We start from the raw sequence: 288,358 nt of genomic DNA on the forward strand, positions 1-288,358 counted from the left end.
GTGTGAGCTCACAATCTTGCTCAGTGACTTGAGGACACAACCCCTCTGTCCCCATTACCCAACCCCATTCACAGCACAGATTAGCACCTTCTTGGTGCACAGAGGTGAAAGGGATGTTTCTCTGTGCTGCAGCTTTTCACGCTGTGCTGCTTCGCTCCTTCTTACTCTGTTTGCTTCAGTCTCTCCTATTGACCTTATCCTTTGATTATAACATCAGTTACACATTACCCAGCCAGTGGGATCCTGGAAAAATCTTGTTCCACCACCTACTTTTCTGTTGCTGCTGTTGATGTCTCTGTAGGTTAGTCACACATTTTCCCCCTAATTCATCCCAGCCCTGGCACCCACATAAGCAATTCTGCTACAATCTGCTGGCTAGACCTCGCGTTCTTTGCCATGGCTAGGATCAGGTAGCAAGGAGATGCTATGACAGAGGGACCACGTTCCCCCACCCGCCACCCCCGATGTGCATGATGGCTGCTTGATGGGAGCTGAGGGTAGGACCTGAGTGGCCAAAACATACCCAGGAATCAGACCGTATTAAAGAAGAGAGTGGCTGCAAAGAGGCAGGCTATAGATACTAAACTATAGGTCTCACTGCGCAGTGTTCCATCCTGATCCAGGGGCTTCCTGCCCCTCTGCCAATTTCTGTACAATGTTTTGTAAGCCATGCAACAATGCGTTCTCACCTGCCCAATGAAAGCAGCACATCCATCAGTATTTTTACACACTTACCTTGTGTGCTGATTTGCATGTTCAACCCAAGCATCCACTTGAGACACGAAAGCACTGAAAGGTTTGACACTTTTGAAATACAACGTTTTGAGGTTTTGTCTAGAAATTTAGCTATGTTTGTTTTAAAACCAAAAGGGTAAAACACACCTGAAAACTAAACCAAACATGACAACAACTCACTTTAGGGCAAACATTTCATTTTGTTTGACCTTAAAACAAATAGCTTTTGGTGTTTTGTTTTGGCCACCCAAAAACGAACATAGAAAATAAAAATGACCTATTCTCTCAGAACTACTCCCCATCCTCGTGTTCAGCTTAATGGGAGTAAGTGTGTCCACACCTGGAGTTATTCAGGAACAGTTGAATAGCTCCATGTATAAACTAGACATTACCCTAGGCAAGCCCATTGATGCTAATGGGGCAATAGGAACAGGAGGGCAGAACATGGCCAGTGTGCATGAGATTCCAAGGGGAAATTGACAGAACATTAACTACTGGCAGCAAATAGCATAGCAACAGTACTGCTAGCCTTCAGTAAGCGCATGGAGCTGCAACAGATGCTGGAACAGGGACTGCTACAGTGTTCTAGGTTGGCATGTGGAGCAAAGAGGCATCTCTGCTCTATACACCTGTTTTGCAATTCTGTTCTGAGAAGGACAGGCAAAGAAAAAAAACCCAAACATTTTAGCTTTCTTTTCAAAGAACACGAGAAACTTTGGACGAAGGAGGCCATAACAGCTGCTTGTGTTAAAAAGTATCTTAGGCCCACTTCCTTGCTGGATCTCTTAGTCTCTTCCTTCTAGAGAAAGACATCTAACAGACACATCAGTGCTAGATTCTACCTGAGTTATGTCCTTGAAAGACGCAAGCCCATTGATTTCAGCTGGGCTGCACAGATAGCGGCAAGAGACCAGCTGGCCTCCCGTGTTATTACCTTTTGCATTCAGGGCAACAAGGCACTAATAACCCTTTGCACTGAGCAGTTTAGCCTGAGTACCCTAATAAGTCCTTGCTTCCTGATGTTCTATAGTAAGTCCTTTCATTCTGAAATGTCTCACCAATAGCAGTTGAGAGCTTGTTTCAAAATGAAATCCGGTTTCAAAATGAAATCCCACTTTTGTGAAATAGTTTGCATATGTCAATATTTTCCCCATGTTCCGGTGTCTGAATTACACACTTTTTTTTTAAATAAAGATTTTGTTTTGAATTCTGAAATTTGTGTAGATAATGTAATTGAAATGTTTTGGTTTGCCCCAATGTTTTTTTTTTAAGAAAAAAGAAAAACAAGTCGATGTTTTTTGTTTTTAGAAATTGTTTTTAAGACATGACATTTCATTTTTTAAAAAAGACATTCAATGAAAAAGATATTTTCTTCTGAAGAATTTCAGCCAACTCTCGTAAAGACTAAACCACTCTCTAGTCGAGCCCAGTTGACTTTATCAAATACATTCATGACATGGAAATGCTCCTTTGGTCACTGCAAAGCCTCTGCTATCAACAATAAGGTCTTGAACGTCTACACTAGTTTTTAGTCTCTGGCTTCTCTTCAGAGCAGTGGTGCCTTGCAGCTAGAGCACTAGGCTGGCCTTGGGAGACAAAGGTTTTATTCTTAGCTCTGCCATTGGGATGCTGGATGACCTTGGGTATGTCTCATTGCCACTCTGTGCCTCAGTTTCCCCATCTGTAAAAACAGGGTAATGACCTCATTGGTAAAGAGCTTTGGGATTTATTGATGAAAAGCAGGATATAAAAGATTATGGTTATTATCCCAAAGTGTAGCCTCCAGTGGTGGTTTATGGCAGTGCAGTGACTCTACACGTGAGATTAGTGGTGCGGCGTGACAGAATTCAGTCACTACCAGGTGCCTTCCCATGGCGTAGCTGCTCTTCCCTGGGCCAGTGCCCCCTTGTTGACAGTCACTCTGGCACTGGGGTGGTCTCTGTGCCTAGTAGCACAATTCTCTGGCCAGATAACAGTTCTTAGTCCCCCACATCAACTGCTCAGCCTGCAGCCCCCTTTCTGGGCTCAATAACTCGTTCAACAGGCTTGAACACCCCCTTTCCTTGGGGCTGGTAGAGGAACCCAATCCCAACCCGACTCTGGGTTTAAGCCCAAGGCCCCATACTGGAGAACTAGTCTGCTCCTTCACCTGTGCTGTGCTTTTCCCTAGGCATTTCCTACTCCTCTTGTCAACTTCCTCTCTGAAGCTCCCACTCACTTCCCTGGCTAGTCCAGGCCCCGCTGCCTGGAAAGCTTTCTTCACTCTCTCCAAGCTTGGAGTCCCCCCATACAGCTTGGCTTTCCTTCCATCTTCCCCCCGCCCAAGCTTTATCCTCACTTGAGCCTGCTTTTCCCTCCTTCACTTCAGCCACCTTCTGCTCTCTATGGGAAAGCAGCTGATTCCCCTCAGGTGAGGCTCATTCTCTGATCAGGCTGGCTTACGGTATGGCTACACTTGAAACTTGAAGTGCGAGTGTGGTCGCAGTGCCAGTGCTGGGAGAGAGCTCTCCCAACGCTGCACGTACTCCACATCCTCTGCAGGTGTAGCTTACAGCGCTGGGAGCGCAGCTGTGGCACTGTTTACACTGAGGCCTTACAGCGCTGTATCTTGCAGCGCTCAGGGGGGTGTTTTTTCACACCCCTGAGAGCGAAAGTTGCAGCGCTGTAAAGCGCCAGTGTAGCCATGGCCTTAGCCCCAGATAACATGCCACCCTTTTCCAAGCAGCAATATCACTGCATTTTTACCAGGAGCTAAAAAGATCCAGTGTGCACGTGGCCCAAGACCGGGTCCCTTCTCGTCCCTGCACAACTTCAGTTATACAAGCTGGGTCTCACCTTGTTGCTCAGCCAATGATCTCCTTCCCGCTCCGTGCTGCACACTGTATTGCAGACAGTGGGGCCGGGCGTCCAGTGCCCTGCACCTCGTGGTGCATTCCCTTGACTGAACAGTGGCTGTAAAACGCTACTAGGCTGGAACAGTCGCATCACGCAGCCTCATGGCCCAGGGGGAAATGACTGCACAGGATGGAGAGAACTAGGCCCTTGATATGTTTCAAGTTCCATAGTCCTCAAATCCTTAGCCCAGTACCACACAGAGTAAGCAGGCAGCGTGCTACGGAAAGCCACAGAGGTGTTGGCAAGGGGAGATGAAGGGATCTCTCTTCCCCTTCCCCCCACTAGGCTGTAGGTAGGCAGTAAAGACACGTTTGCTGTACTGTGGGGTAGAGTGCTGCTTGCCTGGGGCCCTGTATCCAGTATCAATATCCCCCCATTTGCTGCATAGTCTGCCTTAGGCTAGCGTAACGCTCTCTTTTTCGCTATGTGTACTGCTGCTGTGCCTTGGGCTGGAAATTTCAAGGAGGTCCCCATTTTCACCCCTACGATACCCATCTGAGGCTGAGAGGTTGTTCCACTTTCTAGCCACCAGGAAACAGTTTTGGTGGCAAAGTCTTTGGCTCCATCAGGCCAGTTCCTAGCTAGAGTAAACAAGAGCCTAGGTGAGAGCAGCGCAGGCGAACAATGCACAAGAGGTTATTGTAGCCAGTACTTGTCAGAGCTCATCTAGGCCACTGCCTGCATTACCGGGCTGCTGCTGCTGACGGTGTAGTTAAGCGCTGTGGCTCTGAAGTGCACTCAGGGATTTTTAATTGTGTGCTGGCACTATTAGAGTTGGTTGGCTTTGCTGCTCCAGAGCCAAGAACTGGGAGGGCTGCGTGCTATGGAGAGCTCTCCTAACCAGTTTTTAAAACCAGCTGGAATCATAATGCAGACTCAATTTCAAGCACTTAAGCTGGCTTCACCTGTTTTTACCGAGCTGGCTTTATGACCCTAACCCACCTAAACCTGTGTCTATGCTATTTCATGAGCCAGTTTTAACACTGGTTTAGCTGAACTGGTTAGGAAATATCTCCAGCATAGCCCCTCACTGAAATATTTGTCATTTGTGCGGTGTAGTGTCCCAGAGAAATCTAACTTAATCGTCCCTCTAGTCCACTGTCCGCATATTAACCTCCTGAACTGTGTCTGTGAAGCTGTTAAATACTGTATTTAGCACAACAAAGGAAAGGAAATTGAAAATATGGAAGGGCCCTTGCTGTGCACTCAGGCAATTTAATTAGGTATCCAAGCATTGTGTGTATGTCATGATTTCACCAGAGCCTATGTTAAAAGAGTGGAGGATAGTAATCAAAGAAAGAGGCAGCCAGGCAGCTAATTTAAGTAAATACATCCTGAGAAATGAGTCATTCCTTTTACACTAGACTGAAAGACGTCTCTGCAATGGATGGGGCCATGGAGGTCACTGGGCAAAATGAATGATCCAGGGCAGGGGTGGGCAAACTTTTTAGCCGAGGGCCAAATCTGGGTATGGAAATTGTATGGCAGGCCATGAATGCTCATGAAATTGGGGGTTGGGGTGTGGGCTCTGGGATGGGGCCAGAAATGAGGAGTTCGGGGTGTGGGTGGGGGCTTTGGGCTCGGGCAGAGGATTGGGATGCAAGAGAGGATGAGGGCTCTGGCTGGAGGTGCAGGGTCTGGGGTGGGGCCACGGATGAGGGGTTTGGGGTGCAGGAGGGGGCTGAGGGCTGGGGGATGGAGAGGAGGGTTCAGAGTATGGGAGGGGGCTCCAGGCTGAGACATGGATTTGTGGTGTCAGAGGGAGTACGGGTTCTGGGCTGGAGGTGTGGGTTCCAGAGTGGGGCCAGAAATGAAGGCTTCGGGGTGTAGGAGGGGGCTCCAGGCAGGGTCAGGGGGTTAGGGTGTGGGAGAGGGGGCTCCAGGCTGAGGCTGAGGGGTTCAGAGTCCAGAAGGGGGCTTTGGGCATGGGCAGGGGTTGGGGGTGAGGGCTCTGGGGTGGGGCTTTTGGGGTGCAGGAGGATGCTCTGGGCTGGGATTGAGGGGTTTGGAAGGTGGGAGGGGGATCAGGGCTGGGAGCAGGGGTTGGGAAGTGGGAAGAGGTCAGGGGGGCAGGCTCCGGGTCACACTTACCTGAAGCAGTTCCTGGAAGCAGCAGCATGTCCCCCCTCCAGCTCCTACATGGAGGTGCAAGGCCAGATGTGGCCCACGGGCTGTAGTTTGCTCACCCCTGATTTAGGGAGATACCTGTGTGTAAGCTTAAATGGCAAGTTGTGCCTTGAATTAAGGAACCGGCTCTTCCACCTTGGCGACTGTCATCTCAGATCAGTGCTGGGAAGACCATGCTTGTCTAAAAGCCAGGACTTCGCTGCTCTTTCCTCAGGCGAACGTGGGGAGGATGACATGTGTCAGCTGCAGAGCGCAAAGGCTGTGACAGAGGGAGACAGCTTCCCAGCATGGGAGCTGTAAAATATTAACAAGGCTTTGTCTTGCCTTTCCTGTGCATTAGCGCATCATCCAGGTGTGACCAGGCACCTCCTCTACCTCGCTGGGCTTGGCATGTCCACCTCTGGCAGTTGGGGGCCTGGACAAAAACAGCCCTACTCCGGACCGTGTTTATTTCTCACTACTTTCAACATAGGCCGAAGGAGAACTCCACCAAACCAAAGAGATACCTTTTCCTACCCTCTCTTGGGGTGGGGAGGGGCCCTTGTTTTTAGTCCTGGGTGGCTAGTCCTTCCCCTAAACCAGCAGTCAGTCATGTAGTTTCCCCTGTTGGGAGGGGAACTGCCTCACACTGGAGCAGCTTCTCTCTCTGCTGCCATTAGCTCTACAGCAGTTTTTCTCTCCTCCCCTCTCACCAGAGGAGGGGTTGCTAAAGGTCTCAGGCAGCCCTGAATTGGACTCAGATGGCCCTAGTTGACCTGCTGTCACCCTTGTTCAGCTCATAGGGGAAAGGGCCTTTCTCTAGGGCTAATATATCTGCCCTCCCCCACTCTCTTTCAGCTGCCCAGCGTGACTTTGTCACCCAGGAGAGCTGCAGAACATGGTTCACCCTGGCCTCCCCTACTGCACACTGAAAACATGATCCATAGATTTTTAGATCTCATTAAACGGATTAGGCACTACTGCAATCACAACGGCCCCAGCCAAGATCAGGGCCCCGGTGCTCTAGGCGCGTTACTAACACGTCGTAAGAAAGTTGCTGCCCCCACAGCTTACAGTCTAAAGAGACAGAGGGTATGGCTACACTTGCACTTCAAAGCGCTGCCGCAGCAGCGCTTTGAAGTTTCGAGTGTGGTCGCAGCGCCAGCGCTGGGAGAGAGCTCTCCCAGTGCTGCACATACTCCACATCCTCTACGGGTGTAGCTTGCAGCGCTGGGAGGCGTGCTCCCAGCGCTGCGGCACTGTTTACACTGAGGCTTTACAGCGCTGTATCTTGCAGCGCTCAGGGGGGTGTTTTTTCACACCCTTGAGCGCGAAGGTTGCAGCGCTGTAAAGCGCCAGTGTAGCCATGGCCAAAGGCTGGAGGAGAAACATAGAGAGAAGGGGAGTGACTTGCCTAAGATAGGTTTCAGAGTGGTAGCCGTGTTAGTCTATATCAGCAAAAATCATGCATCTGATGAATTGGGTTCTAGGCCATGAAAGCTTACACCTAAATACATTTATTAGTCTCTAAGGTGCCACAAGGCCTCGTCGTTGTTTTTACCTAAGATAGCGCAGCAGCTTAAGAGCAGAGCCAGAGAAACCAGGTCTCCTGACCCCCAGGACGGTGCCCGCCTCACTGTCTGCTATACTCTGAGGAGTGGAGGCCATCTGAGAGGGATTTCCCTTTCTATCTCTGCTCTGGACGGATGTGTCAGGTGGGTTTCAGTCTCAGAAAGGAGGAGATCTGCTGGTAGTTAGGGGACCACCTGTAGGCATTGTCTGCAGCCTGTAGTGTGAGCCAAAGAGCCAGAGGGGGATTGGGGCAGGGGCTTGCGCAAGGGGGGGCAAGGAGAGGCATAGGCCCCCCAGTAATAGGGCACAGAACGCCTCCAGCCCCAGGGCCATGGAGCGGGGGAAGGAAGAGTGAGCTCCTGCAAGGCCAGGGGGAGGGGGAAGGAAGAACCAGCTCCTGCCAGAGCCGGGGGGAGGGAGGGAAGAGTGAGCTCCTGCCAGGGCACAGACCCCGAAAAGGAGTCAAAGTACAATTTCTGCACAAGCCCCTGGAGTGGGGAGAAGAGTGTGGCCAGGCCAGACCCTGAAGGATGGTAAGGGTTAGAGAAAGGCTCAAACAAGGGGGAAATGGCACAGCTCCATGGGTAGGGGCAGGTGGGGTATGTCAAGACAGGCTCTGACTCAGGTTTAAGCCAAGCCCCCCTTCCAACCACACACAAATCAGTCTGACTTGGGTCCACAAGCACTCAGGACCCCAGTCCTATGACCTCGCTGGGGGGTGCGTCAGAGCCAGAGTCCCAGTGCGACTCTGTCCAAGCCCTATCATTTTGCAGTGTGGACGCAGCTCAAGCTGCAAAGCTGAATCTGACGATCTGGACACGTTAGCCTGGCTGAGATTGCTGGGGCTAGCAGTTGTAAACCCAGGTTTAAAGCACAGTATGACCATGCCAGCACACGCTTGGAAACTGTCCACAAGCCCAGGTCCCCCAGACCCAGATGTGGTGTGCAGTGTAGACACATCTGGAGACACCATCCAGGGAATTGCTACACCCTTTGCATACCATAAACCAGCGTCCATAGTAAGCCCTCAGAGCAGGGATTTGGGAAGGGAAGGTATCTGGCCAGGGGAGGACAGCAGTGTGACCAGTGGGTCCAGGACTATATGGATTCACTGGCCTACCCCTTCCTGGGAAAGGCTGGACAGCAGCTCCCCAGTACCACTTCCTGAGGCCACAGTAGCAGCCATCAAGGAGTGCAAAGGAGCTTTGTCCCCTGATTCCAGGCTGCATGGGAGGACTCTGCTTCCAGCACACCCAACCCTTGCCCAGCTCCCCTGGGTACAGCCTGCTTCACTTGGGCCCTGTGCCAACACCGGGATTTGGTCCTAAGCCCTCACACCACTTGCTCTACTAAGCCAGCCTAAGCTTCTGAACTAGCTGAGAGGAATCTGGTACTGTTAAGAGGCTAAAGCTGCCGCCTCAGCTTTCCTCCAAGGGGAAAGCACAATTGTGTGGCTTGTACTTAGACTGGGAGCTCATTGGTACAGAGCAGCTTTTCATTGTGTGTGTACAGCGCTTAGCACAGCGGGTGCCACCCAATGGTCTGTAACCGATACCACACCACAACTGCACATGATTTTGGAAACGAAGGCAACCAGCTACTCCTTCTTCCCCATCAGAAGGACACACCCAGATTCAGGAAGCGAAGTCCCACTGTTTCACAATATGTCCAGCCACAGGCTCTGTGTCACCTTCTCCTCCCAGGGGAAACACACCAGCAAGGTTCTGGCATCTGTTACAGAGAAGCAACAGCATCTTGCTTTGGGGCCGAATCAAAGATTTCTTCTTGTCCTTTTCCTGATCTAACAACCTTTGGCACTGAACAACTGAAAAGCTGGCCCTCATCCTCTGGAAAGCCGCAACTAAACAGGGACATGACACACTTAAGCAGTGTGGTACACACTCCCCCACAACAGGGAAGGCTTGTCCTGACTATCTGAAGTCCACATATCCTCATAGGGACCACCACTACCCCACTGTAGCTGATCAGCAGTGATGTAACCCTGAATCAGAGCACAGGCCTTTACCACTGAAGTTAAGAAACAACTATATTAGCTGGTAGCAGTAGCAGGCTTTTATCCACAACACACTTAGTAAGCATGTTATAGACATGTCACATGCAATGCAGAAAATATTTTTGAAAACGTTAGACTGTGTCAATTATATTTATTTACTCTAGTTTTTCATATCTCTTCACTCATTTGGCCTGGCTGACAGAATATAACTAATAAAATCTTAGAAACTTCTAAACCTTACCTAACAACTTGCCTATATATAATAAACCAGGTCTGTCAAGTGTTGTGAGATGCTTGGCTGAACTATGCCAGAAGTGCAAAATATTATTATGTGAAAGCAATTTGGTGAGATAGGAGACATTGGGTCTGATTCTCAGCTGATTTCAATGGAGCTATGCTGGTCTATGCCAGCTGATGATCTGGCCCATTATTTCAATGTAAAATTAGATTTGCCATATATCTCCTCAAATATTTCAAATTACTTTTGTTAATTCAAATGGTGACATTTAAACAAAATATTACTGTTATTTATCTTGCACAGTAACTGAAGTTGTCATGCCACTCAAAAAAAATTAGTTTCACATGCTAAACTTTTTTTTATATACGAATGGAAACCTAAAATCAAAGAGAAAGCTCAACACTTATGAAACAAGGAATGCAAATTAAGGCCTAGAGCCCACAAACACTAATATATGTTTGTATTCGTATTCATGTGATTAGTCACACTGATTTCAACAGATCTCTTGAGGTAAGTAAAGTTATGCACATATTTAAACATTCAGAGGATCAGGGCCTATATAGTGGTTCTGTGCAAATTGGACTACGAGCATACTAGGGTTGCCAATTTTGATTGGATGTGTTCCTGGTGATTTAATCACATGACATAATCTTTAATTCCTGGTGACTCCAGGCCAATCCTGGAGGGTTGGCAACCGTAGTGCACACAGGAAAACACAGTAGGCCAGTTTCCGCTTTTTCTTATATTGGTGTAGGCCCAGAGTAACTCCATGGATGACTGCTACTCTGGATTTATATTGGAGAAACTGAAAGCAGCTCAGTGAATCTATCTTCCTGAACTATTGCACAACACTTAGGACCTTTGAAAACAAAGCATCCTTTTGCAAACACAAAAATGAAAGCAAATTAATTAGACAAAAGATGCAGAGTACTATGAGCTCTAACCCAGTGGTTCTCAAACTTTTTATTTTTTTGAAGACCACTTCAAAATTGCTGAGGGTCTCGGCAAACCACTTCATGATCTTTCCAAATGTTGTTCGTACCGTTAGCTAACTATTGTAAAGTGGTTTGGATTAAAGTGCTATATAAAAAAATCCTTAATAATAATTAATATTTTTTGTTCTACAAATAAAAGCACACAACTCATATTTTAATATCAGTAGTCTTACCTTTCTAATGCAATGGATGTGCCCTCTCTCCCCATGGCAGCCCCTGAGCTGAGGCTGGGAAGGAGGCTGGGGTCTCTACCGCTCTCCCCCACCACAGCAGCCACAGAGCTGAGGCTGGGAAGGAGAGGGGCTCTCCCACACCACAGCAGCCACAGAGATGAGGCTGGGAAGGAGCGGAGTCTCTCCCCCACTACAGCAACCACAGAGATGAGGCTGGGAAGGAGGGGGGTCTCTCCCTCACCACAGCAGCCACAGAGATGAGGCTGGGAAGGAGGGCCATCTATCCCTGGCAGCCGCAGCCCCGGAGCTCGGGAAAGTAGTCTCTTTCTCTGGTTGCCACAGTCCTGCACATCCCATATTCACCCCCCTCCCACTTACCTTCTATTCCCCACAAAGCCACCACCTCACCTTACATGTACGTCTTGTCCAGGTCCAGGCACCTAATTAGTGGAGCCACACCTGCGCAGCTCCACTACTCAGGTGAGTGACCCTTCATTCTCTCATGTGCGGCCACCCAGGCTCGCGCCTTAGAGGGAACTATCCGCGGGTCACCTGAATGGAGCTTGCAGACCACAAGTGGTCCGTGGACCACCATTTGAAAACCTCTGCTCTAACCCATAACCACAACAATCAGAACAAGTCAAAGTGTCCCTGGTAGGAAAGGGGAGCCAAGGCAGGCTGGAGCCAGCCAGGGCTGCCCGGGGAGTGGGGGAGGGCAAGTAGGGCAATTTGCCCCAGGCCCCCACGAGAATATAATATTCAATAGTATTGCAACTATTTTTATGGAAGGGGCCCCCAAAATTCCTTTGCCCCAGGCCCCCTGAATCCTCTGGGCAGCCCTGGCCAGGACAAGGGCAGAACTGGCTGTCTGGGGAGCTGGTGAGTCCCAGGCCTGCATGCAGAGCCAGTGTAACCACTAGGCGAACTAGGCAGCTGCCTAGGATGCCAAGATTTGGGGCTGTCAAAAAGCAGTGCCCCCAAAAAATTTTTACACTATCAGTGGAGTCACATCTTATGCGGGGGTTAGGTTCTAAGCTCAGCGCTAAGAGGAAAATTGTGTATAGTTAAAATTACCATAAAGTACAGTACACACAGTATACGCTGTATACAGTAGAACAGGGGTCCTCAACCTACGACACAGGTGCCAAAGGTGGCATGCAAGCCAATTTTTTTTTAATGGCAGGCTGTGGGTCCCGGGTGCCGCTGAGCTCACTGCCAGCCTGGGGGGTCCATTCACTCAGCCAGCAGTGGGCTGAGCGGGAACGGCAGCAGGCTGAGCTGACCAGCAGCCAGGACCCCGGCTGGCAGGAGCCCAGCGGACGGAACCCCAGACCGTCAGTGGGCTAAGCGGGGCTGGCTGCTCAGCTTGCTGCCGGTCTGTTTCTGTCCACCAGCTCCTGCCAGCCGGGGTCCTGAGGATCATTCATGGAGTTTGTGAGTGCACCATCTTATGGTTAGTCAGTCAGGGAACTTGTTTTGGGGAGCTCCTACTCCCTGAACTGTGTCCTCAAGCCAGGGAGTAAGGGTTTGGGGATTTTATAACATGCTACATATTAAACTTTTGGAGGGATTTACCACCTTCTCCTACTTGTGAGTCCTTTGGGCTGTACTGAACCCAGTCAGCCACACTGCTAGACCATTGCAGAGAAGAATTTTGTGCTCATAGATCATCAAGGTCCCCAACAAAGTACGCATACCAATGGGACGTTAATCTTACATTTGCTACATCAGGTCACATGACTAGGGAAAGTCATGGGTATTATCACCAGTGATCCTAAAAATAGTGTTTTACTCCGTTATATTATATTTGTCTCCTGTTTAATATAATTATTGTGTTGAATATTTTGTATGTATGTGTGTTATTTCTTGGAAGTCTCCAACTATCTGGCAAGTAAGTGGGGATTACCCTGTGGTTAGAATTTCCCTCCCAAGCTGCTCTGGTGACCCTGCCAGGAAGGAGTGAGGGGGGTGGAGGCACAAACAACCAAATTCATAGGAAAAAATAAAGAAGATACACCCTGCTGAGTGGGTGGCAGGATCCAAAAGAACCCAGACTTGTCCATCAACACCTATAAGCAGATTGACATTAAAGAAGGTAACTGGGTGGAGAGGGGGCACTACAATTGTGAGATCACAAGTAATTCCAATCACCAACCCTTACTCTACAGCTAATTTGCATGTAACAATTTCATTGGCTGCATGAGGGAGACTGCACAGATGGTGGCTTGCTTGGTCCAATTGCTACACCCACGTGACTGCACCAGCTACAAGTAAAGCCCATCAGAGGGCACATTCAGATCTCAGTTATACCCATGTAAACACGGAGTTGTTCTGCTGAAGTCAATAGATTTCACATTTGCACCAGTGCAACTCAGAACAGAGTCTAGACCTTACATTGCAAAAACCTGTATTGTGTGCCCATATTCTGGCTGGGACCAGCCCTGTGCCCAACTGCCCATTGGACAATCTGCTTCTCACCAAAGGACAGGTAAGAATAACTTGCAGGGGGCGGTGTAGAGAAGCCATGGTTCGAATCACATGCAGGTAAACATGTGGATCATGTGTTCTGACCACAGGCCATGTCCCATAATGCCTCTCTGTACCTCTTCAGCTCAGAGAGCCTGCTGGGTGCCTTTCTGTCATATTTCAGATGGGTTAGGACAGGGGCTAGCCATCCTCTTTCCATCTGTTGGCCAGGGGCTGTCTGTCTATTTACGGTGCCAGGCAGAATCTGATCCAACACTGTGACTTGTTAATGGCCCACAGAAACAGTTACACTGAATCACTTTGTTTTAAGAGCCTTGCAAGTCACTGAATTCCTGCATTAGATCTGCCCTTCCCAATTCTGGCTAGGAAAGCATAATCAGTTCCAGGAACAGGAGAAGACCACTGGGCTGACATATGCTTAGTTATTCTGTTTTGTTTACTTAAACTTTTCCTCCATTCTTCTCTCCCTACTGTATCTTTCCAGCCTTTTCCATTCACAAACCCACCCAATTCTTTCTTGCGCCATTCACTCTCCAAGTTGTTTCAGTAACTAGAGGCCAAATTTGTCATGGTGCAACCAGGCACAGTACCAGTGAAGTCAACACCAGGCTACTTTCACTTACACCAGGGCTGCATTATGCCCCTTGTGCTCCCAGGCAGTTTGAAGAGCTGATTGGCTGTAGCATCAGTCACACTGGATTTCATAACATTAGACATTTCAATGGGAGTGACTCATTCCCTCTTGGAGTGTATAATATGTATGAGCAAAGATGATTAACTTTTGCTGAATGGGATGATTTCTGGAATGGAAACTGGTGTTAATTAGGAACAGATCTCAGGCTTTCACAATCTCTGTTTTTAATGACCTTCTATATATATTTTAAAAATTAGATTTGCTTTTTAGCCCAGGCTTGATGTTAATGTTAAAGTTAAATACCCTTGTCATCTCAGCTTAGAAAGGAACAATGGAGACTCAGAGTTAAGGCTTCAGATTTTGATAGCCTCTGACATTGCCAACTCTCGTGATTTCATTGCAAGTCTCATGATATTTGCAGAAGAATCTCAGCTTTCATTTGAAAAAGAAGTTTTTAGCCCTCGTGGTTGCAGGGAAAAGTCTTTAAAATGTGAAGCAAGTAAATCCTGAAGACTCAGGAAGCAGATGATACATTTAAAGAACCAAAACGACATCTTTCATAAAAATATCACAGGATTGTTAAGCCAATCTCACAATTTTGGGGGAATCTGACACTTGAATGTTTGAGTTTTACCAGCTCTTGCTGGCCTGCAAGCCAGTATTATCCCATGGTGATTTGTCTCATGTTCCAGCTTCGAAGCCTCTATTTTATTTTATGTTTAAAAGTCTCTTGCTATTATGGATGCAGACGAAGCCTTCAAGATGTAGGCAAAGTGTAAACCGATGCAATGCTGTCTCATCTGCATGGGTCTGCAGAGCTGTGAATGGCTTCTGGTCTCTTTAAGGAGGTGTTGACTCTAGAGCCTAATAACAACAGTTTAAAAGGCAATGTTGTTAGCTATTTCACTGCTGATCATAAGAGCATAAGAATGGCCATACTGGGTCAGACCAAAGGTCCATCCAGCCCAGTATCCTGTCTGCCGACAGGGGCCAATGCCAGGTGCCCCAGAGTGAGTGAACCTAACAGGTAATAATCAAGTGATCTCTCTCCTGCAGTCCACCTCTACCCTCTGATGAACAGAGGCTAGGGACACCATTCCTTACCCATCCTGGCTAATAGCCATTAATGGACTTAACCTCCATGAATTTATCTAGTTCTCTTTTAAACCATGTTATAGTTCTAGCCTTCACAACCTCCTCAGGCAAGGAGTTCCACAGGTTGCCTGTGCGCTGTGTGAAGAACTTCCTTTTATTTGTTTTAGACCTGCTGCCCATTAATGTCATGTGGTGGCCCCTAGTTCTTATATTATGGGAACAAGTAAATAACTTTTCCTTATTCACTTTCTCCACACCACTCATGTTTTGATATACCTCTATCATATCCCCACTTAGTCTCCTCTTCTCCAAGCTGAAAATCCTAGCTTCTTTAATGTCTCCTCATATGGGACCCATTCCAAACTCCTAATCATTTTAGTTGCTCTTTTCTGAACTTTTTCCAATGCCAGTATATCTTTTTTGAGATGAGGAGACCACATCTGTACTCAGTAGTCAAGATGTGGGTGTATCATGGATTTATATTAGGGCAAGAATATTCTCTGTCTTATTCTCTATTCCTTTTTTAATGATTGGTAACATCCTGTTTGCTTTTTTGACCGCCGCTGCACACTGCGTGGACGTCTTCAGAGAACTATCCACGATGACTCAAAGATCTTTTTTCCTGATTAGTTGTAGCTAAATTAGTCCCGATCATATTGTATGTATAGTTGGGGTTATTTTTTCCAATGTGCATTACTTTACAATTTATCCACATTAAATTTCAGTTGCCGTTTTGTTGCCCAATCACTTAGTTTTGTGAGATCTTTTTGAAGTTCTTCATAGTCTGCTTTGGTCTTAACTATCTTGAGCAGTTTAGTATCATCTGCAAACTTTGCACCTCACTGTTTACCCCTTTCTCCAGATCATTTATGAATAAGTTGAATAGGATTGGTCCTAGGACTGACCCTTGGGGAACACCACTAGTTACCTCTCTCCATTCTGTAAATTTACCATTTATTCCTACTCTTTATTCTCTATCTTTTAACCAGTTCTCAATCCCTGAAAGGATCTTCCCTCTTATCGCATGACAATTTCATTTACAAAGCACACAAGAAAAAAAGAGGGGCACCTGCATTAGAAGTTTCTGCACAATCTACTGTGAATGGCGACAGTAGCGGGTGGAGCCTATATTGTGGATGGAGTCTGGGAGAATATCAGCACTTTTCTTTTTCCAGCTTGTCCCATGCTGCTATTTTAGGGTAACCAGATGTCCTGATTTTACAGGGACAGCCCCTATTTTTGGGTCTTTTTCTTATATAGGCTCCTATTACCCCCCACCCCATCCCGATTTTTCACACTTGTTGTCTGGTCACCCTATGCTATTTCTGGCTATTGTCAATGATGTAAAAACGTGTTTTATTAATTATTAGTAGTAGTAGTATTGCAGTAATCCCTAGGAGTTCCAGTCCTGGGCTAAGAGTCCACTGTGTCAGATGCTGTACAAACACACAACAAAAAGACTGTCTCTGCCCCAAGGAGCTAACTGACCATCTCTGTTACAATCCCCATCCCTGTCTCAATGATTAATTCAGGTTTCATGCCTCTGCATTGGGGCGTTCCACCTCTCACTAAGGTCCAGACACTCTAACCCAAAGCGGAACATGGGAACACATCAATAAAGACTTTGCCTCTTTGGGGTGATGACTAACCTACCTCATTTTCTAGGGAATTCAGAGGAGGTGCACTGGTCCTCTAGACACTTACATCAAAGTACTTTATAAAGGAGCTGCAAGCATCATCAGCCTCATTTTACAGGAGTGCAGTGACAAAGCACAAAGGTTAAATGACAAGGCTGCAGTCATGCAGGGAGTTGGTAGCAGGCAGAACACAAGCCTCCTTGAATCTTGGCCTGATGCACTGGATCACGCTGCCTCTTCCATGGAGGAATAGTCTCCAGCCCTCTCCACAGGGCATCTTTCAACAACATAAGATATTATTGTAACGGAGATGCTCACAAGTCCTTAGTCACAGCAATGCTGCTGGCCAAGTCTCTTTGTAGCTTCTGTTCTACTCATCTTGGCATTTTCTTCTAGAGTTTATTTACCTGAGTCTTGATAGGCTAAGAAAGATCTCTGAATACAGCCTCTAAATGTTAACCAGAAAGAATCTGGCAGTTGTGTACATTGACGTAGGAAGTAGCTACATCTTTGGAGTTTTGATGGTTTTTTTCCCCCCGTCCTTGCTATTTTCTTCCTCTTCAGCTTGCTCACTTTTCAAAAAATGTATGAGCAAGCAAGCAAGTGGCTCCAAGGCTATTTCCATAACAATGGGTGTGTTTCATGGCTTCTGCAAAAAACAGGCAATAGTGCACTGCAAATCTGGTGGTGGAGTGTGTGTGTGTGATTTTAAAAATACCATTTAACAGATCTGAACACTCTTGAAACTTGTTCAATAACTAGCCCTGGAGACTGAAGTCCCCTTTTTATCCCCGTACACAGGCAGCGGCATCCATGATACTCAGAGGGCAGTGATCAGTCCTGTGCAACTCCAGCTAAAGCAAGGAGGTTGCACAGGTGTGGAAGGCCCAAGACTATTTGGCCTTTGTGGATAAAAACGCCATGCAATGGACATAGGAGAATAGCAAATGTTTCAGGATGGCCCAGTAAGCAGCAGAGATAATCTTCCAGCAAACTGGTGCCTATTTAGCGTCTCAACCTTTAGCCATCAGCAAATACAGCCACTGAGCTCTGGAAAAGCATCCTTCAAAGGAAGAGAAACTCAGCAGATGGGCCAAGGCAAAATGGGTGTAAAGACTAAACTTCCCTCTTTGCCCCTCAGGCAGTTCCTTCAGCTCAATCAGGATTCAGTTTGGCTCCGATCCTGGGCCATGCTCCAGCAGCGCTGTGCTGCTCTGCCTGTGCAAAGAGGCCATTATCCCAGTGAACATAAGACTGGCCATACTGGACCAGATCAGTGGTCCTTCTAGCCCTGTATCTTGTCTTCTGACGCTGGCCAATGGCAGATGCTTCAGAGGGAATTAACAGAACAGGAGTCAAACTAACTGGCATCTTTAACCAGCACTGCATTTAGTTTCAAGTTAAAGAAACTCAGGTCTGCAAAGGCAGTGTTGCCTAGTGGGCAGAGCAACTGTTTTTTTTTTTTAAATCAGATGATTTTTAAGCTAATCTCTTGGGCACTTGGGATTGGCAATATCAGCTTTGTCTTTTCCTTCTCTAATTTTTTGCTGCCTATTGCTCTGCGTAGCATTAACATGCAACTACTGCTTCTGTTTTTAAACCCAGCCTTCAGGTAACTAAAACTCTTTTAATTTGTGCTGGGTGGAAACCTGTTGTCAGCCATATACTAATTTGTATGTGGGGTGGGTTGGACCCCTGCTTCTGGGATGCCACCTGATGAGCTGGGGTTTAACTGAGCCTCCCCTGCTCAATCAGCCTGGGTTCCCTCTCCCTGCTGTGCTGAATTAGGCTCTCTGGACTCTTGCAGCACACACATAGATAGGGCCAGACCCCGCTGCAGTCAGCTCTGTGTGAGAGGGCTCCCCCAGCACTCACGTGCCCACCCCTTGTCGGAGACAAACCCACAATAGACTGTCTTGCGCTTTATAGAAATAGCTGTACAGTGCAAACTCATAACATTTGCCCTCTTCCTCAATGTGACAGAGATGGGCATGACTCTGCCCTCGAGCTATAAATTGCATAAACTGGGTTTTATTATAGACAAGAAATAAGTTTATTAACTAAAGAAGGTGAAATTTAAGTGGTTAAAGAGATAGCAAACAGACCCACGCTGATTACCTTAGTAAACAAAAGTTGCAGAGTCAGACTGAGCTTAACACACTAGATAGGTAGGATACAAAATTAACAAATTCTCACCCTGAGTGATAAACAGGCTGGCCGATCCTTAAGGCCCAGGTTGCCTTGGCTTTCCCAGGTTTTCTTACACAGGCTAGAGATCTTAGCCTGGGACCATCACTTCTCACAATTCAGTCTTTGTTCCTCAGGTGTCTTCAGGTGTGTTGTTGTAGGGAGAGTGAGGACCTGCCATGCAGGACCGGTGCTAGGGTTTTGAGCGCCCTAGGCAGACGGCAATTTCGCCGCCCCACACGCTGGTCCCACGGCTCCAGTAGAGCTGCCGCAGTGGTGTCTGCGGGAGGTCCACCGGAGCCGCGCGAGCAGCCAACCGTCCAAAGACACGACTGCGGCAGCTCCATGGGAGCTGCCTGCCGCCCCCTGACCCGGGGGACCCCCTGGGCTGCCAGCTGCCGCGGCGATGCCCTGACCCGGGGGACCCCCTGGGCTGCGGGCTGCTGCGGTGGCGCCCTGACCCGGGGGACCCCCTGGGCTGCCACGGAGGTGCCCTGACCTGGGGGACCCCCTGGGCTGCCGGCTGCCGTGGAGGCGCCCTGACCCGGGGGACACCCAGGACTGCCGGCTGCCGTCGGCAGCTCAGACTCCCTCTCTGTCCCAGCAGCAGCGGCTGCTCAACCATTTAAAAAAAATTGGGGGGGCACTTTTTGGCATCCTCAAATCTCGGCGCCCTAGGCAACCGCCTAGTCCGCCTAAATGGTTGCACCGGCCCTGCTGCCATGTTGTCATTGTCCCTCTTTTATACCTTCCCCTCACTTGCTGGAAAGTTTTTTTCACTGTGACCTGGGTCAAACAGTTCCCATTGTATAGAACTATCTGACCTGAGTCAAACAGTTCCCATTGTGCAGCGCTATCTCTGGGTACATCTGCGCTACAGGATTATTCCAAATTTTACATAAACCAGTTTTGTAAAACAGATTGTATAAGGTCGAGTGCACGCGGCCACACAAAGCACAATAATTCGATGGTGTGCGTCCATGGTCCGAGGCTAGCGTCAATTTCCGGAGCGTTGCACTGTGGGTAGCTATCCCGTAGCTATCCCATAGTTCCTGCTGTCTCCCCCGCCCATTGGAATTCTGGGTCGAGATCCCACTGCATGATGGTGCAAAAACAGTGTCGTGGGTGATTCTGGGTAAATGTCGTCACTCATTCCTTCCTCCATGAAAGCAATGGCAGACAATCATTTCGCGCCCTTGTTCCCTGGATTGCCCTAGCAGACGCCATAGCATGGCAACCATGGAGCCCGTTTTGCCTTTTGTTACTGTCACCGTATGTGTACTGGATGCCGCTGACAGAGGCGGTACTGCAGCGCTACACAGCAGCATTCATTTGCCTTTGCAAGGTAGCAGAGACAGTTACCAGTCATTCTGTACCATCTGCCATGCCATTGTAAATTGGTGATGAGATGACAGGTATCAGTCGTTCTGTACTGTCTGCTGCTGTCATGGGTGCTCCTGGCTGTCCTTCACTGAGGTCGGCCGGGGGCGCAAAGACAAAATGGGAATGACTCCCTGGGTCATTCCCTCCTTTATGTTGTATCTAAAAATAGAGTCAGTCCTGCCTAGAATATGGGGCAAGTGTACTAGAGAACCAGTTTACCAGAGAGCACAGCCGCTCCATGTCAGATCCCGCAGAAATGATGAGCTGCATGTCATTCTAACCCACCCGTTGCTTCCCTCCTCCCCCAACCCTCCTGGGCTACCGTTGCAGGGTCCCCCCATTTGTGTGATGAAGTAATAAAGAATGCAGGAATAATAAACACTGACTTATTAGTGAGATAAAATGAGGGGGAGGCAGCCTCCAGCTGCTATGATAGTCCAGGCAGTACAGAATCTTTTCTTTAGACATGAACGGGGGGGAACTGATGGAGCTCAGCCCCCAGTTGCTATGATGAGGACGGTTACCAGCTGTTCTGTATCATCTGCCGGGAATAACCAGGAGTCATTCCTATTTTTACCCAGATGCCCCTGGCCGACCTCATCTGAGGCCAGCCAAGAGCACTCACGGGATGATGATGAAGACGGATATCAGTCATATTGTACCGTCTGCCATCGGGAAGGGGATGCTGAGGGTGCTGCAGCGCAGAACACATCTACCAGAAGCATGCAGTAGACATAGAGTGACACTGAAAAAAGTCAAGAAATGATTTTTTTCCCCTTTTCTTTCATGGAGGGGGAGGGGGGTAAATTGACAAGATAGACCCTGAACCACGCCGGACAATGTGTTTGACCCTACAGGCATTGGTAGCTCAGCCAAGAATGCAAATACTTTTCGGAGACTGTGGGGACTGTGGGATAGCTGGAGTCCTCAGTCCTCCCTCCCTTCCTCCATGAGCGTCCATTGGATTCTTTGGCTTTCCGTTACGCTTGTCACACAGCACTGTGCTGTGGACTCTGTATCATAGCCTGGAGATTTTTTTCAAATGCTTTGGCATTTCGTCTTCTGCAACGGAGCTCTGATAGAACAGATTTGTCTCCCCATACAGCGATCAGATCCAGTATCTCCCGTACCATCCATGCTGGAGCTCTTTTTGGATTTGGGACTGCATCGCCACCCGTGCTGATCAGAGCTCCACGCTGGGCAAACAGGAAATGCAATTCAAAAGTTCGCAGGGCTTTTCTTGTCTACCTGGCCAGTGCATCCGAGTTCAGATTGCTTTCCAGAGCAGTCACAGTGGTGCACTGTGGGATACCGCCGGGAGGCCAATACCGTCGATTTGTGGCCACACTAACCCTAATCCGACATGGCAATACTGATTTCAGCGCTACTCCTCTCATCGGGGAGGAGTACAGAAACCAGTTTTAAGAGCCCTTTATATCGATATAAAGGGCCTCGTTGTGTGGACGGGTGCAGGGTTAAATTGGTTTAACGCTACTAAAATCGGTTTAAACGCGCAGTGTAGACCAGGCCTCTGACGGGTTTCTATTGCACACAGTTCCTGGGGTAATCCTTGTGCCTGTGTACATTTCTTCAATAAGCCATTAACATTGTTTGGCCTCAACGAACATGGCACATTTGAAATACAGAGACATGGTCAATATTCCCAGCTTCAGATACAAAAATGATACATGCACACAAATTGGTTAAGCACATTCAGTAAATCGTAACCTTTCCAATGATATCTTACAAGACCCATCCCTGCATAAAGTACATCTCAGTTATGTCATACGCATATTTTCATAAAGAATATGGAGTGAAACATCACAATATGTTTCCAATTATATGTTTCCATCTTTAAACCTGGTTTTTCAGCCGATTGCAGCTCAATTTGAATGTGTGTCTGGCTGCACCTTGATATATTCATTGTCAGCCACCCAGACACAAATTTCATTGCATTGCACACCAAAAAAAGGTATTTTAAATGGAATACACTACATATTTTTAAAAATAAAACAAAACCCCAGACAGGGGGTTGGTTGTCTTCATAGATTTTTTCTTTTTTAACTCTCCCTTGAAACAAAATTAATCTGAGCATGAAGTATTTTTTAAAGAGAATTAGATACAGCAAAGCACCAAATCACATGCTTAATTTCAAGCACATGTTTAAGTCCAAATCAAAATGTGTATACTCAGGCAGCTAGTCCCTCCCATTGCCCATCATTCTGCAGCTACACTGTTATTGTTAGCGAGTTAGCACAGATGTGTCTAGCTGATCTAGAAATTACAGCTCCAGTGAGGACATAGCCGAAGTCCGTGTGAGTTCACTCCATGATCCCATTGATCTTGGGGTCTTGCTTTCAGGGGCAAAAATCTAACAGCCACAGAAATTAAGAGCATAGCTTCTCATTTGTGTTTTCCATGCATTTCACACACACTTTCCCCTCTTGTTCAAGTCTTGTGCATGTCACACATTATTTCCCATTCTTCATTTAACATTAGTCCCTCTAAGGACAGATACATTTGGACGCAAGCAAATCATTCCAGTCTTTCTATGCTAAGCACTTCCCTGCTTGTTACACTTTCTCGTGACTTTCCATAAACAAGGCCTGACTGTAACTGGCGAGTGTGTGTTACAGGGCCCCCTCTGTGAGATCCATGGAGGGTAGGATTTGTCACAAAGCACTGGCTCCAGCAGCTCATGCTCTGAGGTCCTTGGTGTATTGGCCAAGAAGGCAGCCGTCACAAGAGCATTTGTTGAAATTACTAGATTCCCTGCTTTGACCCCTATCCCTCTGGTCTGCAAGGACACAGAGCTCTGGTATATAACTTCACAGGCAAAGAGGGGAAATTTTAGTGGGAGCCTCATTTTATAATATTAGCACACATCACTGGCTAAGCCATCAGCAAAGCAAAGGAAAGAGGAAACCTTGTCCCATTTCCTCACCTTTTGAGCAGAAAAACTGATTGCATTACAATAGTGCCTACAGACCCCCCAGTGGAAAGCAGGGCCCCTATTATGCTAGGCCCTGTACAGACACAGTGAGACTGTGTGCCTTGAAGTACTTATGACTTAAACAGACAGGGCCTAAGGGGAAACAAGCAGAATAACTTGTCCACTTTCCCATACCAGGGCAGTGGAAGAGAGGGGACTAGAATCCAGGTCTTCTGGGTCCAAATACAGGGCTTTATCCACTACATCACACTGCCACGTGTAGGACTGGCTGGTGTAACACACTGTGGCACATATATGCAGGAAATAACACTTCAAGCAGGGGATGCAGATGCACTTAAGTAAAGGCCATAGAAACTAGACAGCCTGTCCACCTATTTATCAAAGCACCTGCAGCCCCTGGGTGTCTGGATGGTTAGTCTCGCCCACATGCTCAGGGTTTAGCTGATCGCCATATTTGGAGTTGGGAAGGAATTTTCCTCCAGGGCAGATTGGCAGAAGTCCTGGGGGGGTTTCGCCTTCCTCTGCAGCATGGGGCATAGGTCACTTGCTGGAGGATTCTCTGCACCTTGAAGTCTTTAAACCACGATTTGAGGACTTCAATAGCTCAGACATAGGTTAGGGGGTTGTTATAGGAGTGGGTGGGTGAGATTCTGTGGCCTGCATTGTGCAGGAGGTCAGACTAGATGATCATAATGGTTCCTTCTGATCTTAAAGTCTATGTGTAGATTGCCACGTACTTTTAGGGGTGAAAGAAAAATGCAGAGCTGTTATTTACCAGGCTGCACGTGGCAATAGACTGTATAGGTAAGGGATGCAAGGAGGGTCTGGGTCACGATGCAAACTGCAGGCACGCACACAACTAAAATTAATTAATTAAAAGTTTTATTGGGGATAGTTACAAGGGGTAGGGGAGCAGCGTATGATTAGCTAATAGGGTTAATGGAACTTAAACATACAATGGCTGAAGTATTTACTATTAAACAATATTTATAAACAAAGATGCAGTAAACAATATTTATAAACACAGATGCAGCATTTAGTAATAACCAATACTTACGAATACAAACCAACTCATAACGACCGGCAAACGTAGAAACTCTGCTTAAAACATGTGAGCTGAGAGAGGCTTCGAGGTGATCAGGCTCGGTTATGGGTGTGCACAAGGTACACAGGATTCGTTTTTCTTTCTCCTCTTCTGCCTGCACATGGCAGACCAGCCTAAAATACTCACTATGACATCATAGAAGTGTCATAGGGGACGGGGCCCAAAAACTGTATGTGTTCGTTTCTGACTGTTACAAGCAAAGTTTACACCAAGTAGGGGAGCAGGTGCCTGAAAGTCTGGCTTCGCCCCCAAAAGGTGAGGAAATGCATATAGTTCAGAATGCCTTTAACACTGACTGACAAAGGAAGAGGCCAGGGCAATACCGGTATGGACAAGTCTTTTAGGATGCAGACAGGAACTTATCTTAACACTATGATTCTATAATACTGTGCTAAATGAGGATGCTTGAAGTAGATACTCTCAAACAATTCCTTTCTAGGAGCTGCCTACTCAGTTGTAACCTAAAGACCTTGAGAGATGGAAACAGCCAAAGCTATATGGGCAAAAGGCGGCTAGATACGCTGCATAATGAAGAATGAGCTGGAGATGGTGAATATGACAGCTCTGTAGCTATTCATTCTGCATACAGATGAACCCACTGCTTACGTATTTTGTGACCGATCCTGCCCACCCTGTCTGATTTTGGTGAGTGCAGCGGGCAGGAGGAGTGATCTAGAATGAGGCTCTCTCTGTCACACCCTCTAGGACAGCCCAGATTTATCAGTGTTTTGGAAAGCTGATTGCAAGGTGATGGATTTGTTGGCTTCAGCCCATGCCTCTCACTGCAAAGTGGAAGGCTGCAGCTGAGCTGACCTCTATGGAATGAATCATGAGAGTGTTAATATGTGAGACTCAGGAAAAAACTGATCAATATAAAGGGGAAAATTAGCCACATCGTACATGCACGGGCAAGGATATTCCGGAGAAACTTCCCAAACATGACAAATGCTTCTCCACTAATAGAATGTACAAGCTGATGGGCTAATGAAACGAGAGGATGATCTCAGGTGCTAGGAGACAGGTCTCTACCATCCTCCATCTGCAATGCCACCCATGTCTTGGCAGGAATCCAAAGACCAAAGACCATAAAGCAAACCCTATTGAGCACCAGGGACCTGAAAACCACGTGTGGTTTCTTGCCACCACCCCCCTCCACATCCCACAATCTTGTGTGTCTGCAAAGGACTGTGGGATAGGGATCCTGGCATGAAATGGCAGGTAGAATATGGGTGCTGGTGGGCCTGTTGCTGGCTGGGCATTGGTGAGGTGTTGGGTAGAGGTGTGTGGTGTTATTGTGCCTTTGGAAACACTGGAGTGTGCTGGGGCTGGAGGGTCCTGGGTAGGGATGTTGCCTGTGGGGCTGGTGGGAGATCCTGGGGCTCAGTACTGAATGGGCCTGGTTGACTTGGGAGGCTGTTGCCTTTCTCCCCACCTCCACAGCTCCAGCACAGGGCTGCTTCACCACTGTCTGTGGAGCAGCAGCAGCAGGGGAAAGATGGGGTGAGCTGAGGACCTGACTGGGAAAGAAGAGATTGGAGAGCAGGGAGGGGAGGGTAGGAGAGGGACAGAGGCAGGGCAAGAAGGAACTGCTCCTTCCCTGGCTCCCACTAGGGCCTAGCAGCTGCACGGACTTTGTCCCCTCAACCAGCTCAGCAGTCCCATGGTTAGAGGTCAAGGCCAGGACACGACTTTGGGGCAGGGAATCCCATGTGGCCACCACTGAGCCTTCTGCTGCATGTCTGTGAATAGCAAGGGACAAGGTGCTCAGGTTAGCATCTTCCAGCAGTACTAGATCCACTTGAAATGACATAAAAGGGGTGGAGTGGATAAGGAATAAACAGCCCAATAAGGGGCTTTCTGCTATGAACTTAACTGCCATAAGACAACACATGCCTAGCACAACTATAATGCACACTCTGCCTCTCCATCACCCTCAATCCTGGGCAACAATCATCAGAACACTTTGCAGTTGCTTTTAGCCTTCTTAAAGGTGGGTGAAATATCTCCCCCCTTTTACAGATGGAGAAACTGAGGCAAACAGAGGTGCCATGCCATGCTTAAGGTTCACAACAGGTCAGTTGCGTAACCAAGAATAGAACGCAGGTCTCTGCTTCACTTGTTTGATAGCTTGGGTGTCCCTGTTCTCACACACAAACCCCTGACTTGAGCACAGGGGTTCTAGTAACACAAGAGGGCTAGCAAGACCGGGGGTTTAGGCCAAAGCCTGAGAGAGCTCAGTTCATTGGCTAACATAACCACTCTACTGTGGCCGGAGAATAGGTTCCCAACATAACACTCAAGGGACGCTAGGCCTCTGATGCCCCAGGGTCATCTTTTCTTGTCATCCACCCATTCCCTGATTCTGGACTGGAAATCAACAACCAAGCCAGTTCAGCGTTGAACTCCCACATTCTCTTGCAGCTTCCAGTACCAGGAACTGCATTTCTCTAGTGGACTGCACCATGCTGCCATCCTAACACCACACCCCAGAGAGGAGAATGAATGAAAAGCAAGCCACACAAAAGCCGGAGTTCCACGTTCATACTTAAAACTACATAAACTGAGTCCGCCATAGCTTTGGCATTAGAGGAGACCAGAACCTTGAAAATCAAGCCCATTTTCACCATATACAAATTGGACTTCTGAATGAAAGTGCCCCCATGGAGCTATATACTCCCCCCAAAATGAGGAAAGGAGATCAATTTGCCCTTTGTTACTGATCTCTCTGTTGCCACACCTGTTCACAATCAGCCAAGACACCTTATAGGAGAACTGTCATTCAGTTCAGAAATAGGTAAAACAAGGCAAATCCAGTAACCTCCCTTTGGGAATTCCAAGCATGGGTATGCAGTATTACAGCAGCAGTGCTCAGCTGTGACAGTTCAAGGAATTGATAAGAACCTCTTCTTTGGATTTCACCCATTTAGTTCCCCTCATCTGATGCTTGCGGGAGTTTATATCCAAAAATAAGTCAAACCCAGCCCAGAAAATTTCACCTTGTTTACAATCTGTGGGAGTTTTAACTTCACTTGCAATGATTATTCATACCAGGATCTGTTCCAGGAAAACATATCTGTTTATACAATCAGGAAACAGAAATGATATTGTGTTACTTATGACCAATCGCAATGGAGCAACACAGCTCCCAGGTGGGATTTTGCGGTTTGAATAGCAAGCCACAGAGTAAACACAAAAATTACCAAAAAATTGCTCGATAATGTCAATTAGTGAATAAATTCAAGGAAATCATCTTCTCACAGCCATCCTGAGAGAAGGGAAAGAAATCAGATATCAGGAAAAAACTTTCTGTCAGGATAGTTAAGCATTGGAATAAATTTTCCAGGGAGGCTGTGGAATCTCCATCACTGGACATTTTTAAGAGCAGGTTAGACAAACACCTGTCAGGGATAGTCTAGATAATACTTAGTCCTGCCACGAGTGCAGGAGACTGGACCAGAAGACCTCTCGAGGTCCCTTCCAGTCTTATGATTTTATGATTCCATGATTCTATAAATTATTACAAATTATTTGCTCACTCTAGGCATTATGCACTTTAACACATGAACATAGCCAATGTCAATGGTTTTTATTTAAAAACTAATGGCCAAGGTTTTCAGAAGTGCCTAGTTTTTGAGTGACTGTGCTGAGACACTTCCCGAAAATCAGTCCCCTCGAGATCCTTGAAGTGGGGTCCCCAAAATCTTGGCCAAAGTCATTTCTTTGCCTCCTGCAGTTCCAAAGTGCATTAAACAAAATTCTGGAGCAGCTATTCACGAAAGGGGCAGATATTTTGCTGGTGTATTAATGACACTGTGACAACTGACATTAGCTGAGGCTCTGCCTTGGACCGTGTTCACTCTTTAGACAGATTAGCTGGGCCTTTCATACTGTTTTATTACTAACGAGAACAATACTAACTTAATCTTAAAGACATCTATCAGAGCATGCAGCAGGCCAAATGCTGAAACACAAATTGCCTCTCCTTCTGCTCCATGCTAGCAAAGCTGTTCCATAGTTAGCTCAGAATCCAGCTATCCTACATTTGACCAACTGTTCTCTGTGGTGTCATCTTTGTTTGTTTATCCCCAAACTGTTCTCTGAAATTCTGGGTCTAAAAAAACCCAACAGGCCTTTTTTCTGTTTTTTTCTTTTTTTAAAGACAAGAAAAATAAAAAGCAAGAGCTTCTGTACAGCTGCCAGTGTGTTTTACAGGGGGGCAGAAATCTCCATCTCCCCATTTCACAGATAAGGGAAATCAGGGACAGAGGTTAAGTGACTTTTCCAAGGTCTCACATAAGCCAGGACAGAGCCAAGACTAGAAGTCAGGTCTCTTGATTCCCGGGCCAGCATGTCATTCCCAGGATCACATTGCCACCTCCTTTCTGCGGATTGCTTTTGGCTTTCTGACATCATCTAATCAGGCCAGGTTGCACATGCACACATTTTAGGTCATACACTGAATTGACCAGCTCCCATAAGAGCCCTGACTCCGGTGTCGGCTGTGCGAACATGTCGGATGCCACTACAAGCCGAGCACTCAGCTAGCAGGTCATCTGGGGAAGTCTGCAGTGTCCTGAAAGGCTGAAGAAGATCTCAGGGCATGTTCCATTACACCAGAGATGATGGATCCAGTGCCTTGGAGGTAAGCAGCACGTCACAGTCTATTTAGCACATGACATTGCAAGTCACAGAAAAATACAGAGGGGGGGCAGGCAATATAGCCCCGGCTAGAAAGTTATGAAACACAGAGCCAGGAGGCAAAGGAAGAGGGAGGCCTTCCTGATCAACCACTGGGCAAATCACTGTGGTATTTGGGCAGCTTCCCCAGCAGCAGCCTGGGTACAGATGTTTTCTCCCATGCAGATCATTTTTCGTGTGGCCAACAGACATCGTTTGGTTCCCTGGTACGAGAGGCAGCTGTAATCACTTGTCCTTTCTCACACACATGTCCTGGAGGCTTCTCATCAAACTTCCACATCTGTTCCTGGTTTGCTCTTTGTCTGAAGATATTCCTGCTATGCCAGAGAATGTGCAACAAAAGGTCAGGTGACATCTCAAAAGAGAGGGGGCCTCCAGAGAGCCCTCAAGATTTAGCCCTGTGGATGGCAGGTGAAGCAGTAGCAGGAGTTATTATATAGAACAGTCCATGATGGACATCAATAGGGTGTTGATAAAAACAGCCCGCCACATTGCTGCTCCAAAATGGTCCCACATGACTCCTTGAGCAGTCCGGAGGGGAAGAAAACGGACACAAAGAAGTCATTGCTTCACCCTGGCCTCTCTGGGTAATTAATCCACAGCATTAGGGGGCTCTGAAGGCAGGTGGGGTGGGTAAATTAGAAAGAGAAATGGAGTGTGTGGGGGAGAGAGAGAGAGGATCCTGGAGATTTAAACATGGAGGTAACAAGCAAACATTACTTTCCTACCTGCCTCACCACTGGTGGTGGGGAAACTCAGATGATTAAAGGAAGTTGCCTCTCTGTATCCCTTCTTGCAAACCCACATTCCAACAACTTGGCTGCTAGGTGCATTTTTAGCTGCTGAGTGATCCCAGCCCCTACCCTACCCCCATCTTATGGAGTGAAGAGTTCTTTTTTGGTTTGCTTTGCCAGTGGGAGAGGGATCTACAACAGGCCAGATGGAAGATGTTCTAATTTGGGTTTCCTATGATTTATATCATTAGGTTTAGGCAAGGTTGGATGTATATGGCACAATCATCGGTTAGCTTGGTTCTGTCTACTCCCCTTCCCCCACCCCAAAGGGTTTTCATGAAACTGTAGTAATGTCTACTGTGCCACTGCTAGTGCTCTGCATCTAGATATCATAGGTATTTAGATCAAATTGCTGTTTAGGTAAATTACACCCAGAATAACACAGGGCCAAATTCTGTGGTCCTCAATTGAGTTAAGTTCCCACTCCAGTAATTGCAGTGGCCAAATCCATCCAGGGAGAGAGATGCTGAGAGAGACTGCTCAAGGTTAGACCAAGAGTTTTCTCTCAGCTGTGGCCACAATGCATTGTAGGGGAGTGAAGGAACTTATGGCCCCCACGAATTTGCATGTCATCTTTGTGCAGGGGCCATGCTAACCTTCTCTGTATTGTTCCAATTTTAGTATATCACCCTAGGCAAGCACATAAGACAAGTCACAATTTCCCCCTACACATTGCAAAGGGACCTCAAAGCTGTACTTATAAGGGAGAAAAAACCAAATTCGTCATTAATGTCAAATAGATATAGTTTAAAAATAAACCATCTTGTTGCTAATACATTTCACAACACTTCTGTCAAGAAAGGGGCTCATGATGAATGCCTTTATCATTGCGAAAGATCTCACTTCCTCAATGCTCTCCAGCTTGTGTTACAACAAATGCTGCTTAGGCAACGCAGTTCATTACCATACTTCCCTAAACACAGTATCTGTGGTGCAGATCTACTTACTCAACACTTCAGAGTGACTCATCAGAGAGCAGTCACATCATGTCTGGTTAATCAGGGACAGGTTTCTAGTTTCCCAGGCTGCTGCTTTGGGCCTGTATCTGAAGGTACGTTGTTGGGCGTAGTCCTCCCTCTCCTTGGTTTCAAGTGGGATGTATTCTTTTATGGAGAAAGCAAGTTAAAATATAAAATAACTCCTTTATATAAAATAACCTCCACCTATGGAGAGGGGACATCCAAAATATGGTTCATTGGTTCTGTGCTTTTAGGAAGATCAGTAGTTTTCTGTCTGAAGAGAAGATAGGATGACCAGACAGCAAATGTGAAAAATTAGGATGAGGGTTGGGGGGGTAATAGGAGCCTATATAAGAAATAGACCCAAAAATCAGGACAACCCCTATAAAATCGGGACATCTGGTCACCCTAAGAGAAGAGGACAAAGGATTAAATTGTGCACTTAGTTACACTCTTACAACAGATAGGGTTGCTCCATCCATGGTAATTATATGGCCCCCATTATTCTAGTGTCCATGCACCTCAGACAGTCCTCAATAATCCTGTGGGGTCAGGTTTATCAAAGTGACTTGCCCCAGGTGTGCCCTTCACCCAGTAGAGAAAGCCTTTCTATTGAAAATTGTACATATCTATTTTTTTCCTTGCCCAAACTGTGAGAGATTTATCACCAGGCTTGGAATCTGAGGATTCAGTACTGGCTCACTGCAATGTCTTGAAAAGGCATTTGTCCAGAAGGATTTAGGTTTGGAATCCAGCTCAGAAAATATTTGAGATTTTGCTTAAAAAAAAACAAGAGAAAGTTGTAATTTTTCTTTTCGTAAACACCTGTGCCGCTAATGGCAATGACATTTCTCTAATGGAAGCGTGTCTCGCTCAGACGGAAGATGCCCTGAAGGTTGGTGAAAATTCAGACAAACATGCAAGATCCCAAGGGTAAAGGAAAAGATACAGTTGTCTAAAAAGACAATTAGCACTGATTGTATTTTGCAACATTTGAGACAATCTTTATCTTGCTCAGGTCCTCTCAGATTCAGAAAAGGGCACTTTTTTGAACTTTCTTTTTTTAATGACAGAGATTTCTTATATTGTCTTTGGCAAATATTGCTGAGATGTAGCTGAAACCCTTGGTCAACCTCGGCTTATTCCTACAAAGGGTTATTCCAGTTCTGCTCCCTTTGAAATCAGTGGCAACACACCCACTGGTTTCAATATGAGCAGGATCTGGCACTTATAAGCCACTCTGTACAAATTAAGACCCTGATTCAGGGAAGCACTTAGGCACTCACTCAAAATTAAGCCCCCTTTCTGAACGGGGATGCTTTGCTGAATTGAGGCCTAAACATCTTTCACTTTATACTGAGAAATCAGAACTGCACTTTCATGGTGTCTCCCTTGGGTTGAGTGAAATCACAATCGCCCACAAGAGAGATGGAAGGAACTCTTCCCATTCGAGGCCACCATGTTCGTTCATTCCTAAATGTCCCCTGAAATTTAGCCTTCTTTGCATCATCCCAAAAAAGGATTTCACGAGGAGGGGGAGGGACGAGTTAGTGAAGTTGGTGTGGTTTGAAAGTAAATAAACAAACAAAATTAAAAGGACATTTCCTTTTGCACTTGGCTAGCACAAACCAGGAAAGCATTACATTTAAGGTGCTGGGTTTTTCAAAAGCATCCTGCATTGGCTTAATTCAGCTCCCCTTGAAATCAGTGTTCAAATTCCCACTGGCTCCCATCGGAATGGAACTAGGCTAATGCTCAATGCTCTCAAAAGAAGTCCCACCCCTGGTTCACGAATGCAGTTAAAAGTGGCTGGAAAATGATGCTGTAGCTACACATGCACATCACCCTGTTGTTACTTCTGCGGGGCCTTATCCTCCCAGGGGCTGAGCATCTTTAAGTCCCATGGCAATGGAGAGCACTCAGCACCTGCTCAGCTGTGGTATAGAACTAGACCCCTACAAGCTCACACAGCAAACTCTCTGGGCCTGTTCTGAAATAGCTAAGCACTGTGTGTGGCCAGTGTGTCATATATTCAGTTGCTTCTAAATTAATATGCCTAAGGGCAGTGCACCCGATGTCTAAAGCTACCACCCCATCCCCACTAGTAACAGCCTTTCCGGTGGCCTTTAGCTAAACTTGGAAGGATTAGATTTTTATTGATAAAGTCAGTAAATGTTGATTTCAACATGCACACACACAAACTGAGGGGAAAATATTTCCATTAATATAACAGAAATTTACACACAGGCAAAGTATGGAAAAATTCTGCTTGAGAGCTTGATTCAGACTTTTGAATGAGGCTTGTTACGAATGAATTAACTTACGAATAGGAAAAACAGATACGATTTGTTGATTTAAGGATATTTACTTTGTATATTTTCACAGGTGATGCTGATGATTTGTGTTTTAATGGTTTCTAGAGACTCAGAAAGTTAAAGCTTAATATCCGCACTCACAAAATCATTGTTTGACCCCAACTTTCCTGCAATTGTGACAATTGATTTTTAAAATGCTTAAAAACAAAACATTGATATTAGCTTTCAAAATAGCAAAAAATAAAAATCAAGATTTGGCCAAGCCTACCTTTATCATACTGCTGGACTAGTGTTGGATGACAATAGTCGCACACTTCTGTCATTGCACAGGCAGATTTGAGTGGTGTCAAAACATATAAGAAAAAGTAGTTTAAAAACCAACATTTCGATAGTTTAAAAAAACCAGGTACTTAGTACGCTTTAAAGCTTTACAGCCAAATTCTGCTCTCAGTTACACTGGTGTAAATTCATCCAAGTACCCTGCTTTCCACCGAGCTGCCAGAGCAAAACTTGTCTCAGAGTATATTTCCCCACTTGATACCCTGGACATAATGGGCTAAATTTAACCCTGATATAATTCCATTGGCCTCAGTGGCTCAACATCACAGATGAATCCAGGCTGCAGAGATAGTCTGAAATAGACACTGGTAGAGCCTAGAATTCAGCCTGATTACAGGAGATAAGGATTGGTCTCTACCCCAAGAGACAGGCCTTTTATAGAAGCAAAATCTCCCTAATGTTGGCTCAGGCCAGGTGGTCTAACAGTTCGTAGTGGCTACCGTGCATGGGACCTGGATTATCGAGTACTTACCATGGTGGCGATAGTATGAAGCCAGCAGTGTTAGAGCACAAGGGAAGGTGACTTCCTAGAGTACATTTCATACAAGTGGACATCTCATAAAACACACTGGGGGCCTGACCTTACCTTCACTGTGCAGGCAAAACTCACTAACGTCAATGGGAATTTTGCCTGCATATGAACTGCAAAACAGGACCCAACAAATGACAGCCCCAATTCAGCAATGCACTTTAAGCACATGCTTAACTTTAAGCACCCGAGTAACCCCACTGAAGTTAATGGGAAAACTCATGTGTTTAGTTAGGCAACGTGCTTAAGAACTTGGTTGCACTGGGGATTATTTACAGAAAGCTAAAGTCTCTTCCCAGTAAAACTCTGGCATCTGAGTCATACTCTGATTGCACTGAAGTCAATAACCAAAACTCAGTGTCCATGGATGTCAGTGGAGTTGCTCAGGATTTAATACTCCAGATTAAAGGTGAGCAGACGTTGTCCTGTAATCAGTGAAACCTTGTGTTGCAGCTCCAGCTGTGGGGCTCAGCAGCGTATGTTCTCACCCTTACTATGCATCTCTCTTGCCAACGCCGGCAGAGAGCTAGGGTCCCCCAACAAAGCTGTTGTGAAAGCCTTGATTTTATTAAAACAAACAAACAGACACAAAAGAGAGGCACATTTCTGTTCCTCCCAGCTGTGCTCTCCAGGACAGAAGGATTTCTGTGACAAGACAATAATGCTTTATTCGGCAAGGGTAAGTCTCAGTTACTTGAAACTATCAGCTCTTGTGTTTGAATCGTCTTATATTCTCCACAATGAAACGAGGTTTCCCCACTGGCAAATATTCGGTCATGCTGTTAAATCAGACACAAAGGCCAAACAGGGTTTGGATTTAAAGCGATGTCACAGGAGAAGCCTAAACCCAGCCGCTTGCCCAGTTCGGGTTTATGTATGTATGTTCCAGGCACTGTCTTACCTGCTTCTCTGATCCAGCTCCGCTCCCTATTGGCAAGAGGAAAGCGAGTGCAGCATTCTAATCCATTACCAACAAGGAGAGCGCTGAAATTTAACATAAGATGTTGGGATTGTTACTCCCCAGCAAAACCTTCAGTAAAACCCTCGCATCTCTTTTCAGACTACCAGAAAGAGCCAAAGCTTGCACCATTTGCTGAGTGCTTGGGACCGCTGTTTACCAGCATTTACAGCACTAAATCCTACATAAAAAGGGTGGGGGTTCTGAGCACTATGAAATATTCTCTAGTCCCTGTCTCTGCATGTGTGTTTCAGGGGGCGGGGGACGGTAGGGAGTAGGAGGTAATTTAATGGAAGCGAATACTACTCGTTGATTAAAAGAAAGGCCTGAGAGCCAGGACTCTTGCATTCTGATCCTGCCTCTGAATTGCTGTGTAACCTTGGACAAGTCACTTTAAGAACATTGTTCTTCAGTTTACCCATCTGTGAAATAAGGATATTAATAACGACCATCTTCCCTCGCCAGGGTGTTGTGAGAAACAACAGTTTGGGAGAGGGAAGGACAGAGCTAGCCTGGAACTAGGAGATGTGGGTTCAATTTTTGGTCCCCCACAGCCATCCTGAGCAAGTCAGACCCAGATCCTCAAAGGCACATAACTCTAAGAGAGTTAGACCCCTGAATGTCTTTGGGGATCTTGGCCTCTCTCTCTCTGGCCCCATCTGTAAAATGGGAACAATAGCATGATCTTGTCCCAGAGGGGCTTCCGAGGATAAATGGATTAAAGATTGCAAGTGCTCCAATGCCCCAGTGATGGGGACCATCCAGATACCTTAGTAATGTAATTAGCAACAAGATCTTAAAATTCCTCCTATCCTGCAGGATGGAGAGAGAAAGAGAGTGTTACTATTATTATTATTATTAGAACTCTGCACTGCCCAATGGGAATTCTCTCTGCAAAGCAGAAAAGCCCCCACAGGAGGCAAGGTGGGATTTGAAAGGATCCCAGACTGCGTATAGTATTTTGCAGAGAGCTATTAATACTGATAGAGAGATGATGTCAGACATGGTTACTATGTGAAATATACAAGTCAAAGAGGAAATCCCATCAGGCGTAAATCCATGTCTACTAACTCTGGTGGCTGGTTGGAACAGGGACGCTCAAAACAAACGAGGGAGAGGACTTCATGGCCAAACTAAAGGTTTTGTGACCATTAAAGTGATGCAGGGAGATGGCAGGTGGGATTAAAGATTAACATTGTAATCTGGATGCAAGATGTCTCCAAATGTACCACAAACTGCACATTGAATGTAGGTTAATACCAGCAGAACTTGATGCTCTGAGCTTCCACAAGGGTGGAGTTTACAAGTTTCACATAGAGCATAAGGCCTATTGTTTAGTCAAGCTTTTAATTGATCTTTAGGGCCCCCATTCAGCAGAGACATCAATGGCACATAAGCACATGCATAATTTTAAGCATGTGCTTATGTGCTTTGCTGAACTGGGGTCTTGATCACTTGCAATAGCAAGGAGCAGAGGATTTGCTGATGTGTCTTGTATTGTCTTGAAAGACACTTGTTCATGGCTTGGGTTATTCTTACCGGTGGAGGCCACAACTGTGATTACAAATCAATTGATAAATACACAACAGCCAAAGCAAGATCTGATTCTAAGGCGGATGAGCCACAGTAGCCAGGGGAGACCTGGGTGCCAAGAAGTTGTGAAAACCCTCCTTCCCAGTTCAGTTAAAACATCCACAAACCCATTTCTATGTCAGATCTGGTTCACGGGCTCTGAAGTTCAGAAGGGACTGGGTGGAATTAAGCCAAACTTTCCCCATGGCTGAATCTCCAAATCCATAGGCAAGGTGAGAGTTCTACAGGTTTGTATATGTCTGCATGGACTCAAAGACTTGAGGGGACTGGAAGGGTAGCTACTAGCCATATACCAAAATACTATGCTACTGCTCCCATGTGATCTCTACCAAAAAATACAGGTTGAATATAGGTCATGAACAGAACCCTCAGAATATTACCTCAGATGGGCACACTGTCAATGGCAACTAGAAATAATAATTCACAAGCTCTGTAGATGTTCACACAAAGCAAAATATTGTGCTCAGAGTATCCAGAGAATCTGGGGTCACGCACACAAAGAAGCCAATGAACCAGCGTCTCATTTGCAAGCTCTTGGAGAATTTCAGAAACCAAGAAGAACATCGTGTGTCACCTTAACAAAGTTCAGCAGTGAAGGAAAGTGGGCACTGCCTTCTGTCCCCTTCTGACGTTATTGATATAAATTGGGACCATATAGAACATGGTTTGCAACCAAGGTCCTGTAGTGGCACCAAATCTTATGTAAAGGGGGTCATATAATGTGTCTAAGACCAGGTTATGGATTGCTGGTTATGATTATGCTGTCTGTATGTCTGTATCATTTTGTAGTTGAAGTTATAAGTATTGGCTGTATACTGTCTGTATTTCAAACTGGTGCTGTAGTTCTGGGTGACACCCCAGACAAGCTGTTATTAGCTCTGCCTAGCCTGCTTGATGGCCCATTAAGGACCATCAGCTACACAACTGACCCATTGAGAGGAGGCAGATACGCCTTGTAACTCAGCAGGGTGTGCAGGAACTGGCCCATGTGACTGCAGACTCCATTTTGCTGTAATTTTCCACAGTAAGAACAAAGAAGTGTTCTTACACCTGGAAGAGCCTATATAAGGCTGATGCCTCATCTCCATCAGGTCTTCAATCCTGGTCCCTACCTCTGGAGGGACTTTGCTACAAGTTGAAGCTCTACACAAGGGACTGATGACCCATCCCAGTGGTGGATCTTCTCCAGAGACTTAATTTGAACCTTCAGTTTACTCCATCACTGCTGCAAGCCTGAACTAAGAACTTTGCCATCACTGTATGTAATTGATTCCATTTAACCAATTCTAGCTCTCACCTCTACCTTTTTCCCCTCTATGAATAAACCTTTAGATTTTAGATTCTAAAGGACTGGCAACAGCGTGATTTGTGGGTAAGATCTGATGTGTATATTGACCTGGGTCTGGGGCGTGGTCCTTTGGGATCGAGGGAACCTTTTTCATTTATTGGGGTGTTGGTTTTCATAACCATTCATCCCCAGGACGGGTGGCACTGGTGGTGATGCTGAGAGACTGGAGTGTCTAAGAAAATTGCTTGTGTGACTTGTGGTTAGCCAGTGGGGTGAAACCGAAGTCATTTTTGTCTGGCTGGTTTGGTTTGCCTTAGAGGTGAAAAAAACTCAGCCTAGGGCTATAACTGCCCCTGTTTGAGCAATTGGTCCTGAATTGGCACTCTCAGTTGGGTCCCGCCAGAACCGAATTGTCACACCCCTGACAAAGGGAAAAAGCCATTGGCAGTAGCACCCAAAGCAACTTAACATCTCTAGGGAGGAGGAGAGGGGGTGTCCACCCTTCACAGAGGCACCATTGTATACAGGAGGGGGAAGAAACAGAAGAGAAATGTTGAGGGAATGATGTGGTAGTTGCAACAGAGTCTCAAGGAGGGAGAGGCTCAAAGAATAAGAGGTCAGAAGAGTAGCAGTGAGAGAGAAGGGCTAAGAGAGCAAACATCTACAGCCTGGGAATGAGGAAGGTGATGATGGTACCTGTGAGCACGTGTTAGCAAGCTGCCCAAGGAAAGTCCCAGAAGCATTTTCTTTCTCCCTCTCTCTCTCTCCTCTCTGGCCATGTACTTGGGAGTATGAATGGAGGGGAAGTGGGGAGATGCTAGCAAAGGACGAACAGGACTTCACAGCCTATAGCACAGATGGGAGGGAGAGTGAGGCACCCCAAAGGCAGGCAGTTCTCTGGCTCCTAACAGCAACCTAACCCCATGCATTTGGTTTCTAATTGTGGGCAGTTGAAGCCCTGTGGAACTGATGTGGCACAGTCAGCACCTTCTAGTGCTCCTGAGGGACGCTCTTACTGGAGGGACCAATACTATCAACAGCTCTTCACAACTGTCCGCATTCTCAGAGACTACGCTACCAGGATACTTGGGAGCAAACACAAATCAGAGCCTCATTCACTAACCCAGCAGCCATCTTGTACAAGAAGTTTTAAGTTGCAGGTCTATGGGGAAATACCTGCATTTCCTCACTACGGCAACCTTTGATCCTGTTACTGCTAGACCCATAATGACAACGTAATGCAAACTGACAGGGTGGAACAGGAAACCTGAAAATAGAGTGGCAGCACTGAGTGTGTAATTGGTGTCAAAGAGGAAGTATATTGTCAGTTCTCTCCAGTTACATGTGCAGATGCCTGAGGCTTTCCTATACACTGCCAACCCTATGAATAGTCTTAAGTAACCTTTCAGAAAAAATGCACTGAGTCGGGTTCTTTGCTTTTCTTTCAGGGAAGAGGTTGCTAGGGATTAGCGCAGGGCCAACTCACCATAGTCAGTATGAAATGTCGCTTTTTTGGCCCCACATCCATGAATGATCTCTGTCACGCAGGAGTGGCGCCAGGGTTTTTGGCACCCTAGGCGCAGGGCCGGCTCCCTGGTCCCGAGGCTCCGGTGGACAGGCTTTCCAGAAGGTCCACCGAAGCAGTCTGCCGCCCTCCCAAATCCTGGTGCCCTAGGCGACCACCTAGGTCGCCTAAATGGAAGTTCCGGCCCTGCTGTCACGGTTGTGTGAAGAACTTTCCTATGAGCATTCCCAGCACGATAGCTTCCCCTCAGACATTCCTAGTAACAAATACAGAAAATGAGCAAAATGCAAAAAATAACAGCAGCACCCACTGCCTTCCTCTCTAGACTCTGAGAAAGCTAAGCATCCTTATCGATGGTTTTACAGATGGGGAAAGAGAGGTTAAATAACATGGCCAGTGTTGAACTGCAGGTCAGTGGCAGAGCTAGGAACAAAACTCAGGTGGGGTAGAGCCACCAGCTGAGGGTCTCTCCCCGGGTTCCCTGACACTCAGTTCAGTGCCCTGTCCTGACTAGGCAAATCTGTTTGAATTCCAAGAAATTCTCGTGCATATGTCTCTGCACTTTCTGCCCAGCTCTAATGGAGACAGGCACTGGATAGACAGCACTTAAATCCATTCTCAAGCCAAATAGCTAACTCGGAAAGCTCACATACACCACTTGCATAATACAAGTGGGATTTCCAACTGGGACGCAGGCAAGGCAAGAGGCAATTTGCCTCTCTCTCTATTTACCAGAAAGCCTGAGAAGTTTGTATATAGCTAAAATAAAGTTTTTTTTCCCCCAACAATGCTTTTTATTTATTTTTTTTAAAAAAACCATATTTTGCTAACGTGGGGCCATATCTTACAATGTTACTCAGGCCAAGGTCTCACTGTGGCCAATGGAGAGTTTTGCCTGAGAAAGAACCGTAGAATTACACCTCCAGGTGTGATTGAAAAGACGCTGAGTTTTACAGTCACAAAGACATGCTGGAGTTCTGTGGACTCACCAATTTGTGGGGAGGGAGGAAAATTATATACTATCATTTTATCTGACTTCTAATCTCCCCCATTAGCTCTTGCATTTAGCACATAGGTATCACCAAGTTGGATGCTACAGAAAAAAACCCTAAAATCAGGTTAGATCAATTGCACTAACAAGATTAGATGTTATTAGATCCATGGCTGGGCACCAAGGTCTATGCATGTTTCGGTACAGCCATCCATTCAGTAAAGAAACTCGATAGATAGACAGACAGACAGACTGACAAGGGCTGTCAAAAAATAAACTGTGATTAAAAAATTAATCACGATTAATTGCACTGTTAAATTATAATAGAATATCATTTATTAAATTATAGAAAACATCCAAAATATTTAAAAATATATTGATTTCAATTACAACACAGAATACAAAGTGTACAATGTTCACTTTATATTTATTTTTGATTACACTGAAAAAACTCCAAAGAATTAGTATTTTTCAATTCACCTAATACAAGTACAGTAGTGCAATCTATTTATCATGGAAGTTGAACTTACACATTTAAAATTATGTACAAAAAAATCCTGCATTCAAAAATAAGATCATGTAAAATTTTAGACCCTGCAAATCCACTCAGTCCTACTACTAGTTTTCAATGTCACTTGAAAGTGAAAACAGACATTCTCATGGCACTGTTGTGGCCGGCGTTGCAAGATATTTACTTGCCAGATGCGCTAAAGTTTCATATGTCCCTTCATGCTTCAACCACCTTTCCAGGGGACATGCATCCATGCTGATGACAGGTTCTGCTTGATAACCATCCAAAGCAGTGTCAACTGATGCATGTTCATTTTCATTATCTGAGTCAGATGCCACCAGCAGAAGGTTGATTTTCTTTTTTCGTGGTTCGGGTTCTGTAGTTTCCGTATCGGAGAGTTGCTCTTTTAAGACTTCTAAAAGCATGCTCCACACCTTGTCCCTCTCAGATTTTGGAAGGCACTTCAGATTCTTAAACCTTGGGTCGAGTGCTGTAACTATCTTTAGAAGTCTCACATTGAGACCTTCTTTGTGTTTTGTCAAATCTGCAGTGAAAGTGTTTTTAAAATGAACAACATGTGCTGGGTCATCATTCAAGACTGCTATAACATGAAATATACGGCAGAATACAGCTAAAACAGAGCAGGGGACAATTCTCCGTCCCCTCCCAGGAGTTCAGTCACATTTAATTAATGCATTATTAGTGAGCGTCATCAGCATGGAACATATCCTCTAGAATGGTGGCCAAAGCATGAAGGGGCATACCAATGTTTAGCATATCTGGCACGTAAATACCTTGTAATGCTGGCTATAAAAGTGCCATGCAAATGCATGGTCTCATTTTCTGGTGTCATTGTGAATAAGAAGAGGGCAGCATTTTCTCCTGCAAATATAAACAAACTTGTCTTAGCAATTGGCTGAACAAGTAGTAGTACTATGTGGACTTGTAGGCTCTGAAGTTTTACACTGTTTTGTTTTTGAGTGCAGTTGTATAACAAAAAAAATTACATTTGTATGTTGCACTTTCACGATAAAGAGATCACACTACAGTACTTGTCTGAGGTAAATTGAAAAATACTATTTCTTTTGTTTATCATTTTTACAGTGCAAAAATTTGTAATAAAAATATATACTTATATTTCAGTTACAACACAGAATACAATATATATGAAAATGTAGAAAATCATCCAAAATATTTAATAAATTTAAATTGGTATTCTATTGTTTAACAGTGCAATTAAAATGGATTAATTGTGATTAATTTTTAAATCACAGTTAATTTTTTTTAGTTAATCACGTGAGTTAACTGATTAATCGACAGCCCTAACATATATACACACACGGACACACACAATATATGTCTATACCTACATATCTAAGACACTTCTTGTGCCTTGTCTGTCACATCATAAGCACTTTAGAACAGGGACCGGGACCCAGATCCACAAAGCTATGTAGATGCAATTGAAATAAGTGGAAGTTAGGAGCCTAAATACCTTCAGGATCTGGGCCCCGCCTTTCCATGTGTTTGCACAGCACCTGGATTCTGTTGCAATGCAAATAATAAACAGCAGCAGCAGTTGCTAGATTGGCCATTTCAGATCCCTTGATGACCCCACAGTCACTTTTCTCAAGGACAGTGTAACTGGGACCAGAGCAGCCTTGTATCCCCCCTCTCCCCTGGCTGCCAATAGGGACCTGAGAGAGCTCAATACAAGCTCAAGCATTCCGGAAGGCTACCCTAACCAGCCCCACATCAGCAGGTGCAAGCCCCTTCACTCCAGCATCAGTGCAGAATTGTGGCTTGAGTCCTTAATTGCGCCCCACACTTTCCAGTCCTCATTGGGCAAGGTGAGGTTGGCCACAAGGATCTGCTTCTGAGGACAGCAAATGACCAAATTAGCATGAATTAATTAATTAATGGTTAAAAGCCCCCTGAATGATGACAGGTATTACCTAAGCAAGGGCTGAATGCCCACGAAATGACCTCATTCCGAGAGCTGAGATCCAATGTTATTTTCAGCTGTGACCTGCCCCCAGGTTGCTCATCAGCACAGTATGGACCTCGCAGCGCATCAGCTGTGCTGGTGGCGGCATCGTGATGGAACGGGGGACCCTGCTTTAGTGCTGCCAGGATGCAGCGCCTCAGCTTTCCAAGCAAAATGGAATTGGAAAGCTTCCTGAGCCATCTGCTCCTCTGATGTACTCGCCATATGAAGATGCTATGTAAGGAAGCAGTGAGATTGGAGGAGTGAATTCTTTTCTCTCACTGGCTGTTTCTGCAGAGCAGCTTGGAGAGTCCAGCCTTTCAACAAGAAGGCTCCCCTCCACACAGGGACGTTCTTTGAGCAGCAGAGACTGGGGGCCTCAACCCACTGTGTGGAAAGACGTACAGACCAAGCAGAAGAGGAAGAGCAATACTGTCGAAGCAAACTGCAAATCTTAGACCCTGTTGAGGGCTTAGGAATGGCATCAGATGCTGGGAGGGAAAGGGAGCCAAGTTCTTTTTAAAGTGCAGAGATTTTCCTACAACATGGAGGGTTTTCACTACAGTTGCAGAAATAATTATTTTTATTTATTCAGTTACCTGATCACTGGCAATATTCACAATCCAGCAACTGTTTGTTACAGTCTTGTGTACATATAAAGTCTTATGTGCCTGCAATACACACCACATGCCAGCTGTGTCAATCACACTGCTTTGGGAACAAGAGCTACCATAGGAAAGTTGAGGCTTTGTCTACTTGTGTTGCACTAGTGCATCTCTTGTTCTCTCCATCTTCTGGCAGGGATGCTTCATCCTGAGCAGCTATATCTGATCCTGTCCTTTGCCAGGGAGTCATTTCTAGTTCCCTGAGGACCCAGCATAACAAACTAGTGAAATGTTTTCTGCAAAATTAAACTTTTTTCTTACTTGAGCCAAACCTGTTCCCTAGTATTTGTCCTGCCTCCCCCACATCAGAAAGCTTCCCATCTATTTCAGTGGTCCATCCTGAATCACCAAGGTGCTAAATGATCAGTCTGGAAAGGCATAATGAATGGCACTAATCATAGCATCCTGATACAAGCCCAAGGTCCAACAAGCTGCTTAAGACAGGAGCAGCCCAACTGTAGCCAATGGAGCTAATCACGTGGCTAGCTAGACATGTGCTTATGCACTATGCAGAATCAGGGCCTTAATCAGGGAAAGGATGTCATGGCCCATGGCAAATGGACCTCTTTTGAACGAGGATTACACGTAGCAAGAAGCAGCAGTTTGGCACATAAGCAGCTCCCTGCTATGAAGGGGTAGGTGCTGGGGCTAAGTAATTAGCATTTGGACTTAGGAGAAATGGGGTTTCAGTGCATATGGGGCACTGTTAAGAATTGTTCCTATGTCAAATAAAACACAGCATCTGAAGCCCAACCTCCCAAACTACTGAGACACCTAACGCCCTTTGAAACCGTTGAATCAGGGGCTTAAATACTGTTAAGGAGCTGAGCCTGAGACCAAGAGACCAGCATGTAGAGGTTCAGAATAAAGGACAGACTAACATGGGCTTCCGACCAAAAAGTAATGGGTGTGAGTTAGAAAACTCCTTTCCATGCACTTCTGCATTAACACTGAGAGACATGACTATTAACCCAATGCACAAGGTGACAATAATTTCTAAACCATTGCCTGGATCCATGCCAAGATCAGCTCAGAGTCTAAAATGCTCAATACAATCTCACTCTTATTCATCACCACTAACATGCGGAAGACAGTTGGCAAAGAGGGGCGGAGGAAAACCCGTTGTTTATTTGTATGCTGAAAGCCAGTAGCTTGTGCCAGAATCATTGCTCCTTTGTTTAGCTTTGGTCTATTAAATCACCTTCCCTCTCACCCCCTGTGGCACACAGAATGTTTCATAATCACTGCTACTAACAGAAGAGAGAGTTGGTGAAATCACTTAAACATTTATGCAATAATCACTGAAGAATGATCAATGGCCTGCTGCTGATGGTCTATTTTGTGGGTAATGAGGGACGGCCCCTTGCTGGTTCAGGCTCTCTCTTTGCTGCTTAGTTAAGGCTACATGATTGCATTCAGATTTCACACACAACAGCTACAACCCTTTCATTGGGCTCAGCGGCTACTGGCCTAAAGTACAGATAAGACAAAATTAGCCTCAGCACAATTGGTAGGTATATTTGCTAAAGGTTTCGTTACCAATGAGCAACACTGGAAGCCTGCAGTGTTACAGGAAACAGAACTTTACTAGACGTGTTGAGACACCGGTGCTACCCATCTGCAGCAACCAGCACTAGGCTTGCATTCCCGAGGCCCTGCTCCCTCACCCATCTAAATCCCTCCAGAAATCCAAGCCTTTTCCTCCCATTCCACTCGTCATCCCGCATTAAAGGAAGAACTGGGCCCAGCTCTGCACAGAGAGCGAGAGGATCTGTGGGTTATTCATGCGACCTGAGATTGACAGTGAAGGTGACATGGATAAATCTTCTTTTTATAACAAGCAGCTTTTGAGCCAGAAAGACCAGATCACATCTGTGATCTGCTCACTCCACTGGCTACCCATCTGAGTCCGATCAGACGACAATGGGAAAGAGGCTGAAGCACCCAAGTACAAGCAGGAGAGAAAAGCCAGTTTGGACACTTTCAGCGCAACTCATACATTTGTATCTGGCATCTAGGTGAGTGTGGGAAATGCCACAGACTCGGCTAAAGAAAACACTGGCTTACACCCACTGAGCTACAGTGCCCAGTGATACAGCTATACTTGATTTACAATTGTCACGGAGCCCCCGGGAGATGCTCTGGAACTGCTCCCCACAAAGACAGTCAGGACTCTGGGGGGCCTTCTCTCCCTTGGAGCAGACTGTCTTCAGAGCACCTACCTGGGTCTGACCTTGGAGCATTCAGCATCTGCCCCGCCATGCGCTTCCCACAGCGAGTCTGCCCAGACGGAGTCCTGGGAAAGCCAGAGGATCCTGCCTCCCCAGTTCGCAGTCAGACATGACTCTCAGCCAGCTAGTAAAACAGAGGTTTATTAGATGATAGGAATAGGGTCCAAAACAGAGCTTGTAGGTACAGAGAATGGGATCCTCAGCCAGGTCCATTCTGGGGCCCAGCGAGCTAGACAACCCCATCTGCCTTCACTTCCCATCCCCAGCCAGCTCCAAACTGAAAGCCCCTCCAGCCCCAACTTTCTGGCCTTTGTCTCTTTCCCAGGCCAGGAGGTCACCTGATCTCTTTGTTCACCTTTAGCCATCCCCTTGCAGAGGGAAAGGGCCCTGGCCATTTGTTGCTAGGAGACAGATTGTCAGCCATTTATGCACACTGGAGACTTTTAATGCATAGGGGAAACTGAGGCACCCACACAGTATTCAGAAGAAACATTAAGAACAGTCCCACTTCGTCACAACAATTAGCTACATAAAGGCCTGAATCCTGGAGGGGAGACAAAAAACAACCTTAGTCCCATTGGGTGAAATCCCCCTTGACACCACTGCGATTCCATGGGCCTAGTATCCAAAGAGGAAGGTGCCATCTACAAACCTAAGATTGACTCACCAAGAATTCTGCAAGCAGAGATGGTGCAGGATCAGGCCCCACACGTAATCAATCTTTCATCTCTGGTAGTGAGTTATAATTATTTTTGGAAGAAAAATCCACACAGGGGCCTGCTCATGGCCAAATCACAGCAAGGGTTACTTTTGCAAGGAGATGGTATATAGGTTTGACGAAGCAATTATATTACAGTGGTTGCCTAAAGGCAGGGGTGAGGAGAAAGAGGACAGTGCTATACACCACAGAAAGCAGACTAGAAACCCATGAGGCATATCCTTTCTAAGGGCAGGAAGCTTTTCCTCTGCCCTGCCCACCATCTTTCCTAGAAGTTACAGAACAGGGAAGGAAGCCCAGTAAAGAGAAGAGGTCAAGTAACTCAATGGCTTGGGGAAGAAAAGAAACCTTGTTGTCGTAACAGACTTTCCAAAACACTTTGGAACCTTTTCACAAAGCAAGAGTGAGACTCTGAAGAAGGAGAGTCCCCCCATGCATGCATACAAAATACACACAGATTTAGCGCCCAAAACTCAGACCTTTCTCCTTGCCTTCATTCTTATCTTAATTATGACCCTCAATCACTCCTGAGCCAGCTCATAAATATCAGTGACATCCTCTCATTCACAGAGGCAAAGCCCCTTTTATACTCAGGGCTAGGAGACCCACCTTGTCCATCATGCTTCCCAAGTGAGTTCTCAGAACAACTCTGCATTGCCCTGCAGGGTCACAAACCTGAAACCAGCGTCCTTCCACTTCGTCGCTATCAGCTCTGTTTAAAAGTAAAGCAGATGTGCAGCGGCTACTCCAAACAGGATTGCCATTTTAATCACTTGGTTTCAGATGATCTATCTGTGAATAGTTCCCAGATAGAATTAATGATCAAATTAGTTCCATCCAACCCCCTATTTTAGGGAAATTTATTCTGAGGCACTGCAATCTATAATACACAGCAACACATCCACTGTGGAGAGAAACTGGCGCAGCTCTCCCTGCTTTGCCCCAGGCTTCCCATGGCCCACAGAACAACAAGAACAAAACTGTTGTAGCACCTTCCATTCAATGAATAGAGCCTCACAGCACTCAGGCAATGTAGGGAAAATTGTCGCCCTCGTTGTAGAGATGAGAGAAGCCAAGATCATATAGTGACTCAGTAGCAAAGCTGGGAATGGACACAAATGTCCTGAGTTAGCCTTGAACTTTAGGCATACAAGTACATAGAGTATGAAAAAAAAATAACTTCAATCATGTCTTTATTTCTGGATTCCAATTAACATGTTTTTTAAAGGGGAATCCCCCCCTACACCACACCAGCTCACAACAAGTATGTGTTACCCATAGGATGTGCTGGGAAGGGGTAAAAATCATAGTTACTGTTGGGGACTTGTTGCAGTTTGTTACACAATTCACTTCTAGCTTTTGCAAGTGGGAAAATACAATAGGTGTCTTTGGTAAGTGAGTCTATTTGTTTCTATCCATTAATTATCAGCCAAATTGACGGATGGGAAGGAAAGCAAAACTTTTCAGAGGTAGCAGAGTCATTGTGGCCAGAAACACAGTTGTTTATTTTAATTTTTATTTGTATTCTAGTATCCCCAGCTGAAATCAGGGCCCTATTGTGCTAGGTGCTGTACAAACACCAAGTGAGAGACAGTCCCTGCCCCAAACTGCTTATGACCTAAATAGCTATTGATTTGATCTGGTTTTTTTAAGATGGAGCAAGACTCCTTTTAAGAAAAAAAATCAGATAAACTAAGATAAAGATACGGTAAAGATGTTTAGTCCTGTCCCTACATCCCAATAGGCCAATCTGTTTCTGTGTTTTATTATTTTTCGGTGTGGTTATTCTGATTTCAATAAGCAAAACTCTCTTACCTCATCTCATGCTTTGGGGCAGGAAATTCAGCATGGTCCTTGGATTTAGAATCAGTGCCGTGTTAATTCCCTTTTGTGCCAATGCAAATGCCACAGAGGCAATCACCACTTCCTAGTAATGATGACTGTGATAGGCCATGGCCATGATTTTCAGACAGGACACAGGAGATTAGCAGCAGGGGCGGCTCCAGGCCCCAGCACGCCAAGCGCATGCTTGGGGCGGCAAGCCACGGGGGGCGCTCTGCCGGCATCGTGAGGGCGGCAGGCAGGCTGCCTCCAGTGGTTTGCCTGTGGAGGATCCGTTGGTCCTGCAGCTTCGGAGGACCTCCAGCAGGCATGCCTGCGGCAGGTCCACCAAAGCCGCAGGACCAGCGGACCCTCCGCAGGCAAACCGCCAGAGGCAGCCTGCCTGCCGTGCTTAGGGCGGCAAAATCCCTAGAGCCGCCCCTGGTTAGCAGCCTCACTTCTAGGGTGCTCAAGATGAGATGCCTTTAAGGAGTCTAATTTTAGGAAGAGCCAAGCGCTCACCCTCTGAAAATCAAGGCCCTTTGGAAAGTGTCTCATCTTGAGCAGCCAAACACAGAGACACCCAAGATCCCTATTGACAGCCTTGTTTCCACGAAGCTCTGATACTGCTCAGCGTGGCATTGATTTCAATGGGGGCACTGCGTGGGTGCCAGGGTCCATCTGCACTGAGCCACTTGGGTTTCAAGGGGGAACCCTGGCTGCATGGAGCTCTTTGCAGGATCGGCACCATCACTATTTATGTATTTGGATTTCTACAAAACAGAATAAAAGTGAGGCTGTCCCATTGCCTGTCCAATTTGCAGGGAGATCCCACAGCACACTAAGTGCCACCATGATTATTTTTTTAAATGAGCATCATGAGACAAAGGTCTGAGTGCAGGACTGGGAGCCAGGGACTCTTGAGGTAGAATCCTTCCCCTGAAGATACCCCCCCAGCAGAAAGTTTACTATGTATATTATGGCTTCACGGTGCTAGGTGCTGTACCAATGCATACCTGCTCTGCAGATCTAAGAGTACCTCCACACAGCAGCTGGGAGTGTGATTCCCCGCATGGGTCTACACTACAGACAAGCTGCAGTTTTACTCAAGTGAGCGTGCTAACAGCAAGAGCAGTATGGCCGCAGTAGCGCAGGCACAGCTAAAAGTACAGTCCCACCTGCTCCGTGGGTACATACTCGGGTGGCTAGCCCAAGCTGCTGCCTGTGCTGCTGTTTTCACCCATCTGGAATTCCCCCTCCTAGGTGCTGTGCAGAGGTACCCTGAGCACCAGGTGAGAGCCCGGAGTGGCTATGACAAACCAATTGTGGGAAGCACAAGGCAGGGGTGGGACCATCATGACTGGCGTACTAAGTGGCAGGTAGAGCACAGCAGCTGCTGAGCCCTGGCTGAGCTTTTCCTGGCACCAGCAGGGAAGAGTTTTAAGGCGGTGTTTGAAGGGTGGCACAGTGGCCTTGTGAGTGACCATGGAGACTCAGGTGCAGCATGGGAGAAAGTGTGAGGGTACTTCTTGGAAAGTTCAACAGGCAGGTCCCTGTTGCCCCATTCTCCCATCCCCCCCCCCCCAGCTACACTCATCTGACAGGGATGTGGGAGGACCAGCGTTAGCTCACATCGGGAAGGGGGGCTGAAGGTGAGCTGGGTAGCTTGTTGTGGTTTATGTAAATAAATGCCTTAAGGAGAAGGGAGGAAAATACAGCAGCTCCAGCCATCCATTGCTTTGCCGAAGCAGCCACTGCAGCAGCCACCAGCAATTTTCCACTCCCGGGACTATAGCTGGGACCCAACACAGAAGAGGCAGCTGGAAGCTCTTCCTGGCACCCGAGGCTTTGTGGGTGCCTCAAGTTGTATCCTAGTGGAGCCGAGCTGCGTCTCGCTGAAGAGCATCAATGGGGCATTTGTAAACACTGTCTGTAAGGGGGCACAAAGATGAAGACACCATCGGCAGGGCTTTTGCTAGGCTTCCGTCCAGAACGCTCCTTTCAGGGGAGGGGGAGGGAATTGATTCACCCAGCGGTTTTGTGAATTCATTCTCTCCTGATTCCCTTTCTCCTCCCCCAGCATTAACTGTGGAAAATGAACACAATAACCATAGTCTGCTGCAGTATTTGCTTCCTAAGGTACCAGTAAACCAGCCTCTCCACTGCCTGGTCCCTGCCAACAAAGCGTCTGTCCCTCGGACACAGCATGAATGTTTAACCTAGTCACCAGCCTGCACGGCCTCCTTCAGACTGCTCAGTATTACTAGCCTGCACTGTGGGGCGCACCACAAAACAAGGGGAGCTGGCGTCCCTCACTTTGGAATGAGGAAAGAGTGACTGGTTAGGAGCCAAAAGGGGCAGAATATCTGGCTGCCCCAGGGGGCTCAGGAGAATAGGCTGACAGGGGACAGCTCTTGAGAAATGACAGCTGGTAAGTAGCCATCAATGGCTGGATATTTGGTGACCTGCATGACGTTGGCAGGAGAAGAGAGAACATCCTCAGTTAGAAGGAGCAAGAAAGTGACTTGTCGGCCAAATCTCTCACACAGGGGCGGCTCCAGGCCCCAGCACGCCAAGCGCGCGCTTCGGGCGCCAAGCTGCCGGGGGCGCTCTGCTGGCGCCGTGAGGGCGGCAGGCAGGCTCCCTCCGGCGGTTTGCCTGCTGTTTGCCTGCGGAGGGAGCAGGGCCGGCGCTTGCATTTAGGTGGCTTAGGCAATCGCCTAGGGTGCCAGCATTATTAGGGGGTGGCATTTTGCTGGAAGGGGCGGCAGGCGGCTCTGGTGGAGCTTCCGCAGTGGTGCCTGTGGAGGGTCGGCTGCTCATGCGGTTGCGGTGGACCTCCCACAGGCCCGACTGCAGCAGCTCCACCGGAGCCGCGGGAGAAGCCGACCGTCCGCAGGCAGGACTGCGGAGCCGGGGGACCATCGCGAGGGGCGGCGAAATGGCCGTGCGCCTAGGGCGCTCAAACCCCTAGCGTCGGTCCTGGGAGGGAGGTTCACCGAAGCCACGGGACCAGTGGACCCTCCGCAGCAAACCACCGGAGACAGCCTGCCTGTCATGCTTGGGGTGGCAAAATCCCTAGAGCTGCCCCTGCTCTCACATGCACACGCTCCTTCCCCATTCGCCCAGCCAAAGCAATCAAAGACAATTCACTCACAAAGGGCTACATTCACAGCTTATGTAACCTGGTTCATCCCCGTGAACTTCAGTGGAGTTGTAGTCATTTATGGCAGCTGGCAATTTGTCATAATTATCTCTTGCCATTTCCTCACCATCTTTTCTAAGTAGTGCTGATGGGCTCCGAAGGGGGTGTGATGCCAAGCATAGAATGCCACTGGTTGGTTACTGGAGAAGAAGTGTGGGAGGAAATTTGTGAACATTGGCTAATTGCAGACTACAAGCTACTGGGTAAAACATACAAGAAACAAGGACCAGAAATGGTTTGCTGATGCCTGACAGCTGGTGTTAGAAGAGGCAAGAACAGAAGAGTATCAGCTTTGTGAGCTGAAGAATGCTGGGAGCTCTCTATAGGAGAACATGGCTTGAGCCACACAGCTCACTGCAGTCAATGGAGAGCCATTGACTTCAATGTGGCCCACACTTGTGAAGACCAGCAGCTGAATGGCTCTGGTAGAAGTGGTGAGAGGCAGAAGAGGTGAAAGAAAAACGTGGAATGAAAACGAGGAGTCAAATTCACTGCTGGTGTAGAGGAGGCAGCTCCATTGGCTTCAATGGCATTTCACTTGTCTACATTTGGTTGGAAGCATCCATCAAGTTTCAGATACGTGAGATTCAGTGGATTGGATAGAAAGTAGGGTGGAAACTGTTGGATAAAACCAGGCTGGAGAAATATTGGTAGCGAGGAAGATGTCCCAGGAAACACTTTCCTAGGGAAGAAGGCCAGAAATTTGATCATCATCATGGATTTTTCAATTTCTTAGACACCAAGCCAATCAGCTATACCACAGAGACCCTACTACTGCTCATTGCCAGCTGACAAGGGAGTTACAAGTGCATCCTGATCCCAGTACATACATTCTGGTTCCCCAAAGAGTGTTATGTAAGATTTTAAATGAAAGCAGGATCATGCTAGTCATTAATAACTTAGTGATAAGTATGTCCAGATACTATGTAAGAAATTATGTACATATAATGAAAAGATGTTCTTAAAGTGTGTATCAAGGTAGGGTTGACAAACATGTTTCTGCCAGGCAAAGGATCTATATTCACCTGTCTCTCTGGGTCCGCATTGTAAATTAAGCATTATAAGCCAATGCAGTGGAAGCCCTGTTTACATACGAAGTCAACAGGGAAATGTAAGGTCAAAAGAGAGACAAGAGACTGAATGATGAGCGGATTGTCCTGTCTCTGGGGCAGACAAGGCACTTTAGGGAATATAAGAAGGCAAAAAGACACCCCATTTTCCTGTACCTAGGAAGTAATCGGGCAGTGCAATTCCATTAATGAAAACAGGATCACAACCAGCCCTGGTTGAAATGCTGCAGAAGACATTTGAGGTGTATTTAGACTGGAGATTATCCTGTCAAGCTTAGTCTCTAGAAAGCGTTTCATATTTTTGTTTTATATGTAACCTGTTATTTCCATTATCCTTACTCGCAATCTCTTAAATCTTGATCTTTGATAATAAACTTGTGTTTGTTTTCATTGTTTTCAGTGCTCTGGTATTAAGTGCTGGTCCTGAGCTGAATCAAACAAGCTGGTGTGTATCCTGGTGTGCAAAACATTCAAATAAACCAAAATGTAGCTTCTTTTCTAAACAAAAATTACTTTCCATTCTTTTGTGACCTTTTTTCCCCCCCTCTCCCTTTTTCAGCCAGCTCCAGTCATAATACAGGAAGGAAAAAGCTTTATGAAAAGAAAATGGACTCAGAAATAGGTAAAAATTAGATGCCTTAAATGCCAATTTCTGTAGCTCTAGACAGGTTAGTGGAGCAGCAGTTAGTTTGTTGACAGCTAAATACTCTATTTTAGCACTGGAGCAATAATGGAGTGGGAGGGAATTGCTAGAATATTCTTTCAAATTCTCAAATTGATTCACTTTGGCTGTCTTTGTAGCTCTTCGTGTTCACTTTCATGCAATTGAGTTCTATTAGCATGAAATGTTCGCGCAAAGTGAAGGCTAAGCTTGCACTCTCAAATATTATTTGGAAAGTAAGTTTTAGATTAAATTTTCAACACAAAGTAACCCCCATGCCCCAAAAATGACTGTTAAAGAGTTATTTTTACGCCTCCAAGCAGGGACCAGCAAGGACGCCATGTAACCACTCACAGCTAAGCTACACAACGGGAACTTCGCAGTTTAACTGCAACTGGAGAAAAAGATCATTGAATAATTTTGAATCATGAATAAATCTGAGCTGATCCTGATCTGTCCACAGACATTCTGCCACCATATTCAGACATATTCAGCAAACAAATTTTTTGCTCTGAATTATTCAAATGAGGAGTCAAATTCACTGCTGGTGTAGAGGGGGCAGCTCCATTGACTTCAATGGTGTTTCACTTGTCTACATTTGGTTGGAAGTATCCACTGGGCATAACTGATTTGGAGGGCAGTAGGAAGCCAGCCAATCTCTTCATGCCCTTTGACCTAAAGAAAGGAAATACACAACATGAAGGATGTGACCACACAGGGATGCAGGGATTGAAATGAATTTACAGGGACATAAGCTTGACAAGACAGCTGCCATTTTCAGGACCAAGAATTAACTGTGTCTAATTTACACATTTTACAGTTGTTCCATCACTGCCTCCAAGCTCCTGTGAATCAAATGCACCTAAAACCAGAATATGTTACAGACAGATTCCAAGGGTAACTACACCCCTTCTCTCTCTCTCTCTCTCTCTCACACACACACACACGAACTTAGAGCAGATGAAATTCTGAGTGGTGGTTTTCTAGTTCGTGGCTGCATTCTGAACGCAACTACTCCAAAGGAAGAATTTTGTGCCCAGGCGAAAGTCTGCAGAATAGTACCCTAGTTAACGTGAAAGAGAACCCAGAAGATGTGTTTGAAACCAACAACAGTGATGCACATTTGGTGAGGGTGCTTGTGTCTTGCCATGAGTCAGTGTGTTACCCAGGTGATGTGTCAAAAACAGACACAAATAGCTGCTGCAGAGTAGAAAGCAAGGAATGTGGGGGTTGGGGGGAGTAGAAATCTACATTACCACGCCATATAGAGGGTACTTTTGTTCCAGGTGCTCTCTAGCATTTGTCAGTTACAGAGCGAGCTCCTCTTTCATCCCTTTTAGACTCTCTTGAGGGCACCCCTTTTGCCTCTCTGGGTGCAGCTGCATGGCCCTACCACTGTTGGACAGCTCACTGAGCTGCAACCCGCCTGTTCAGCAACTGTATTAACCCAACAGGCCCCAATGGGGCTGGTACCTGAAACCCTTTTTAGGAGCCTGTTTAAAGTGATTCAAAACCAGCTTCTTCAAAACAGTGTCACTTATTTACCAAGGCCCATAGCTTCATTCTGCACCTGCCCCATATCTCTTCTCCCCTGTCCTGTGCCCCTCAACCCCCTTCCCTTCTCTTTTCATTTAACTGAACCCCACTTAAATTACCCCCTCCCCACCCTGAAAAACCAACCAACCAAATCCTGGAACTAACATGGCGTTTGTTGCCATCCCATTGTTTGCTCTGCTGGCATGTTCTACCTCTTCCCCCACCCCGTGCCTGTCCTGTCTATGTAGACTGGAAACTGCCTGGAGGGAAAGGACCATCTTCTCCTATGTTTGTGCATTGCCTAGCACAAAGGGCCCCATTCTTGGCTGGCTTTTAGAAACTACCATAATAAACACGATTAAATAAATAATAATAGCAGCATGCAGAACAAAGGGATTAAATTAAAAAAAATACCTGTCTCGTACCTACATCAGAGTATTTGGTACGTTCCCCTCAGCCCAGTAACCCTGATCTCTGGGCTGAGAGAGAGAGAGAGAGAGAGAGAGAGAGTGTGTGTGTGTGTGTGTGTCCCTCAACTCCAAATAGCTGCTTACAACTCCTCTTCTTCCCTATGTGAGAACCTCGAGTGTTAGTATTCCCTTTAATCCTAGGTTTTCTGGACTGGCAAGAATAAACCTTGACAGTGTGGCTGGAACCAAGTAGGAGCGCTCCCCCCGGCCATGGTTCCCTAAGCCTTCTCTCTCATTGTTTTGGATCCTGTCTGTTTTCCCACTAACAGTTTCATCTGATTTAATGCTATGCAATCAGGCAGGATAAATAATAAATAGGTAAACTGAGTCACATGTTGTCATCATGCAAATAATACCAATAGCTCCCTTGTTCTCCACCTTATTGTCGAATTCCCTCTTTATTTGGAAGCCACTTTTGCTCTGCCTCCCTTCCCCTCACCCCACTCAGTTATGACTCTTGGTAACTGTAACTAGGTCAGAAAAACCACCTCGTGCATCACTTTAGGGGTGACTGATAGTAAACAGACTTCCCCTAGTTTGTCTCAGTTCTTCTGTAACCACAGCCTGCAACTCTCTTTCATTAATAGCTGAAGGCTCAATGGCTGAGAGTGAAGGCAGGTCAATGTGCACTGTCTGACACATACATCCAGACAAATGTCTTCCCCAGACCAGGCTGTTCATCTTCATGTTAACTAGACAGGCATATAGATCTTTACTTTAGCTTGTTCCCTCACCTAACCTTGCTCAACTGCCGCTGAAATCCTTGGGTGCTACACGCACATATCCAAGGGCAGAAATTGGCCACCTGTTCTATTTTAACTGGGTCTCTGTACTAACAGGTGCAGTTCCATTAGGGGGGCAACTTTTACCAATGTGCAAAAGTAAAATAGCTCCCCCCTCTACTAGTTTTCAAGCACCAAAACTACTCTCAACACTTACAAGCATGTTCAGAATTGAACTGATTATTTACAGCATTTTATTCAATGAATTTATCTCTCTTTTCTATTCAAGGATTATGCTCAAACTGGTTTTATTTTTTGTGAATTTGTTTGTTATTCAGAATTTACTGATGAATGGTTTATGCCTGCATTTCACCCTATGGCTTACTTGTAAGTTAATTACTAAGACTATTCCTTCTGCTAATTGCGGTTCATAATTTGCTATTCACACCATCTGATTGATCCCCACGGTCACATGGTATTGTCTCTGCTCCTTGATTGGACAACTCCTAAACTCACATAAAGCATTGAAGATGGCTGTGTGATCACTTTTGCCATGAACACTTGTGCTTTTCTAAAGAGGAGACTAATGGAAGAATGACAAGCCAGTGAAAAATGCTTGAAGTGGGTGACTAGTAATGGAACAAAAGCAGGTAGCGTGTCTGGTTTTTTCCATGCTCAGTTACAGACCAGACTTTCCGCACTGAGTGCCAAATGGCCATACATTTACTGAGCATCTAGAGTTCTAGCTCATATTGATCTTCTTCCACCATGATCTCACAGCTTAACATTCCCCAACACACCAAATTGCCCTAAGCATGCGCCACAGTCCCAATTCAGACTGTCAATGGAACAAATCCCCAGAAATCACTATTGTTAAACCTTAAATCTAGGGTTGCCAACCCTCCCGGTTTTGCCGGGAGTCTCCCAGAATCGGGCTCTAGCTCCTGGAGGCTACTGAAGCCAAACTGGGAGATTTTAGGTCACTAAAAGTCCGACGGCACAGCGGCATTAAAAGGCAGGCTCCCTGCCTGCCCTGTCCACATGCCACTCCCAGCAGTGACTGGCACATCCCTGCAGCCCCTGGGGGTGGGCAGGGGGTCTCCGCATGCTGCTCCCGCCCCAACCGCTGACTCTTCAGCTCTCATTGGCTGGGAACTGCAGCTAATGGGAGCTGTGCCTGTAGGAATGGGCAGCACGCAGATCCCCCTGCTCCACCACAGGGCCGCAAGGAAGTGCCAGCCACTTCCAGGAGCAGCACGGGGCCAGGAAAGGCAGGGAGCTTGCCTTACCCTTGTTGTGTGGTCAACCAGGAGCTTCCCGAAGTAAGTGCTGCCCGACCGGAGTCCGCACCCCTCACGCCCTTCTGCACCCCAACATTCTGCCCTGAAACCACTTCTGGAGACAGCACCCCAAACCTCCTCCTACACCCCAATCCCCTGCCCCAGTCCTGAGCCCCTTAGCCCACAATCCAACCTCATGTGCCAGCCCTGGGCCCCCTCCAGCACCCAAACTCCCTCCCAGAGCTTGCATCCTACACCCCCTCCTGCACCCCAACCCCCTGCTCAGGCTCAGCCCAGAGCCCCCTCCCACACTCCGAACCCTTTGGTCCCAGCCCAGAACCCACACCCCATCGCGCACCCCAATCCTCTGCCCCAACCTGGTGAAAGTGAATGAGGGTGGGAGAGAGTGAGCGATGGAGGGAGTGGGGTGGGGCCTCAGAGAAGGGGCATCAGAGGCAGGGCCTTGGAGAAGGGGTGGGGCAGGGGGTGGAGCAAGGGTGTTTGAGTGTGATTGATTAGATAGTTGACAACCCTACTTAAATCAGGTCTTGAATCTGGCCTCTTTGGATTTTGCCTCTTCAAAGTGGCTCTCTGGATCCAGTGCCATTCCTCATGCCTCTTCCGAACTAGTTTCTTGTAACACTTCATTCCTATGGAAAAGCGTACTTCAGCTGGACATTTTTAATGGCTTCTGCTTTCTTGGCTAATTAAATTACTTTAACGTGACTATTAATTATATAGAATAATCCTCAGACAATCACATCGGTCTCTGAAGGTTGATATCTTTGAAAGACATGAAGTCAGTGGGAATTCTAGTTATGCAGTATCATTAAACACCACCACGAGTAAAAGCAACTGATGTAGGGATGCCACCGCCTAAGCTGGAGGAGACCTCCGGAGGCACGAATTCAAGCTACAAGCCTTCATGCTTCAAGAAGCATCCTCTAGATTAGATAGTGGAGTCATCACATCTCCCAGTGGGCATGTGCCAGCATCACAACCAGTCTCCTTCCCCTATTAGTCTAACCCTTATTACCAGAGTCTGGGGCTTTGGCTCCCTCTCATGGCTGGTTCTCATAAGAGGTTAATGAGTGTACTGCGAGGGAGGTTAGGGGATTTGTAATCCATTAGCTGAGGCCATAGAGGCCTGTGCTTTTAGTGAAAAGTCCTGACCCATGGTGGGCGGGCATCTCAGCAAAGCAGCTAAGGATTGTTTGGAGCATGGAGACTGAACTGCCCTCACATCCCTAGACTTTGTTCAATGTTGAGGATGGAGTGAGGGAAGCTCAGGATGCTGTTAACCATGCTATAGATCGTTAGAGGACTGGTATACTCTGGATTTACGCTGGTGACACAGAGTAGAAGGTGATGTTGTTTCTACCTTGGGCCACACCAAGACCCTCTATTCCTGAACACTTCTCAATTTCCTGGGTTTGGATTCCAGAACTGAGTCTGAACTTCCCCCAATACTGGGATGCTTGCATTTGTCCCGTGATAAATAGAGGGTTGAGCTGCAGAGTCCAATCCAAATTTGGATCTGGGGTCATGCTTCAGGCTCTCTCTAGGCAAGAGAATGATCCTGGGGCACACATCAAGTTCCTGCTTGGGGGCTTTGCTTCTTAATGAGGTTCCAGCCTGGACCTGTCCTTTATCTGCTTACTCTCCTTCATCCTAGCTCACTTTATAAGTGTACAAGAAATCTCCTGTACCTGGCAACAGCAAATCATGGCCCAAAAAGCTCAAATCAAATAATGATAATTAATAAGCATTTACAGCACTGAATAAAATCACCTCCTGCATCTCCAAAGAGTGGCTCTTCCTTAGCTAACTAGCCTCTGTACAGATCATTTTCACCCTTACAACAGGGGAATCTCTTCCTTTTGTTGCCTACGGTGAAGTTGCCATAATCTGACATCATTACAACACAGCACATGCGGTTGCTATAGAAATGACAGAGATGCTACAGAGAAAGGGCTCTCTGCCACATAGCCACGCAAGGTACGGGGATGAATTAAAGCTCAGGAAAGGCCTTGCTTGAAAAGAAATATTTCAGCAGGGGCAATTTGGAGAAGATACTAAAAACCAAACAAAAGCGAATAGGATCAGAGGTACCAGATTTTACAATCAAACTGAGCCTTCCCACAAAGATCAGTGGCCTAGATCTCATGAATCCATAACAACGTGATGTTCTATCTATCTCAGTACTTATACAGCACGTCTCAGTCACGGCAGTGTCAAAGCACCCTCTTTAACTGATTGCATTTAGAAACTCGCGGAATATCCTCAGGTACATCTTGAGCTAACTAAATGAACTTTTGTTTGTTTTCAGGCCATTTTGTATCATGTCTTTAACACACAGGGCTTGACTGTTCAAGTCGTGCAGGTTGCCCAGTGCCGGTGTAACCCACACACCTCCTGGGTGTGGTGTTCTGTCCCATCTAGTGACACCCTGACCACTTAAAGAGAGTTACATGAGTCTGCTCTACAGCCCTAGCTCACAGCCACTTTGCTTTAAGCTGATGCTGCAGAGGCTCATGCTCCAGAGGTCTCCGGTTTGATCCCGCCCACCGACGACCAAGGTCTGTCTGCGTTACACAGGTGTGTCTTGAGTCCACCCAAGGGCCCAGGCAAGGCTAAATACTAGGCATGAGCGCACTACAAAGAACAACAGTTGCTCTCCAGCCCCGTGCATGCTGCTTCCTCACTTGCAAGCTTGCAGAGTGGAAAGAAAAAAGAAGGACATTTCTGAGACATGGGCTTAAATGTGATCCTCACACAGCCTGTGAAGCATTTAGCTAGGCACCGTCAGCCACAAAGGAGGAATTACTTGGGCCCTGATCCAGCAAGGAACTTAAACAGGTGTCTAACTTTCCAAGAGCCATCACCACATTGGGACTATTCACATGCTTAATATTAGGCACCTTGCTGACTTTGGAGCAGGAGACCACAATGGAGCCCAGGCCCGTCAGGTCCCCAGATTGTATCCCTAGCCTCACACCCCTTCCCGCCAGCCTGAGTGCTAAAGGCCTACAGCCCTACAGCAGCCACACCCTGTTCCCAGATTGGTTAGACAAACAGCATTTTCATTGGCTACCTGCAGGGGCGGCGAGTGGTATGGGACCGTGGTGACTGAGCTCCACCAATATCAGAGCACGGGGGCCTGACTCCACCAATGTTTGGAGCCAGGTCTCTCCCCTGGCTGCACCTGATGCCCCCACACACCTTCCCTGGAGCATCCCCCCTCGCCCTGCCTGCTGCCCCTGGGCCATTTAAAAGGGCAACCACCACCATCGGCAAGGCAACAGGGATAAGGAGGCTTCCTGCCCGCCCACCTGGCTCCGCTGCAGGAAGTGGCCAGCATGTCCCTGTGGGCCCCTAGGAGAGTGGTCTCTGTGCACTGCCCCCACCTGAGCTGCGGTGGCAGTGCCTGCAGGCAGCAGTGTGTGGAGACCCCTCTGGCCCCTTGCCTAGGAGCTGCTGCCAGAGGGGGGTGTGGGTCGCTTCTGGGAGCCGCCTGAGATAAGTGCTGCACCCTTAACCCTCTCCCGCACCCCAACTCCCTGCCCAGCCCAGACCCCGCATTCTGCACCCAAACTCCCTCCCAGAGCCCGCACCCTGCACTCTCTCTAGCACCCCAACCCTCTGCCCCAGCCCAGATCCTGCCCCCCTGCACCCAAACTCCCTCCCAGAGCCTTACTAGATGTGGGGGACTGGGACTTGGACCCGTTCTGGGCACCACCAAAAATTATACAAACCTGCCACCCTGGGTACCTGGACTACATAAAGGCCCCAACAGAAAGCAGAAGCTGTCTGAGCAACAAGCCATTGCCTACTGGTTGCTGCTTAAACTGCTTTGTCTTGTTGCCTTGCTGTCTTGCATGGCCCTGCCTCGACACGTTGCACGACCTTCACTCCCTATCCTGCCAACCTACCCCTTTGCCTTGATTCTTCTGGCTAATAACCTCCTCCAATCATTGCCCCCAGATTGTCTCCAATACTGATTGACCTCCCAGCTACCAGGCCACCCGCTCACCACTTGACCACCTCTCTGGCCTGTCCCTAGCCCACTTCAGCCATTGGGCACTACACATCAGTAGTTGCACTGTTGTGCTCGCTAATGCCATAAAAGCAGAGCGTGAGAGAGATTCAGAGGCAAAGACAAAGAGAAGAAGTTTTCAGCTAAGCTTTGTGCTGTAGGTGAAGTGGAGAGTGTGGCAAATTGCCAGCACTATTATGATGGGTCTCATGCTCTCTTTTCTTTGGAGGGGGGGGGGTTCAAGGCACCATTTCTTGCCCCTGAATTGGAATATTAATTGCCTTACTAGTGTCCTAGAGGAGGGGAGTGGAGAGGGAGGGACCTGGGCCCGCCCTCTTCTCCAGGTCCCAGCCCAGGGGCCCTGAGGATAGTGGTGAACCACTTGAACTGATGGTTCCTTCCCCTGAGCTACTTCCCTCTCCTGCCCTTCAGCTGGGGGGGGGGCTTCCTGCTCTCCCTCTGCACAAGCCAGGTGCCCCTTTACCTAGGGTCTTGGACTTCTTAGCCCACTGCAGCACTTCTCCAAACTGTTCTCTGCTCCAACTCCCACACTGTCTGACTGAAGCAGGGGTTTTTATCATGTGACTGACTGCAGGTGCTCTAATTGGCTTCAGTTGCTCTAATTGGCATCAGGCACTCTAGTTAATCTATAGCAAACTTTCTTCCCCTTACAGGGAATAAGTCTTCCTTCTAACCATCTCCTGTTGCCCTCTGGCCATGCTGTATCACAAGAGATACAGGAAGGCTATTCCAAATGGAAGGAGCTGTACAAAAGAAACCTCTTTTGCCAACAGTGGGGAGATGGTGTAGGCTCAGTGTCACATTCTGGGGTGCAATCCAGAGCAGCGAGGGGTTATATCACCACCTGCCCTGTAACCCTGGGTGCCTTAAATGCTCTATTACTGCGGCTCACAGACCAGACACTGGCAGCCAATAGACAAACATGCAGTATCCTGAGTGCCTGTGTACTGTGCAGCCTGGTTCAACGCTTTGACCCCCAGCAACCTATCTACAACATAACAGCTTGGTTTCCACCAGCCTTGGTTACAGGCAGAGAAGGCCAGTACTGTACAAGCGGAAGGAGCCAGGGAAGTGTCTGTTCAAGGTTGGAGAGGGATAGTGGTGTAGTTAAAGCACTGGTGGAGGACTCAGGAGTATAGCTGGGAAAAATCTTCAACCAAAACCTGTTTTCGGCCAAAAAAACAAGGCGACACTGAAACTTTTCATGAATTCATGTTGATTTCATCAAATTGTTACAGTTGGGAAACAATCTGGCATTTTCAAAAGGAAGCATTTTTCCACTGGAAATTTCTTTCAATTTTTTTTAAATTAAAAAACATTCTTAAAATGCTTGAAATCAAAACGAAGTATTTTATTCAACCAAACAATCTTTTTTTAAACTTTTCCATTCAACATTTTTAGGAAAATTTGTTTTGGGTCAAAATGAAATACTTCAAAAAAAAAAATGTTGGAATTGGCAGCACACCAAAAAAATCTGTTAATTGCCCAGATCTACTCAGCGATGTGAGGTCAAGGCCTGGCAGTGCCACAGACTTTCTGGTGACTTTGGACCCATTTCTTGACTAGAAGCTGAAGCTACATGAGAAATAAGGTGCGATATTTAACAGTGAGGTTCATTAACCACTGGGATAATTTAGCTATGTGGTGGATTCTTTGTCACTTGACTTCTTTAACTCAGGATTGGATAGTTTTCTAAAAGAGATGCTTTACTCAGCCAGAAGTTATGGGCTTCACCCAGGAATTATTGAGAAGGGTTCTATGGCCTGTGTTCTGCAGCTCAGACTAGATGGTCATAATGGGGCCACGTGGCCTCAAAATCTAGACTATTACTTCAGTATCTCTGTGTCTAAGTTCCCCATCTGTGAGTTGGGAATAATGCCAGCCCATCTGACAAGGACAGCTTAAGGATAAATCTGTGAGGGTTTGAAAGAGGCTCCAGTAATGAGGGCTTTATAAATAGAGATGGATGCAGAGACAGACAAGGGTGGAAAATCTAAGGAGAGTTTTAAAAACAAAGAGGGCAAATGAAGCAGAATCTGACCAGGAATGGGGGAGCCCCTTTGAGGATGTGTTTACAGCAGAAGGTACGCATGAATAAAAAGGGTCAGAATCTTTTACAGCCCAAGCCAGTGCTCTTGAGTTTCAGTGGCTGGAGAATCAGCCTCTCAAAAGCAGAACTATACATCAAACTATAGAAATGTCATCTACAGAGGGACATTTCTACCTGGCCCCTGAAAGCACGACTGCTGTACTATCATTTCTGTGATGAGAACCAAAACTCTCCCAAAACGAAACCAAGAGGTGTGAATGCTCCAAACTGCTCAGTGCTGAACTAGCAGATTTTTGCTTGCAGTGAATACCACAGCACTACCAGGAAGAAAGCAGCTATTATTTCCCTCTCCAGCTGTACAGGGGAACATTCCACATGCCTCCATTCTGAAACCAACCAAAGCTAGCTTCAGACTTGTGTTTGAACTTGTGGGTGGAAACAATGAAGAACAACTGGTTGGATCTTAAGTTTTCAGCTTCTACTATTAAGCACATGCATCACTGACACTCACTTTACTACTTCTGGGTCACATGGACTGACTGCTCCACTCTTAATTACGTCTCTTCCAGCGATAAGGACTCCTTTGGCCCCCTGGCCTACCAAGCAATAGGAAGGGCTAGCAAGACTGGTGATGCTTGATTCACCCCAGAGTAGCTGGACTAACAGCATATCATGTCAGCAGAGCGCAGACTGCTTCGCAAAATGATAGCTGGAGCTGGTCAATATTTTTCAAATGCAAGATTTTGGGGGGGGGGGTAGAAAATTGTTTTTTTTTTAATTTCTGGGAGGAGGATTATGAAACTTTTTTTTCATTTCCCCTTTTTCAGTAGCAAAAAGGAAAAAAAGGGGAAGTGGGGGGAAGGGGAGGAAAAAAGAGGGGAAAGGAAAGAAAATAAACTTGAAAAAACAAAAAATGTCCCAAGGAATGTATTTTTCCAAAACAAATATTTTTGTACAAAATTTTTGAACAACAAAACGATTCCTTTTCTAAACACGTAGGAAGAAAAATATGACAACACCTTCAAGATACTATTCAAAATGTGTTTAATTTTTTCCAATCTGCTATAATAATAACCAATCAGCAGAGGCTGGAGACCCACCCCCCCAAAAGAATGGAAAAAAAATCTCAGCGCCAATCTACAGCAGCGTGCCAAATAGAACATAAAACCGAGAATGCAAGACCTCATTCCTGCCTGGACGAGGGATCTTTCATCCAGCCTACTACACAAATCAATCATGGGGGTTAAACAGGCAAATAATACAGCGGATCAGGAAATGCATGAGCCACACAGCGAGCAACAGCTCAGGGGATCCAAGCTTCCTGCTCAGAAGAACACGTCTCTTTCACACATCGCAAGCCCTTGCTGACAGATGGAGTTTCCCAAGGTACCTATTTCCCTTCAGGGAGCAGGCATGACCTAGTAGCTGAGCCACCCACATGTACATTTCTAAAACAAGAAGTGGGTCTGACAAAACCCTCTTATCATGCAGCCAAGTGATGGAATCTGCCAATGAATTGCCACCTCCACTTTCTTCAGGGCCTGCCCATAACTGAGTCACATAAGAAGCAGCTTCCAGCAGAAGTGGACCTGCCCAGCTTACAGCATCCAAGCAGGATCAGTGGTTTGGCTTTGTTTTTTTTTAATTGTCTGTTGAGAAAAGCATATTGTATATCAACCCAGCAAAATAAATACCACCCTGAGAAAGACTGACAGATACACAAGGGGCTTACTGGAAAACAACCTCATTCATTATCGTCTGCTTAACACAATCTGCTCAGTGCTGGAGAAATCACAGTGTAAAGACAGTCCCTGCCTCAAGGGTCAGAGACTCCAAAGAGAGGTACCTAAAAGATGGGGCCCACTGGAAAGTTTTAACCTGGAGAAGGAGCTTTTTGTACTTTGTTTCAGAACTACTGACTTTATTGCATTTTGTCTCAAGGCTGCAAGATGGCAGGAGACTTAACTCCCACTGTCACCTCTGCACCCCAGCAGGATCACCGTGGCACTGGGGTGACCCATCCTGGGCTGGTTACGGGTTTACATCAGCAGTGCAGCACAAACCATTGGCTTCACACAAGGATCGGAGCCAGTGTGACATGCTTAGCGTTCCCACCCTCTTCCAATTCCAGAATTAGAGCTGGGCCCACAGCAAAACCTGGCATCTGAATTTCTGGAGTCAGGGAGAGCTTGGGTCCAGATCTGAACTCTGTGGCCCAGGCCCATTGCTCTCAAAAATGGAGGAACTGGATCTTTGGTGTAAACACCACCAGCCCATAAGCTCCCTTTCTGGAAGCTAATGTAAGCATTGCTGGAAGTGCCATGTAAACCAAAAACAGTGCCTAGACACTTCTGTACAGCATTTATACAGCAGAGTAGGGACCAAAGTCAGGTGAGTAGTAATACGCTCTTCTCTCCTTCACCTTCCCTCAGAGTACCATTAAAATACTTTACAAGCCTCCATGACTCCAGCCCTGTGACGCGTGTATTCCACCATTCTATGGAGGAACAAACTGAGGCACAGCAATTAAGGGATGGAATCCCAATTAAGGGAGAGAATCCAAAGTAACTCCAGCAAAGTCAGTGGGGTTCTCCAAGTTTACACCAGCAGCCTCAGATCAGAACCTGGTTCTGATTTGCAGAAGGGTTCCTGTGAGGAGTTGCAGATGATCGGCTTCCAAACAGCTAGCTTAAGATCACACCAGGAGTCTGTGGCAGGGCTGGGAACAGAACCCAGAGCCTCTGGCTGCCAATCCTTTGCTTCAACCCCACAACCATTCTACTACCCATAACAAATGGCCCTGGCTTAACCAGGGTGGGGAGTGGAGGAAAACATGGACAGTCCAATATGAGCGAACAAGTCCCAAGAGTGGCGGACTCCATTAGTAAGGTGCTACACTGCCTTGCATAAGGGAGAAAAAAGAAACTCACTAAGTAGACTCCTTCCAGGACAGTTCATTTCTTCACTGTGGTCCTTTGGAGGGGCTGTTAACGCTAACAAAGCAGACATTTTTCGCTCACATGGTTACTCAGGGAAGTACTATGTACAGTTCCCAATACCAGAGTAGGAGGTGCTGCCTACATGGAGGAAAGATGTTAAACCAAGGCCCCTTCTGGGGCTCGATTGGGTGGAATCTTTTTTCAGAGTCACTGCTTCCCAGGATAGAGCCCACCATTGCTTAAGAATGACCTATGGTCTTTGTTCAGAGATGTATACATGGAATCATAGAAATGTAGGACTGGAAGGACCTCAGTAGCTCATCTAGTCCAGTCCCCTGCACTAAGGCAGGGCCAAGTATTACCTAGATTACCCCAACAGGTCTTTTTTCTAACCTAGTCTTAAAAACCTCCAGAGATGGAGATTCTACAACCTCCCTAGGTAATTTGTTTCAGTGCTTAACCACCCTGAGAGGTAGGAAACTTTTCCTGGCATCCAACCGAAATTTCCCTTGCTGCAATTTAAGCCCGTTACTTCTTGTCCTGTCCTCAGCAGTTAAGGAGATCAATTTATCATCCTCCCCTTTATAACAACCTTTTACATACTTGAAGACTTATGTTCCGCCTCAGTCCTCTCTTCTTCGGACTAAACAAACCTATTTTTTTAATCTTTCCTCATAGGCCATGTTTACTAGACTTTTCATTAGTTTTATTGCTCTCCTCTGGAACTTCACCAATTTGTCCACATCTTTCCAGAAGTGTGGTGCTCAGAACTGGACACCATAATCCTTATCAGTGCTGAATGGAGCAGAAGAATTACTACTTTCATCTTGCTTACCACACTCTTGCTAGTACATCCCAGAATGATGCATATTGACTCATATTTAGTTTATGATCCACTATAACCTCCCGATCCGTTTTTTATAATACTTGTTTGGGATATTCTGCTACAGCATGGGAAGAAATGCAATAGGTGTCAAGGATCCAGTTTTGATGAGGCTTAGTTGGATCACAAACATTTCCTTCCCTCCCAGTTCCAACCAACCCCCTGTATCCTGATCTCAGCAGACAAACAACCTCTTACACAGGAGGAAAGAAGAAGAAGGTGGTGACAAATCGAGTTGTGATTGAGGAACGGCTCCTACACAACTGCTCTTCTTTGCAGATCTACACTCCATGTAGCATCTAGATAGAGGGATCTTTAAAGTGGAAAAGGCAGGAAAGCACCTATGTTGATTTTTTTACAAATTTCTTTTCCAACATGAAAAATAACACTGTACAGCAGTCTTGCAAAATTCTACTCACCTGGGGCAAGTGCCTTTGACAGGCAGTGTAACTAAAATATAATTAGCTGCTCCATTAGCAAGGTAAAGGGTGAGCGAGCAGATTTTATACCCGAGCTGCCAGCATTTTCAGGACAGCTTTGCAAGGCTATTGTACAACAGCTCATGTTGAAAAATCCTTTTCCAAACTGACATTCTAAAAATGGACTTCCAATGAGCTCCGTCACCCAATTGTTTAGTATTAGCTGGAATTTGTATTGGAATCCAATGGGATGAAGGCAAAATATTGAGCAAGTTTCAGTACCCATTCAGCAAGGCTTTTCAGCATGTGTGTCACTTCACCACCTGGCCAGAGTAAATTGTCATCTCTCTATTCCTTAAAGTTAGGCACATGCTTATACATCTTTTCAAATCAGAGCCTTCGCTAAAGGATTATGCTGAGTGCTCCTTACACCCCAGTCCTGGGAACCCCTAACTTTACTACTTCGATGATTGACTTCAATGGAATTACTCATGGGAGGGAAGTTAAGCAGGTGCATAAGGGTTCGCCTAGCAAGGAACATCTCTGATTACAGTGGAATTACTCAAGAAGTAAGTTTAAAGAAGGATGGCTGTAAGGGATTATATCAGCTGCTGTGATACATATACACTAGGGCTGTCGAGCGATTAAAAAATTAATTGCAATTAATCGAGCTAGTAAACAATAATAGAATACCATTTATTTAAATATTTTGGATGTTTTCTACATTTTCAAATATATCGAATTCAGTTACGACACAGAATACAAGGTGTACAGTGCTCACTTTATATTTATTTTTATTACAAATATTTGCACTGTAACAAAACAAAAGAAATAGTATTTTTCAATTCACCTAATACAAGTACTATAGCGCAATCTCTATCATGGAAGTTGAACTAGAATTATGTACAAAAAAAACATGTATTCAAAAATAAAACACTGTAAAACTTTAGAGCTCCTAGCCCCTCCCCCACAACCTCAGCTCACTGTGCTGCCAGTGCTTTGGGCGGTGGGGCTGAAAGCTCCTGCCAGGCAGTGTGGCAGCATGGCTGGCTCTGGCTGGGTGGCACGGCTGCCAGTTCTGATGCTCTGAGCAGCATGGTAAGGGATTGGGCAGCTGTGGGAGGGGGGGTTGGATAAAGGGCAGCGGGTCCTGGGGGGCAGTCAGGGGACAGGGAACCAGGGGGGTTGGATAGATGTGGGAGTTCCAGGGGTCGTGTCAGGGAGCAGGGGTGTGGCTAGGAGTCGGGGCAGTCAGGGGACAGGGAGCAGGGGAGTTAGATGGGATGGGATTCCTGGGGGGCAGTTAGGGTGGGGGGGTCCTAGGAGGGGGTGGTCAGGGGACAAGAAGCAGGTGGGGTTGGATGGGTCAGGGGTTCTGAGGTGGGCAATCAGGGGGCGTGAAGTGGGAGGGGACAAATAGGGGGCAGAGGACAGGCTGTTTGGGGAGGCACAGCCTTCCCTACCCGGCACTCCATACAGTTTCGGAACCAAGCCAAAAGGTTTGCCCACCCCTGCTTTAGAGCTTACAAATCCACTCAGTCCTACATCTTGTTCAGCCAGTCGTGAAGATAAATAAATTTGTTTACATTTGCAGAAGATAATGCTGAATGCTTCTTATTTACTATGTCACCTGAAAGTGAGAACAGGCATTTGCATGACACTGCTGTAGCTGGGGTCGCAAGATATTTACATGCCAGATATGCTAAAGAATCAAATATCCCTTGATGCTTCAACGACCAATCCAGAGGACAAGCGTCTATGCTGAAGATGGGTTCTGCTCGATAACAATCCAAAGCAGTGCGGACCAATGCATGTTAATTTTCATCATCTGAGTCAGATGCCACCAGCAGAAGGCTGATTTTCTTTTTTGGAGGTTTGGGTTCTGTAGTTTCCACATCAGAGTGTTGCTCTTCTAAGACTTCTGAAAGCATGTTCCACACCTCGTCCCTCTCAGATTTTGGAAGGCACATCAGATTCTTAAACCTTGGGTTGAGTGCTTTAGCTTTCTTTAGAAATTTCACATTGGTACCTTCTTTGGATTTTGTCAAATTTACAGTGAAAGAGTTCTTAAAACAAATAGCATGTGCTGATCATCATCTGAGACTGCTATAACATGAAATATATGGCAGAATGCAGGTAAAACACAGAGCAGGAGACATAAAATTATCCCCCAAGGAGTTCAGTCACAAATTTAATTAACTTTTTTTTTTTAACGAGCGTCATCATTCTATCTGAAGCATGAAGAGGCATATGAATCTTTAGCACATCTGGCACGTAAATATCTTGCAATGCCAGCTACAACAATGCCATGTGAATGCCTGTTCTCATTTTCAGGTGACATTGTAATTAAGAAGTGGGCAGCATTATCTTGTGTAAATGTAAACAAACTAGTTTCTCTTAATGATTGGCTGAACAAGATGTAGGACTGAGTGGACTTGCAGGCTTTAAAGTTTTACGTTGTTTTGTTTTCGGGTCCAGTTATGTAACAAAAAAGCTACATTTGCAAGTTGCACTTTCATAATAAAAAGATTGCACTACAGTACTTGAATGAGATGAATTGAATAATACTATTTCTTTTGTTAATCATTTTACAGTGCAAATATTTGTAATAAAAATAATATACAGTGAGCACAGTACACTTTGTATTCTGTGTTGTAATTAAAATCTATATATTTGAAAATGTAGAAAAACATCCACAAATATTTAATAAATTTCAACTGGTATTCTATGGCTTAATAGTGCGATTAATCATGATTTTTTATTGCGATTAATTATTTTTAGTTAATCACATATATTAACTGCGATTAATCAACAGCCCTAATATATACATACATAATGATACCTACTGCTCTTACATAACATGTTTCATCCATAGATCTCAAAGCACTTTACAAAAGGAGGACAGTATCACTATCCTCATTTTACAGATGGGGAAACTGATGCACGGATAGAGGAAGTGACACGCCCTGAACTCCTCAATCCTAAGCCTGCTGCCCTGTCCCCTAAGCTAGGTTGCGTCCCCAAGGCTCTATAGCTGCCAGCTGGTGGTGAATACCATGGATCTAGAGTTGCAAAATGACTTCCATTAAAGCCCACGCACACACACACTTATAACTTTATGAAATTTTCACCTTTGGAACTGAAAATTATCCATGATGCGCAATGATGAATCTTTTCATAAAGTTGGAGCAAACACTGCTCAGCCTTTTTATGAATTACTAAGGAATGGGGGAGGAACCAATTGTACATTTTCTCCACAGTAAAAATAGTTCTCCCTCAAACTCCCAGGGATAGAACTGTAAACAAGGCTGAAACTTTCATCTTAGAACTTGCCATAAACATAGGCGTTAAAGAGTAATATGTGCTTCCATTGATTGAAAGATCGTAAATCCAGACGGGCCCGTTCTGATTTGAGCATATAAAAATGCTGCTGCTTCTTCATTATGCATCTCTGAGTACATGAAGATTCAGTTGTAAGATAACAGGGCAGGTCAGACCTTCCTTGAGAAGGACCATTCGGTTCAAGGTTTCCAACATGACAAGCAGATCATGCACGACGTTGCATTTGAAAGCTCATATGCAAGAGAGAGGGTGGATATTTGTCAAATTTCATCAAAAGTTTTGAAATGTGGAGGAGGGAAAAACATCAGCTAGATTTTTGCAAAGAAAAAAAAAAGTGTCCTTGTTTTTCCACCCGCTCTAGAGCTGGTTGGAATGGTTTGTGTTTGTGTGGAAAGCTTCTCAGAGAAAAGCTTGGCCAATATTTTCACAGAACTGTTTGTCTTTCTTTGGACCAGCTGTAGCATGCGATCACAGGCAGACCTTGCACTTGCAAAAGGGGCAGAGTTACGGTCATGTGCATAACCCAAACTTAGACGTTCCCTACTTTCCAGAGGCATAGCTACATAGTACAGAATAGTTTTCCATAGAACACCCAGTCCTGGTAGACTGCAATTAGGAGCTGACGTTTTGTTCTGTTTGTACAGCACCAAGCACAATGGGATCCTGCTTCTTACCTGGGGGCTGCTAGATGACACCACAAATAATGGCAATATGCACAGCATCAGTATTCCTGCAATGCTGCCAGTCAGGTGCACTGCAGTAGAAGTTTATATTGTTGTAATGAAAACCCAGCTTTCCTCCTCTGTCTGTTCCTCCAGTGCTCAGAGTTAGGGAGGTAACACTTCAATGTGCTCTCCTGGGCCATGTCTCCATCCTTCTCTGAGGCTCCTGGCAGGTAAAAGAGCACTTAGCGGTAAGTGCTTAATCTGTGCCCTCCTCCAGTCTCAGCAGCGTGTCCAGTGCTCATGCCTCAGCTCTCTCCACCAGAGATCACGGTCCAAACAAGGTGATGGTGCAGTGATCCGGTGCTGATCATCCCCCTGCCTCCCCTTCTTGCAGCTGTCAGAAATGCACTTTGAACTCAACAGCTCAACCAGACTCAGATGCAGAGGCCCCCCCGCCTGTCCCCACACCCTCTCCGCTGGCACCCACAACTCTTTAGTACCAGCCTCAATGGGAGAACAGCATGAATTCAGACTCGCTCTTCTCCAAGAGCTTAATAGACAAAGGATACAGGAGCAAACAAATGAAGGCAGAGATGGGAGGGGTGGAGAAAAAAAAAATCTATGGTGACCAGCTCTCTGTAGTGTTGATAAATATGCATGGAAATGTTTATAGCAGGAAGATTAAGTTTCAGTTTCTATCTATTAAAATGTCCTCAGGGTTGAACAGAGCAGAAAAAAAGAAAAGCAGATGTCTTGTCATGTCTGAGTGATAAACGCTTATCTCAGAAAATATGAAGAGGTTATTGTTCGGAGCCCCTCAGCTCCCATTCCCCTGCACCGCCCCTTGTAACAGGCAGCATTTCTGCCTACATTCCAACAACATATGGTTTGGGTTTCACCAGGCTTGGGAATGAGCAGAAAGAAAGGAGGAGGAACTATGCCATCGCAGTTCAAAGTTTAGAGGAAATCGACTCCTTTTGGCCAGCCAGCTCATAATATTTAATAGCAGGAACCACAAAGCCTAGCATTCCACCCCAAACAATGGTTTTGTATAAAAGTTATGCAGGCACTGAACAGAACAGACATCTGTACTGGATTAAGCACACCAAAAGGAAACACGCTCATTGCAGTAAAGCCAGGCTCCCTGAGCCGGGTAACTTACACCAGGTGGGGCTGGGTTATACATATTCCAATATAGGGCTTCCTGTTTTCAATGGAGATTTTTTGGAAGCCAAATGCCCAGCTGAGAGGCCTTGTTTCTTTCCTGCAGTTTCCTGTGTTTGCCCTATCCCTGGCACAAAACTGACAAGGACCTGAAGCCAGAGTGGGGAGACCAGAAGCTAAGTGTCTGACATTCACAGGTGATGAACTCCTGTGACTCCAGACAAAGTCTATGGTTCTTTAGCTCTTCTGAAAATCAGGAGCTGAGTTAAAATGTTTCCAGGCTTTGCCCCCAGCCCCAGCTCCACTGAGCACTCTCTTATGTAACAGGCATTTGTTGGGAAATACTGGTTTATACTTAAAATCTGAAACCGTGGTTACACCCCTTCTGCTGCAGAAGAGGCATGCTAGTGATAGTGCAGATATAAGACAAGATATTACAGTCCTCTTATTAAGCATCCTAAGTCCACTTTACATCGTGCAATCAAGGCCTGGTCCCTTACTCACATGAGCAGCCCCAGTGAATAAGGGTTTGCAGGAGTGGACTCTACATGGCCTCATCGGTCTTCTACATCTCTAGGTTCCATGATTCTCTGCCAGTTTGCAAGGCTATCTGGTGTTCATGGCAGAGTTTAGAGGAACGCACTGAACGTGAGATGAACAGCAAGAAAAATAGATATTCACAGCACCCGCCGTAATACTAACAGTATTTAGCCCTTACAGCTTCAAAGTGCCACATGGAAACATTGACTAGCTACTTCATGCAGCACCCTCGTAGGCATTTTACCCCCTTTGGAGAAACAGGCAAACAGCAGGAAAATCCTTCAGAATGTGGAGCCCTTCCATCAAGTCACTGAGAGTCCACAAGCAGGTATCTCAGCACCATGGAGGCCTGGGCCCCCCGTGACTTGTCCAAAGTTACACAGTAAGTCAGTGGCAGAGACGCGATTGGAGCTCAGGAACTCCTGAGTCTCAGCCCTGGGCTCACTCCTTTAGACCATGCTGACCTTCCCTCCACCTTCACCACTACCAAACATAGGAGCATATTGAACTTCTAGGCTGTAAATTACTATTCAGGTCTAAATAACCCCATCGCACTGTAGCCGCAACATATTCTAACAAGGCTGCACACTAACTTAGGCCACAATGCTGCAAAGGGATCCACCTGCCTAGGGTCAGTGAGTCTCTGCACAGCTTTGCTAGGGTCCACCTAGGTAGATCCCTGTGCATGATCAGGCCCTGAAAAACTGAACTGGTCAGGGCAGGTTCCAGGTCTGTGAAGCACCACACACACCTATGCCCCGGCTTAAACAAACCTCATTCTTTAGTTGGCCTGTAGCAGATCAAGTTGGCTTTTCTCCAGCGTCTAATGACAAACTGGTGATTGTTATTTTCCCCACCAGATTGGCAAATTGAGAAGATAATCTGAGGCCAGAGGGATATTTTTGAGAGTGTGCATTTTTCTCAAAAAGTGACCAAAAGAATAAAGGGACAGGTCCCAAATCCTTGCACTGAAGATTACTACTTGGTTACAGCTGACACCACTTAGACAATTCTGACACAGATTCTCAACCCCTTTCCTTTATTTCTCCTTGGGAGTTGTAACCGTTCCTACCACACCTCAGTGGTGGGAACTGGTGAAAGCAGTAAAAGTTTGTGTGTCACACTGAACACATTAGCGAAGCAAACAACACAGGCTGAGCCATCCATTTTGTGCTTCTGGCCTCAGGTTGCACAACACAAATAACCAGGGCAGATCATCACAAATTATTTTTTTATCTGATCATTGTAAGATTAGTATGGTAGGCATCACAAGATGATTTACTACTACAGATCATCAGGCAACATGCTGGGCGGAGGCACAGTAAGTATTAAAGTTTGAAAAATAGAAGGATCTGTATTTTAAATAGGTGGATCAAGTTTTTTCTGCTGGGAATTTTGTTCACAGCACCAGGCATTATAATGGGAACTGCCCTTAGTCAGTTGGGCAGCAAAGACAGTCTATGTGTTAGTTAATTGTCTAGCATCAAGCCGATCTCCAGGACCTAAGTTCTAACTGAAAATTCCTCTTAATTCCTGCCAGAGGGATGCATCTGTCATGATTTACAGAAACACAGTTTCACCTTAAACAGGAGACCTTTGTTAAAATAAACCATGACAACTACAGTTTTCCACACAACTTGCGTTCCTGCTTTGTCTTCTTTATATACCAGGGACTGTATCCTGTCATGAACTTTATACAGCATATAGAGACCTCTAGTGACTAAATAATATAATGCACATAAACATATTACAGCACTCAGATTTCCAGCTGGCTGGGCTTTGATATTGCTTTGTTCATTTTAAACTCCATCACACCACCTCCTCCATCCCCTTGCTCCCCAGTGGGTAGCCTGGTGGCTTAAACTGATCCCTTCCAAACAAAAGAAAACTAGAGAGGTTATCTTCATGGTTTAGGCTCCAACCTTGGAAATCTCACTTTAATACTAGTTTGTCACAAACTGGCCCCATGAAGCCGCGCTAGTTCCTGGAATTATCACAGGGGAAACAACAAGCTAAATTGATTGAAATTCGCTTGACTTGGGCAGAGTTACAGTAGGATACATTTGGCCACATACTTTTATTATGCTATTTTCTTCATAGGTACAAGCAGCAGGAAAACGTGCAACTCCAAACACAGCCCGGGGAGATACATGGGCTTTATAACACATTCTTTCCAATCAATTCTTTCATGCTATTACACCATGTTCAACTGGCCATGTGACAATTCAGCCACCCACAAGAGATTACACACTACCGGCCAGATCTGAGCTTGTGTAAATCGCCATTGCAGCTGCAGCAGTTTACACTAGGTGAGAAGCCTGCCTTACAGGTGTCTCTGCAGTCACCCACAAAGCCTTGTTTGAGCTAATGTCTGCTATCCAGACTGGACTATTTAAACCAAACAACGGCTGATGCCAAGCATCCTTTAAGATGCTGCAACCCACAAAAGTAACCCAACTGGAAAGCACACACATCATTGCTGGACTCTGTCAGATTTAAGAGAGCTTGTGTACAGACCCTTCTGAGCCAGACTTGCTCCATGGCAGCCAATGCAGAATCTGTGGCTAGGAGAGAAGCATCAGGGGTCAGCCAACACAAGGCTGCGTAGCAGAAAACCTCCCATTCCAATATGGCCTTGTTCACTCCATGCACATATCAGCCTTGATCCTACAAGTCCCCGTGCAAAGCGCCAGGTTGTGCTGAGGACACAAATGTGAGTGAAAGGCATCTGTGGCCAGGAGCAGGGGTAAGCTCTAATCATAGTCCTTTGCATTGAGCAAGAGGTTCAAAATGCCTGTGCTCCTGCTCCATTTCTCATGGGCATCCAGGATGGGACATGGGTAGAGAACGGGCACGGAGACATGGACATAAACACGACCCTCATTCTGCTGAGATACTTAGCTACAGTCCAGGAGTGTCTCCATTCCACCCACATTCCATGCAATATGATTGAGCCTAGTAGGGAAAAACAGACTCTCCTTCACTGTATGTCAGGAGGAATCTTAAGGCTCCACCTTCTCCTGTCAGGCTTCATTCCTGCTAGAGGGCAAACAGAAACTTGGTGGCCATGCTCATTAATACCAGGCCAGACACCCCTCACCTGCCCATCAGTTTTTATCTTGGGCTCGTGAAGGCAACCTGAATCGGGGGCTTCACACTTCTAAGATATTTTTAACAAAAATCACAAGGCCACTCTCTGGAGTGAAAGAGATTGTCCCCCCCAGTGCACAGCATCCTTCTGCCTAAGCAGTAGCAGCGCGGGATTGTATGCTGTGCCATTCACACTCCTTGCACTGACAGCCTATTTTAGGGGCCGTAAGTAATCATAAGAACAGCCATACTGGGTCACACCAAAGGTCCATCTAGCCCAGTATCCTGTCTTCTGACAGTGGCCAATGCCAGATGCCCCAGAGGGAATGAACAGAACAGGAAGCATCTAGTGAGCCATCCCCTGTCACCCAGTCTCAGCTTCTTGCAAACAGAGGCTAGGGACACCATTCCTGCCCATCCTGGCTAATAGCCATTGATGGACCAACCCTCCATGAATTTATCTAGCTCTTTTTGGAACCCTGTTATAGTCTTGGCTTTCACAACTTCCTCTGGCAAAGAGTTCCACAGGTTGACTGTGCGTTGTGTGAAGAAATACTACTTTTTGTTTGTTTTAAACCTGCTGCCTATTAATTTCATTTGGTGATCCCTAATTCTTGTGTTATGAAAAGAAGTAAACAACACTTACTTACTTTCTCCACACTAGTCATGATTTTATAGACCTCTATCATATCCCCCCTTAGTCATCTCTTTTCCAAACTGAAAGCTCCCAGTCTTATTAATCTCTCCTCATAGGGAAGACATTCCATACCCTTATCATTTTGGTTGCCCTCTTATGAGCCTTTTCCAATGCCAATATATCTTTTTTGAGATGGGGCGACCACATCTGCACGCAGTATTCAAGATGTGGAGGTACCCACAATCAAACAGGAGAGTCCCTGTCGCACGCACCCTCCTACAGTCACTTGTGTAAGATCTCCGCTGCCATTCGTATTACACACATGGCCCAGGGCTGCCTCGTCTCTCCAAGATTCGGCTGAACATAAGCATCGGGTGGGCTAGAGTTACAAGTCTGCACGGTCTTGGTAATGAGTTCCACATGTCAGATGGGGGAGAGGGATGTGAGAGGGTCAGCCAGTGTTTCATTGACTGGAGGACATGTGAGTGAGTGGGGAGAGATGGGGAAGGGATATTTCATTAGGATGGGAATTACAAAGAAGACTACAGCTGGGAGAGCAGAGAAGACTGCTTTAACATGGTCTCAGCAGCAGCCCATTCCCTATGCACAAGTCCTCAGGAGAAGGAAAAGGGAGGATGTGAGAGAAGGAAAAGGGGGAAAAAGTTTAGAATGTGACCTATTCCTCCTTGGCTCACACCATAAGCTTGACTGTGGGCTGAGCAGGGATTGTTATTCAAAAGGTCTATGGCACAGGGACAGACAGATGTACATACTGGAGCTGTGCAAATAGGTTTTTTGATTCGTTGCTGAAAAAGTGGGGGAAAAAATTGTTACAGGTCGAAGCAAAATCAAATTTCTGTTGCAGTGTTTCATGGACTGAAAAAATAAAAACAAAATGCCCTGTTAGGTTAAATGAAAGGCTTCAGCTGTGAGGTGTTTAAATTAAAAAAATGGAAGTAAATTTTGAATCCAAAAATCAAAAAACATTTCATTTAAAAAAAGTTTAAATGAAACTTTTTAATTTAAAAAAGAATTGGGATTTCCTCCTTCAACCAAACAATACAGCGAGTTATCCAATGGTCCAATCAACTCGAATCTTCAACTTGCAGCAAAAGCCAGTTTCAGATGAAAAATGTTGCCCGACTCTGGGCATGTGACCCAGAGATAAACTTGGGAGAAAGGTTCAATCTAGCTGGCAGGTAGAAATGCTCTGCGTGTTACACCAAACGGAGCAGCCCTCCTGAGGAGAACTAGACAACTCTGATCATGCTGAAGGATCAGAACCAAGATGGCAGCTGGGGTGGAGGTGTGGGAGATTGGGTGTCACAGATCAGTCCTAACCTAGGGCTGGGAGCATGTCTGGGAAAGCTATTCCTGCTGTTTTGGGAGGGTGAGGTAACTGTGTGGGAAGGAGGGAATTCTCCTGGGAGGAGGAAGGAAGCATCAGATGTAGACTCAAAATGATCTAGGAAAAATCCAGCAGCCAACAGTCAACATGCAGGAAAGCTCAAGCTGAGGAAACCAGCCTGGAGAGGGAGTCACTGGGGGAAGAGGTTGGCTGTGGGAACAGGGGAAGGCTCCCGTGAAAACTCTGTTGAGATCAGCCATAGGTTAGCAGAAATGAGGTGAACAGGAAATGAACGAGTGGGCGTATCTTTGGATCTGGATGGAAGCCCAAGCATGTTGTGTCCTAACTCGGCCTCTCTAATTTCTCTAACAAACCAGGGACGTCATGGAGTGGCATGGGAGATGGAGGGAACACATCCTTGGGGTGCTCTGCCTTTGTGTGTCTTCCTCACACTCTCACAGATACTCTCTTCTGAACAGATGATGATTTGTGAAGTTTTTTTTCCCCTGGACAGTTTTAGTGGTGGGATACACCTGATGAGGCTAAAACCTAAAATGATAAGATTGTCTCTTCTCTAAAGCTGCAGCTCGTCAGAGAGGGCCTTGGCCTCGTGGGGCACATCCTAGCCCATCCACAGCTGGAAATGGCAATGCAATGTTAATGATCACCACCACCTACAGCATGGATTGTTCTGGCTCTCTAGGTACTTACACAGACTTCATCACCATGGTATCTGAGCACCTCGTCATCATCCATGGATGTTCTCCTCACAACACCTCGGTTAGGTAGGAAAGTATTCTCATTTTACTAGTGGGAAACTGAGGCACAGGGTAGACTTAATTGACATGTCCAAGCTGACATAGGAAGTCTGTAGCTAAGCCAGAATCCATGTCCTGTGCCCTCACCACTACTCCATCCTTCCTAGCTGTCAAGGAGTGACTGTCTTCAGGAGAGCTTGGCAGCAAAGAGATGTGGAGGAAGTGCTCCTGACAGAAATAAAGCACCCAGGTTAGGACTCAGGAATTATTGAGTGCTCATCTTGGCTCTCCCACTGACTTGCTGAGTCTCCTGGGTGAGTCACCTCACTACTCTGTGCCTTGGCTTCCCCTGTCACTAACGCAGCATATACTCCTGATTATCCTGAGCTTGTGAGGAGCTGATCAAGTCTGCACAACACTTTGATCACGTGACATGTCGTATATGTGCTAAGGACAGTCATCAGCTAGGAAGCGAGAGAAACTGACCAACAGGGAGGTTTGTGTGGGTGTCTGTGAAAACTCTGCAGCTGGATCGGGGGGACACGATTCCCGTAATTGCTCAATGGTAAGAAGGCCTTTGCTGCATAGGCTGGGACCTTAGATAATAATGCTGCAATCCAGTCTCACCAGTGGGACCCAAAGCAGCCCTCCAGGCATGAGGCAGCTTTTTGCTGGAGTTTTGAGCTTTCCTTACAGCCATTTCACAGAGTAGCCACTTGGGGACATCTGAAGAGATCAAGGAAAAACTCAGCTCCTGGCCCTTGGACAGCCCATATTACCTCAGAAAGCCTGCGAGGGAGAAACGCCGCCTCGTAATTCAGATCCCTGACCTGCTTGAATAGCAAGTTGTAGGAAGAGAGATGGTCCAAACTAAACCCCGACATTAGGCAGGATATGTGAGAACCTCCCTGGGGTTAAGCTGGCAGTGCAAGGATCTGGGATCCATTGTACTGTATGTTACCCTGTGAGACTGAATGAGGCCTATACTGCCAAAGGCAAAAGGCCTGGTTCTCCACCGGTTTGCGTAGTAACATACATTCACTTTCCATGTCTGCACATCAGAATGTCAGCACTACACACGCGCTCAGCACACGTGGACCTGACGACGCCAGGCGCAGTGCAATGGAGAGCCAGGCCTGTGACCTTAGCGAGTGCCGATGTCCGACAAGCAGGAGCAAACCTGACCTCTTCAGGCTCCAAAGACTCAACTGTGAGAGAACTTCCTCTTTCAGACCATGGTGTGCAAGTTTTCCTTTCTCAAACCTCAGTTTTGCGCTGCTGCCACTGGTTACATAAGACTTATGCTATGAGCAGCTCTTGGCTCATTGCATCAGGTTTAACAAAAATTGCTCTTTATATTGTTCATGACTGAGCCCATTAGCCCATTATGTTGCTCCCTTTTTTTCCCCCAACTTTACCTGATTAAGAAAATTGCTTGTAGGCGGTTTTCTTGCATAATCTGGCTGCTGCTGGAAATAGAGGTGGGTGTAAGGAACAATACCTATGGGAAAGGCATATGCCCAGACCTCACAGGTATTTAGGCACTTAAGTCCCATTAATTTAAGTGGGAATTAGGCACCTCAATATCTTTGGGCCTTAGCCTTTTTGGAAAATGCTCCTGCAGAGTTGGACTATACCCTGGGAAGTGGGTTTGACATGCCCAGTCATTGGAGCAGTTATACAGCTACTGAGCTTAGAATAGATTTTCAAAACCAGGCCTCAATCTCACAAGCCCTCACTGGGCATAGCCTGCCGTAATCTATTTTACCTTGTTTTATCCAGCCTATTTAGTGTGATGTGTAGTGCACATGCTAGCTCATCAGCGTATTTTGCTGTGTCCACTTCTGAAGTGAAATAACGGCCTACAAAGGCAGACGCCAAGCGTCCACTGTCAGTAGTGTTGCCAGGTGTCCGGTCAGCACCGCCGACCAGGCCAGTTAAAAGTCCAGTTGGCAGCGCAGCAGGGCTAAGGCAGCCTCCTGGCCTACCATGGCTCTGCACAGCTCCCAAAGGCAGCAGTACGTCCCCTCTCCAGCTACTATGCATAGAGGCAGCTAGGGAGGTTACACCCGCTGCTCCCATCCCAAGCGCTGACTCTGCAACTCCCAATGGTCAGGAACTGTGACCAATGGGAGCTGCAGGGGCAGTGCCTGCAGACAGGGCAGTGCACAGAGCCTCCTGGCAGTGCCTTAGCATAGAAGCTGGAACAGGGACATGCCATTGCTTCCAGAAGCTGCTTGAGGTAAGCGCCACCTAAAGCCTGGACCCCATCATGCACTCCAACCCCCTGCCTCAGCCCTGATCTTCCTCCAAACCCCTTGATCACAGCCCAGAGCACCCTCCTGCACCCCAAACTGCTCATCCCCAGCCCCATCCCAGAGCCCACACCCCGAGCCAGAGCCTTCACACACCCAGCGCCCCAACCTCCTCCTCTGATCCCCCTTCCATATTCCAAACCCCTCAGTGCCAGCCTGGAGCACCTTCCTACATCCCAAATCCCTCATCCCTGGCCCCACACCAAGGCCCACATACCCAGCTGGAGCCCTCACCCCCCACACCCCAACTCCCTGCCCCAGCCTGGAGCCCCCTCCCACACCCTAAACCCCTCATTTCTGGCCCCACCCTGGAACCCACACTCCAGCCCAGAGCCCATACCCCCCTGCACCTCAAACCCCTGCTTCAGCTCAGAGCACTTTCCCATACTCCAAACCCCCCAGCTCCACCCTCCAGCCTGGATCCCCCTCCTGCACCCCAAACCCCTCATTCCTGCCCCCACCCCAGAGCCTTCACCCCCAGCCGGAGGCCTGACCCCCTCCTGCACTCCAACCCCCTGCCCCAGCCTGGTGAAAATGAGCAAGTGAGTAAGGGTGGGGAGAGTGAGCGACAGAGAGAGTGGGGGATGGAGTGAGTGGGGGTGGGGCCTCAGAGGAGGGGGTGGGGCAGGGCAGGGCAAGGGTGTTCAGTTTTGTGCAAGTAAAAAGTCGACAGCCCTAAGTGTCTCTTTATGTTACCTGAGAAGGACACAGTAAACTTAAACAGTGCTTGTAAATAGCGAAACTATTCTCTTCCCAGGATTTAGTCCAACTTTGGGGCACATCTTCCCATGATACTCAGCCTCTGCCAGAGATATATTAAACATTGTGAAGCACTCAAGATACTAGGTAATGGGGCCATATAAGTATTGTAGATAAAGAGAATCAAGAAAGAAGGAAGTGTCCGCTGTCTGTGTGTTTGGAAAAAGGAAGAAAAAATATAAGCGCTAAATGAAGTATCCCTAAAGAAATAGTTACACCCAAGAAAAACAGAAAGCCCCTGTTTGTAGCTGTGATGTGAAAGGGGGTGGCAGAGTGGTCTCTGTAACAGGTTTGAAATGCATCATGCTCCCAGGAATTGCAGCCCATCGATATTTCTGCCGGAGAGAAATTTGGTTTCATTAAGTTTATTCTGCATGGGTCTTACAGATCAGGGCTTAAAAACCTCCAATGTCCTTCTGCTCTATATGGAATTTAAGATGTACACTCTAAGCCTGGCCGGCAAGAGCATGCGTGCAATTTTGCACATGCATGTAATTGTACACGCAGCATGTCAGATACTGGATGATGCACTGTACAAATGCTAAGACCTGAGTGCACACTGAGCCAGCCCAAGCCCCCATTTTTGTTCTACTTCAGCACCATGTGAAGCCTCATGCTTGCTCGCTACAGTAGGGTGGATTTCACCCACCTTGAATAGTCCAACGCTTTGCATGTGCAGGTGCTAGAATTTGCCCCAGCAAACTCCATTAGCTGCAGCTGGTTTTGAGGGTACAATTCCTAACATGCAGCATTAGCATTAGAGCTGGCCAGAAAACAGACTCCCAGTTCCAGGGAAAAAAATTGGTGGTGGTGGGGGGGGGCGGAATTCATCCCAAAATGGAACAAAAGTCCAAAACCTCAATTTTTACCCCCGCATACTGTAAGGCCTTAATAATTCATTCAGAAAACACCAAAACCTTCTCACTGTAGGATCGTTTTGTTGTTTCTGAAGTAAAATAGACTCCCCAGAAGCCATGCTACCAAGTAGCCAGGCAACTGGCAGGAAGCCTGCTTTGTTGCCATCAAAATGTCATTGACAACGACATGTTCCTGTGGTCTGTTTCAATTTTGATGAATCCGCATTTTTCGATGGCAAGCCCCAGTTAGAATATTCAAAGGGAACCCGCAGGCATTTGCACCTGCCAAGTGCCTGTGCAATAGTGCACATGTAAAGGAGATGCTACTCAGGGGGAATCCAGCTTGAAAGATCCAAACACTTTCCTCCTCCCTTCTGCTATTTTGTAACATGCTGCACTGCGCAATTCAGCGGTGCATGAAGTAATTCCAGTGTGTGAGAGATATACATCTACAAAGTGCCTTGAGATCTTTCAAGGCTATAGGAATGGAAGTGAATTCCTGCATGGGATTAAATTTATTTTGATGGTCACCATTCTAACCTCTTTTCTCTGTTATTTGTAATACTGGCTGTGGAACATTATCAGCCCAGCCAAACCAGAACACCTGGATAGTGTGATCACTCCCCACTAAACCTGGACAGTATTTATGGAGACAACACTGCAGTGACCACGACTGGCGTATCTTTCAGGGAAAATGGGCAGCCCTATCCCTCCCATACACCCCTTCCTCCCACCCCCGATACTGTAAAGTCTAGAAATTAAGACACAGGAAAGGGACTCCGTGGACCGGCGCAGAGCAGGGGCAGTGTTAAAAGCATGTCAGGCATGACAATCCCATAAACTGCTACAAAACAGCAATGTTGGATCTAAAGGAATCCCTCTGCCGTCTTTGCAGGATCACGTGTTTTACATGCGAACCCTTGATCCTAGATGATAACCTTGGAAAGGGCCCTCTCGAGTCAGCTGGTCCAGCCTGTGACTCAACTGCTCTGCATAATTTCCATATACGTCTCTGATCAGCGCTCTTGACTCAACTGAATAAACGTTCCATGCAGTGAGCAGAGACTTAGCTGCACATCTTGTGTTGATGTTAAGGGACAATGAATGGATACATCCCCTTGAAGTGTGCTTCAATTTATACCCTCAAGGAGCCTGATTCTCACTCACACCAGGGCCTAGTCAACATACAAATTTGCACTCATTCATGGCTTTAGTTCAACTAGTGCAGCCCCCCATGTGGACACACTGGGTTTTTGTCATTTAGCAAGGATTGCCTTAAGCTAAACCAACAGTGGCCATTTTAAAATCCATTTCCACACTGGCGTATGCACAAGTTTACACTGGTGTAAAAATCTATTTTAGTGAAACCACTGTGAATTTGTCAGTAGACAAGGCCTTCAGACCACTCTAACAGAGCAATGGGGCCTTAAATGGGTGTAACTGGTACCTTTATACTGCCAAAGTGACTTAAATAGGGGCCAAGGGAAAGTGAAAATCAGGCCCTCAGTGTCTACTCCTAAACTAAGTAACTTGCTCATTTGAGAGAGGGTGAGGCGATGTCATATCTCTTGTACACTGGGGCATTTGGGTTTGAAAAGAACAGTCACCAACCAAACCATACTGAGGAATTCAGCTTGCTTTGATAAAAGAACCAACACTTGAATGTAAAAGTCTGGCTCCCGCTACTGGGTGAATCTGGCAAAAAGACAAATCCTGTACTCTGTGCATTAACAGAATGCAAGGATTTAACGAGCACCCTACTGGGCTCCTGGGATGGGTAAAGGAGGGGTGAAGCTTCCACTGCTGCTGCCTTGATCCGATCTGCAAACAAACAGGGAATGGATAACTGTCCCTGAGGCTGAAGACCTAGCACCTTTCACTAGTGCTAAACCTTCTCCGAGGGACTGGAAAAAAGAAAGCCGTCTGTCTGTATGCAGGCGTACGTGCACACACACGCACATGCACATACAAAGACTGGTTGGCTGAGTATTGATTGCCATTTCTTTGTCTCCATGCTTTGGTTTGTCCAACAAACTCAAAGGTCAATACACGCTAGTTGAATTATCCCTGGGAATATAGATTCTTCGAGTTGCAAACTTTGAGGCCGGGAGTGTCTCACTATGCTTGCATAGCACCTAACGCAATGGGTCCACAATCTGAGCTAGGCCTTCTACGCGTTAGCAGAATAAAAATAAACAAATAATAATTTGAGAAATTTGTTCAAACACATTCTTGCAGCTCTGCAGCTCCAATTATCTTAGGACCTAACATATTTGAGACAGAAAACACCCCCAAATCCCCATTTGCCTTGAAGTGAGGAAGATGCCCCATTTCCTGCCCATTTAGAAAACACAAGGCTACACAGAAGAATAAAAAGCTGGAGCAGCACTAGAACAAGTGCACACATATACTGAACTTGCTCCAAGATACAAAGCAGGACTTGGGAGATGCCCAGGGTTGAGAGAACACACAGTTCTCCCCTTGACTTTCAGGCTCCTAAATGCATGGAGATAAAATGTCAAATTATTCCAAAGCAGTTTGACCCTTCACAAGAATGAAAGGAGACAGATGGCGTAAGGCTGAGCAGCAAAGGACTTCTAAAGATTGGCAGATGGAAAGACAGCCTAGAAAGACTGGGAGCATGGGTTATTTTTTCCCCTTAAATGTCATGTCTGTTCTTCCCTGAAGGACTTGTTAGAGGTCTCAGGTTTGATTTATTTATTCTAGGGACTGCCTCATACCTCTACTGAAGGAGGTGGCATTTTGAATATTTAACAAAGACTGCTCCTTCTCCCAAGGGTTTATTAGGCTCTGGAGTTATATTGGTGTTAAAATAAAATTTAAAAACAACTAGTTTAAAACTGTGGCTAAAAATGCCCCTCTCACTCAGCCAATCAGTTCTCAGCTTCTTGTCTCCTTTGAGATAATATCAGTTCGTCTACATGAGGGAACATTTCTAATGCTTTACATAAGAACGGCCCTACTGGGTCAGACCAAAGGTCCATCTAGCCCAGTATCCTGTCTTCTGACAGTGGCCAATTCCAGGTGCCCCAGAGGAAATGAACAAGTAACCATCAAGTGATCCATTCCATCACTCATTCCCATCTTCTGGCAAACAGGCTAGGAACACCATCCCTACCCATCCTGGCTAATAGCCATTGATGGACCTATCCTCCATGAATTTATCTAGTTCTTTTTTTAACCCTGTTATAGTCTTGGCCTTCACAACATCCTCTGGCAAAGAGTTCGACAGGTTGACTGTGCGCTGTGTGAAAAAATACTCTCTTTTGTTTGTTTTTACCTGCTGCCTATTAATTTCACTTGGTGACCCCTAGTTCTTGTGTTATGAGAAGTAAATAGCACTTCCTTATTTACTTTCTTCACACCGGTCATGATTTTATAGACCTCTATCATATCTCCCCTTAGTCATCTCTTTTCCAAACTGAAAAGACCCAATCTCCTTAATCTCTCCTCATACAGAAACTTTTCCTGACCCCTAATCATTTTGATTGCCCTTTTCTGAACCTTTTCCTATTCCAATATATCTTTTTTGACATGTGGCAACCACATCTGCATGCAGTATTCAAGATGTGGATGTACCATGGATTTATATAGAGGCAATATGATATTTTCTGTGTTATTATCTATCCCTTTCTTAATGATTCCCAACATTGTTTGCTTTTTTGACTGCCGCTGCACATTGAGTGGATGTTTTCAGAGAATTACTCAGTGACTCCAAGATCTTTTTCTTGAGTGGTAACAGGTCATTTAGGCCCCGTCATTGTATATGTACAGTTGGGATTATGTTTCCCAACATGCATTGCTTTGCATTTCCCAGTGTCAGGGAAGCCATGAGCCCTAGTGCAGATATGCTAGCTGCTGCTGGCATTCTCAGGCCTTGTCTAATAGGCCATGTTCTGGGCAGGGCGAGATGATGCAATGTTAAATATCTACAGCCTGTTCAGGCGTGGCATCCTGACATTATGACCACTGGTGGAGCTGAAACTGCCAACCCCAGTGGGAAGCTTTTAGAAAATATGTCTCGTGTAGAAGGGTAAAGGCCACATGAATTACTATATTTTATACAAACCCAAGCTAAAAAAACCAAGCAGTCTCCCTTATTTTGACAAAATCATTCCAGCCTTCACTATGCAGCATAAAGGAGAACAAAGAGCACAAGCCCACGTTTGCATATTAGTTTTCAATTGCACTTAACACTTGAGAGTCTCCCAGTATTTAAAAATGTGTTTAACTGAAAGGACCACCGTGCATGGGAGGCAAGTTTGTAGAAATTTTGGTGGTGCCCAGAACCCGCCCCCCACAACTCCGCCCCCTCAAACTCCGCCTCCACCTGCTTAAGGCTCCTGGCGGGGTTTCAGGGGGGAGGTCTGGGGTGCAGGTCCTGGGCTGGGGATTAGGGTGCAGGAGGGGTGCAGGCTTTGGGAAGGAGTTTGGGTGCTGGGTGCAGGCTCCGGGCTGGGGCATGGGGTGGGTGTGCAGGAGGGGGTGAGGGCTGCAGGCTTTGGGATGGAGTTTGGATGCAGGCTCTGGGCTGGTGGTGGGAATGTAGGAAGGGGTGAGGGGTGCAGGCTCTGGGCTGGTGGTGGGGGTGTAGGAAGGGGTGAGGGGTGCAGGCTCTGGGAGGGAGTTTGGGTGCAGGCTCAGCTGGGGGTGGGGGTGTAGGAAGGGGGAGGTGGTGCACGCTGGGGCAGAGGATCAGGGTGCAGGGGAATGAGGGTTGGGGCTGAGGATGAGGGGTTCATGATGCGGGGGGGCTCAGAGCTGGGGCAGAGGCTCAGGGTGCGGGGGATGAGGGCTCTGGCTGGGGCTGAGGATCAGGGTGCGGGGGGATGAGGGCTCTGGCTGGGGCTGAGGATCAGGGTGCAGAGGGATGAGGGCTCTGGCTGGGAATGAGGGGTTTGGGGCATTGGAGAGGCTCAGGGCTAGGGCAGAAGAGCAGGGTAAGAGCAGCTTGCCTTGCCATTAGTGGATGGCAGGCGCTAGGACCCTGGGGCAGCAGACAGCAGTTCTGCCGGGAGCCAATCTCTGGCAGCATGAGGAGCAGGCAAGGACACGGTGGAGGGGGGGACACAGGGAGAGGGATGAAAGGCAGAGGCCGGGACCCGCTCCAGGCAGAGACGCAGCGGGGCGGGGCGGTGGGGGGAGACCCGCGGGGGCTGGGGCCGGATCCAGGCAGGGCCGGGGGAGAGACCCAGCTCCAAATATTGCTGGAGCAGGGCACCCAGCCCTGAATATTCCTGGAGCCCGGGCACCTCAAGCCCATATAACCCGCCGCCTATGCCATTATGCTTTCCCCAGCTGCCACAGTGAGAAGTCAAGACCCTCTCTATGCAGGTAGCATCCATGAGCTTGTAACTTACCTCCAGTCTCTCCCAGGTACTGCAAGAAGGTGTCAGCGACTGGGAGTGAGAATGGACTAGAATAATTCACAGTCAGTCCACAGCTTCTCTTCTACACCAGGGATTCAGTCAAGGTGCTGGAGCTTGCAGTCTGGGTCACAGCTCGTCACCTTGGACTAGCAAACATTTCAAGGGAGACTGCTGAACTCAAATTAATATGCAAATTACATACAATTAACTCAGGCCTAAACAGAGACTGGGAATGGTTGGGTCATTACACTAATTGAATCTATTTCCCTATGTTAAGTTCTCCTCACACCTTCTATAGGTCATCTTAATTATCACTTCAAAAGTTTTTTTTCTCCTGCTGATGACAGCTCATCTCAATTGATTAGACTCTTCCCGTTGGTATGCATACTTCCACCTTTTCATGTTCTCTGTATGTATAAATATCTCCTGTTTGTGTGTTCCATTCTATGTATCTGAAGAAGTGAGCTGTAGCTCACGAAAAGCTCAAGCTGAAATAAATTTGTTAGTCTCTAAGGTGCCACAAGTACTCCTGTTCTTATTTCAAGAGCCGTTACCAATGAATAAAGTTGAGTTGAGCTACAATTCACAGCTGAAGCTTGTTCTCACAGGTACGTCTACACTACGGGATAATTCCGATATTACATAAACCGGTTTTATAAAACAGATTGTGTAAAGTCAAGTGCACGCGGCCACACTAAGCACATTAATTCAGCAGTGTGCATCCATGGTCCGAGACTAGCATCAATTTCTGGAGCGTTGCACTGTGGGTAGCTATTCCGTAGCTATCCCATAGTTCCCGTAGTCTCCCCCACCCCTTAGAATTCTGGGTTGAGAGCCTAGTGGCTGATGGGGCAAAAATCATTGTCGCGGGTGGTTCTGGGTAAATGTCGTCAGTCATTCCTTCCTCCGGGAAAGCAACGGCAGACAATCATTTCGCGCCCTTTTTCCCTGGATTGCCCTGGCAGACGCCATAGCACAGCAACCATGGAGCCCGTTCAGCCTTTTTTTTTTTTTTTTTTTTTTTTTACAGTCACCGTATGTGTACTGGATGCCGCGGACAGAGGCGATACTCCAGCACTACACAGCAGCATTCATTTGCCTTTGCATGATAGAGATGGTTACCAATCGTTCTGTACCGTCTGCTGCCAGTGTAATTTGGCAATGAGATGACGGTTATCTTTCCTTCTGTGCTGTCTGCTGCTATCATGAGTGCCCCTGGCTGAGATCGGCTGGGGGCGCAAAAGCAAAACTGGGAATGACTCCTCGAGTCAAGCCCTCCTTTATGGTTTCTAAAAATAGAGTCAGTCCTGCTTAGAATATGGGGCAAGTGTACTAGAGAACCAGTGTATCAGAGAGCACAGCCGCTCCGTGTCAGATCCCGCAGAAATGATGAGCTACATGCCATTCACGGGGGGTGCCCCTGCAACAACCCCACCCGTTGCTTCCCTCCTCTCCCAACCTTCCTGGGCTACCATGGCAGTGTCCCCCCCATTTGTGTCATGAAGTTATAAAGAATGCAGGAATAACAAACAGTGACTTGTTAGTGAGATAAAATGAGGGGGAGGCAGCCTCCTGGTGCTATGACAGTCCAGGCAGGACATTAAGCGGTGCGGGGGAGAGGAGCCCAGCATGCCGCTGCTATGATAGTCCAGGCAGTACAAAATCTTTTCTTTACACAGAAAAGGGAGGGGGCTGATGGAGCTCAGCCCCCAGTTGCTATGATGAGGATGGTTACCAGCCGTTCTGTCCCATCTACTGGGAATGACCAGGAATCATTCCTATTTTTACCCAGGCACTCGAGGCCAGCCAAGGGTATTCAGCAGTTATCAAGCACGGGCTGATGGTGACGACGGATAGCAGTCATATTGTACCGTCTGCCACCGGGGAGGGGAGAAGATTGGATACTGCTCTTCACTGCTGCAGCATCGCGTCTACCACCAGCATTCAGTAGACATAGGGTGACATTGAAAAAAAGTCAAGAAACGATTTCTTTCCCTTTTCTTTCATGTGGTGGGGGGAGGGAATAAATCGACGAGCTATACCCTGAACCACGCTGGACAATGTGTTTGAACCTACAGGCACTGGGAGCTCAGCCAAGTATGCAAATACTTTTTGGAGACTGCTGGGGACTGTGGGATAGCTGGAGTCCTCAGTACCCCCTCCCTCCCTCCATGAGCATCCATTTGAGTCTCTGGCATCCCGTTACGCTTGTCACGCAGCACTGTGTAGCCTGTAGATTTTTTTTTCAAATGCTTTGGCATTTCATCTTCTGTAACGGAGCTCTGATAGAACAGATGTGTTTCCTCATACAGCGATCAGATCCAGTATCTCCCGTACAGTCCATGCTGGAGCTCTTTTGGGATTTGGGACTGCATTGCCACCCGTGCTGATCAGAGCTCCACGCTGGGCAAACAGGAAATGAAAATCAAAATTTCACGGGGCTTTTCCTGTTTACCTGGCCATTGCATCCAAGTTGAGATTGCTGTCCAGAGCGGTCACAGTGGTGCACTGTGGGATACTGCCCGGAGGCCAATACCGTCGATTTGCGGCCACACTAACCCTAATCCTATATGGTAATACCGATTTTAGCGCTACTCCTCTCGTTGGGGAGGAGTACAGAAATCGATTTAAAGAGCCCTTTATATCGATATAAAGGGCCTCATAGTGTGGAAAAGAGAAGACTGAGAGGGGGACATGATAGCAGTTTTCAGGTATCTAAAAGGGTGTCATCAGGAGGAGGGAGAAAAGTTGTTCATCTTAGCCTCTAAGGATAGAACAAGAAGCAATGGGCTTAAACTGCAGAAAGGGAGGTTTAGGTTGGACATTAGGAAAAAAGTTCCTAACTGTCAGGGTAGTTAAACATTGGAATAAATTGCCTAGGGAGGTTCTGGAATCTCCATCTCTGGAGATATTTAAGAGTAGGTTAGATAAATGTCTATCAGGGATGGTCTAGACAGTATTTGGTCCTGCCATGAGGGCAGGGGACTGGACTCGATGACCTCTCGCGGTCCCTTACAGCCCTACAATCTATGAATCAAATGCTTCTCTAGTACAGCTCTATTTACACCATCAGCCTTACACCAGGAAAATTTGACCCAAACTCCTTAATCTTCACGTTTTCTTGCCCCTTTCTAGGTTACCTGCCACTATATTAAGTACTACGCACAAACATCACAATACTCCAGTAAGCTGCTGCAGATGTGTACACACGTCCCACTTCTAGCCAGCGTGGCATTTTAAACACCTCTTTGCCCTGACCTATCTCAGTTCTCTCCTGCCCCCTCCTCCACAACTCCCTTTAACTCTTTTTTGAATTGACAAACAGGGGTGCTCAGAGCACTAAGGTTTGAAATCTTGCTAGCCAGGGGGAGATTTCAGTAGGCACAAATTGGAGCTAGTTGCCAAATTTCCAATGACAGCTAAAAGGAATTGGTGTCTAATTGTCCCTTTTGCCTTTGAAAATTGGTCTCTGAATTCAAACTCTTGATGCGATTCTTAAGGCACTGGCAAAGGAGGGGATCCAACCCCCAAACCTCTCAAGTTTCACAGATGCAGTTCGTTCCTAAAGCCATTGAGCACAGCTGCTGGGATGGGAAGGAGTCCAGCAGGCCTGGATTCTTAGAAGTTTCCTACATCAGAACCATTACAAAAACCATCCCGCATCTCTTCTGTGTGGTGTTAACTGCTGTCTAGCAAGCTCTTTGCACGTCGCTGCTGGCAGTTTTCCTTTTCACTATTAACAAGCCCCTTGTTCAGGTGGGGAAATGACTCACTCTTCTAGATCACTGGCTTGTGTGTTATTTTCCCCTGCTCCTTGGAGCGCAGCCTTGCACTGGTGCACGTACTCAGGAGTGATGGAATGCTCCAAAAACAGGCCAGTCGGTAGAGCAAAACCTGCCTGGAGCAACCATCCGGGGGACTAGGAAAACAAGACATCAGTGGGCAAACGGAGGTGGTCTTTACAAGGGGAATGGAACCTGTCTTGGGATCCCTTCGGGGTGATGTCAAGCAGCTGGTTAAGGCATGAATACAGTCCTTAAGGTAGGTTTTACTGCGCGGTTAGATACAGCGGCAGCTACAGTTCTATCTGCATTGACTCTTGAAATGGTTTCGGTCCCTTTGATGGTTTCGTATGCTTTGGGTGGGGGAGGAGATTTCAAATCAGACAGAACAAACGGAGGACTACATGGAACCACGTGCTTACAACAGCCCTTAACCCCAGTTGTCTTTAGTGCATCATGTTGCCTGTCTTGCTATAGGGCTAGACTGTGACTTGGCCTGTGCCTGGGCAAACCAATAAGAGTCCCCTTGTGCCCGCACCTGGAGCCTGGGAACATGGCCGGGGCTACCTGCTTACTTAGTCCCTCCCCAGAGCAGGGGGGCGAGGAATGAGTGAAGCATTAGCTTCACTCCTGCACCTTTTGGCCAGATTAGCTGACGCAGCACTGCAGGCAGCAGGTAATTACTGCTGGGAAAGACACCCATACAGTAAATTACTACCCCCTGGGAGCAAGAGGGAAGCAGGGAGGTATGACTCAGGGGTGTGTCTGTCACAGTACCACCCGGAGTGGAACAGTCTATTCACCATCCCTTGCTCTAGGCAGCTCCCTAAAGTCACAATCTAGCTCTTCATTAATATGAATTGAATATTGAGATGATGGTAACATCTAAGCAGTAAAAAAGGTTTCTCCCTACCAAGGCTGACTTATGCACTTACCTTTGGGTTTATCATCTCACCGCATGCTCACTTTTCTGGAAATACCAGCAGGCTCTCAGTTTGTGGGATGAGCGTCAGAGTCGCTTTGCAGAGTCACCCATACTACTCAGGACAAAATGTTCTTATACCATAAAATGTGTATTATTGATCAATACTCTGGTGCCTTAGAAATACCCATGATAGATCCATTGTTCAATAATTATAAACTCACTCATCCAGTGTGGTGGACACTGTGCAATCATACAGGTGACAAAGGTAAAACTGACACCCCGGGCCATTCCCCCATCTATTAGTATTAGATGTCCTATGCGACATCCCAGATGAAAGGGTCTCACCCATCCTAGACGTGAGGACCATTGGTTTGGCTGGTGAGAACCTGATGAGCTTTGCTGCTCTTTCAAATGTGTTGTTTGCGCTCCGTCAGAGCCAGGGGCTACCACTACCCAATACACACCACTTAAAAGCTGGTACAGCCCAGGAAGAGAACAGCACAGTTCCATGATCTGGCATCTGAAAACATTTTAAAATTAAAAGGAAAAAATACAACCTCTGCTCTTGTTGATGTGAAATGCAGCCCAGCCGTCGCTCATTTAGCAGCCCTCAGTCAAGCAGCACGAAAGGTATATCCCGCCAGGAGTGTGACATGTTCTGTTGGAGGCACCGCATTCGTGATGGACAAGAGCACAGGGCCCAGGCAGTTTGACCTCATGGCAATGAGGTGGAAAGGAGGGCTATGCAAGCAGCGTTCTACATGAGCGCTTAGCACGCTGTGAGAAGTGAAGGAAATACGTCCTAGCAAGCCCTCATTTAGCGTCATGTACTTTCTGCAGTTCCTTTCCCGGCATTGTTAATTACCAAGATATTTGCATCTAAAGGGAAGCCACGTCTTTTACAGCCAGATGGCCCCTTCTGCCTGATTCACTGAGGGATGCCATAGTGTTGCTTCCACGCCGGCATGCAGAAAGGGTTTTAAAGCTAATTTAGGCATCGCTGGGTCCAACATGGCACCTGAAACACTCTGATAACGCAAACCCTCAACAGAAAATCCATCACTGGCTTTTAACTATCAAATGTGGAGGCACAGAAAGGGGCCTTCGTTTGAATGTAGGCACAGGCTGTCTAGTGGGAAAAATATAGTGCATGACTTCAAAGGAGCTTCATCGCTTTAATAGATGGGAGAGAAAGGCAAATGACTCCCAAATCATTTTGCCAATTTCCAGTGCTATTAAATATAATCATCTCTGCTCCCTTTAATCTTTGCTTCCCTTTGGGACCTGGCAACAAAGGAAGTGCAGTAATGAGACGCAAAAGCAAGACGTAATTGCAGCAGAGAATGTAACCTCCCAAACACACTGTCAAACTGCAATAGACTCCACTTTTTATGGCAGAGGGGGCGGCGTAAGAGGCAGGGAACTCAAGGATACCCATGGCCCAAACGCAAGAGAGGGGAAGAGCCGGTCCACTAGTGGCCAAGTTTGGAAACCTTTATCCACCCAGGATAGTACTTTCCTGTTGGAATAATCCCATTTAAATCAATGGCATTTGACCTAGCCCTGCCCACACAATGTGTGGATTAAGAATCAAGAACAATAAGAAATCAACATGGCAGACATGAAGTGGATTAAAACCAGGCTGACTGGGGACTCAGCATTGACTAGGCATAGTACCAGGCTGGTCTGATAATCCCACTGAAAACAATGGAGCTAGTTGTGGAATAAGGACCTGCTCAAGGAGAGCACAGTCTGAGGGCCTCACTTCATAGCAAGGTTCCATTTATAAATAGTTTATAAGGGGTTAATACACGAGTAACATATTTTAATAGATGGTTAGTCAACTATTATAGAGTCCAACCAGTTGCTTATTACTATGTCTTATAACCTTTTCTTGCACCTAATGATTTTCTTATAACCCTTCTTATGGCTAAAGCATGCTCTGAACGTCTATTAACCCTTTATGGGAGTGTTACAGCCATGTATAGGAGGGTTATAAGTAAATCAGTAGGTGTTAGAAAAAGTTATAAACCACGGTAACAAGCACTTTGTACATAAGTTTGTAAATCACTGCACACTCTCCTATTACCCAAATGCAGCCACCTCTGCAGTGGAACATCACAGCCATTTAACAGCATGTGGCTGCGCTAGGCAGAAAGGCGTGGATTTTTGTTCTGTTTGTACAGTGCCTAGAACAGTAGGGTCCTGATTAGAGCTGGTCGGACGTTCTCTGATGGAACGTTTTCCATCAGCAATCTCCAATCAGTTGACATCTAAATGTTCCATGAAGACCGTTCAGTTCTGACAAGGTCTGACAGAAATCAAGCAGAGTTCCTTTAGACACCAGTCTTGCTTTCTGCCATCTCACCCACCAGCTCCTCCAAAGTTCACCAGGTGGGCTAACGGGGCGCCAGGAAGCACAAGCAGAGTTGGGTCCCAGCTCAGTCTGGTCTCTCAGGGCTTCCAGGGTCCAGGCCAGCCAGCCAGCAACAAAGATCCCTGCTCTTGTGCTCAGATGGTTTCACAAACTGAGGCCCCAGGCCTGCCGAAAGGTCTGCATGAGGTCTATGTCCAGTGACTAGAGCTGCCGAAAAGATTTTCAATTGTCAGATTTTGACAAGCTTTTTCATGATTATTTTTCACTGTTTTCCACCTAGCTCTGTTGGTAAAACACAGTTACCTATTCCCATAACTGATGTTCTTCTGGGAACATACAGGCCCAGCGTTTTAAGGGTTGTGCAGGAGTCCTTTAGGCCATGGAGCTTATTGTCCATCTGTTCTGCAAGCAGGGCTTGCCCATTGAAGGGAAGGTCTTGCATCGACTTCTGAGCCTCCATGAACAAGCCAGAGAGGAGCAGTCAGGATGCCCAGCGCATGGCGATGTCCGAGGCCATTGTTTAGGCGGCAGTGTCAGTTGCATCCGATGCTGCCTGGACCATCGCCCTGGCTGAAGTCGAGCCCTCTTCCATAATAGCCTGGAACTTCTTCCTAGAAGCCTCAGGAAGGGAGCTCTCGAAGTTGGCCATGGCTTGCCAAATGTTAAAATCACAGCGCCCCAGGAGGGCCTGATGGTTGGCCACCCTCAACTGGAGGGTGGAGGATGAATAAACCTTACGCCCAAACAAGTGTAGTCTCTTAGAGTCTTTGTTCTTAGGGGTAAGCCCCAGGTTGACCTTGTCACTCCCTGTGATTAACCGCTTCTACCACTAGGGAGTTGGGAGCAGGGTGGGTGTACAGGTACTCGTGGCCTTTGGATGGCCCAAAGTACTTGTGCTCAGCCCTCTTGGAGATGGGTGGCAGGGAGGAGGGAGTTTGCCACAGGGCATTAGTGACCCCATCATGAAGGGGCAGAGCCACCCTGCCTGGTGCTGTCTAGCAGAGGACAATGAAGAGAGAGTCCAAAGGCTCCTCTACCTCCTCTGCCTGGAGACACAGGTTGGCTGCGACCCTCTTCAGTAGTCGCTTTAGAATCATCCGGAGGAACCGGGGGAGGGGGCCTCGTTATAGCCTCGTCTGGCAATAATGAGAACGATGCCGGTGCCGTAGGGTCCTCCACAACCATTGATGGCCCAGTGGCTTGTTCCCCTGCTCTCTTGGACCTGCGGGGTCCTTGTGCCCAAGGCTTTGTGCACCACAGGAGGGTGGAAGAGAGAGGCAGCTGGTCTCTAAAAGGCTCCAGACACTGAGTGGGTGGCCTCGGAGGGCTGGGTGAGCCCCCATGAGTTCCATGGGCACCATGGTGCTGGCCACTGTGCCTGAGGTCACGGGGCAGGATTCGGTGCTGACAGTGTAGCCGCTACTGCTGGTACCAGAGCTTGTCCCACCATCAGGGAACCTCGCTCCAGGGCTGGACAGAGCAGAACAGTGGTGGTCCCAACGGATGACAGTAACTCTGCCTGGAGTCCGATTTGGAGCAGGGTCTTAGGGACCAGTGGCACTCGACATATCCGCAGCGGCTTGGAGCTGGCAATCTGTGTCTCATACTTGATGAGTGATACCAGGATGAGGAGCGGGACCAGTAGTTGAAATGGGCCTGGTGCTGGGAAGCACCCGCAAGCAGTGATTCCCTCCTGGTGGATTGGTGACGGCCCAAGGACTGCCAACGTCAATTCCTTGATGGGTCCCTGGAGCAGTACTGCGGTCTTGGAAATATCAGGTGCCAGAACCGGTACTCCTGCTGGGGCCGCATGCCTCCAGTGGTCTGCGCCCAGTCGCCAGCAAGCTGCGCCTCGAGCCTCTCTGCCCAGACCCAAGGTCCGGAGACTAAATGGGGCTGTGCTGCATCTGCCTTTTGTGGTCAGAGGCGTGGCGGCTATGGGAGGGTGAGTGCTGGTGAAGTGTTACGTGGATTGGGGATTTCCTCCGTCTTCCAGCTGCAATGGTAGGACACTAAACATTAAAGATAAGTACAAAAGCTACTCGAGTAATTTACTGGAAAAGGATAATCTAATTAACGGAGACCTCACTGCAAAATCCAAGGACATCAGAAAGTCATCCTGCCATCACACAACTCAATCATTGATTGAACGAGTTAAGAACTAGAGGAAAAGTTAACAGAATTAAAGCACTTAAAAGTGAAAGTTAATTACGGAGTGTTTGCAAACTTCTCAAGCTACTGCTTCCACTTGCCTGTGGACAGATGAATTTTTTTCTCCAGCTGAGTTACTGAGCTACTTAACTAGTCCCTATTTCAGTGCTTGTCTATATGGGGACATGCAGGAAAATCAATCCAAATCAACTAATGACGGATTTAAAGTGGATTCATTAAACTGCATTAAAACCCTGTATGGATGGACTGATTTAGAATTTAAATCTCCTAAATTTGGTTAAAATAAACTTAATTAAGACCACTTTAATTCTGAGTGAGACCATCCACACTGGTTTTGTGCAGTTTAACTAATCCACTTTACAAAGTCACACCATTAGTTAATTGGGATTAATTTCCCTGTGTAGACAAGGCCTAACACAGTACAAGCAGGCACAGCTCCAGCTCTCCCAGAACCACTGCTAGAAAGGGATGCATAAAACTCCATTGCCAAAGACTGTTCTAGGGGAGCAGGGGGAAAGCGTTCGGAACCATTCCAAGCAAGTGACTCGGTCACAGCATTGCTACTCTGGTCAGGGACATTGGTGCAGATCTCACTAGCTTTCACTTTCCCTCTGGATCCAGGAAATCCCCCAGGCTGACTTCTCCTTCTTCTCCTTTCCTTTCCTTTCCACCTCCTAATCCCATTCTCTCTTTTCCACTGTGGGAATCCTTCGAAAACACAACGTTCCCTCGGGGAAGCCAGGTCTGCATCTCCAGCAGCAATCCCCCACTTTCCCCACCTTTCTAGCCTAATGTGTTTTATTGATTTAATCTAGTAATTTTATCTATCAAATTTATTGATCTCATAGATTAGCTGTTATACGTGCACATATCAACCACAATCTAGCCACTATGTTTACTCTTTTTAAACAAAAACTGCCCCTCCTCCGTGGAGAGGAAAGAAACAAAGAGAGAGAAACTTATCATGCTTTCTCAGCAGTTCCTTTCCTTATTCACAGAGGGGATTCTTCTACCCAGGTTCCCAGCTGTACAAATATCTAATGGCTTTATCCCAGCTCCCCGCGCTGGTCAGACTCCTCGGATGGTTTCAGTATTTCAACAAACAGCGGGCATCAAGGCTAATTCCTCACTCTGGTACTTCAAGTGCAGAAGGTGGGGGCCAGCAAGGATTCTAAAAATTTATACGGGCCATTCCAGGGTTGTATTAAACTCCCAAGGTTGCAGTTTTTCTGACCTTGGATTGGTAGATGCTGCCACCACCCAAGTGCAGAACCCCTTTGAGAGCCCAGGAAGGTGCATTTGGGAATTCCTTCCTGGGGGGTACCCTCAACCTCTTTCACCCCAGGGAAGAGCTAAGAAAAAAAAAGGAAATCAGCTGTTTCCACCAGCTAATTAAACAACATATGCACAAGCCTCTTAAGACACAAAAATCCAATTCTGTTCTTAAAAAGAGGTAAATTTTATTAATTAAAAAAAAAGAAAGAAAATACATCTGGGAACTCAGGCTATTGCTAGATTTTAAAAGAGCAACTACAAGGATTAATCACCAAGAATAGCTTTCTTGAGGTCCAGCTTAAAGGTTACAAGCAAAACAAAAGCACCTGGGGTTAGCATAGAGGAATCTAGACATTTCCTGATCTACTTACATATCTGGGGTTTTAAATGAGTAGTTTCTAGGTATGATACTGAAGATTTTTTTCATACCTGTTCCAAGCTTCTTACAGCAGAACTGCTGCGCTGCCTGCACCTCTCCCCAGGAGAACGACAGACAGACAGACAGACAAACAAAAGGGGAGTCTTTTTTCAGTTTTAAAAAGTTCTAGCCTTCCCATTGGCTCTTTTGGCCAGGTGCCGCCTCATTTCCTTTTATCTATGCATCACAGTGACACTTTTTAACTCTTCACAGGTAGAGCAATTAGAGAACAACTATCAAGAGGGATTTTATAGCTACTGTCTGGCTGGGTGTCCATAAAAGAGACCTACCCGCCCCCACCTTCATTTATCACAGCAGGCTGTCTGAGAAATGTTGCAGCAACACTACATCCAGTCACCCAGTCCTGGTCTAGCATGAGGTGGGAATGTCACCCTTTGGAGCATCTAGTATTACGTTCTAGGGCAATCCATTTGGTTGATGCAGAGAGCACTACTGATGGGCCAGGGCTACAGATGCCACTCATTCTTCAAAAGGAAGGAAGGGTTTTTCTGTACTCAGCATCTGGCTTATCGTCCAGTCAAGTGTGTTTGGGTCTCAGCACTCCACTGATTGTTCCTTTTTAAGATCAAGTGATCTTATAAATAATAGATTAAAGAAAAAACAGACAATATACAAGTCAATCTCTCCCCCAGGAAACATTAAACAGGATCTTTAAAAAGGCTTGTGGGAGGAGGGAGGGGAAAATAAATCTATCTTTAAGCAAAAGATCAAATGGCATTAAAGCTATTCCTGTAACCGGCTGCTTTAATCAGCTCAACCGTGTTTTGGTACAACAATATTTGAACAGGACATCTTTGGGATCTTTAGTCTCTGAATTCCTCACACTTCTACATGAAGTTGCAGCAAGTTCACTGGGGTTTAATCCCAGTTTCCCATTAAAGGCGAACACCTCTTACAAACACTAAATATCACAATTCCACTGATTGCAATTGTAACATTCTCAGCTCCTCTAGCCTCCTGGCAATCATTCTGCTGGACATCATCTCCCTTGGTCCTTGCATCTGAACCTCTCTTGCCAGCTTTCCCTATCGACTTATCCTCTTGGTGCAGGGATTTTGTTTTGGAGGATCACATTCAGCCTGTGCCCTACCCAGCATTGAGCGTAACAGGTAAGACACCTTGTCATCAGTACTCAGCGAGCTGGAAGCAGCCTGGACCAAGAATCCAGATTTTCTTTCAGTATGGAGAGGCAGTGTGGTTTAGTGGACAGGACTGACGGGAAGCCAGGAGACCAATGACAATGACCTGCTAGGTGACCTTGAACAGGTCACTTCCCTTCTCTGTGCCTGTCTTTCCCTCACCTTCTGTCCGCTTACACAGTAAGCATTTTGGGGCAGGGACGGTGTTACTGTGTGCATGTACAGCACCTGGCACAGCAGGGCTGCGATCTCAAATGGGGCATCTGACTGCCTGGCACACAAAAGAATTATGGCCTTTTAAAGTGGCACTGCAGAACTGAGGGGGGGGGTGTTAGGTCTATGCAGAGAGACCAATACAATATCTTGCTATTCCAAACTCCTCCGTAAGCAAGACAGCCTTCTAGGGCCTAAACTCAAGACCAGATGTTTTCATGACCAGCTGCGGCAACTGCATTTAAACCCAAGCAGTGTCCCAGGAAGAGGATCCCTTCCCAAAGTGACCCAATACAGCGACCGAGCAAGCCGCACAGGGAATAGCTAGCCACTCTCCCATGGCAGAAGAGTAGTGTAGTGTCTATGAATTGTGTTCTTTCCTCTTCACCCTCAAGTGAATGTTGCCCCGCCCCTGAGAAGGCATTGATAGGTGGGGCAAAGGGAGACATCTCCCTCTTTAATTCAGAACATGATGACAGGAGCTGAAGACCAGCTCAAACGGCCAGAATGCTACAGGGGGGAGGGAAGATACTATTTAGGCTCTACAAGTGGCCCTTTGCCCCATCCCCATACCAACCTCTCTGGGAATCCCAAAGGGTCAGAGGGTGGGAGGGGGCTGGAGAATCCATGGTTAGGTGGAGAGGGGAATGTGACCGAGGGGGAGCCCCTGGATGCAGCATCATCTGCCCGCAGGCCCACTGGGACTTACCTGTAGGAGCTGGCTCCTAACTTGTCAGCAGTCAGTCCTGACAATTCCTGTGTTCCAATGCCCTTGGGGAGGAACTTTGCAGGCTCCAGCGAGGAGATGGGTAAGCAAGGCTCCAGAAGGAAGCTGTGCTGCTGGTGGAAATGAGAAGAGATAGCTTGGAGTGGCTGGACATCTATATGAGCACATCAGTTCTCTGTGGACTTCAGGACATATACAAAGGTCAAGGAATAAAACCCCTGGACAAAGCACAGAAAGGCAACTCCTCTTCCTCAACCCAACCGCTTGGGATCTAGGAAGCTGAAAACTTTCCCAAGACTCTTTAGTTGATCTGGCTTTAGGCAGAGATCATACTCACTAGCATTGATCCATGGGAGAAAGCTACTAGTTTCACCAGCTACATAACAACTGGAACAGTGACAGGCCAGTTCAAAAGTCACTGGCATGATTTAATCCTTTGACTCTATCCTGGGATTCACAACAAAACCCAATGGCAATAATGAGATTCTTACACTGCCAACACTTGGCCCCAGTGATCTCCCAAAGCTCTCTGCTGAGTCAGCTGTTTACAGCAGGATAACAGCTTGGATCAGTTGGCGTCCTCCACCTTCTGTCCCTAACTCCTGGAAAGTGTCCATATTTAATGAGATGTGGACATTTGCTACTGCCTTTACCAAACATTTTTTTTTTTTAATCTAGCAACAAATACCAACAGCTGAAGTAAGAAGACTCTGTCTCCAGGGCAAAGAACAGAGTCTCTTGAACCAAGCCCAACCTTGTCGCAAGATTGTACAGTACAACCTTGCATCCTGAGGGGTGAGGAAGGAATTCAAGAGTGAAAGCCAGCTTGATGTCTCTGCAGTTAGCATGTGGCACCTGGCTACACTGATAATGCACTACACAAGTTAACACAGGCAACACCTTGTCCTATTACTGCCTCACCTACATACAGTGGATGACTTCACAGAAAGGTCCTCTAACTGGGGTTCCATGGGGATCCTATTCACTGAATGTACAAAGCGAAGTGGTGAGACCACTCAGATTTCGAGAGACCCTTTTCGCTTGCTGTTTCAGCAGAGTGATGGAATTTCCCCCTCCATTAAGAATAAAAATACGGCATCAAAAAGTCATGCTCCATGGCAAATTGCAGGAGCGTGCACCAAGGCCCATTTTTAGCTTTCCAGTAAAGGCTATGTGAGTGTGACAATGGAAACTTTCCTGAGTGCAGCAGACTAAGTGTTTTCATAGGCCCACGCTGGGGGAAGTCTGAATGGAACAGCTCCCAGACAGCTGTTAAGAAAATACTCACAGAGGGAGTGTAGAAGGGAAGTGAAGCAATGCTAAACCTCATCCAGGCAGCTATTTTGCGACTTCTGGAATTAACTCTTCCAGCAGGCAAACCAGCACTATTACCAAAAGTTGCTGCTCCTCCTCCACTGTGCTGAAGGCTTGCAAAATGATTTAGACCCAGTGCTTACTTGCCATTTTCAGAAATGCACACTAATGTGGCCTGCTAACAGTTTAGCCATACCAAGAGTCATTGTGCTCTTCACTGAAGCTGCATTAACAACATGGAAGTGAATTATTGGCTGTGTAAAAAATGCTCACAAGGAGTACAAATGGCAAAGGGGCACAGAAGCGATAGGATTCTGGGCACTACTCACCATGCTAATTTAGCCTGGTTGTTTTTGTGATGATGAAGGATCCATGCGATTCCCAGCATCCACTGCACTACTGGAGAAGAGAATGTTTATGTCCTAAGTGATGTACAGAGCGTAAAGTAATTTGGAGTGCTGCTAGGGAAAGGCCTCATCGTTTAGTGTACATCCAGAGTACAACTGTCTCCAAAACATTCCCGTCTGAAAAATCCTAAGTGACAGGAGCCAGTCATTCAAGCCAAGGTAAAGCGAATGCCAGAGAGGTGGGAAATTTGTAACTATACACTGATGGCTTAATTTGCTGCAGTTAGAAAGATGAACCAAAGTACGCTAAAAATCTACTTGAACAGAATATCGGTTCTCTCCTCCTTTAACAAACATACTGTATTTAGATCTATCATTTGCTCTTCTATAGAGCTCAAAGCACATTACAAAAGTTGTGTGTCATTATCTCTATTTTAGAGACTGGGAAACTGAGTCACAGAGATAATGAGATTCTCCCATGATGACCGTTTCGTTTCAGAGCTGGAAACGAAACCCAGACCTCATGGCTCACAGTCCAGCATGCTATCAACAGCACCAAGCTGGCTCCATGCGAGACAGCTGTTGGTTGGGTTTTGGTTTTTCCCCAACACCTGGATTCATGTGAGCCATCCATGTTCTTCACATCAAATCAGTGCTGTGTGGAATAAAAGTAACAGAATAAATCATCCCATTGGAAATGCACTTGGCACAGGGTTTCTAAAGTACTTGCACTTGGCACAGGTTTTCTAAAACTTGGAGAAAAATTGCACCTCTGCCTTCTTAGCACCACAAAGAGGCTAATTCAAGTTGCTTAGGCTTTGAAAAGCAGTTTAAAATTTCAATGCAGATGTAACTTTTTTTTTCATTATTAAAAGACCAAGAAAATATGTGATTTGTACCGCCAGACTGGTAAGGACAAGCACAGCTTCTCCATAGTGCCGAGTTTAATCTTATTTTTTAGTTAGCTGACGGATGTCTGGTTATGACACTGCAGCTAGAGGTAATTTCTGCTGGGCACCCAGCCTCTAACCCAGAACAATCAGCATCATAGTGCTCTGTGCTTTTACCTACTTAGTTATGAGCTAAACTGTGGAATTGGCTTTCCAATTCCAGCTCCCAGACAGGAAGGAAAGTGGGCAGTGCTTGAAGATTCTTGCGTTTTCACAGATCATGCTTATGTTTAACATGCTCCATACCCAGAACAGCCAAAAATCCATTTGCTGCAGCCTTTAGGCATATGTAGCTCCCCTAGGGACCAATCTTGGCACAAAGAACTGTTGCTAAAAGTTTAATGAGGTCATATGTCTGGCAAACTTAATGCCAACAAATTAAACTACTTTTTTAAGAACTTGGCTTAGGGTTTGCCTTGGAGATCCAAACCAAAATCCTTAACCCCTGGTTGTCCTCCCAGGAGTCACCCAGAGCAAAATCAGCAAAACAGAGCCCTTTTCAGACTGTATAGATGTACATTTTAGAATAAAATTACAATCCATTCCCTCCCTCCCTCATCTATTCAATTGCTTCCTGAAATAGTAGTTTTGCAAAATGATCATTGCAGATTGTCCAGTGTCACGAAAATGAGAAATTTAAAAGTGAGAGGAGATTTAAATCATTCGGGGGGGGGGGCGCTATTTTGTTTTAGGTTCTGTTAAGATACTTTGTCAGTCTTTCTGAGATCACAGAAACCTGGAGCTACATTAGTCACATGAAATGTGGAATTTCCAAAACCGCCTGAGTGAATTAAGAAGGCAATTCTCCTTGAAGATCCATGGCACTTGGGTTCCTAACTTGAGAATACTGTCATGATATAATTCCCCACTCTGAACCTTAGTGTCCAAAAGATGGGGTACCAGCATGAATTCCTCTAAGCTTAATTACCAGCTTAGAACTTGTAGTGCTGCCACCAACCAGGAATTCCAGTGCCTGGTACACTCTGGTCCCCCCAAAACCTTGCCCGGGGACCCCCAAGACCCAGACCCTCTGGATCTTAACACAAGGAAAGTAAACCCTTTCCCCCACCGTTGCCTCTCCCAGGCTTCCCCTCCCTGGGTTACCCTGGAAGATCACTGTGATTCAAACTCCTTCTCTCTTCCCCTCCCAGATTCTCCCTGAGAGAGACAGTAATCCTAACACAGAGAGAAATTAGCCTCTCTCTCCCCCTTCCCTCCTTTCTCCCCATCAATTCTGTGGTGAATCCAGACCCCATCCCCTGGGGTCTCACACCAGAATAAAAAAAACAGATTCTTAAACAAGAAACTTTTAATTAAAGAAAGAAAAAACAGTAAAAATTATCTTTGTAAATTTAAAATGGAATAAGTACAGGGTCTTTCAGCTATAAACACTGGGAATACCCTCCCAGCCTAAGTATACAAGTACAAATTAAAATCTTTTCAGCCAAATACCAATTTACACTCCTTTCAGCCAAATACACCTTTGCAAATAAAGAAAACAAACATACGCCTAACTCGCCTTATCACCTAGTATTTACTATTTTGAATCTATAAGAACCTGTATCAGGGAGATTGGAGAGAAACCTGGTTGCACATTTGGTCCCTCTGAGCCCCCAGAGTGAACAACCACCAAAATTAACAGCACAGCACAAAAACTTCCCTCCCTCAAGATTTGAAAGTATCCTGTTCTCTGATTGGTCCTCGGGTCAGGTGACAGCCAGGCTCACTGTTCTTGTTAACTCTTTCCAGGCAAAAGAGATATGAAGCACTTTTGTTCTATTAACTCTTACTTATATGTTTATACAGTCTCTAATGCTCAGGAGAATAAGAAGACGTGTATTGATCCCACCTACCTACATACAAACACAAGTATCTTTGAAATTAGTTCACCGTAAAAACTAAAAGGAAAAGTATCTACATTGAATGTTACATCCAAATTGCTTTTACTGAAAGCTTCCATCAAAAATACTATACAAAATGCTTATATCTCCAAGACGTTAATATATTTACACTATTAAGAGCAATACAAAGCATTGTTTGATAAAGTTTTAGATGAAAAGCACTTAAGAGAATCAAGAAACTGGAGAAAATTGAAATTTAAGTTAACTAATGAGCATTCCAAGACATTTTGATTCAATAGACAAGATCCAATTACAAGTTCTCATTCCATGAAGCCACTTTTTATTTTAAATCATTTCTGCCAGTCAAATTAGATCAGTTTAGGGATAGCCCTCCTCCTTTAAAAGCAGATTTTCATTTTTTTTTTATTTTTCTTTCTTTCTCCATCAATGAAAATGATGTAATGACTTCAAAACAGAAGGCCAATGAAAGTTTCTAGAAAGAGCATTAAAAAAAATGGCTGTTATGGGAAAAAATATCACTATATCGATTCCAGTAGATGAATCTAAGTGAAAATAATGATTTCTCAGATTCACAGCTTGGAAATGGAGAAAATAAGCATTCTTAGTCTGTGGTTATGCAGAAAGAGATTCAAATTCATCAACCAAAGATGCTTGGAAACAAAACAAAACCACTGGCTGCTTGCAAACCAAAGGGAGTGAAATCTATTATGTGGCTCCAGCTAGAAGGAGTTGATGTGGGAAGCACTTGCATAGGAGATAAGGAACTTTCTGGGCTGGGAGAGACAATGAAAAGAGTTTTATCCTAGTGGAAATAAGCATCTCTCAGTCAGATTTAACAAGGTTTCAATAGAATTCAGGGGGACACAGCCTTCACAGAAATAGGTGCAAGAAAAGGGCTAGTTTTGCATAGCCCTGTATGAAGACAGACATGCCAGCCAGGCCTCAGGCAAACTTCCATAATGCCCAGAGGATTTGGAAGCTTTGTGGAAGAGGAACGAGGCCAGGAATCAGTGCAACTGAAAGGGTCAGAAATGCAGCAACTAGGAGGATTTCAGCAACCAGGTGATGCTGGGGCTTCTGCAGCCGATTTCTCAAGGTGGGTAGGTAGTAGTGACACAGCAAGCAGTTACATCGGGGGAGGTCATGGGTGAATGCTGGGAGGAGTATTAGCAAAGGTTCCTGTGCAGTCACATACTAGACACATGCATAGAGCCCTGACCGTAGAGTCTATGGGGGAAAAATATCAATGTGAACTGAAGTGCCGTTCTAGCCGTAAAATATCTAGATAAAATTGATTTGAGACAGTCAGAAAAAGTAAAAGGCTGCGGTAACAGTTCTGCTATTTATCCTCCTCCCCACAACTCCTTTAAAAAAATGAATCAAGATTTAAGGAGAATGTTCCTTGGGACCATATTGTTTCTTACTAGCTGGTGCATCTCATCTCGCCTTAGGCCCTGCTATTTTCACTCTCTACACACTGCATAAGAGATGAGTAGATCCCACATACTACTATATCCTTTGTGCAAAGGACATTCAGATTTGCTCTTCATCAAATTCCCTAGGAGCCATTTGGGACTTGGATGATGCAGAACCTTCTAGAAGCATGAGTCACATTCTCTGCTTGATGCTTGCTACAGTTTTAGAATTGAGGTACACGTCCACCATTTGGGCATTCTCTGCCTGTGCGCAAATCCCCCAGCACACACGCAGACACCAACTATAGATCAGCAAATCTGGTACAGCACTTTCCAGATGCTTCACATTCCCCAGATGCTCAGTTTAACTAGTTTAACTCAGCAGCAGCTCTGAGAAGTTAGGCTCTTCCCTTCCGCTACACTCCACTTGTGCTCTCAACGGAGCTGGTGCTAGGCATAAGCGGACTTCGGGTTTGTACACACTAGTGCTTACTTTGGTATAACTTATGTCACTCAGGGGTGTGAATAAGCCACACCCCTGAGTGACCTAAGCTACTGCTGCTCGGGGAGGTGGAGTAATGATGCTGATGGGAGAGCTCTCCCCCGTCAGCATACAGCATCTGCTCTGGCAGCACTACCGCGGCGCAGCTACAGGCGTACAGCTGAGCTGCTGGAGCGATTCTAGTACAGATTAGTGCTAAGTAATTGCTTAGGGTCCTGATCAACTCACAGGGGCCCCCTATTCGCATTTTATTATGTCCTGTGGAGACAAAAATATTCCTGCTTAGGGCCCCCATGGGCTAGCACTGCCTCTGCTCAAAGGGGATTTAACTCAAAGGATCACAAATTGTTAGCTGTGTTTACTGAAATAAGAGAATTTTATTCTTACAGTAACAAAAAAGGGTATTTACAGATGCCACTGGCTGTACATTTTATTTTAATAAAATAAGTGATTCCATCTGTTAAAAATAATTCACCCAAAGTATTAGAAACACACAAACAAACCCCCAAGCCTCCAGACAACGCCGGCTTTGTCAGCCCCTCGTGGAATCAATTCCCTTTACTGTGAATGAGCTTCTGCTGATTCTCAAGACACTCCTTCAGCTTGTCTTCAGTCAGTGTCAGTCTCTGCTCCAGAATGGAAACAGTCTGCAAAGGGAAATAATAAAATAGAGTGCTGCTGAGTGATATATGAAAATAAGCCACATGCTGTACGTTTACCGCTTAGCACAGCTGCTAAATACAACGTATCACTAGCAATTCCAGGGCTATTCTCCGCAATCAGAATTTTCAAAGAGGCTTCAAGCTCAGCAACTTCTACTGAGGATAATGGGAGCTGCCGAGCTCAGTTGAAAATCTGGTCCTAGTTGTGGGTGCTGAGCACTTTCAAAGCACGGGCCCAGATTTCTTCTTTGCTCCCTCCCTCTTTTTGGTGGAGTGTTGTTTCCTTTGACATATAGGCCAAATACCAGGGAGCTCATGTAATAGGTGTACACTTTACACCCCTGACATACAGGTGTTTTGAGTAGTTATTCCCTTTTTTGGCCTGTTGTCTTTGATTTCATGTCTTAGTTCCAATTCTTTTCTCCTTTCCTGATTGCTGTGTCAGTTAGCTTAGAGATGGGCTGCTGATTTATGACAAACAGACAGACCAGAAATTAAATGATAAGCAAAAAAATCTAACAAAGTTTAGAGTAGGCACAATTGCAAAAACAATGGTAAATATTCTTAGATATGCTCTGTGACATTACACGCCATATTCTTTATGAAATATGCTTATGATATGGATATGACATAACTGATATACTTTATGTAAGATATCATTGGACAGGCTATGATTTACTGAATGTGATTATCCAATCTGTACGCCTGTATCATTTCTGTATCTGAAGTTAGGAATATTGACTATCTGTATTTCAAATGTGTTACTTTGAGTGTCACCCCCAGCTAACCCTTCAGGTACAATAATGGAAAAGCTACACAGAACTAATGGGCCATTAGCAAAGACAATGGTCTGTGAAAGGGCTTAGTCTTCCTGTGGACACTCCAGACAGCCTCGGAGTAATGGCTGCCACAGCCCTGCAGAGACATGGGTCTGGGCCACCTGGTATTGGACCCACCCCTTGGAATGCCAACGTTCTTCCACTGGGAGACAAAGGGTTCCCATCATACACAAGAGCTATATACGGCAGGGGAGTGACATCATCATGGTTCTCCTCTTCCTCCCCACCCAAAGAGACACTGAAAAACACCTGGGAGCAAGAACTGAACTGAGGGGAGAAGGCTTGAACCCAGGCTGGGAGGGCGTCCAGTCTGTGAGTGGAAATATCTGAAGTCTCAAGCTGCAGGCCAGTGCAGCTGCCTTTCAAGACTTTCTGTAACCTACCTGTGACAAAATTTAGGGTGAGAAATTATATTTTGTAATCTGTTTCTTTAGTGAATCAAACTTAGTTTGCGTGTTTTGTTTTATTTGCTTAGTAATCTGTTTTGTTCTGTTTGCTCTCTCTTTAACCACTTAAAATATGTCTTTTATAGTTAATAAAATTTGTTTTATTTATTATTAAAAAGAGTTTCTGTAATTTCTAACTGGGGGGGCATGTTGTAGTACATATCTTCCTCCACATTGAGGGAGGAGGCAAATTTATTAGCTTGCGTTGTATAGATTTCTCCACAGCGCACTACAATATACCTTTGGGTCTGCACTCCAAGGGAGGTGGACACCTGAGTGCTGGGGCAAGTCCCTTAAGCTGAGGCTTCCCAGAGCTGATCTCAGCATCTGTCATTTTGCAGTTGGGTGTGGCCCTCCCTGTGTGTGTGCTAGAGATGACTTAATAGCCTGGCTCAACAGGACAGGGTAAAGGGGGCCCAGGCTGGCAGAACAGGTGGGCTCAGTGGTATCCCAGCACCTCAGGTGGCATCTTAAAGGAGGGCAACCCATGACATGCTTATCTTAAGATTGTATTTGTGCCCTCTAAAGAGAATGATTAATGCCTTATAAATACGATCACCACTAGCTCTCCCTCATAGCTCTAAAATCTAGATACAGACATGCAAAGTATGCAGGAAGCATATTTTAAATTACATGGAGATAAAATTTTCTGCTGGAAGTCATTTATCGATTACTTTGAAGTAATCAAGGATAGTCAGCAAGGTAAAAGTGCATTTCAAGGACACTGGAGCAGCTGGTAATATTGAAACATTAGATAGAGAAAGCATTAAATATAAGTAATCAATATTTAATCACTAAAACACAATAATTTCACATATTTTTACTAGGGCTGTCAACTAATCCCAGTTCAGTCACACGATTAACAAAAAAATTAATTGCAGTTTTAATCACACTGTTAAACAATAGAATACCAATTAAAATTTATTAAATATTTTGGATGTTTTTCTACATTTTCACATATATTGTATTTTGTGTTGTAATTGAAATCAAACTGTATATTTTTTTATTACAAATATTTGCACTGTAAAAATGAACAACAAAAGAAATAGTATTTTTCAATTCACCTCTTACAAGTACTGCAGTGCAATCTCTTTGCTGGGAAAGTGCAGTTTAAAAATGTAGATTTTTTTTGGTTTTTACATAACTGCACTCAAAAACAACAACAAAAATGTAAAACTTCAGAGCCTACAAGTCCACTCAGTCCTACTTCTTTTCAGCCAATTGCTAAGACAGACAAGTTTGTTTGCATTTACAGGGGGAGGGATAGCTCAGTGGTTTGAGCATTGGTCTATTAAACACAGGGTTGTGAGCTCAATCCTTGAGGGGGCCATTTAGGGAACTGAGATAAAAATCTTTCTAGGGATTGGTCCTGCTTTGAGCAGGGGGGTAGACTAAATGACCTCCCGAGGTCCCTTCCAACTCGGATATTCTGTGATCCTACAGGAGATAATGCTGCCCCCTTACAGACGCATAGACTTTAAGGTCAGAAGGGACCATTATAATCATCTAGTCTGACCTCCTGCACCATGTAGGTCACAGAATCTCATCCATCCACTTCAATAACAAACCTCTAACCTATGTCTGAGTTATTGAAGTCCTCAAATTGTGGTTTGAAGACCTCAAGCTGCAGAGAATCCTCCAGCAAGTGACCCATGCCCCATGCTGCAGAGGAAGGCGAAAAATCTCCAGGGCCTCTGTCAATCTGCCCTGGAGGAAAATTCCTTCCCGACCCCATACATGGCGATCATCTTATTTACGTCACCAGAAAATGACAGCAGGCACATTTGTAGCCAGCACTGCAAGGTATTTACGTGCCAGATATGCTGAACATTTGTATACCCCTTCATGCTTCAGCCACCATTCCAGAGGACATGCTTCCATGCTGATGACGCTCATTAAAAAAAAATGTGTTAATTAAATTTGTGACTGAACTCCTTAGGGGAGAATTGTATGTCCCCTGCTCTGTTTTACCCACATTCAGCCATATATTTCGTGTTATATCAGTCTCGGATGATGACCCAGAAATGTTCATTTTAAGGACACTTTCACAGCAGATTTCACAAAACACAAAGAAGGTACCAATGTGAGACAGTTATCTAAAGATAGCTACAGCACTCGACCCAAGTTTTAAGAATCTGAAGTGCTTCCAAAATCTGAGAGGGACAAGGTGTGAAACATGCTTTTAGAAATGTAAGAGAACACACTGATGTGGAAACTACAGAACCCTAGCCACCGAAAAAGAAAATCAGCTTTCTGCTGGTGTCATCTGAATCAAGTAACAAAAGTGAGCATGCATCGATTCACACTGCTTTGGATGGTTATCGAGCAGACCCATCATCAACATGGACACATGCCCACTGGAATGGTGGCTGAAGCATGAAGGGACATATGAATCTTTAGCCCATCTGGCATGTAAATATCTTGTGATGCCAGCTACAACAGTGCCATCAGAATGCCTGTTTTCACTTTCAGGTAACATTTTAAACAAGAGGTGGGCACCATTATGTCCTGCAAATGTAAACAGACATGTTTGTCTGAGCAATTGGCTGAAGAAGTAGGACTGAGTGGACTTAACAGGTTCTAAAACGTACACTGGTTTATTTATGAATGCAGGTTTTTTTTGTACATAATTCTACATTTGTAATTTCAACTTTCATGATAAAGAGATTGCACTACAGTACTTGTATTAGGCAAATTGAAAAAATATTCTTTTTTTTTAAATCAAAAATAAATATAAAGTGAGCACTTTGCATTCTGTGTTGTAATTTAAACCAATACACTTGAAAATGTAGAAGACATCCAAAAATATGTAAATAAATGGTATTCTACTATTGTTTAACAGTGCGATTAATCGCACAATTAATTGTGATTATTTTTTTAAATCGCCTGACAGCCCTAATTTTTACTTTATCAGTTAAAACCTAAAATGAGAAGCTCTGTTATAAACACTGATAAAACACTCCTCACACAAATGAAACTGGTGTTTATCCAAAAAACACTAGAAAAACACAAGAAATGGTTACTAGTATCCAGGGCCTTCTCTACACAAAGCAGTAATGAGACCATCAGCAGGTTGGAGGGTGATTTCTATTAGTAATTCTATTGGCTACTGACTCCTCAAACACAGCAGCAGATCTAGACATGAGAGGAACACCACATATCCCCCTGGATAGCTGGGAAGTGGAATCAGTTTAGCTAATGACTGGTCAATCCAGCAAATCTGTTTTGGCCTGGGTCTGAGGGTGAAATAGATAAAAATATAGAGCAAAGAGTTAATGCCAGGGACAAGCACAATGCCACTAAGACATCTACAGATGGATGCTATAGACATTGTTGGAATTATTTTCCTTACTATCCTCATTATCGTTAAAGATTTTACAGTACAGAATCTGTATTTTTTTAAATTGAGATTTGAAGAGTTTACAGCTTGATCTTTTAACTTGAGGAGTCTTTATTATTTCAAATACAGTTTGGATGAAACTTGTTTGGTGATTTTATGATAAGCGGAAGCTAGTATTTTGGACACAGTTTGGAACATGTTACCTTAGAAATGTTTGGCAGAGCATTAGCATGTATTGTATCAAATAGAAAAAAGCTACCTCTTAAACTACCTCTTAAGATTTTATTCTGAATCACATACATTAATTTATAAAGATATGTTTTCATTCTAGCAAAAGAATCTATCAGAACAGGACACAATGACAAAAGTCTTTTAGTAGAAAAGGAATTAAAGGCATCCTAATAACTTAATTTTAGATATGAGGATTTTCAAACCAAAAAGCACAAAGGGGACACTGGAATGATTACATTTTGGCATTATGAATACGTTATTTCATTTTCTTCAGTTTTCATAATCTCATAATGATGCTGTCAGTATAGTAAGGCCAACACAGATTTCTAGACCTAATGTAAGAAACAATCCAAGTCCCACAGAATAGTTTGTGATCCATATCCATGCCAATGTTCCTGGTAGTATTTGCCATATGAAAAGCAGTGCTGAAGCACCACAATATTATATTGACAAACATCAGGATATAGACTTAGACTCATAGACTTTACGGTCAGAAGGGACCATCATGAACTTCTAGTCTGACCTTCTCCACACTGCAGGCCACAGAACCTAATCCACTCACTCCTGTAATAAACCCTTAACCTCTGGCTAAGTTACTGAAGTCCTCGAATCATGATTTAAAGACTTCAAGTTACAGAGACTCCACTATTTACACAAGTTTAAACCTGCATGTGACCCGTGCCTCGCGGTGCAGAGCAAAGTGAACCCCCCAAATTATGGCTGAAGTTTTAGGGTGTAATACTCCTCACAAGGCCCTCAGAATTCTCATGGACACTTATGACAAACATGGCCAAACTGCACTGGTGTTAATCATGATATATTTTATCTGAATCATACATTTATTGTTGAGATTAAGGCGTTACCTGGAAGTATCTATCTGAGCAAGGCCTGCTTCGAGATATTATACAGGCTTGTTAATGTATATTGGAGTAGCTAAAGCCTTGCTCACGAGTCCCTAGGGGAAGACTGATACATTCGAAACATACAAACTAATCAATGAAAGGAAAGAAAAAATACAGAGGAACTCAAAGCCCCAAGAGAGGGCTTTTTCATAATTACACCAAGAAAAATGGGCTTCAAAAAACTAACCGACGGGGTGGGCCACATGATTCAATGTCATCAAAACAATGCATGCTGTATTATAGCAAGGTAAACTCTGAAGGGACCTGCATATTGAAGGACTGTAGACTGTAGTGTCCTATTTTTAACCAAAGTGGCAACATGAGAGTTTGCTTAATTATTCTTTATTGTATTTAAGACAAGATCATTTTTAGAGTACTTTAATGGTTAGATTATCTTAATATTATATTGGAGTTTTATTTAAGGACACTGCATGGGATATTTAAAGATGGAAGCTGTTCTTAACTTTGATTTTTGGTCTCCTCCCTTGTGTGTTATTTGGTGACCTTTCAGACGTTTACACTGTTTTATAGTATATAGAGAAATATATACAATATACTCCTAAAATTATCTGCTTTAGTTTAGCCACAAACATATACTGAATATGCATAGCTAAATATAGTTCACAGTGATCTAAACACTGATGCTGTCACAGTAGCTCTGCAGAATTAGTCATTTTAAAGGCATTCAAACCACTTTAAACATATTTAGTCTATCAGATTTCTTCTTCAGTGGACAAGGACAACAGCCCAGGTTTAAAGTAATATCGTCTAGAAGCCAAAGTCCCAATCCTGCAAGATGTTGTGCACCTCGGGCCTAATTCAAAGCCCACTGAAGTCAATGGAAAGATTCCCATTGACTGCAGTGTGGGATTGCATCAGGCCATTTCTGAGACAGCTCCTTCTCATTGAAGGCCAATAGAAGCTGAAGGTCCTCAGCAGCTCAAGGAAGGTGCCCAGCACAGGAGCAGATCTTTGGATTGTATCATGCAGTGATACTACAGTGAGACATGAGGAGCATAAGGGTGGTATTTAAGCAGTTTTAGAAGGAAAAAACCTTCCACATTTCCAGATTATAAAGGACACAAAACAAGCATATTTCAGAGAGTTGCTTTCAGCAAACAGTAGCTACAAGAAAATAATGCAGAGCACTGTCAATATCCTGCAAAGAAATGAAATATCCTGAATGAGTCAGAGCTCAAAGCTATTGTATCATCAAAAGGGAGGACTGAGAATATGAAAAATAGTATCTTGGTCCTCTAGATGAGGTTAAGACGTCAAAAAGCAACAGTTTCTCTAGTATTTCAGAGGTTTTTCAGACTGAAATGTTTCTAAAGATATCAAATAAGGAACACAGCACTGGAATCAAAACTGAGTTATTTAATATGTTCTAAAAGCTTTTCTTCTGATCTCTATTATCCACTGGTGTGTTTGTGTAGTGACAGAGGCACAAGAGCCAAAATTTGAAACTATTTGAAGTCATCAGTGAATTTTACTGAACCACTTGCTTGTTCTGCACTTAATGCATCTCAGAGAAGGGAAGGGCCATTTCATTCCTTTGCATTATGTATTTTGAATAATATTTCTGAATGTAAGCACAATAATGATTTTGCTTTACTTATTTTAGACTACACACTTTATTCTGAAGACCACTTTCAGTTTGAATTAAACTCATTCCCCTCCCCACCCCAACTGCATTTTTATACTAGTGAATTTCATTTAAAAACTTACCCTCGCCACAATCACTTCTGGAATAAGTGAAATGATCTTTTAATCTCACACAACCTAGATTGTCCTGAGTTCCTGGTGGGGATTATCTCAGGGCTTTAGGAACTCTTCTAAATTTAACTGTGTTGTTTTTCTCCTGGCTTTAATGCAGGATTAATTTGGATGCATATGAAACTCCATTTCCTGTGGGTGGATTCTCTCAGCAATTTATGAATTTTTATGATAACTTGATTCTGAACTCGGTTTTCATTTGGAATAGACACATCTTTCTTCCCATACAAAATAGAAGCTATTTCCCCCAGCAAGTGCCCACTGTGTACCAGCGTTACATATATTTGACCTACTGATAATGGCAACTGCAGGTGTTTGTGATAATGGCAAAGTATATTAACCCTGCATGCTAATCATTCCAAATTAAGTTTTCCCATTACAGCTGAGATATTCATTCACTGATCTTCTGCTCTTACAGAGGAATACTTGAGCTGTAAGTGCAGCTAAGAAAGAGTGTGAGATAGCACACTTTAACACATATTTGAATACCAGCTCTGCTCTAGTTACATTAACATATCCTAGAGCAAACGCGTTTTGAATGAAAAAGCTACCCAAAAGAAAACATCTTTGTTGCCTCATAAAAATGTTATGAGAATATTCATTCCAACTCCTCATCTGGACACATTTGGTATGACTACACTGCAATTAAACACTTGTGGCTGCTCCATATCAACTGACTTTGGCTCAGGAGACTCAGGCTACTGTGCTGTTTAACTGTGGTGTAGTTGCTTAGTGGAGCCCAGGCTTGGGACCCTCCTCACTTCACCCCGGACAGGGTCCCACAGCCCATGCTCCAGCCCAAGCTTAAACATCTCCACTGCAATTAAATAAATCCATTGCCTATGCCCCTTGAACCCAAGTCAGCTGATGCAGGCCAGCTGTGGGTGTTCAATGCAGCATAAATGTACCCATTGAATTGACTGCTGCATCTTTAAGTTTAGCCCATTTCTGAGAACAGCAAAGATATGAATTTAATGCTGCTACTCAGGAAAATGAAGCCTAAAGTTTTTAACTTTTTATCTTTGCAGGTCAAATCTAGAATAACACTCATATTTAAGATATTTATATATACAAAAAATGCAAAAACATTTGCAAAGTAAATCAAAACTAAATATGATTCTAGTTAATATTCTAAATACATAACTCTTGCTTACATGTCATCTTAAAACCACTTCGTCTACAAAGTAAACAAAGGAAGATGGAGTAACATATTTACTCCCAAATAAAAAATATAATATTAGTTAAAAACATTTGCACAAACCAAGAGTAAAACATCATAACATCATGCACAAGAAGCATCATCATGGACATTAGCTACATCAAATTCACCTACTGTGTCACTGCTAAAAGTGGTATGCAGCAGCCACTAGTCCCTTCTCATACAGCTTTCTAGAGTTAGTTAACGTACTTCACTGAAGAGTCAACCCCGCTTCAGTACGTCCAGTTGGGCAGGCCATAGCGTCTCTACAGCTTCATCACTTCTACTTCCAGCTGGCATCTGGCAGGAAGAGGCCTCTTGCAAGAGTCAAAACAGTCCTACTGTCTCGTAAGTAGACAGCACTCCACTTCTTCATTACAGCTGCTCTCAGTGGAGGGAAGGTACTGACAACTGGTGAGCACACAACGTAACTTCACAAATTTGCAACATGGACCAAAGAACTGTGCATTGGCCGCAGCACAATTCTTAACTTTCAGATGACAATGTTCAACTGGTTCCCTAGTATAAATGATCTCTCAGCATTGCGAAGTCATGAAAAATCATCTTTTCTCCCCCCCCCGTAAAGTACTATTTAGGATATAACACTATAAATCATTTAAGTAAAGAGAGACATTAGAAGGGGGGAGGGATAGCTCAGTGGTTTGAGCATTGGCCTGCTAAACCCAGGGTTGTGAGTTCAATCCTTGAGGGGGCCAGCTGGGGCAAAATCAGTACTTGGTTCTGCTAGTGAAGGCACGGGACTGGACTCAATGACCTTCAAGGTCCCTTCCTGTTCTATGAGATCAGTATATCTCTCTCTGTTAAAAAATGAATAGGAGATCAATGTGATGTTTGCAAAATTTCCAACCAAAGTAGTTTATCACAAATACAACGTGTTCCCCACATTACGTTAATTAAAAGGTTAGAGCTGAGTAAATTCACTGAGAACAAAAGAAAATCATTATCACAGTTTTACTCCAACCCTCTCAAGATAGTGTATGAGAAATATACTAACGCTCCCTCGATGCTAAACAATTAAAATGCCTGGGAAAACTGGGACAAATGTGCAAATATATAGCATGTGGAAATATCACAGCGGAAGCCTGTCTTGTTTTCTTAAATGCGTGGTTCCGCTTATGAACGTAAAGCTTTTCTAACTGGTGCTATTCAGGCATATTAATTAGACGGTTCATTGTAAGATACCAGTAAGATACAGCTAACATACTCCTGGTCTTTTTCCAAGCAGATCCTTTGTGTACCTTTAATTTTACGGAGACACCAGAATTTTTTTTTAAGAACCACTTGAAATGCAGTGGCATTTATATATTTTAGAGAGAGAAGCCTTTTATATCTGGAATCTGAATTCAAACATGCAGCACCAGTCAAGAGGTAGATCGACACTTCACTAGGCAACGGGCAGCATGCAGATGAGCTGCCACCAGAGCAGCTCAGGAAGAAGACTGGTACTCAGAGTCACAATCTCCTTCCCAGTTTACTGTTGCTCTGGATGGAGGGCATTGCCTCAGGGCTACATCCAGCACAGGTCATGTTACCTGGTCACCAAGGCTTCTCCTAGTCCTCAACTACCTGTGTGAAAAAAAGTAGTGGTGGCTTCGCAGAGCCTACTTCCCCAAGTGTTGTAATCCATGGTCCACGTAGCCTGCACAAGACAGGAAGAGGAATTTTACACCCCTTTACTCCCTTGCATGGATCCAGAGAGCTACTGATGATCTAGGGCCAAGGCCTCAGGGAATGGTAAATTTAACCAAACTCTAATAACACGGCGAGTTATGGCCTCCAGACTTGCAATGATAAAATTCCACAATCCTTTGGAGACCCCTGACTCCACAGAAGCACAAATTCAGTCCTTTCTGACCTCCTCTGGCCTCCTATTCTCCACACAGGCCTCTCCTCTTGGTAATAAGAGTAATTATTTCTACTGTTCCCACCTGCAGCACTCTGAAGTCTTAGTTGTGTGTTGTCTTGTCTCATTCAGCCAAAGTCACACATTCTAAGGGGTACAATACCATCATAGTGCTTGCAAAGTTATGGAATTGTTTAATATCATTAAATGCACAAATCTACTCTCACATAAGTATACCGGGTGCAGCTAAGGATACAGACAGTGTCAAGTGAAGATTAAAACATTAACATTAAATCATTTTAGTGCTATTCTGGTGTTGGTACAGCTTGGAAAACTTTTTCCCTAAATGCAGCTATTTTTACCATCTTTTCAGACTTCATTTCCAACTTTATCCTATGTTCTAATTTATTCCTCCTCCACTCCTCTCCCTGCTATGTCTAAAATAACATTTGGAATTTCTGAAGTTACTGAACCTCTTTTTAAAAGGTATGTTTGCATTGCATAGATCTATTTTAAACCTCACATACAGTGTTTACTACAGTATTTTTCCTCCTATAAAAACACCTGTACAGTAGAAATGGAGCCCATTACACAACAATTAGAATTGTGTATCACAATACATAATGAAAGATAAAGAATGCATTCCAATCCTACTACTGGTGAAGCACACAAATACTAATAGTTCGTATAGTTTCCATTTTATTAATGTGTACAACACTGGAGATGCTAACCAGAATGGTTTGAAATAGATCAGCAGTGGGATCTAAAACTACTCCCCCTACTTCCCACCCCTCCCGCCCCCATCGTTTTCTTGTATTTCTATTGAATAGCGTTATGGTTTTTTTGAAAGAAAATGTTTTTTGGTTTTTACCTCCCTATTTCCACTCAAGATGTAAGTGTTGCAAGATTCAACACATTTAGATAAAACTAGGACTATTTTGACAATCCACCCCAACCTCCACACTTTTCAATCATGTTCATGTTCCTCAGGAGCAGAAGACTGAGTTAGAATGAGAATTAGTGTTATATATGATACGATACATTCCGATTCTTCTGAATGCTATGAAAAGGACAGGATTTCTTTTTAATATGAGAAACAAGGGAGACAAACCTGTTATATAAATGCATATACAGACTAATTTTTATATCCCCCTTAGACAAAAAAAATCTTAATGAAAAGACAGGTATGTGCACTTGAATAACCATACCACAAATATAACCATTAAGATAGCTATGAAGCCACTTGTTATATCCTCTCACTCAGCCTTTCCAAATCACAACTATGAATTAATCTTCTTTGCAATATGTCATCAACATGCACAACTCTGTAATACGTGGCTTCTCTCTGCACCTCCACATACAATATTTAATCTTTCCATTCCACATGGTTACCATTAAGAAATTACAATTTTCTAACTGGAGTGATGAACTGGTGTTTTGTTGGAGGTGGTGTTCATTTTTAGTTGCTGGTTATGTTTTGTTATGCTGTTAGATTTGGATGTGTTGCATGTTCATGGTGGGGATTGTTTAAGTGGAAATGGTTTGCAAGTTGTTTATCATTTTAGGAAGCTGGTATTGTAATGTTTAGAGTATGTTATTTAAGTGATACTGTAAGTAAGAAGTGTGTTAAGATTTTTTCAACAGTTAAATGTTTGTGGTTGAAGTTAAAAAAATGTGCGGAATTAGTGGAGGCAGGAGTTGTGTGTGGTGGATGTGGGTGAGGTAACGTGGTTAAGACAAAATTAATGCTTAAAAACTTAAAAAAAAAAAAAAAAACCCACACACAAGACAGGGCTGTGGTGAGACCCAGATATGTGCAAGGGAGAAGCATGGTGGAGGGAAACAGGACAGAAGCTGTTGGGGAAAATGTTGGAACTTCAAGTATGTTTAACGAGTTAGGGAAAGGGTAGGATTTGAGCAGGGGAGGGGACAATGGAGCTATGCTGATTTTACAGGCTGAGGATCTAGAATTGAAGTTAATTCTCTTATGCAAGATAGCGATGCACTCCCCAAACGGAAGAATACTATGTGTAGAATCTACTGACAAGGTTTTTTTTAAATATGAACTGAACACATAGATTTCCTTAATTTCCAGAAATTAGTATGCTACTAGACCACCTCTACCATGATCCATGCAGGCTTTCACACTTTGGAAAAGGAAAGCTTAAAGGACACAAAGAAATTTATTTTAATGTTTGGAACCCCATATGGTTGTGAATTCACAGAAAGTGGTCTTAATTTTAGTATATGATTTGTAACCACTGCAAATTTAAATTTTACAGTGCTTTGAAAGCATAAAGTGCTTATATAAAGGACCAAGAATTAATTGCTGCAAAGGTTACTGCAAAGGTTACTGCTGACATACATTTTAATAGAATAATGTAGATCTGAATTTAGATTGTTATACTAGCCCCTGTGATGCATGACCAGAAAGGGTTAGGTGTCCTGCAGGATGAATGACTCAAATTCAACCCTTAAAGACATATGGGGAGATAATGTTTGTGGTTTTATGTTTACATATAAATTGGTAGTGGTCAACAATGTAATCTAACAGTCCCTATCTATGCTATATTCTGTTAACTCAGAGATCAAAGGGACATAAATGAACATAGGCTGTTCGCTATATTAGTCTCTCTTTGAAATATATAGCAAATCATCTGCAAATGGTGGAAAACCAGGCAATTGCCTTATGTTAATCTGTGTGAATAATTAAGAAATGAGAGTTTATTGTTTGCCGAGGGACTCTGAGCTATCAAAGAAGGCCTGAACTAAATAAAAATGGGTTGGGTCCTAATCCTATCATCTCAGATCTGCTTAAGCTTTATCAGCAGAAGTTTAAGTCGCAAGATGAGATCCCAGTTAGGCTGATACTCCCTGGATATGATATTGGACATTGGACTATAACCTATGGACTAAATTCTAAAAGAACTCTTTGCAACTACAAAGCTCATCTCTGTCATAAATCTGAACCTCAAGAATTGAACTCATGATGTTTTTACGTATATTGAGCTGTTAACCATACTCTCTTTTCTTTTTAATAAATTTTAGATAATAAGAATTGGCTGTAAGCGTATATTAGGGTAAGATCTGGAATATTTATTAATATGGAAATGGGTGTGATCCTTTGGGATTGGTAGAACTTTTTTTATGTGATGAAATAAGATTTTCATTAATTTTCATCATATCTGACTTGGGTAACTAGGTGGAGCCCTGAGGCTGGGTAACTTTAAAGGAACTATGTTTTAGACTTCTAAGCCCTCGTCCAGACTAACCCGCGGCATCGGCGGGTTAAAATCGATTGCTCGGGGATCGATATATCGCGTCTAGTCTGGACGCGGTGTATCGATCCCCGAGCGCGCTTACATCGATTCCGGAACTCCATCAATCCGAACGGAGTTCCGGAATCGACACGGAGAGCCGCGGACATCGATGCCGCGCCGTCCAGACTGGTGAGTACCTCGATTTTAGAAATTCGACTTCAGCTACGTTATTCCCGTAGCTGAAGTTGCGTATCTAAAATCGATTTTAATTCCTAGTCTGGACGTGGCCTAAGTAACCAGTATGGTAAAACAGAAGCTGTTTAGTGCTGGCTTGGTAAATCTAAGTATTGAAATATCCACCAGCTTTGGGGTTGTCTGCCCCATTCTTTGCAGTTCACCTTAATTGAGTGACCTCAGCTGGCTCCCCATGGGACTCTGGTCACACAACCCTACATTATTCTCTAATGAGCTCCAAAGTACTCTCAAAAAAAAAAGTTAAGATTAGCTCCACAAAAGGGGATAAAATATAAGGTGGGATTTTGCAAAGCCATCAGCACTGGCCTAACTCTGCTCTCAATGAAGCCAATAGAATGTGGCACAATGCATATGCCATAGATGTTGATTTCAGTAGCCGTTTGTGTTTTACCATAAAGCAAGATAATAGTAGAAGGAGATGGGATTATATTTAAATTACAGGTTTTGTGGACTGTAAACTTCTTTATGTCCTTCCAATACTTATCAGAAACAACATTTTAAGGATATTGTGACAATTTTTTAGATAATCCAGATATCTGACACTCTCCATCATTCTACAGAGATTTACCAATAAGCTTCTGTAAAACAGATGAGTTTTGAGACTATTCACATTTTTACTTTAAGGATCTATTTCAGAAAGTCCCTATTTCACTTGATGACAGAAGATAGCCTATTATCATGAGCCTATAAAGCATTTCATACCTGAGTAAGAACATCTAACTGTCCCACAATATGCTCTAGAGTATCTGCAAGACTTGTCTCCTCCTCTTGCTGGTGCTGGTTTCTGGCAGATTCTTGTATTTTGTTTTTCTTAGGAGGATCACCGCAATCCATTTCTGATTGCTAGGAAAACAAAGAGACACTATATGTTAGCACAATGCAAGCAACAGAAGTATTTCTGCCTCAGGGATAGGTGGCAGTGAAGTATGATCTGTCCTGGAGAACTGAATCTGTGCTATGAAAAGGGACTGATGGTGTTGCTAGAAATCAGGAAAGCTACCATGGACTTGTGTGACTTAGGGAAAGTAATCTCTGGAATATGGCAATAATCGCAAGATTCAAGTTACTAAAGATTGTGAAGAGCTATGTTCTATTAAGATGGAATGTGCTACAGAAATATGAAGTGTACCTGAAGAGAGAGACACCAGGGAGACAATTTGTATACTTTTGCACACACACAAACATGATTATAAATAATATACAAGTTACCATGGTGATGAACATCTCCTACAATTTTAGTACAACACTGTAAAAAGCAGAGAGGTTTACATCAATAATACAGGGAACAACAGGCTCTCTTCTCAGATCTATTGGCTACACTAAACTTGATTTCTACAGTTAAGCATGTAAAATTAAGCAAAAAAGTTCCAATACACATGTAAGTTAAACAGGCATAATTAGGTTCAGCCATTTTAATTTTGTTTAGATCTTGAACTGTTTCTCTCTCCTCACAAAAACAAGTCAACTTTGAAGTTTCAATCTCAGCAGTTTTTGTTATGCAAGCTTGATAATTTCACTACATAAACTAACAAACATTTTTGCTAAAACTTCCCCCGTCCATCCTCCTTAAAAGGTGATCTTTTATGTGAGACAAGCCCCATAACTTTATCTATCTTCTGGATGCAAATGAACTGGTGTCAGTTGAATAAACTGAAAGCTGTTTTTTGTAATGTAAAAGCTAGCTGCTGGAGTAAGTGATGCTGAATGTTCCAATACTTACTACTTTACATAAACTATCAGAATTCGACATGGATTTGAACCTAAACTCCAGATCCAGACATCCTCAGAATCTGATCCTCCATCACCTTGCACAGTAATTGATAACCAAAGAAGAATGTTAGCATATTTCAATTGCTTGAGACTAGTGTAAATGACTGCAAAATGTCCAAGCCAGAGAACCAGGCACTCAGACTTTAGATTGCTGGAAATCATGCTGCTCAGGCGCATCTCTAGTTAGAACGTGGCTAATGACTCCTTGCCTTCTTCACTCCTGACTACAGTATTAATAATCTGTTTCTCTGAGTAATACTGTTAATTCAGTCACAGCCTTACTTGATGTGAGTCACTTGAATACATTATACAACAATGCTGTAATTTTAAGACTAGGACAAGTTCATACCCCATCTGAAATATTTTATATATTTCAGATGGAGTGTGTGTGTATATATATCAATAGCCCTGCTCCCTAACAATCCACATTAATTCTACATCCCTTAGCTTTTGAAGTTAGAAAAGCATAATTGTGAAACATTTGTTTTAAGTATTAATTGCATTGCTTGATGCCCTACATTCCTTCCAGCTGTTACTCAAAATAAGGCCCTGATCCTGCTGGTGTAATTCACTGTCTGCATAGAACCCCACTGAAGTCCATGGATCAGCAGACCATCTGAGCAGATCACAAATAAAGTCAGAACCTCATTTGTACACAAGCTTTATTTTAAGCAATGAAGTTGTTGGGAAGAGGGGGAAACCAGAGCCCTACAAACAATCTCCACAATTTGTATATTAGATCTGTTCCAGGAATGTTTAACCACCAAGGATTATATTCCAAACAGTGACAGTTTACTAATATAAGTTTGCTCTAGCACAAGCTAATCAACTCCAAAGGAAACCTGATAGAACTGCAATTTGTCCGAGTTTACTTAAAAGAAAATATTGACGTGCCCAGTAGATGATCAGCATAAACACCCCTTCCCCACCAAAATATTCTACTGTTACTAACTAAACTAATTTTATATTCTGTTTGACTGCTCTATAGTTACTCCATACCCATTCCTGTGTATCTGAGCTTCAAGCACACGAACATTACACAAAATCTTCACTTAAAATATTTACGGCTTTCATGTCAGAACCCATTAGAAGAAGCTGACTCGTTGAAGTAGAAAAATAATTGTACTGATAAACTGTTATCCTTCTACCTTTAAACAAAGCAAGAACCTGACAGCTTCTCTGTTTTTAAAAAATGGTTCAACTTATAATAATCCTGAAAAAATACTTATAAACTTTTTTTTTTTGGCACTTGGTATTTAGAGACAGTCAAGAAATTAAGGTTTAAGAGCCCATTGCCTCAACATTTAGCTGACACTATCATTATTCTATGTGATCTTCCCTCCCCAACAAAATCACCACTTCTCCTTTTCTGGGGTAAGTGAAAGCATTTTCATCCAGATTTCCATCTTGTTCAGATTCTGGTAGAGCTATTATACTCTTAAAAAATATGGATTTGATTAAAATGGGACAGATGAGGCTCAGAAGCCTTTAAACGACACTATTGCCTGAAACATCCTAAAACAGAAGTCAATGAGAGTTTTGCCTGTATAAGAAACAGAACCAGTACTTTGCAATGCAAAGGCTGCATACAGTAATTAATAGATTTTAAAATATACCAAATCTGAATGGGGCCTCTGGGATTTCTATTGTGCCCCAGTTAGGGGGGAAAAAAGGGAGATAAATTATTTTTTTTTAAAATGAAGAAAGTTCTCCTTGGTTTAAAAACAAATAGATGGGAAAGAGCCTGTGCTACATAACTGTGTGCCAGGCTGAGTGCAGTTCTTCCAGAAGCAACTTCCAGCCCTTTTGGCTCAGAGCAAGTACAACAATGAGATGGGGGAGGGGTATCTCAGTGGTTTGAGTATTGGCCTGCTAAACCCAGGGTTGTGAGTTCAATCCTTTAGGGGGTCACTTAGAGGGATTCTGGGGCAAAATCAGTATTTGGTCCTGCTGGTAAAGGCAGGGGGCTGGACTCGATGACCTTTCAGGGTCCCTTCCAGCTATGAGATAGGCATATCTCCATAGGTTGCTGCTGCATTATTGGGAAAAAACCTGCCATTATTAACTTGTTACTATGTCCCCCAGATTACAGTGATAAATATCATTGTGAGGTCTCAGGAGAGCCTGCAGGAGCTCTCTTGTCCTCCTTTTGTTTTTAATGAAAAGCCCAAATGCTTGCAAACTTTTCCATAACAACCACCACCAAGTTGTGTCTGGGATACTGGAGTAGTAACATGGCCTACTGGAATTTTGTACCCAACTGAAGAAAAATAAGGAGAATATGAATATCAACACTGTTTTCCATTTTGTCACAGGGCTATTTTTGTTCCTTTTACTGTTCTTTTTAAAAAAGCAGCAGCTATCTTGTATTTAATAGATGTATAGGGCACGTGGTAAGCTGGTGACTACAATGGGATTGGAAGTAGGTTCAAGAGCCCATTCTTCAAGCAGATGAAAAAGAAAAAATGTTTCAGCACTGTAAGTGTCATCATTACATAAAAAGACACCTGTACTCCCTCACTACTAAATTATAAGGTAACATGCCAGGTGAACTCTGGGAAAGGACATTAAAGACAATGACACTGCTGTGGAGGTTTAATCTTTTTTAGTCAGTTCAAGTGAACAGTTTATTCAGCACAACCGAGTAAATGTATGTGCTATTAAATATCTTATACAACATCTGCTTATCTAGCATTGAAAGTACACCTCTACCTTGAGATAACGCTGTCCTTGAGAGCCAAAAACTCTTACCGCATTATAGGTGAAACCGCACTATATCCAACTTGCTTTGATCCCCCAGAGTGTGCAGCCCCGCCCCCCCGAGCACTGCTTTACCACGTTATATCTGAATGCGTTATATTGGGGTAGAGGTGTATAGCGAGAAGCAACTGAACATTAAAAGAAGAATGGATAAGCAGTTTTTGAATACAATACAGCTCCTAGCACTCACTTAAATGGCACACTTCAACTACTTGGAGGGCCATGGAGACAGGTGAAATAAATCAGCCTTCATTCCAAAAGTCTTCACATTGAAACTTTTTATGAAAACTGTTCTAACTAGAGAGCATTCTACTAAGCTACTGTACCGCTGGGTCTTGGACGAGTCAATTTCGGAACATGTAAGTCAGTGGAAAATATAAATTGATAAGTATTATATAAAATTACAGATAGCTTCTGAAAAGCTAATCTTAAAAAGGGACACAATCAGCTTAATCACATTTCTATCTGAAACCTTCATACTGACTATTGTTACAATTAACACTCAAGATTAATATAACTGAAAGTAGGAGCAAAAGGTTTTTCTGGTTTTTTTTTTGCAGTCTATTTTATCCATTTGACAACACCCTGCCTCTAGTCAGTTTCACTGTTTCTCCTTGACTATTAAGTTTCTCCCTTACTTGACAGACCCTCAGAAGCTAAAAGGGGGAGCTAAAAACTCACTTAAAATAAAACAAAAAAAGGAATTAACAAGAAGTCAGACGACACTACTGACAGGGTACTTTATAAAAACTGGAATTTTTATAAATAATGTTAATTTAGAAAGAAAACAGTTGACAGTCTTTAAACTATGGATAGTCTGATATTAGAAACATTAGACTATGTTTGAGGGCTCAGTTGGAATAAAACAGGAACTAATGAAAAGAAATTGGGTAGTACAGGTTGTCTTACTTGGGTTCTTATTATGCAAGTCAAACAAAGAAGATATTTAAATCTCCTCTTTCAGAGTCATTTTCACTACAGGTAAAACGTTATTTTAACTGCATCTGTGGAGAGTAACAGTGACATCCAGTGGAAATTTCATTAGCTTCAAGATAAACTAATCAGGAAGGTCAGGAAACACACCCTGAGAGACTACACAATACCAGTTCTTGGGCACTCCCCATCGTGAGGTTCTCTTGTTCCTCCCTGCTCATCGATGCAAAATACCATTATCCAAACAAACACAAACATGATTTTAAATGTGTAAAACCATTCAAAAGCAGACTGAGAAGTTAAAGAGGGATCTCACCAAACTAGGTGAATGGACAACCAAACAGCATGAAATTCAATACTGAAAAAGTGCAAAAGGAAGGCATATTGGAAAAAATCATCCCAGCTATACATACAAAATGAAGGCATCTAAATTAGCTGTTACCACCCAAGACAGACTTTGGAGTCACAGCAGCTAGTTCTCCAAATACTTCTGCTCCATGCACAGCAGTGATCAAAAAGGCTAATAGAAACCATTAGGAAGGGATAGAAGAGAAGACAAAATATAATAATCCATAAATCGATGATAGGCTCACACTTTGAATATTGTGTCCAGTTCCGATTGCCCCATCTCAAAAGAGAGATAATGGAACTGGATAAAAGTTTAGTAAAGAGTAATAAAGGTGATCCAAGGGTATGGAACAGTTTCCATATGAGAGGAGAGACTAAAATGAGTAGGGCTGTACAGCTTAGAAATGAGACGACTAAGGAGGGATATGAAAGAGCTATAAAATTACGAATGGTGTGAAAAAAATTAATTGAAATGTATCCTTTACCCTCTCATACAATACAAAAGAACAGGGGTCTATGAGTCACATGATGAAATGAATAGGCAACAAGTTTAATACACACAAGAGGAAGTACTTTTTCACACAACACACAGCTAACCTGTGGAACTCATTGGCATGTGATATTGTGATGACCAAAAGTATAACTGGGTTCAAAAAAAGAACTGGATAGGTTTATGGAGGATAAGTTGGTCCATCAATGACTATTAGCCAGGACAGTCGGGCTGCAACCCCATGATCAGGGCAACCCTAAATCTCTGACTACAGGAAGTCAGGAATGGAAGTTATGTGTGGAGTATTCCATTATTGTCCTATTTTACACCTTCCCCCTGAAGTCTGATACAGGCCACCATTATAGACAGGATATTGGGCAAGATGGACCATGGTCTGATAATATGGCAGCTCTTATGCTTCCTTGTCAAGTCAGTGTTAGCATTTGAATTTCTGGAATGCTCAAATTCAGAACTATTTCACAAATCAACATATTTGCATCTGTAGCTAAGAAAACACAAGCTGTACTAATTTGGAGGAACACTCAGATACACACCATTATGGCTCATCTCTAGAGGCAGCCTGTCAGTCTAGCACACAACTCGTTTTTGATTCTCTAAAAATTAGAGCTTATCATCAAAACACCATGCGCGTTTTTGTTTAAGGTATACTTCTACACCGTGCTGAAATACAGGATAGATCAGATAGCCCACATGTGCATACGTCAACTTTATCCAAAAATATTTCAAATGGAATCCTCTTTTCCTTTTGCTGGCACAGAGAATGTTAAGTTATAACATTAATACATGGCTCATCTACATTAGCGTCCTTGGTTTTTGTAAACCATGGAGTATTCTTTCTAGTATTCCATGATTATATGGAAGATAAAAGACATTAATTTCAATCAACCAAGTAACTTTAAAACTCAAAAGGGACCATTGCCAGATGTCTGATCAGTGTAGGAAGATGCATCAGGCTAGGCACTGACAAATTTGGAATATTTCCAGTGAAAGGGCATCATCATCTAGCTTTGCTAAATAAGGAACAAAATAAAATGCTGATGGGGAGAACAGCTAATGGCCAGTTAGCAATCTTACCACATGTATTTCAATAATCAATTTAAGACAGAGAGCTTATGAACAAAAAGGGGGGAAAATGTCTTCTATGAAAAATCTAAATTTTTTCCATAGACATTTGAGTGTCCAGTCGCTCATTCCTTTAACACCCATTTCCTCCCCAGCATTTTTATATAAAAAAACCAGATCAACAGTTCCTCTTTTCTACAGATGGGCATTCCCAGCATGAGCTTCTCTTTTCCCTACCCCTTTCCTCCTGTTTACCTTGCTCTTCTTCTTCACTTTCTCACTCTCACCCTGTTCTACTCAGCTGTGCTTTATCTTTAGCAAACGTCACTTTGCAGACTAAGAGACAACTGTTATAGATAAGTTTTTAAAGGTAATGTGCAGAAGCATAAAAAAAACCAAACAGAATTCCAACAATGTCTCTTCAGAGTGACCAATTTCCATGGCATCCAGGCATTCCATTTGGTTTGTATTTTGTGCCAAAATTCCATGGTTTCCATCCATTATTATGCTCACGTTTTCTGGGCCATATTTTCCTTGTTTCCATGACAGAACTGGAAGAAAAGAGCAGTCTGTGGTGTTTTCCAGGCAGGAGAGTATATCTAGTAGTTGGCTCTCAGTCCTGTGGTCATTTAAAACACTATGTGATTTTGGCAAGAAAAACTTTACACTTCAGATTACTTATAAAGACTAGTGAGTACTTACCTCCTTAACAGAAGCAACAAAGAGTCTTGTGGCACCTTATAGACGAACAGACGTATTGGAGCATAAGCTTTCGTGGGTGAATACCCACTTCGTCAGACAAAGTGGGTATTCACCCACGAAAGCTTATGCTCCAATACGTCTGTTCGTCTATAAGGTGCCACAGGACTCTTTGTTGCTTTTTACAGATTCAGACTAACACAGCTACCCCTCTGATACTTGATTCCTTAACAGATGTTTTGGAGTCTGTGTCTAATGCAGGTTGAGAGACTCAAATGATGGGATAATAAAAGCAAACAATGGAAGAACTAATTCCATGGTCTTACTATGGAAAGTTAAAACATACGAAGAGATTTTTTGGTGAAATGTCATGCAAAGTTTCCAGGTCCTTTTCCACTCCAGTAACAATTTGAACTACCTAATTACCACAGTGATCAAAGAACCTGCCAAATCCTGTGTGAATTTGTTAAGAAGACTACATTGGGAGGTTGTGGAAGCTTTTTAACTGGAAGTTTTCAAAAGGATGTGGCTGGATAGCCATCTGTCTTGGATGGTTTAGATATAACAAATCCTGCATCTTGGCAGAGGGTTAGATTAGATGACCCTTGCAGTGCCTTCTAACCCTGTGATTTATGATTTTACGTACATGCGTACCTTTGCAAGTTACAAAATGTTATGACAAGATGTGCAATTACAGAGCCAGATGTCGGGTGCCCCCTTTTAAGGATAATTCTTTGGGAAGGTGGAACTTCAAGTACTATCAGCTGGTCCTAAAGAAAAAGCTCCATTCTATTAATAGTAAAGAGAAGCTAGAAGCAGGATTCACATCAGAAGTTTTCACCAGGTAGGATAACAGCCAATTGTATTGATTTTTAGATTAAGGCTATGACTTATTCCTTCCTGTTCTCTCAGATCAGGTGATTAGACTCTTCTTTTTGTTCCTGCTATTTCCCAACCCCAGGAGGGAGGTCTTCTGATCTCTGATCAGAGGAGGTAGTTTTAGTTTTACCTTCCCGAACCCTCCTTGGCCATCATATCTCTCTACCACAATGCAGTCTGAGCATTTTTGGCAAGAGACATCAACACCCTGTTGCAAGTCCTGCATGCACACAAGTGATCCCTGATGGTCAACATATGTGACTTCAGAAGGATTAAAAAACAATACAAATTCAGAACAGATTCTGTGCTTAAGGCACCCTGACATGAATTTTGTACTAGGGCCAGGAGAGGAATTTGAACAGGAGAGCTAGTCCGAAGGACTTCTATCACAAAGCCTACTGACTACTGTTTTATAAACCACTCAAGATAATTCAAGGTAAGTATATGAATGAATAGCTACCAACACACCAATATTTTAGGTGCTTATGCACAAGTGTTCTTAGATGTATTTGTAACTGGGTGCTTTTAAAAATCAAAAGACATAGGCTCAATGATAGAAAGCAAGACACACATGAATGACACCTTCTATAAAGCAGCATAGCAGAAGCTGCTATGATTTACATTTAGTGTCTCACTTTATTTACTGGCGTAATTAATTCCTTTGTAGTCAAATAAGAAATTACAACAGTAACAGTTTCATTTGGTATTTCATTCACCTTAAACTATTAGTGCAAAGAAACAGTCTATGTTTTTATAATTAGCTAAAGGAGTGAATCATTTATGCCACCCCTCTCTCTCTAAAGCTGACATAAAATAATGGTTTGGGGGGGAAAACAAATCTTGCTTTTGTCTCTCTCTGAATTATGCCTGAAGTATTAAAATAAGCCACAAAGCAGCAGCATAAGTTGGTGAATTTACATTAATTAGCCTGAAATGGCACTCCTGAAATAAAGGTAATTTTCCCCTCTCCAATAATGCCTTGTCGTGACTTGCTTTATTGTCCAATAGGCTGAACACTCAATAAGTGCCAGATATTAGCTGAAGAACAAGTCTACTCACTGCTACAGGAGGAAAACAAATGTTGGATTATTCTCATTTGTATTTCTGCAAAAAAATAAATTGTCTAAGCAGAACACTCTCTCTTAAGGAAAATAATTGTCTCAGACTTGGCTATTAGTATCTATTAATCTTCATATGGTTAAATCAAATCACTCAATGAATCTTCAAAAGCAAAAGCTGATGCCACATAGCTCCTGCTTTGAGTAGAGAACATGGAAAAAGGTGAGTAAATCTGAGGCTAGGGAAGACTATGAGAGCGTTACAGCTCAAAGTAAGAGGACAGCATAAAGTTTTAGCATCCCTTGCCATCAATACAGTCAACGCAGCAGGAGTAAACGCAATAATTTCCAGGGAGGAGTACTTTAAAAGGTGGGGAATACTATACGCTTGTGAAAAAATCTGTCATTTTAGTTGGCTACTGTGACGTTATTGATATAAACTGGGACCATATAGAACAAGGGTTGCAACCAAGGTCCTGTAGTGGCACCAAATCTTATGTAAAGGGGGTCATATAAGGTGTCCAAGACCAAGTTACGGATTACTGGTTATGATTATGCTGTCTGTATGTCTGTATCATTTTGGTAGTTGAAGTTATGAATATTGGCTGTATGCTGTCTGTATTTCAAACTTGTGTTGTGCTACTGGGAAAGATCCCAGACAAGTTGGTGTCAGCTCTGTTTAGCCTGCTTTATGGCCCATTAAGGACCATCACCTACACAATTGTCCCATTGAGAGAAGGCAGTTATGCCCTGTGACTCAGCAGGGTGTGCAGAAACTGGCCCATGTGACTGCAAACTCCATTTTGCTGTAACTTTCCACAGCGGGAACAAAGGAGTGTTCTTACACCTGGAAAAGCCTATTTAAGGCGGAGGCCTCATCTCCATTTTGGCTTCAATCCTGCTTCTTACCTCTGGAGGGATTTTGCTACAAGCTGAAGCTCTACACAAGGGACTGAGGACCCATCCCAGTAGGGGATGTTCTCCAGAGACTTGATTTGCACCTGCAGTTTACTCCATCACTGCTACAAGCCTGAACAAAGAACTTTGCCATTACTGTATGTAATTGATTCCATTTAACCAATTCTAGCTCTCATCTCTCTCTTTTTCCCTTTATGAATAAACCTTTAGATTTTAGATTCTAAAGGATTGGCAACAGCGTGATTTGTGGGTAAGATCTAATGTGTATATTGACCTGGGTCTGGAGCTTGGTCCTTTGGGATTGAGAGAACCTTTTTCTTTTACTGGGGTGTTGGTTTTCATAACCATTCATCCCAGGACGGGTGGCACTGGTGGTGATACTGGGAGACTGGAGTGTCTAAGGAAATTGCTTGTGTGACTTGTGGTTAGCCAGTGGTGCGAAACCGAAGTCCTTTTTCTCTGGCTGGTTTGGTTTGCCTTAGAGGTGGAAAAACCCCAGCCTTGGGCTGTAACTGCCCTGTTTAAGCAATTGGTCCTAAATTGGCACACTCAGTTGGGTCCAGCCAGAACCACTACGTCACAGCTACCAAAAGCTAAAAGTGCACAAAAGACTAGAAAGCTGTTTCAAGATACTGTACCAATACTGTTTACATAAGCCCAGATGTTTAAATACTATTTAGATATTGCTGAACTTAGCATTGCAATGCTTACCTGATTTGGGAGTCTATGTCCCATTTTCATTCCTTGTTTTGATACAATTTGCAATCAAATATACATACTTTGCTCACTCTGTATCTGAGGTAATGCTTCATGAAAAACATAGTCTTGTTTGTCTAGCTCTGTTCAGGTAAATTCAGACAATTTTCTAACATCCAAGATGCAATTGACTTCCTCCTTTAATTGTGTCTTGTCTACACCAAGTCTGATGCTGCTGCAAGGTTTATTGCGGTGTTTAACCTAGTGGTCACAACAGTGGGACTCTTTCCTCCCACATACCCACTCCGCAAACCACCCAATTTAGTGCTATGGGTGGCCTCAGACTAATAAACAGTCTTCACAACTCAAGTCACTGTACCTTCAAAACAGATACAGAACTTACAGCGGTAATGTAAACTTCCACAACCAACATGTCTCAATCCTAACCTAGAATGTCTTCTGCGAGACGACAGTTCTGTTTATATGCCCTTTCAACCCATGCCTGTCTGCTGGAGGCTGCTAAAAAGGTGCCATCAACTGTGGATTTTAAACAATTTAATTAAATCCCAACTTCGAGAATCATTTCTCTAGAATGCTTTGAACTTCTTGTTGCATATCAAAATGTTTTTAACCATTCAATATGTAATTCAGCAGCTCTCTAAGAAGTAGAATAAAAGCAATCATTTCCCACAAAATGAAATTTGTAAGCTTTATTGATGTAAGGCTCCTGATCAAAAAGTAAAATATCAATTTCTACAGCTATGAGTGCATATTTCATACGATTTGGCTTAACATAGCTTAGCATATATTATACAGTCAATGAAATTGGTAATAAAGGTCCAGTTGTCATTTCCAATTTGGAAAAGGTTACATGTATGCAAAACAAAAGTGCACAGAAAAAAATGCAGTTTTAAATCTCTAATTTAAGAGACACCTGTACTCACTATGCTCTGCCCCTCAACTAGAAAGCCAGACAAAAAACATTTGTTAGTAAGAATAAACTCTGAAATTAAATGACAATTGCCTTTTCTAAGAGTACAACTTGTAGCAACAGACTTCCTTAAAAAAGTGGCATCTGAGACCTTGGCAATATGGAAATTCCAGGCTAAGGGATTCAGAGACATTTACAGGTAAGTATTTTCCTTCCTGTAACTCAGATACATGACTGGAGAACTACTTAGCAGCTCCCTTTTATAGAAAATGGAATATGGAAGGAAGAGATTGTTCAGGAACAAGTGCCTCCAGCACTTTACAGATAAAGGTTGCATCTGCTGTGACATGTCAATGCCTAAAGGCCCAGTGAAAGAATGCAAAGAAGCCCAAAATATGAAAACACAAATCTCAACCTGTCTCATGGCATCCTCTCTCTTAGCCAAAGATGGACACAAAGACCTGACACTGCTTGTGTATTTGTAATGCTTCTGGGTAGTAGTTGGAAGGTGGGTCAAATTATCTTATAGATGGATTGTTTTATTTCGTTAATGTTTGCACTACCAATTAATATTATATCTGTTCACTGAAATATTTCTGGTAAGATGTAGTCCTGTGACACCCAATGCTGAGGATGCTGAAGAACTGAACTTGCAATGCTCTAATTCCATCATCTGTAGAAAGCATGCACCCAAGTGTGAACATCCATTCATTCATTCATTCTTTTTATTTAATTAGAAACTTCTCCACTGAGTTTTTATTAATCAGCAAGGGTGGGAAATAAAAACCCATGAAAAGTGAAACAATGAGATTTTCATAATGTGACTTCACTCAACCCTGACAATGGTACTTTAAGCATTACAGCTTGTCAGACACTACAGTTTAATATGGGCCAATAAAAAGACGTGTAGGAATTGAAAATAGTACATTGATTCTATGTTTCTATAGTTTTATAGAAGATTCGGATTGGAAGAGACCTCAGGAGGTCATCTAGTCCAACCTCCTGCTCAAAGCAGGACCAACTCCAAGTAGATCATCCCAGCGAGGGCCGTGTCAAGCTGGGCCTTAAAAACCTCTAAGGATGGAGATTCCACCATCTCCCTAGGTAACCCATTCCAGTGTGTCACCACTCTCCTAGTGAAACGGTGTTTCCTAATATCCAACCTAGACCTCCCCCCACTGCAACTTGAGATCATTGCTCCTTGTTCTGTCATCTGCCACCACTGAGAACAGTCAAGGTCCATCCTTTTTGGAACTCCCCTTCAGGTAGTTGAAGACTGCTATCAAATCCCCCCCTCACTCTTCACTTCTGCAGACTAAACAAGCCTAATTCCCTCAGCCTCTCCTCGTAAGTCATGTGCCCCAGCCCCCTGATCATTTTCGTTGCCCTCCACTAGACTCTTCTCAAATTTGTCCACATCCTTTCTGTAGTGGGGGGCCCCACAACTGGACACAATACTCCAGATGAGGTCTCACCAGTACCGAATAGAGGGGAATGATCACTTCCCTCGATCTGTTGGCAATGCTGCTACTAATGCAGCCCAGTATGCCGTTAGCCTTCTTGGCAACAAGGGCACACTGCTGACTCATATCCAGCTTCTCATCCACTGTAATCCCCTGGTCCTTTTCTGCAGAACTGCTGCTTAGTCAATCAGTCCCTAGCCTGTAGATGTGCATGGGATTCTTACATCCTAAGTGCAGGACACTGCACTTGTCCTTGCTGAACCTCAGATTTTTTTTTGGCCCAATCTTCCAATTTGTCTAGGTCACTCTGGACCCTATCCCTCCCCTCCAGCATATATACCTCTCCCCCCAGCCTAGTGTCATCTGTGAACATGCAATCCATCTCATCATCCAGATCATTAATAAAGATGCTGAACAAAATCGGCCCCAGGACTGAACCCTGGGGTACTCTGCTTGATACCAGCTGCCAACTAGGCATCGAGTTGTTGATCACAACCTGTTGAGCCCGGCAACCTAGCTAGCTTTCTATCCACCTTATAGTCCTTTCATCCAATCCATACTTCTTTAATTTGCTGGCAAGAATACTGTGGGAGACTGTTTCAAAAGCTTTGCTAAAGTCCAGATATATCACATCCACTGCTTTCCCCATATCCACAGAGCCAGCTATGTCATCATAGAAGGCAATCAGGTTGGTCAGGCATGACTTGCCCTTGGTGAATCCATGTTGACTGTTCCTGATCACTTTCCTCTCCTCCAAGTGCTTCAAAATGGTTTCCTTAAAGACCTGCTCCATGATTTTTCCAGGGACTGAGGTGAGGCTGACCAGTCTGTAGTTCCCTGGGTTCTCCTCCATCCCTTTTTTAAAGATGGGCACTATATTTGCCTTTTTCCAATCGTCCAATCAGAGACATTTGTGTAAATATTGCAAGAAAGGTCTGCCACACATTGCATAGTTATCTGCTAACATATTGACAGTTCTAGTCCTGTACAAAACTTTTAGATGTCTTTGTTCCCTTTAATGCACAGGTTTTGAAGATGCATGTTTTCTATAAAGAAAGATAAAGCTGCTGCCATCAAATCCAGTTTGAAAAAAGAAGACCTTCCCCAATTTATTATAGGTTACATAGAGAGATATATACAGTTACGATTGCCTGACACTTTCCATTATCAGACTCTTGTTTTCAGCGGCTTATAAGCAACACTGTCAAATTTTAATAATTTGTGCTGAAATTTTCCATGGTGTCTGCCTGTCTCAGGCTGAATTTTTTTGAAAGTTTCAGCCATTCCAAAGCATAAGATAGGGAAACATGTTCTCAAAGAGGAAACAGAAATTCCACCATGTGGCATCATGCTGACATCCACCGAGATCATCAGCAGGGTTGGAACCTTTAGATTCATTGCACTGAGCTAACAGAGTAACTGATAGCAGCGGTAGACTGTCATCCACTAAGTGGAGCAATGCTAGAGGAGGGGGTTAAGACTCCCACTGCACTATTCTACAGTAATCAAACGTTGCACTATTACTCCTATTCAGTGCGGTGTTTTTGGCTATTCCGTTAGAATAAAATAGCGTTTTATTTGAAGGGCAAGGTACAGTATATATTCACATCTGATTGTGCAGGCCATTATCTGTTAATAGGAGTTCTAGCTCCATGCAGCTAGATGAAAATTCACACCAAGCAGGGATGCAACAGCAAGTAGAAAAAAATTGTTGAAAGAGAAGTATGAGCTGATGCCAAAAATAGAGATAGTTACTAATTTGAAAACCAAGAGGTCAGAACAGAAAAAACATCTGACATATGAGTAATTCAGGAAGAACTTACTTACACAAAGAATGACTGGATAATGGAATGAATGCAGCACACAGCAATAAAAGCAATGTGATAGACCACAGGGCAAATGTGGAAAAGAAAATGGTACAAAACACTACACAGATTTAGTTGGGAGTAAAATTACACAGGTAGATTTGGATAGTCAATAAATTCATAGATCTTAGCCTCCTCCAGGATACTAGGCAAGGGTGCCTGCTACTTCCATTGCTTTTTGATTTGGCTCTTGAGCCCCTGGCAGTAGCTATATAGGTTCATCTAGATATCCAAGGCATATAAATCTTTCCATGGAATATAAACTGATGTTCTGTGCAGCGGATGCCCTTTGGTATATAGTCAAACCAGAAACCACTATTTCAGCTCTCCTATCACTAATTCAAAAATTCAGAGCAGTATCTAGTACTAACTAAATTGGGGAAAATTGAAACTACTGGAAATCTCCTGGTTATCATGTAGAGGGCTTTTTCCCAATGGAATTTCCATAGGCAAACAAAAGTAACAAGAAACATTAATGAACTATTTTCTCTCATATAACTAGTGATACAAATAGGTGGCATCCTCTCTCCCTGAGCCTGTGGAGAAGGGTTAATACAATAAAAATGAATAGTCTGCCTAGGCTCCTCTGTATTCTAAATAGCCTATCTGTAAACATTCTTCCATCTTATTCTAGACAATTTAACAACAAATTATGAGAGCTTTTTGGCGGGGTCCAGGTCAATGCCCATGACTACCATTTAAAAAGCTCCAGTTCCCTTTAGTCTGGATAGGATTGGGCTCGCAGATGTGCAAAATTATTATTATGCTTTTATCATGTCAGATGCCAAAGTGGGTCCAGCATACTAACCCCAGTACACTCGCATAGGCGGAAACTTAATGGGTATTGATTAATCACAGTTAACTCACACAATTAACTCAGAAACATTAACTGCGATTAAAAAAATAATTGTAATTGATTGCAGTTTTAATTGCATGGTTAAACAATAGAATACCAATTGAAATTTATTAAATATATTTGGATGTGTTTCTACATTTTCAAATATATTGATTTCAGCTACAATACAGAATACAAAGTGTACAGTGCTCACTTTATATTTTTTATTACAAATAATTGCACTGTAAAAATGATGAGATAGTATTTTTCAATTGACCTCATACAAGTACTGTAGTGCAATCTCTTTATTATGAAAGTATCAGAGAGGCAGCTGTGTTAGTTTGGATCTGTAAAAAGCGACAAAGAGTCCTGTAGCACCTTATAGACTAACAGACATATTGGAGCATAAGCTTTCGTGGGTGAATACCCACTTTGTCAGACATGTGAAAGTGCAACTTACAGATCTGGAGGTTGCATAAGGGTCTGGGCTATCCTAGCTAAGAGGTACCAATTCCATCCTCACCATTATGCAAGAGCATCTATCTGGGGTAACGCAGCCTTGCATACTGGAGGAAAAAACTATAATTTGGAAGAAGTGGCTGAGCAGGCATCATATGGATTCCCAATAAGGGCTGTCTCTCTTTTCTAACACTTAAACTAGTGGCTCTCAACCAGGAGTACGCAGATGTTTTCTGGGGGTATATCAACTCATCTAGATATTTGCTTAATTTTACAACAGGCTACACAAAAAGCACTGTTGAAGTCAGTACAAACTAAAAATTCAAACAGACAATGACTTGTTTATACTGTTCTATATATTATACACTGAAATGTAAGTAAGTACAATATTTATATTCCAATTGATTTATTTTATAATTATATGGTAAAAATGAGAAAGTCAGCAATTTTTCAGTCACAGTGTGCTGTGACACTTTTGTATTTGTGTTTGATTTTGTAAGCAAGTAGTTTTTAAGGGAGGTGGAACTTGGGGCATGCAAGACAAATCAAACTCCTGAAAGGGGTACAGTAGTCTGGAAAGGTTGAGAGCCACTGACTTAAGAAACTACATGACCTGCTGATCTCAGCGGAATGGCAATACTTACAACAAAAACACTTGATAATGCATCAATTTGGTCCAGAAGCTCTAGGACTTTTAGATTCTAAATCCCTAGATCTGTTCGGAACTTTGGATATACTTCATGAACTCCACAGGCCCATGTCCACTATGTATGCTTTACTAAGGCAGAGGACCTCCACTGGTCTGGAGTTTGTGAGAGCCTGAGAAGGGGAGTTATGACAGCCCTTTAAAAAAGAGCATATTACAGAAAGTTAAAAATGTTTCTGTGGATTTCAGGCTATAACTGACACCACAAAAGATTCTATTCGAAATGCACTGGACGCCACAGATATTGTACAAGATGAGGGGCCTTGCCTTCTGATATTTGTTGGTGCTGTAATAAAGAAAAAGGAATCCTGATGCAAATGTTATGTGACTGTCCAGTAGCCAGGCAGCTGTGGAAAGATGTGGACACAAGAATGGAAACAATGCGTGGCTTGAGCAACCAAACCTGAGCTGAAAATTATATCCTAGAGTATATACCTACTATGCTGAGTTTAACTCCAACACAAAGATGTTGGTTCTTGAGAGCTGCAATGATTTCTAAGCACATGATTTTACAAAAAAGGAGGAGTAGGCTTATGCCCAGAACAGAGCAGTGGTATTCGGACATGTCTGAGTTAGCAGCAAAAAGGATAGCTTATCTATGTAGGGAGCAATGATATGAGTTCAAAGAAATTTGGACCTCCATTTCTCGATACATTTGGATAAGGAATGCTGAGATAGGTAGAATGGAAGCTTAGATTTATCTGAGCTGACTTCTCACTTTTTCCCCACCTCTTCCCCCTCCTGGCCCATCCTCTCTTCCCCTTTTTGATAATTTGTGCATGTAGTTTTGTTGATTATTATTACCCCATCTTAACATGTTATGTCTGAGTAATATTCTCTAATTTTGTATTGTCAAAGCTGCAAGACCAGACAAGTTAGAAAAATGCATAACTGCATTATATTGTTAGATATTTGAAATGTGCAGTATTTGCTAACATAAATAGCTTACAGTTTGTGTACCTTTTTGTATTTTTACTGTTTGCTTCTTTATGAAAATTAATTTAAAAAATCATCATACTATCAGTGTCACAGATCTTGGTGAACTATATGCTTTACTTCTACATTATCATTATAATAGGTAACTGGTAAGTAAACTGTATTTGAAAATAATGGTTTTATGCCTTGTCATATATTGCATTTTTTAATATTTTTGAAAAAGACATCGCAGTTAAGCATATGAAAGTGAATGCACTTAGATGGCAAAGATAACATGGAAGCACACAGCAGAGTTAAAAGGGTAGAGCTAATGTGTATTAGAAGACTATTCACTAGGGCTGTTAAAAATTATTCAGTTTCTTGGTTGTTTGGGAAGGATTTTATCCAACTTATCAAGTAGAGCCATTTTTACTGAAGTTACTAAGAATCAACATTAAACTCTTCCATAGGAAGATGTCCCAGCTCCTTTTATACAGAGCCATTTTAGAATGACAGATGCTGAGGAATTAAGACATTCCTTGAGTAAGCGACCAGGGTAGGAAGTATTAAATGCACTAGAGCAGTAAGAGTTCCAAACCTACTTAGCTTTTCCAACAAGATAAGGTCAAGTCAAGTATACTCAGACCAGAAAAGCATCTGTTTAGAAAGAGAATAGGCTACCGTCCCTTTGGTTAGAATGTACTGCAACTATACTACTATTGTTCGTGAGTTTGCTATATCATTAGCTTCCAAATTTCACAAACTGTTAAACACAAATTGAAAATTATTACTACTGGAAAATGTGTTACTGAGCAGCGTTCCCCTTAAGACATGTAGAGGATGTGCGCGTATACCCATGCATCTACCCACATCTACACCCACACAAAATTATAATTTAAGAAGGATATGAGGACTATTTGTTAGTGGAAGCACGAAGCCTGGAGACTCATTTTGCACATCTGAATACATAAGTTCAGTCTTTCAAATAGGCACATCAAACATTCAGTCATATCCAGGTGTGTTGTTCTAAGTTACAGGTAACTAATTTAATACATGTGCTATATAAACACATCCATAACATTTCTAGGCTTGAAAGGATTAGATGTTTACTGGTAAATGTTGATTTCATTGTACATACAAAATGAAGAAAAAATATTTCACCAATAACCAAAATTTAGATCCAGAAAGGAAGAAAAATGCTGCTTAAGAACTTGGAGTTTAAGGATACTTACTTTGTATATTTTGACATGGGATGTTGAAATTTTTGTTTTAATGGTCATAATGGTTTAACTTTTTGAATCTCAACATCTACAGTCATTAAATTATTGTGTGACCCCATCAATAATTCACCCCAACTTTAAAAAATTAAACAGATAACAGAAAAAATGCTTAAAAATAAGTATCAGTATTAGCTGTTGAAATTATTTAAAAAAAATTAAGTTCTGCAAAGCTCACTTATTTCAAAAACCAAGACTCGGCAGACAGACCAAAGGCACCAGGCCTCATTCTGGAATACGTATACACCACATTTTTTTGTTTTGTTTTGTTTTTTAAACAAAGTATTGACTCATATGGTCGCAAAATTCACATCTGAAGAGGTATAGCACACTTTCTCTGCCATCAGTGAACATCTTACCTTTTGCCATGTCCATCATCATACTCTCAGATCCTCACACTTTTAAAACTCCCTTATCCAAGACCATGTCTCTCCCTTTCCCATAGCATGGAAAACTTTCCCCACAGTAAAAAGAATTGCATAGAAGGGCCTAGCACAAACTTGGGAAGCATCAGACAAAAAGGAAGGCTTTCAGAAAGTAAAAATCAGCAGAAAATACAGGTTTACATTCTAAATTCCATCTCAGCCTTATCTAGTGTAGCTACTGCACTGCAGTAATATCACATACTTCAAAATCCAGATGCTAACATGCCTAAACAAAGGCCAATATTTGAGCTTAAGAAAAAAAAGTCTTTATTTAAGATACTGAATTTTCCTTATTTTCATATGTATGAACAGTTATATTTACAAATTTAACTCACAAACTACAATCTTTGTTCACCACCACCCATTTTAGCACACAAATAAAGATAAATATCTAAGCAGTTTCCAAATGCCAATGTGATATCAATTGTTCAGCATTTGCTCTTCTAAGAATTTACTATACATAGTCTTCTTAGAATCTGGAAAATAATACCAACAAATATATCATATAATGAAATACATATGCTAGTAAAATCACGTCAATAAAAACTATGTAAGGGAATTACCTCCCATCAATATGCTTTCTTTATACTGACAAGAAAATATGACAGTGTAATCAACTCTCTGCGAAGAATAAATTATAGGATTAAAGATTTCAGATCACATGTTCCAAGAAGATGGAAATAAGGTCTATGGGCCTCATCCTGTCATATGCACAGACTCCTGTGCCCACAATGATCCCCACTGATTCAACCAGCCGCTGCACAGGCATAAGCATCTATCTATTTGGAGTCATTTGCAGGATCCAGTCCTAAACTCTTTCTCCAGACTCCCATCCTGTAACTGCTTACATGCATGCTTAGCTTTAGGCATGTGTCATAAACAGATAGTTAAGGGTTAATAGAACAGGAGTACTTCATGTTTCTTTTGACTGTAAAGGGTTAACAAGTTCAGTGAGCCTGGCTGTCACCTGACCAGAGGACCAATCAGGGGACAGGATACTTTCAAATCTTGAGGGAGGGAAGTTTTTGTGTGTGCTGTTAGAGTTTGGTTGTTGTTCACTCTGGGGGCTCAGAGGGACCAGATGTGCAACGGGGTTTCTCTCCAATCTCTCCGATACAGTCTCTTATATGTCCAGAATAGTAAGTACTAGGTAGATAAGGAGAGTTAGGCTAATGTTTGTTCTCTTTATTTGCAAATGTGTATTTGGCTGGAAGGAGTTCAAATTTGTATTTTGCTGAAAGGATTTTAATGTGTACTTGTATACTTAGGCTGGGAGGGTATTCCCAGTGTCGATAGCTGAAAGACCCTGTAACATATTCCATCTTAAATTTACAAAAATAGAGAAAACAGTAAAAATTATCTTTAATTAAAAGCTTTTCTTGTTTAAGAACCTGATTTTTTTTTATTCTGGTGAGACTCCAGGGGACTGGGTCTGGATTCACCAGGGAATTGGTGGGGAGAAAGGAGGGAAGGGGGAGAGAAAAGTTAATTTTCTCTCTGTGTTAGGATTACTTTCTCTCTCAGGGAGAGTCTGGGAGGGGGAGAGAGAAGGAGCGGGGGAAGGTGCATTTTCCTCTCTGTTTTAAGATTCAAGGAGTTTGAATCACAGTGATCTTCCAGGGTAACCCGTGGAAGGGAAGTCTGGGAGAGGCGACGGTGAGGGAAAGGGTTTACTTTCCTTGTGTTAAGATCCAGAGGGACTGGGTCTTGGGGGTCCCCGGGCAAGGTTTTGGGGGGACCAGAGTGTACCAGGCACTGGAATTCCCGGTTGGTGGCAGCGCTATAAGTACTGAGCTGGTAATTGAGCTTAGAGGAATTCATGCTGGTACCCCATCTTTTGGACGCTAAGGTTCAGAGTGGGGGGTTATACCATGACAGCATGTAAGTAGCCCCTTGGACTTCACTCACTAGTCACATGCTTAAAGTTGAGGTCTGAAGTGTTTAGAGGATTGAGGTCTAAAACTAAGCTGCTTTTGCCTGGAACCATGTCTTCCTAGGAGCTTACAAAGCACGTAGCGTGACGCTCCGATCCTGATTTGGGTCTCAGAGAATTAATGCAATGCTGCTAACATCACCACCTGATCCAGTTCGTAATTCAGACACAAAAGCTTTTTATTTTTTAATTTGACAACCTTAGCTTTCAAGTTACCATATAGAACCTATGACTGACTCATTTAAATCAAGTGTTGTTGTAGCCATGTTGGTCCCAGGATATTACAGACAAGGTGGATGAGGTAAAATGTTTTATTGGACTAACTTTAGTTAGTGAGACACACAAGCTTTCAAGCTTCCCCAAACCTGAAGAAAAGCTCTGTGTAAGCTGAGTCGAAAGCTTGTCCCTCTTACTAAACAGAAAATGGTCCAATAAAAGATATTACCTCACCCACTTGAGGTATCACATTTAAACAAACACATTTAGAGCTTACAAGCCCAAGTTACATATACGAGCTTTAGTTTTGTTCACACAAGGCATAAATAAAGGGAATACGTAATGCCTCTCCTTCGCCTAGCAAGGTTTTTATGTCATGCCCATTAGTGTAGTTCCTTATGACCTTCTGTTCCAGATGTGCTAGCTTGAAGTGGGACAGGGCACTGAAATAGACAAGAATTCTATTTCTGAAATGAGTCAGGATACCCAAACCTTAAGAACATAAGAACGGCTGTACTGGGTCAGACAATGATCCATCTAGCCAGCAGCCTGCCTTCTGACAGTGGCCCATGCTTCAGAGGGAATGAACAGAACAAAATTCCTTTTTGAACCCAGTTATCCTTTTGGCCTTCACAACATCTTCTGGCAACAAGTTCACAGGTCAACTGTATGTTGTGTGAAGTAGTAATTCCTTTTGTTTTAAACCTGTTGCTAATAATTTCATTGCGTGACCCAGAGTTCTTGTGTTATGTGAAGTGATAAATCACTTTCTCCACACCATTCATGATATTATAGACATCTTACAATATCTCCCTCTGAGTTGTCTCTTTTCCAAGCTGAATAGTCCCAGTCTCTCCTCATACGGAAGCTGTTCTACACCCTTTATCAGTTTTGTTGCTCTTCTCTGTACCTTTTCCAGTTCTCATATTTTTTTCAGATGAAGTGACCAGAATTGCATGCACTATTTAGGTGCGGGCATAACATGGATTTATATAGAGGTATTATGGTATTTTCTGTCTTGTTATCTATCCCTTTCCTAATGGTTCTTAACATTGTTAGCTTTCTTGAATGCTAATGCACCTTGAGCAGATATTTTCAGAAAACTATCTACAAGGCTTCTTTCTTCAGTGATAATAGATAACTTAGACCCAATCATTTTGTATGTATAGTTGGGATTATGTTTTCCAATGTGCATTACTTGGCATTTATCAACAGTGAATTTCACCTGCCATTTTATTGCCAGCACCCAGTTTTGTGAGATCCCTTTGTAACTCTTTGCAGTTTACTTTGAACTTAGCTGTTGTGCATAATTTTGTATTACCAGCAAACTTTGCCACTTCACAGTTTACCCCTTTTTCCAGATCATTTATGGATACATTGGCCAGCACCAGCCCAGTACAGATCCTTGGGGAACACAGTCAATTACCTCTCTCCATTCTGAAGACTGGCCATTTATTCCTACCCTCTCTTTCCTATCTTTCAACCAGTTACTGATCCATGAGAGGATCCTTCCTCTTATCCCATGACTGCTCAGTTTGCTTAAGAGCCTTTGGTGAGGAATACTGTCAAAGGCTTTCTGAAAGTTCAAGTAAGTGATGTCCACTGGATCCACGTTTGTTGATTCCCTCAAAGAATTCTAATAACGTGGTGAGGCATGATTTCCCTTCAAGAAAGCCATGTTGACTCTTCTCCATTATACTGTATTCACCTATGTGTTTGATAAATTTGTTCCTACTATGGCTTCAACCTATATACTTCGTAATGAAGTTGGGCTTACTGGACTGTAATTGGAACTGAAGCTGATTCAAGTGATAGGTTACAAACCACAGTTAGTAGTTCTGCAATTTCACATTTGAGTTCCTTCAGAACTGCTGGGTGAATACCATCTGGTCCTGGTGACTTATTACTGTTATATTTATCAATTTGTTCCAAAACCTCCTCTACTGACATCTCAATCTGGGATAGTTCCTCAGATTTGTCACCTAATTCCGCAGGTATGGGAATCTCCCTCAAACCCTCTGCACTGAAGATAGATGAAAAGAATTCATTTAGCTTCTCCACAATGGTCGTGTCTTCCTTGAGTGCTCCTTCAGTACCTCTATCGTCCAATGGCCCCCACTGTTGTTTGGCAGGCTATCTGCTTGTGATGTACTTAATTTTTTTGGTGTTAGTTTTTGAGTAGTTTGCTAGTTGGTCTCCAAACTCTCTTTTGAGCTGACTAATTATACTTTTATATTTGACAAGCCAGAGTTTATGCTCCTTTATATTTCTCAGTAGGAGCTGACTTCCAATTCATAAAGGATGCATTTTTGCCTCTAATCACCTCTTTAACTCTGTTTTGCCATGGTGGCATATTTTAGGTCCTCTTAATATTTTTTAAATTTGGAATATATATTTAATTTGAGCCTCTATAATGGTGTTTTAAAAATGTTTCCATGTAGCTTGCAGACATTTCATGCATGACTGTTAATTTTAATTTCAATTTAACTAGCTTCCTCATTTTTGTACATTTCCTCTTTTTCAAGTTAAATACTACTGTGGAGGCTTCTTTGGTGTCCTCTCCCCCGAGCCCAGGATGTTAAAATTAATTGCATTATGGTTACTATTACTAAGCAATGCAGCTATATGCACCTCTTGGACCAGATCTTGTGTGCCACTTAGGACTAAATCAAGAATTGTCTCTCCTCTTGTGAGTCCAGGACTAGCTGCTCCAAGAAGCAGTCATTAATGGTATCCAGAAATTTTCTCTCTACATCTGGTCCGGAGGTACCCAGTCAATATGGGGATAGTTGAAATCTCCCATTATTACTGAGTTTTCTATTTTTATAGCCTCCCTAACCTCTCCGAGCATTTTAAAACCATCATCCTTGTCAGGTGGTTGGTAGTATATTCCTATTGCTATTCTCTTATTAATCAAACATGGAATATCTATCCATATGAATTCTGTGGTACAGTTTGATTCATTTAAGATTTTTACTACATTTAACTCTATATTTTCTCTCACAGATAATGCTACTCCTTCACCAGCACGACTTATTCTGTCATTCCTATATTTTTTGTACACCAATATTACCGTAATTAACATTGTTCCACCAAATTTCTGTGATGTCTATCAATATCTTCATTTAATACCTGGCACTCAAATTCACCCATCTTAATATTTAGACTTCTAGCATTTGTATACAGGCATTTAGGAAATGTATCATCAACATTTAGTTGTCTGCTTTCATGTGATAAGAACATAAGAACGGCCGTACCAGGTCAGACCAAAGGTCCATCTAGCCCAGTACCTGTCTACCGACAGTGGCCAATGCCAGGTGCCCCAGAGGGAGTGAAGCTAACAGGCAACGATCAATTGATCTCTCTCCTGCCATTCATCTCCATCCTCTGATGAACAGAAGCTAGGGACACCATTCTTTACCCTTCCTGGCTAATAGCCCTTTATGGACTTAGCCACCATGAATTTATCCAGTTCCCTTTTAAACAATGTTATAGTCCCAGCCTTCACAACCTCCTCAGGTAAGGAATTCCACAAGTTGACTGTGCGCTGTGGAAGAAGAACTTCCTTTTGTTTTAAACCTGCTACCTATTAATTTCATTTGGTGACCTCTAGTTCTTGTATTATGGGAATAAGTAAATAACTTTTCCTTCTCCACATCACTCATGATTTTATATACCTCTATCATATCCCTCCTTAGTCTCCTCTTTTCCGAGCTGAAGAGGACTAGCCTCTTTAATCTTTCCTCATATGGGACCCTCTCCAAACCCCTAATCATTTTAGTTGCCCTTTTCTGAACCTTTTCTAGTGCTAGAATATATTTTTTGAGGTGAGGAGACCACATCTGTACACAGTATTCGAGATGTGGGCGTACCATGGATTTATATAAGGGCAATAATATATTCTCAGTCTTATTCTCTATCCCCTTTATGATTCCTAACATCCTGTTTGCTTTTTTGACCACCTCGGAGCACTGCGTGGACATCTTCAGAGAACTATCCACGATGACACCAAGATCTTTTTCCTGACTCGTTGTAGCTAAATTAGCCCACATCATATTGTATGTATTGTTGGGGTTATTTTTTCCAATGTGCATTACTTTACAATTTATCCACATTAAATTTCATTTGCCATTTTGTTGCCCAATCACTTAGTTTTGTGAGATCTTTTTGAAGTTCTTCACAATCTGCTTTGGTCTTAACTATCTTGAGTAGTTTAGTATCATCTGCAAACTTTGCCACCTCACTATTTACCCCTTTCTCCAGATCATTTATGAATAAATTGAATAGAATTGGTCCTAGGACTGACCCTTGGGGAACACCACTAGTTACCCTTCTCCATTCCGAGAATTTACCATTAATTCCTATCCTTTGTTCCCTGTCTTTTAACCAGTTCTCAATCCATGAAAGGACCTTCCCTTTTATCCCATGACAGCTTAATTTACATAAGAGCCTTTGGTGAGGGACCTTGTCAAAGGCTTTCTGGAAATCTAAGTACACTATGTTCACTGGATCCCCCTTGTCCACATGTTTGTTGATCCCTTCAAAGAACTCTAATAGATTAGTAAGACACAATTTCCCTTTACAGAAACCATGTTGACTATTGCTCAACAGTTTATGTTTTTCTATGTGTCTGACAATTTTATTCTTAACTATTGTTTCGACTAATTTGACCGGTACAGACGTTAGACTTACCGGTCTGTAATTGCCAGGATCACCTCTAGAGCCCTTTTTAAATATTGGCGTTACATTAGCTAACTTCCAGTCACTGGCTACCGAAGCAGATTTAAAGGACAGGTTACAAACCTTAGTTAATAGTTCTGCAACTTCACATTTGAGTTCTTTCAGAACTCTTGGGTGAATGCCAACTGATCCCGGTGACTTGTTAATGTTGAGTTTATCAGTTAATTCCAAAATCTCCTCTAGTGACACTTCAATCTATGACAGTTCCTCAGATTTGTCACCTACAAAAGCCGATTTGGGAATCTTCCTAACATCCTCAGCCATGAAGACTGAAGCAAAGAATCCATTTAGTTTCTCTGCAATGACTTTATTGTCTTTAAGCGCTCCTTTTGTAATTCGATCGTCAAGGGGCCCCACTGGTTGTTTAGCAGGGTTCCTGCTTCTGATGCACTTAAACATTTTGTTATTACCTTTGGAGTTTTTGGCTAGCAGTTCTTCAAACTCCTCTTTGGCTTTTCTTATTACACTCTTGCACTTAAGCTGGCAGTGTTTGTGCTCCTTTCTATATGCCTCACGAGGATTTGACTTCCACTTTTTAAAGGAAGTCTTTATCTCTCACTGCTTCTTTTACATGCTTGTTAAGCCCTGGTGGCTCTTTAGTTCTTTTACTGTGTTCCTTAATTTGGGGTATGTATTGAAGCTGGGCCTCTATTATGGTGTCTTTAAAAAGGGCCCATGCAACTTGCAGGGATTTCACTTTAGTCACTGTACCTTTAAACTTTTGTTTAACTAACCCCCTCATTTTTGTATAGTTCCCTCTTTTGAAATTAAATGCCACAGTGTTGGGCTGTTGAGGTGTTCTTCCCACCACAGGGATGTTGAATGCTATTGTATTATGGACACTATTTCTAAGCAGTCCTGCTATAGTTACCTCTTGAACCAGCTCCTGCGCTCCACTCAGGATTAAATCTAGAGTTGCCTCTCCCCCTGTGGGTTCCCGTACCAGCTACTCCATGAAGCAGTCATTTAAAGTATCGAGAAATTTCATCTCTGCATTTTGTCCTGAAGTGAAATGTTCCCAGTCAACATGGGTATAAATGAAATCCCCCACTATTATTGGGTTCTTAATTTTGATAGCATCTCTAATTTCCCTTGGCATTTCATCATCACTATTACTGTCCTGGTCAGGTGGTCGATAATAGATCCCTAATGATATATTTTTATTAGGGCATGAAATTTCTATCCATAGTGATTCTATGGAACATGTGGATTCGCTTAAGATTTTTACTTCATTTGAATCTACATTTTCTTTCACATATAGTGCCACTCCTCCCCCTGCACGACCTGTTCTGTCCTTCCGATATATTTTGTACCCTGGAATGATTGTGTCCCATTGATTGCTCTCAGTCCACCAGGTTTCTGTGATGCCTATTATATATCAATATCCTCCTTTATCACAAGGCACTCTAGTTCACCCATCTTATTATTTATACTTCTAGCATTTGTGTTCAAGCACTTTAAAAACTTGTCCCTGTTTATTTGTCTGCCCTTTTCTGATGTGCCAGATTCTTTTTTATGTGACTGTTTATCATTTGATCCGGCCCTTACTTTATTCTCTTCCGTCCTCTGTTCCTGACTATAGCCTGGAGATTCCTTATCATCACTCTCCCCTAAGAGAAGTCTGTGTCTGATCCACATGCTCTTCTGCAGCAGTCGGCTTTCGCCCCATCTCCTAGTTTAAAAACTGCTCTACAACCTTTTTAATGTTTAGTGCCAGCAGTCTGGTTCCACTTTAGTTTAGGTGGAGCCCATCTCTCCTGTATAGGCTCCCCCCATCCCAAAAAAGTTTCCCCAGTTCCTAATGAACGTAAATCCCTCCTCTCTACACCATCGTCTCATCCACGCATTGAGACTCTGAAGCTCTACTTGCCTACCTGGCCCTGTGCATGGAACGGGGAGCATTTCTGAGAATGCCACTATAGAGGTCCTGGATTTCAGTCTCTTCCCTAGCAGCCTAAATTTGGCTTCCAGGACATCTCTCCTATTCTTCCCTATGTCATTGGTACCTACATGTACCATGACCACCAGCTCCTCCCCAGCACTATACATAAGTCTGTCTAGATGCCTCGAGAGATCCGCAACCTTCGCACCAGGCAGGCAAGTCACCATACAGTTCTCCCGGTCATCACAAACCCAGCTATCTATGTTTCTAATGATCGACTCTCCCATTACTAACACCTGCCTTTTCCTAGCAACTGGAGTTCCCTCCCCCTGAGAGGTAACCTCAGTGCGAAAGGCAACCCCAGGACCATCTGGAAGGAAGGTCCCAACTATGGGAAGGTTTCCCTCTGCTCCCATTGACTGCTCTGCTTCCCTGGGCCTTTCTTCCTCCTTAACAGCACAGAGGCTGTCTGAGCAGAGGTGGGACAATTCTACAGTGTTCCAGAAAGCCTCATCAACATACCTCTCTTAGCTCCTCCAGTTCTGCCACCCTGGCCTCCAAAGTCCATACATAGTCTCTGAGGGCCAGGAGCTCCTTGCACCGACTGCACACATACACCACCTGCTCACAAGGCAGGTAATCATACATGCTACACTCAGTGTAATAAACTGGATAGCCCCCACTCTGCTGCTGGGCTTCTGCCTGCATTGTCTCCTAGTTAATGAAAGGGTGGTTTAAAGAAAGGGGTTTTGGAATATGGTTTGGGTTATAGGTTTTAAGGGGACTACAAGGGAACAGGTAGGACCGACAAGGGACCCCCACTCCCTTCGCAAAACTCCTTGTTAGCAGCCCCTGGTCGCTTGCGCACGGCTTTATAAAGCCCTGGCCTGAGTTAATGCCCCGCCCACTGATTAAGGCTCAGCCAATTACCAGAGGCTTCGAGCTTCCAAACCTTCCTTTGAAGCTCACGGCTTCCAACTGCCAGCCACAGCACACGGTCCTTCAAAACAACCAAACAAACAGACAGACTGACAAACACAAGCTCAGCACACATCACACAGCAGGTAACCCCCAAACAAAAAAACACACACACACACCAGACAGTCACTTACCCCACAGATGCTGTATTTGCTCCTCCTTCACCTGGAGAACTCCCTTGCAAAACTCCCTATTAGCAGCCCCTGGTCGCTTGTGCGCAGCTTAATAAAGCCCTGGCCTGAGTTAATGCCCCGTCCACGGATTAAGGCTCAGCCAATTACCAGAGGCTTCCTCGACAGTCTTTCATTGGACTATTTACCTTCAACCCCTACCTGTACTTTATCAAATTCTATCTTTTCCTCTTTGCTAGAATATAGAAAACCCCCTTTAATAGAGCCTCCCCTCAGGGATGTGTCTGTCTGAACCATGTGCTCTCATGCACCTGTTGGCTTTCCCTCAGCCCTTAGTTTAAAAACTCCTCTACAATCTTTTTATTTTACATGCCAGCAACCGGGTTACATTTTGATTTAGGTGGAGCCCGTCCTTCCTTTATAGCCCAGGTCCCTAAAGTCTGGGTCATAGAATCATAGCAGATTAGGGTTGGAAGAGACCACAGGAGGTCATCTAATCCAACCCCCTGCCCAAGGCATGACCAACACAAACTAAATCATCCTAACCAGGGCTTTGTCAAGCCAGGCCTTAAAAACCTCCAAGGATGAAGATTCCACCACCTACCTAGGTAACCCATTCCAGTGATTCACCACCCTCCTAGTGAAATAGTGTTCCTAATATCCAACCTAGGCCTCAACTAACTGATATCTTATAAAACTGTATCTTATAAACGATGCAGCAATTTTATTCCCCCCTACTATCAGGATCAGAATGGAAGTCATTTTTAGATCAAGTTCAGTTTTGAGTCCACCACAATGATTCAATGGCAGGACAATTTGATCTCAAGTAGTCTGTTGCAAAGAGTAGTAGGAAGATAGAAGTATCATGCATAATTTAACATGCAATCACTCGTTTCTTATATCCATCACTCGTGTTAACTTGCTTCTCCTCTCTCAAAGAGGCTATCAGAAGAGCTATCTGTTTTTGTTTACATTACCCCTGCTTTGGTCAAAATACATGTTTTCACAATGCTTAATAAAGTAGCAGGACTTTGTAGCCCAAACTCATTAGGAAACACATTTATTGATTTAGGCTAAAGGCAAAATGACACAGGAAGTACTGAAGTATAATGCCTAAGTGTATCCCCAGTATTGGTAAGGAATAATTGACAATAACCCTTGAAGGGATAACTTGGTAACAAGGTTCAAGGATTCTGCAGACAGCCTTTTTAAAAAAACAAAAAATTCTCAGTACAGTCATGCAGCAGAGGTGGAAAAGATTAAACAGCTTCCCTTTATAGTGGGTGAAGTTATTGTTCTTAAATCGGGAAAACAAAAGCTACTTATGAGAAAAGCAAAAACTGCAGTTTTAAAGTTTGATTTTGTAAATTTTTTGAGAGGTGGATTGAGCATAACGATGAGGGGAGAAAGGAAACTATAACCTCTTAAAATCATAATAAAATTTATCTGCAGAAATATCTTGTTTTTAAACCACTCTAGCTTGCCTAAGACAAAAACACAGCCCTTACATATAAGGGAGGCTGAATATACCTCAGTTTTAATGCTTGCAACAAACTAGAGTTATAAGAAAGTGCTTAAAAAAAAAAAAAACCCTCAGATTTTACCTTTAAAGAAAGTATTATCCAAAACTAACATTTAAGGATAAGAAGTTGTCAAACTGATGTGCAAGTGCAATGTTACGGAAACTAGGGCTCAGCGTTCAAGCTATTTACATCACTTAAAATAATAAATCAAACCACCTCCAGAATCATTAACCTCTTTTCAAGAACCATACCTGCTATGCTTTACAGACCATTTCACATCAATTTTAAAGCTAGACAACCTATGGAATTTAAATCAGCGCTTGGGCTCTTCACAAGGAAAAATGTATTTAATATCCTCTCATCCTCTTACAATCCAACCTATAACAGGAGAACTATGGATTCTTAAAATGAAATACTCTTAGTAATCCAATGTATATCAGGATACTGAAAACTGAGGCTGTTGAGCATTTTTATTTTGAAACAAAAAAGAACAGGACCATAATTTTGATTACGTGTAGCAAATCCACTGATAAAGCACTTGTATAGGTCCTGCCTTCACTATATTTATAAGTAGGTTGCAATTCACCTGTTCACAGTATGATTGTTATACACATGGTAAGAACAGTGACAACCCTGAAGACCATGAGTGTAATCCTGCAACCACTGTAGCCAAGGGGGGGTTGCTACTGATTTCAATGGGGCAAAGATTTCATCTGAAGGTCCACTGTTCTGCTAAGAATCAGAGCAGTCTCTCATCCACATGGCAACGCTAGAACATATTTTAATCAATTCCCGTGATACAACAGAATTTACACTGTGGTTGGAATCACAGTGATATAGCATGGAAGTCCTGATTTGTTTTAATGGACTATCCATTCTCAGACTGTGTCAGCTAGTGTTTTTCTTAAACTTCCACTCTTACTAACCCCTGTGCAGTTGCACCAGCTGTAGTGCTAGCATGGAAAGGCACCTGACTGTTTTTAACGAAGATGTCTTCTAACCATGGTCACAGCAAGTGAAGTAGACATGGTGGTTAAACACCATGCCACTTCTTCCCACATGGTGCAATGGTATAATATGTTTCCTAAAAGTTTCACTGTCACTAGGCCTCATACTAAAACTTCACTCTGAATCTAGTTATGCTTCACTCCAGTATATGCAATTTCTACTGGTCTAATATTTAGAATGCAACAACTTTAACAGATAGATTATGATGCTTTCCCTGGAAGTGTTACTTCCCCTTGCTCCTCTGTCCAGTCGAGCAAAGAAGTCTCACCTGTCTCATGAGAAAGAAAGGAACTGAAGTGACTGCAACTACTTTTAACATGGAATGAAAAGCTGATCTTCCAGACACAAGCATGCATACAACAACAATGAGCACAACCAGTGGCCACTGGAACTCCAGGGCGGGAGAGGGGATGGGAGAAGAGAGGGCTGAGTATAGAGACGGAAGGATCTGCCTGGTACACTTGCTTCTTTTGCAGTGACACACTGCTTTTAATGAGTGAGAGGGCAGCAGGGGTTGGTGATGGCAGGCCATCTGAAATTAGGGAAGACATTAATAGTCTAAAATCGTCTAGTTCTTTTTAGTAAAGTGACAACTATGAGGGGATATGATAGAGGGCTCTAAAATTATGAACAGCGTGAGGGGCAAAAAAGAGTTATTTACTGCTTCATATAAAAGAATCAGGGTTCACTCAATGAAATTAATAGGCAGCAGCTTTAAAACAAACAAATTAGTACTTCTTCACACAACACACAACCTGTGGAACTTGATGCCAGGGGATGTCACGATGGCCAAAAACATAACTGGGATCAAAAGAGATTTAGATAAGTTCATGGAGAATAGGACCATTAGTGGATATTAGCCAAGATGGTCAGGGACCCAATCCCATGCTCTTGGTGTCCCTAAGTCTGACTGCCAAAAGCTGTGACTGAATGACAGGGGATGGACCACTTGATAAATTGACCTGTTCTCTTCACTCTCTCTGAAGCATCTGACACCAGTCACTATGGGAAGACAGGCTACTGAACTAGATGGGCCATTGGTCTGATCCAGCATGGCCTTTCTTCTATTCTTATTACAAAATATATTTTAGCAATTCTGACACAAGCCTAATGGATTTATTCATAAGACTAGACTTCAGTTGCTGCTAATGTTTTGTTTTCTTTTAAATAAAACATCCAGATGGTAATTATATCATTAAGAGCAATTCTATTCAGGTTATTGATTATATATTTTCCTTTCTCTAAGGCCATATTATTCATCCAGTTCTTTAATTGCACTTTTTATGGGGTAATCAGAAACAATACCAGCCTCATCAACAAAACAGACTTTCTGTAACTTAACTTAATGCTGGAGAACGAGATGACTTTGCAGCCTGAAATGCAGCCAGACACCTCATAAGGTGTAGGTAATGCTAATCAAACATCCTCTGAGTTTTCACACTGAAAAGGGAAATAGCTGGCTCACAATATACACAAAAGCTAAAAAAGTGTTAGAAAGATTATCGGTGAGTGGTGCTCACGCAGATTTCAAGAGCTATTGTTAGGCACTTGATTAGAATTTAGCTTCACTTGGTAATGACTTGAAACAGGGAGATCAGCTGGTAGGGAAGAGAGAAGATAGCTCTTCCTGCAAAGCTTCAAAGAAAAACTAGTGTCTCCTCTCAAATACATTATATAGGTAGGTAAACTAGGGAAGTCAAAACATCAACAATAATCATCAGTGTTAAATGTAAGATGGTCTGACCTACCAGATGGTGAAGAGTTCCTGTTACATTAGCGGCATACTTCTGAGTTTTCAATATATCTCCATAATCAGCAGCATCAAAGTTAGTTTTCCATACCATCACCTGCAGAATAAAAACCAGCTGGCTAAAATTAATCCTTTTAAAAATCTCAATTTACATATATACGTTCATTTTGCTAGCAGTCTGGAAAAAAGTGTCAGCACACCCAGTGTTCTGAGAGGAAAGCTTTGCCAGCAAAGAGCAATATAATAGGCTTTGGCAAAATCAGAAAGATTGTATTCAATAGAGAAGTTATATATGGCTTATCTACATAAACTTTACTTTGCTGCAAGATGGGGCGTGAATCTATCCCACAACTAGTCTGCCATGGACTAGCCTGTCTGGACCCTACTGATGCGTATTAACAATATGTTAATGTGCTTTGATCTACTCCTCAATGAAATGGGACTAGACCAGAGCGTGTTAACATGCATTAACAACGTCCACCTGTTCAGTCAGTCCACAAAAGGCTAGTAAGAAGTAGAGTCACACCCAGGAAACTGCAAAATTGTTTGTGTGGACAAGCCAAGCCCACCATTTGAGTTCTCAAAAGATAATGGCCTTTTCTGACCTCCCTTTGGTCAAGTATCCCCTGGAACTAGACTGCTAACTAGGTAATACTAAAAATGTTTGAATACTACTAAGAAATCCACTGAGAAGTTATAATTTTACATTATGTTAATCTTCAGGAATGGACCTAACTACCAATACTTACTTTATTACCTATGGATTAGCACTCAGGAGAAGAGGGCTTAGTTGGCAAAGTAAAATGAGACTTATGGAAATATACTGTCTACCAAAAATGAATCCTAACAAGCAACTTCTCTCCATAATAAATTACTTATCCACTGTAAGTACTTTTGGAGAGTGCCACGACAAAAAAATCTGGCTTCTCTTCATAAACTGACCATTTGAACATATGAAAATGAACAGAGAGGAGGGAAAGGAATTCCTTAAGACAGTGAATTCCTATTTAAATTGGTACATGTTTAAAATATTTTAAGCTAGTCAACAAATAAAAGGACATTTAAATATCTGTGGGTTTAACATTTGTGGAGTCTATTTTAGCTACTAATTAAATACCAAAAATATTTGTGGTGTAAAAAAACTGTTTACAGTTTTATTACCATGTTTTTAGAAATATTAATCGTATTTCACATTATACTTCCATAGTTACAGAAACTTATTGTGCAACTGTGAAACAGTAGCCAAAATAGAAAGATACCTTTGTGTATAACCTAAAGCCCCCAAAAGACTTATACCAAGGCTTAATTTCACACAGAATAACTCAGAACATAAAGTCAAGCATGTGTATAAAACTTTGCAGGATCAGGCTATAGGCATTATGTATTTAACTTCCATAAATAGCATTTTAATTCTAACCTTAGAGGAAAATTTTACTGAACACATTCATAACAGACATGTGCAGAAGACTTTAAATATATACACAGTTTAAGAGTTATTTTCTTCCTCCTTGCATTAAAGTTTTGCACATGCACATACACTCTCACAAAATCACCTTTTTGCTGATATTAAGTACAGAAAATTACAGTCAGAAGGGAGGATTTTTCAAAAAGGTCTAAAACTGGAAGTTATATAGGAACTTGCTACCACAAAAGCTAGATGAGTAGGACCTTTTGGAAAAAAGAAAAGATCAAGTGTCATAATTTAGTTTCCCAGCTTACCAGTAGCAAGAGATATTTCTAGACATGAGAAATGTCATCTCTGAGAGGAAAAAAAAGGTCTAGCTGCCAGATACAACAGAGATTGCCTCATATGAAAAAATATACAAATTCAAAGCCAAATAAAGGAATCCAAGAAACCTCTGCAACTTACAATTAAAGGGGAAAAACCACCACATATCCAGGTTACCACACAAGTCATCCAGTTATGTAATGGAGAGAAAAATAGCTAATAGTGTCCACTTTCTTCATATTACTTTAAATTGGAAATTGAGATGTATTAAAGAAGTCACTTGCAGGCATCTTTTTATGTGATAACTGTTTTTGAAGTGTATCGTTACTATAGCTTTCAACACTACCCCAGTTTCTTCAGGAAAAAAGTCAATATTAACAGAAAAGCCACAATACAGCCAGCTTGTCATTTCTATTAATCTCTTTATAAATACAGAGAGTTAGGTAATTATTTCAAAAGCAAAACTACAAGTAAAACCTTAATACAATTACTCTTATTATTTAACAATGCAAGAAAAAGGGGGGGGGGAGGGGGAAGTAATCAGATCAGTGCCTCAAAAGATGCTGTCTAAAGGCTAAAAAAAAAAAAAGAAGAAGAAGATCTTATTGAAGTAGTAAAGTAACCTTACAAAAATACATGTTCCATTTCCTAGCAGTGCTTCAGAGGCAGGGGGAGAAGGGATGGAACAGATAAACTATGTCATGAGTTGAGGGTAGAATTTTTTTATCCTTGAGAGCATAACATTGAAGAAAGCAAGCTAAGGAATAGAGCAAGCCAATTCAAAGGGATTCAGACGCATGGGGCATATATATATTTATATATATGTTGATATAAGCCTCATATAGACAACAGGGAACAAGATAATCAGAAGCTATTATAAAGGAACATTAATAAGGAATGTAGACCAACACAAAGAGCGTAAGAGAATGAAACTTGCAAAACAACTGTCACCTACCCCCACCACACATGCCTGCCTAGCCAATCTCTCAAGTGGTCAGAGGAAAAAAAGAGTGATATCCCACTGAAGGCAACAGCAAAACTTTAATAGAGCCAGAACTTCACCCTGCAAGCCAAGGTCCTTGAGTTATACCGCAAATCTGGTATTCTCAAACTGTCTGAACAACAACCCTTACTGTACCTCAGTTTATTCATGAGGAATGGGTATAATATTGACTGACCTCTTGGGGTGACGCTTAGAAAGCCCTTTACTTTACAAATGCTCCAGAGGAGATATTCCATCTATATTTCATTCCCTAACCTTAGACATGCAACTTTCTCAATTTTAGCCAAATTTCAAATGCTATCATCTTAAAAGGTCATCTGTGCTAAAGCTAATTTATCCCCTCCTCCCCAAACTACATAGTTCCACAAACACTTGATTTTTCTGCATCATAAACAAACACATTTTCTGTTCACTCAATTACATCAAGAATCTAGAAAACAGAGTTTAGCGATGTCAGATTAGGCAGATACATCACACACCTGTTCATCTGACCCTCCAGAAGCAAAAAAGTCCCCAGTTCTTGAGAAGGCAACACAGGTAGCTGGCCCCTGTAAAACAAAAACATTTATAGATGAGAGCTACAATGTTGAGGTTCAAGATTGATTTTGACTGAGTTAAAATTATACTAATAGGTTTTCAGACAAAAACTAACACTTTTTCCTCAATACAGATTGGCAGGTGCTACTTTAAATGAGAAACTTCTAGTAACCTCTTTTTAATTTAAGATACTCAGCTCTTCAATACCAAATAGCCAAGTGTAAAAAGAACTACAGTAGGTGTTTTAGTGAGAAGCAGTTAAGGACCATGTATAAACTTTTCAAAAGTACTTAAACCACTTTGAGCCAGATTTTCAAATGGTATTTCGGAACCCAAAGAGACTATTTCTGAAAATCCCACTAGACACTTATCTGCATCTTCAGGCACCTAAATGCCCCTAAAATCTGGCTTCTAGACACTTAAACATCACTCCTCATCTTTTAAAGAGTAACCCACCCTTTGTACCTTCTCTGTACATTCAAAATAATGTTTAAGTGATTTTAAAATTCAGATTTTAGGAGTCTAGTTTTTAGTCACATACAAGTGAGAGACAAGGAAAGTTATCTTTCCTTGTCCTAAGTGTAATGAAACTTCCTTCACTTCTTTTTCTAACTTCCATTTTAAACTTCAGTTCATTTCATTTCCTTTTCCCCCTTCATTTATTAAATCTGACTGAGGGAGGGACTTTTTAAAACCCTTCAGTCTGCTTTCATTTTAAAATGGTCAATCCCCTCTTTTTTTTGTTAAACTGGTACTTCTAGAAGTAGCACTTGGAGTTAGTGACCAAAGGGAAGAGTCTATTCCAGAGCTACCAAACAATGGCTGGGAGGGGGAAAAAGAAGCTACGAATGGAAGAGGAGAGCGTCAGCAACAGCAGGAAACCGTGAACATATACAAGGTTACATTTTCAAGCAGGGCTGCCCAGAGGACTCAGGGGGCCTGGGGACTTTGGCGGCGGGGAATCCCCACCGCCGAATTGCCGCCGAAGACCCGGCACTTTGGCAGTGGGTCCTGGGGTGGAAGGACCCCCTGCCGTGAGTCTTCGGGGCACTTCAGTGGCGGGTCCCAGAACAAAAGGACCCCCCAGCCGCCGAATTGCAGCCGAAGACCTGGCACTTTGGCAGCGGGTCCTGGAGCAGAAGGACCTCCCACTGCCGAAGACCCGGCACTTTGTCAGCGGGTCCCAGAGCAGAAGGACCCCCCACAGCCGAATTGCCGCCAAAGACCCAGAGCAGAAGAAGCGAGAGTTTTCCAGGGCCCCCGGAGCGAGTGAAGGACCCTGCTCCAGAGGCCCCAAAAACTCTCGTGGGGGCCTGGGCGGCCCTGTTTTCAAGAGGTAAAAGACCGACAGTAATGCAACCCCAAACATTCAAAAGTTATGAATCAGCACCTCCACCCCACAAAAAGAAATAAATGATTAACTTTAAAATTGACTTTGAAAAAGCACAACTATCTGGGATTCCATTTTTTTCTGAGCCTTTAGAAGTCACATTTTCAAGCTTCTCCTCCCCAACTACAAGAACTAGATGTCTTAAATAACACACCCACCAAGCTGAGATTCACACAATCATGTATCTGAAGGAGCTGGTGCTTTCAGAGACATCAAATATTGTGAGAACTGGTAATACTGGGATTGTAGCCTTCATCTGCTCAGATCAGTGAATCACACAGAGCATACCAGAACATCAATCCAATTATCTTTTTATCAGCATTTTTTTTTTAAGACAGAGAAACCTGTTAATGCAAAATGGACATGTCTCAACTGATCTGTTCCTCTTAAATGTAATTCCATACTATGTTACTGCCTTTCTTCACTCCCTGCTATAAATGTATAGCTGTGGCTGGCATGAGGGAGGAGGCAGAGGGGACCAGTGTGGATGGGATGGAGAAAGGATGGATGATTAGGACTATGCATGCAGCTTGAGGTAGGGATAGCCCAGTGCTTCTCTGCCAAGATGTCAGCAGGTGAAGAGTATCCAATGCTGCTACCTCAGTTCGCCAATGTATCAATTTACTAGTACTACAGCACGATCTTGGTGTGCTAATGTCTCTGTGCTGAATCAGCACGATCTCCTGCACTCCTCCCCCGCACTTCATTGCAGAAGCCCTATGTGACTCCAAAGCCCCAGTCAATCCGCCATGCCACAAACATCCCCAAAGTCCCACTCATGCAGAGCTTCATCTCTCCTTTGGAGCCCACTTCTCCTATCCCCACTACCCAGCCTGCCTCCCAAGGCACTTTGTGCTGAGCAGAGCAAAAAGAAGGGAGGCAGGCTGGCAGGAAGTGGCAGAAAAGAGCTGCAGCTGATAAATCTGAGCAGCCCCCTCAGCTAATATTTGCATAGTTCAGGTCAATACTCAGAATCGAGAAAATAACTTGTGTTTCATTTTAAAGTGCAACAGCAGCCTGTGTCAGAATATCGCTCTGATGACATCTAAGTAGTCTGGGACAGTGGTTAGTTAGAGGAACTCACAGAAGCCTGAGGAACATAGCAACATTTCAACAAGGGAGCATTTCTAAAATCAGTTTCCTCTGCAGAACTCAGTAAATATTATACTAAAAGAGCTACACAGAAAAGTCACTGTGTCAAACTTAGAAACTAAGTGTAACCATTAAAGAAAGAAAGTGGGAATTTTTGCTTTAAGTACAAATCTCATGTCTACAGTGCCCTGACCAGACCAAAATCCACACTGAGATCCAGACTGTGTTAAGTCTACCCGTTATGAGTTGTGCAAGAATTCCTCTCCCCTCCACCCCCGCCACAACATGATGTTGGGAAATGCACAATGATTACCGCAGTTTGCCCTATCACCATTATGTTTATAGAGGTAGACAACATCGGCATCCTTGAAGTCCTGTGGCAGTGATTCTTGTTCCCAGATAATGCGGAAGAGCCATGTGAGACACCTTGCAGTATGGTAGTCACCCTGCTTACAGATCTCTGCTGGACTGCCATCTCGTGCAGGTGCTTTCCCTTGTGACATTGCTGCTTGATTGTTGTTATTGTCTCAAAATAGGAGACAAGTGCAAGCTCTACTTGTAATGGGCATTGTGGAAGAGCATTAATTGCTTTCTTAGAAATGTTGGAAGCATGACTGAGAAATAAACTAAAAAAAGTTTCCACTTATTTGGAGCAAAGACATGATTTTTTTTTTTATGGTGGTCCTCAACTTCACTAAAGCTTCTGTAAATCATGAGGGATTCTGGTGACTTTTGCTCCTCGCTGGCTGCCCTGCAATGTTCATTTCTGTCATTTAGTCCTTCCATGATGAGATGAGAGCCAGAATAGTGGAAAATGGTAAGATGTTGTCACATTGCCTGGAGTGGCTCACAATCGACTGTCAAAAAGCTGGGCAGACACCTCAAATTGCTTGTATGTTCTAGAATTAGATTTCACCAATCCAGTAACAAATATAAACTCCTAAAGCAAAATAATAGTCTTATAATAGACTGGTGTGTCCAAAGGGACTGTCCATCTTGCAACCCAGAAAAGCTGGACTATATGATAAATGGTCACTTACAGCAAAGATCACAAAATATTCAGGCTATTCCTAGTCCCAAGAGACCAGTCACTTACCTCAGATCAATTTGTATCTTAGATCTCACATCAAAGACAACATTTATAGTCAATCCTGTACTAAGCTAAGTAAAGGTTTATTAACTAGGAAAAAGAAAGGAGAGCTATTTACAGGTTAAAGCAAGCAAGCAAGCATATATACACAAATGAGTTTCAGTCTAATTCAAAAGGTGACAGTTGTAGGCATCTCAATTCAAAACATCTTTCAGGGCTAAACCACACTAAGCTGCACAGGGGTCTCTCTGCTTATGTTTGGAATCTTTGCTCCTCGTAGTCCAGATAGCACAGAAGAGATTCAGTTTCTCTTTGTCAGGGATTTTTATCCCCTCCACTCCAAAGCACAAACTGATGGGATGAGTTCATGCATAGGTTCCTCCTTCCTGGATGGAGTTAGCAATGCAGTCAGTCAACAGGGTTTCTGCCCTTTGATGCTATACCTCAGTTGCTTCAATGGGACATCTTGTATGCAGGACAAGTATTTTACTTTAATCAATGCTTTCTGTCCTTGTCATAAACAGATAGCTAAGGGTTAATGTTCTTTTACCTGTAAAGGGGTAACACCAGTAACCTAAAACACCTGACCAGAGGACCAATCAGGAAACAAGACTTTTTCAAATCTGGGTGGAGGGAAGTTTGTGTGAGAGTCCTTTGTTCTTGTCTTGTGCCTGTCTCTCTCTCGGCTATGAGAGGGTTTCTGTCTCCTGCTTTTCTAATCTTCTGTTTCCAAGTTGTAAGTACAAAGATAGGAAGACCATAGGTTTGTTTTTTTGTATTTACATGTGTGTAGTTGCTGGAATGTGTTAAATTGTATTCTTTGTGGATAAGGCTGTTTATTCATATTTCTTTTAAGCAATTGACCCTGTATTTGTCACCTTAATACAGAGAGACCATTTTTATGTATTTTTCTTTCTTTCTTAAGACCTGTTGGAGTTTTCCTTTAGTGGGGAACTCCAGGGAATTGAGTCTGTAGCTCACCAGGAAATTGGTGGGAGGAAGAAGTCAGGGGGAAATCTGTGTGTGCTAGATTTACTAGCCTGACTTTGCATTCCCTCTGGGTGAAGGAGGGGGGTGGGGGGGGGGAGCTTGGCTCTCTCTCTCGGTACCTATTTCCAGGACTGGAAATAGGGAGGGTGGAATCCCTCTGTTTAGATTCACGGAGTTTGCTTCTGTGTATCTCTCCAGGAACCCAGGGAGGGAACACCTGGAAGGGAGAAGGGAAGATAAATGGTTTATTCCCCTTTGTTGTGAGACTCAAGGAATTTGGGTCTTGGGGTCCCCAGGGAAGGTTTTTGGGGGGACCAGAGTGCCCCAAAACACTAATTTTTTGGGTGGTGGCAGCTTTACCAGGTCCAAGCTGGTAACTAAGCTTGGAGGTTTTCATGCTAACCCCCATATTTATGATGCTAAGGTCCAAATCTGGGAATAGGTTATGACAGTCCTGTTTGGCGAGTTACCCAAATTACAGAGGTTTACAATGCAAATACTCAATATAACTTTATACCATGGCTATAGAGGTTATAAGTGAGACCAATACATGCAGCATCCTACAAGTATTGTATAAAAGTCTAAACACACTCTTAGCATAATCAAAATAGATATTAGATTTTAAGTTAACACACAGGTAAGCATGACTGTTTTCTAGTTATGCATTTGTAAATGTTCAGTGAGGCCTGGGGCCATGGCACAAGCTGGCACCACCAAATCCCTTTCCTGTCACCAATAGCTCCAAACAAGGTTGTGTGTTTGCTTCCACTCTTCTGTCCTTTGTTTGGCTATGCTCATGGATGCATCTCATGACATTGATGGAGTATTTATCCACTGACAGGAAGACATTCAAGGAGCAATGCTTCCGTGCTTATGCAGAAGAGGCAGATTTACTCATTAAGAAGCCTTTATTTGCTAATGACTGTGCACTGCTTGCTTGCTCAACTGATGACATTCAGTTTATAACTGATCACTTTGCTCATGCACCTTGATTTCACAATCAGTCTAAAGAAAACTGAAATACTGTAGCAACCTGTGGCAAGTGATGCTAAGATCAACACTCCTCTCAGGTGTATCCTTTTATTTAAAGTGAATTTTGTAATGTGGTATTACACCACCATGGGTTCAGCTCTGGCACCTACAGTTTCAAGCCTAATAGAGTGAAAATTACCTCTGCTACTTGCTTTAGATTTAGTCTCTAGGAACACGTAGACCAAGGGTAGTGACCACACATACATTCATAAGTACAAGGTCTAGTCTGTTTATAAGTTTTATTAAAAAGTTACAATTAAAGTTATTACCCAAGTATACAGAAATTCTGTACAAACCTATACACAAGTTACAAATATAGTTATGCTCCCATCCTTAACAACAGTGTTTGGGTCTGATGGGTCGCTCATAGTTTGAGCAACAGTAGAGGGATGGTTCCTGCTGGAGTCTCCCATAGGGAGCTCGATTTTCCCGTTATGGGAATCTCATTTTTATAATATGATTCTGTCTATACCTACATTTTGTGTATGTCCATAAAAGGTCAACCCTCTTTTCTCTTATTGCTCAGCGCTCCCTGGAAACTTAAGAGACCCCAGTTTTCTATAGGCCGTGTAAGTCCCTTTAGTCTCATTGGCACTGACGCAGAACCTGTATCCTGTGGTTAAAGACACATTTCAGAGACAGATGCACCTTTACAATATTTTTATTATCTTATATTAATCTTTTGGGTGATTTTGTGAATTACCACCACTTGGAACCTTCCCCCCCCCCCACATAATCTTCAGGCATCAGGCTATTTTTCAGTCACTGGCTTATGTCATCATTTCTTGTCTCCAAGGCCTAAAATAGCTAAGCTAAATATCTTGCAGGCCTCGGCCTATCAGTTCTTGAATTTCAGCTTGTCTTATGTCTAATACATGATTCTTCTAAATACTGATCTTATACTTTTATAATCCTAAAAATTAACTCTAACATACAATGATTATATATGACAAACATGTTGATCAATCATACCATCACACAATAAAATGAATAATAAACTAAAATCATTGGCTACACAGGTCTGTGGAGAATTTTTGCTACCCACAGGAGTATGCTATCACAGAATACCACAATTGATGAGGAGATTATCCATCACACAGCCAAGGCCAGCTCTGCATTTGGAATGCTCTCATACCCCTATGGAATGATAGCGGCATCAAAACAAGGAGAAAGCAAAATGTCTACCAAGTAGGCATGCCTCTATGCTTCTGTATTGTGGTGAGATATGGATAACATATCAAGATTCAATTCTTTTAGATGTTAAATAGTCTTAACTAGTCTTCCACTGAAGTAGTGGTTGAATAGAAGTGCAGTGCTATTCACACAGGTTTAAACATCTGGTTTAAAGTATTTTCACAAACATTTAAGTAGTCCACAGTCTCAAAAGGATTAGGCAGACACTTCTATGCAATAAAGCAGAGTTAGGAAATACTTATCTAAGTACAGACGCAATAGCAAACTGTTCTATTAGGAATAAATAGTGGAGAATACCGGGAATGAAATATTATGACAGACACTAAACAATTACTTTGCAGCCTGCTTCAATAAATGTATATGGCTGAGCTTCTGTCTAAGTCTGGATCAGGTTTCCAGAGACTGCAGATGACTAAGGCTTTTGGGAAAGTTAATTTAACAAGTAAAAAAAACACACACAGAGAACACAAAATGTATACTTTGACTAAAGTAGAGTTTGAGTAATCTTGCTATGTTTCTTCAGGTCACACTGCACCCAGACACGCAGATAAGCAGCTTTTCATTATCCTTAATCAAGTTAAGGGGATGTGCTACTTTAATAGCATTGCACTTATTTTCCCAAAAATCAAGACATGCCCCTTTACCCAGTTCCCCTTCTTCCTCTGATGTGCTTAGAAAATAACATACAATGAACCTTACAAACGCTGAACATATACAAATACATATAGGACAGATAAATTGCTGTTGTAAACCACTAAGCTCGTCTGTTTGTTGTCAAACAGACAACTGCTGCTACTTGCACCCACATTTCTTTGTGCATGCAAATACACAGGCACAACATTATACCTGCACAAATGGAGGCTATGAACGTCCAGAGACCCCAGGACATCTGTCCATCTATGGTTTTAAGGGGGCTAAATCTCCTGCTAATTCCTTAAGAGGACAAATCCAATGACCCCATGGAAGGATTTGAAATGAGTTCTTAAAACAACTTTCTTGTAGTATAAATCACCTCTTAATGGAGAGGTCTTGCCAGGATTTGACTTGGCGGTTCCAATTTCTATATGTTTGTACAGGATTTACCACAATTAGAGGCCAAACAGTGTGGGCTATAGAGACTATTAACAATACAGTAACTCCTCACTTAAAATTGTCCCGGTTAACATTGTTATGTTGCTGATCAATTAGAGAACATGCTCGTTTAAAGTTGCACAATGCTCCCTTATAACATTGTTTGGCAGCCACCTGCTTCGTCCACTGCTTGCAGAATGAGCAGCTCATTGGAGCTAGCTGGTGGGGGCTTGGAACCAGGATGTACCGGCAGCACCCACATCAGCTCCCTCTATCAGCTTCCCGCTCCCTTAAGTTCCCTGTGCAGCAGCTGCCCAGCAGGCTATCAATTGCCAGGCAGTACAGCTGTCCCTCCCCCCACTGCCATGTACTTCTCTTGCCCTCTGCCTTGGAGATGCTCCTGGGAGCCTCCTGCTTACTGGGCGGGGGAGGAGGAGCGGAGAGAGAAAGAGGGGTGCTAATGTCAGGGTGTCCCCCTCCCCCAGCTTACCCTATCTCCATAGAGCAGGTTGGGGGGACATAACAGGGATCAGGACAGGAGGGAGCTTTCTAGCAGCAGGGGCTGTCTCAACTTGGTGATCTACTTAAAAGGGCAGTGTACTTAGAGTGGTGTCAAAATACTTAAAAGGGCAATGCGCATTCCGCCATGCAGTCTCCCCTCTCTCCATTCCTGTTGCATTGTAGAGTGTAGGACTATATTAACAACGTGATAACCTTTGAGGGCTCAGCCAAGTGCTAGTTCATCGTTTAACAGTAAGGCATTCCCTGGGAAATATCCCACCTTCTGACTCCACCACCTCAGCCAAGCTTCACAATGATCATTGCATTGTTTGTTTAAAACTTATACTGTGTATGTGTGTGTATAAGCATAGGGTATGTCTACACTACCTGCTGGATTGGCGAGCAGCAATTGACCCAGCGGGGATCAATTTAGCACATCTAGTCTAGACATGATAAATGGATCCCTGAGAGCTCTCCCATCAACTCCTGTACACCACCACCGCGAGAGGCACAGGCAGAGTCGACGGGGGAGCAGTAACAGTCAACTCACTGCAGTGAAGACAACGCGGTGAGTAGGTCTAAGTATGTCGACTTCAGCTACATTATTCACGTAGCTGAAGTTGCGTAACTTCGAACCACACACACACATGCACACACTGTGTAGACCAGGCCTTAGTCTTTTGTCTGGTGAAAAAAATTTCCCTGGAACTTAACCTCCCCATTTACATTAATTCTTATGGTGAAATTGGATTCGCTTAACATCATCATTTCACTTAAAGTAGCATTTTTCAGGAACATAACTACAACATTAAGCGAGGAGTTACTGTACTAGTAGCCCAGCAGTTCTCAAACAGTGGGTCAGGACCCCAACGTGAGTTGCAACCCCTTTTTAATGGGGTCACCAAGCTAGTGTTAGATTTGCTGGGGCCTGGGGCCAAAGCCCCCCTGCCCAAGGGCTTCAACCTTGGGCAGCAAGGCTCAGGTTACAAGCCCCCTTTCACCCCTCAGCCTGGAGCAGGGGGGCTTGTGTGGGCTCAGGTTTCAGTTTCCCCTCCAGGGATCAGAAGGGGGTCATGGTGCAATGAAGTTTGAGGACTCCTGTAGTAGTCCAACTATCCCTGCAGCTGTATCTTCCCCCAAAAAAGAGAATATTCATACATGTGCGAGCAGTGTGTAGCTTTCCCCCTGCCTTCTCCATATTAAGAACTGCTAAACTCTCAATTACTACCACACACTCTCAAGAAGAGAGATTCTAAATAGAATAAACCAACCAGGAATGACACGAGTGTGAAACATACAATCTGCTTGGAACAATCTAAATACTGGTGCAATAATGAAGGATATGACATTTCTGAAATAAACAAACAAAGTAGTCTTACAAAGAAAGATCAACATTTTGGAAAGATTATAATCCTCCAGGTATTACATACTTCATCTGAAGTTAACAACTTTCTAATGCAAGTTCCACTGTGAACAGCATGACTAATGAACAGGTGGGGAAACGAAAGACAGAAATTTACATCAGACAAGTTATTCACAATCAAGACCAACCCAGATGTCTAAGCTGTAGAACTAGTGTTCTTTAAACGATTTTATCAGTCGCTAAATATTTGACTATATTCAGGTAATTTAGCATGCTACAAAAATCACTCCCAAACAAGCAATGTAAACAGCAAGAACAGCAGCTACCATATGCCAGAGGAAAATGGAGATTCAACAGGATGTAGTGGGTTAAAAATAGAACCTGATATAAAAGAATACATGTGTGTACAAATGGAAAGAACAAGGGGAACAGACAGGTCAATAGATGCAACACAATTTGTTGACATGAAACAAACAAACAAACAAGAAACACTGAGATTAAGATGCAGTTTTAGACAATGTGTATATTTTGGGATTAGTAGAATCTTTTAAGACTTTTTATACTCTCTCAGTTGGTTTTAATACTGCCAATTGAAACAAAAAAAAAAAAAGTGTTTGAAGTATACTTGTAAGGATGAAAAAGTTAGAGCAAGCCATCTCCTCTTCGAGTAAGATCACCCTGTCCAAGTCTTAGACAGGTCTCTAAACTTCCTAGTTTGCACCATTACTCAAATCTTTGGGATTCCAGCAGTTCTCTAGCAGATAACTTTGTCCACCCTTCTGTACTTTAGCAGGAATGCCTCTTGTTATTAGTATTAGCACTCTAATCATGGACCAGGATCATGTTAAAGCAGCAAAGAATCCTGTGGCACCTTATAGACTAACAGACGTTCTTCTTCGAGTGATTGCTCACATCCATTCCAGTTAGGTGTGCGCGCCGCGCGTGCACGCTCGTCGGAAACTTTTTACCCTAGCAACTCCAGTGGGCTGGCAGGTCGCCCCCTAGAGTGGCGCCGCCATGGCGCTCGTTATATACCCCTGCCGGCCCACCCGCTCTTCAGTTCCTTCTTACCGCCGTGTCGGTCGTTGGAACTGTGGAGAGCGGCATTGCTGTCCTCCACGTCCCTAGCTCTCCTTGTTACTACCGTTGTTAGTTAGTGGTTAAGTATAGTTAGTTAATTAGTTTGTAGTGTAAATAATTTTGTACATAGTTGTTAGCCGGTCTGGGCTGTAGCCCTTCCCGGCACCCGGCACCGGGCTCATGCCTGGTTCGCCGGGCATTAAGCAATGTGCGGCCTGTAAAAAGCCTATGCCAACCAGCGACCCTCACGATGCGTGTCTAAAGTGCCTGGGGGAATCGCACAGGTCGGACAAGTGCCGCATTTGCAAGGCTTTTAAGCCCAGAACAAAGAAGGAGAGAGACGGGTGCAGAAACAAGACCATCGAAGTCTGCAACTCCAGCCAGGCAGACTCGAATGGAGCGCCCGGCATCGACATCTGCCGCGGTGCTACCGGCACCGTCGACTCTGGGCCCGGTGGGTCCGTCGAGTCCGGTACCGCCGAGCTCCCCCATAAGATCTGGAGTTGAGCTATTGGTCCCATCCACTCCAGAGACCTTCGCCTCGGCACGGGACCTCATTGCCCTGACTGAGTCAACTCAGCCGCCACCCCCGGTACCTCCGGTGCGGGTAGCATCTAGGGGCAAGCCCATGATGACGGCGCCGTCTCGGGACTCACGCTCACGATCGAGGTCCCGACGCCACGGTCGCTCGAGATCCTGCCGCCGCTCGCAGTCCCGGCACCGCTCCCCTCGGCGGTACCGGTCGTACTCGCGGCACCGATCGACCTCCAGACGGTCATGGTCTGGCTCCAGCCGATGATACCGGCACCGTGACTCTAGGAGCCAGTCTCGCCGTCGTTCAGCGCACCGGTCGACCTCCCGGCACCGCGTCGGTGGCAGGTCCCGGTCGACCTCCCGGCACCGCGTCGGTGGCAGGTCCCGGTCGACCTCCCGGCACCGCGTCGGTGGCAGGTCCCGGTCCCGGCACCGAAGCAGCAGCCGGTACCGGTCCAGATCCCGGCACCGAGACAGAACTCGGTCCCAATCCCGGTGCCGGTATGACTCCCGATACCGATCCCCGGCACCAAGAACATCTTCGGTGCCGGACCGCGGAGACTCTTATCAGCCACAGTCGGCCCCGCCATGGCCTTCCAGACAGCCGTCGGTGTCATCACAAGCGGACAGCGTATATGCGCTGGGCACCGACAGACAAGCGGCTCTATTCCAGGACCCTCCGCAACAGGACCAGGGTCCACAGCAGTGGGGGTTTTGGACACCCTGGGCGTACCATCAAGCCCAGGGCCCCCAACAGCTTCCTGCTAGGCCTGCAACGGCGGAGCACAGGGTGCCAGAGGCGTCGTTGTCTCGCCCCCCTCCCTCCCCTGATGGAGAGGAAGGATCGAAGCAGCAAGACCCTGGTCTTGCTCCTGAGCCAGAGGCGAGGGCTGAGGCGGACCCCCCCGCTGGACACTTTCTTGCCAGGGGTCTCCTCATCCTCCTCTCCCGACGAAGCGGTGGCTGGCACTTCCTCCAATAGCCCTCCTCCGCTAGATCTCAGGGCACACCAGGACCTCCTTAGGCGAGTAGCACAGAATCTGAGCCTGCAAGCCGAGGAGGTCTCTGAGATCGAGGACCCCGTCGTCAGCATCCTCTCCTCCGATGCTCCCACCAGGGTCGCCCTACCCTTCATTAGGACGATCCAGGCCAACACCAATACAATCTGGCAGTCACCGGCCTCCATCCCCCCTACGGCGAGGGGCGTCGAAAGGAAGTACATGGCCCCCTCCAAGGGCTATGAGTACCTCCACGTTCACCCGACACCGTGTTCCCTGGTGGTGCAGTCGGTGAACAAGAGGGAGCACCACGGACAGGAAGCCCCAGCCCCCAAATCCAAGGAGGCCAGGCGTATGGACCTCCTCGGCCGCAAGGTCTATTCGGCTGGGGCCCATCAGCTCAGGGTTTCAAATCAGCAAGCCCTTCTTAGCCGCTACGCTTTTAACTCATGGGTGGCAGCGGACAAGTTCAAAGAGCTGCTGCCACAAGAGGCTCGTCAAGAATTCGCGGCGATTCTTGACGAGGGCAAGAAGGTTGCACGAACCTCGTTACAGGCCTCTTTGGACGCTGCAGACTCGGCTGCCCGTACCCTCGCCTCGGGGGTAACAATGCGACGCATCTCCTGGCTTCAGGTTTCTGGCCTTCCACCGGAGCTCCAATACACCATCCAGGACCTCCCGTTCGAAGGCCAGGGCCTGTTCTCAGAAAAGACGGACCCCAGACTGAAAAGTCTAAAGGACAATCGGGTCATTATGCGCTCCCTCGGGATGCACACGCCGGGGACGCAGCGCAGACCCTTCCGGCCGCAGCAGCAGCTTAGGCCATACCCCCAGTTCCGCCAGCGGCAGGACCTTAATAGGCGCCGCGGCAGGAATGGAAGGCGTAGACAGTCGGGGAACCAAGGGGGGCAGAATCAAAGCTCCTCCAAGCCCCCGCCTGGGCCCAAACCTTCGTTTTGAAGGTGCGCCCGAGGGCGCAATAACAGTTTCCCCCACGGATCCTTCCCCCCCGTTTTCCAACCGCCTTTAGTTTTTCCTCCCGGCGTGGACCCAAATAACATCGGACTGCTGAGTCTTACGCACGGTGCAGACGGGATACCGCCTGCAGTTTGTATCATTTCCTCCCTCCCGCCCCCCTTCCTCGTCCCTCTTCAGGGACCCCTCTCACGAGCAATTCCTTCGAAAGGAGGTACAGACGCTCCTCAACAAAGGAGCTATAGAGGCGGTTCCGGAAAACGAGAAAGGCAAGGGGTTTTATTCCCGCTACTTTCTGATCCCCAAGGCCAAGGGAGGCCTCAGGCCTATCCTCGACCTGCGAGAGCTCAACAAGTACCTAGTGAAGTTGAAGTTCTGCATGGTATCCCTGGGGACCATTATCCCATCCCTGGATCCGGGAGACTGGTATGCCGCCCTCGACATGCAGGACGCTTATTTTCACATTGCCATATGGCCACACCACAGACGTTTCCTTCGATTCGTGGTGGGCCGCCTTCACTACCAATTTGCAGTCCTCCCATTTGGCCTTTCTATGGCTCCGAGGGTATTCACAAAATGCATGGCCGTCGTTGTGGCACATCTTCGGCGCAGTCGTATCCACGTGTTCCCTTACCTAGATGATTGGTTAATTCGGGGCACGTCGGAGCTACAGGTTTGCAGCCACGTCCGCAGGATCACCGGCCTGTTTGCTACCTTGGGCCTCATGATCAACGTGGACAAGTCCACCCTGCTCCCCGCGCAGAGGGTGGAGTTCATTGGGGCCGTCCTGGACTCCACCGTGGCCAGGGCTCTTCTGCCGTTGCCAAGGTTCCAGGCGTTGTCGGCGATCGTTCAGCGATTGCGGGCAGCCCCCTTAACATCAATACGGACATGTCTAACCCTGTTAGGCCACATGGCAGCATGCACATTTGTGACCGGTTACGCTCGGCTCCGCATGAAGCCCCTCCAGTCGTGGCTCATCGCACATTACCGGCCGGCAAGGCAACCATTAGACATGCTGATCACAATCCCCCAGGGGGTGTTGGATTCTCTCAGCTGGTGGCTAGACCAGTCCGTAGTGTGTGCGGGGCTCCCATTCCACCCGCCCCAGCCCTCCGTGTCCCTAACGACGGATGCCTCAGATCTCGGCTGGGGGGCCCACCTAGGAACCCTGAGAACACAGGGCCTGTGGTCCCCGCAGGAGGTGAAGCTGCACATCAACATGCGGGAGTTGAGAGCGGTCCGCCTTGCTTGTCAAACGTTTTATCACCAGCTTCGGGGTCGTTGTGTTGCGGTATTTACTGACAACACGACGACCATGTACTATATCAACAAGCAGGGCGGCACCAGATCCTCTCCCCTATGTCACGAGGCGATGCGACTCTGGGACTTTTGTATAGCCCACTCCATTCACCTCACGGCTTCCTTCCTCCCCAGAGTACGGAACACGCTGGCGGAACGCCTGAGCAGATCCTTCCTCTCACACGAGTGGTCCCTTCGCCCGGACGTCGCCCTCTCGATCTTCCAGAGGTGGGGTTGTCCCCGTGTGGACCTCTTCGCGTCCGGGGGGAACAGGAAATGCCAGGCGTTCTGCTCTTTTCAGGGCCGGGAACCCGGGTCTATAGCGGATGCCTTCCTTATTCCGTGGACGACCCACTTGTTCTACGCGTTCCCCCCGTTCCCGCTGGTCCACAGGGTCCTTCTGAAGGTGCGCAGGGACAGGGCCCGCGTGATCATGGTAGCCCCGGCGTGGCCCAGACAGCATTGGTACCCCATGTTGCTGGACCTGGCCATAGCCGACCCAGTTCCCCTGCCCCTTCACCCGGACCTGATCACCCAGGAACACGGAACTCTCTGTCACCCGGACCTCCAGTCGCTGCACCTAGCAGCGTGGCTCCTGCGTGGCTGACCACTTCTGAGTTGCGCTGCTCCACCCCAGTACGGGAGGTACTCTTGGGCAGCAGGAAGCCTTCCACTAGAGCGACATACTCGGCCAAGTGGAAGCGTTTCTCCTGTTGGTGCGTGGAGAAAGGTCTCCGCCCGATGGAAGTTTCGGTGGCCAATATTTTAGACTATATTTGGTCCCTCAAACAACAGGGCCTGGCGATATCGTCCCTGCGGGTCCACCTGGCGGCTATCTCCACCTTTCACCCGGGTGGGGATGGCCGCTCCGTTTTCTCTCACCCGACAGTGACTAGATTCCTGAAGGGGCTGGAACGTCTATACCCTAACGTCCGACTCCCTGCCCCGACCTGGGATCTTAACCTGGTGTTGTCTCGGCTCATGGGGCCCCCCTTCGAGCCGTTAGCTACTTGCTCCCTACTCTATCTTTCTTGGAAGACTGCCTTTCTAGTAGCTATCACCTCAGCTAGACGGGTGTCGGAACTCCGGGCTCTCACGGTAGACCCCCCGTATACAGTCTTCCATAAAGATAAGGTGCAGCTGAGGCCACACCCGGCCTTTCTCCCCAAGGTGGTCTCAGCCTTCCACGTCAACCAAGAGATATTCCTCCCGGTTTTTTTCCCGAAACCTCACTCTTCAGGCAGGGAGCAACAGCTCCACTCGCTTGATGTCCGTAGGGCTCTCACGTTCTATGTGGAGAGGACCAAACCGTTCCGCAAATCCCCCCAGCTTTTCGTGGCAGTAGCGGACCGCATGAAGGGGCTTCCCATTTCTTCGCAGAGGCTATTCTCATGGGTAACTTCCTGTATCAGGACCTGCTATGAGCTGGCCCATGTTCCTACGGGCCGTGTGACTGCGCATTCTACCAGGGCGCAGGCGTCGTCGCTGGCTTTCCTCGCCCGTGTGCCCATCCAGGAAATCTGTCGGGCAGCGACCTGGTCATCGGTCCACACCTTTGCTTCCCACTACGCCCTGGTCCAGCAGTCAAGAGAGGACGCGGCCTTCGGATCTGCAGTGCTCCATGCCGCGACTTCTCACTCCGACCCCACCGCCTAGGTATGGCTTGGGATTCACCTAACTGGAATGGATGTGAGCAATCACTCGAAGAAGAAAAGACGGTTACTCACCTTTGTAACTGTTGTTCTTCGAGATGTGTTGCTCACATCCATTCCACACCCGCCCTCCTTCCCCACTGTCGGAGTAGCCGGCAAGAAGGAACTGAGGAGCGGGTGGGCCGGCAGGGGTATATATCGAGCGCCATGGCGGCGCCACTCTAGGGGGCGACCTGCCGGCCCACTGGAGTTGCTAGGGTAAAAAGTTTCCGACGAGCGTGCACGCACGGCGCGCACACCTAACTGGAATGGATGTGAGCAACACATCTCGAAGAACAACAGTTACAAAGGTGAGTAACCGTCTTTTTTGGAGCATGAGCTTTCGTGGGTGAATACCCACTTCCTCAGATGCATGTAATGGAAATTTCCAGGGGCAGGTATATATATGCTAGCAAGCAAGCTAGAGATAACGAGGTCAGTTCAATCAGGGAGGATGAGGCCCTGTTCTAGCAGTTGAGGTGTGAAAACCAAGAGAGGAGAAACTGGTTCTGTAATTGGCAAGCCATTCACAGTCTTTGTTCAATCCTGAGCTGATGGTGTCAAATTTGCAGATGAACTGAAGCTCAGCAGTTTCTCTTTGAAGTCTGGTCCTGAAGTTTTTTTGCTGCAGGATGGCCACCTCAAGGTCTGCTATAGTGTGGCCAGGGAGGTTGAAGTGCTCTCCTACAGGTTTTTGTATATTGCCATTCCTAATGTCTGATTTGTGTCCATTTATCCTTTTCCGTAGAGACTGTCCAGTTTGGCCGATGTACATAGCAGAGGGGCATTGCTGGCATATGATGGCGTATATTACATTGGTGGATGTGCAGGTGAATGAACCAGTGATGGTGTGGCTGATCTGGTTCATTCACCTGCACATCCACCAATGGAAAAGGATAAATGGACACAAATCAGCAGGCTCTATTGTTTAGTGGTTATTGGGGTTAGAGTTTTTCTTAATACTTAACCTACTTAACCCTGCGGTCTTGCAAGCCCACTACTTTTTGGTTGTAGCTTCCTGTCCTCTTTGCACCATCCCTTTATGTATCTGTAGAGTTATGTCTCCCCTCAGTCATTTCATCTAGGACTCCACTTCCTTCCTGCATTCCTTGCACACCCAGAACTCCTAGAGCACGAGTTCTCAAATTTCATTGCACCGTGATCCCCTTATGATGACAACAAAAATTACTTCACAACCTTCGGGGGGGGGGGCGCCAAGGCCTGAGCCTGCCCAAGCCCCACTGCCCCAGGTGAGCGGGGTGCACCAAAGCCTGAGCTCCACCACTCTGGGCAGGGGGGCCAAAGCTGTAGCTCAAGGGCTTCCTCCCTAGGCAGGGGGCCTACAACCTGAGCCCCACCAGCCAAGGCAGAAGCCCTCAGGCTTTGGCCTGAGGCAATGAGGCTCAGGCTTCAGCCCTGGGTCCCAGCAAGTTTAAGCCAGTCCTAGCCACCTCCATTCAAAAGGGATCCTGATCCTGACCCACTTTGGGGTCTAATGTCCTAGAGACTTCAGGAGCAACGCAAGTACGATTAAGCCCATAGCCATCACGGGAAAAAAAGTCAGTCTTACAAGTTCTGCATTCACCACCTTCTATTACTAAAAGGAATCGGGATGGATTTTTTGATAACTTGTTCTGTTCATTCCCTCTGGGGCACCTGGCACTGGCCACTGTCAGAAGACAGAATACTGGGCTAGATGGACCTTTGGTCTGACCTAGTACAACTGTTCTCAATTACCAATCTGTATTTTGAAAAGACTCCTATGTATTATTTGTTAAATATGACTATGAATACACCTCTACCCCAATATAACACTGTCCCCGGGAGCCAAAAAAAAAAATCTTACCACATTATAGGTGAAACTGCGTTATAGCGAACTTGCTTTGATCCGCCCCGCCCCCCCGAGCACTGCTTTACCGTGTTATATATGAATTCGTGTTATGTTGGGTCACGTTATATCGGGATAGAGGTGTACTTTTATATAAACACATGCATAATATGGTTCAATTTGCGACACGGCAGAGGAAACCAAGGTAAATCTCTGCCATTGATACCATTTATTTTTTAATTACTGAATTTATGGTGTAATATGTCAATTCTTCAACAGAAAGCAGTTTGGCAAAAACAGTAATGTTTCATAGTCAGAGGTGGCAATTGTTTTAAATATATTATCTTCACTAACTATTTTACTATTAAAAGGTAAAATAGTACTATTTGTGGTAGCCATCGGTTACATAATAAATATACCTGTTAGGTACTATAAATTACCATTTAGCACCACCACACCCTGTTATAGTAATTTTGCTCAAAAAGAGTTTGAACATTACACATGCTGCTGCTAAGCCTTAAAACATTCAGTTTATAAAAAGACACCACTGTAACCTGGGACTCATGAATCAGAGACTCAATATTTCTTAGTTTCTATCATCTGTTAATAGGATTTGTGCTTTTATTTCCTCCCGCCCATTTCTGTTTGCTATTCCTATCTCCACTCAAATGCTTAGTACTTTTTTTTTTTAAAGACAGTGCCAACAACCCCGCAACAAGCTACTGACCTCAAACAAATTTAGTTTTCCAGCATCAAATTTTATTATAAATAACAATGTTTTAAAATTATAAAAATGTTCTTGTAGTACTGCTCTTTTACCTTCTTTCCAACATACACCTCCCACACACAACTCTGCCCCTTCCTCTTACTCTTCTGGTATGTCTTAAGTTACACCTAAATATAATCAAGACAAAAAGTTATTCGGCTTTTTGGAGAATGCCAACACCCCCTCCTCCTTCCCCCCCCCAAAAAAAAACAGGAATAGAAAATATTCTTATCAGATTTCTAAACTACTTGCAAAGCTGGTTTCACAAAAATTAAATCTCATCTACCAGGGGATTTGTGAAGCTCTATAAAAGCTGAGGATTGTACTGTCTAGCAATAAAGAGCTATACGAGTCTAACAGAAGAGCAGTCCTATAACTTTCTGTACACATGCCATAATGAAGACCTGATAGTTCCTCCCCTGTCAAAGCTAGAACAAGCTTTCCATTATAAGCTTCATTTTTTAAATCCTCCTAAGACTCCTCACCCAAAATGTTTCATGAATGTCTTCAGACCCAATCACCCCAAACTTGAGGCTAATCAGACATGGCAAGTCTGGCAAATGGAAGGTCTTTTCATCTTTAGCCTGGTTTACACTATGAGTTTATTTCAAATTTAGCAGCATTAAACCAAATTAACCCTGCACCTGTCCACAAAACGAAGCCCTTTATTTCAATACAAAGGGTTTTTAATATCGATATCTGTACTCCTATCGGACGAGGGAAGTAGCACTCAAATCGGTATTGCCATATCGAATTAGGGTTAGTGTGGCTGCAATTCGATGGTATTGGCCCCCGGGAGCTATCCCACAGCGCACCACTGTGTCCGCTCTGGACAGCGATCTGAACTCAGACGCACTGGCCAGGTAGACAGAAAAAGCTCCGCAAACTTTTGAATTTCATTTCCTGTTTGCCCAGTGTGGAGAGCTGATCAGCACAGGTGACCATGCAGTCCCAGAATCAAAAAAGAGCTCCAGCATGGACTGTACGGGAGTTACTGAATCTGATCTCTGTATGGAGAGATGAATCTGTTCTATCAGAACTCCGTTCCAATAGATGACATGCCAAAACATTTGAAAATCTCTCCAAGGGCATGATGGAGAGAGGCCACAACAGGGACTCAACACAGTGCTGCGTGAAACTGTGGAGCTGAGATAAGCGTACCAGAAAGCCAAAGAATCAAATGGACACACATGGAGGGAGGGGTGACTGATGACTGTAGCTATCCCACAGTTCCCGCACTCTCTGAAAGCGATTTGAATTCTTGGCTGAGCTCCCAAAGCCTGAAAGGTCAAAAATATTGTCGCGGGTGGTTCAGGGTATGTGCCATCAGCCCCACCACCACCTCCCTCCGTGAAAGCAAAGGGGAAAAAAAATCCTCTCTTGCCTTTTGTCAATGTCACCGTATGTCTACTGGATGCTGCTGGCAGATGCGGTGCTGCAACACTACACAGCAGCATCCCCTTCCCTTCCCTTGCTTTGTGGATGGCAGACGGTACAGTAGGACTGATATCATTCATCGTCGTCCCGTGACTGCTCCTGGCTGGCCTCAGTGAGGTCGGCTGGGGGCACTTGGACAAAAATGGGAATGACTCCAGGTCATTCTCTTCTTTAAGCTTTGTCTAATGGAGATTCAGTCCTGCCTGGAATATCATAGCAGCTGGAGGCTGCCCTCCCCTCCCTCCTTTGATCTCTGCTTGCACAGGCAATAAAAAAAAGTCATTGTTGTTTCTGATTCATGCATTCTTTATTACTTCATCACACAAATCGGGGGATAACTGCCATGGTATCCCAGGAGGGGTGGGGGAGGAGGGAAGCAACGGGTGGTGTTGTTGGAGGGCCACCCCCTAGAATAGCAGGCAGCTCATCATTTCTGTGAGATGTCTGGGGCTCTGACGCGGAGCGGCCGTTTGCCTCTCTGGTTCTTTAGTAGGTTTGCCTGATAGTCTAGGCAGGACTGACTTTCCCTTAGACAAAACTTAAAGAGAATGACCTGGGGAGTCATTCCCATTTTTGTCCATGCGCCCCCGACCGACCTCACTGAGGCTGGCTGAGAGCACCCATCACAGCAGCAGACGGTACAGTATGACTGGTAACTGTCTTTGTCAACTTGCAAAGCAGCAGATGGTACAGTAGGGCTGGTAACCGTCTTTGCTAACTTGCAAAGGCAAGGGGATGCTGCTGTGTAGCGCTGCAGCACTGCGTCTGTTAGCAGCATCCAGTAGACATACGGTGACAGTGAAAGAAGGCTGAACAGGTTCCATGATTGCCGTGCTATGGTATCTGCCTGGGCAATCCAGGGAAAAGGGTGCTAAATGATTGTCTGCCATTGCTTTCACGGAGAGAGGATTGACTGATGACATTTACCCATAATCACCCGCGACAAATTTTTGGCCCCATCAGGCATTGGGATCTCAACCCAGAATTCCAATGGGTGGGAGAGACTGTGTGAACTATTGGATAGCTACCCACAGTGCAACGCTCCTGAAGTCGACGCTAGCCTCGGTACATGGACGCATACCGCCGATTTAACGTGCTTAGTGTGGCGGGTGCACTCGACTTTATATAATCTGTTTCCAAAAATCGGTTTCTGTAAAATCAGAATAATCCCGTAGTGTAGACATACCCTTAGGAAAGGAGAATCACTTCTCTTATTATGTCAGCTCAAAAATGGCTTGGTCTAGAAACTTGAAGTTCTGTTCTGTTACCTGCAATGAGAACTAGCATCCAAGTATTTTTAGAATAGTTGGGAAGTCAATTTTGGAGAAGGTCACTCACTGTAAAACTCCCAAAACTTTTCAAAACTGTTAAGTCCTGACAGAGATGAACTCCTCTGTTTAAGCTTTTGTTAATAAGACAGCTTCTAGCTCTTTTTGTTAAAGATAAATTGAAAAGGAACACCAATCACTACGGTTGGCAGTTCACCAAGTTAAATCTTTCCCTCAAAGTCATTCAGTTATTCATGGGCCTCCTGTAACACCCTCCTCCACATCCAGGAAGGAAAACATGTCAGCCACAAGAGCTGGCCGGTAGAATTTCTGCTCCTGACTGAGAGCATCTATGAACACCCTTCCTACCATAAGGGAGAGCAGATGAGGGAATCCTAGACCTCATCTTCAATTCAGTGACTCCTCCAGTCATTTTACTAAAAGACACCATGACCCACCAGTCCTTGAGCCAATGTCACTTTCCTTTCCACAAAGGTAACTGCATACTAATGTGCCTCAGCAGAAGTCATTTTCCACCCATTTATCGACTGACAACCAGTTGAGTAGAGGATAAGGAAGATGTAGCGGCGGAAATTCACCCTACTGATGGGTGAGCACATGATGGCATGATATTTAATCCCTTTTCTCAGGTAAAGTGTGGTATTGACAAAGAGAATTACTTCTTTAAAAATGTTGAGGTAAGAAGCCATTATACAGATAAATTATCTTGTCACAGGAAAAACATTTTAGATGACTTCAGGTCACAGTTAGTAAAAAGAGCATGTATGTCAATAAAAAAAGTACATAAATACTTACAAGATACTTATTCACTAGCCTTTTGACCACATTTTTTTTAAAAAAGTTTAAAAATGGAAAAACAAAAGCCTCTACTTACTATATTTCAAGTGGTATCTAAAAATTTCACTACTTAGAAGACCCCTACACACAGACACACATGCATCTACTTCATCCCTCCCCCTTATTCCCAACCCTCCGAAAACCTGGAACTGCATGCAAATCTGATGCTGTCCTCTTTACATATTTTGACAGCAGATAGCGGAGTAGCACATCCATATGCTGATACACTTGTTTAAAGTGTCTTACAGTTTTAGTCAGTGAAGTGGAGAGTTTCTATAGTGTTACCATCTACCAATCAGGTGGGTAGAAGATGAGGATTATATGGCCAAAGTTACGTTTGCTTGAAGAATCTTAACTCTGCATTTTTTTGTCTCCTATTTATAAATATAACAATACTAATGTTTTACGTAACTATTTGCTTACAACTTCTACTCTGTTAATGAAGTTGTCTGGAAGAAGTCATTAAAATCTTCAGAGAAAGTATACATACAGGGTACATATTTACATTTTTCTAATGACTACCCCAGAATGACTTAAAGGTCCTGTAACATTCCGTTCCTGTATGATGAACAAATATCAATGGTGGGCCTGTATACCAAGTCTCATTTGTATGAGAGTGAGTGAAAGAATTTCACAACTTGAAGCACTTAAGAATAAAAATGTGCAGCTACAGCATGATATTTTGCAGCTGCAAGATGTCAGCTCAGAGCTACAAACTCCAGTGTCTCTAATGATCTTTCTGGTATGAGAGACCAGCTCCATTATAATTAAAGACAGCAATATAAACTTGGCAATTCTCCCTATGTAAACTAGAGCTAATCAGCCGGTAACACAAATTCCTGGCACTCCAACAGTTGCGTCAAAGCATGTTGAAGGAACTCAAGTCTTTCTTCTTGAAATTTTTGCTTACGAATAACTGTCCCAGAACAGCAATCAGCTGTCAGAAGAACCACCAAATCTGGACCAGGCATATTCTCCCACACAGACTCACAAGACAAGAATGTCTTCAGAACAAGCTGTTCATCTGGATGACTAATATTTCTACAATCTTGCTCATTTAAAAAAAAAATACATTTGTCTTTTAACACTTCATTTTCAACCACAGTAGTTACTGACACTGACTTAGGAGATGTCTGCACTGCCATCAGAAGTGTGACAGCAGCACATGCAGACATCACCAAGCTAGCTAATTCAGGTACCAAAAGCAAAGAAGCTGCACCAGCAGCAGATGGCAGCATGGGCTAGCTGTCCAAGTACATACCCAGGGTCCCAGGCACAGTTGTATAGCCCATGCTGCCATGGCTTCATTGCTACTGTTACTTAAAGTAGCTAGATCAAAGCTACTTACTGTCTCTCTCTGTCACTGGGGCAGTACAGACAGCTGTGTTAAGGTTAGAGAGGAAGGGGTAAAGACACAATACATACCACATATAAGTTTTTTCACCCCTCAAAAAGTGTGTGTTAAAACCAGCCTCTAAAATCAACATAGCAGATTTTATTAGGTTGGGGAAATCAACCCAGGGCCAGAATAGGTCTGTTGAACCAGGCCCTAAATTAATACACTATTAAGATTGCACAAGAATGTTTGATTTTTAGAAAAAAATGCCCTCTCATCCCCACCTCCTTCCATTACTCCCTAACAGGAGGGCCTAGCATGTTGCAATGCAGATTGTAGCAGTCCATCACCGTAAAAGGAGTTTCCAGCTGTTGCTAATATAATGTAACAAAGAATGCAGAAATCCAGCAGAAGATGAGAGGCATATCTGATTGATCTAGACCAGACTCAAAACTGAAGGACTTGTATGTCTGTGTCCATATGTATCCAATGCAAAATGGTTAGTCCCACATCTGACTAGCTGATTCAAGAAGAATCTAGCCATTTTTTTAAAATATAGCATCAATCCACATAAAACTACAAATGAAGTCTCCTCTAGTATTGCACAATGCAGAGTTTAATGACTCTCAGCTATTCACCTTTTCAGTTCTGGAACTACTCCAGGGCAAGGCCAAATTCGCTCATTTATGCAACCACATGGGGAGAGGAAGATGGAGGCAGAAAGAAAAAGAAAAAAAAGTGTGTAGAAATCAGGCTCAGGCTCCTAATAAATAAGTTCATCATTTACTAAAAAAGCACTCTTCCTCTCTCTGCTCCCCCACTTCTCCTGCTCTCAAACTAGGACTCGCTATAAAAGGCACAAAGTCCTTCCTCTCCACTACCTAAGCCCCCTTCCAGTAAATAATTAATGCCCTTGTTCCCCCTAACTTAAGTATGAAAGAAAGCGTGTGTGTGTGTATTTTTACATGTCCTGTATTTAGTGGATAGCTCGTTTTTGTATTTCATGTAACTCACCCTTCTATACAGTTTCAGGCTAGGGTTTTCAAAATGGGGCCTACAAGAGTTGGGCTTCCAACTCGGGCTAGAAAAGTCCAAAGCCCTTTGACTTTGACTGTTGGGTTAAAATTTAAGTTGTCACTAACTTGTTTACTTTTCATTATTCATGCCTTTGCTGCCTCACTCAGCTTGGACAGTAAAATCAGACTATTTGTTTAGATTTAACGTTTAAAAACCACAAGAACTCCAAGCACTATGAATATAATTAGACCTATCGCAACAAAACACCCAGCAGCATAAATACTAGAATACAAATAAGTTAAGTCTGCCAATCAGGAATATTAAGTAATCAAAGGAAGATAATTTAACTTAGGCAGCTGCCAAAATGTGAAGACTCCAGAAAAGCTCTCACCTCCAAATCACACCCAGGAACATACCCCTCCTCGTTCCCAGAAACCCTATCAGGCAAAGTAGCTAGTCTGTGTATAGAGCCAATTTCCAATATTGATCTCCATGTATTAGCACTTTTTATTTCAGTAGCTGACTCTCAAGGAAAGATTGTTTTTAAATTGTAAGAACTTATTTTGTAAAACAACTTTAATGCCAAATTTAGAACTGAGGCGTATACTGTCTCCTTTTTTTTCCTTGCTTATGAAAGCAGTACCTTAGATTAATAAGTTACATTTCTTGTCATGTTTTCTCTACATTTCCTCCGCCACCGATGAAATTTCAGGTTTAATTAAAAATCTAATCAAGGAACCTTAAGAGTTATAGGCCGAGAGAACTGAAGCCTAACACTTGACTCAACATCATTTCTCTGTCCATCTGCTGAGTCCATGTGCTTTATGCATTACTTTATAAAAGTAATAGTGAAGATTCTCCTCACCTGATGACCATGAAGAGTATACAGCAGCCTTCCTTCTAGTAAATCCAGAATTTTAAGGGTTGAATCACTGGAGGCAGTAATGAGGTAGTTTCCAGAGGGGTGAAAGGAAAGAGAGTTTACCACAGCACTGTGCACTAGGGAAGAAAATAAATATTAATAAAATAAATACATACATACACACACACAGAGAAACCAATTTACACAATAAATCATGCCCTCCCCCACACACACACGTTCCAATACTCTGTTCTAATATGTTTAATGTATTTTCTGATCATAATTTTCACATTATGCAGGAACCCTTTTCAAAGCATTCTACAATGAGGGTCATATTCATGTCTGGGGAAGAGTAAGTTTTGCAAGTTACTCCAAAGCTCAGTTTGGCACTATGCATTTTAAGTTTAAACCAGAAATTTGAACTGTACACCAAGGTCTTCTCTAACCAGTGAAAAGGGATTCTGAGAGTCAAAACTGAACATTAAACATTTTTCCAACGAGGCTCTACTTTTCCCAAATTCTAAGCCATCTTAAAATGAAGGCAAAACCTCAACGCCAGCATCTCAGGGAAAATGTTAAGTAACACTTTTGTGAAAAAAGCTACAGCAAGTGATTTTGTTTTGACTTGCCACTTGTGCCAAAATTTCGTCTTCCTCCAAAATCTGCAGTCTTAGTTTAAGACACTTTGTAAGAGAAGTACCAGCCAGCTTGAAAACGTATGTTTGATAGCGGCCCTATTTGAAGGTCTAGCATGAGATGTCTTTATAGTTTCAACAAAACTCACTAGGATATTGAAAGTTTCTTAGAACAGTAAGTAGTATTTGGGGATTTTTAATTTTGAAACATGCATGTCCAGTGACACAAGCCTTTCTACATGGGGACAGAGCCTAAGAGTGGTACTTAGAAGAATTAAAAAAAACTTCAGGAAAGACTGAATTAATCTGAATAGCATCTTTTTCAAATCTTCTGCAACAAAATGATCTCCTTATATTTATGTATTATAGCATAAATATGCTATTGAGCATATCTATCTGTGGGAACATATAGTACTTCACATAATGTATAACTGCTTATGCATGTGATATTACGGGATACCAGTAACCACCACTTAAAGATGTTTTGAATATGAAGTCTAATTTGTCTCTTAGTTGCACTATCTGGCTCAAAAATGTTCTAGCGCCTTGAATTTAAGCTTTATTATAAAAAGAGACCAAAACTAAATTTAGTTTTTATTTCAGTCCAAGTTGCACTTACCTCGTCTTACTATAAACCACAGATAAAATTTTAAAAGCACATAACACTGTGCATCATCATTAGATTTGATATCTGAAATAATCTTGTTGAGTTAGCACAAAATGTAGATATTTCCCTTTAAATACTACTAACAGGTGTCACAACAATTCTTAAAGTGTCTTCCAAAAAAATAAAATAAAATAAAAAGGAGGCCCAACTATACAAAAGGAGATTCTTAATCCAACCCAGGTAACCTGGAAATGATTACTGCCTCAGGTAAACACTTAAATTCATTATTTCAATTACATGAGAAGGTTAATACCATCATGTACATTACTTTCCCAACTGGTGGGCAGTGGGGAAAAAAAGAACAAACAAAAACGCAAACATTTCTGGAGACAGAAATTGATTCAGAGATTGAAAATAGAACATATTTTTACTATAGATATTTTATTTTGGTTCACGTCACAAGAATAGGGTTGTTAGTACAATTTTCTACTACTAATGAAATGTATATAGCCTCCACAGTCAGATCTATTATCCCCCACTCCATATACCCATTCAGTTAATGGATGTACATGTATTTTATCAAAGGAATAAGTTTCAAAACAGAGTACTTTGACCAGGCCTGCACAGAAAAGTGACCAGAAATATGGTGGCCAAGAGTGGATCCTCTGAAGCCCAGGACAGGAAATGAACTACTTCCAACTTCAACAAAGAGGATGGGAACTTTCTAGGATGGAAGGAAACCATACAAACCCCGCAGACAGGTTGAGGCCAAGCATTGTAGGCAGCCACAGCTTGTGCCCAAGTACTTCTTGGCAGCCATAAGCTCAGAGAAAGGTCCATCTGTCCTCGTCTGCCATCAATTATTGCTATTTATTATCTGTACTACCTTAGTGACTACGAACCAATTCACAGATCAGGGACACCACTGTTCTAAGCATTTACAAACACAGAACAAAAAGACGGATTGTAAGCCTCTTGGGGCAGGGACCAAGTATAAAATGAGACAACAGATGGATATAGACAGAGTGAGGAGTACTAACAAAGAGGTAATACTGGTCAGCGTGACTGGCAGTGGTCTCAGCAAACTAGCAGCATAATCATTGTCAAGTTTTTTGTAGGCTTCACAGCAAAGGAGTTTTGAGGAGGGATTTAAAGGTGGATGATGAAGTAGCTTTGCAGATATTAATGGGGAACACCTCCCAAGCATATCTGGCAGCATGGGAGAAAGCACACCAGATGTTTGAGAAGTTAACAAGTAGTAGAGGCTGGGATCGTCAACAGCTCAACTGCTTCCCATACCAGCTCCCACACCTCAAGAGATACTTACCACCACCACCACGTCCTCCCCCAATTCATTCACACTGAGCTTGACAGCAAGAACTGTGATCCAACTCTATTTCATGCTGCAACTAATGATACCAATGAATGGTAGAGGCAACAGGGGAAAGAGGAAGCCCCTGCCACTGACTTGTCCATTTGCCATTCAAAGCTTAGAAGTGTGTATGGCCAATATTAGAGAGATGAGGTCTCTCTCCAATATCCTGGGACCAACATGGTTACAACTACACTGCATGTGGCCAATATCAACCCCCATTTATGATTAGCCGAGTATTAAGGTCATACACACATCTCTTTTTGCAGATTTATCCACTAAAATTGAGTCTCTGCAGTCCAAAGGGTGAACTTAAGTACTGTGAACAAAATGTAAATCATGAACTGTGACAATGGTCAGCCCATTGAGTACCAGAGATTAGATAATACTAATTTAGCAGCAGTTGACTAGAATATAAATTAAGATGGCCATAACAACCTCAATAAAGGTGGTTTCCATTGTACATCTACTGTTCGATATTTTTCATCATTTTTGTTCTTTATCAACAGTCCTAATAAAAAAATATAGTCATGATGTTACAAAAAAAATGCGTAGGGTTGTTCCAGTAGACTAATGTAAGCACAATGTGAACTGAAACTTTGGGCACTGCAGAGCCAGCAGAGTTGGATGCTGAAGTACTGTAATCTGGGATCACCTCTGATCTGATGGCTTACTCACAAATCCATGACTTTGGGCTGTAGGTTTAAAAAAAAAAAAAAAAAAAAAAAAAAAAAAAAAAAAAGAAAGAAATAATGGGAAAAACTGAAGGAAATCCAAAGGATTCTAAGCTACTATTAGTAATACAACCTCTGTTCTCCCCTGCTGCAAATGATGCCTCCTCCATACCAAAAATTTAAACAAAAAACAAAACGTGGAAAACAAATATTTTGGTAATGTACAATGTGATCAGGATGATTGCCCAGGGTACTTAACTCCATGAAATCTGCATTGCTCTATTTTTTGTGACCTAAAATGTACAATTTGATATAGTAATTTATTCCATATGTAATAAGTATAAATGGAATAAATTACTATCAACCTTTATTATTAATTTGTATTGTGATACCAGCTAGGAGCCCCAGCCACGGACCAGACTCCATTGTGCTAGATGCAAATAAACACAGAACAATAAGTTGATCCCTGCCTCCAAGTGGCTCATATAGCATAATCTAGTCCCCTAAATTATTCTGTTACTAGCCAGAACCCCCAAAGACACTTCTATTGACATCTCTGAGACTAATGCGAAATAACCAAGTACAAAGACAGATGGCGGACATGGAAAATGTCTTTCATTAGGCTACTTCTAATTATTTATGCACTTGCTGTAATTAGACTGGTAAGAGATATCACTATAACCTTATGCTGCTACCTATAAAAGTAGTGCATCATGCCTAATACACATAACTTCACACTAATAAAATTTTATGTCTGAGTACATTCAGAGAGTCATTCTGAAGAGTCCACTATTTATTCCTCCTAGATAATGAGGAATTGAAGGTTAAGTCACATCACTGGGATGCTAGTTTTCCTTATTTTGCAATATGGCATCAGATTTGCCCCACACAACAGGTCTTAACATATTAGTGAATTTCATTTCATACCAGTAACACTGCTATACAGACTTTTTTTTGACTGATTTGCTGTACAGGAGTACTCTTCTTAGTATAGTGGGTAAACAGTTCATTTGTCTGCTTATTAAGTATGTCCAGATTATTTATAAGTCAGTTTATTGAGACACCCTATAGAAAAGCAGAAAGCAAACTGTAAAACCTTTAACTACCATTTACAAATGTTGCAGCTGGAACAAAGTCACGGCAACAAGAACAGACTAATCAGTGATTGGGTAACAACGAAAGCGTTATTCACCTCTCTGTCGGGGGGAAAACACTACTCATCAATTACAACTCTTCAATCAATCCAATTTGACTCTTAAAATGGATTCACTTGGAAAAAAAAATCAAACAAATGTGTCAGTTTCTTAACATGATTATATATTGAAGGAAAAGACGCCCTCTAGAGGAATTTAGTGGTTTCATGGTTACCTGTTCTAAAAATATAATTTTCACATGTGGAATACCTGTAACTTCTATCTAAATCAAATGAGTTAGGTATATAAATGCTTATGCAAGAAAGAGAGATTCCAGTTGCTTTGCAGATACAAATGGGTATGACTTCACTGTGCTCATAACCATTGCAAGTTATTAGTTTTAATTTATTATTTCAAACTGAAAGTTTGGTGTCTAATTAGGATTTCTGCAGTAGCTGGTTTTACAAGATTTCAATAACAAAAGTGTAACAATAAAAATGCTACTCAGGAAAAAGATACAGTTAAAATTCCAAGAGACAAAAATAATCCTGGCAGTCAAATGGTAACTAAGCCATACTGGACCCAGACAATTTAATCTCTCTAAATCGTAAGCAGGAAGAGATCACTGTAGGGCCAAATAATGGTGTGGCTGGAAACATATGCTGTATATCCTGCCACTGCATAAAAGCTGATAAGCAGTTTCAGATTGCCCTTTACCCTAGTTTAAGGATTTAAAAAAAGTTCTGCCTGTTTTAACAGCAGAGGCTTTGTACCTATTTCCAAGTTTTACTACTACACACACAGTTTGGAGTAAGCACTTCTCTCAATACACAGACAACACTGCTAGTGGAGTTATGGCCATCAGAAAGAAATACCTCCTTTAGCTCAGACACTCATATTTGGTTTGTGCTGAAATTCTTGGTTACAACTATAGTGTAACCAATAATATGGTGACATGCATACATTATCCACAAGTATTCTGCACTGCACCTCTTCTGGAAGATCTTTGTTTGCCTTAACATATGTTCAGCAACATAAATGTTGATACATTGGAAAGGGCATACAGAAGAGCCCAGTAATGATTAACGGATTGGAAAACATGCCCTTATAGTGGAAGACTCAAGGAGTTCTATCTGTTTAGCTTAAAGAAAAAGTTAGAGGGGACTTCATCACAGTTAAGTATCAACATGGGGAACAGAAATTTAATAGAGGGCTCTTGATTCTAGCAAGCAAAGGTATAATGTGGTCAAATGGCTGTAAGTTGAACCTAGACAAATTCAGACTAGAAATAAGGTGCAATATTTTAACAGTGAGAGTAATTAATCATAGGCACAATTTATCAAGGGTTTACCTCCCTTCCTTTGGTCAGTTTGGAAATGCAATGAGGTAATGCTCAACTGACTGAAGGGGAGGGGGGGCAAAGCTGAGAGGTAAGAAAGGACAGGATGAAAGGGAGAGACATTTGCCATGCTCTCTCTCTCCCACCTACATCTGCAGACACCACACCAAGCAACTGAGTGCTGATCACAGGGGAGAGCCTGACTGAAGAGGAACCAGCCAGCCTGTGGTGAGAAGCATTTAAGTTTGTAAGAACAATGAAAGTGTTAAGATCAGCTTAGAATGTGTTTTGCTTTTATTTCATTTGACCAAATCTGACTTGTTATGCTTTGACTTATAACCACTTAAAGTCTACTTTTATAGTTAATAAAAGTGTTTATTCCACCTGAAGCAGTGTGTTTCGTTTGAAGCGAGTCAGACACTTGCCTTGGGATAACAAGATTGGTACATATCAATTTCTTTGTTAAACTGAGGAACTCATATAAGCTTGCAGCGTCCAGCAGGCATAACTGGACACTGCAAGATGGAGGTTCCTAGGGTTGTCTCTGGGACTGGAGGTATTGGCTAGTGTCATTCGGTTGCACAATCTAAGGAGCAGCTTACATGCCAGAGGCTGTGCGTGAACAGCCCAGGAGTGCGGGTTCTCACAGCAGAGCAGGGTAAGGCTGGTTCCCAGAGTCAAGGACTGGCATGACCTAGCTGATAACCAGTCCAGACAACACCAGAGGGGAAGAAGTCACAATATGCTTTAGTGCAAACTGGAATTAATTCAGGGAAGTCCTGTGTCATACAGGGAGTCACACTAGATGATCACAGGCCTTAAAAATCTATGAACAGTAAAAACAGCTCGATATATGCGTGATTACAGTTCTGAAGTTTGCAGACTGATTCATTAAAACACTGCCACTAGGAAGGATTATTTACTAAAATGTGGTTAAGCAGGGACATGGTCATTTAACAAAGGAGTGCAGCAGTCTCTGAAGGCTAACTCTAGGGACTATCTCATCACACTTAGACTACAAGGAGAACGTCATGTAGCTTTGAATTTCAGAAACCCTCAGAGAGAAAGGAAGGTAAATTCTCTCTCAACAACAAAAACAAAACAAAAAAAACAGTGCTGCTGTTCACTTGCTTCCTTATGGTACCAAAGGACTATGACAGCCTCAGTGGCCTCTTCGCACACTTCCTGATTTACTATCGAACATGTTCCTCTCAAAGCACTCATCTGTAACAAGAGTTTAAGCACATGCTTTTAGAGGTAGATATGAAGGAGGAGCTGGCTACTCAGAAGAAGTGATAGGACAGCTCTGCTTTTTTGGCATTGCTACAGCTTTCTACACCTTTCAGCCATATGTACATTCACTATTTATTAATAATATAGGGAGGCTAGAGAATGATTAGTTCTCCCAGTCTGACTTATGTAAACAGATGCACAAAGCTGAAAACATTGTTGGGTAGAAAGATAGCACAGGCTATATAAACACCAGAGGTGCCAACAGTTTAATTTAGAGCTGGCAAGTTCTATTTTCATCTTGTAAAGTGAGCAAAAATTCATTGCAAGCAAATTTATGTCCTTTGTCTAGCCTCTGGGGATCCAGTTACTAGGTTAAACACCACAGCGGAAAAAAACAAAAACAAAAGAAACAACTCTCTTAGGTCTGCAACTTACCTTGATAATGCTGAAGGAGTCTGTTCATCCTAACATCCCACACCTTCACTGTGTTATCTGTGCCAGCTGCAGCAATGCATGTACCATTGGGATGAAAATCCACATGATTCACAAACCTATAAAGAAAAATCCAACAGTTTAAACTTGAAGGGATCCCTTTCAAGAAGGAGCACTACAGTATGTTCATGTAATAATATGGGGGCAGAAGGAAATTTGACTTAAAGATACTAAACACAGCTCAAGTCAACTAACATTTATCTTGTGCTTCTCTCACATCCCTAAGGCAGGATATGATATAGCACTCTATTTTATATATATTTGTATTAAAAAGAATTTGGGGACAATTACATGAGTTCCAGAAGGCTTGCTTCTGGAATTTTGTAGATTTAGATGTCTTAACATTAATTTTCAAAAAAAGTTAATATTTAATAGAAGTAATTTTTTTTTTTTTTTTTTACTAAGATCACAGGAATTCTTAACTGGTGCTTATGAGATACAACATGCAGCCATATCCTTTGAACACACTGTTATTTTTAAAAAGTATAAAACAGATCCTTCGTAAGGTGCTTTGCAACTCTTGCTCCATTGATACAAGCAAGACATCGGATAACAAGAAAACTGACTGCCCTATTAGAAACCTTACATTGCACCATATTAATAATACCACCAAGCGCTTATATAGTGCTTTTCATCAAATTCTTAGATCTGCTGTGTGGAGGAACCATGTATACTAAAAAGGCTTATGAAAAACAACAATATTGTACCATGCCATTAACGAGATCAGAATCAAAGGTCATGACATTAAATACAATCTTAATGACAAATTCAGACATTATCTTGAAACAAGAGAATTGTATGAAAGGGAAAATAAAAAAGGCAGTATGCAGTTACTGGTGTATAGACGAGGTGTGCGTCAAATGATGCCAGGGAGTCGGAACCTAGAAATCATGGGTTCTGGTCTCAGTTCGATCATTGACTTGTTCTGTAACCTTGGACAAGTCCCTTAATCTTGTGGTGGTTCAGTTTCAGCTGTAAAATAGGTATAACACTTCCCTACCTCAGAGAAGACATATAGGAGGTTTGATTAATTTTATGAATGGTTTAGAGAGCCTAGAATGAAAGATACTGCACAAGGGCAAAGTATTATTGCAAAGACCTTTTACTTTTTGAACTTCATTAATTTAGAGCACAATACAAAGTTTTGGAAAATCTAGTGAAGAGACGTGAGATTCAAACCTCCTTAAGTTTCCTAGAACTAGAGACCGAGAGAGAGTGTGAGTGAGAGTGTGTATGTATTGGGGAGGAGGGAGGAGAGAAGAGGAAAAGAAGCCAAACTTGAACAGCTTAATGGGACAATATCGGAAGGCCCAGATAATCTTCATCCAAGAATATTAAAGGAACTGGCGCATGAAATTGCAAGCTCATTAGCAAGAATTTTTAATGAATCGGTAAACTCAGGGCTTGTACCATACGACTGGAGAATTGCTAACATAGTTCCTATCTTTAAGAAAGGGGAAAAAAGTGATCCGAGTAACTATAGGCCTGTTAGTTTGACATCTGTAGTATGTAAGGTCTTGGAAAAATTTTTGAAGGAGAAAGTAGTTAAGGACATTGAGGTCAATGGTAATTGGACAAGTTACAACATGGTTTTACTAAGGGTAGATCGTGCCAAACCAACCTGATCTCCTTCTTTGAGAAGGTGACAGAGTATTTAGACAAAGGAAATGCAGTAGATCTAATTTACCTCGATTTCAGTAAGGCATTTGACACAGTTCCACATGGGGAATTATTAGTTAAATTGGAAAAGATGGGGATCAATATGAAAATTGAAAGGTGGATAAGGAACTGGTTAAAGGGGAGACTCCAACGGGTCGTACTGAAGGGTGAACTGTCAGGCTGAAAGGAGGTTACCAGTGGAGATCCTCAAGGATCAGTTTTGGGACCAATCTTATTTAACCTTTTTATTACTGACCTTGGCACAAAAAGCAGGAATATGCTAATAAAGTTTGCGGACGACACAAAGCTGGGGGGTATTTCTAACACAGAGAAGGACCGGGATATCATACAGGAAGATCTGGATGACCTTGTAAACTGGAGTAATAGTAATAGGATGAAATTTAATAGTGAAAAGTGCAAGGTCATGCATTTAGGGATTAATAATAAGAATTTTAGATATACATTGGGGACACATCAGTTGGAAGCAACAGAGGAGAAGGACCTTGGAGTATTGATTGATCACAGGATGACTATGAGCCGCCAATGTGATATGGTCGTTAAAAAAGCTAATGCAGTTTTAGGATGCATCAGGTGAGGTATTTCCAGCAAAGATAAGGAGGTGTTAGTACTGTTATATAAGGCACTGGTGAGACCTCATCTGGAATATTGTGTACAGTTCTGGTCTCCCATGTTTAAGAAGGATGAATTCAAACTGGAACAGGTTCAGAGATGGGCTACTACGATGATCCGAGGAATGAAAAACCTGCCTTATGAAAGGAGACTCGAAGAGCTTGGTTTGTTTAGCCTAGCCACAAGAAGGCTGAGGAGGGATATGCTTGCTCTTTATAAATGTATCAGAGGGATTAATATTAGGGAGGGAGAGGAATTTATTTAAGTTTAGTACCAATGTAGACACAAGAACAAGTAGGTATAAACTGGACACTAGGAAGTTTAGACTTGAAATTAGATGAAGGTTTCTAACCATTAGAGGAGTGAAGTTCTGGAACTGCCTTCCAAGAGGAGTAGTGGGGGCAAAAGACATATCTGGCTTTAAGACTAAGCTTGATAAGTTTATGGAAGGGATGGTATGATGGGATAGCTTAATTTTGGCAATTGATCTTTGAATATCAGCAGATAAGTATGCCCAGTGGTCTGTGATGGGATGGGATCTGAGTTACTGCAGAGAATTCTTTCCTGAGTGCTGGCTGGTGAGTCTTGCCCACACGCTCAGGGTTTAGCTGATCGCCATATTTAGGGTCAGGAAGGAATTTTCCTCTGGGGCAGATTGGCAGAGGCCCTGGAGGTTTTTCGCCTTCCTCTGCAGTGTGGGGCATGGGTCACTTGCTGGTGGATTCTCTGCAGCTTGAGGTCTTCAAATCACAATTTGAAGACTTCAGTAACTCGGACATAGGTTAGGGGTTTGTTATAGAAGTGGATGGGTAGGGTTCTGTGGCCTGCTTTGTGCAGGAGGTCAGACTAGATGATCATATTGGTCCCTTCTGACCCTAAAATCTATGAGTCTATGAGAAGAGATGTGAAAAGTTTCATTTAATGTGGTTTTGTCCTCAGCATAATGTGGCTAAAATGATTTCTAAGAAATCTTCTCATATCTAGGCCACTGCATGGATGTTAAAACATGTTTAGCTCCATTTACACTAACATCCATGTCACTTTCAAGCCCAGCAGTAAGGGATCTGGAAGGAATGGTTGGTGACTAAAGGTCATTTCTGTGTAGCTAGTATATATGTGACCGTACAGTCAGTCACGATTTAACCTCTGCCAAACAGTGAAAAGTGTGGAAGGCTCAAATAAGACAGCCTTGTGTGTCTTGCCCCAGTGCATTCTACTGGTACTCACCCACCGTGCTCACAAAAAGAATGTATACATTCTCTGCTGGTTTTATCCCATAGTTTGATAGTTTTATCATCACTAGCAGAAGCTATTAGTCTTCCATCTGGAGAAAATCTAAAAACAAAGACAGAAGTTATAACAAAGTTCAGAACTAACAAGAAGCTGGAGTGAACAGACAGTATGAGCTAGAACGGGATACCTTAATCATGGTAGGATGCATTTTAGGGTTTGTCTACACCAATATTTAATTCACAGCATGCTGGGATATAAATCTACCCCGCACTAGCCTACCATCCACTAAATGTCACTGTGTACCCTGCTGTTCTCTAGTGTACTTCAATCTACTCACATTTCAAAGCAGGGTAGATCAAAGTGCACTAGCGAATGGTTAGTGTGTAGCAGCTGGGTCCACGGACACTTAGCATATGGTAGATTTACACCCCAGCTTGCCGCAAATGAAATGTTCATGTAGACAAGTATTTACTCTTTGAGTAGTCCCACTGATGTCAATACGACTACTTGAGGAGCAAGGGTAGCAGAATGCAGAGCTAAATCTGAAAAGCTGATTTCTATGATTACTGAGAAAAGCAACCTAAAAGGACTGAAATTATTGAACAGCATGCAGATAGATTAAAAGACTTCAGAAAAAATGGTTAAACTGATTTCAGATCATCTATCCCACTTGTTTTCATTTAAGGCTGTTTCAAGTGCTTCATTTCTAGGCACTGCTTCGGATAATTTCTAGATTCACTACCAGTAGGAAAGGTAATTTATTTGTCCTCAAAATGCCTAAATTTCTGGTTAAGGCTATTAGGAGAAGTTCAAACTAGACAACAGTAACTGCAGCATTAGAAACACTGTTTGACAGTACCAGACAAGTGCAACCTTAAAGCCACCCTCTCCAACAAGTAGGACCACTGAGATCAACACATCTACTCACATGCATAAATCTTTACAGGATTAAGACTTTAGGTTGCAATGAAAGAATTATGGCCATGCATATAACATAACGTGTCTGATGTTGCACTCTATGTGATTTTATGAAAATATGCTAATGAGTGTGAATATAATGTAACTGGAATATGCTTCATGCAAAAGGTCTAATGTAAGTTATCATTACAAAGCGTATAATCTACTGAGTGCGGTCCTCTTATTTGTATGTATGTATTTCTAGTTTCAGATACAAGAATGATACAACTCTGAGGGCCTATTGTAATTATGCAAAGTGTGGGCCATTAAAGTGTAAATTTGACTGTGGATGGCTCTGTTTGCTTGCAGGCCTTCCTGTGAGTCAGGCTGGGAAGAATGAAGGCTTGGGGTCTCACAGGATATGTGACCATGTCACCTGGTACTGGAGTCCATCTTAAATCTGGTGCTTTTCCATTTAAAAGGTGGGGTGGGAATCCAGGGATACAAGATTCCCAGCTTGTGCTAAAGATATAAAAAGGGGGTAGAACAGAGCAAAGGGGGCTGCTAGTCATGAGAAAACCCCTAGTTACCACCTGAGCAGGAACTGACAAGAACTGTACCAGGGGAAAAGGATTGAGCCCATACTAAGGAGGAGTCTAGTCTGTGAAAGAAACTTATTGGAACATCACTGAGGATGAGATTTACCTATATTCAGTTTCTTAAATGTATTAGGTTTAGACTTGCGTGTTTTGTTTTATTTTGCTTGGTAACTTACTTTATTCTGTCTGTTATTACTTGAAACTACTTGAATCCTACTTTTTATACTTAATAAAATCACTTTTGTTTATTAATAAACCCAGAGTAAGTGATTAATAAACAGTTGTGCATCTCCCACTATCAGTGTTAGAAAGGGTGGACAATTTATGAGTTTACCCTGTATACACTTTATACAGAATAAAACTGATTTATTTGGGGCTTGAACCCATTGGGAGCTGGGTGTCTGGGTGCTGAAGACTGGAGTACTTGCTGAGTTGTTTTCAGTTAAGTCTGCAGATTTAGGGGCATGGTTCAGATCCTGGGTCTGTGTTGCAGCAGGCTCAAGCCAGGGAGAACTTCTGGAGTCCCAAGCCATCAGAGAAAATGGGCTCAGAGGTAGTTTCAGCACATCAGGTGACAGCCCCAAGGGGGTCTCTGTGACAGAACCTGTCACACCCATCATTTTGTATGTATGGTTAGGATTGTGTTATCCAGTGTGCATTACTTTGAATTTATCAGTATTGAATTGTAGCTGCTATTTTGTTGCCCAGTCACCCAGTTTTTAAAGATCCTTCTGCAACTCTTCACAGGTTGCTTTGGACTTAGTTATCCTGAGTAATTTTGTATTGTCTGCAACCTTTGCCACCTCACTGTTAACCCTTTTCCAAATCATTTATGAATGTATTGAACAGCACCGGGCTCAGTACAGATTCTAGGGGGACTCCATTATTTACCTCTCTCCAGTCTGAAAACTGACTGTTTATTCCTACCCTCTCTCTCGTATCTTTTAACCAGTTACTGATCCATGAAAGGACCTTCCCTCTTATCCCATGACTGCTTACTTTGCTTAAGAGTCTTTGGTAAGAGACCTTGTCAAAGCATTTCTGAAAGTCCACATATACTATATCCACTGGATTACCCTTGTCCACATGTTTGTTGATTCCCTCAAAGAATTCTAATAGATTGGTAAGGCATGATTTCCCTTTACAAAAGCCATCTCGACTCTTCCCCACTATATTGTATTTATCTATATGTCTGATCATTCTGTTCTTTACTATAGTTTCAACCAATTTTCCTGGTACTGAAGTTAGGTTTTACCAGCCTGTAACTGCCAGGATTGCCTTTGGAGACTTTTTAAATCATGGGTGTTACATTACCTATCCTCCAGTCAACAGTCCGATGGCCGATTTAAAGGATAAGCTACATACCACAGTTAACAATTCTGCAATATCATATTTGAGTTCTATGCTTTTATTCCCCTACATACACTACCACTCCCCCACCAGTAAGAACTACTCTGTCATTCCTATATTTTCTGTACAGTGGTTTTACCATGTCCTATGGCGGAACAATGGCAAAATTCCCATGATGCCTATTATATCAATATCCTCATTTAATACCTCAAGTTCAACCATCTTACTATTTAGACTTCTTGCATTTGTATACAAGCATTTATAAAGTTTGTCAATATCTAGTTATCTGTCTTTGTTTGACTGTTTCTCTTCAGTGCCTAACTAATTTATCAACTTCTATCATGTCCTCTTTATTAGACTAGTGTCTACTTTAATAAATCCTCCCCTCAGGGATGTGTCTGTCCAAACTGTGTGCAACTTCATACCTGTTGGTTTTCCCCCCAGTCCTAGTTTAAAAACTCCACTGCAAGCTTTTTAATTTTACATGCCAGCAATCTCGTTCCATATTGGTTTAGGCGGAACCAGTCTTTCCAGCATCGACTCCTCCTTTCCCAAAAGGTTCCCCGGTTTCTAATGAACCTAAATCCCTCCTCCCAACAGCATAGTCTCAGCTGGCATTGAGACCCCACTGTTTGACTATCAAACTGGAGCTGCACATAGAACTGGAAGCATTTTAGAGAATGCTATCATGGAGGACTTAAAACCAAAAAACAAAAAACATCTTACCTACTGCCCTAAATTCAGCCTCCAGGACCTCTCTCTCCTATCTTTCCCTATGTCATGTACTATGACTACTGGTTCCTCCCCAGCACTGCTTACAAGTCTATCTAGGTATCTCAAGAGGTCTGCAACCTTTGCACCCAGCAGGCAATTCTCCATGCAGTTCTCCCAGTCATCACAAATCCAACTGCTAAAGAAAAAAATTTAGAAGTTGCATTTACCTGCGGGTTGGGCAACGAGGATATATGGATCTCTATACCTGTTCAAAATTACTTCTGCTCAGGACTGATTTGAAGCATAAGGCAAGGTTGTTACACCAAAGCCACATGCTGAATGCACTCTTTGTTTTAAGACATACATCACCACCACTGTTTTTTGCCGGCAGGTTGTACTTACTTGGCACAGCGAACCCAGTTTATGTGCTGGCTCAAGGAAAAGAGAAATTTCTGTCTGTGAACTGTCCATACTTTGACTGTTTTGTCATCAGAAGCTGTAACCAACGACTGTCCATCACTGGAGAACTGAACGCTTCTTACAGTTGCTGTATGAGCCTTGAACACAGTAGATTCTCCTTTGCTAGGTAGAAAAAGGAGTGAATGATTTTTTTAAGTTGCACAAGAGGCTATGACACTATGTTCTAAACAGCCTGAAGTTTGTGTAAACAGGACAGAGTGTTTAACCGCTATTTCTATGGGCACCATATACATTTATGTTAGGAGAAAATTGTTGACCTATCCTGAGCAGACAAGTGTTTAGGAACCATACAAAACATAGCTCTAAAAGAAACTGCTCTGTTTGATTTTAGTTACTGGAGCCCATCCTAACTTCAGACAATTTATGTTTGTGTTGTCTATACAGAGGTAAGAAAAAGGACATGTTTTTAATTAGTGTAAATCAAATAGTCTGCTAAAAAGAGACTGTTTACATCAGTGATGCTCAATCAGTATACAAAGACAAGAACAATAGTGGCTGAATTTCTGGGCTGACATCAGGTCTTAACTGTCATTGCAATGAGGAAAAAGAAAAGTATAAAAGAGAATTTCAATTATAGTCAGATAAACCATTGATACCAAATGGAAGTGTGTCTAATATTACAGCAAATACTTTTTCTACACAGCATCTTCTGAGAAATACATGAGTTACTTTTAATCAGAAATACGAGAAGTGGGACAAAGTGAGACCAATTTAAACACAAACAAGCTACAGAATTTAATATTAGTTCTTCCTCTCACCAACATTTTCAAAGTAGTGCAGAAGGTATTTTTCTGGCAAACATATACAAGATTGCAGAACAAAATTCAGAGAATTTCAGGATTCAGTAGGTACCTGGTAAGCTACCAGTCCTGCACCACTCCCTTGTGCAGGGCAGGCTAGCAGTAGCACAATGCTGAACGACTGAAGAGCTCAAGCCAAGTGGTGGGGTTTTCTCATTAAAGCTAATATTTAATGGACCAGCTCCCAAGTGCTGTAACTGGAAATCCAAGTTCTGTTACCAGATTCTTGAACCCTTGGATTCTAAGGGACATGAAGTGCTGCAGAAGGAATGCACTCAGGCCCTGGGAAGAGACAGCTTTCTCTTAACTTTCAACAGCAAACCCCCATTTGACGGGCTCCAAAATAAATCCCATCCAGTCCTAATCTGCCAGAAGACTGGTGGCCTCAAGTCTTAAAGGTTGACAAGCGACAGGGAATTCTGGGTTCTGAAAGCTATATAGACTATCCCCTAGTTTTAAAGAGAGTCTATTGGTAACTTTTTTCTTGCCAATTCAAAAAGTTTCAAATTGGCATTTAAATTAAGTAATAGCAGTGTGAAGTGGCAAGATTTGTAAATATGGTCCAACAACAAACCTAAGGCCCCAATTCTGTAATCTATTCCCTGCAGACAAACTCTGCACCCATATACAGCCCCACTTAATTCAAAGGGGGTCCATTTGCTGAGAACAGTTTGCAGGGGCTCCAAGTATTTTACCAAGAGGTCTTTTCTCCATCTAGTGTAGATCTCTGCTTCTTCAGAAACAGACACCTCCTTATCCACAAGGGAGCAGATTATAAGAGCTCACTGGCTGACTCCTGAGAACCTCACAAGGCAGTCAGCAGCCAGCCCTCCTGGGTGAGCCCACCCTTAATTCCCTGATCTTGCCATGCTTGCTTGATAATAAGATAAGGTCTCCAGACACAGTCACAATCATCATTGTAAACTCTCATAATAAGGGTAGAAAAAGTGTGTCATTGAGTTTAAATTCTTTATTTTACTAATTAATTTTTAAAAATAACCTGGATTAGAGAACAGGATAAGTGGGATCAAGGAAGATCTGAAGAGGAAGGAGAAGGAATGAATGAATCTCAAAATGGATAAAATCCATGTTTTCAGAGCAAGACATGCAAATATTAATTTGGTACTGAAAATTTCTGAACTACCTTCCTTCATTTTTAATGAAGCCAAGACCTTCTCACGCAGTACAACACTAACAGCAATGCTACTGACCTTCATGTTTTGTTAGGATACTCAAGACTACCCTTATTGCTTTTTAAGTTCTCTCCTTACTAAAGAGATTTCAGTGCATTTATTGGACTACATTTAATCAAGCTGTGAATTTAAACACACTAAAGAGACATCTGACTTAAACTTGATATTTTCCTTGAGTATAGTTATAGAAGTTCAGTGACTGATAATACTAAACATACACACACACAAATCAACAGTACTGAAAGTTGCCACATAGTGAGCTGCCTCAAGACAGGCAGAGGTGGAATAATTGCCATTCCATTCTAGCTTACTTCTGAGATGGCAACCACACACACAGCTTCAATCACTGAACTGATATTTTCAAGGCACTGAGATTTCATCCAGCACAATTCATTTAAATTCAGCCTCCCCAGAAGATCTTGTCTTTCCACACAATTTACACATTCACTTCCAAGAATTCCAGTAAGTGGTGTTTTTTGGTTGAATTTATTTTCAGGATTATATATATTAGCAGCCAGGCTCTGGATGCAGAAGAAGAAACGGTCACTCCCTTTTTTTTGTCTAGATGGATGAACGATGAGATTAAATTTTAATCAAATGTAATTTATCTAGCATCTTAAATAATATACATGTTTTTAATATACAAGTGTCATATTTCTTCCAGGGAAGTTCTACTAAACAGAAGTTAACTATAATTGAAATTGCAATCTGCACATTTTCATCCAGCTTCAATGTAAGTATAGCTTAACTTTATCCAATTTCACTGTAAAATGGATCTATTGTACAGTCATGCTGTCATTATGAAGGTACAATGGCACCTCCATATTAAAAGACAAATTGAGATTTGTACTAAAAGCAGGGATTAAACTTTTGTTATATACGAATAATAGTGCATCTTTCCTAAATGTATTACTCACTGAGTACAGAACAAAAATTTATAGAATTTACACAAGAGCCTATTAATTTATGAATACGTTTTTTAAAATGGGTCTTGAGACTTGGGGGGGGGCAAAGAGGGAGTGTAATTTTTTTTAATTCTTCTAGCAAATAGATTCTGGATTTTTTAAATCTGACTCACTTTTAGATTATAGCAAGAACTAGGGCACAGGCTAATTTAGGACTACTGTGTTAACAAAAAAAATTAATACAATTACTCATAGCCATAAAACATTCCAACAAAAATATAAATGATTAATTTTAGAATATCTTCCCTGCTTCCTAGGCTGCTGTGTTTAGTGTCAATTGCTAAAGAGTACAAACCGAACACAAATAAGAGACCCACCACAAGTCTGCTTCCCTCTCAGGGCCCAGACTCACTATTTCTTTAAAGTCTTTAACAGTAGCACTTCCCAGAAAGCCACCCTTCCCCAGCTCTCTGGGCCCAAATCCTCACACTGGCTACCACATGAAAGGGAAGATCACTTCCCCAGTTTATTGAAAGAGGAGGGAGACATTCTCAGCTCCATACAGAGGTCCAACAGATGTTACTTGTAGAAAAAGAAAGTTGCAGACAGAAGCATGATCTGAGTCTATGTTGCAAGCATGCCTTTGCCACTTAACGATGTATTTCAGTTGGATCAGTAGTAGATGGGCCTGCTCTGGGCTAACTAACATACTTCAATCATTTTAAGGCAGCAGCACAGAGAGACTGGATGGTTAAAGGAATGGTAAAAATAATGGTTAGCAGCTGCCAGACAAGCATCTCAAAGCACGTTACAAACATCAAACTAAGTCTTCTAATCTCCCAGTTAGGTAGGCCACCATCACAATTTTAAAATTACGAAAACTGAGGCACAGAAAGGGTAAGGTCCCATGCAAGTTCACGACAGCATAAAAAATTTAGGTCTCTTAACTTCCAGGCCTGTGTTTTAGCCATATACCATCATTCTGCTATTAATGGGACAGGGAGTTATTAACCAGAGGTCATGAAAAGTCAGCCATTGTTTGGTGGGACAACAACAAGCAAGTCAGAAATCCAACTCCTAGAACAGATGCCTATATTACAAAACCTGAGCACTGTATTTGTCAGTGCTAGAGCAAAGCTAAGGACTAATGAGCCATGAAACATGAACTGGGAGGGAGACCAGTAGGTAACTATTTAAGTACAATATTACAGCAGTGTCAGGAAGTTTACACTGATAATGTCTGTGCTGTACCTGTTCTGTAGACAGAGGATTTCAGTCTCTAGGGTTAACAAGCTGGCATCTGCTTCAGGACTAAATTCACTTTATAGAAGAGTTCTATGCAGAATGGCTGTTGCATCACCTAATATTTTTTCCTTTAGCAAATAACTGATTCCCAACCCCCACAGTGGAGCACTCCTGTCAATGGAAATCACACACCACAACTTAACATAAAAGACTTAGGAAGCAGGATATACTTACACATTTGGAACCCATAAACGGACAGTTTTGTCTCTGGAGCCTGAGGCCACCAGATGGCCGGAAGGTGAAAACTGAACACACATCACTGCATCTTTGTGACCCACAAAGCGATAGGCTCTCATTTGGGGTCTCATACTCCAGATCATCAAGCACGAATCCATAGAGCCACTTGCTAAATTTAGAGGAAAAAGACTTATTTAATATCTTCTCTTAGTACACGGGAACAATCATATACACTGAAGGGATCAGCACAGATTTCAGCCCTTTCAAACACTGGTTCTCTCCACTGAATTAAGACCTTTGTTAACCCTGGGGCACCACTACAATTCTATTTTTTATTGGCAAAATCAAACCAACCATTCAGAATCAACTTATTAATTGAAAGTAGGCATGGCAACCCAAGCTAAGAGTTAGTTCATGTAATTCTGTTATTGCAGTAAACAAACAAAAAAGTACAAACATTGTAAGAGATATTCCAATAGAAGGCAATACACACATGTGCAGAGGCTCTAAGATTTGAGACTCCAGTGTCTCTTCATCAAAACAATTTTTTTTCTGTTGGAAAGCAAACAGCAGTCACAACTTTGCTTGGTTAATTATCCAAATGTAGATACACAAAGCAGACAAGCCCAACACACACACTTGTGACAGTGCTTTGTGCCCCAGAAACCTGGCTTTTCTATGGTTACACAGTTACCAACACGTCCTTCTGAGGCACTGCTTCAGATGAATGTTCCCAGCCTTCTCTATGCTACTGTCCCTGATGAAAGTGCAGCTTCCCCTACAGCCTGCCATGTTTTATATGTCCGTAGAGCAGTGGACACTTACTGTGATGTATAATGGCACAGATATTCAATGGCAACTTACAGAAAAATATTAGACAACAAACCTCTAAAATGGTGACAATTAAAATACCTCTTCAAACTAATCCTACATTTAAACTACAGAAACTTCATGGGAAAGGGGTTGATTTTTTGTGGGTTTTTTTAAAGCAAACAAACAAAAAACAGACAACTATGTGGTATAAAAATCTTAGCCTGCCAACAGACAAAAGCATCATCTTTAACTCCCTGTCAGAGCACCAAGTGGGACATATCTCCAGTGAACATAAAAGATTCCTAGAAAAAAAACAACAGATTAGTTTTTGATACTAGGTTTAGATGCTACAGTATCATAATCACAAGTAGATTTTAGTTCGTTTCAGTTGTGGCAAAGTACCAAATAGCTTTTGCTGGAAACATCCTTTTATTTTGCAGTCATTTCAACAGAAAAAAGAACAGTTCTCTCCTTTCTTGGATAGGATTCAGGATTAACCTAGACCCATTTTAGATAGGATGTTCCATTATTCATGTTCCTTTTAAGGGAAAAAATTCACACATTTCCATTCAATGGCTTTTTGCCAGCAACACCTTTCCCTAAAAACATTAGGATTAAAATAAAGAAGGCAGCTAAAAATGTGTGGATTGAGGACAGGGCTGAGACTCTAGAGATATTAATTCTAGTCCTAAGTATGCTACTGATTCACTGTATGATGAAGTTACTTAACTGCAGTACCACAATTTCCCTATCTATGATGTGGGGAAAAACAGCACTTAGTTATCTCTGTAAAGCACTTTGAGATATAAGCAGTATTTTGCAGTTTATTGTTGGCAAGTCATTAATAGCACTGGGTAGGGTAAACACCCCAGTAAAATGGCATCAAATGAAAGCTCACTTCTTCAGCTTAAAAATACACCTCTACCTCGATATAACGCTGTCCTCGGGAGCCAAAAAATCTTACAGCATTATAGGTGAAACCGCATTATATCGAACTTGCTTTGATCCACCTGAGTGCGCAGCCCCGTCTGGCCCGGAGCACTGCTTTACCGCGTTATATCTGAATTCGTGTTATATCGGGTCATGTTATATCGAGGTAGAGGTATATGAAGAATCAAATATAAAGAATGGGAAGTGTACAGGTTGCTTAAATATAGAGTAGCTGACTTAATATACCTCACTCAAATATTTTGAGTCTTCCTGCCTGCATTTTCATTCATATAAGTGCTGTACCCACAGCACTAGCTATGTAGGACTGTAGCACTGCTCTTGCTCTGCAGTTGCTGGCCTGAACCTAAAAAGAAGAAAGAGCAAAGGAAAGGAGACAGGAAAAAAAAAAGAATAAAGAAACCACTGAGAAACAAAAGGAAAACAGGGTAGGAGGGAGTGGTAATTAAGGGTTGGTCTACATTTGGGAGTGGGGGTGGAAATCAATCTAAGAAACACAACTTCAGCTACGCTATTCACGTAGCTGAAGTATCTTAGTTTGACTTACCTGGCCGTCCTCATGGCGGCTAGTCGACTGCCACGGCTCCCTGTCACTCCACTTACTCCTCCTGTCGAGGTGGAGCACAGGCATCGATTCGGGGATCGATTTATTGTGTCTAAACAAAACGCAATAAATCCATCCCTGACAGATCGATTACTACCTGCTATTCCAGTGGGTAGTGTAGATGTAGCCTAAGAGAATATGCTTAACTTTGATAGTCCCTAATTTTCATAGCAAAGGGTTATGTGGGTTACCAGCATCCTGATAAGGGATACTGAAATATGCCTTCTGACAACCTATTGGACTACTGAATTTCAAGGTGTTTAGCCCTGTTGTATCTGTATGTGTCTACTCGACACCTTTGCCATACCATTTCTTTGTTCACCACCTCTGCAACAGACATAGCAATTCTCTCCTGTACTAAAATGCACAGTGGGCCTCAATGTAACTAGTAGGCCAATGGACATCAGTTGTCTTTCCTGAGAACCAAATAGAAATTGACAGATTACAATGCAATGCATTGTATTAATGGACAGTGGATGGAAAACAAGCCTTGGTTTAAGTCACACCAAGTAAAAACTGAAGTTTTACCATACAGTGGTTTCAGAGTAAAGTGAGGCACAGAAATATGCAAGACACAGTGTAACACTCAGTACTCCTTGCAACTTTGTCAAGATAAACATGCACTCACACACACACTTAAAAACCCCATTTCTAGAATTTAAGCAAAAATGTGGGCCTTTCAGCCTTGAAAATAACTCTTCAGTGATCTACAAGTGATTATTTCTGAGTCTGTTTTATAACTCAGCAGCTCTTTTAATTACACTGAAAAAAGAAGAGACTTGTGAGGTGACTATCAGAACATAAAAGGATAATTTACCCAATTGCTTCTTATTGAGACTGAAATCCACACTAGTGATCGCATCACGATGGCCTTTAAAGTGTTTCTCTAGAGATGGATCCTCCTGAAAGACAGTAAAATTTAAAGAATATAGACTAATGTTAATAGTGACTTTAGTACAATAAAAAAAAATTACATATTTTTATGACAAGGCTTGGCAATTTCCCCACCCTAAAATATTTCCAGATTTCCAAAAGAATAGTAGCCCAGCACTGGGTGATAAAACAGTGTATGTGCAACTACTTGTATAATTTATGCATATAATTACAAAAACAGTATATGCAGCTAGACAGTTGCACATCAAAGGAAAGGTGTGGGGGAAGGACAAAGAAGAGAAGCAGATCAGAAAGACCAAAAATAGCAGCAGGGTGGCTATAACATCACTATTTCACATCATTTGTATGCTTAATGAGATTTGTGAGACACCAGACATTGGTGTCCAACTACCAAGGTATATTTTTGGCCCACTGAGCTACAAAGCAACAAACCTAGTTGAAAAGACGCCTTCAGAAAGCAAGGATGATTTCAATAAGAATTCATAAAACTAGTTTTGGTTTTTCAAACGCCAGGACTCAGCAGGGAAACCCGCACGGATCCAGTTACGGCCTGTCTCCCTCACTGTGCCTAAAGCAGTCGGTCCCCAGCCCAGGAAGGGAAGTGTTCGCGCTCCTTTTCAAACTGACTGGGGGCTGCACCAAGCACCCCACAAGGCCACCGAGCGAACCTGAGAGGCCCTGCCCCGCAGCTCAGGCCAGGCTTCGGTCTCCTGCAGGGTAGTACCCGGCAAAGCCCCCCCGGAGAACTGCCACCACCTACCAGGCGGGGGCCGGGGGCGGGCGGCTCTGCGGTTGGCAATGACTTCGTGCACCATTGACAGGGCTGTAACACCCGCCCCTGGCCCCATCCGGGCCCCCGGCCAACTGCTCCCCCAGCCCCACAAACTTAGCCCCCGGCCCCACTCCAAGGGCTCCCCGCCCCCTACCAGGCCGGCGGCGGCCATGACGCGTGGCAGGAGCTTCCGGGCCTGTCGCTCTGGCCGCAGCGCCGGTTCAGTTTCCGCGCCTCCCCGGCCGCCTTAGTAACGGCGTCAGCCCCTTAAAGGGAAGGTCGGGCCGAGCCAGGCTTCGCCTCCGACAGGAAAAGCGGCCGGGGCTCGCTTGGCGTCATGCCGGGGCGGGGAACATGGGCGCGCGCGCACGGTGTTGGCGCGCGCATTCGTTCTTACACACTCAGTTCCGTCAGCTGTGCACACTTCTGCTCCCTCACACGTACTGTTCACATGTACACACATGCAAGTCACACGTTACTCCTGAGGGCATTCTATGCCAAAAAAATAAAAGGTCTGTACTAACAAATAAAAAATTCTGTCCAAAATATTTTAAAATTCTGCAATTTTTATTTGTCAGTAAATAAATGCAGATGCTCCAGCATGGCAGTGGGGAGCACAGGCCACTGGCTGCATGAAGGTGGGAGATCCGCCTGCAGCCACCACACCCTGGGGACATAGACTCATTGGTGAGGCTCCATCCAACCCTGACTCAGCACAAAGCCTGGGCCTGCCCCTGTGTGCCAGGCGCAGCAGGTGTGGGGCAGGCAGGCACCAAACATGGAGGAGCTCAGTGTGGGATGAAAGGATTCTGTGTGGGACAATCTGGGCGCAGGCAGCTTGGTGGGGAGGTTAGGAGGGTTGCTAACTTTCTAATCACACAAAATCAAACACTCTAACCCCACCCCTTCCCCGAGGCCATGCCCCCTGTCCCACTCCTTCCCTGAGGCCCTGCCCCCCATTTACTACATTCCCCCTTCCTCCCTGGCTCACTCTTCCCCATCCTCACTCACTTTCACTGGGCTGGGATGGGGGTTGGGGTGTTGGAGGGAGTGAAGGCTCTAACTGGGGATGCAGGCTCTGGGGTGAGGCCAGAAATGAGGGGTTCAAGATGTGGGAGAGGACTCCAGGCTAGGGTGGGGACTTGGGGTGCAAGAGGGGGTGAGGGCTTCATCTGGGGGTGCAGTTCCTGAAGTGGGGCTGGGGATAAGGGGCTTGGGGTGCATCAGGGGGATCCAGGCTGGGGGTGGGGCAGAGGGGGTCAGGGTGTGGGAGGGGTCTCTGGGCTGGGGAAGGGGGTTGGGATGCAAGGGAGGATGAGGATTCTGTCCTGGGGTGCAGGATCTGGAGTGGGGCTGGGGGTGAGGGGTTTGGGGTGAAGAAGGGGGCTCTGGGTTGGGGGGGGCTCAGGGCTGAGGCATGGGCTTACCTCCAACAGCTCCCAGTCAGCAGCGCAGCAGAGGGGCTAAGGCAGGCTTTCTGCCTGTCCTGACTCCGCACTGCACTCCGGAAACGGCCAACAGGTCCAGCTCCTAGATAGAGGTGCAGCAGGTGGTTCTGCGCGCTGCTCTTTCCCACAGACACTGCCCCCATAGCTCCCATTGGTCACAGTTCCTGGCCAATGGGAGTGTGGAGCCAGTCCTTGGGGTGGGGGCAGCACATGGAGCCCCATGGCCCCCGCCACCTAGGAGCTGAACCTGCTGGCCGCTTCCAGGGCACAGCGCAGTGCCAGGACAGATAGAGTCTAGCGTGCCTTAGCCCTGCAACACCGACGACCAGACTTTTAATGGCACATGCACATTTGCACACACACCAGGGCCATTTCTGCTGGTGCTTCCCTCTAACTGTGCTCCCAATTGCCACTGCCTCCCAGTTCCCTTGCCTGCATGCCATGCTGTGGGCTGCCCCTGCCCTGGTCTAGCTCTGCAACAGGCAGGGAGCTCTTAGCTTCAGCTTTTCCAGCATGCAAGAATCACTTATGTATGATTCATCTCTAATCTGAAGGGACCACTTCTGGTAGCAGGAAGACAAAATCACATCTCATCTACGTGAGGGATGTTTCCTAGTTCTAGTCACCAATGCAGCTGAAATAATAACATCTAGGTTTGATGTAGCACTTTTCATCTGTAGCTCTCAAAGGAAACCCCTAGAGTAGACAAATAAGCCCTACAACCTGGGATTTACACTTGGGCAGTTGACCCTGGTTTCGCTTAGGGCTACTGTATGGATGCAAATAATGACTTAGAATGGTTTTGCATGTCAGCGCTAGAGGTTTGCAGTGATGAGACTACACTAAGTGCTGGTCACCACTGGATGAAATTGCTAGGTAGAGCTAGCTGACAATTTGTTGGAAAATTTCAATTTTCCTGAAAATTTTTGATTTTCCATCTTAAAAAACCAAAATGATGGAGGCTGACTGCCAGCCAAGAAGGCTTTTGCCAATTTCACTTTCTGCAAGCAGGAAGAAAGTGAAATTGACGAGATGGCTCCAGATGAACAGCTGCAAAGGCAACAAATTCTTTTCTGAGAGAACCCAAATGGATTTTTTCTGGAAATTTTGTCATTTTTGACATTTGCCCTGATTCAGGATGAATATTTTTTCAAAAACATGAATTTTTTTATGGGATGGTATTTCCATTTTCTGGCCAGCTGTATAGTATCAGAAAAGTCTTCAGATTCCAGCCCCTGAAGCCCTGGGGCTCTCTGCTGAGATTGTCTAGAGAAGGCTCCAATGGTGGAGATGGCTTTAGTGAGACAGACACTTTTCCACCAGACAGCCTCCTCCAGTAACAGTCAGTCACTAGTAATTTTAGTCAAGACTAATTCTCTAGGGATGAAAAGCTCTATACCTCATTGCTAATCCAATGAGCCATCCAGATTGCCATTGTGTTTTGGAAATCATCAGCCAGACCTGATTAGGACAGCCATCTGTGTCATTTTGAGATACAGATACACATTACTAGATGTTGCCAGGCAGCTGAGCACTAAAAGCTCCCCAAATCATTAGTTTTGGAAAAAAATCTGCATTGCTTCAAGAACAGAGCTTCGCCCAGTATTTCATGTGTCTAAAGAGTGTGGTTCATGAAGCCATTCTGCAAGCACTTATTAAGCAGCAGAGATAGTGCTTACCACTGCGAGTAACTTTATTGATGTCAGCACTTACACATAAGCATTTTTGAAGGGTACACCCCCTATTACAGTTTAAAACTGTTCTATGAAACAAGGAGCGTGTCTGCCTCGGTGTTCTGTTTACACTGATGGTGCTCCGTAATGATATTATTGTCATGTACTTCTTGTACATGGTAGGTTGCAGGTCAGGCTCTTGTACCAGATATGCACTTATTATAGGGCTTCCTTTGTAAAGAAACACATCAGATACTTCTGGGAGAATTCTGCACCACTGTGCACATACGTAATTAATAAGCTGTGCATATTTTTTATTTTTTTGTGCAGAAAAAAGCTTCTGACAAAGTTGCAGTAGTTCCACTTTTTCCCACCAGATGGCACTGTCGTGATAGAACAGAGCAGCAGCTCCTGGCCAGCTCATTAAGAGAAAGAGCCTGCATTCTTCACAGCGCCTGTCAGGCCAGGTCAGGAGACAGGGGGCTGTGGGGAGACAGACAGTGTGGGGCTGCTGGTGGGGGGTCACAGACAGGGCCTCATAAGGGCTAGTGGGGGAGAACAGACTGGGACAGGGGCTGAATGGGAGTGGAGGCACAGGGTCACAGGAGGGAGGGAGGTGCAAGGCCAGCTGGGGAGGGGGTGTAGAGCTACTTAGGGACAAGGGGTGACTGAGTGGGGGCACAGGGACACATGGAGACAGGGGTGGGGGTGCAGGGCCACACAGGGAAAGAGTAGTGGCTGAGTGGGGACACAGAGACACATAGGACAGGGGGAGGGGGTTCAGTGCCACATAAGGATGGGGGGGTTCTGAGTGGGGGTGCACAAGGACAGGGGGTGCAAAGACATATGGGGGCTCAGGGACACATGGACACAGGGACAGATGTGCTTGACTGAATGAGAGAAGCTAGGGGTCAGCCAGGGTCTGCATGGGGAAAGCTCCCTAACAGTCCCTCCATGTCCCCCCGCTAAAAACCTGTTCCATACTTTTCCCACCTATACACAACAACCCTCCAAGTTCACACCCAAGCACCTTCCAAGCAATCCCTCTCCCTCAGCTCCTCCATTACCCAACTCCCCTAAGCCTTTGCACTGCTTCTGAGGGGTGTGGGAAATGCGGTTCTGTATTATGGTTTACCGTATATATTTCTTCATAAGCTGAATTTTTTTTAGTAAAAAAGGGAAGCACCAGAGAAGGCGGTCGGCTTATGAACGGATATAGAGAGGCAGAGGTGGGACACAGCCCCTCCTCCCAACAGAGGGAGCAAGGAGAGGCAGCACAACCAGCAGAGCCAAAAGGGAAGAGGCAGGGCCAGAATCTCTATGCTTCTGGACATGCTGCTCTCCCCACAGCCTCCAAAGCAGCTGCAGCTCTGGGGCTGGCAGGCTGAAGCCGTGTCATCTGGTCCTGCCCACTGGAGCACGCTGCGGCCATGCTGCCTGGCCCACCTACCAGAGCACACTGCAGCCACAGTGCCCAGTCTGCCCCGCCAGAGCAGGCTGCAGCCGCACTGCCCAGTCTGGCCTGCCAGAGCAGGCTGTGGCCACGCCACCCAGCCTGCTGGAGCAGCTCCAGCCAGGCCAGAGACGTCTTCCCCTGGCCCACCTCAGCTAAGATGGGAAGGGATGGGATAGGGAAAATGTGGGGGGTTCTGGGCTAGGGGTGGGGTCATGTGGGGGGTGGTCACAGGGGTTACTCTTCTAACCCCCAGCTTCTCCACCCCCACACAAAATTTCCCCACCAAATGCTGTCCTGGCCCATCAGGGTAAGCCCGTGGTGGACCAGGACACTTTGTTTACTTAGATTGACCTCTGTGCCTGCAGATGCTTGAGATAAGGAACCATCTCAGCCCGCCAGTGGCTTATCCTGATGGCCTGAGAGAGCCAAAGTTTGCCAGCTCCTGAATTATAGAGTCAGCTTATGAATGGATCATAAAATTTTTCCATTTTTAGTTATCCATCTTGGGGTGGGGGGTGTCAGCTTATAAACAAACCGGCTTATGATCGAGTATATACAGTAGATGATTTATTGCTCAGAGTTCTGAATTAATATGCCTAGTAAAGAATCTATTTGTCAAAAAACGTTTCCTGAATTTTTTTTTCTCTCTATTGTTACAGACATGCTTGCTGACAGGTATTTTGAAATAAATGACCAAAAATAATTAAAACTGGTGTGAATACATTGTGTTATTTTGACAAATAAAATATGCAGAATTGAAAATATTGTGCACATAATTTTTAATTTTTTGGTGCAGAATTCCCCCAGAAGTAATCAGAGATGGGTTCACCATAAGATCATTCAATGCACTGTCAGGAACAGCTATTGTCAGATTTAAGTATATTACACATGGCTCCGCCTACTAGCTAAACAGTATAATACAGTTTCACATTCTATTACAAATATAACTATTTGAATGCAGAGACGGGTTTAAATTCACCTGAGGATATTTTTATTTTATTTTGAAACTCCAAATTGGAAGAAAATCCACCTTCAAAACAACCCAGTAAAATATCCAAAATAACAAAATGATAAAAACCTAGTAAAAGAAATAAAAATATATAACTAATATATAACAGCAGTTGTTAAAGAGCCTTACATAGGCTGTTTCCTAACTAAATAAGGTTGCCCAGGTCTGGCACAGGAAGGGGGCTTTATGTGCACAGGGTGGACCCAGAGCAGGACAGGAAATGGTTTTCCCATCCCATAAGAGCTTTTGAGATTTCAAAAAGATCTTCCCATCTTGAGTCAAGACAAATAGTCAAAATCTTGATTATTTGCACTTGTCAATAATCTGATTTTTTTAAAAAAAAATTGGATCAATGAAAACATTTTGTTCTGATCATTGCAAAACATTTTGTTTCAATTCTGACCTTTGTTTTTAAAAAAAATAAACTTTTCTTAAGTCTGAATAAATTAAATTTAGAAAGAAAAAGTCATTTCAAACCAGAAAATTAAACTTTTCATTTAGAAAAATGTCAAAAGGTTCCATTCTGACTGTGATTAATCTCTGAACAAAAGTATTGCCAAGCTAGGGTGACCAGATGTCCCGATTTTATAAGGACAGTCCCGATTTTTGGGTCTTTTTCTTATATAGGCTCCTATGACCCCCCACCCCCATCCCGATTTTTCATATTTGCTGTCTGGTCACCCTATGCCAAGTTTAAAATGAACAAAGGTATTGTCAATGTTAGGCCTCAGACTTCCACTTTGCAAAGTTAAAAAGGGCACGCTTTGCAGAAGTAGGCTAAGACTTGTGGTCAAAACACGCTGCAACCGGATAACACAGTATGCTCACTCCTATAAAGCAAGATAAGTTGTGCCCCCGGGCACAGCTTGTCTAACCCACATTTAGAACAAATGGCTACAAGGAAATAAGTAAACATAAATTATACAGTCAAAGTGACAAAGCAAACCACATTAGAGATTTGGCTGATCCTAACTGGTTGGCCTGTTTTAAGATACCGCCGGCAGATCAGATAAAAACTAGGAAGGCACGGGACTGTGGGTGTGTTTCGGTCATAAGGGAAACCTGACCCACACCCCCTGAACCGAAGGGACATGCACTTGTCGACTATCTGTACCTGACCAGTGCGGAAAACGGCTGACTGAAGGGTAAAGTATTTTTGGACAAATTCAGGGTAAGTTTATGGAGTAAAGAAGTCTGCTTGCTTGAGCTGAATTGATCTCAAGTCTGTATCGATACTGTAGCGTTAAGAATAGTAGTAAGCAGCTAATGAATAATAATTGTACATGTACTTGTGCTTGTTTTCAGTATAACTTGCCATTTATATTATTCCTTATTCAGTGTTGGATTTTCTTATTTTGTCTGTGTTGCCTTTATAGTCAAAAGTCATTAAAAATCCTTTGAGGAATAATCAGTAGTTTTAATTTTTCTTATATGGGCACTACTCAACCTCATTACATCTGTGTTGGGTGGTGGGAAGTAGCAATCACTCAGGGCCTAATTAGGGCCCTAACGCGTGCCTCCTTCTTCCTTTATCTCCACACTGACAATTTCAAAAACCTTTTCCTCCGAAACATTTTCAAATTGGGAGAGTCAACAAAACAGACCTTTTCCCTCTCAAACAATTCTGGTTTTGACCAATCAGCTTTTTCCAATGAACAGACATTTTGCTGGAAAATTCCCAACCAGCTGTAGTTTGTACCCTGGGTCAAAAATCTTTCAGCCTCTGTAGGTCACATCATCCCAGATCACAATCTTGTAGAAAACATACCGTCAGGCTGGCTCCACGTCTACACCCTGATGGTGGGCAATGGAGCAGAGATTAGGCTTCCTAGTAGGATGTTCTCTCACACACTTTCTGATACCCCTTGGCAGCTCCTTTTCCCAGCCAACTTTCTATTATATCTTGCAAGGTGCCAGCACCGTCAGCTCCCACTGAAGCCACTAGTAGTTCAGGGGACTCAGCACCACCTGTGAGGAGTTCAGCACCTTGCAGCATCAGGCCTTTGCGGTGGCCAGACATTCTGAGAGTGTGGGTAATAGGCATGGAAGTGAGACTGACAGAAGGAAATGAATGGACAATCTGAGGCCCCTGTCATTGACAGAGTGAATGGAGCAGAAGGGCATGCAGTACAGGATTCTAGCTGGGCCAGAGTTTACGGTTGCCAACCCTCCAAGTTTGTCCTAGAGTCTCCAGGAATTAAAGATTAATCTTTAATTAAAGCTTATGTTATGTGATGAAACCTCCAGGAATATGTGCAACCAAAATTGGCAACCCTACCAGCACTGTGGAGAGCCTTGGAGGCAAAAACAAGAAGTTTAAATAGATCCAGTTGGTGATGAGGAGCTAGAGATGGGATTCAAACAGAGAACAGTTTGAGGTGGAAGGAAGGTAATTTTAGCAGCTGTATTTTGGATGGACTGGAATGGGAATGGTGGGACTCAGCCAAAAGATTCTGAACCTCAAAGAGCATCCGTCATTCATTCTTTTTCCTGTGATGCCATCTAGTGATGATTGTATTACAGAAATTTGAAACTATTTACAAACTCACTTTCCCTTTCTTTCTCCCTCTCGTTCATGGAATTCAGTGCACTTTGGATACTGATATGTGTTTCTGTAAATTCCGAGGATACAAACCAGAATATTCAGGAAACATCAAATATGTCTAAGTTGTTGGACAGAACAATACTCAGCCTAGGATGACCAGATGTCACGATTTTATAGAGACAGTCCCGATTTTTGGGTCTTTTTCTTATATAGGCACCTATTACCCCCCACCCCCGTCCCGATTTTTCACATTTGCTGTCTGGTCACTCTAGCTCAGCCCAGCTTAAAGAAGCAGTGAAAGTAAAACATTTGAGGCGCATATTACCAATGTGGAACAACAAGCAAAAGTATTAAACCGGAGCATTTTCTTTCATGCCTTCTGCACCTGCCAACTGTGGCAAAAAAAGATATGAAACATGAGGTATATTTACAGGATCCATAATTATTATTTACATCAGAAATGCTGAACCAATTGAGGTTAAGGAAAACTTATGTGAAGGGGATAAGTAATTCTCCCTCATCCTGAATTTTAATTTGCCTTTTTGAGTCTTTCATTTTGGACACTAGAACCTAGAAACCCAACTGAGATCAGGGCTCCATTGTTGTAGGTGCTGTACTGATACACATTCTGATCCAAATACAGACGGTCCATTCTCTGAAGAACTTGCAATTTAAACAGATAAGCCTAAATAAAAGGAAGTATTATTGGAGACTGAGGCCCATAGTCACACAGGGAATCTGTAGCAGAGCCAGGAATTGAACCCAGGTGTTGAGTTCAAGCGCACTGCCTTAACCTCATGATCATCTTTGCCCTTTTTGTCTCACCCTCAGCTCTTGTCAGGTTGAGAGGTGTGCATTACGGTGGCAATGTCCTTTTGTAGATTTAGCTCTGTATTTTAGTAGGGTGGAGGGTAAAATGAGGCCAAACAGCTGTTAAATTGCTGCATTGATTGAAGTAGTTCTACAACATAGCCACCAGGGGGAAACACCTATTCATGCATCTTTAAAAGTACAGCAGAACTTTATTTTATATAGTGCCTGCTGTACAATCCATATCCCAGTGTTTTCCATAGTTTAAAAAAAAGGCCATAAAAATGCACAAAATGAAAGCAGAGGGAGGAAAATTTAGACACAGAGACAAGGGAGAAAAGAACTTTTCAGAGGAGATTTGAAAATAGATGGAGAGTCAAACAGGCAGATAGACAAGACACCAGATAGCAGAGGCTGTGCAGGAGAAGGCTCTCCAATCAGTGGTGAGACTGCAAGGGCCAGGGAGGAAGCCAGAACAAAGCAGGAATAGGAGTGAATGGAGGATAGACAGAATTTCCCTGAGCTAAATGAGAGCAAATCCAGGGAAGGTTTTGTAAACAAGGGCAGTTTTGAGCTGGAGCGTCAGGAGTCGGGCAGCAACCTGGCTCTGAGGAGGTGGGTGATGTGATCACACTGCACATGAGGGAGTGTGGATAGCTCCTAGAGCCAGCTCTGGGGCAGGGAGGCTGGCAGCCCTGGGGTCCTCAACCCTGGGGGAGTCCACGTGGCAAGGGTTCCCTGAAGCTACAGACCCCGGTAGCTTGGGCTCTCCAGCAGTGCACCAGGCGAGCTGGCAGCAAGGCAGGCAGGTTTCAGAGGGAAGCCCGCCTGGCAGGCTGGGTTCTGCCAGAACCCAGCCTGTGATTCGTCTGAAGTTCATCAAACCCAATGTGCCTCCGTAAAACATGTGAGGTTCAGCAAATCTGCATTTTTCTCCTAAGCCCTCAAAATTCCTAACCCGCTCATGTACACAGCTTGATTGTTAGCCTGTAGGTGGTTGTCTGGGGTAAAGTGGCAGAACAGACAGTGAGCCTTCATTTCTCACTTATGGGTCATCTGCATTGGGGATGTTTTCATTGCAAACTTCCATATAGTAGACAAGCCCTTCGTCTTACACTGGGCATATTACTAATCTCTCTTGCAACGACTTCCCACCACTAGATGTCTCTAGCCACCTTTTAGCTCAAGGGTGAGCAAACTTTTTGGCATGAGGCTGTGCCTCCCCAAACATTCTGCCCCCCCATCTGCTCCCTCGCACTTTCCGCCCCCTGACTCCCCCCCTCAGAACCCCCAACCCATCCAACCCCCCCTGCTCCCTGTCCCCTGACTGTCCTGACCCCTATCCACACCTTCGTCCCCTGACAGGCCCCCTGGGACTCCCATACTTATCAAACTGCCTCCTGTTCCCCATCCCCTGACCACCCCCCCAGAACCTCCACCCCATCCAACTGCTCCCCATCCCCGACTGCCCCCCAGGACCTCCTGCCTCTTATCTAACTCCCCCCGCTCCCCACCCCTTTACCATACCTCTCAGAGCGGCAGGACTGGCTTATTGGAAAGCCTGGGAGGGTGGTGGGCGCAAGCCACACTGCCTGCATGGTGGTGTGGCTGAAGGGAAGGCGGGACAGAAGGGGAGGAGCTGGGGGCTAGCCTCCCCAGCCGGGAGCTCAAGGGCCAGGCAAGACAGTCCCGCAGGACGTAGTTTGCCCACCTCTGTTTTAGCTGCTCAAGGGGCCAGCTCCTGGCCCATCACTCAGGAGGAGAGTTAGAAAACAACCTTGAGAGAGAGGGGTTTTAGCACAGAGGAGGAATCCTCACAGCATACTCCCAGTGTAACTTCCACAGGCGGAGTGTAACCATGGAGGGCCCAGAGGATGCGAGTGATCCAGAGATGATAGGCAGATACGCAGACCAAAGAGATATGGGTAAATGAGAGATGAGGAGGAGGGAGACAAAGGCAAAGTTGTGTGTAAGGATGTTCTTCTTGCCTGAGAGAAGCACTTCTGCCTTGGAGACATTTAGATGAAGGAAGCTGAGACGAAGCCACAGATTGCTAGACTGAGACAGGTTGAGATGGTGCCCTAAATCTTGACAGACTATCATCTAAATTTGAGTCTAGACTAACAATACAAAACCAGCTTTAAACTACCTGTAAACCCATCCGTTATCTGTGTGCTCTCAAATGCCAACTTCTTGGTGTTGTAATCTCCCTCCTCCCTGCCCAAGCCCCTTTGCCCTATATCTACTCAGCCTAGCATGTGATATTTCCCTTGGAAGGTCTTTACAGCAGAGACCACATCTTTCACATGATCTGTAAAGCACCTAAAGCTTTTGCCCATACTCAGATATCTCAAAAATTGCAGAATTTTATCAGCCTTCCCCCCCAAAATCCACCTTTAGGCTATAAAACAAGTCTGCACAAGAATCACAGCAACCGAAAAGTGCCTTTTTCAGCAAAGGCTTATAATGAAAGTGCCTCTTTAACCATAATCATGCGATTACTGCTGCAAATCAATAATGTCTACAATAAAAGGCTCGTTAACTTATACCCTGGGACTGACACGGCTACAACATCACTGCATACAATTTTCCAACAAGACAGTTTTCTCCTCAGAAAATGCTGATTGGACTAAATCAAGATGTTTCAGGAGAATGTATCAATTTCATCATTTCCAATGAAAAATTATCAAAAGGTTTTGTTTGTTGAAGTGCTTTGATTATATTCAAAATGGTGAAGTCCAATGTAATGTATAATATACAACAGCTAATATAATAGTCAGAATGCTAAAGTCGAAACAAAGTTCTTCCACCTTATTGAACCAAAGCACTTCCATAAAGGTCATTTCAATATTTCCAAAACACATTTTTTCTGAAATTTTGTTTTATGGGAAATTTCAAATCTTCAACTTCTCATTCCAATGTGGAGTAAAGGAAGTTTAAAAATGTCAGAATTTCCCATGAAACAAAAATTCTGCATTTCAACCAGCCCTAATTAGCAGTAAAACCAACCCAATTCTAGGGTGAACTATACCCTACTTCTCCTGAGCCTTCATAAATACAAGATATGTTTGTTCCATTAGACGCCTAATGTGACTTCAGGGTTATTTCTTCAATACTGGGGCCACCTGTAGGTCCTGATCCAACATCCTTTGAACTCTCTGGGAATTTTTCCTTGCGATTTCAATAGGAGTTGGAATGAGTTCTACAGTGCTGGGTGTATGAAAAGGAGTTGGAATATGAGATGGCAGATGCAAGTGGATTTGAATTTTCCCTCACTGGGCTGATTGCAGTGACACATCTGAAAATGTTAAGTGTTATTAGTTCAGAGAAACTTGCAGACTCTCTGACCCTTTTGAGATTCTCCCGATCCCTGATATTTACATTCAGCAAATCTCACTTTGACACTTCGCAGTCCAATTACGTGCTAGCTCCAAGGTCCAGAACCCAGAGGCTATTCCTGAAATTAGCAATTTATGAATGTGAGTTGTCTGACTGTGGGTTGCAGAACTGAGTCCCCAACCATTTTGAAGTCCACTTTCCAGCCTTGCATTCACTGCCCTGGCTACGTTCTAAAAAATTAGAAGCTAATTTACAGTGAATCTTTCAGCATAGGCTATTTATATAATTGTGATATAGCAGCAATCCAGCTATCACATGGAGGTCTTCTTATCACCCACCTGATTTATAACTGAAAAGACCTTCTTTGAGCATTTCCAGCCCCTGCCAAGGATACACACTGAAAGCCTCTCTATTATTCTGTGTAACCATAGAGACACGAACTAGCTTCATAACTCCTGCATTTCATGAATAAAGAGTCATGGATAAAACAGCAGCCCACTTTGTGCAGTACCGGCATTGTTAAGCATGCAATCCTTCCACAGAATTCAAGTCAGACAGTTGTTACAAGAAAGTACAGTGAGCCTTTGACTTCAAAGAAAAAGCCTGATTCAGAAAGCAATTGGGTATTAATTTTATCACTAGACTGGTCACTCAGCCTATTGGATCTAAATTTATTACTCACTAGATTGGCCACTTATTTTTGCATTACATAGCACAGTTTGGAAAGGTTTCTCTAATATTAGAGAGGTTGAAAACAACCCCAAAATATATTATATATTTCTATTTCTTACCTTTTATATTGTGGTAGCACCTAACGGACGCAAATGGGGTCAGGCCAGCTCTGGGCTAGGTGCTGTACAGAAGGACAGGCCCTGCTCTGAAGAGCTTACAGTCTAAATAAACAAGAGACCAAGGAGAAATGGAGCATTATTATCCCCATTTCACAGATGGGGCACTGAGGTGCAGAGAGATAAAGTGACTTGCCGAAAGTCATACACAAAATCTCCAGCAGAGACAGGAATTGAAGCTGGATATCCTGGGCTCTAGGCCATGCTTTTACCACCAGGCTCCTATCTTCCAGCCAAGGGTGATCCTCAAGAATTAATTTCTTTGGCTTTGTACTTTTATCTTGGAGTTTCTAATTAAATAAGAACTGTCCAAGCTTAACCTGCCACTGACAAACAGTTCAGAGAGCAAAGTACCCCACTGTGAGGCCCTTGGGACCTAAGAAGGTCACAGCAGAGCATGGGTGAACATAAGAATATAAGAATGGCCAAAGGTCCATCTAGCTCAGTATCTGGTCTTCTAACAGTGGCTAATTCCAGATGCTTCAGAGAGAATGAACAGAAGAGGTAATCATCAAGTGATCCATCCCTTGTTGCCCATTCCTACCTTCTGGCAAACAGAGGCTAGCAACACCATCCCTGTCCATCCTGGATAATTGCCACTGATGGACCTATCCTCCATGAACTTGTCTTGTTCTTTTTTGAACACAGTTATAGTCTTGGTCTTCACAACATCCTCTGGCAAGGAGTTCCACAGGGTGACTGGCATTGTGTGAAAAAATACTTCCTTTTGTTTGTTTTAATGGGCTGCTGTTAAGCACAGAGCTGGCGATCTCTTGTCATTATGTGCTGGCACAGTTTAAAATGGAAGCTGAGGCAGGTGCTGCAGTTTCTCCAGTCAGAGGTTTAGTAAGGCCATGTCACCCTACTGCATCTCTCTCTTCTGGGTAATTCCTCCCAGGAGAAAGTTCAGCCTGAGCAAGGTAATGCATCTGATTACAGTGACCCTGTTCCCATGCCAGAAAGCTGACTTCCTCTGAGCACATCTGGCCAGACAAGGACTCCAGCAGGTGTTCTCAGCAAACACAAGCTGGAGCACTTCACGTGCTTTTCTGATTTGTCCTGGGGACTGGGCCCCCCAGGATCAGGGGAGTAACTTAAAAGCTGCCATCATTTCTTTCCTGCCCCAGTGCTTCTCAGCAGTCCAGAGAATCCGGCCCACTGATTTCAGGGAAGTTATTACTGACTGAGAGCAGAATCCAGCCCAGTGGCTTTTAGAATGTTAAAGCAACTCAAACCAGGTCTTGGGATGGAACAGCCACCTCGGCATTAATGGCATCACCACCATTGGGACACTATCTTGTGAAAATAAACTGCTCAGGCAAGTTGTCATCAGCTTCGAGGGGCCAAATCTGCAGCTGATTTGGTGTAGCAAAGAGGATCCTGCTACACCAGCAACAAGGAGACCTAGTGTCATAGGAGCCCCTCCACCATGGTAGTATCCCTTTTATATGGTGGTGATCCTTCTAGGCCTGGTTAAACCAGCTTTAGGACCAAACGACACCAACCATGTAGTGCAAAGCAGCCACAGTCCACCGGAGAAGCTGGTCCATAGGATCAGTATTGTTATATATCACCCCCTAGGGTCAGATCCCCCGCCAATGTAAACTGATGTTGCGCTGTTAGCTTCCATGGAGATATGCTGATGTACAGCAGCTGCGGTGTGGCTTCTTATATCCTTGTCACTTCTTTTCTCTGTACGTACATGGCCTACTTTGTCCTGCCAGCAGTTAAGAGTGAATTATTCATTTGTGTCTGATGGTTTTTCCTGTGCTCATTTTCATTTTTTAGAGTTCAGAGAATGTCCAGAGGCCAGATCCAATTCCTAATTGAGCAAAATTCTCGTTGGCCTGAATGGGAGTTTGCCAGAGTAAATATTGAGTAAGGACCTCAGAATTTGACCCTGTGTTAATGGAGAAAAAAGAAACATGACCTGTATTTATATCAGAAATCCTTATTGCTATCTAATCACTATGCACAAAAGTCATCAGAGTTTAGAGAAAAGGGGGGAGAACTCTGCTAAAGGTCACTGGAATCCATTCCCTGAACTCTGATAACAAATGTGTAAACCAGTGAGAGGGATGATATAGCATTCAACTTTATAATGATATTAACCTGAAAATGTCCAGGAAAGAGAATTGCTGTCTGGCTACCAGCTCCATCCCACTTTCTGTCTCATTTAGAACCACCGGCAGTACTTCTAATTTTTTTTGAACCAAGGGTTTTCCAAGTGTGGGGTATGGAGCAGCACCAGGTGGTGAGTGGAATGCCTCTGTCACAATGATGAAGCACCTGGAAAGATGTAAGCCTTGATGTTTCCTACTTCTTGTAGCCCAGCCCTGCTCTCTTTAAGGACTTGTCTTCACCCAAAAGCTGCAACGCTTTAACTATAATGGTATAGTTAAAGTAGTATGACCCCTGCAGTGCAAATACAATTATCCCAGCATAAAGGTGCTTGTACTGGTAAAGTTTCCCACCACCACCACCACCCGCATAAGAGAAGGGGAATAAGCTAGACTGGTATGAAACACTTTTATACCAATATAACCGTGTCTATATTAGGAGGTGTACCAGTATAACTATATCAGTTAAAAAAAATCAGGAGATCCTAGTCAAAATGGTTATATCGGTACAAACTGTGTGAGAGACCAGGCATTAGGGAAAAATCTAGTTAATACAGGAAACCCTGTCTCCCTCGCTTTTTCATGCACAGTGCTGCTGCGAGGAAAGAGTAAAATTGGGATGGAGAGGAGAGATCTGCACAAGAGGATCCCTGTTTTAAGAAGCTGTCCACAATAGGAAAGGATTAGGTTCTGCCACAACAGGGGATTGGTCCTGCTTTGAGCAGGGGGTTGGACTAGACGACCTCCTAAGATCCCTTCCAACTCTGATAGTCTATGATTCTATGAAAGACGCAGGAGGGTGAAATCCTGGCCCTATGGAAGTCAATAGGAGTTTTGTCATTGACTTCAGTGTGGGCCAGAATTTTACTCTGAGACTTCAGTGTCCCATCAACAGCAGTGAAATTGTCTAACCGGTTTTAATACTGCTTAGAACCGTAATGCTAACCCAGTTTTAGGTGTCTTAGGTAACCTGAGGTCTTGAAACCAGTGGCTCTCAACCTTTCCAGACTACTGTACCCCTTTCAGGAGTCTGATTTGTTTTGCGTACCCCCAGGACTGGCGCTAGGGGTTTTAGTGCCCTAGGTGCATGGCGATTTCGCTGCCCCGCGTGCTGGTCCCGCGGCTCTGGTGGGAGCTGCCACAGTCATGCCTGCGGAGGGTCCACTGGTCTGCGGCTCCGGTGAAGCTGCCGCAGTTGTGCCTGCGGGCGGTCCACCGGAGCTGCGCGAGCAGCCGACCATCCGCAGGCACGACTGTGGCAGCTCCACTGGAGCCACGGACCAGCGGACCCTCCGCAGGCACGACTGCAGCAGGTCAACCGGAGCCGCCTGCCGCCCCCTCTGGCAAAATGCCACCCACCAATAATCCTGGCACTCTAGGCGATTGCCTAGGCCGCCTAAATGGAAGCGCCGGCCCTGCGTACCCCCAAGTTTCACCTCCCTTAAAAACTACTTGCTTATAAAATCAGAAATAAAAATACAAAAGTGTCACAACACACTGCTAATGAAAAATTGCTGATTTTCTCATTTTTACCTTATCATTATAAAATTAACCAGTTGGAATATAAATATTGTACTTACGTTTCAGTGTATGGTGTATGAAGCAGTATAAACAAGTCATTGTCTGAATGAAATTTTCTTTTGTACTGACTTTGCTAGTGTTTTTTATGCAGCCTGTTGTAAAACTAGGCTAATATCTAGATGAGTTATCACAGAATGTCAGGGTTAGAAGGGAGCTCAGGAGATCATCTAGTCCAACCCCCTGCTCAAAGCAGGACCATTCTCCAGATGTATTTTTGCCCCAGATCCCTAAATGGCCCCCTCAAGGATTGAGCTCACAACCTTGTGTTTAGCAGACCAATGCGCAAACCACTGAGCTATCCCTTCCCCCATGTACTCCTTGGAAGACCTCTGTGTTCCTCCAGGGGTACATGCACACCTGGTTGAGAACCACTGAGTTAAGGGAAAATGGATCAATCAGGCCACCTTAAACTCCTTAAATCTGTTCTAACTGATTTTAAAACTGTCTCTGCTGAACCAACTTTAAAACCAAGTAGAAAAATTTCCCCAATGTATACAGGACCTAAAAATATGGAACCACTTCTTTTGTAGATTGCAATGAATGTTAACAACGGGCAGGGGAGGGAGGGCGTATGTGCTTGTACACCATTCCAGGACTGATTATACCTCTCATTCTATGCATTGTTTCCCCGCAAAGCAGTCCAGCCTCCAGCCCCTTAGCTCTGAATGTGTTTAATCTTTGAATAAATGTTCGTGCCTGCTAAGTAAACATGGAGTCTGCCATCCAAGGCCCTGGCCTTGCTGGGCTGGGACTCACAAGCACTGTACATGAAGTTTCCGACCTTTTTCCTCTGCCTTGCAGGGCTTGCACGAAAAGGCCATGGGAGTTCACAAGGTCATGGGAGTGCACTCATGAGTATGCTGACACAACCACAATGAACACAGAGATCGGTGTCAGGTGAAAGCCACTGGAGTTCACAGGAGTGCACCTGATCTATTTAGAGCCCGAGTCTGCCGCTCTTACTCACAATGAGGAACACCTTACTCTGCGAGTAGTCCTAGATGCACTCAACATTGGTCTCAATGACAGGAAATAGCTCCCACTTCACTAACCCCGATAACATCAACTTTTCCATACTCTGCTGATCTCTAAAGGCCAGGCTCTGATAACCTTACTCATGTGGAATAATATCTGAGTCCAGGAGGAGTCCCATTGCTACTCAGTGATACCCTAACACTGATTATCTAATAGCATGCTTCCTTGTTCTAATTACTGTCTAGAATGCTGACTAGTATTGACGCCGTAGCCTGGGGCCACACTGTGTAGTACCATACTATGCAAGCTGAAATCAACAGGACCATTTCTGAATCTGAGTCAGGATGGTAGAATCTGGCTCATTTATGTGTCTATGAAGTTTGTTGATGTCTTGCTTATGGTCCAGCTCTGCAACCCTTCCTCCTATCAAGTAGTGCCTACTCATGCAGTCATATTACATCCACAAAGCATATTACCCACTGAAGCTCAGGTGCATAGATTGCAGGCTCTGTGAGGCAGACAATATCTTCCTCTAGATTTTGTACAGCACCAAGCACACTGATGGCAGATGATCAATTATAACCATGATACAGCACTGAGGTGAATCCTGATCTTGGGTTATCAGTCCCTTCCTCCCAGCTCTATCCCTATCATTTGTAGAAAGCTCATTTAATCAGCTTGGTTCCTGGTTCACCCCAGTTCATGAATATCGTACCACCAAACAGAACACTCCACTGACTACATTCAGCAGCCTCTTGGTCACCAACATTACATACTTTTTCTTTTTTTGTTTTAAACTTTGACTATACTTTGTGGGCCTTGGCTGCACACAGTTAGAGCACTGCAAAGCAGCCAATACATCATCTCTGATAGAAATTCCAGTACTAATTAACTCACCTCAGATGTGTCCTTATTTGGATCACAGCAGCTCTCACACATGCACTGCAATAGTTCCTCCCCTGCTAGCCTTAGCATTTATCTGCCTATTAACAGCTGGCTAAGATACACGATTGCAGCAACTTTATCTTGGCATGCTGAACTCCAGCCATTACATCTGGTCATGTTTGCCCTTTAGAGAGACAGTGGAATTTTAAGAATTCAAAACCCAGCACAACAGTGTCATCTATTGACGTATGAACCCTCATTCCCTTTTGTGATTTTGCCTCACTCCTGTGTGGCAGGGCACTGCTATTATTCCCATTTCACAGGTGGGGAAGTGAGGCACAGAGAGGCTAGGTGACTTGCCTGAGGTTAGTCAGGGAGTCTGTGGCAGAGAAGAGAGCCCAGGTCTCTGGCCACTGCTCTAACCATTTATAATCATGATAGGCTATTCTGGCTGTCAGACACAGTGAGGGGAATCTCTCAGCTCTACAGTACTCTCTCCTCCTCTTCTGTAAGGCACAGAAACTGCAACAGCTTCTTGGACCTGCCGAGCTACTCTGGTGACTCACCTTGGCAGCCAGATCAGATGGCTCTCATTAGTTTCCACGCAGCAAAGATAAAAGGCAGAGAGGCCTCCCTGAAGCAGGGAGCTAGGGTAACTCTCTCTATGTGATGCTCTTTCCCTTTCTGGTGATGACTAGGCCACTGATGAGACTGCTATAGTCTTAACTAACAGAGCAGTTCATGCTTTTATATCAGGAGATCCCATTCTCACGTTCAATCCCTGCTACTCTCCACCCACCCAGGGGTGTGGTGCTACTCCACCAGTAGAGGATGGGCTAAGAACTTCTGCCAGGGAAGCCCCTGTGGCTAACCCATTGAGGCTGGAGCTAGAATTAACTTTACCTTGACTAGTTTTGAATTGCTTCACATTTTCAAGATGTTAGGCCAGATTTGGCTCTCTGTTAAACCAGTTTAAATCCATCAACTTATCCCAGAGCAATTGAGATCGGAACCTGATCCTGTAATGAGAACAAGGAAAATAGGAATCTGCCTGACACATCCACAAAGCGTATTACAGTTTAAGAATTATAATGACCTTGGGGCCAAATTCAAGCCTAGCTTAACTGGATGTAATGCCAGCAAGAAGGTTTCACAACTGTTTGTGCTAGTTGAATTATTAAGCAGCATGAGCCTCTGCTTGTGGGTGCTGTTCAGATGAGCTGGGACATTTTCTGCTGCTAGAGATTTTGTGGCTTGCACAGTTAATTGGCATTGTGTTAGCAGATGAGCTAGTCAGATGTGCCCAGAAACCTCCCAGTGCACACAGAGCAGAAAGAATATCTTGTTGTCCCCAACCCCAATTAAACTGCAGTGTAGTTTCTCTTGAAGTCCCTTCTCATGGCACAGTGCGTGCATATCAAGGGAAGCCATCTCCTTTCTAATCCAGCTCCCCATTTGTGCCTGATTCACTTAATGATCTTGGCTCTCACCCCAGTACAGTTGCCAGTTACGAGGATGCACATTTCTGGACTGGGGCATCAGTGAACAACACACTGGACCATAGACAAAGCCAACTGTATGATTTAAAGCACCCCAAGCTGCCTGAAAAGATCTAAAAAAGGGGATTTTTCTGTCCTGTGAGTCAAGTAGTGGGGTGAGGGGGAGAGAATCTGTCCCCTTCTGATTCCATTACCAGAGGGAGCTTACAGGCTAGCCTGCAACTTGCAAAGCCTGATGGGTAGAAGTGAGAGGACTAGTACATTTTTTTCTTTTCACATTTCAAGTCTTGATGAAAAAAAGGGAAGGAAACACTTTTTGGATGAAATTTTTGCACCATTTTCCAACCAATTCTAGAGCTGGCTGACTTTTCAAATTTCAACATTTCCAGTTTTCATGCATTTTCACAAATTGTATTCCCTCTCTCCCTCCACCCCCGTCTTTCATCCAGAAGGGGCTACTTGACTAAGGTGTGCTCCAGGGCAGCTGGACCAAGCAATGCTTTGTGGGGGAGCAACCAAATCATTAAGGCTGTGGGAACAACTGGGAAACAAACCCTTAGAGACGCTTGGAAAATTGCTGTCTGTCCCCAGTTCTAGACTACAGGAACGGAGCGTCTGATCCTGATTCATCATCAAACCTGTGTGAGTGGTGGAGTAATTCCATTGGCTTTACTGGAATTACTCCAGATTTACACAGGGATAAATGAGATAAGAATCAGGCCCCTTCAGTTCAGTAAGGTGGCAGCTGAGGGATTCTGGCTCATAGCTCAATTCCCTGCTCTGCCACAGACTTCCTGGATGACCTAGGGCAAGTCATTTAGTCTCTCTATGCCTCAGTTCTCCAGCTGTACCATGGGGCCAGGAAGCTGCTCCTCTCTCTGTTCCTTGATCTCTCTTCCCTCAGCATACTGTATGTCCTGACTGCCCTCTGTACTCCTCACCCCTGCCCCACAGACCCTGCAGCCCAAAGTCACACGGCCCCTTTGTTCTCAGTATGGGCTGTCGCACTACTGGAAAGTGGTCAGATACAACAGTGAGGGGAGTGGGTAAGAACCTGTATAGAACAGAAGATCATACAGGCGAAGTTTCTGTAACTAGCCATTATGGGGATACTTTTGGCAAAGCCAGGAGTGGCTCCAGGCCCCAGCACGCCAAGCGGGTGCTTGGGGTGGCATGCTGCGGGAGGCACTCTGCTGGTCGCTGGGAGGGCGGCAGGCAGGCCGCCTTTGGCGGCATGCCTGCAGAGGGTCTGCTGTTCCCGTGGCTCCGGTGGAGCTCCCGCAGGCGTGCCTGCGGAGGGTCCGCTGGTCCCATGGCTTTGATGGAGCCGCAGGATCAGCGGACCCTCCACAGGCACGCCTGTGGGAGGTCCACCAGAGCTGCGGGACCAGCAGACCCTCTGCACGCATGCCTGTGGGAGGTCCACCGGAGCCACGAGACCGGCGACCAGCAGAGCGCCCCCCGCGGCATGCCGCCGTGCTTGGGGCAGCGAAATGTCTAGAGCCGCCCCTGGGCAAAGCTCTCTCTTTATACTTGTTTCTACATATATCTCATCCAAAACCCACGTCTCAGGTCAGATTCTGAAATGAGCCAAGTCATACTTTGTTTCTTTGGCCTCCATTCTCCTCTTCTTCCCTCCCCAAATTTTGAATCATCATCACCTCGTTCAATAATTGCACTGCATGTTCCTTCTTCCAGAATGCTGATAATAATCTCCGATGGCCTGACTCAGCAAAAAGTGAACCAAAATAAAAGAGTTTTGATGCTGGCCTTCATGATGTTCTGTTCGTCACACCTCTTTCCATCTCAAACCAGCACCGCTCAAAATTGTCCCATTTCTCTTCGATCCTAGACAGCTCCTTTTCCATTGAAGATGTTAACCCCTCTCCCCCACCCTTATAGACAAAAAAAGTTCTACAGAGGGGGTGCAAAACTCTACACCTCCAATTGGCAACCCCGCTACCACTCTAGAACATGGCTGTTTAGTGCATATTAGGGAATTGTTTCTGGTGCATCAGAAAGTCCCAGCCATTCCTTTCCCGCTCCAACACTTTTTGTTCCTGTCCCAGAAACTCTTCCTTGGGACACTAGATTTGTTAGGCATGACTTTCCTTGTGTAAATCCAATGGCTAATGAAATCATAGCCATCTAGGTGGCTGCCTTGTTCTGTCCTTGCTTAGTGCTTCCAGTACACTCCCTGCTGGCAGATAACCTTGGAGCGCTATGCTAGAGACGAACACACTGGCTGGCTAAAATAAGCAACCCACCACCTTCATCCGTCCCAGACCCTACCCTGAACCAAACTACACTGGAGGCTTCAAAGTGTTCTGTGAAGTTTGATCAGGGTTTGTCAGTTTTGTTCATCTCTGCAGTGGGAGTGAAAGCTCTAAATGCCAGGTGGAAGGCTGTGGCAGTTCTCCCAGCTCTGACAGCATTGGCTTGGAAGTCAGTAATCTTGAGAGATAGAGCTTGTTAGTTAAAGATTTAAAGACCAAGGGCCTCAGTATACAGCCCTTAATCACACTAGGGCAGGGCCTGGTGCCTTTACTTGCACTGCAGAGCACCTTACTCTAGGGGAAGCTCCACTACAGTCAGAAAGCGTGTACGGAGCAAGGTATTACTCAACCCACGTAAGGGGGTCAAACTCTAGCTAAGGAGTAGAGTCATCAGGAGCAAGGGCTGCAGGTTTAGACCCCTATTTTACAGCCCCAAGGGGTTCAGAAAGGACTGGTAGAATCCAGCCCTACGTGGGTAATACCTTATCAGAGGAGTAGTATCATTGAAGCCACTAGCGCTGCCCTCAGAGTGACATACTCCTCAACACAAGTGGCAGAATCTGTCCCTCCCCATTCTGAACCTCTGCAGCCTTCCTGGATCTTCCTTTCACCTCCCAAACACCAGGGACTAAATTCTGTTCTCGTTTACACCGCTGTGTAAATGCAGAGTAACTGCATTAATTGGAATGAAAAGTAATTCAGATTTATTCCATTGTAACAGAGTGCAGAATTTGACCCTCTGATTCCATTTCCCTGTCCTGGGAGTCCCTTGTCACAAGTCAGTACCATCTGTGCCTTTATATAGCAAGGGGAAGAATTTATTCAATTTTCTCGCAAGCGTACCTGTGTTTTGCGTCACTAAATTACCCCAGGCATTATGCAGAAATCTTGCTGGCTCCCGGCCTCACTTCTTATTTACGGCATACTTTAAAAAACCAATTTCTTATTACAGGACTTTTCTTACTGCACAACGCCTACGTCAGGCTCTACTGCAACTTCTCCTTTTCTTAGAGCTTGGCTACACTTGTGAGTTAGAGCGCATTAAAGCAGCCCAGTGTGCGCTAACTCACAACCCGTCCACACTGGCAAGGCACGTAGAGTGCTCTGACTCCACGGCTAGAGCACTCCTGGTACTCCACCTCAGTGAGTGGAATAACATTTGATGCGCCCCTGCTGGAGCACCACGGTGTCAGTGTGGATGCCCTGGTCTGTTAATGCACTCTGATCAGCCTCTAGCAGTGTCCCACGATGCCTGTTCTAGCCACTCTGGTCATCACTTTGATCTCTACTGCCCTGCCCTCAGGTGACCAACCATCAGACCCACCCTTTAAATTCTCGGAATTTTGAAAATCCCCTTCCTGTTTGCTCAGCCAGGCGTGGAGTGCTCTCAGCAAATCTTTCCAGGTGACCATGCCTCCACATGCCAGGCGATCCCCAGTATGGCGCAATGGCGAGGTGCTGGATCTCATCGGTGTTTGGGGGGAGGTAGCTGTCCAGTCCCAGCTGCACTCCAGCCGTAGGAATTACAATACCTTCAGGCAGATATCAAGGGACATGATGGAAAGAGGCCATGACCAGGACGTTCTGCAGTGCAAGGTTGAAGCGAAGGAGCTGTGGAATGCCTATCACAAAGCCCGCGAGGCAAACCACCACTCCAGTGCTGCCCCCCTGACCTGCTGTTTTTACAAAGAGCTGGACACAATACTTGGGGGTGACCCCACCTCCACTCCGAATACCACCATGGACACTTCAGAGCTCAGTCCAAGGCAGGAGGAGGAGGAGGAGGAGCAGCAAAGCAGGAGCGAGGGTGCTGAGGAGGAGAAAGACACCCTGGAATCTCTAGATGCATTCAGCCAGGAGCTGTTCTCAAGCGAGGAGGAAGGTAACTAGTCACAGCAGCTGGGGTGCTTGGGGAAGCACCAACATCAGAGAAGGTTCCCGGTAAGCAGCTTTTATTTTGGGAAGGAAGTTAGTCGGTGCGGGCTCTTGGGGCAAGGCAGGATAGGGCTGCATCCATGCCTAGATGTGGAATAGGGCGTTGATGTGCTCTCTCACATCACGGTAATTGGCCTCAGTGATCTCTCCGAAGGTCTCATCCAGAACTTAGGCAAAGCACTTGCGCAGGTTTCATGGGAGAGTCACTGTGGTCCTTGTTCCAGTCAGACTAACATGTCCTCGCCACTGTGCCATGAGGGGCGGGGGGACCATTGCTGCATATGGGCCAGGGCGGGAGAAGACCCTGCCTTGCTTTCAAAGTCACCCTCAGCAGTGAGATATCTTCCAGGATGAATTCCTGTGGAAAATGTGGGGACGGTGTTCAGTATGGGGCCTCCTGCAGCTGTTGGCTCTCTCCAAGGCACAGAAACCCAGAGGACAGTACAGCCATGAAAGAATCAGTCCCCCTTGATCCTGTGCTTACTCACCATTTTGGGGCTCCCGTGGGTTATGTGCATTTGTTTTGGGATGGGCAAATTATGCTATTGTGTAGACTGTGTTTGCCCTCCTTAAGTATGGTGGAATCATTGCTCTGTCTGGTGTGAACAATGCTGCCCCTGTTAAGTGTTGCATTTTGCCTTTACAGATGCAACTTTGAGATCTCAGCTGTCCGTATTATCACCGTCCGAGAGGCTGCAAAGAACCAGGAAGAGGCCACTTAGAAGCAAAAAGGACATGCTGCATGAAGTCATGCAGCACTCTCCTAATGAAAATCAAAAAGTGCAGGAGTGGCAGGAGAGTGAAAGGAGTGTCCGCCATCAGAATGCGGATTGTCAGCACCAAAGCACAGAGTGGCTAATAAGCATCATAGAGTGCCAATAGGGTGACGAGACAGCTAGAATGAAAAATCGGGACAGAGTATGGGGGGTAGTAGGTAACCATATAAGAAAAAGCCTCAAATATAGGGATTGTTGCTATAAAATCAGGACATCTGGTCACCCTAAGTGCCAAGCAGAGTTGATCCAGGCACTTGTAGCCATGCAGGCGGAGCACTACTGCGCCCAGCCCTCCCTGCAGCCCTTGTCCCCAAACTCTTTCCCTTGTGCCCTCATGTCACCTCCAACCCACTTTCCCCAACATTCAGGTTCTTATTGCCACCAGCTGCCTCCACCACCTGTAACTTCACCACTCAGCCCTGAAAACTACGACCCTTACCCACTGCGCTCAACTCCCATCACCATGCAGCATAGCCATCCTGGAGTGCAGCACTCACTGCACAGCACTCAAAAAAGGAAGGCTGAGTATGATAACAGGACATACACAAATCTGTGATTGTACTGTTCCCTACCCCACCCCCTTGCCCTTTCTGTTTCCCAAGCAGTTGTGTTTCTTTTCAATAAATGCATTTTCTTTTCAATAAATGGTTTTTTTTTTCGCTTTGAAAACATTCTTTATTATTGCATAAAGTAAAAGATACCTTAGCCTAGAAAAGCAACAGGCATTGCAAGTCAGTGTATCATATGTAGCAAACACAGATTCCTACTAACATTGGAACCACTGCACTTCACTCCCACGCAGAGCACCAGACATTACTGGTGGCTTTCAGCCTCAAATTGCTCCACCAAGGCATCCCTAATCCTTGCAGCCCCGTGCTGGGCCCCTCTAATAGCCCTGCTCTCTGGCTGTTCAAATTCAGCCTCCAAGTGTTGAACCTTCGAGTTCCATGCCTGAGTGAATCTTTCACTCTTCCCTTCACAAATGTTATGGAGGGTACAGCATGCGGATATAACCGCGGGGATGCTGTCATCGGCCAGGTCCAGCTTCCCATACAGAGAGCGCCAGCGGCCCTTTAAATGGCCACACTCCACAGTCATTCTGCACTGGCTCAGCCTGTTGAACTGCTCCTTGCTGCTGTCAAGGCTCCTTGTGTAGAGTTTCATGAGCCATGGCATTAAAGGGTAATTGGGGTCTCCAAGGATCACAATGGGCATTTCCACTTCCCCTACAGTGACCTTCTAGTCTAGGAAAAAAGTGCTGGTTTGCAGCTTCCTGAAGATGCCAGTGTTCCGAAAGATGCATGCATCAAGCACCTTTCCAGGCCAGCCTGTGTTAATGTCCATGAAACACCTGCAGTGACCCACAAGCACTTGGAGAACCATAGAGAAATAGCCCTTCCAATTAATGTACTCAGAGGCTAGGTGGGCTGGTGCCAGAATTGGAATATGCATCCCATCTATCACCTCTCCACAGTTAGGGAAACCTGTTTGTGCAAAGCCAGCCACAATGTCATGCACGTCACCCAGAGTCACGGTTCTTCTGAGCAGGATGCAATTAATGGCCTTGCAAACTTGCATCAACACGATTCCAACGGTCAACTTCCCCACTCTAAACTGATTAGCGACCAATCGGTAGCTGTCTGGATTTGCCAGCTTCCAGACTGCAATAGCCACCCACTTCTCCACCGGTAGGGCAGCTCTCAATCTTGTGTCCTTGCACTGGACACTGGAGGCAAGCTCATCACAGTCCCAAGAAAGTGGCTTTTCTCATCTGAAAGTTCTGCAGCCACTGCTCATCACCCCAGACTTGCATGACGATGTGATCCCACCACTCAGTGCTTGTTTCCTGAGCTCAAAAGCGCCGTTCCATGGTGGTGAGCGTGTCCGTGAATGCCACAAGCAAACTCGTGTCATATGCATTACTCAAGTCGATATCGTCGGAGTCCTCACTGTCACTTTGGATCTTAAAGAATAACTTGATTGCCAAATGTGATGTGCTGGCAAGACTTGTCAGCATATTCCTCAACAGTTCGGGCTCCATTCCTGCAGACCGAAAAGGAAGACAGAGCGTGCAGTACAAAAAACATTGAAAAATGGCACCAATTGTGGACAGAAGCAGAGCGATTGCTGGGATGCGAACTGATGCATCACGGGGCATTGGGACAGGACCTAGAGTGCCCCGCACCCACTGCTCCCTTCCCACAAGCCACAGTGCTGGAATGGGAAGAGGTGCTCTATGGGATAGCTGCCCACAATGCACCACTCCCAATGCTACTGCAAGTGCAGCAAATGTGGCCTCGCCAGTGTGCTTGCAGCTGTCAGTGTCCTACTGCGTTCTACGAAGGCTGGTTTAACTCAAAGAGCTCTACTTCGGCAAGTGTAGCCATGCCCTGAGTTATTGTATTTTGTTGCTCCTCCTCTTTCCCATGGGGCTGTGATTCAGTGTAAGCTAAACAGCCTCAGACGTCAGAGGAGAACTAGCTGTTGCAGGAAGTCATGTTAGTGATTCAGTAGGTGATGCTCTTCTCTCGGAGTTTGCACTGTGGGACTAGAGAGCCTGTCTTTCAGGAGAGCCTGTGAAAGCTGGGCCTTGGTCATTCAAGATTTGTTGATACTGCACCAGCAGGGGCGGCTCCAGGCCCCAGTACACCAAGCGCATGCTTGGGGCAGCATGCCGCAGGGGGCACTCTGCCAGTTGCCGGGAGGGCGGCAGGCAGGCAGCCTTCAGCGGCATGCCTGCGGAGGGTCCGCTGGTCCCGCGGCTTTGGTGGACCTCTGCGGGAGGTCCACTGGAGCCGCGGGACTGGCGACTGGCAGAGCGCCCCCCGTGGCATGCCGCCGTGCTTGGGGCGGCGAAATGTCTAGAGCTGCCCCTGTGCACCAGATTAACTCTGGTGTCCTAGCCGACTGCTAGTTTGTATTAATTGCACTCTATCTGCCTCCAGTCTGCCCTGCAGCTTCCTTTGGGCATGCTATTCTTCGTACTACATTGCCCTGTACTGTTGATGAGTTCCTCCCCAGAGGTGGCTTGATTTTCCTGTGATGGGATAGAGGCTTTGGCACAGGAAGTGATTCCTATCTTTGTCAAGAGCATTCAGATGCTTCTGGATAAAAGGTGTCCTCTAACTTTAAGATTACATGTGTAATATTTACATCCTACATATAGTTGCAGCCTGGTTCTTCACTGTGTTACACCTTGGTCAGTCAACCACACCTGGACAGAGTAGGTGTAAAATGCTCCACAATCAGAATGTATAAATACATCCAACAATAAATCCACTTGGATTATTTCTTGTACCTCCTGGTTAGCCCTGCTGCCTTTTCTTATGCTTGCTTTCTAAGCTATCGCTAAAGGTTCTGTCAGTTAGCACTTGCTATTATAGCAGTAGGTGCAATAGTAAACCCTTCGGTAAAGAAGGGGAGTGAGGTTCCTGGGCTTGTATCATGCATGTAGGTCATGGTGGCAGCTGCTTCACTCCTGTAAGCAAACAAATGACTTTGTTTCATTTCACCAGCAGGCGTATCAACTATCCTGGACCCTCTCTAACCATTTATGCCATTTCTAGTTCCCAGAACTGCTCTAAATGGCATAGGAAATTTGGCTTCATGATTTAAAATCCCACTTGTGAGCTACGCTGTCTTGACTCCACCTAGGATTCAGTTCAGACCCAAGTATTCTCCCATGCAGGGGCAATTCAGGCCTTTGTACTTCTGAGGTGGATACATTGAATACTATGGAGTTTCTGAATGGACAGTGTGGCACAGACCTACTGAGTGAACTTGGACAAGTCCATGCATATCTGTTTCTCCTCCCATGTCTTGTTTCTTATTGCATATGCATTCATGCAGTGTCTAGCACAATGGGGCCCTGAACTCCGAGCCTCTAGCACAATATTCATACTACTACTTGTGATGGGCGCTTTTCCCCCTAGACTTTTACCAAGCTCCCCTCTGCTCCTCAGAGATGTTAACGATCCTATAAGAATATAGATTTGTCCAAAGCCAAAATTTCCCCCTTCCCTCTCCCTGCTCCCCGAGGTGGCTGCATTTCAGTGGAATGGTGGACAGGAAGGCTGCAGAGCTTGCTGGGATGAAAGGAGCAATAGGAACGCAAGATTTTATTTATCAGCCCATGCTCTGCCATAGACATGCCTCACAAAGGCAGAGGCTTTAAAAAGAATGTGAATGGATCCCCTTTATAAACTATGCAAATGCTCACAGTCAGTCACAGTTACCTCCCAAGCCTATTTCCTGCCAGCTTTCAGCATCCACCTGAGGGAGACCCAGGGCCTGTGAAAGAACAGCTTTCATCCTGATATTTCTGAGCTGCTCTGCACCTTCAAAGATTCAACTCTTCAAGCAATGGGGAGTTCAGTGTACAGCACACCTGCCCCGCCCTCTGTACCAGCCCAACAACAGCCCCGTGCAAAAGGAGTCAAGCTGTTCAATGGATTGGCTGTCATCGTAACCTTTGTCATAGGAACAAGGGGTTATATAATAATCTCAGGTGCTCACAAGCTCCAAGCATGCTTCACTGAAATGCTTTGATCTTTCGGATCAACCTCTCACTAGATTCAGTGCCATCTCATTCTCTAAATGGGAGGGGGAGGGAAGGGGAGAGGCAGGAAATCTCTGAGCAATCTGCATAATGAAAGAATATTTTTGCTGGTAGAGTTTGCAGATGACACAAAGATGCCTCTGCTGCCATGTTGCTATTTTTAGCCGGGCTAGCGCAGGTAAAGCTAATGCACAACATTTGTACCTGTGCTCCAATCGCACCTTGGACTAAAGTATAAATATGGCAGGTACAGTATCGTAATAACATTTCCCCATGGGTTGATACCTCAGGCCTTCCCAGTGGTTTCATTTCCACTACAGATTACCCAGCTGCTGCATTCTCCACTGCCACATTTCACCCATTCTCCTTAGGCACAGATGTGTTCCTCTTCCTCTGACCTCCAACTCAATGCCAGACTTGCTGTCTGCCCATTCGATGAACACATGCACTCTCAAAGTTACATCATTCATCTCTCCTTATCACTGTGCCTTGATCCCACGCACAGAAAACTTAAATTAAACTGCTAGTGACGCAGTGCACAGCTAGACTCAGCATCCCAAGGAGACAATGTTGCTCCTTGTCTTCATGAAAATAAAATCAGAACCAATCTGAAACATACCGACTACCTGACGCAAACAGAACACACAACCCTGAGCAGCCTCAGAGAGCTGCCATGCTGAGAGTGGAAACCGACATTCCTAATTACAAAATACTTCTGCTCACAAGCTAGGGAATTTTGGTTTAAGTCGCAGGAATTTGGCTTTTTGTTTTATTTCTCTGTTATTCAGTGGCAAAGCATTGCGCTTCCCATATGGGCTCACTCAACCCACACAAAGATGATCGACACGCAACTTAATTCCACTACGCATATTATTTCGGGCTCACTAAAATCTACCCCTCTACCATGGTTCTCTGCAATATTGCTCCACCCAGTGTTCGCAGAAAGGAAAACGTAGCAAAGCTCATGACAAAACTGCATGATATGCCACATCTACCATTAAAGACTTGTTTAATCCAGCACATGATCGCTTGCCCTCATGTCACCGGTTGTGGATACATCTACCAAGTGAGGGATTCACAGCAGATGACATGTGGTATGCTCCACGGACTGCAGAGAAAGTGACAAATAATTATCTTTTCTCGGACCCCACTCAGCGTCAACCCAGGTTTGATTTACCGCAAAGGCAATGGGATCTTCTGACCCGGTTTTGTACCCAAGATGGAATTCGTGCTGCGGCAGAATTTCAGTGGCAGTTTAGAGACAGCCCACTACGTCAGTGTGGGCAGTCACAAACCATGACCCATAGTGCTGAGGATTGCAAAATGACCCCCACTCCTGGAGGTCTTCGTGCCTTGAACATCGTTGATAAGAACATTGTGGTTTGGCTTGACTAGAGTCCATATGCCAAATAATACCTTTTATTTCCCCAGATGGATTATATCAATGTTTGTTCGCAAGCATTTGAGGGGGTATCAATTTAAATTTTCGAAGTTTGTGAAATTATGGGGGGGGGAGAAGTCAGACAATTGTTTAGTTACAGTAGAAATTGGATTCAACATGTTAAAGCTTTATGAACCATTAACACAAACGGTCAACATCATATGTCAAAATATACAAAGTAAATATCCTTAAATGAACAAATCATACCTGTTTTTACCATCCATCCACTAGGACATACGTAACATGCTTAATTCAAAAGTCTAAATCATTGGATTTTGGCTCTAAGTTCTCAAGCAGCATTTTTCTTACTTAATCTATCTGTACATTTTGATTACAATTGATGGAACTATTTTTTCCAACTTGTGCCTATACAGTGGAATCAATATTCACTGACATTTACAGATAAAAGTCTAATCCTTCCATATAGGTACTGGAGGGGACTGGTACAGGAAGGGGTTAACAGCTATTTCATCTGCAAGTGTCCTGACTTTTAGAAGAAAAAAAAAACTTCCAGTGGGACAGACAGTTCATGTGAATGCTCAGAGCATGATATAGGAGACGTCAGAAACACAAGTTATTGACAGCACAGGATGCATAAGCCAGAAAGGAAAACAATATTCATAAAATAGCTAGCTGCAGAGGAGACAGATTGGTCTTTTCACTGTAGGACTGGGATATGCAGCCCTAGAGCTTATGCAGCAGGAAAAAAAATGCCATGAATACAATAGTGAAGGTTTTATGCTGTTTTATGTGAGCAAAGGTGGCACAATCTGGCCTGCAGTTAGATGCTATTCAACAGGAGTATAGCAGGGTGCCATCCCTGGAGCATGCCCCCACCTGGCCTGGGGTGGCACTACAGGCACAACACCATCAGTGAGGAAGAATTGTGCCCTCTGAATGTTTTGTATCATATCTCCAATAAGTTTCTGTTAAAGCTTTTTTTGAAGCCCAATAAAGATTATGCATCAGATCAAAGGAGCTGTGCAAGAGTACACCAGCTGGGAACCTGGCCCCAGGAATCCAGACAGTGGTGTGCATTTGATGCTCTATTTTATGTTCATGAAGAAGAATCTCTCTCCTTTGTCCAGTACGCTGTGGAATTCCATGGGAATGTTCTTTCTTGGCTCTAGTTTTTTCTTCATTACATCACTCCCAAGATGAGTAACAGATGAAGTCTCCCTGCAGTCAGATGGGATGCACGCCTCCTCATGGGGCTGTTGTGATCATTACTATTTGTAAAACATTGCAACATGCTTTGCAAACAATCATGAATTTAGCCTCAGAACAGCCCCAAGGAGGCAAGCGTCATATTGCTGAAGGCAGTTCACATTTATTACGCATACTTATGTTGCAATCACTGACATAATGGACAGACTAGAGCCCTAAAAGAAGAGTATGAGAAACATATCTGTGACAACCGCTTATTACAGTAATTACAGTATCTGGTGCTTTCCCTTTATCTCTTAAAGGACCAGTCACCTGTTCACAGTATCCACCTGTTGTCTCTCATCTTATACTTAGCTTGTAAGCTCTTTGAGGACTATCTTTTTATTGTGTGTCGGAGTGCAGCACAAAGGGGTCTTGATCATCAGGCCTCCATGATCCATGGGCTGAGGATTTCTCTAACACTGAAAAAATAAGACAGTCATTCTGCGTTAGCATGAATTTTAGCAATAAATATACAGTTTAAATCAGATCATTGCATCCTTCGTTATCTATATTGGGCTCCCCCCACCCCAAAGAATTAAAACAGAAAATTTTCAAGGAATCACATTTGTTGGAGATGTAATCTAGAAATCTTTGGCTTAGTGCTGATACTCTGAGGAGTGCTAATGGCTACTGAACAGCTGGGTCCTGGATCCAAAAACAAATCACAGACCTCTTTAAAACCAGTTGGGGTGCCAGGTACTCTCCTTTAGGTTCAGCAGAAGGAGCAATCAAGCCCCTTTATGCAGTAAAAATAGCTGCAGATAATGAGGGCGACAGCCCAATGCAATACACCATTTGGCAGGTCAGAGCTAAGCTGTATGCACGCTATAGTTTCCCCAGTCAAAACAGATGCAGGGGTTTGGATATGGATTATAGGCTCTGTGGGTATGTCTACAGTACCCGCCGGATCGGCGGGCAGCGATCGAGCCAGTGGGGGGGGTCGATTTATCGCATCTAGACTAGATGTGATAAATCAACCCCCGAGCGCTCTCCCGTTGACTCCTGTACTCTACCGCCATGAGAGGCGCAAGCAGAGTTGACAGGGGAGCGGCAGCAGTCGACTCACCGCAGTGAAGACACTGCGGTGAATAGGTCTAAGTACGTCGACTTCAGCTACGTTATTCACATAGCTGAAATTGCATAACTTAGATCGATTCCCCCCTTCCACCCCACTCCCCCAGCATAGACCAGGTATGTTGCAGAAAGGAAGCCTAGAAAAGGTGTTGAGAGTGTGACCCTGAGAGGAAGCAGAGGGAAAGGGCTTCTTGGGCACAGAGCTTGCTGGAGTGGCAAATCTGCGGATTCCTGACCAAGCAAACAGCCTGCTGTTTGTTTCTACTGTGTTCAGGGAAACAGGGCTGTAACGGGGAGCGATCTCAGGTGCCTCCTTTGTGGCACAATGTGGCTCTGTGACTGCATTGCCCTCACCTCCCTGTTTTTTGGCTCTTGCACTCCTAGGCCAGAATGCTTAAATGAAGATTCCCTTTGCTGATGTCTCATTTATTCAGTCTAGCACAAGACACCAAACTATTCCTTCTCCCCTCAAGCCCAACCCTTGTTCCCTCCATTTTAGGGGTCCTGCAGCACTCCTTCTGGGGTCTGAGAGACAATTCTTGTAGGTTTCACCTGGGACAGGCAGGCAGGCAGGCCTTCACCTCTTCTCCATGCCTCTCTGGAGGCTTCTCCTTTAATTACTAGGCCTGTGACTGATTTAACCCCATGACCTACCCATCACATGGCTAGTCAGCTTCAACACTGGCAAATACGAAACCGGTCAAAGCCAAGGTCTATGTCCTGGTACAGGTAGGCAGTGCCTTCACCCCCGCAGCAAGGTAAAGAGTGGATTGTTTACAAGCTAAAAGCATTCTGTATGTCATCCATGACTAAAAATTCATCACGCAGACTATAAATGTGGCTAGTTTGAATGTGTACTTCAGAGCACACCTTCCCCGTAACGTGAACTGCATGCTGCAAGCATCACTTCCCAGAAGGAGCGAGATGTATGCCTCCATTCCGTACTGTACTACTTTGCCTTTAGACTGTAAGTTGGCAAGGCCTAGTTTTTTGGTCTCTTGTACGTTTTTAATATTGAACCACAAGTGTAGTCAAGGAATTGACTATACTTGAGACAATAATGTGGACATAGAGAAATGTGGCTCATCTATATAATGTCACTAAAAATCAGTCGCTCAGTGATGTGCAACTGAACCGCAGTGACCATGTACGTGTGGATCATTCTGTTACTTAGCCCTACAATGACCATGTCATCTTCTGTGCAAATTCAAAAGAATTGGAGGGTGGGAGGGAAGAAAGATTCCTTAGTTCTCCTACAAGAGCTGGGTGAAATCCACTCCTGTCCTGAAGGCCCACACAAAGCTACGCACCATTTAGATCTTACTTAACACTTACTTTGACATCCTAAGTGGTGCACAGACACTTTGCAAGGCCTCTGCCTGGAATGAATGTCACCAGAATGCACAAGAGATGAAATTCAAGTGTCCTTGCAAGACCCTCCATGCTACTGAAGCCCCATGTAAAGGTGAAATTCACCCTTTTACAGAAGGTCAGTACACATCCCTGTGCTCCAGTTAAAGCCTCCCCAAACATTTGCACATGGCCCTGATGGTGTATAGGGCCTGATGTGAACCCCTGAGGAAAGGTAAGTTTCACTCAAGCAGCACAGAGAGTTATAGGACTGTATTTATTATGCTAGAGAAATGTATCAGTTAGGGTTACCACAAGAGCCAATCCCAATCTAGCAGAAAGTCATAACACAATCCAAAGGCTGAAAGTTGAAGCTAGACAAATTCAGACTGGTAATGAGGCATATATTTTTAACAGTCACAGAAATTAACCATTAAAACAGTTTCCCAAGGGTCATGGTGGCTTCTCCATCACTGGTCATTTTTACATCAACACTGGAGGTTTTTCTAAAAGCTCTGCTCTAGGAATTATTTTGGGACAGTTCTCAGGCCTGTGCTATACAGGAGGTCAGCCTAGAGGATCACAACGATGCCTTCTGGCTGCAGAATCTATGAATAAGAATTACACAGAGGGGGTCAAATCCAGGCCCCATTGATATGAATGGGAGTTTGGGGATTGACTTCAATGGGGCCAGGAGTTCACCCAGGAAGTAAAATTTTGCAGTTACTCCCAGGATTTATCATTCCACGGTCTCAGAGAGCCACAGGGTAAGAGTTCAAAGTGCACTACTGAGTAATGGTCATGCATAGTATTAGTAATAAAATGCTATAAGATATTGTGAGCCATTGACTTGAAGTGGAGTTACACCAGAGATGAGTTTGGCCCAAACTTTTAGGGCCCAATTCTGCCACCCTTACTTGCAACACTCATCACCTTACTCCAGAAACAGTCTCATTAATTAAAAACAGGACAGTTCCTGGAGTTAGACAGCATTCAGTGAGAGTAAGGGCAGCAGAATGTGTTCCATAGTACTGCCCATAAAAGCAGCTGTTTGCATTCATGCCCTGAGCCAGAATTTCCTCTCCCACATTGCTGTGCGTGTGTTCTCACCCAGGGGTGCTTGCATTTCAGTGGTGCTGTGTAGATGACAGCGTGGTATAATATATAGTATGTGAAGTCCTTAGGGATCTTTTAGGATGGAAGACACTACGTGAATGTAAATTATTAAATCATTATCATTACTAATTATCTAGCCCCATTGGCAGATAGCTTCTTTATGTTACCTAGAAAAATACCCTCCTCTATTCACTGGGCTAGTCTGGGTGGGGTTTATTCAGTGTAAGCAAATGGGAGGAAATAAAATTAAGCAAAGAAACAGATAAAGGGTTTGAGAGATGGGGAATAAAAGGAAGAATGGTAATAATGGGGAAACCATTTGAAAACTCCAGCAAGTTGTACGTGGGCAAAGTTTGTGAGGGGTTTGAGTTTACCAGAAGCATCGCAAAGCCAGACAGGAACTAAGAGTAAATGAATCTAGAGAGATGTCAACATCTTGGACTTTACCACACCCATTGAGTAAACGAAAACCAGTGGAAGAGGAAGAAAGCTAAGAGAGGAGCATTTAGCAGCTTGTTTAGAAGAGATTAGAAAGACAAGGCAGAAGAGGTAATATCTTTTTATTGGAGCAACTTCTGCTGGTGAGAGATCAGCTTTCACGTTTACCCTGAGCTCTTTGTCAGGTCCGAACTTAATGTAAAATTGTTATGGGGAAGCATGAAATGGATGAGTTTAGTGATTTGTTTGGGGTGGATATCGGAGGGTGGTCCATTGTCTTGTAAACGTTTGAGGGAGGCAGCTATGCCGCCATGGTGAGGGATACTGGCGTATAGGGAAGCGATGTCCAGAATGGCTAGCTTGGTGTTATGCGGGAGGTTGTTAATACAGCAGAGTTAGTAAAGAAAGTCAGTTGTGTCCTGGAAGAAGCTGCCCCTTTGTGCAGTGAGTTGTGTAAGGATGATTACTATGAGTCCTTCAGTAAGAGTGCTGTCGCCAGATATGGCTCTGCCTGGGTTCCCTTGGTTTTGTAACTTGGGAAGCATGGAGAAGGTTCCGGGGTGGGTACATGGGGGATGAGTTTGTAGACTCTCTCTCTCGGAGTAGTTTGGGGAGGGTTTGATGATATCCTTAAATTTCTGGGTAAATTGTGGTATAAGGTCTTCTCTGAGCTCTTTATAACAGGACGTGTTGGAGAGTTGTCGGCTGGCTTGAAAGCTTGTATCTCTCACCAACAGAAATTGGTCCAATAAAAATATTACCTCACTCACCTTGTCTCTCTAATATCCTGGGACCGACACTGCTACAACTACACTGCATATAACAAATGCTAGTTAATTAAGGCTCACAGCTTCACTGTGTTGTTATGTCCATTTCACAGACAGGGAACCGGCACCCAGAGATGAAGTGACTTGCTTCAGATCACAGGGCGCAAGTCCTACACAGAGGACTTGCCTGCTCGCTGAGTCAGCGGATGGCAAGCTAGGGTGTGAATTTTCAGCACACTAATTTGCCATGTGTACCCTAGTACAGTGCACTACAAGCTCCACAGTGTGCTTTGATACACTCTCATTTCAAAGCAGTATGGCAAAGCACGCTACAGACCTTTTAGTGTGCTGTAGCAGGCCCACCTGGCAAGTTAGTGTGCGGCAAGCTAGCGCACTGTAGATACACACCCTGGCTTACCACACACTAAGGATATGTCTACATTACCACGGTAAGTCAACCAAGTTACGCAACTCCAGCTACATGAATAACGTAGCTAGACTCAATGTAGCTTAGGTCAACTTACTGCAGTGTCTACACTGCGCTGGATAGATGGGAGACGCTCTCCTGTCAACTAACCTTACTCTTCTCATTCACGGTGAAGTACCGGGGTCAACCGGAGAGCGAGCTGCAATCGATTTGGCGCATCTTTACTAGACACACTAAATCGACCCCCAGTGCATCGATCGCCGGAGCATCAATCCAGCGGTAGTATAGACACAGCCTAATTTGCTGCATAGAGATGCCCAGATTTGGGAATAGAATCCACAAATCCTGACACTCAGTCCCTTTGCACTAATGCCACTTGAGAAAATTGGGATGAGGGCAGTATCTAGGCACTAGGGTCCATGGATTTAACTGACTATATAATTAGGACGAAAATTAAACAGGAACTAGGATGCTAACTAAACCAGTAAGATTCAGCACAGAGCAGCAAGCCCTGAGTAAAACTGATTGGTGCACTAAAAGCATGGGCGGTGGGTGAACCAAGGGCTTGGAGAGGCTAGCCCTCAGCCTGGCCCACCCCTTCTGCCTGAGGCCCCTCGTACCCCCCTTCTGCCCTCCCAAGCTCAGAGCCCCTCCCCTCAGCCATGGGTTGCCCGAGTACCCCCAGCCCCAAAGCACCTGGCAGGCGATGCACAGCCCCTGCCAACCCCAGAGCACCTGGGAAGTGGTGTGTGGCCTCTCCCTCAGCCCTGGAGCCTGGGCAGTGCAGCCCCAGTGCAGGGCCCCCCCCAGCGCTGGGTGGCACCATCCCTGCTGCCTTAGCCCCAGCCCCAGCTGGCTTCCCTTCCCCTGGGCTGGGGCAGAGAGTGGGGAGCCACGCAGGGCTGTTTGGGGAAACACAGCCTTCCCTAGCCTATTATACCTGCCACCCACAACTAAAAGGGAAAGGGTGCATAGGATTAAAAGTAAATTCAGATACGCCCAAAAGTTACACATGCCATCAAGCCATCCAGCCAATACCTCAGAGGTAAGCAAAGGCCAAAATAATAAGGAAGCACATCAAATAAGCAACAGCAGCAAAGCACTCTAATGCAAGGTTACCTATGCATGCAAAGGAGGTCTGCAAAGATGACAAGGTGAAGTCATCTGCAAGAGCGCACACAAGCCTAATAAGAAAAGCCAAGGTGGCCATAAAAAGAGGATTGCACAAGAGAAGCTAAAATAAACAAGAAATTCTTCAGCAGGAAATATTCCAAGCAGAAACAGGTCAGTGAGAGACTACAGCTTCTGCAGATAAGAAATGTATTGAGAGAAGAGGCAGAGAGACACAGCTTAAAAATAAAATGGAGATCTTTGCCTGTTCGCAAACAAAGGAGGATGCCTGAAACAGAGCGTTGTTTCCACTGCTTTGTACCTGATTTAGTCATTTACACCTGATTCTGGCACAGTTTACACCCATTGGACCAAATTCTCTGCAGTTGTAAGTGGACAGACCTCCACTGACTTCAAAGGATTTTCACCCATTTATACCAGCTGATGATTTACACATTCGCAGAATGGTGCAACTAATAATGATACCTAGCTCTTCCATAGCATTTTGCACCAGTAGATCTCAAAGTGCTTTCCAAAAGCATCCTCCTTTTCCAGATAGGGACACTGAGCAACAGAGAGGTGAAGTAACTTGCCCAAGGTCACCCAGCCAACCAGCGGTAGAGCTGGGAATAGAATTGAGGTCTCGCGTCCCAGTCCAGTGGTCTGCCCCATAGGCCACCCTGCACAATGCATGAGGCAGTGGAAAACCAGACCCTATATTTCCACATGACACCTTTTGGGGGCACACTTTGGCAGGTCTGCCTGTAGGAAGTTGCCTGTGAATCACTGTTGTATTTTACCCAAGTGTATCATTCCATTTTTTGCATATCAATCGCTGTCAAAATACCATTTTAAATAACACTAAGTTTCAGGTAACAATAAAATCAGGAAACAGCTAGATAAGGAGAGGCGAAAAAGAGGAACACTCATAGTGGAATTAAAAGTTAAACACGATCAATGACAGCTATCTAGATAGTTGTTTGATTCAAAAATCCCTTAAGCATTAACATGTAAGACAGTGTCAGCTGCCATGTTAATTTCATACTAGTTCTTTCTAAGTTAAGTTTGCTTTTTAAGGAGGAAAATATCTCCAGGGCCTCAATTACCTTAAGCAAGGGCTCCCAGCAGGAAAAGGAGCAAGTGAGACGTTCTCTAAACATCAATAACCCAACCCAGTTGTTTTATTATTTTTAGGGCAGCAAGCCCAGAAGGCCCCAAGGCTGACATGCTTCTCCTCTTCAAAGCATACAGCCTCTGATTCTGCTCTCACTCCCACTGTTTTTACACCAAAATAACACCACTGACTCCAGTGAAGTCACTTCTGATTTACACCAGCATGAGTCAGGCCCAAAGCATGGTTTTAGCTTTGAAAAACGACTGTAAACATGGCATCATTTATTCTTGGTCATTGATACCACAGTAAATTTATGCTGCTCACTAGTAAAAAGGTGCTTTTTTTCCTAATTGCCAGCACCACAGTGCCAACCTGGGATCTCAAAGTCAAGTTGGGTTCTTTCTTTCTCATTCATCATGGCTTCTTAGCAATAAAAGCCCAAATCTGCCTTGGGTTACAGTTGCACAATCAATGTGTCCTTACATTTGTCCCTGTGCATTTTAGTTAATAACTCCATTGGTGATGTGTAAGTCTTAACTGAATCCAGCTCACTCTTGGCTGTGCAGTGCTACTAGGATTTAAAAAGGAGTAAACATTTATTTTTGTCACTGAAGTCAGCAGAAGTGACTGAATGCACATAGGGAGCAGGTCTGTTGTGTAAAGAAGCACCAGTTATACATATTCATTTCATTTCACACACATTTCATTGTAGAATCTCACTATGGTCTGTAGCAATAGATTAGAATAATTTGCAGTGTTCACTGAAATCAATGGTTAATTAAAAGCTGTGACTGTAACATATACTGTCAAGGCAAAGACTTCCATCAACTTCAGTGAGCTTTGGCTTAGGCCCACAATGAGTGATTTACTGGTCCCGCAGTTATTGTGCATACAAATTTGGCAGTTATGTGCTCAGCAATATTTCACATGCAGCCTGATTGTATCAGTCACCAGTACAGGGGAAGTGCACTTGTTCGATGGATTGCACAAGGAACTGGCAAAGGGCCGCAAACCAAAGATTCTTACAATCTGCTCCACAAAAGTTACATAATCTAATAACAGATCTGTCTCCCAGACCAAGTGCTTAGCAAAGTGCTTTCCATGTTCCACTGAAAGTCTTTCAGTATCCACAATATTTCACCAGCATCTGCAGTAAAAGAGAACTATTGAAAGGAACAGTTGACCACCTATAGTCCTGGAGTCCATGGCACCCCTTTTTGAAGCCTTAAGAGGCGCTTAAGTAGCCTAAAGGCCGATACTGGCACTCTGCCCTGGTGACTTATTACCGATTCAAGTCTCCCAACACTACTATTAGTATATAAGAGGATCTGAGGCTGTTTGTGTATCTTAGGGTCTGGCTTTGTTAGGCAAATGTACCATTGCAGGGATGACCAGTGCAGGTGAGCATTGCTTCATAACACTGGTCTCGTAAAAGAATGTGGCCCAAGGAATAAAAAGAACAAATGCAGCAGGTAAAATAGAAGCAAAGAAAATAACCTTGAGATGAAAGGGTTAGTGAGTATATGAGCTGAAATTGAACAAGTGGGACTATATGACAGGAGGGAGATCAAAGGCAGGGAAGAAGAGAGGAAATTAAAAAGGCAGCATATAATAATAGACAGTGAGGACCCAATCCTACATCCACTGAAGTCAAGAGTCTGTGTGATCAGATCCTATGTGTATAAGGAACTGGAGTGCAGAAAATGATTTCAGGTTTTCAAAAGAGATGTTGAATGGAAGCAAGTAAATCTAAAAGCCACATTTAAAGTTGATTGTGCCCAATATTTCAGCCTGAAAAACTCAGAGGAAATGAGCAATTAACATTAATAGCTGGAAAAAATTTTACAAAAAGGAGAAAACCATTAATTATTTCGGCAATAGCAGTTAGTTTTTCCTAAACCCGGCTGAGTTTTGTAGATGCAGATTTTAAGCACAGAACTTTTAATTATATTTTTAATAACAATCATATTTAAATTGCTTACTTTTAGCAACTTTTTTAAGCCACAGCAGTAAAAATGTACATCCATTTCTCTATATACTTTGTTTGATTGATTAATTTCACTGTCTCCATAAAACATAAACCTCAGTAACCTCTCTAACTACAGCAAATGACCAGCAGTCAGTGGTCTAGCTAGAAAAATTCTGCAACAAACCAACAAGTCAGGACAAAATTTAATAAGGATTCAACTTTACAGTTGAACTTCCAAGTTTGGTTTGCTTCTGAAATGGATCACTGGGGAAATGCCTTAATACTTTATGTTCAACACAGCGAGATTAAAAAAAGAAGCCTTTCTGTGACTCTTATTAATGCCAGTGGTATTAGAAGCAAGTATTAATTTCAGTGAATAGTCAGCAATGGCAAGGAACTGGGAGGTCTGTTAATTGTATTAGAGAACTGTCTCTATGCAGCCTGTTACTCAAGGCAAGTCAACTAAGGTTACTTTGTGTTTAGGGGAAACTGGGTTTAAACACTTTCAAGCCTTCATCTTAAAAGTTAGCTTCCCAATATGTGTTGAGCAAGTAGTACTCCCTGATCTTGCAGAGATCATTGTACAGAGACACCTTGGCCTACACAGAGTGCCCTTTGCTTCACCTACACCAAGCTCTTTATAGGATCATCATCTAAGGCCTGGTCTACACTACAGCGTTAGGTCAACACAAGCTGCCTTGTGTCTTCACTTAAATTTGGCTCCCACCAGTGTAAGTGCCCCTCTAGAGCGATTTAGTAATCACCTCCCCGAGCATTGGAGAGTCACCGTCGATGTAATTAGGTCAACGCAGCATCAGCATGGTCAACATAAACAACATAGTGTCTATTACTGGCTTTCAGGAGCCAGCCCATAATGCCCCACACTGGCAATACAATGGATTCAAGCGCTCCTCGGGAGGACACTCAGCGCCAACGTAAGGAGCCACAGGTGTGCATGCACAAGCGATCAAATATCTGCAGTGGCTATATGCTGAGGTAAATTAGGCCAACATAGTTTTGTAGTGTAGACATGGCTTAAGTGCTCAAGTCTTAGTGTGGCTGAGCATCTCCTGAAAGCAGCCCATAGACTCATAGACTTTAAGGTCAGAAGGGACCATTATGATCATCTAGTCTGATCTCCTGCACAATACAGGCCACAGAATCTCACCCACCCACTTCTGTAACAAACCCCTAACCTATGTCTGAGTTACTGAAGTCCTCAAATTGTGGTTTGAAGCCTCAAGCTGCAGAGAATCCTCCAGCAAGTGACCCGTGCCCCATGCTGCAGAGGAAGGCAAAAAACCTCCAGGGGCTCTGCCAATCTGCCCTGGAGGAAAATTCCTTCCCGACCCCAAATATGGCGATCAGTTAGACCCTGAGCATGTGGGCAAGACTCACTAGCCAGCACCCAGGAAAGAATTCTCTGTAGTAACTCAGATCCCACTGCATCTAACATCCCATCACAGACCACTGGGCATACTTACCTGCTGATAATCAAAGATCAGTTGCCAAATTAATTGCCAAAATGAGGCTATCCCATCATACCATCCCCTCCATAAACTTATCAAGCTTAGTCTTGAAGCCAGATATGTCTTTTGCCCCCACTACTCCTCTTGGAAGTCTGTTCCAGAATTTCATTCCTCTAATGGTTATAAACCTTCATCTAATTTCAAGTCTAAACTTTCTAGTGTCCAGTTTATATCCATTTGTTCTTGTGTCCACTTTAGTACTAAACTTAAATAATTCCTCTGCCTCCCTAATATTTATTCCTCTGATATCTCAGTGAAATGAATGGGATATTAGGGTGCTCAGCATTAGACCTCAGCACGTTCTGAGCCCTTAAAACTCCTTGCAGGGGAAGCCCCAGGGGACCCGATAGTGGCCTGATCCCGGAGTATTAGAGTCAGTAGAGGCAGAAACAGGCCCCACATGCTCAGGGACTGGGTGAGCCAGACAGCATCCAAACACGGAGAAACTTGTGGGAGGGGGTGAGAGGAGCAAAAAAGCTTCCTGAGATGAGCATCACAGAGCATCCATAGTGCAGTGCGATCTGGCCCTGCCCCTTTTGGGATCTGTCCAGTAGACAGGTCTCCGATGCCACCCACCCCAGCAGAGAACTGTGGGGGTTCCAGCAGAGCCATAATGGGGTGATGGCCATAAGGGCCCATGCCCCACACAAGACTCCTGCTGGGGTATTGGTAATGAGGGTCCCTGCATATGGAAGAATTCATACTCCAAGGGACTGGGGGAGTAGGGGGGTGATCAGTGTTTCCTCCAATGGGGTGTTTCTTGTATGTGGAATGAATGACTGTCTGAACTCAAGTTTAACTCCAGGAGAACCCTTCCCTCACTCCTGTGCCACAGTGGTAAAATAAGAAGTGGGTAAACTAATATTTTTGGCGTCCCAGTCCAGGCAGTGGTACGGTAGGTTTTACAGGCCACGATTTCTGTGACTGAGCTGTAGCTGAGCATAAACCAGCCAGTAGATAACACACACCCCAGTGTTGGTGGTTGTGTGATCAGCAAATCCTGGCTACTAGAGAGAAGGAATGCTTCATTCCTTAAAGGACAGTTGGATAAACCCTGTTTAGCCGCATTTACCCTCAACTACACGCTTAGCTCCCTCCATGTACTCTTTCCTTCATTTATTCTCCTTCCTCCCTCATTCCCTACCCCACATTCATAATTGCTTCCTTTCCATCACTCACTCTCGCACTTTCACTCTGGAGAGGAAGGGAAGGGATGAGAGAACCAGAGTGAGCGATGGGGAAGAAGCCAACCAGGTAAGAATTGGTTTTGTAGCTCCCCCTCCCCCAGGATTGAGGGACTCCTTCACTATCAGAGCAGTGAAGGTAGCAGTCAGTGTGTATTTGCTTGAAAGGGTGGATAAGCGGGCACAAGGCAGCAGACCACGCCCCATCAGGTCCACTGCACTTTTCTTTTTCTCCTGCCACACACAGCATCTGCGGTTGGGCTGGTGGTGGGCGGGCCCACCAGCATGGTAGGATTTAGAGATGGATGGATCAATTCATCCATAGAGTTATTGTTGCAGGCTCTCTGCACACTCAGACATGCAGCACTGCATTCACTCTGTGTGGGTTGTATTTTCAGTACTGCCAATCTCAGTTACTGTTTACAAATGATTAATACATTTCAAGCTCTTTCTCTTTTCTTTTTGGTTTCTGTGCTTTTAGGTTGCACTCAGGTCACATTTTCAAGCTTTTCTCTACAACCACATTTGCTGGAAATTATTTTGACGTGAAATATGAGAGCCTCATCTAATCACATGACTCCAGGAGCTGAGACATCAAGAAAAACACCCAAATCCCAAGAGACTTGCAATAAAATTGTGAGAGTTGGCAACATTGTATTTACAACTTTTCTTCCCAGACACAAGGACTAGAAATACAGTTTTTAAAAATGAAAGCTGAGATTCTGATGGGATCACATGAGTCCAAGAGGTGGGGGTTTGGGCATGTGCCAGTAAAGTCAACACCTTAATCCGGCCCTGCCCCTATCTTCTGTTCTATACGTATCCCAGTCATATTGCTGCCTTATATAGTAACAAAGGAACTGCCAAACTGGAGCAGACCTGAGTTAATATCGAGTCCAATTCTCTGGCTCTGAGATTATCTCTATATTGCATTCAGGAGGTGTGATTGCAGCACATATAGGCATACCCGAGCCATCTTTGAATTAGCTAAATCAAAGCTGACTAGCTGCTTGAGTATAAACCCAGGGTCCTCAGGGAGTGGTATCAGCCCGTACCTCCTCTCATGCTGCCAGGCCTTCACTGCTATTGGTATTTGAGCTAGCTAGAGCAACACTAGCTTGGGTATGTCTACCTATGCTGCAGTCACACATCATGGCTGTAACACAGACATACCTTGACAGTGGCCAATACCAGATGCCTCACAGGAAAGTGTAAAAACCCTGCAGTAGCAAATGTGAAATAATCCCCGCACCACCCCCCGCACACAGCTCTCATCCTAATCTCTAATAGTTAGCCATTGGCATAAGCCCTGAAGAACAAGGTTAAATATCCCTTCCAGAATGTGTTGCCATTAAATTTTGATAACTAGAATATCCAGAGTTATCCATATAAGTGACAAATCCCTTTTTGAATCATATGTTCTTGCCTCAATTACTTCCTGTGGCAAGAAGTTCCACGGTTTAATCCCTTTCTCGTACTGTGACTTTTGCACCTCACGTTTGACTATCTGGGAGCATTTACGTGCAGGATATACGTCTGCTATGTCAATATCTTATAGCCAGGAAAGCAGAGAAGGTTCAAACAAGAACTGTGGTTCTGGAACTTCTCTCTGGCATCTATACAAGAAAAATATTCACCCAGGAATGATTCAGCTACCTGCCCAGCAGGTGCAGGATGGCTGCTTAATGGGCCTTTGGTAGACTGAAGGGTTAGAGGTGCTATTTACTGACTAGATTGGATCTCAGCAAGGTGAGCTTCCCTGTCATTACATCTGCATGTTGTATACTCCATAATATCTGTGAGGTGGGCAGTGCACTCATTTATTATGCCCATTGGGATAGCCTTGCCTGTTGTGTTTGATGTATTTATAGAGCCAATGCTATATAAATATACAAGAATTGTCTCCAGTTTTCTCTGTATTCACCCCCGATGAGGTGTTTAATATTGCTAGCGAATCCAAGCTGAGTCTAAACAACTCTCCTTTGGGGCGGCTAGCAGGCTGGCAGTGACAGCATCACAATAGTGCCAAGTGTTACGTGTATTTAGTACCTGCCCTCATTCAATATGCACATCTTTATATGACAGGTTTTAATAGAAGCTCCTTCTAGCTGCAACAGGATAAAAAGCCAGGACTGATTTGATCATCTCATTATTTATTTATGCTGCAGTAGCCCCTCGAGGTCTCAGCCAGGTTGGGGTCTCAGTATGCTAGGAACTATACATACAGTGAATACCAGGCCTTGCCTCAAAGAACTCCCAGACTGAAGGGTAAAAAAAGTCTCTTGATTACTTACAGTCAGGGAACTGTTTTTACTGTAACTGCCCATTCTGAAACGGCCGTTCTCCAACTGAGGTCTGCACGGGGCTGGCAGGTCACATGGCCCTGCCTAGCTGCTAAATCACATGAAAAGACGGCTGCAAATACACTCAATACTTTCTTCGTATTCCTGTTCCATGTGAGCAATTACCATAGGGGCCCCAGGAGCATTCTGTGACTGCACATGGGAAGGTAGGAGGAACATGTGACCACACGTGTCCCCAAGACACTCTGCTCAGCTCGGGGCTGTGCTGTGAAAAGGTTTGAGAACTTCTGCTCTAGGAAAGAGCACTTCCAATCTAGTCTCTCTCTTTTTGATTGTCAAGATTAGCTCCGTCCTGCTGCCCGCACCTATCTGTCCCAGAGTTTGGGACAGGAAGGGGGAGGGGCTTGTTTGTTTTTTTAAACACAGAGGTTGCTTGTTGAATTGCCTATGATTTAAAGTCACAGGAGAAAGCAATTCAGTGTAACAGAAGCTGCAGTTTCCAAATGTATATCATCAACTATAGATGCTTTCATGGAGAGAAAGGCTGGTATTGTGGTTAATGCACTAGACTGGATCTTAGGAGACCTGGGTTCAAGTGCTCAGCTCTGCTACTGACCTCCTATGCCTCTGTCTTCCCTATTCACATTTTAAGTTCTTCATAGTAGGGCTGTCTCATGTGTACATACAGCACCCAACACAAAAGGGCTCTGATCTCAGTTGAACTCATAGGGGATTCCATAATCCAAATAATATATTGTACATACACCAACAAACAGTGTGATGGAGAGGGGACTGGAGGGAACAGCCTCATAATAAATGAATCCGAGTGCACCACTCCATTGAGACAAATTAATTAACCCTTTAGTGCTAGTAGGTCTGGCGTTCCCTGCCCAGGGCCGTCCTTATGCATATGCAGCATACACAGCTACATAGGGCAGTCGAAAATTTTGGGCACCACTGGGACAGCAGGTAAGAGTAGGTCGGCTCCCGCACACCCAGCGCACGCTGCAGTCTCCTTAGGCAGGGGCTGTATTCCCAGAGCCAAATATGCAGGAGTAGTGCATTCTGTGTGAGAGAGAGGATATAGGGGTCTCTGCGGGGAACTGTGACTCTGCCTCAGTGAGGCAGGTCAGGTGACTTGGTATCCTTTGCTGCCTCATCTCTTCCCCCATCCCATGAGCTGCCACAGCATCTTCCGCATATGAAGCTCAGTGTGTGTCAGCATTGAGAGGGGCATTCTTCTGGGGGTCCACGGGTAGGGGTGCTGTCTGTGCCCCCTCCACACACTGAGGTCAGAGGCGCAAGCCGGGGACCACTTTCAGTGGAGCCCCCGCCTTCGCCTCCCCCGTCCCTCAATATTCCCCCTCAGGAGCCCCCGTGTACCCGCAAGTTACCTGAGGGGGGATATGGAGGAGGATACAAGACAAATCAGACTCCTTAAAGGGGTACAGTAGTCTGGAAAGGTTGAGAGCCCCCCATGTAAATAGATGAATGGTATTATCCAGTTTAATAAGCTGGGTTTCCAAGGAGCAGAGAAGTAGATATTAGTGAAAAAGGAAAAAAGGTCTGTGAAAAAGGATTCTGATGTTGAAGTTTTGGAGACTTTGTGGGATTTCATGGACGGTTCATGCACAGCTCTAGAGTAGAAGGAGAAAAACCTAGCCCTACTTCCAGAAAGTCTTTCTTCACCATTGGATTGTCATTGTAATGGCTAGCCAAACCTGGCATTACAATAAAAATTACCATAAAGGAAGCATGTTAATCAGTTCATATCCAGTCAAGATCGCAAGTGATCAGAAGTTAACATCATCATCTGATTACTCAGTTGTCTATAATGTGAAATGAACTGGAGATGCAAGTTCAGCATCATAATTGACATTGTTTATCAGAAAGGATGAGTGACAAAACCTGGAGGGGATCCTTCTGTAACAAGGGCATATTAGGTTGGAAAAAGAAATTAGCTGGTCTCTGCCCATGCTGCACTAATTTTAGTGGATAGGACTTCTGTAACATTTCTGACCTACCATAATCTAGATGAGATGATTTTGTGCTTGCTACATTTTCGGCACTTTGTGCTTTACCTAGGAATAAAACTAGGGTCCTATTTTCTCACTGCTTGAAAACCCAGCTTATTAAACTGGATAATGCCATTGATCTATTTACAGTATAAAGTTGATATAGAGTTGTAACTAACATTAACACTGACACCCACTACACATTTAAAACTAAAAAGTGACTTTGGAAAAATGACATGAGTTTCCACCTCTATTGTGTCTCAGTCAGGGTTGAGTACCTCGTGAGGCGTCTCTACACTAAACACAAAGTTACAGACTCACGGCTATCCTATATTAATTATTTTAAATAATATTTCTGATAATCTGACAATAATTTAAAAAGCTATTTCTTTTTTAAAAACACCCTTATAAGTTATGTCATATCAAAAACAACTTTTCGAGTCACAAAAAAGAAAACAAAAAGATGAAATAGAATTATCTATAAAAGCACCGAAAAGTTCCGTACTTAAGTTTGTAAGTCATGAAAACAATGAAGTTGATCAATATCATCAAGTAATTGCCGAAGAAAATTTTTATGCAGACAAAGTTCGAGAAACTCAACAAAACACAGAACAATCATTTGAAACAGATGCAGACACAAAACAAGAAATTACAACTGAAACTGTACTAGCATGGGATATAGAGGACATTGGCGCATGGCTGTAATCTTTAAACAACAAATTACATGCTATTATACTTGAGAAAGGCCGTGTGAGAACAGAAGACCGCAAATATCCTAAAGACATTAGAGGTAAGAAATTCACAGAAAACAATTACTACAAAAGCCTTTCTGATGGTGAAATTGTCAAGAGATGGTGGCTGGTGTACTCTAAATGCAAGGATGCTGTGTTTTGTTTCCCATGCAAGATTTTAAACAATTGAACTTTTAACATAGCAACCGTGGGTATTAATGATTGGCAAAATTAGTCACACATTACTGCAACATGAAAAGGCACAGCACCACATTGAAAGTATGCACAAATGGTATGAACTGTTTGTAAGGTTTAAAAAAATCAGACAAGTCTTGATGCCCAAAATCAAAGATTGCTGGAGTCAGAGAAGCAGCATTGGCATCGTGTTCTTGAACGTCTATTATCTATTGTTGAATATCTATTGACATAAAAATCTTGCTTTTAGAGGAAGCATTGTCAAATTATACCAGCCCAAAAATGGCAATTTTTTTGGCCTTGTACAACTACTGGGAAAATTTGACACAGTGATGAATAAACATCTTCGAAGAGTAATTGAAAATGAAATGATCAGTATTTGGGACCAAGAATTCAAAATGAACTGATCATGCTAATGAGTGGTAAAGTGAGAGACAAAATTGTTTCATTGGTTTCTTTGGCAAAATATTTTGCTGTGATTCTAGACTGCACTCCAGACATAAGTCATCAAGAACAGATGTAGTTAGTAATGAGATTTGTTGACATTAATGATTCAGCACAGATTCCAGTTAAGGAATCATTTATCATATTTTTTAGAAGTAGAGGACACTACAGGTTTTGGACTTCTTCAAGTTCTCCTTGATGAACTAAAATGAATAGGATTGTCTGTAATGAACATTAGAGGACAAGGCTTCAATAATGGCGCCAATATGAGAGGATGCATTTCTGGCGTGCAAGGTAGATTGCTGGTGGAAAATCCACATACCTTTTTTATTCTGTGTGCATGCCACAGCCTTAATTTGATTTTGTGTAATATGGACATTTTTTTTTTGGTTTGCTGAAATACATTTACATGCTCTTTTCAGCTTCCACTCAACAATGGCAAATATTCAAAGCATATGTCAGTGGTATTATCGTTAAGCCTCTATCTGAGACACTCTGGGAAAGCAGAGTAGAAAGTGTAAAAAATGTTGAGATATCAGTTCAAGAAAGTTTACAAAGCACTGGTTGCTATTTTGGAAGAAGCCACAGATCCAAAAGGTAAAAGTGAAGCACAGTCATGGGCCTCTGAAATATCCAGCTTCAAGTTTCTAACATCTGTAGTAATCTGGTATGACATTCTTGTTAAAATCTCAAGTGTAAGCGAAATAATGCAGAGTCCAATGATGCAGCTTGATTCAACACTTACCTTACTAAACAACACACAAGACTTTTTAGTGAAATATAGAGAAACTGCATTCAAAGAAGCACAGGTTACAGCAAGAGAGTTTGCAGAGGCACTTGGTGTAGAACCAAAATTTCCATGTCCAAATGTGAAATGTTTTGAGGAAAAAATGGCAAGCAGAATATGAAGGAACAGATGAGCCCATAGAAGATCCAGAAAAGAAATCTGAGGTGGAATTTTTTAATGTTGTGATGGATAAAGCAATATCTGCCATTGATGAAAGGTTTAATACCTTAAGAGCACACCAAGAAGAGTTTGGATTTTTGAATGACATAACTAAATTCAACGAAATAGGAAAACAAGAGCAGCTAGTGACAAAGTGGAAGAACCTAGAGAGCCTCCTGAAGCATGGTGATAGTTTTGATTTAAATGGACTTGAACTGTATGAAGAATTGAGTACATTGTTATCAATGTTGCCACATGCAAAGTCAGTGATGGACATAGTACAGTTTATTCATACCAGCAAACTTGTCGACATATATCCTAATGTGTACATTGCCACTTGTATTCTATTGACAATTCCTATAACAGTAGCATCAGGAGAATGGAGTTTCTCAAAACTAAAGCTCATTAAAAACTATCTCCACTCTACAATGAGTCAGGAACGTTTGTCTGGTCTTGCTATTCTTGAAGACATCACTTCGTGTTTGTCATAAGATGACATTATTACTGATTTTGCAGCCAAAAAAGCCAGAAAGATTGTTTTTAATTAAAAACAAATTCTTGTTTCAATACTTCTTCATATTAATTCCCAATAAAATGTTGAAAAATTAAAAAAAATTATATTATTTGCATCATTCTGTCAGTAAATCAGAATTTTTTCTATAGCACTACTTCTTTAGTGTTAGTATAGTCCATCAGTAGTGTGCTTAATTTGTTTAAACTGTTTTTAATAAAGTGCATGTGGCAAGTTTTCCAATACTGTAAGCTTATGTTTGTGTTGCTAAGAACAAGTTGGGCATAGGGGCACCAGTTTAATAATACTGCGTAGGGCCCCATAAATCATAAGGATGGCCCTGCCCCTGCCCACTGTTGTTCCATACTAGAAAAACCCAATTCCCACTTCAAAGGGTTAAGTGTGTTCTTAAAGTTTCTGATTGCCTTTGTGTGTGTGTGCAGCATTCCTGCCTGCTAATATTTGCCATCCTAACTGAATGGTTTGCTTTGGCGGAGGGGAGGGAAAGGAAGAGATGTGGGTCAGCCTCCCCATCCCAAGATAAAATGTCTTGGCTTTTCCAGAGGGAGTTGGTGGCTCCCAGAAGAATAGCCTGTTACATGTTTCTGATGCAGAAGCTGTTTTCTTGAGTCTGTCTCTGACCTAAATAATAAATGGGTCACTGGAGCACGGGGGACATTTTTCTGAGACTGAGGAGAAAAGCCACTGCAATCTCTTCACAACATGTGCTTCTGAGAACAAACAAAACACTGTTCCCAGGGGTCCTGTTCCTCCTCAGCAGCCTCAGAGTGACTTTGAGATCAATAAGAGTAAGTGCGGTCCTGCTGGAGGACAACAGGGCCCTTACCAGCGCACCCGACTTGTTCAGGGGGAGCAGCAAGGACAGAGTAGCTTAGGAGAGGGGCAGGGATTTCTTCAAGAGCCTAGATCCACCTCACTTCCCCTGGACAATAATGCTGGGTGCAGGATAGGGTGACCAGACAGAAAGTGTGAAAAATTGGGACAGGGGGTGGGGGGTAATAGGAACCTATATAAGAAAAAGCCCCAAATATCAGGACTGTCCCTATAAAATCAGGACATCTGGTCACCCTAGGGCAGGAGCAGCTCATGAGGACAGAGCTGCAGGCTCAAGGACAGGCCCACTTCCTCAAGCTCCTCTTTCAGCATGTGCCAGGAGAGCACATGTTGTCTGACATGCCTGAGCCATCAATGGGTGCCGCCACCGAGTAGCATGCAAACTACTGGGAAGGGGAAGCAAGTGGGGCAGAGGACAAAACAAGAAATCAATAAAAAATAATTTAGAAAACATTAAAAGACAGGAAGAGAAAAGAGGGAGAATGGAGGCAACTGTCCGAGGAGACAATGGGATGTGGGTGGTGATGACACCTGCTTAGACCGTAAGCTATTTGGGGTGGTTTGTAAAGCACCTAACACAATGGGGTCCTGCCCTGTGACTAGGGTTCTTAGGCACTACATGCCAATCCACCCCATGGGGTGGGGGTGGAAAGCTCTGCCAGAACCACTGAGGCAAGATCACCGGAAGAAGACAATTTAGTTTCTAAAGCAGTGGTGGGCAACCTGCAGCCCATCAGGGTAATCCACTGGCAGGCTGCCAGACTGTTTACATTTGCACGGTCACGCGCAGCTCCTAGAGGCTGCGGTTTGCTGTTCCCAGCCAATGGGAGCTGCAGGAAGTGACGCACGCCGCAGGGACATGCTGGCCGCCGCTTCCTGCAGCTCCCATTGGCCAGGAACAGCGAATCACAGCCACTGGGAGCTGCAGGCAGCCGGACAAATGTAAACAAACTGTCTGGCAGCCAGCTAAAAGATTACCCTGATGAGCCGCATGCAGGTCTCAGGGTGTCCACCACTGTTCTAAAGCATCTTCAACACACATGATCTGAGGCTGCAGAAGAAAGACAAGTGAATGCCATGAACTCCCATCTTTTACCATCTCTGATTAAGATCTGTGAAGATGTAAGAGAGTAGAAATGACTATAGGAGAGGTTAAGTCGCAGAGCCTCAAAGGTATTTAGGCACCTCACTCCCCTTGATTTCAAAGTTGGTGCTGACTTTCGTGATCTGAGCCTGAGGCTTGCTGCATTAAAGAGGACAATGCTGGACCAGGTAGTTTGGGAGTGACAGGATGGAGGTACAATCAATACCAAAAAACCTCCAAAATAGAGGGCTGGTCTGCCCCTGCAGTGGGGCTATGCCCCAGTGACTTCAGTTGGGGCTGTAATCTTGTGTAATTTGGGCAAGATTTAGGTCAGTGTATTAATCCACACAGGTGTGCTTTGAGCAGGAAGCAGCTGGCTAAATCCTCACACGGTAAAGCAGGAATCTATTAAAGAAATGGATGTAACATGAGCGCTCTGGGCTCAACAACAAAAAAGACACAATCTCAGAAGGATATGCACAGTGAGTAACCAGAGCAGGGGGTTAGGAAAGGCCACATGGAGATATCCCCACAGAAAAGAAGAGGAGCAGAAAAAAATAATGAAGGCTTAGGAAGCATTTTAAATAGGTCACACCTGTGATCCTTAATAAGGGCAAGGGCTGAAGAGTCAAATATGCCATGTGTTATCAGACAGCTGAAGTAACACTTAAGTCCATAAACAGACCTTGAATAAGGCAGGATTCTTGGGATGTAGGCCACAGAATCTGAGGGGGCCTGGATGGGATGAGGCAGATATAGACAGCAGTGCATCCACCAACTGCCTGTTGGGGTGGACTGGGTTGCCTCACTTGGAAGAAAGATGGACTCTGGAACAGTGGTGAGCCGGAGTCCGTTGGCACCGGTTCACAGGAACCGGTTGTTAAATTTAGAAGCCGGTTTAGAACCGGTTGTAACAGGGGTTGACAAACTCTGGCCCATGGGCCACATCTGAACTCCCGGCTGGGGAGGCTCCCCCACCCCCTCCCCGCCTTCCCCCCTCTCACAGAGCCCGGCGCCAGTGCCCTGGACCACTCCTGGGCAGCTCAGCAGCTCCTGCCGCTTTGAGTGGCATGGTAAGGGGGTGGGGCTGCGAGCTCCAGCGGGCCACGCGGCACAGATACATGGCTGCCCTGAGCAGCATGGTAAGGGGGCCAGGCTGGGGCTGGGAAGAGGGGTTGGATAAGGGGCAGGGAGCGGTTGGAGGGGGTGGAGATTCGGGGGGGGGGCAGTCATGGGACAGGGAACAGGATCGGGGGGTTGGGTAGGCGTGGGAGTTCCGGGGGTCTGTCGGGGTGGTGGTGGATGGGGTCAGGGCAGTCAGGGGACAGGGAGCAGGGTGAGTTGGGTAGGGGGTGGGGTCCTGGGGGGCAGTTAGGGTCCGGGATCTCAGGCTTGTACTCACCGGGCGGCGCTTCATAACCGGTTCCCTACCAGGTCGGTGGCAGCACTTCGGCGGCGGGTCATTCACTTGCTCCAGGTCTTCGGCAGCACTGAAGGACCCGCTGCCAAAAACCCAGAGCGAGTGAGGGACCTGCCGCCAAAGTGCCACTGAAGACTCGGTAGGGAACCGGTTATTAACATTGTGCAGCTCACCACTTCTCTGGAGTAAGAAGAAAACATGATTCTGTCCTAGGAGTCTGGGTGCAAGTGTCTTCTCAGGGTTTAAGGGAGTGGGTGGGGCCAGGGGACACAATTTGAAAGTTGAATCTGTAATCTGCCCTGCCTGGAAACTGAGTCAAACTTTGCAACTTTCTTCATGTGACTGCTCCATGTTTTGGAGCTGCTTAGGACCCTATTGATTCTCCTTGTGCCAGGCAAATGGGCTGCGATAATGATGATGATGTTTTATTTATCAAGCGACTGTTTCCTTTGCTCAAGCAATTAAAATACAATCACAATCCTCAGGAGAGCACAGCACATGCCAAATGCACTAAAACGAGCATTTCAAAATATTTTTAAAGAGCAGGGCTCAATTCCTGAAGTGAAGTCTGGATTTCAACACCAGGTTGTGTTTGGATCCAGGATGTTGGCTCATGCTCATTTCTAGTCTTCCAGAAAGAGTGGAGAGATGAGCTGACAATGATGGTCTGTGCACCTTTCAGTCTTTGAAGACAGCAAAACAAATGTGAATTATTTCAAGTTTGTACAGGTTTTAGAGTAAAGCAAGGGAGAGAGTGGGAGAAGTTAGGCCAGCCTTGCATATTTCTGCTTGTCCAGTCACCTAGGCAAGTAGTTGTTAACGAATGAGTGCAGTCTCACTGGTAGGTCGTTACCATTAAGTGAAGGTAGGAGAGTTAATTGGGTTTGGGCTTGCATGTTTTTTATGATGCTTTCTCAAGGCTGCATTTCACAATACCTCTTGGAGGAAGTAGTTTCACCTTTGCTAAGGCTAAATTCACGGCTAGAGTGAAAGGGGGCAGCTCACACCCTAAGTCAACAGCTGGCCAAGCCTCTGCTATGGAGACCCCCCTCAGATGCTGAATTCACTCTAGCAATAAATTGGTAGCAATCCTAACCTATCACACTCTAACAGTTGGAAGTTGAAGTTACACAGATTCAGACTGGAAATAAGGTGCAAGTTTTTTTAACAGTGAGAGTAATTACACCCTGGAAAAAACTGCTCAAGGGTCTAGCTTTTAGCCCTGTGGTTAGGCATTCACCCAGAATGTGGAAAGCCCAGGTTCAATTCCTTCCTCTACCTAATATGGCTGCCCCAGGGACTTGAATTTCGCTCTCCCCTCTGCCAGGTGAATGTCCCAACCACCAGGCTATGGAGTTATTCTCACTCTCTCTGGCCCATGGAATATTCCATTATTTTATACAAAGTGGAATAGCTTGTCGCCCTCAGACAGGTCTGCTGGAACAATCTTTCACACATTTCCTGTAGTGCAAGGGAGGTGCAGCATTCCAAGGGAACAGGTGTGTCCATGTATCCTCTATTAGATAGATAAAGTCTTTGAATTAGACAGAGGGGCTGGGTTTTTCCACCAGGTGTTTCCTCTTCCTTCATGATTTGAGACAAGAGCATCACATTAAAACTTTAACAACTCTTTAATTAACTTTTGGAGCATTGGCTGGCTTCCCCTTGCGACCCTGGATGAGTGCATGCACTTTCAGAGCATGTCTTTTCCTTTTAGCATCTCCACTGGATAGCTCAGTGGTTTGAGCATTAGCCTGCTAAATCCAGGGTTGTGAGTTCAATCCTTGCGGGGGGCCATTTAGGGAACTGGGGTAAAAATCTGGGGATTTGGTCCTGCTTTGAGCAGGGGGTTGGACTAGATGACCTCCTGAGGTCCCTTATATTCTATGATTTAGGTAGATTTCTGTGAACAATTCTATAAACCTTATACATTGTGTATGTGGCACAGCTGGAATAAGTCCCTAATTAAACTTATGCGATAAGAAAACCACAGCATCTCAGTCTCCTTCTATACTGGAATTAGGTTACCAGAACTAGAGTGGACATACTTTCTATGGGCTAGATCCAGCAACTTTATTGGGAGGCATTCCATTGACTTCAACAGTAATTGGATCAGCACAGATTTAACCAAGCTCCAGTACTGCACAGTTTCTTTTGAAGCCCTTGGAGGAGAGCCCACCATCCTAGTAAAGAAGCTGAATGTAGATTTGTGCTAGAACTGGTCTGCCCAATTCAGATAGGGCAGTGAAGACTGGTGAGCTGACCTATAGAAATGGACAGCTATATGTACCCCAAGGCCTCCAATTTCATTTCAAGTAGGGAGTCAAGATCATATTGTATCCATCTTGAAAACAGAGAAGGCAGCTCTGTCCGTGAGGAGCCTCCACTGGGGAAAGAGAAGCTGCTGAATTTGTCAAAGATTCTGAATTCCAAATCTGGAGAGAAAGAAATCAGAGGTTCCCACACTGGGAAAAAAATATTGCAAGTGTGATGCAACTTGGAAGTTCCCCAAAGAAACACAACACACATTCCTCTGAGCCCACAACTCCTTTTGAGAAGTAACCCAGCCTATGAACTCAATGCAGTGCCCCTTTCTGGAATGAAAAGGAAGTGCTGAGTCCAGCTGAGCCACTGGCACATAGGAGGCAGACCTAGCAGACAGACTAGATGTTCTGGAGCTGTGGATTCAATAATGGATGTTTTAACCAGTATGCTAGGCTCCAGTTATGCACAGTCACAGCTTGACCTGGCATAATCCACCCCACACCTTAATGAGATATATACAAACTTTGGAATACATAAGCTGTCAGTACACACATTAATAGTTGAAAGAATCACGAGCACTTTCACCCCTCAATCCTGATTTAGCACATTGTCTCTTTCAGGTACCTAGACACGATATAATATTTACATGCCACTTCTCCACAGACCTTCTTGGTTAACTACACACAAACAGACTTTCAAATACCACCAGCCCTGGACACTGTGGGTTTCTTCACTCAGGTATTAGGTACAGTGTGGGTCACATCAGAGACTGCATATGTTTCCTTTGAGCTGCCACACTAATATGCCTCAAATCCAACATGGCTGGGCCACTTCTAGAGGTGAACATTAGTTCAGTCTTCATATGCAGTCAGCTCTTGGCCTCACACTGCGAATCAGAGCTGTTATAACAGTGTTTTTTGTAGAGGAACTGTCCATTCAGCCTTGGATTGAGACACCCCCCTCCCCAAAAATCAGTTCACCAGTCATCAAATAATAATAAGCACTCACCTACTCCTCCAAATCCCTCCATAGCAGGATCACCTTGCTTCCATCCCACATGGGAACAGCTATCTCCAGCAAAACCATCCTCCCTTCTCCTTTGCATTATTGACTGACAGATTGTAAGATCTTCAGGACAGGGAGCACATTCTGTAAAGTGCCACATCAATAGTCAGCAACATAGAAGTGTTGCAGATCATATTAACACCCTTAAGATACTTGTGGAGAGGGACAGATTTGGATAAGCAGCTCCAAAGTGAAAGGGTTTATAGCCTAATCCCTTGAACCATCCAATCCTCTACATAGCACCTGCAAACCTTTAAAACACTAGCAGCTGCCTAGATAAAAAGGCAATACTTGACTAGATCACCATCACTCTCACCAAACTGCTTGCTGAGTTACTGTTCCCCAGTAACCACCCTTCCCCTGCCTCAGGGAAGTCTTACAAGTGATGTTCATTAGTACTGCCTCCAGCCACACCTGTTCTGCTCCATCTCTTCAAAAGGCCTACACCCTGCACAGGCCTGGCCCTTAGAAAGCAACCTTTAAAAGGGGACTGTTATACTAACTAACTACTGATCAGATCCCTGTGTATGATGGCAGATGAGTGCTTTGTAGGCCTTTCTCACTGTAGGACACCCCTACACAGAGCCTAGAACTGAGGCAAGACATTGTTCTTCCCAGTTGTTACAGGAAAAATATTTCATTTTGAGGATAATCTGTTTCAAGGCCATACTAGACCCAGGGAGTGAGAGAAGCCAACTGCAGAGGGATGGAAACTTGATAACCTGGAAAAATAAGAGAGTTCAACTGACAAACAGAAGAAAGTAAGAACAAAATAATTTCTGTCAGGTTGCCTCTCAGCTGTGTCCTTCTATCCGCTCTGGGTTATGTACCTTATCATGGTAAGTACAAGGCCTTCTGTTTCTTATTGTACTCAGAAATCTAAGCTTGATGGCCCCCCTCCCCACACCCTGACCTACTTAAAAGTCTAAAACACAAAGATTATTATACAATGTCACTCATAGGCTATTGATCAGGGAAAGGGAGTCCCACCTTTACAGAAATCTATGTGGTATTGCAGTACAGTATTTACATCTCTGTGTGGCTTTGACTATGTTCTGCAGAATCTTAATTAAGTGTTTTGGCTGTTTGATTGCAAAGCTCTTTTCCAATGTGCTGGACACATTATTGCCTCTTTCAGTCTGCAAGATTAACTCATTAGCGCTGAGAGAGGTGCAAATTTGTTGCCCTCACACACACATCAATTCACCTATATCGTGTGACTTTCACTGTTATGAGGACTAGAATCTTGTCACGCTCACAATGGAATCAGAATCTAGGTGACCCAAATGAATCTGAATGTTGTGCCTGTGGAAACAGAGTTTCTGTTTGAGCTAGTGACATACAAACTCCAATAGGAAGGTGTGATCAAGTCTTCTTTCTCTCAGGTCTTTGCTCCCCCTCCAGCACTACTCTGTTCCCACACTGCTATCTAGCCATATCCATCTCCTTGTGGGCATGGGTGAAAAGACGGGCCTTGCAGTGGGCCCTGAAGATTATTTGGTTATTACAGAACAGGTGGGGGGAAGCATGCTTCAAAGGCATGAAACAGTAGAGAACAGCCTGCCAGCAACCCCCATATCTCTTAGGCTGCTGGGGACAAAGCTCAGATAGCTCCAGTTGCCCTAACTGTGGCAGTAAGGATCTCTTTGTCCTGGGACTGACCTTTTAGAGCTTTATGGGTATGTCTACACATGCTTTCTACACAGCAACTAGATGGCCGTTCCAGCTGACTTGGACATCCAGGGACTGGGCTGCGGGGCTGTTTCATTGCTGTGTAGATTTCCAGGCTCAAGCTGCAGCCTGGGCTCTAGGACTCTGGGAGGGTCCCAGAACTCAGGCTTCAGCCTGAGCCCAGAAGTCTACACAGCAATGAACAGCCCTGTAGCCCCAGTCAGCTGGTGTGGGCCAGCCAAGGGTTTTTCTTTACTGCGTAGACGTACCCAATATGTCTCAAACTCTCTATGCCCCAAGGCAAACATCAACTCCCCCTTTTCTTCTGGTTCCTAACACCTTGGCCACTTTGCTCCCAGGTCAGTACGCGCGCCTTGCCAAATCCTGACAAACCCATTCCACTTCCTCAGCTCTTTAAAAGATAAATAGATTTTCTTTAAGGTTTCCTTCCTGCTACTGTGCTTATGTCTCCTGGCCTTACTGCCCTAGTGGTGATCCTGTGGCAAGCCAGGTGCCTGCCACCCATCACACTTCCCCATATTACCTGACAAGATGCACTATGTGCGGCATGAAGCAATCACTGATACAGTAGAAGGCCTGGGAAACATCATACCTACAAAGGGGTAGCACCGCAGGAAACAATGAGTCCCAGCTTCATAAGATCTAGTTCCCCACAGGACACGGTAGGGTGATTGAGGAGTGAGGGACTGTGGGGAAGAGAAGGAGGGTAATGTGTTTTGTATCAGTTACATACAGGCTTGTCTTTCAAGGACAGCAGCTTCAGTGCTGGTGCAAAGAACTGGCTGAGTTCCTTCTCTGTCCATAGAGGTATCTTTGTAATAGCAGAACTTTCCCATTGTCTTTTCCCTTCCATCCATCCAGATGCTGTATGTAAAAGCAAACTAAAGTATAGAACAGCACCAGTGATAACCCTGATCACCAGTCCATACACAATGTAGCTGCAAAGATTGTTCTCCTGGTTCATTGCGCTGACTTCTTCCCTTTGAATACCTCCACAGGCTTCCCATTTTTCACCAGGTCATGTTCAAGTTTTTCATCCACATCTTCAAGGCCCTACACAATTCTGTCACCTCCCTACTTATCAACTCTTCTCTTACTGGATTGCCTCTCCTGCCCTCTGCCAGTGCCAACCTAGAGCCCATACTTCCTATACAAACCCCTCCATGCCACCATCTCAGCTACCTCTTATGCTTGGAACCCCCACTACACACAGCCACTGTACCCTTCTCCTTTAAATCCCTCTTTGCAACCCGTCTATGCTGAGATGCCTAGAAGAAATTACCTGAGCCAGTGTTAGTTGGCTCGTGGGCCAGTCCCCGATAGTTGATATCTGTAAACAGAGAACTTTGCCTGATTTGCACTTCACTCTCCCTTGGTGTGAGCTCTTCAGGGCTTATGATATATGTGGGCAATACCTAGTGTATTGAGTGCTATCCTAATACAGAGAACCTCCCAAATACTGGTGGCCAATAATGTACATATGGCATAACACCTGCTGGGTAGCTTAAGTCCTTTAGAACTAGTAAGGAGGGCATTTCATTTCTGAGTATTATGGTATTTCTTACGCTGGAGTGGACCAATGGTTGCATGAGGCTTTATAAGAAAGTTAGAGATTGCCTAAGAAGTGGTGTTGAGCTTTACTGGGGTTTTCCGTTAATTTGTATCTGAGTTTGGTCAGAGGAGAATATAGGATCCTAGAAGTTTACCAGTAGATGGAGTCAAGGAGTAGTAACTGAGTTTTTGCCAAATTAGAAATATTGGGCCAGAACCTCAGCTGGTGTAAACTGGCAAAGTTCCACTGAAGTCAATTGAGATTCACTGATTTGTGCCACCATTCTCACCCAATATTTCTGCCTTAAGAATACTCATAACTTTCTGTAACACCTGGCAGGAAAACAAATCACTGCCACTTTCATATGAGATGCCAATGTGGCATAGACAACCCAGAAGGGTTACCTATTTCCTGGAGGGAAAGATGTTCAGTACTTTAATGTATCTTCCTCAGAAGAAAAGTTGTACTACTGGTGACATCAATAGTGAATTTCCATTCACTTTAGGAGGAGAAATGCCTAGCGAAGCACTCACTGTCCAACATGGAACAAATAAAGGAAGCAAGTAATACACACACAAAAAGAGGTACAAGCAGAGGCCAAAAACAGTCCTGACAATGTTGAAAATTACACCCCATACTCAAAAACCCACAGATATGTCATTTGAGAGAGAAGAAAGAGAAACGGACTCTGCAACTTAATAAAGAGGAACAAACTATAGGGAGTGACTATATATGAGGAAGTATGTGATAGAGAAAAAACAAGGGTTGCTAAAAGTCCAGAGAAAAGCATACCTTCTACAAAGCAAGATGAGAAAATATCTTTTGCGCTTCCTTTGGGGAACATCAAACCAATACATTGAGAGTGCTGTGCACATTCCAACTCAGAAAGAGCTTGTAGAAAAAAATATGGACACCCGAAAAAACGGTTAGATGATGGATTCAAAACCATTTGTAATCATTCAGGGTACTTGTGGCAACCAATTCAACAGCTAGCACAGACCCCACTTACTATATTGGTAACTACTGTGATATTGAAGGAGCATGGATCTTTCACAGCAGTGAATACTATTTACTGGGCAGAATCCTAAATACCCAGTAATATTTCAGCCTAGCATGCTGATTGCAAGGGTGTTTTGTGTACTCCTGCTGTGAAACTGTACTACTTCAGTCTAATAAAAAACAAACCAACCATATAAAATGGAAGATTTCTGGTGAGAACAGTGTTCTTTTGACAGTGTTAAAGCTATGTTTGTAATCTGGGGCTGTCAATGGGTATTTGCTCCCCATCCCCCAGTGGAGAAATGAACAAAGTGCTCGCTCTCTGGTGGCATGATATATATTTATTTTTAATGATGGATCAGGTATGGCTTACTTCTTTTGATGAAAGTTCCATTGTGTTCTGTACAGGGATGTGCCCTTCTTGGGAAAAGACTGGCTTTCCAGATTTTGTCATTCTACTGGGTTAATCCACATAGAGGGATATGTTCCATTTCATGTGGTCTATTAGGTAATAGGTGTCCACCAAGTTTGTTTTTAAAAGGTTGGTACTTAGTGGGTCATTGTGATCTATTTTTGGTGGCCTGAATAGTTAAGCTGATGTGTCACAGGTAACACCGTTACTGGGTAGAATTTTGGATTTGAGTATTTCTCCTACATACCATATGTGCAAATCCTTCCTCAACGCACAGCAAAAATATATGAAAAAAGGATGCTTACTCCCACTAACTGACTTTCATCCTGCCAACTCCGCTACAATTTAGATGTTTTAAAATATTATAGTCCATATCCTGGATCGTGAAAAAGTGCATCAGACCATTCTTCAATGTAACTTACACTATTACATGCACTTGTCAAAATTGCCAGCATCATAAACTATCAGATCAGAACAGTTTTTTTGACTGCCAGAAAGTCAACTACACTTCCAGAACTCAAATTCAAATGAATTTGAAGATCCAAGTCCAAAATGTAATGACTTATTTTGCGATATTCTGATCTTGCTCTCCACCTTGTATATTTCTCCTGCTTTACATATTGAACAAGATTTATTGAAAATGAAAACACAATATATTAACTTCAATAACCAGAGTCATTGCTGCCACCAACTCCTACAAAACAAAAGCGATTGTCTTCCACTCTGGGGTTGCTGTCACCTGGGTAACAGGAGAACATATCTGGCATGAATGCAATGATTCTGTTATTACTCCTTGTCTCCATCTATCAGTAAAACTCTGGGATACATGTTATCCCCCTCCAAGCAAACTTTAAATACAAATTAACTGAAAACCATGGTCAAAATCAACACTTCTTATGCCCTCTCTAACTTTCTTGTAAAGCATCATGCAACCGTGGAAACCATTTATTATAAGAAATTCCATAGAAAACTCAGCTGAATATTCCTAGTATAGTTAGGGGCTGTTGTTGTTTTCCAAAATAGACCAGATTAGTATGTATGTTTTTTTGTTTCTGGGCCTCTTATAAAGGCCATCATTTTCTTTGTGTTCTGAATTAATTAAAATTGAAATTTGCAGTTTCTCCTTCTTATATACATGTACACATGAGTTTGTTATGTTCTTAGTGACACATAAGAACTGCCATACTGGGTCAGGTCAAAGGTCCATCTAACTCATATCCTGTCTTCTGACAGTGGCCAATGCCAGGTGCCCCAGAGGGAATGAACAGAACAGGTAATCATCAAGTGATCCATTCCCCCCACCCATTCCCAGCTTCTGGCAAACAGAGGCTAGGGACATCATCCCTGCCCATCCTGGCTAATAGCCGTTGATGGACCTATCCTCCATGAACTTATCTAGTTCTTTTTTGAACCCTGTTAAGTCTTGGCCTTCACAACATCCTCTAGCAAGAAGTTCCACAAGTTAACTGTGCGTTGTTAGTTCTTGGTGGTTTTAACTGCAAGACCTTTCTTCCTCCTCTTTCATACCCCATTCTTGGTTGCCATCACTTATTGCATCTTTACTAGGGCTGTTGATTAATTGCAGTTAACTCACATGATTAACTCAAAAAAATTAATCATGATTAATCTCAGTTTTAATCACACTGTTAAACAACAGAATACCAATTGAAATTTATAAAATATTTTGGATATTTTTCTACATTTTCATATATATTGTATTCTGTGTTGTAACTGAAATAAAAGTGTATATTTTTGATTATAAATATTTACACTGTAAAAATGATGAAAAAAATGTATGAGGTGAACTGAAAATACTAAGTACTGTAGTGCAATCTCTGTTGTGAAAATGCAGTTTACAAATGTAGATTTTTTTTGTTTGTTACATAACTGCTCTCAAAAACAAAACAATGTAAACTTCAGGGCCTACAAGTCCACTCAGTCCTACTTCTTTTTCAGCCAATCACTAAGACAAACAAGTTTGTTTACATTTACAGGAGGTAAGGCTGCCCTCTTCTTATTTACAATCTCACCAGAAAGTGAGAACAGGCATTTGCTTGGCACTTTTGTAGCTGGCATTGCAAGGTATTGATGTGCCAGATATGCTAAACAGAAGTCTTAAAAGAGCAACACTCTACATAACATAAAGAAAAACAATCTTCTGCTTGTGGCATCTGACTCAAATAATGAAAATGAACATGCATCGATCTGTACTACTTTGGATTGTTATCAAGCAGAACTCGTCATCAGCATGGACCCATGTTCCCTGAAATGGTGGTTGAAGCATGAAGGGACATATGAATCTTTAGTGCATCTGGCACATAAATATCTTGCGATGCCAACTACAACTGCGCCATGCGAACGCCTGTTCTCACTTTCAGGTAACATTGTAAACAAGAAGTGGGCATTATCTCTTGCAAATGTAAACAAACTTGTTCGTCTGAGCGATTGGCTGAATAAGAAGTAGGACTGAATGGACTTGCAGCCTCTAAAATTTTACACTGTTTTATGTTTGAATGCAGTTTCTTTGTATATAATTCTACATATGTAAGTTCAAATTTCATCATAAAGCCATTGCATTACAGTACTTGTATTAGGTGAATTGAAAAATACTATTTCTTTCGTTTTTTACAGTGCAAATACTTGTAATCAGAAATATAAAGTGAGCACTGTACATTTTGTATTTTATGTTGTAATTGAAATCAATATACTTGAAAATGTAAAAAACATCCAAAATATTTATTTAAACAGTATTCTATTCCTGTTTAACAGCACAATTAAGCATGATGAATTTTTTTCATTGCTGTCAGTTTTCTCCCCACTCTGAACTCTGGGGTACAGATGTGGGGACCTACATGAAAACCCCCCTAAGCTTATTTCTACCAGCTTAGGTTTAAAACTTCCCAAAGGCACAAATTCCTTCCTTGCTCTTGGTATCACTGCCACCACCAAGTGATTTTAAACAAACATGCAGGGAGGGCCACTTGGAGCCCTATCACCCCCAAAATATCCCCCCAAACCTCTACACCCCCTTTCCTGGAGATGCCTGAGAATAATATCCTAACCAATTGGTTACAAAGTGAGCACAGATCAAACTCCCTGGGTCTTTAAGACACTAAAAAACAATCAGGTTCTTAAAAGTTTATTTAAAAAAAAAATCACCTCTGTAAAATCAGGATGGAAGATAAGTTTACAAGGTAACAAAAACATACAAAACACAGAGGATTTCCCCTCCAGGCAAAACTTAAAATTACAAAAACAGGGATAAACCTCCCTCTTAGCACAGGGAAAATTCACAAGCTAAAATAAAAGATAATCTTAAGCATTTCCTTGCTATTACTTACTATTTCTGTAATATTGGATGCTTAGGTCAGATATGGTTTAGGGAGACATATTTTCCGTTCCCTGGTTCCTCGCTGATCCAGAGAGAAAAAAACCGAAAACAAAAACCTTTCCCCACAGATTTGAAAGTATCTTCTCCCTTACTGATCCTTTTGGTCAGGTGCCAACCAGGGTATCTGAGCTTCTTAACACTATACAGGTAAGGAGGGATTTTATGCTACCCTTAGCTATATGTTTGACAATTGCATGACAGCTCTTATCTTCATTAATATTTAGGCCAAGATCATGAAAATTACTCAATGCAAGCAGATTCTGGTGCCCACACAGAACCTCATTGACCTTCATGGGGCTCCACACAGGCACAGAGTTTGCTCATATGGGAAAATTCACAGAATCTGGGCCTCAGATTGTAAATCCTTTATGGCAAGAAATGTCTATTTTTTTTTCTTTTTTCTTAAAGCACTTGACACTGTTGTGGGGGCTGTATGAATAGGTCATGCATTTTTAAGGTACTCTGCATTTTGCAGTCTAATGGAATAAGAACATGGATGGCAATTGGGAGATATGGATTTGGCACTCAATTTCTGACATTGACTGCATGACAGTGGACAAGTCGCTTAACTGCTATGCATCTCTAAAATGGGAATGACCCACTTTTGTAAAGCATCTTTAGATGTGCTAATGAGAGAGCTATATGTTCAAATATCATTATTCTGTGTCTCCTCTTCTAACTCGATGAGTGTAGAGAAAAAGCACAATTGCTTTTACTTCACAATTTTCCATATGGACCAATAGGGCAGAAAACCACTAAGGACACAACCACTTATATGGGGGAGGGGAATGAATCCCGTTTGTAGCACTGGGTCTGGGTTTAAGTTTTGCCCATGTTCCTGTGGAGCTAGTAGTTTTATATACTGTCTTGGTCTATTAAAGCAGGAGGCAGGCAATGGTTTTCAGTCTAACCATGTTAAAGAATCTATTGAAATCTCTTCTTTGGAAGCACAAAAATCCCTCAGCACCTACCTCACTAAAAAGCAGGGTATAGAGGCTTTAATCGCTAATAGGTGTATCTGACTGGAGTGAGAGTTACAAACTTGCTATTCAAGTTTTTGTTTCCAGGAATATTAGACAAACCTGCCTTGAAAAAAGGGGCAGTGCTCCTATTAGCCTTTTTTTAAAAAGGCCACATTCTTCTGAACTATTTTTACACTAGATGCTTAAAAAAAAGGTATCTTCAGCAGTGGTGTTTTCAGGATTCCTGCAGTGTCCTGGTTGGCCCCAGCCTGAGATTTTCCCCTGCTGACTTGGGGCCAAATCTTGCAAGAAGTTGAGTGCCCTCAACTCTAGTTACTGAAATGGGGAGCAAGGTAGAATTTGGCCCCTGAATTCCAATTCACATACCAAAACAAACATTTCCTTGTATGTCGTTGCCTGATAAAGAATTGCTCAATATCTTGGATCAAAGTCTGACCTATGTTACACTTATGCTACCCCAGTGAAATCAGTGAGTAGCACAAGAGGGACTAATGTCAGGGTAATCTTTTTATAAACGTAGCTAAAAAGGATCCAAAACTACAACCTACCTTTGCGTCTGGGAGAGGGGAGGTATGGGGTGGCAGTTGGATTTTATGGACCATCTTTTCTAATTACAAGAGTCTTCATTTAATAAGTAGAGCTGGATGAGACACAATTTTTCTCATCCTGAGTTTTTTGAAAAACTTTCCCATTCTGAATTGGGACAAAGCTGAAATCTTAAATTTTATGAATCAAAACTCCTGAGAGTTTGTTTGGGTCTTTCAAAATATTTCATTTTGATCTTTTAACCTTTTCTAAATTTAGTAAAAATCTCAAAATCAAAATAGTTTTGACTCCATGCTAAAACTTTTTTCAAAAATGTGAGGATTTGATAACTTTAAATTTTTTTTCCAGTAACTTTTTGAGTTGGGAAATGTATAAAAACTGACCATTTTGCAAACAGTTTAGGCAAGAAAGGGATTGTTAAAAAATTTCCAACCAGCTCTATTAGTAAAGCTTTTTTTCCCATCTTAGCAATAAAAGCAAAAAAAACCCAAATGAACTTGTCACCAAATCACAATGAGCTTTAATTAAAACCTCTTTGTCACCTTTAATAAATTTCGTCTTTTAGTGTCAGTTTTACTGGTACTGGTTTCACCCACAAAACCTAAACTCTGGGAATACTACAAAATGCGATCACCTTTTCTTTTTTTCTCCCTTACTCTGTCTTCCTGCTTTCCTTTCTGCAGACAAGCAGAAAGGTAGAATAGTAGACACATTCCCCTCCCACGCCCACCTCACATTAGATGCCCTGACCTTCCCACGCCCACCTCACATTAGATGCCCTGACCTTATTATTTGGCAGCCCTCCAAGACCCAGCAAGTGCAGTAAGAATCAAGTTAACTGTACTCCAAAACTATTTAACTTTGCTCAACTCCAGACCCTTACAACATTAAATATTTTTTCACAACAGATACTTTTATATCTAACCACAAGAATCAATGTTCAAATCATATATGAGGAGTCTGACTTAAGACCACAGAATCCAGGAATGTTTAAAAATATAGCTGACAGTTTCCTTGCTATTTGGAGATCTTAGTAACGTAACCAAGGTCATACTAACTCTGATCCAACCTTTTTTTTAAACAGGGTTCATCAGACCTTACCACTCTCCCCATTTTTGTTTAATTGACCAGATTTCTTTGTGGCTTACTTTGCTGTATTTTTCATGGATTCAGAAACTAAGGCCAGAAGGGACCACATTTTTTAAATATAAAAACTATAGTTGACTGATTGCAAGTAGTGCAGTGGGTTAGTTCACTAGCCTTTTATCTCTAGACCTGGAGATATAACAAGACGCTGCTTGTTGGGATTGAGAAGCATTGTAAGATTTTTTTGTGAAGGCACAGAATCAGAGTAGCTGGTGGTAGTTACAACTTAGATTTGAGATGCACTGGCAGGACATTGCAAGAAATTTTTGCATGGCACTTGTCCTCACAGTGTACCCTGCTCTAAATACCACTAGTCCTTCTAACTTCATGAACACAATGTTTTTTATTTTAAAGGGAGTGTAGAAAGGGGGGAAGATGTATAAATCCAACAAATCCGAATCAATATCCATATGAGAAATAGTCCCATATGCATGCTCTAAAATAATTCTTGTTTTATTTAGGGTCAGCTGCTTCAACTGTAGTTTATATTCTGTTAACATTTCAAGACATTAGTGGGAAGAAAATCTCTCTTCACAATTAAATTTGGCAACCAGTCTCCTCACAGGTGGGAAATATTTTCCCAAATAAATTGCAATGATGGAAAGTTTGATTCAAATTTTTCTCCTTTTTATTTCTAACTTTTTTTTTAAGCTTTAATAGGGAGAGGAAAGGTCACTAGTCCAGAATAAGGAGCAAGTCCTCTTTACAAGAAGTGTTTAAAAATACATTCCAACTAACTCTGTCACATTTTGCATCATTTTAAAATTGGAGGCATGTCACTACTGCAATTGGAGTCAAACTGCTTTCTGGACGTGACTGAACTTGATGAGGAATCATGGCCGGGGGACCTTGTTCTGATAATACCAAGCAGTGAACCACTGTCCTGTTTTCATGCCCCCATCTAATCCATACACAAATACCTTTTGAGGTTCCACGTTAAATGAATTTCTGATATGCAAGACCGCTTTTAATTCAATACAACAAGAAATCACACTTGATTTTGAACAAAATTTTGAATGAATCTAACTTTGAGTCTGACCCGGTAACAGGCTTTGATAAGACACTTCGGCCTAGCATTCAGTTCATTAATTTACGTGTCATTCTCATTTTGTTTCTCCTTGTGGTAATTTAAGTGTAAAATCACCATTGATGGCAGTGGACTGTAACCTGGTGGATAGTGTCTTTGCATTCTACAGCCAAGAGTGAGTTCAAATCCTGTTTGTTTTATTGGTATCAAAGATTTTGACCAATGTAGTCTAAGATTCTTACTACTTAAGCAAAAAAGTCATTTAAACATTTTACATGTAGAAAAAACTTCAACCATAGAACATTACTGATCAGGAGGCCAAATTCCATCCTGCACAATACTGATTTTTATTGGCGTTCCATAAAGTTTAAGTGAGAGAATTTTGCCTTTGTCCCGTTTCCCCAGTTCAGTGTTCCTGGACAGTTGGAAGATGAGTTAGCCCTGATTCTTAATAGCTAGCTCTTCTAATGAGACATCTTAACCACATACCACATCATGAAGTTGAAAAGCTGGAAGTTTTTCAGCAACTTCTGGAGTTGTAATATAGCCTCAGCCACTAACTGGGTGGTATCAGCAAATAGTCTGTCAGTTTTCCCAGTTACAAATGGGATTTTTTACTTTAAGGATCAGCCTGTAACATCTCCGTATCTCGTAGAAAATGTAAATTGCTCTGTAGGGACAGATTTTCAAGTATTCAGGACTCTCAATTCTACGTAAGTTTTTACACCACCCTCCTCATCACCATAATATCCAAGCACCTCCCCAAAGTGCATTAAGGTCACATTTGGTTCAGTTGGGGTTAAACTTTCAAAAGAGCTCAGCTCCCTTTTAGACACCTAAATTAAGTGTTCAGGCTTTTAAAGTGAGGTGCTGACCACTTTTGGAAATCTGGCTTCCTCGTCTTAAGAATTCTTGATTAAAAAAAAAAATAGTATTAGTCAAAGTAACATTATATTCCATGAAATTATCCAGGCAAATACTTGTACTGTTGAATAAAAACAGAACCAAAACTGCATGGTCATTATCCCACCAATATTAATGATCACTTTCACGAGGCCAAAAACATAACTGAAAGTTTATGGAGTGCTTTTAATAACCTAAATGCTAGTGCCAAGAAAATCACCAAATGTGATATATAAAAGGGTAGATTGCACTGATGATTGAAGAGTGACATATTTACTAAATCTTCAGAATAATTGAACTGTAAATTAAAAGATAATGCTGCACTGGTCAGTTAACCATGAAAACAAACAACAGCAGTTAGTTATCTATCAATTCCCGCTTTCATGCTCTGTCCTCACCCCTAGACAATGGTGCAGAGCTGCCTGTTTTCTCCTGTTAGCATCAGAGTTTAACAAAAACTGTCAATGTTTGAACAAAACAAATCCTTGTTTACATTAGCTGTAGCTTGAATGAGGTAAATAGTAAAGATCCTGTTATTAAAGCTGAATACTATTTATTTCGTTAAACATAATTCAAAATGAAGCTGTCTCTTAACTAGGAACTGGGAGGAGTGTCTTACAGCAGAAGTAAACAATAGTTGGCATTGTTTTAGTGCTTTTTTTTTTTTTTTTTAAATCAAAGGACTTAAAGCACCCTACATGTAATAAGCCTGGCAGTGCCTTAGACTGGGGGGGATGGAAGGACATGAGAAGCAACAGTACGTAAGCCAGGGTAACGGTCCCCAAAGGAAGAGGTTGATATTCAGTCTTCCTGTATCTATGAGCTGGGTTTTGAGGAGTGGAGGAGTCACCTATCTATCAACTTCCCTCATATAAATTTGCTACATGACAGCATGGGCAGGTGCCATCTTCCACCTATGTGTCTTGCTATCGAGTCTTAGACCCACATATGGCTGACATGATATTTATGTTATCCCACAAGTATCTGTCCATAGCACCTTTTATCGTAAAAGTTCAAAGCCCTTCATTTACTCTTTGTGTGGTAGCAGTGCCGAGGAGCCCTAGTTGCACACATAAAGCTAGCTCACTACTAGCTCCATTTACAGTAAATAAATCAAGCCCCTCAGTTCAGATATCTTCCCAAAACTTGCACAGGGCCCTAGTAGACAACCCAGAACTAGAACTTGGGAGGTGATTCCCAGACCCCTGTTCAACCTTAGGTCACCTATTACATCACTACTTCTAATATGGAAATGCTGAAGTAATGAAGTGCATCTAAATGGCAGGAAATGTAGCCTGCCGCCTCCCTAGTTACTGCCCTGCCTCTCAATGCGGCTAGTGCTGCCTCCAGGTGTCCCCATGGTGGGGAAAGGACAGTGCCCCTCCATTCTCCCCATATTAGCTTGAACAGGGAGGCTGTTGCTCCCTTCTTATGGCAGATCCACGTGCACCCACCTTTCTCCCACGACCCTGTCCAGTCCCAAGGCCCTAATCTCCAGGCCAAGCCGCTGCCACTGAGCAGCCAGGTGGGTCCCCCTTTTCCTCACCCAGCAGGTCCTTGTTCTCTCCCCTCTTCTGCCCCTACAGAGGCAGCGCCTAACTGCATCGCACCTCCAGCTTCTGCCCCAGCTCTCCCCTTCCCGCCCACTTTCCACCTGCCTCTGTCCCTTCCTCATCCCCTCTCCGCCCCTGCCACTCTTCCTCCTCTCCCCCCGCCCCCGCCACTCCTCCTCCTCCCCCCGCAGCCAGCGAGGCGCCACTTGCTCCCTCCTCCGCGCAGCGCGTAGACACCAGCGTGAGAAGGCAGGAGATCGCGCATGCGCCGTAGCGGGAGCAGGACTTGTGGGAGGTGGTGCGCATGCCTTGTGTACGGAGGGGGTAGTGCTGGGCGTAGTCCCACAGTGCGCCTGCGCGGGGTGATTATATAGGTAGCAGCGGCCCGAGGACGCGGGGAGAAGTGGATCGGTAGTAGGTGAGGTGGGGTTACGCTCAGCGCGGGTCAAGCAGGGTCTTCTCGGGGCCCGAGACTGGGGACGCTGCGCCGCCCCGGGGAGCGGGGCGGACGTGGGGGCGCCGGGGACCCCTCCGGGCGCGGCTTGGCAAGGCAGCCTGAGGTGCCCCGGCGGCACTCAGCTCCCTGCCGCCTTCCGCTGGCCCAGGGGCCTCTCCTCCGTGCGCCCCCCTTCCCCAGCGCGCGCCCTGCGGTCCTGGGCTCCCTCCAGCCTGGTGTGGCGGGGACACGGTCAAGCTGAAATCGTATCAGTTAACAATAGTCGGGGGCGGCGGGGGTTACAGCTGCCCCTCGGGGCGGCTGTAGAATCGCGTATCCGTGTTGGTTTTGCGTTGTGCTCCCTCAGCTTGGAGCCCAGGGAAGCTAACCCAAAGTGAACCGGGGGGGGGGTAATTTTAAGTGTTGTCTTATTACAGTAATCTTACAGTCAGTTCAGAAACCCAGCAGCTCCCTGAATAGGCTGCTGATGTCCATTTAAATGTGCCAGGGCTCTCCCTCGACTTCCTTTTGGAAGACTGTTGCACAACCCCCCTATGTCTCCCTGTTAAGAAAATATTTCTAATACTCTACCTGGTTCTTTGCTTAAGTCATCGCATTATTAGTAGTAAATACCACACTGTACTGCTTTCTATCTGCTGTAACCTAATTGTATTGTGTATCATTCAACTCTGAAGTATGGAATATGGTTTTATATGTAAGAAATGATCTAACACTTGCATTTAACATTATCATTTCTGTATCTTGCTACAGGATCAAAAAACCCGAAAATGGAAACTGTTGTTCGCCGCTGCCCCTTCCTGTCACGGGTATCCCAGGCTTTTCTGCAGAAGGCTGGCAAGTCACTGCTCTTTTATGCTCAGAGCTGCCCTAAAATGATGGAAGTTGCGACCAAGCCTGCTTCCCGTGCCCTGGGTACTTCAGTTGTTCACTGCCAACAAGCTGAAGAAACAACCTCACCCAATGACAGTCAGTGTCAATTTTGTGTTTCTTTTTATAGCTAGTTAATGATGTACAAGCTACCATACCCAGAAGCTTATTTATTTTAATCTAATTTTAAGCTTCCTCATCAAGAGGCTTTTTAGATTTTACTTACAACTGTATTTATGTTTACTATTAGATCCCATCCTTTTTCCTTTCATTTGTCAGGTTATGAAAGGTTGTACAATAGAACCTCTCAATTGCCCCTAACTTTGCTTTCTCAGTGACTGGCATGAACACCTCAAAAAGACTGAAATGTTTACCGGTAAACATCTCAAAATGTTGTCCTTACTCAATGTTGCTTATGTTCTTATTCAAACACTTCAGGTATGGTGGGTCTTTTTTTAAAGACTCGTCTCTGATTTTAGTCTGTCTGGTTTGTTAAACTTTGGTTTGAAAGTAAACTACTTAAAGCTGTAAAATTCAGTGCCTTACTTGTTGTGCTTAGAATAGTGTTATGAGTTTGGAATTCTAAACTTTGGATTTGGTCACACATCTGAATCTTGGCTTTCTTGTAATACAATAGAAGTGTAAATGAAATCAGTTTCGGTGTGTGCTACACGCTGAACAATTGAATGGCAGATTGTGGGATGGGGAACCTGGTTGTTCGAGGAACACACCACCCTCCAAAAACCTAGGAAATGCAGAGAATGCTATAACGCTCACCTTTTACTGTGGGAGCAAACTTGAAAAGGTATGCAGTATAGAAGAAGCAGTGTTGCCTCCACAAGAGGAAAGTGAATTGTCCCTGGTGCTGTTGTAAAGCAGACAGTAAATTATTACAGGACAACTTTAGCTGGATATAATTTGCTCTTGTCAGATAACTTGCATGGTAGGTGCATTATTCTACAACATTCCATCCGTTTAACTTGCATGTACGTGCACTACATTAATCTTCACTGGTAATGACCATAGGGTCATTTGTTCTGTAAGATTTCCAGGTTGTCATTTTTATTCACTTGTTTTTCACAATAACAATCCTTGACTTGTTTAATAAATGCTTCCTGCTTAAGTAGACAAGGAAGAACTTTTTTAAAACACTTTGGGATCTGCCCAGCCAGAAGGAAACTTCTGGAAACTGTAACTGCCTGAGCTGGTGTACTCTCTAAATATTTTGCTTAATTTTCTCAAACACTTGTTGCTTAAAACTTAACACATATGGCTTCTTTGAAAGTAATTGGACTATTTTAAAACTGAAGTTCATACTCTGCAAACTCTAATGTAATATCTGAGAGCAAAGTTCTGCTGATCGTAACTATGTAATTGGTGCAAATCCAGGTCAGTAGAGTTCTCAGATCCCTTATGATTTGTGGCTGTTTATTGACCCTGGTTGAGAAAATTTCCCTAGAAGATTTATAATCTGAGATAGTAGGGGAGAAGGGGCAACTGGGAAACTCAGCTGAAAAAAATTTTAAGTTGAAATTAACTCATCCACAAAGCACACTGTCTCCTCATTTGGGAAAGAGGCAGTAGTATTGCATTCTTCAAGAAAATTTGGCTTTAAATGTTAATCAGATACTGAGACTTCATACTTTGTGTGATAATACAAGTACAGATGACGCAGTTGAGCAATTCTGGCTGGCTTGTGGTTTAGTGTAATAGATAGATAGTTGTCAGAAATTTTATGTTCTTGTGCAATCAAATCACCCCAGTTTCTGTTTTTTAACCCTTGTTTTGTTTCTCCTATCTAAGAGGCCAAAAATTCCAAAGATGTGTCCCAGGAGAACACCAATGGATCCCAGCTGCCTATTAGCCATCCACCTGTTGTTACTAGCCAGAGCACTAGTCCAAGCTCTGCCACTAAATGCCCCTTTCTGGCAGCTCAGATGAACCCTACGAACACTAATGTTTTCTGCAAAGCCAGCCTAGAACTCCAAGAGGATGTTCAGGAAATGCAGGCTGTAAGGAAAGGTATGTTTTTATGTATGCTGCAATAGATAGTGAAATATAGACTCTTGTAACACTCTGCTTGTTAGCACTAACCTTAGAGATAAAAGCCAAGGCTGACACAATTGCGACCTTATAGGCCAGAGGGAGGGTCATGGGACAGTGCAACAAAAGGATTTTATTGCAGAATATAGCGATTTTAATTGTGCTCATGCAGTTCTGTTCATATTACTTAGTTTGTTGTGTAATCTATTTTATACTAACTCTTTGTCTACTTTTTTTTTGCAGCTGGTTTTAGTGTGAATTATGTTCTAATTGCAAAACAAATGATATGTCAAGCTACAGCACCTTTTTTTTTTATCAGTTGGCTCTAAGAAATAGCTCTTGATATTGCTTATAAAAATTCAATGTCCTCACCAAAAAGGCTTACCAATGTGTAGAACACATTAGCATTGCTGCCTACATGAACATACTCAAAGAATTAAGCAGCTACAGGCTGGAAAGCGCAAAGCTGGACACTAGAGACAAGAAGTAATTTAATAAAAACCACCTCCCTTCCACCCTGGACCATCTTCTCCTTAATATTTTGATTGTAGTAGTGCCTTATGGCCCTGATCAGAAATTGGTGTCCCATTGCATGTGTTACTATACAAATAAGACCGTTACTGCCATAAAGAGAACAAGGTTACTTTCAGATTAAAGTAGTTTTGTCAAAGCGTTGTGTTAAAGGAAGCCTTTTCTTTCACCAGTACTAAGTCTTGCTGCTTCCTCTGGAAGAAGTCAGTTTGTTCCTTATCCGGTCACTCCAGCTTTTCCAGTCTGCTGCAAGCCCTAGTAACAATGATCCATAGCAGTAGAACAGAAGCTTGGAATAATAGAGAAACACTTTTACCTACAACTAAAGCATGTGTTTGTTTGGCTCTCATAGCCTACATTCAGTAATGGCCTGGGACCACTTGGTATCTTCTGAATTGAACCTCAGTTTTTGTTAGACAAGATCTGATTTTTGCAAGGTCTAAGGAAAGTATGACTTTCTCTTCAGCTTCTGAGTCTTATTGATCTGCTTCAGTATCTCAACTAAGTTTATTTTAAACAATTTAAGATACTGGATTCATAACTTTTCATGGCATACAATCTTTTGTATTTTTGATATAAGATGGTGTGAAACTGACTTTAATAATCACTGGATTTCTTTGCAACATCTCAAATGTACAGAGTTTACTAAAACACCAGTGAATCCTACTGTGATAAACACCAAGACTTCTGGAGAAGAGCGAAATGGCTTGCTGAAGAAGTTCCAGGATATTATGTTAAAGCAAAAACCAGAAAGAGTGTCTCATCTGCTTCAGGATAACTTGCCAAAATGTAAGGATCATTCTTGTTTGATTAGCAAAATAAATCTGAGTCTGCTATTAGCCTGCTAAATCCATTTTTGCAGTATCTGGCTGCAGACAGATCTTTTGACATTCAAAAGTGTTAATTCTTTCTTGTATTTAATAGCCTCTCTCCTCTTCTAGCTGTTTCTACTTTCCAGTATGACCAGTTCTTTGAGAAAAAAATTGATGAGAAAAAAAAGGATCACACATATCGTGTATTCAAAACTGTGAACCGAAGGGCACAGGTCTTTCCCATGGCAGACGACTACTCTGATTCCCTTATCAGCAAAAAAGAGGTGTCTGTATGGTGCAGCAATGATTACCTAGGAATGAGTCGCCACCCCCGAGTGTGTGGAGCTGTTATGTAAGTAGTTCTATAACTTAAATTAAAAATAAAATGTTTTGGTAACCACAAGGTATGCAGTGATCTACAGGAAACTAACTCAAAGCTATGACAAGCTCAACTTTTTTCAAAACAATGTAAATTCTAGGGAAAGGTAGTTTTGTATAACGATTAAAATCCTTCTGTTGTGTAAAGGGTATTACTTTTTATCACATGGCTAATCCTCCCTTCTCACATATTTGACTACTGTCATAAAACAACTTAAAATATAGTTGGCTGTAGTGCTGCAACACTTTAAGTGGTGAACCCCTGATATTCCTCCTTTCTGTGGGGAGCTTATGGGAAAACTGCTGGACAGCATAATTATCGTATGTCTCAGTACCTATTAAATACAGATAGCTCAGCATAAGGCAGTGGAATCCTACGATTTTTTTGTAAGGGGCACAGCTAGTAAATAGCATTTAGCTTTGAGCTCATGAAGTTCCTTGCAAAACTTAGTTTTGGCTTCCAAGATCCTTTTTCAAACTGTAAACAAATACAGTTGCACCTCTTGTACCCATTTCTCTTTAACAACTATTGCTTTTATGTAAGTTATTAAGGAATGGTGATTTGTTATAGACAATAATGTTCCTTTTCCAGTATTGTTCACATGCAGCTGAGAGTCAAATAGTATTGATTAATGCTTTTCCTCCTTTTGAACATTTCTTAAAGGGATACGTTGAAACAACATGGTGCTGGAGCAGGAGGCACCAGAAATATTTCTGGAACAAGTAAATTTCATGTTGATTTGGAGCAAGAGTTGGCTGATCTCCATGGAAAAGATGCAGCATTGCTTTTCTCATCGTGCTTTGTAGCTAATGATTCCACTCTCTTCACGTTAGCTAAAATGTTACCAGGTGAGATCTGATTTACTGGATATCATGCAATGTAATACTACATTCTGCAAACAAAATACCGTGAAATTTCACTGAAAACAAACTTCTTTCAGATGATACCTGAGATTCTGACCATTTTTGGTCACGAAATACCACTTTTTAAAAAAGCAGTCTTCACTAATTTCTATTGTGGTGGCATCTAAACACCTTGATCAGGATTTGGGGCAGTGTTCTCTATGCCATATTAGAAGTTATCAGGCTGCACCTGTATCAGACACAAAGTCGGGGTACAACCTATGAGCAGAGTGTCCAAGGTGGTGGTTGGTACATATTTCGGTTCCATTTATTCTCTTTAATATAAAAGTGAGGA

At 43.9% G+C, this 288,358-nt stretch overlaps 2 protein-coding genes and 1 non-coding gene across 7 annotated transcripts in view; 1 reads left to right on the top strand and 2 right to left on the bottom strand.

Moving 5' to 3' along the window:
- Positions 1-30,239: 30,239 nt before the first annotated feature.
- Positions 30,240-30,342, bottom strand: LOC127054629 (U6 spliceosomal RNA). Its single transcript, XR_007775304.1, has one exon. It is a non-coding gene; the product is annotated as a U6 spliceosomal RNA (small nuclear RNA).
- A 74,983-nt stretch (positions 30,343-105,325) lies between these two features.
- On the bottom strand, positions 105,326-211,015 carry POC1A (POC1 centriolar protein A). 2 transcript variants are annotated; one of them, XM_050957858.1, is made up of 11 exons: positions 211,001-211,015; positions 208,725-208,809; positions 205,540-205,711; positions 201,085-201,264; positions 197,117-197,224; positions 193,544-193,659; positions 186,119-186,252; positions 160,383-160,451; positions 157,170-157,268; positions 123,203-123,343; positions 105,326-108,374 (listed from the first exon to the last, which is right to left on the bottom strand). In XM_050957858.1, exons 3-11 carry the CDS (start codon positions 205,698-205,700, stop codon positions 108,276-108,278), a joined length of 1,107 nt encoding a protein of 368 aa, XP_050813815.1. In that variant the 5' UTR covers positions 205,701-205,711; positions 208,725-208,809; positions 211,001-211,015; the 3' UTR covers positions 105,326-108,275. The 2 variants fall into 2 exon arrangements, with proteins under 2 accessions (XP_050813815.1, XP_050813814.1); XM_050957857.1 differs by lacking the exon at positions 211,001-211,015 and adding an exon at positions 209,728-209,902.
- Positions 211,016-283,282: 72,267 nt separating this feature from the next.
- Positions 283,283-288,358, top strand: part of ALAS1 (5'-aminolevulinate synthase 1) — a 20,157-nt gene continuing 15,081 nt past the window's right edge. For all 4 annotated transcript variants that reach the window (XM_050957803.1, XM_050957805.1, XM_050957806.1 and 1 more), the window contains exons 1-5: positions 283,283-283,495; positions 285,200-285,418; positions 286,610-286,759; positions 286,912-287,134; positions 287,825-288,009. In XM_050957803.1, the coding sequence (XP_050813760.1) occupies positions 283,297-283,495; positions 285,200-285,418; positions 286,610-286,759; positions 286,912-287,134; positions 287,825-288,009 (976 nt within the window). In that variant the 5' untranslated portion in view covers positions 283,283-283,296. The remainder of the gene's footprint in view (positions 283,496-285,199; positions 285,419-286,609; positions 286,760-286,911; positions 287,135-287,824; positions 288,010-288,358) is intronic.

The sequence above is a fragment of the Gopherus flavomarginatus genome, chromosome 6 (genome assembly GCF_025201925.1).
Source record: "Gopherus flavomarginatus isolate rGopFla2 chromosome 6, rGopFla2.mat.asm, whole genome shotgun sequence".
NCBI classification, from domain to species: domain Eukaryota; kingdom Metazoa; phylum Chordata; order Testudines; family Testudinidae; genus Gopherus; species Gopherus flavomarginatus.

Coding starts and splice junctions, on each gene's coding strand:
- POC1A (XM_050957857.1), bottom strand. Junction 201,265..205,539: donor CGTTTATGGGTTCCAAATGT/GTAAGTATATCC, acceptor TTTTCTACCTAG/CAAAGGAGAATCTACTGTGT. Junction 157,269..160,382: donor CTGGAGGGTCAGATGAACAG/GTGTGTGATGTA, acceptor TTTATTCTGCAG/GTGATGGTATGGAAAACTAA.